Consider the following 241,561-nt stretch of genomic DNA (forward strand, 5'->3'; position numbering starts at 1 on the left):
CGCTGGTCTTTGATCCTCCTCCTGCTGGAATGTGACGGCTCGCTGCGGCTCTGCAAACAACATCCCAAAGGAAACTTAAAAGCATTTACAGAGGAGCTCATAAAACCCACGCACAACACGTCACCAGAAAAACCACCTGAGAGTATGAAACTCAGATGAATTTATAACCATAACCTGGAATGTCCAGTGGCTGATATCCAATACATTTACAACATTATGACACCTTTGAGGGCCTTTGAAGATAAAATGTTTTGTATCAACACTGTGTTGATTGTGTGTCATTTTCTGCTCTGCACATTGAGTTGCCCCAACTTCCTATAACCCTTTAACAACTGTAATATCTCCGCCTGTTTTTTTTTATTTTTTATTATTTGCTTATTTTGTCTATAAAATGATCAGTAAATGTCCTATGACTCTTTAGACTTACAATATCTGGCGGTTTTTTCCACAATTTATTACATGTCCTCCCCAGTGACGTGCAGTCATTGTAGGCAAGGTAGGCAGTGCCTACCCACGGGTGGATTGATATTTTGATTATTTGTTTTAATTATATCATAATTATAAATTATTTATTTTTCCATTTCCGATAGCCTACAGTACCTATAAGTCTGAAAGTGTCAGCATTTTGTGCTTTTCATTGCTCAAATGACTAAACATTGCTATTTCCTGGTACGCTGCACAGTCCCACTCCGCCGTAGGGCAGGAGGAGGCCACGCCCTCTCCCAAAAGTACATTGCTGCTCTGCCTCTATTTCCATAATGTGTTTTTAGGTGTTTGCATATGCAAACAGTCAGTTCCCCAATATTAAAACAGTTTAGGTAAATAGACAGCTCTCTATGCTGCCTTTGGACGTAACCACACTATGCTAAATGCTATGCGTACGTTCAAACAACAGTTTTTAAAAGATGGGAGACCAACACATGAGCTACCAGACCTTCAGCAAAGGAACGGTCAGAAAACGTTTCGTACTTTCCACAGTGAATGGTACAAAAGGAAGGATTGGCTTTGTGGATGAGCTTCACTGAGGCTGTTCTGAGTTGTTGTTGTTGTCATTTTCTCTGTGTTTCTGTGTTTCCAACACAAACAACGGATGTGCTGCCGTGTCATGAGATATATCTTGTTGGGAGAGTATGGAGGCTATATTAAATAATTGTTTATGTTTCTTTAATGGTGTTTTTTTTTTACGATGTTGATTTTGTTAGATTAACACTTTGCCAACCGAAACATATGGAATTGTCATTGGTGTCATTGGTGGTCTCGATTTGCAATGCCCTGCCGACCCAACCCTAGTGCTCACGGCACGCCACTAGTTCTACCGCTGTAATAGCAGTTAAAAATGAAGGACAATACAAAAATGAAATAGATTTTTTGAGGAAGAAAACAATGAAAGCTCACATGAATAACTGATTTTTCAACAAAGTAATACAATTTAGAATGTATAAAACTATTTACAATTTCTACAAAGTTGGGAACGTGATTACCGTAATTGTAGGTTGTCAGTAAAATCGCAACATTAGCTTTCAGAAACAATTTTTCCAATAGAGCCAGTTTAATTTTAACGTGAGCATACCAGGGTGTGTGGTCGGTGACTCGGTATGTGTTAAAGGGTTAACCATCATCATGATAAGTAGGTACCAAACATGAGTCCATTAATGATGCTTTATTGTCATCCAATATCATCAATACTGCTTCACTCATGAAGTATTTAAATGAGGGGCAAGGGAGCAGAGTGCTGTAAAAACTTGTTTCACAAAACAAAAAGCCATTAAAACTCAATGAGCCTTTATGATGAAATAAAGCCGAAACTAAACTCACTCTATTTATTCCAAGAAGGAAATCAAGCCATGCTGTGAGGCTTCAGGAGTGAGTCCACATCAAACCATGCAGTTTATTTTGTTCCCATTGATTCATGGGCAAAATGAAAATGATAATCTTGGTAAAGAATTGTTTCATTTGTACAATGAACAGCTATGGAGGTAGATTTGTGTCTTTATTATTCAATCAAAAAAAAACTTTTCAATCAAAGAAAAATTACTTCAATGAAAAATAAACATTTTCAATAAAAGAAAAAAGTTTTCAAATACAAAAAAAGATTTGAGAACCAAATAATAGCATTTGAACACTTTTTTTCTCCGATTGAAAATGTTTTTTTTATTTTTATTATCATTATTATTGAAAAGGTTTTTTTTTATTGAAGTAATCTTTTTTGTATTTGGGACATATTATGAGTACATTTGTGTCTTTATTATTCAATCGGAAAATAAGACATTTCAACAAAGAAAAAAGTGTCAAAATTCATTTGAACACTTTTTTCTTTGATTGAAATAAACTTTTTTTTTTGATTGAAAACGTTTCTTTTTTTTGTTGATTGAAGTGATTTTTTTTTAATTTTTTATTTTTTTACGGATCGAATATTAAAGACACAAATCTACCTCCTTAAACAGGTACGGTTTTGAGAAACGAAACAAACTTTTCCTTTGAACGATTAAAGGACACATTACATCTGGAGATGCACTAACTCCTAAATAAACACACACACACAGGCTGTGAGGTGTGTGTAGGGGGTTTGGGGTGGGGTGGGTGATGGAGGGGGGGGGCACATGTGAGGTGGACCATAAATGAGCAGGAGCACCTGTGACTCCCCTTGATTCAGACTCTGAGCGTCAAATGAGGAACATGGACAAGATCCTTGTGTGGACTGCAGTGATTCTGGCTTCATCAGGTACAAGGTTTACCTCTCACTGTTGGTTTGTGATGTAATCTGATATCTAACTGGAATGGATTACTTCCATTACTGTAACTGAGTTGTTTTATACTACTATACTAGGTACTTGTACTTTTTTTTTAGTGTATTTCTAAATCAGTAATTTTACTTGTATTTAAGTAAGTTTTAAAATAATTAATTAAAATAACTCGTTACATATCGCATGTAACCAGAGTTGTAAAGAGTACTGATAGTCATACATAATATACTCAAGTACAAGTAAAAAGTAGCTCAATTTGATAGTACTCAAAGTAAAAGTTACTAATTACTAACCCTAAACCTAACCCTAACCCTAATGGAACCTTATTTACTTTCACAAAGGGATCTGTATAAAATAAAATGTTTGTCAATATGTACAATTCTTTTTAAGATAAAATAACATTAATAAATTAAATTCAAAATAAAACAAAAATTCTCAGGTTCTAAGTATAGTTACATTTATGAACTCTAAAACAGAAATAACGTCCATTCAATGCTGTTTTGGCACGGTACATTTTCTTTAATCTGATTGGTCGGCTATGATGTGATGCATTTGTCTGGTCATTTCATTTTTTGTAGTTTCACAAAGTCTGTTGATCATTTTAATAAAAAAATAATAATAACTTACTCAGTAACAGTTGGGTGTAGAAATGTAACAAATTACTTCTTTTAAAACGTACTTAAGTACAAGTAAAATGACTGATTTAGCAATATACTCAAAAAAGTACAAGTACCCATAAAAGCAACTGAATTACAGTAACGTGAGTACTTGTAATCTGCTACTTTCACCTCTGACCTTTACTGAGTATATTATAATTTTTTTTTTTTTTTTAAACGATCAATGGACGTCAGAATCAGAAATGTTTTATTTGCCAAGTACAGTTTTTAAGAGAACACAAGGAATTTGACTTGGTAGTCGGTGAGCGGAACAAAAAACAAAAAAATACAAAAAGCCAGCAACAATAATATTAATAATGATAAATATAAAGGATGAGGGATAAATAAAGGCTTGATAGAGAATAAAGGATGAATATATAGGATAAATAAATAAATCTAAATATGTATACAGTGCAGCAGGTCATATTTTCTTCATGGAAGTGGTGATCAGGGGTTGGGGGGGGGGGGGGGGGGGGTGTTCATGAGGATGGTGGCAGAAGGAACCTGTTTTTGTCTGGAGGTTCTGGTCCTGATGGACGGAAAAATGACCAGAAAACAATCAAATAATCCATATGTTCTCAGTCGTGTCCAGCCACTTTCTTGGGTTCAGGTTCAGGTTCAGGTTCAGGTTTCTACCTATTACGTTGTTACCCACATGGCACATTAGGCATGGCAGTGTTTTCAGTTCATGAATGTAGCTATTAGAGCCTGACATATATTTATTAATATTTTTTAATTGAATACATTGGCGTTATTTTATTTTAAAAAGAATTGTACATTTTGAGAAACATTTTATTTTATACAGATGTTCCAATTGTGAAAGATTTATTCTATTCCTTTTAAAGTTTATACATGAGATGTTTACTGTATGCAAGGGAACCGTGGTAAGATTTATTACCAAAAAAAAATGTTGAGGGTTTAAAGTAGTTTGTTTAATTGTTTATTTGTTCATTAGCTTCCACCGTGGTGTTTGCTAATCTTCCTGGGGTCCATGAAAAAAAATTAAATCAAGATTCTAGTATAAAAAACAGAAAATGGTAAACACAAAAAAAGGTACATCAAGACACATTTTCATTACACCAACAAATACATTTAAAATACATCATATATACATGAAGATGGGTACAAATATGATTTTAAAGATTTTTTTAAATATGCGTAAAGTTGACATGTCTTTCAGGTCCCAAGGCAATTTGTTCCATATGTTAAAAGCTCTAAAAAAGACAGACATTTGTAAATAGTTGGTATTAGGACGATTGGTGACTGAGTTGGAGTTTGAAGCCAGTCAAGTATTGTACGAGTGGATATGATGGAGTATCTACTAGTAACTTTTACTTTGAGTATTATATAATTCAGCTACTTCAAGTTTATCAATCAAGTAATAGTACTTCTACTAGAGTAGGATCTACTGTATCATTACTCTTTACACCTCCACTAACTGGTTTATTCCCTTTAGACACAGCTTTATTAGTGAGGATGCAGACGGCACCGTTTCCTTCTTCCGTCACTGAATTTTAGCGCGTTTCAACTCCTTCACTGATTTTGACAATTAAGATATAGAACGTGTCACTTTTGTGATTTATAACTTTTATCATTAAAATTTTCTCAATTCATTTTGATTCGCTAATACTAGGCTAATTTTAATACTAGGCTAATGCTAATATTAGGTTAATACTAGGCTAATGTTAATGCTAGGCTAATGTTAATGCTAGGCTAATGCTAATATTTGGTTAATACTAGGCTAATGTTAATGCTAAGCTAATGTTAATACTAGGCTAATGTTTATGCTAGGCTAATGCTAATGTTAGACTAATGCTAATATTAGGTTAATGCTAGGCTAATGCTAATACTAGGCTCATGCTTATGCTAGGTAATGTTAATGTTAGGCTAATGCTAATGTTAGGCTTATGCAAATATTAGGTTAATGCTAGGTTAATGCTAATACTAGGCTAATGCTAATGCTAGGTTAATGCTAATACTAGGGCAATATTTATGCTATGCTAATGCTAATGTTAGGCTAATGCTAATATTAGGTTAATGTTAGGCTAATGGTGACATTAGGCTCATGCTAGGCTAATATTAATACTAGGCTAATGCTTGTAAATGCTAATGCTAAGCTAATGCTAAGCTAATGCTAAGTTAATGCTATTCAATACTAGGGTATGGTAGCTAATGCTAATATTAGTACAAGGTTAATGCTAGCTAATACTAGGCTAATAGTAATGCTAGGCTAATGCTAATGCAGTGTTAAATGAAGTGGGCCAGCACCTGCATCCTCACTTGCATTTTCTTCAGGAAATGCAAATATTCTAGTTGATCCTTGGTGTCCAATGATCACACTTATCGCTCTCTCTCTCTTTCTGCACATACATCAGCAGGTACGTGCATGTGTGAGGGGATTTTACCGCTTGGCTCTGTGAGTGGAGCTGCAGCAGGAACTGTGAAGCTCATCACCACCATCAGACCACCAGTGAAACCATTCCTGTCTGTGAGCTGGAGCTTCAAAGGAGCAAACATCATCACGTCGACCAGCGAGGACATCATTGAGCCCGAATATGTCAACAGGATCTCACTGGACCGATCCACAGGAGCTCTGGAGCTCAGGAACCTGGTGCTGGAGGACAGTGGGGAGTACACTGTCAACATCATACCAGACGGAGGGCTCCAGCAACAGGGGGAGACCACACTCAATGTATACGGTTGGTTTCTATTTACTTTTATCCATCCATCCATCCAGCATCCTTTCTGTGTTATGTTTGAATGTTCGTCATTTACTTGCCTGCATTCATGACAGAAAATCCAATTAAGAAAATCATATATGTTAGATCAATGTTTCTCAAATGGAGGTACATACACAATGGCACACACGAGTTACACGCGAGAGAGAGAGAGAGAGAGAGAGAGAGAGAGAGAGAGAGAGAGAGAGAGAGAGAGAGAGAGAGAGAGAGAGAGAGAGAGAGAGAGGGAAATATACCAAATGAAATAGTTCCAGTGAGATTCAATTTGTCTTCTTTTTTAACAGCATGTTAAGTTGAGGTTTTGTTTATTCAGACAAGGTTTTTCAGGAAATTTTCGTCTCCCGACATGTTTCGACTGCCAGTCTTCCTCAGACCTTGGAGATGCATTAGTAAGGTTGTGAGGTGTAACCAAACCATTGATATCTTTGTAATCAAACCACCAACATTTCACAACAACTTTGTTCCCTATTAAAATATCAAAAGTAGTAGTAGTATTAGTTTTTTTCTTGTTCATTATATTAGAAAATGTTAACATGAAAACTAATAGGTCGGCAGCCTAGATTGCCTACCATGCAACCCCCCCATAAGCAATTTGCAACTTGATTTTTTTCCACCCTTGGGATGTCCTGAACACGTTATTGAGTGGTAACATTTCTATTATGACCCCCTTGAGGCTATTTCTGCATCCAGAAAATATGCAAACCAAGATTTTTATATATCAAATAAAAGCTTATTACCTCAAAACCCCCTTAAACCGCAGTTTCGGATAATATCAGCTTGAGTCTAAAATCTTCGATACAAGCACTTGCTACTGTACAGAATTTGTTTATATTGGATTCATTGAGGGTTTTTTTCAGTTTCATCCATTTTTTCTTATTTTTTTCCTTTTCAATTATAGATTATTTTTATGTTTAACATTTTAAATGAAACTAGTCGTTATTTTGCATTACTTTAATTGGATTTATGGAGGGTTTTTTTGTCGCTAACTATTGTTTGAGTAATATTGCTTGATCAAGCCTTGCCTAACATTCCACACAACCAAATAAGTAATAAAAGTCTTTATGATTCCATCACAGCCAATTCTAAAAGCAGAAATGCTGGTATCAGAAGTGATTGTAATTAAAACATGTGCTTTTCCCTTCCAGCTCTGATATCCAGGGTTTCCATCCAAAGCCCTGCAGCTGTACTAATCGAGGACAAAAGCTCCACTAACCTGACCTGTGAGGCCGCCGGCAGCATCAGCAGCAGAGAGTGGATCAAAGATGGCCGTCCCGTTCATCCCAGTGACAGAGTCAGCTTCTCAGTGAATAAGAAGAACATGTTCATAAACCCTGTTTCAGCCTCCAACCACGGCACCTACCTGTGCAGAGTCAGCAATCCCGTCAGCAACATGACTGCAGCCCATAATCTAACTGTCAACTGTGAGTAAAGAAGTCACTGGGATGATACATGTTTGTCAGTCAATCTTAACCATTTTGGTCCTCTTTTTATTTTTGTTTTCTATTTTTTCAAGCAATCTGATACAAACAGAAAAGCTTTCATAGTATGTGTACATATGTTTTTTCCATTTGTAGCCTACATGGCTAATGTACATGATATGTATTAACAATTATTAAAATATGTTTCATATCAAGCTTTCCCACATTTTATATTTAAATTTTTCTTTTATATCGGCACAGAAAAAGGCTCAGACGCCCACAGCAAAAATATTCAAACCTATATTTTTAATGATTAGAAAGCCTATCAATGTAACCATGTTATAGGAAAGAAATTAGATGATAGATCATTCTTTTTACTGTATTTCACTGTGTATTTAATTGTATTTTTCTATTATGTTATTTATTTCAGGCTCAGTAATTGTGATTACTGTAATTGAACTTTAGTAATTGAGAACGTAATTGTAATTGACTTTCTGAGGATGAAAAAATATTGTAATTGAATTGTAATTGGAAAAAATTCTGGTCACTGAAATCGTAATTGAATTGTAATTGAAAATGTAATTGAAAATGTAATTGTCACTTTTAAAAAATGTAATTGTAACTGAAAAATGTAGTTGTAGTTGATACCCTCCCTCTTTACGCCTTTTGTAACAACTTTTGTATTTTTATTGGCAGATCATTTCTATTTGCTCTATACATTATTTGAGTTTTGGAATATTATACAAGATCATTTAATTTTAATAATTTTGACTGCATGAGTTAGAGGTTTTTTTGTTCCCCTTTGGTTTTTTTTTTGTTGTGTTTGTACACGTGGCTGTATATGTGCCTCTCATCCATGAGGTGGAGAAATGGGCCAGGTGTACGAGCACGTCTTATTTGAAAAGTTGCAGAACAAATGCAGCTCTAACACAGTGTTTGTCTTTTTGCAGATGGACCTCACAACATAACCATCACTGCACCACCAACGGCTTCACCCGGTCACAGAGTCACACTGCAGTGCACAGCCGACTCTTTCCCTCCAGCAAACTTCAGCTGGAGGTTCAACGGCAACACGACACATGTGAACACCTCCATGTATGTCATAGAGCAGCTGGGAGAGGACCACATCGGAAACTACACATGCACTGCATGGAATGATGTGACGAGGATGGAAAACTCCACTGTTCTGGACCTGAGAGGTGAGACAGCAGGAGATACATGAAATCAGGGTTGGGATCAATTATAATTGTAATTGTGTAATTGATAATAAATTACAAGTATGACATAATTTATAATCAGGGTTGGGTTCAGTTAAATTTTTTATAGTTACAATTACGTTTTAAATTGTCCATGTTCAACTACAATTTAATTACGATTACAGTGACCAGCATTTTTTCCCATTACAATTAAATTACAATTATTTTTTTAACCACACAAGTCAATTACAATCACATTCTCAATTCCTAAAGTTCAGTTACAGTTAACCACAATTACTGAACCTGAAATAAATAACCTAATAAAACAATACACTCTATACACACATTAAAATACACAGTAAAATACACTAAAACACATAGTTAAATACACGAAAAAAACCAATATCTATCATCTAATTTTTCCCCTTTCTATTAGTTACATTGTTATGCTTCCTAATCATTAAAAATATAGGTTGATTTTTGGTGTGGGTGCATCTGAGCCTTTTCTGTGTTGATTAAAAAGATTTTAAATGATGAAATGTGGGAAAGCTTAATCTGAATCATATGTTAATAATTGTTAAGTAAATAGAAGTCAATTCCAAGTTAACTACGATTACGATAGCAACAGCTTTTTAAAATTACAATTACATTTATAATTACACTATAATTGTAAAGAATTATCAATTACGCTATTACAATTCAATTACAGATGAGCCCATCCCTGTTCTGTAGTGCTGGTGATGATGTGATGTTCCTGTTGCTCTTTTTGCTGACTGTAGCATCGTGCACTGGTCCATACTGGTCGTTCCCACTGTTGGTCATGTGTGCACTAAATCTGAGCGGATTCATATAAAATGTGTCAGGTGAGACATAATCAGTTGGAGTATCATTATTTAAATATTTGCTGGGTGTTTTTTTCACTTTATGTCTCTTTTTTGCACATTTCTTTTAGAGTTTGACATCATTCTACCTGATGAAGATGCTCTACGTGGACTTCAACAAAACTGTTTTATTTCTAATAATTGTGAGCAGAAAATATGTTTTCTTAGAGCAAACTGCCATTGTCTAATCCATCATGTTGATTGCTTTATCAATGATTTATAGCTCACAAATATTTGTGTCGAAGTTTCATGTATTGGACATAAAGGTGCAATCAAAAAATGTTTGTCTGTCCCTGGTTTGACATATTTTGAAGATATAAATGCCTTTAACTGATCCAACATTTTGTGGTGACATTTGTGTTGCACATTGCTCTAATTTTAAAGTCTTTACACTGGCTCCCAGTTAGCCTCAGAATAGACTTTAAAGTTCTGCTGCTGGTGTATAAATCTGTGAATGGGTTTGGTCCAGAATACATCAGTGAGATGTTAGTCAGGTATGAATGCAGCAGATCTCTCAGATCTATGGACACAGGTCAGATAGTGGAGCCCAGAGTTCACAGTAAGCATGGTGACAGTGCTTTTAGTTGTTATGCTGCAAAGAAGTGGAACAAACTGACAGTCAGCATCCAATGTGAACACATTTAAATCCAAGTTAAAGACACTCTTTTTCTCTACTGCATATGATTAAAAGGGAGATTTATAATCACATTGTTTTAATGTTTTGTTGCTGATTATTAATGCTCTTATTAAATATTTAAACTGTTGAATACTCACTTTTGTCTCATTTTTCAATTTTGACTTTTTTCTCTTTTTTCATGCCTTACTGAACTTTCCCCCAGTGAAAATGTGCCCATAATATTTGCACTAGTTTAGGGTCTTGTGATAGATTGTCTGAGGAAAAAAATTCAAAAGTTTTTTTTTCCATTTTTCTTATTTTCCATGCCTTAATTTTTTTTCATCCCAGTTTAAGTATGTGCATCATAATTGCACTAGTTTTTTACAGTCTTGTGATAATTGATTTTAGGTGTTTGTCACTTTTTTCTACTTTTTCATGCCTTAATGCATTTTTACCCCAGTTTAAGTATGTGCATTACATTTGCACTAGCTTTTAAGGTCTTGTTATGGCCTTACCTCAGAATTTTTTTTTAAGTTTTTTTTTCATTTTTATGCCTTACTATAGCCTTACCTCTACGTGTTTGTCACTCTTTTCTTATTTTTTTTAATTTTCATGTTTTACTTTAATTTCATCCCAGTTTAAGTATGTGCATCATATTTGCACTAGTTTTTAAGGTCTTGTGATGGCCTTACCTCAGAATCTTTTTTCAAAGTTTTTCTTTCATTTTAATGCCTTACTATAGCCTTAACTCTACGTGTTTGTCACTTTTTTCTAATTGTTCCTAATTTTCCTGTTTTACTTTAATTTCATCCCACTTTAAGTATGTGCATCATATTTGCACTAGTTTTTAAGGTCATGTGATGGCCTTATCTCAGAATTTTTTTCCAATTTTTTTTTTTTTTTCATTTTTATGCCTTTTTATGTTTGTCACGTTTTTCCTCTTTTTTTTAATTTTCATGTTTTACTTCATTTTTATCCGAGTTTAAGTATGTGAATCATATTTGCACTAGTTTTTAAGGTCATGTGATGGCCTTATCTCAGAAAAAAAAAGATCCAGTTATTCCAATTTGATGCCTTACTGTAGCCTTACTTGTGATTTTAGGTGTTTGTCACTTTTTTCTCATTTTTCATGCCTTACTGCATTTTTACCCCAATTTAAGTATGTGCATCATATTTTCACTAGTTTTGAAGGTCTTGTGATGGCCTTATCTCAGAATTTTTTTTCAAAGTTTTTTTTTTAATTTTTATGCCTTGCTATAGCCTTACCTCTACATGTTTGTCACTTTTTTCTTATTTTTTTTAATTTTCATGTTTTACTTTAATTTCATCCCAGTTTAAGTATGTGCATCATATTTGCACTAGTTTTTAAGGTCATGTGATGGCCTTATCTCAGAAAAAAAAAATCCAAAGTTATTCCAATTTTATGCCTTACTGTAGCCTTACCTGTGATTTTAGGTGTTTGTCACTTTTTTCTCATTTTTCATGCCTCAATGCATTTTTCCCACAGTTTAAGTATGTGCATCATATTTGCACTAGTTTTTAAAGTCTTGTGACGGCCTTATCTCAGAATTTTTTTCCTTTTTTTTTTTTTTTTTTTTTTTTTTTTTTTTTTTTTTTTTTTTTTAAACAATATACAAAATTTTATTACAAAAAGAGAAATCCTACAGAGTTCCACATTAAAACAGAGACTAGTTAATGAACAAACAGCAGCGCACTCCAACGTGAGGCCCAGACAAAAACAACCATATCCTCTTTAAAACAACCACATCGCCGTCACATCAGCTCGGCCGTGGTTTTGTCGCAGGTTTGAACACGACGAGCGTCTCCGATCGCAAACAAACAGGAAGCACGCGAGGACTAAAACTACATCCCTGAAGGTCTGCAGACGCAGCGACAGCAGGCTAAACGGACCTCACACCCACAAACAAACTGGAGTTACACGCAACGCTCGGCTCAGTCGTCGTCTTCCTCGTCATCTTCGTCTTCCTCGTCATCATCTTCGTCGTCCTCGTCATCATCATCGTCTGCGGCGAGCTGCTTCTTGGGGGGCCTCCCGGGGCCGCTCTTCTTCACACTGTCGTTCTTAGCGGAGCCGCCTTTGGCCTTGTAGGCAGCCATGTCCTTCTCATATTTCTCCTTCAGCTTCCCGGCCTTGGCCTCGTAGGGAACCTTGTCCTTGGGCGTCTGCGTGGACCATAGCTCTCCCAGCTTCTTGGCGATGTCTCCGATGGAGATTCCCGGGTTCTCCTCTTTCACCTTCGGACGGAACTCAGAGCAGAAGACAAAAAAAGCAGAGGGTGGTCTCTTGGGGGCATTGGGGTCCTTCTTCTTCTTGGCACTTTTAGCACCTTTGGGCGGGATGTAGGTTTTCATTTCCCGGTCATAGCGGACCTTGTCGTTCTTTGCCATCTCCTCGAACTTTGACTTCTCCTTGGCCGACATGGTCTTCCATCTCTCAGAACACTTCTTGGAGAACTCTGCGAAGCCCACGCTGGTTCCTGGGTGTTTTTTCTTGTGTTCTTCTCGACAGGTGGCGATGAAGAAGGCATAGGAGGAGGTCTTTCCTCTTGGTTTACTGGGATCCTTCACCATGGTTAGTCTGATCTGCAGCTCAGCCTGTGTATGAGTCCAGAATTTTTTTTCCAATTTTTTTTTTTCATTTTTATGCCTTACTATAGCCTTACCTCTACGTGTTTGTCACTTTTTTTTTATTTTTCTGAATTTTCATGTTTTACTTTAATTTCATCCCAGTTTAAGTATGTGCATCATATTTTCACTAGTTTTGAAGGTCTTGTGATGGCCTTATCTCAGAATTTTTTTCCAATTTTTTTTTTTTTTCATTTTTATGCCTTTTTATGTTTGTCACGTTTTTCCTCTTTTTTTTAATTTTCATGTTTTACTTCATTTTTATCCGATTTTAAGTATGTGCATCATATTTGCACTAGTTTTTAAGGTCATGTGATGGCCTTATCTCAGAAAAAAAAAGATCCAGTTATTCCAATTTGATGCCTTACTTGTGATTTTAGGTGTTTGTCACTTTTTTCTCATTTTTCATGCCTTACTGCATTTTTACCCCAGTTTAAGTATGTGCATCATATTTTCACTAGTTTTGAAGGTCTTGTGATGGCCTTATCTCAGAATTTTTTTTCCAATTTTTTTTTTCATTTTTATGCCTTACTGTAGCCTTACTTGTGATTTTGGGTGTTTGTCACTTTTTTCTCATTTTTCATGCCTTACTGCATTTTCCCCACAGTTTAAGTATGTGCATCATATTTGCACTAGTTTTTAAGGTCTTGTGATGGCCTTATCTCAGAATTTTTTTACAAACTTTTTTTTTCATTTTTATGCCTTACTATAGCCTTACCTCTACCTGTTTGTCACTTTTTTCTTTTTTTTCATGCCTTACTGCATTTTTACCCCAGTTTAAGTATGTGCATCACATTTGCACTCGTTTTAGGGTGTTGTGATAGCCTTATCTCAGCAGAAAAAAAAGAATCTAAATTTTTACAATATAACTCAGAATTGGGGTTTTTCTCCCTTTTTTCTTCATCAGTTTTTCAAATCTTACATCATATACTTTTCTAATGTTAAGGTCTCTAGCACTGGGAGGAATTGAACCCCTGCTCACACTGTGGCCACTGCCTCAATGCCATGTGATACCATAGCCTAATCCACTACACCAGTAGTACCGGACTTCCTTTAGGCTGTACTTTTGGCGTATTTGACTTTTACTTTTGGGGTATTTTAGTTAAAAAGTGTTTCTGGTTTATCAAAACCTGCTGTTTTTCATGGAGGAAAGGGGTTTGAACCCCTGTTCTGCTGTGCCAGAATCACAGGTTGAAGCACTACACTAAAGCCCCTTTGATGTTGCACACTTCTCATAGTGAATTTGACTTAATTTAAACATGAAACTTGAAAACAAAGCATTAGGGGTTGTTATTGAGTGAGCGTCAGGGATTGAACTCCAAACCTTCCTGATGAAAAACCAAATACTGTAGCAACTGCTTATCTCCGACACTATGTGTGGAGATGACTCGTGGGGTACTTGACCATTTATGGATATTATCTAAAATTGTAGGATTGGCCTGAGTGAGTATTGAACCCATGCTTTGGTAGTTAGAAGAGCAGTTCTTACAGGGAGAGCTAAACACTGGTGCCCTAAGAAGTGTAGGTTTAAAATAAGGACCAAACATAGCAAGCTGACTATGTGTTGACATGTTTATTTACAAGGGAAAATTTTCACATTTTCCCTTTTTTTCTCCTTACTGGAGTGTTACCTCCTATTTTAGATTTTTATCTGATTTTCATCAATTTACAACCCTTAAAACAGTCTTAAATCCATTTAAGTGTGTTCATCATATTTACACTAGTTTTAGGTCCCTTGAATATCTCAACTTGTATTCCTCACTATAGCCTTATACCTTTTGTCTTTATTTTCTCTTTTTCCACACCTTACTGCATTTTTACCCCAGTTTAAGTATGTGCATTATATTTGCGCTAGTTTTTAAGGTCTTGTGATAGCCTTATCTCAGAAAAAAAAATCAAAAGTTTTTTCATTTTTATGCCTTACTATAGCCTGACCTCTAATTTTGGGTGTTTGTCCCTTTTTTCTCATTTCTCATGCCTTACTGCTTTTTTACTCAATTTTAAGTTTAATTTTTTCCAATTTTTTTTTCCATTTTCATGCCTTATTATAGCCTTTCCTCAACATGTTTGTCACTTGTTTCTCATTTTTCTTATTTTCCATTCATTAATGCATTTTCATCCCAGTTTAAGAAAAAAATATATAAAGTTTTTTATGCCTTACTATTGCCTTACCTGTGATTTTCATTCTTTACTGCATTTCCACCCCTGTTTAAGTATGTGCATCATATTTGTACCAGTTTTCAGGGTCTTGTGATAGCCTTATCTCAGAAAAAAAAATTCCAAAGTTTTTTTCATTTTTATGCCTTACTATAGCCTTACCTCTACGTGTTTGTCACTTTTTTCTCATTTTTTTTCATTTTTCATGCTTTACTGCATTTTCATCCGAGTTTAAGTATGTGCATCATATTTGCGCAAGTTTTTAAGGTCTTGTGATGGCCTTATCTCAGAATTTTTTTCCAATTTTTTTTTTTTTTTTTTTATGCCTTACTACGTGTTTGTCACGTTTTTTCTCTTTTTTTTAATTTTCATGTTTTACTTTAATTTCATCCCAGTTTAAGTATGTGCATCATAATTGCACTAGTTTTTAAAGTCTTGTGATGGCCTTATCGCAGAATTTTTAAAAAAATTTTTTTTTTTCATTTTTATGCCTTACTGTAGCCTGACTTGTGATTTTAGGTGTTTGTCACTTTTTTCTCATTTTTCATGCCTTACTGCATTTTTACCCCAGTTTAAGTATGTGCATTACATTTGCACTCGCTTTTAAGGTCTTGTGATGGCCTTATCTCAGAATTTTTTTCACAAAGTTTTTTTCATTTTTATGCCTTACTATATAGCCTTACCTCTACGTGTTTGTCACTTTTTTCTTATTTTACTTAATTTTCATGTTTTACTTTAATTTCATCCCACTTTAAGTATGTGCATCATATTTGCGCAAGTTTTTAAAGTCTTGTGAAAGACTTATCTAAAAAAAAATTCCAAAATTTTTCCATTTTTATGCCTTACTATAGCCTTACCTCTACGTGTTTGTCACTTTTTTCTTATTCTTATGAATTTTCATGTTTTACTTTAATTTCATCCCAGTTTAAGTATGTTCATCATATTTGCACTAGTTTTTAAGGTCATGTGATGGCCTTATCTCAGAAAAAAAAAATCCAAAGTTATTCCAATTTTATGCCTTACTGTAGCCTTACTTGTGATTTTAGGTGTTTGTCACTTTTTTCTCATTTTTCATGCCTTACTGCATTTCTACCCCAGTTTAAGTATGTGCATCATATTTGCACTAGTTTTGAAGGTCTTGTGATGGCCTTATCTCAGAATTTTTTTTACAAAGTTTTTTTCATTTTTATGCCTTACTATAGCCTTACCTCTACGTGTTTGTCACTTTGTTCTTATTTTTCTTAATTCTCATGTTTTACTTTAATTTCATCCCAGTTTAAGTATGTGCATCATATTTGCACTAGTTTTTAAGGTCTTGTGATGGCCTTATCTCAGAATTTTTTTCCAATTTTTTTTTTCATTTTTATGCCTTACTACGTGTTTGTCACGTTTTTCCTCTTTTTTTTTAATTTTCATGTTTTACTTTAATTTCATCCCAGTTTAAGTATGTGCATCATATTTGCACTAGTTTTTAAGGTCTTGTGATGGCCTTATCTCAGAATTTTTTTTACAAAGTTTTTTTTCATTTTTATGCCTGTTTATAGCCTTACCTCTACGTGTTTGTCACTTTTTTCTTATTTTTCTTAATTTTCATGTTTTACTTTAATTCCTCCCAGTTTAAGTATGTGCATCATATTTTTAAGGTATTGTGATAGACTTATCTCAAAAAAAAATTTCGAAATTTTTCATTTTTATGCCTTACTATAGCCTTACCTCTACGTGTTTGTCACTTTGTTCTTATTTTTCTTAATTCTCGTGTTTTACTTTAATTTCATCCCAGTTTAAGTATGTGCATCATATTTGCACTAGTTTTTAAGGTCTTGTGATGGCCTTATCTCAGAATTTTTTTCCAATTTTTTTTTTTCATTTTTATGCCTTACTACGTGTTTGTCACGTTTTTCCTCTTTTTTTTTAATTTTCATGTTTTACTTTAATTTCATCCCAGTTTAAGTATGTGCATCATATTTGCACTAGTTTTTAAGGTCTTGTGATAGACTTATCTAAAAAAAATTCCAAATTTTTTCCATTTTTATGCCTTACTATAACCTTATCTCTACGTGTTTGTCACTTTTTTCTTATTCTTTTGAATTTTCATGTTTTACTTTAATTTCATCCCAGTTGAAGTATGTGCATCATATTTGCGCAAGTTTTTAAAGTCTTGTGATAGACTTATCTCAAAAAAAAAAATCCAAAGTTATTCAATTTTTATGCCTTACTATACCCTTTGCTGTGATATTAGGTGTTTTGTCACTTTTTTCTAATTTTTCATGCCTTAATGCATTTTTACCACAGTTTAAGTATGTGCAGAATTTTTTTCATGAAGTTTTTTTCATTTTTATGCCTTACCTCTACGTGTTCGTCACTTTTTTCTTATTTTACTTAATTTTCATGTTTTACTTTAATTTCATCCCACTTTAAGTATGTGCATCATATTTGCACTAGTTTTTAAAGTCTTGTGATAGACTTATCTCAGAAAAAAAAAATCCAAAGTTATTCCCGTTTTATGCCTTACTATAGCCTTACTTGTAATTTTAGGTGTTTGTCACTTTTTTCTCATTTTTCATGCCTTACTGCATTTTTACCACAGTTTAAGTATGTGCATCATATTTGCACTAGTTTTTAAGGTCTTGTGATGGCCTTACCTCAGAATTTTTTTTCAAAGTTTTTTTCCATTTTTATGCCTTACTATAGCCTTACCTCTACGTGTTTGTCACTTTTTTCTTATTTTACTTAATTTTCATGTTTTACTTTAATTTCATCCCACTTTAAGTATGTGCATCATATTTGCACTAGTTTTTAAAGTCTTGTGATAGACTTATCTCAACAAAAAAAAAATCCAAAGTTATTCAATTTTCATGCCTTACTATACCCTTACCTCAACATGTTTGTCACTTGTTTCTCATTTTTCTTATTTTCTATTCATTACTGCATTTTTATCCCAGTTTAAGAAAAAAAAATCTAAAGTTTTTTATGCCTTTCTATTGCCTTACCTGTGATTTTCATTCTTTACTGCATTTCCACCCCTGTTTAAGTATGTGCATCATATTTGTACCAGTTTTCAGGGACTTGTGATAGCCTTATCTCAGAAAAAATAAATCCAAGGTTTATTTCTGATTTTGGGTGTTTATCACAAATGTTTTCAGCTGCACTTTTTCATTTTGTAAAGCGCATGTGCTAAAATACATGCTGACGTTGAAAACAGATGAATAAATTACACTGCTGATCACAAACTTTGTTATGGAAATATTTGAGCTTACACTATACTGTATGTCTGATGAAATAAAGTCAAAATGAACCAAAAGATATTTTGTGGCGTTTATTCCAGAGCTCTGGCATGAATAAAAACGGTGCAGAAGATGAGGTTTTTCTCCTGGAAAAGACAAAGTGGGAATCACACAGTAACAGCATAGATTTCTGTGCTGATCAGAACGGCTGCTATTGGCTAGTCACATGACAGAGGGGAAGGAAATGAGGTTTTCTCAGTCAGGACACCTGCATGAGAGAGAATTTCCTGTGAGGACAAGAGATGTTTTGTGAACTTGTGGAAAACATAACACTGAGGAAACACAGAGCTCTGAGCATGTAGGGAGGGAGAAATATACATATATAAGAATTATAATGTGCATATAATTCTACCATTACACCTTAAAATGAGGCCTTGGAAATAAATTTAGAGCTACAAGTGTCACTAAGTATCATTATTTAGTGTAAATTAATTTATTTGAGTCAAATCTAGTGTTTTTCTATTCATTTTGATTCCTTTTTATTTGTTTGATCATTGTAATAAAGACATTATTCTATGTTTAAATTGCTTTTGAATCCTTTCCATCCATCACAAGTCTCTCAATATGTTTCCAGCTCAAAGGACTCCCTGAGATGAGAGTGACTCAGGCTGCAGAGACGCGTCGTGTCCCTGTTGTGCTCTGAGGATCTGTCATTTACACGAAAGGAAACAAGCTGAGCCTGACTAACTGAAGCAGGCCAAGCTTTCAATCTCACACTTGATTAGTCTGCTGAACACCTGGGATAAATGTGCTGAGGCACTGCCACTGCGGAGATAATTATAAATGTCTTTCCTAGGCAGCGGCTCCAACCAGATGGGCTCACAGGCCAGACGTTAAAGCTGTGTTTGTGCTATTCACACTTAACATGCATCACCTTTCACATGAACCTGCTGATCACAAACTGAGGCAGTGAAACCTATTGGTCTGACTGTCAAAATTAGTCAATCTAACGTCCATGATATTTTGGGTTTTTTAACTTTCATATTTGATGCTATAGGACAGGGGTCACCAACACGGTGCCCGCAGGCACCAGGTAGCCCACATGGACCATGTGATGGGCCCTCAGGAGCTCTGGTCACCAATAAGCTTCATCTAAAATCTGATTTACGTTCCAGTATTCGAACTCACAAAGATAAATACGTATGACAGAGGATGTAGTTAGTAGTAGAATTAACCACAGTCACTGAAACATTGTGACAAATGTTTTCAAGTGTTGCAGATCTGTATGGTCAGGTATGTTATATAATGTGAAATATAAAAGATATGTCTTTAAAAACGCAAGGTGGATTTTCTATGAAATGTAATGAAAATGAAACTATTGCATAAATTAGGAGAAATGAAGTGTTTCATGTTAAAACTTCAACATTTCTTTTTTAAGTTACTGCTAGCCTTCATTATTATCTTACCATGTAATTAAAGTGAAACCGTAAAAAAATCAAAGTTCTCGGGACCAGCAGCATAAAAGAAAAAGAAAAAGAAAAAGAAAAAAAAGAAAAAAAAGAAAAAGAAAAAGAAATAGAAAAAGAAAAAGAAAAAGAAAAAGAAAAAGAAAAAGAAAAAGAAAAATAGTGCAATGTAAACATAATACGACAGAAAGAAATAATGTAAATAAATAAGACAGAAAGAAAGTACCCAGAATACACACACGTACAGTAAAAAAAAGAGTGCAGGTACCAAGGTGGATTTTTTTTTTGTAATTTTTTTTAAATGTAGTATTTAATAAGTGCTTTTCTAACTGGTAGAAATTCAGACTATACAGTAGCTATGAAGTCGCTCACAGTTTCAGAAAGGTTGGTGACTCCTGCTGTAGGATAGTAACACAACTCCTAAATGTCTCAGGCTCCTGGTGGTTAGTTACAATTTAATGGTTTGCAGAATTTATCAGCGTAGTCCAAACATGTCCAGATAACATAGTGTAGCACCTTCCTATCTCATAGCCCGCTTAAACACTGCAACGTTAGGAATCGATACTGCTGAAGCTGAGAACAATGCATCAGTGTTTAACAGGTTAACACACTGAAACAGCTCTGAAACCATTGAGAGAACATAAAACCTTGACCTGAGGAGCACACACACGTACACACACGTACACACACACACACACACACACGCACACACACACACAGAGAGCGACAATAATAACAATATAATTTTAAAGATTTTTAAAATATCTAGCTATCTATCGAAGAGGAATCAGCACCAGCTAACAATGTGAAGTAATGGACTTCAGTGTAGATTTACAGTTTTTGCCGATTGCTTACACACTAAAGAGCAGATGCTAGCACCAAAGTGACCAAACCTCAAACATCCCCTAAACACTGCCTTAAGCTATACTCCTGCAATTCTGTAACACACCTGAACACTTAAAATGAAAGTTTGGGTAACACTTGAAGTTTTGTACATAAGTCTGACATTACGCTGTCATTAGCATGAATACGGTGTCATGAAGGATGTCATTAAGTGTTGTTTGTTAGCCTGGAATCCATCCTAATCTTCTTGTATTATTAAACGTTTAATACAGGCAATTAGTCTGGAAGCGTCTCTCAAGGCGTTTGTGTTTTGGGGGCGGAGACAAACACACACAGAGTAACCAATCAAACAAAGAGCATACCTGATGACAATAGCGCTACAAGCGTAAATCTTTTCCTTAAACGGGGCAGGCAGAGGAAAATGGCATGTAGTACAATACAGACTTTGCTCTGATTGGCTCTGTGTTTTTCAAATCGAGGAAGTAAGCAGAAACGGCCGCATTGCCACCCACTTTCTTACGAAAAGTAAAAAAGTGGGTGTGGCTTATTGCCAGGCCACTAGATCTCTCCACTTAACCCAAAAAATGCCAACATAGCTCCAAAGGTGTCATAATTTAACAAAGTGTCATAACGACACTTAACGACAGCCTCCATGACATCGTATCCATGTTAACGACAGATAATGACAGCGTAATGTCAGCCTTATGTATAAAACTTCAAGTAAAGTGTCACCAAACGTTGTTGTTGTAATCATTGGTGAAACACTTTTGTTCAGAGTATAAAACACATATGAACATTGGCATAATAAGACACACACCAGATATTGGTGTTCAGCAATCAGTCATTGTGTTAGCTTAGCACAACAAAAAGTTTGTCATTTTCAGTGTTTTGTGTGAAGGCGGCCAGAGGCAGAGATAAACAAAGAGAACAAGAGCATGAATGATGAACACCAGGCAATTTAAGGAGGCCTATTGCAGATTAAATTAGGTCACAACTTTGGTCACAATTGTATTTATTACAGTAATTTCCTGCGGCATTGATTGCTTTTGCTGCATAGTAATGTATACTCGTGTTTTTCAGCAGCAATTATTGCCATTTCATGTTTGGTTGTTGGAAACCGTTTGTTGTTCTACGCGCCAAGTAATTCTGATCTGTATTGTTTTAGTGAAAGAAAGAAAACACAGTAAAGCCTATTGTGTTTTGTGTAAAGTATAATAGTGTCTTCACACTAATGTTGACGTGTGTTGAAATAAAGGAAGTGCGCGTCAGTTTGGCACCAAAATGACATTTTTGTCAAAGAAGGATTGTTGGGTTTAGATGGTTTATAGTTTGAGTTTAGAATAGAAGTCAGTGGTTTATCCTCACGTAACAGTAACAAGATATAAGACATAGGAGACGCTGCACATGATAGAAAATGGTGAAAAACAAAACAACTAAAATAAAATGACAACAATGAATTAAAATCAAAAATTAAAAAAAGAAATGGTCAGGTTCTAAGTATAGCTACATTTATGAACTCTAAAACAGAAGAAAAACATAAAATAATAATTTACTCAGTAACTGTTTGGTGTAGAAATGTAACTAAAAGATACTCAAAAAAGTATCCATAAAAGTAACTCAATTACAGTAATGTGAGTAATTGTAATTGATGAGTTACTTTTTCACGTCTGGCAGATTGCCTTCATGTTAAGAGCTATTGCAGCAGCGCAGTTTGACCACATGGTGTCGCTGTTGTGCAGACACACTAATCCCGGAAAGGAAAAAAAAAAAAAAAACTTTTTTTAATGTTGTTTAATGTTTCCGTCTATATGTTTTTGCTGTAATATTAAACTTCAGTCAATCAAGACTCTCATAACACTGCTTCTCAGGAACTCAGGATCTTTGATATTTTGTCAGTAATGTTGCAGAATTGTGCAGTTCCTGTGCCTGTGTTCCTCTTTTTATGAAACAATGGTTTAGTTAGTAGGTTTCACACTCTGGAAGAACCTTTTACTGGAAATCTGCTTTAGATTTTAACCCGAGGATTCACAAACTTTAAACTTCTTATTAGTTTTCCTTCTTTCTTTTTAGTTGCAGAATGGAAAATTTAAACTTGTTGCAGGAAATAATGATGATAATGACGTATTTTCTCTCAGGTAAGATTGCTTTTGGGTTTTTCCTACTCTTTTAATGTTTAATCACTTGTATAAACGTTTTTAAATGAACACATATAATACTGATTTGAATAGAGGTGTAACTAAGCAACAAATAGATTGTTTTTTTGTTTTCTTACTAATTCATGTCTGCCCTACACCCCTACGTTTTTGCACTATTATTTGTGTTAATGTTTATTTTAGTTTCTACTGTCTGCTCTTGTATTATTATGTTGCTACAAAAGTTAATTTTCCCTCTGGGGATCAATAAAGTGGTACAGTATTCTATTGTATTTTATTCTATTCTATTCTATTCTATTCTATTCTATTCTATTCTATTCTATGCTATTCTATTCTATTAATAACTGAACAGTTAACCAGCAATAAGACAAATGTTTACTGCTACTTTGCTATAGAAGCAAACAATTGTTTTCTCACAATATAGAAGTTGACCGTGGAATTGAAATTGTGTATATTATTAATTTTCTAACATTATGTAAAAACTTACCTGAATAGAGCTGGAATGCACACATACTCTGTACAACAACATTATTCATTAAACTATGGAGAATTAAATCTCTAATGGAAAATAAAATGCATACAACCCCAGTGATACAAACACTGGGTCAATATTTTATATATATATATATATATATATATATATATATATATATATATATATATATATATATGTGTGTATGTGTGTGTAAAAAAAAAAAAAAAAAAATGCACAAAACTATTTTCAAATTCATTACGTGACCTAAAATGACTATTTATCAACAGATCCAAAGGTATAAAATTAATTGATGGGTTGATGAGGAGAGTTTACCTCTGTGTGCTTGAAATAATGTAGCCATAGTTTCCCAAGGGCCACTTCTCCTAACTACTTCTACCTCGTAGATGATGTTATTGTTCTGTTTACATTGCCTGACAAACATTCATATCACACTCCAGTATTGTAAAATGTATATCACGGTAAGCCATTCTAACATTTAATGCCTGATTGTGCCTATTCGTCAGAATTACATTTAGAAAGACATATGTGCATGTATTTTCTTATTGTACTTTATTATCCATTACACCTATGTAATAAATCAATGATCAATGTTTTTATTTAAAAGAAAAAAAAAGGAAAAATTGGTTGGTATTAATAAGTTTTCTGCCTTTTTAAAAAAAATTTTTTTAAGAATTCTAAAGAATATTATGCATGATTTGCTTAATATGTTTTTCACACTCTCACAGAGCTGCCTGTTGTAACTTCTTACACCGTGTTACTTTGTTTATGTTTGTCAGCGTTAGAAGCACAAAAAATCCAAGTTGTACCTGAAGTGACAGAATACGTAGGAAGTGACGTCACCTTACTGTGCCAGTTCACCCTAACACCAGAAAAGGCCAACGTCACTCAGGTCCAGTGGGATCTCACACAGCCAGGAGGAGCCAAGTTCGTCATTGTCGTGATCCATGATGTATTTGAGAATGCGTTTCATGAATCTCCTCTGAAGGACAGAGTAGATGTTTCCAAACATTCTCTGATCATTAAAGATGTGACAAAGGAAGATTCTGGATTATACACCTGCACCTTTAGCACTTTTCCACTCGGGTCGTTCAAAGGAAACACCAACCTTGTTGTAAGAGGTAAGATCATTCCTTCCTTCATTCATTCATTCCTTCATTCATTCATTCATTCATTCATTCATTCATTCATTCGTTCATTCATTCATTCATTCGTTCATTCATTCATTCATGCTGCTTTGGGGTTGCAGGGTGACACATTTTATTCCAGCAGACTTAAGATCACAGAAATAGTCTAACACATTTGCAAAACAGCAAAAACATATTTAAAACTATTAGTTTAAATTGTATTTTAAAAAAATAATTTACACTTTCTTTTTTTTTGGCTAAATCTAAATCTTAGCCTGAATTTAGCCCCAATATAGTCGTTGAAATGATGTGTCATTGGATCGTTGACTTTTAGCCCAATTGTAGTTGTTGGAATTACGTTATTATTGGGCCATCCAATTTGGTCCAGATTTAACACATTTGGTCCAAGTGTGGCCCAAAAAATTGTCATTGGAAATAGGACTTCTCATTTGGGGTACGTAGCTACATTTTAACCCTTTTATTTGGGCTAATTTGGACCAAATTAGCAAAAAATAAAATAAAATAAGAAGAAAAGGTATTGTAACAACTTCAAACATAACAGCCCATAAACCAAAAATACAAATCTGATCCTGGTATGGAACAAGTTGACTACAAAGGTTCACACATTTAGGTATTACAATTTGGGAAGGTAAGAAACAACATTTTTAATTCGACCAGAAAAGGACAGCGTTTTACCTTCACTTTTCAACCATATTTATATAATAACAAGACGTCTAAAGAAAGACATTTTTTCCCCTCACCAGAAAACGACGGCTTTCTATCTTTCACTTATTTACCAAATTTTGACGTTGTTTAGACGTGTGGCAACTATCAAAGAATACTAGAACTTTCAAAGCAGGACGTGACTGGTTTGAAGGCAACGTCCAGTCCAATATGATACAACACATCTGTCTATGAATTCTGCTCAACTTTGTACAAGTAGCTGGATTCTTTTGGAGCGTTCCTTCATACAGCATGTTGAAACTTAGCAAAATATACCCTCAAAAAAGCTAAACTTAGAAGGGAGAACGGAAAGTGGAGTCACCCTATAGTGAGAAATCCAACATTCTGGAAAAGCTTCTCCTCGCTACGAGTTTAGGTATCTTTTAGTAATTAATTAACTCTTCTATATAAGCGCTAACCATGAGTGTAAAGTAACATGCTACTGCACACATGGAGACATTTTAGCACGTCCCTGTAAATCAGGGGTGTCAAACTCATTTTAGTTCAGGGGCCAAATATTGACCAGTTTGACCTTAAATCGGCCACAGATTTTAGGTGGAAAAAGAGCAAATCCAACATTAATGTGCCCTGGTTTGCACTTCCACATATTATTGATAAATAAATGATTAAGTATGTGAGTATATCAGTCCCTGCAGGATTTTATATTTCCCTGATTTTGGGAAATTTTGTGGAATAATTTGAGGAAAATTCAATCTTAGTCTTATTAATAGTGTTGATTTGACTATTCTTGTTGATTTGTTGTTTGTTTGTTTTACAGTTTACTTTATTGTGCTACTTTCACATTTTCAACATAAACTTCAGAATCAGAATCAGAATCAGAATTTAATTTTGGAGTTGATTTTGGAAAAATTTTACAATTCTTTCAACAATTTCAGATTAAAAAATGACTTCCGTCATGGGACATAAGAACTGGAAAACTGAGCTCTGCAAATATTGTGGATTTTAATAGATTTTTTTGTATTTGGAGGGGCTGAGATATTTACAACTCAATATTTACAAAATGTCTCATGTTTTTTCTATTATTTTCACTTTCTCGAGCAGGCCGAATTTGATGCTCCAAAGGGCAAGATTTGGCCCCCGGGCCTTGAGTTTGACAGGTGCTATAAAGTAACTGGGTATTGGAACTAGGATTACAATCACAACAAAATGTCATCAGTCGTGGAAAAACTAAGGATCTAAAGCTAAGCTAGTTATTGCCCTGGTAGAGCCATTCCTTTGTCAAACTGTATGAAATATGGGATGATTTTTTAATTTGAATTTGTATTTATCAAATATCATTATATCTTAGGTTTACAAGTTTTTTTGTTTTTTTTTTATTCAGTTTATTTTCGACATGGTTGTTTTTTCTTTTTGTACATGCCGAAAAAGGAGACGAGAGAAGCAGTTTGCTTATCTAAGTCCCGCCCCCTGTTTTGAACACAGAAAATTTACATCAAAGCTTGTGTCTCTGGTTCCAGCAGGAAAAACATGATACTTTAGAGGTTCAATGATGATGCTTGTAATTCACAAACACTTCCACAAAATGAATCCAGTTGATTTAATGCTAAATATAAATGGATCTGTTTAGTTTTGATGGTGCATGTACATTACTTCTGTTAAAATACGTCCACTGAATTAAAGGAAATTTCCCAAATGAATAGTTGACTTAGTGCATAGGTTTGCATAATGGTAAATCTACTAAACTCATAGCTCTTTATTCTACGTGTGTAATCTCAAAGTGTTTTACACTGTCAGAGCCACATAGCCAGTCATAGCCTGGGATTGAACCATTGACCTTCAGAAGGCAACTCTCTCTACCACCTGAGTCGCTGCTTCCTGTTATCTGCTCTTCACCTCTCTTTCAGAGCCGATTTCCTCTGGGATCATTTCAGCTATCGTGGTTGCTGTGGTGGTGCTTTTACTGATCCTGATAGCCACGACTTACCTCATTTTTGTCAGAAGGTATGTATGTATTATTAACTATGTTAAGTTGTATTCAAAATCACTTTCCAGGGCACAAATCTATCCTCATTGAAGTACATAATTTTCTTTCAACTGAGTGATTAAAAGATTGTAGTTACAGTATTTGTGTTTGAGGTCTGTTGCATTGTATTGATGTAATTATTTTAAATAATCTTACACAGTACTTATGCATATATGGTGTCCCAGAATTTATAAAACTCTTACTCTATTGATATTTGATTTATACAACGAGTAAACGTTTTTTCTCTATGTATATAAATATATTTGTTCTTTTTTCATTCAGATGTAACTCTGCAGCCAGACAACAAGTCATTATTGGTTAGAGCCTACTTTAGATTTTCTAACCTCGTTAACTGTTTTCGTTCCTCAAACTAAAGCTTGTTGGGTTTTTTTTAGACGCAGCAGGTCCAGCAGCAGATGTGGTCCTGCCATCTGTGACAGGAGAGCCGGTAAAAACACCAGTTCTTGAGAATTTCATACCTGCCTGTTTTGCAACGTGAGAAGGAGGTAAAAATGGACAAATCCTTTAATAGTTTTCTGTCTCACTCCTGTGTTGGCAGGATGTGGTCTACACAAACGTCAAGTACAGAACGTCTGGAGGCACAACCCAAAAAAATCCCATAAACAGAGCTTCTGCAGATGCTGATAATGTCACATACTCTGTGATCTTGATCAAATAAAGCAGTCTGGAGTGAGTGTAGCTGCTGTGTTACCAGTCTGTGTTTTACATCATTTATAAAGCCAAATTTAGTCTGTTTCAGCTATAAGTTGTGCAATGATGCATACATTTATCTACCTAAATATATAAGTATCACACTCTACAACATGTAAGAAAAACTGCATGTTTTGTTGAATCTTGTTTTTTTGTGCATATATTCTGATTTATTGCGTGTTGTACAAAGTTTGAGTTCCTCCCGCAAAGAAGGAAGATAGAAAAAGGAAAGTAATAAAAAAAAATAAACAGTTCCCAATCACCAAAGAAGAAGTTTACGATGACAAACAAAGAAACAGGTCTGCCTTAGCCATTTGTGTTGGTTTTGTAAACTGGTTCTGGACGGATTCATTTTGAAAGATTGAAAAAAATGTAGTTTTTCCAAGTTCAATAATACAAATCCTTCATCATGTTTTTTTTTACCTATAGAATTTCCTCCCACATTGATCAGTGTGTGAATGGAGGAGTTACTAAAACCCGGAAACATCCTGTAACATTATGGAGCCATAGGCTACCGCTGTAGACAGAGTGAATTTGGCCCCGTACTGCATGCACAGGCTGTAATATCATTTATTGTTTTACTGTCAATTAGTTCCAACTGCATATTTACAAGTTTATAAATATGATTTTATTATTATGCATAGTTTCTGTTACGGAAATATACGTAGGCTCCATCTTTTAAATAATAATAATTAAAAAATAAATAAATAGTAAAAAATACAACTTGTTTCCATGTGTTTTCGATAAACTTGGTGATATTACAGCCTGTGCAGCAGCACGAGGACACATTTACTCTGTCTCCGGTATGTCTTCGAACTGTTTCCGGATGTTTCCGGGTTTTAGTATCACCCTGTGAGTGGTTTAGCTAACGCTAAATGTAAAGCTAAGTTTAGCTTTAGTTTACAATATTGTCAAAAGTGTTTTAAATAAAAGCTTTATTTTTGTCTTGTGTGTTAAATTTTACTTAACATAATGGAAGAAATTAATTTAGTTAAATTTGGAAGCATAGCTTTGCTCTAAATGAGCCTATATTTGTGGTGGTCAGTGTCAGCTCTGTGTGGCCAGGAGATGATGGTGAAAAAGAAATAGAGTTAGACCACACACAGCATATATTTTAGCTAAAGCACTCTCTTTAAATGATGTACATCAGTGGTTTCCAAACAGGGGTACGTGTACCCCTAGGGGTACAGAAGCACATTGCAGGGGGTACTGGTTCATTTTTTAGGCTATTTTCTTTGAACAAATTCACCACAAACTAACAATACTATTCAGAAAACTTTTTTTTCGGAAGTTTACTTTTTTCTTTTTATTTCTTTCTTTCTTGTTCTTCTAGTTTTTTTCTCCTGATATGTTTCAACAGTCAACTGTCAGTCTTCCTCAGAGGGGTCTGCTGATCACTTTGATGTGTCCAACGCTTGGACACAGTTTTGTCCATGACTTCCGCCTAATAATTTGAATTATTAACAGTACTATTGCTCAATAAAATAACTATATTTTCTTGTAATTTATTGAAACAGGATTATTTAATGCTGCGGAGGCCATTTTATCATACTTCTGACATAGGTGACAATAATTAGCTACATTTTACAAAGAAAACTGTATTTACTATTGAAGTAATCGCATTAAAGTTGCTTGGTATTTTCTTTTTTTTCCACTTTAAATTACACTCATTGTTTTGAATTTGTAGATTAAGGCTTAAAGAACCAAAATTCGAGACACAATCAGGGGTTTAGGAGAGTTCGCTGTTCCACAAATGAAATGATAATTTCATACTAATGAGATGAAGGGGGTACACGTGAGTGGACAAAAATGCAAAGGGGTACAACATGGGACAAAAAGATTGGGAACCACTGCAGTACATTATCTACAATGTTTCATTTGGCATTTTAATTTGAAAAAAAAAAAAAAAAGAAATTTTGAGTTATGTATTGTAGCTGTACCTTTGATTTGTCTATTAGCCTCACTGTCCAACTGATGATAAAACATACTTTGTACAACTATAAGATAGGACAATTGAAATGTAATTTATTTATAGCTGCTTTTCTATATTTTCCTGCCAAAAACGTTATTTTTTGTTGCATTAATCCTGAAATTAACCCTCATGCCTCGTGGCATCCTGCCATCTCGTTCCACCTCTTTTACTCAAGAGACTTTATGAGAAAGCTGAAGGAAATTACCTTCCATAATTGAGAGCGAAGGAAGAGCCTCCCTGATGAAAGCCAGATAGCTGAGGATGTTTGGGGAATTAGAAAAAGAGCTTTTTAAACAGGAGTCAGAGGGTTTTGTTCATTCTAAACATGTTCTCAGACTGACTGCTTAGCACCTTGATGCCCTCATCATTGAGTTCTACCACGTATGAAGCCTGTAGTAAAGTAGCTCCTGTTCACCTTCTACCATCACATGCTATTTCCTTCATTCTTCTTAAAGCTCAACTCTTGTTAAGAGTACCTGTAATCACCAAATGCCAATTTCAAACATATATCATGTCCGCTTGTTTTCAGAGAAGTGGAGAAGTGGTGTCCTTAAATGAGTTGGTGCAGACTGTTTGCAGATTCTTAGCAGCTGCTTCATCAGACATAATCCATTACCAGAAAATAAAAGGTTGGTCAGGCATCTTGGCACTTTGTCTAGAACAGTGGTTCCCAAATTTTTAACAGACCCGTACTCCTTCAGACATTTAACCTGAAGCCATGTACCCCTACTCCTGCACACTTAAAAACATAGTAATAATGGCTTGGATTTACATAGCGCTTTTTGTAAGAAGACTCAAAGCATGTACAGAAACCATTATTCATTCACACCAGTCACTCCCATCAGTCATACCGGTGGTGGTAAGCTACAATGTAGCCACAGCTGCCCTGGGGAATACTGATAGAAGCATTTCGGGCCAACGACCAATCTGATCACCACCAACATTCATGCACAATTCATACCCATGTATGAATGGGTATGAAGTGCCTTGCTCAAGGACACAACGACAATGACTTGGATAGAGCTGGATTTGAACCCCCAACCCTTCGGTTATTGGACGACCCACTCTACCACTGAGCAATTTGTCTAAAAGCTCATTCTGGTTTCACCTGTTACATTTAGATTTAACATTTAAGATTTCCATTTAGATTTAACAGTTAGACTTAGATTTAATATTTAACATTTATATTTTACATTTATATTTAGATTTAAAATTTACATTTAGATTTAGATATTACATTTATATTTAGATATTACATTTATATTTAGATAAAAAATGTACATTTAGATTTAGATTTTACATTTAGATTTAACATTTAGATTTACATTTAACATTGACATTTTTAGAAAAAAAAAAATCGCAAATTTCACAAGTATTGCTGCAAATCTGGAAAAAGTAACATAAAAAATCCACATACGTTTTTTAAACATTGTTTGTTTCTAAATGTTGCTGTAGGGTTATCTTCTTTAAACGCTTCATCAGATGACCAAAGAGGGGAGCTGTTGTACTTTTTGCATCCCTGACAAAAAGCAGCAAAGTGGAAGTCTTTTATTTAGGATTCCTGTGTTGGTCACCCAAGGGTTGATTCAAGGCCAAAACTTTGGTGTTTGATTATGTTGTTGTTTGAATATAAAATGCATTTGTCACAAATCAACTGATTGAGAATAATGAACATAAAACAACACTATCCTACGCAGACAGTCGTGCATGTAGAGTGTCTTAATTTTATTTGTCATTGTCAGTTGTTACTCATTTTAAGCACATAAAAAACATGTACTGACATTCTAAAACGTTTTGAAATAAGAGATGCACTGAGGTAATGATAATGTGCTCCCAGATTTATTAGGGGCTTGATCCAAATTTTTTTTATGAATTTGTTTACCAAACTTGTCTTTCAGTCCAATCGCCCCATGATGAGTTAGGAACCTATGACAGGCTGGTTGATTATTAATTCACCCTCTGTAGGTGATATTATTTGGGATCACACGGCTCTTGCGTATGATCATTTTTGAACATCCTATATTAAAAACATTATTTTTTTGACAGCAGTGTCAATCTTTAACAAGTATATGTGCCCTGTTAAAAAAATATACCAATTTAAAGAGTAACTGACCCCAAAAGTGCCTTTTTTCTGCTGAAAACAAATGTATTTGTGTATGAAGTAGAGTTGGTATTTGATTTCTGTCTCACTCTTCACATTTTAGTCAAAGTATTTAAATGTAACTGTAGCTGGGTTTCGCAAAATAAAAGCGAAATTTCTAAATTTCGACAGTATAATTGTGCTTGAAATGGTTTTCCATTGAACGTTGTTTAGGGCAGGAGCCTCGTAATTCCCGTAAAATCTCATCCTGTGAAACTTCGCTCCAGAAAGACGGACCGGAGCAGATTGATTATAAGCTGTATGCCGTTTTGAATGACTGGCAAAATAAACGTTGCAGATGTTGAAAAGTCCCATGTCATACTCAATGACTGCTGTGATACAAGGGAGTTAAGCCTAAAGCTGAGGATAGCTTTGGCCCCCGGAGCGAAGTTAGACTCCCCCGTGTCTAATCTGCAGACAAGACACAGGAAAGGGTAACGTTCCTTTGAACACTGTGCATTCCTTTGTTGTTTCACATCTAATGTGGCAGTAATAATTTTAAAGGTGCAGTCCGCAACCCTCACATCCCCCTGATCTCTTGCCCTGCCTCCAAACATTCCAAAGTCCCTCCATCAGAGCAGCTAACAAGCTAACGTTAGCCTGACAGCAACATCACAGTAATATAACATGCTCTGTTAAAAGCATATTACTGCAGCGCTTCTCTCTCTCTCTCAATGTGCACACACTGGTTCTTTTTGCTCGGTCGCGGTGCATTCTGGCAATCTGCCAAAGAAGCAGAAAGGGGGGGGGCTCAATGAGCCTGTTTTTTTTCTTCTACTAGGTTGATGTAAAACTGTTCTTGATTGATGTAAAGCTGTTCTTACATAGTGACAGCTTGAGCAAATATGACAAAAAGTCACTTTTATAAGAGTTGCAGACTGCACCTTTAAAGCTAAGAAACAGTTGGACCTGGTACAGGTACGTCACATTCTGCGACGTGTATTTGCGGGAAAAAGTGTTTTCATAGCACTTTTGCGACACATTACAATATTGAAATGTCTGAAATACCTCCTCATGAAAGAGTGAAACCTTTTTTGCGATATTTGAGTGTTTTTTTTTTTCGAAATTCAGGTGTTTCCATTACCAGTTTTTATTTAGATTTTACACATTTCCAAGGGTAATGGAAATGCAGCTAGTGTCTGTCCTCTATGGGGTGAAACTTTGGCTATTGGCAGAGAATGATGGTTTGTGACCTTTGGGGCTTCAAAGAGCTTCAAAAAAGAAAAGTCGGTGATGTGATGGACCAGCAACCGGCTGGACAGACGTGGTCAGTACGGTCTGTTAGTTCTACAGCGGTCCTACAGTGTTCGCGCATGCGCAGTGTGAGAGTCTGACGTAAGCCGGTCTGTGGTACTGTGTCAACAATGATAGCCTCACGATGGGCGATCAGGATTTTAAACATGTTTGATTTTCTTACAACCATACGACTGCTGTTCGGGAGCTGGTCGTGAGGTGTTAATCGCTTCTCGTGACCCCATGTTTACTACACGATGCATGACACACCACTGAGCCGAGAATCGGCCCGATGCCAAAAATCGGCTCAAAATGGGCCAAAAATCGCACAGTGTTTGCCCACCTTGCAGTCTTATGTTGATCTCGTCTGCTCCAGACATTCTTTTACAGGATGCTTCCGTGGCACTGTTTATACCATTTTTCTGTTAAAATTTTACATTTTCCAAAATTAATTCATTCTTGCGTTCATCTTCTGGCCTGTTCAGGGTCGCTGGGATCTGCTGAATCCTATCTCCAGCTCGGGGGTACACCCTGGACATCCACTCCAATAGGCAATTTGGAGATACACCAACAATAAAACAATAAACCCAACACACACACACACACACACACACACACACACACACACACACACACACACACACACACACACACACACACACACACACACACACACACACACACACACACACACACACACACACACACACACACACACACACACACACACACACACACACACACACACACACACACACACACACACACACAGTGAAGTGTGAAACTTAACAGCAAAGACACAGGTCACAGTTTGACTTTTTTTTTATTCCAAACAAAATCTTTGTCTATAGGTTTTAACAACAGGGCGAACTCGTTCAAAAACCTCAACACCACGCCTCCTCCTTTACTCCTCCCACCCCCACCCTTCACCCGCAACCACACTGTAGAAGAGCTTTGTTCGCTCCTCGATAAGAATAATAACAATTTACTCTGAATATTAATCAGTTTTAATAATCCATTTAGCACTAGTATAGAAATATGAAAAATAAAATAAAATAAAAGAATTCCAGAATAGCAAACAAAAACATGTTTCCTTCATAGTGTGACAAGGACAATCCAGTGATCGGTTTTGTGACCTTCCCGTCCCTTTTTCTTTTTTTTTAATCTTCAAACAGTAACATTTATATTCCTTAGGGTACAAATGTTTCTCCCGTCTTTCCAACAGTAATATCTTGCAGCTAATCAATACTTCCAGCTGATGGTTTAAAGCAGTTTTAGTCGCTTGGCAGCTGTGTGATGCTGTCACATGTCAAGTTTGAAGAATGTACACACACACACACACACAAGAAAAAAATCTAAACCTGACAACAACAAAACAACCATTGGGTTTACAGACTTCAGACAATAAAGGAGAAATGTGGTGTGTGTGTGTGTGTGTGTTGGGTTGACTGGTGTTGCTCTGGGAAAACAAAGGCAGAAGTAAACAGAGAGAAAGAGAGCGAGGTAAAGTCAGGTCTTTGTGATGCCAATCACTCAGAGAAACGCTATAATGTTTGTAAAACAGGGTTATCATTTGTTTTCTGGAGAGAAACAAATCGACTGCACTGTAAAAAAAATGCATATTTTTACACCACAAAGCAACATTAGCCCCGAAAAGAAAACATAGGTATCCATTAAGCAAATGGAGATTTTCTGTTTTGTTCTTTTTTTTTTACATTATTATGGAAACGTGAATATGGCTGGGAATGGATCCTGTGGATCGTGCTGTCTGAAACGATCATAGAGGAACACATGATGCTCCCTAGTTAAAGGTTAAAACAGCTGGAAACATCATTTGCACCACGGGCTCCTTTGGGCTCCACTGTACATGACAACATTGTCATCTCACACTCCAGCGTTAAAAAACATTCAAAGTCAATGACGATTCTTTTTGTTTGATTTTTTTTCTTGGTGTTTCTTCGATAACACCAGGGTTGAGGTCAATTACATTTTTCAGTTACAATTACAGTGACCTTCATTTTTTCCAATTACACTTGTTTTTTTATCCTCAGAAAGTCAATTACAATTACGGTCTCAATTACTAAAGTTCAATTGCAATTATCACATCTACTGAGCCTGAAATAAATAACCTAATAAAACATAACCTTTCTGTTAGCATCTCTCTTATGATAACAGGTCCTAAATCAGCTGTAAAATACACTAAAAACTAATATCTATCATGTTATTTCTTGCCTATCTATTGATAACCTTGTTATGCTTCCTAATCAATGAAATAGTATACTCTATTTATATTTTTTCTAAATGGTAAAATGTGGGAAAGCTTGATATGAAACATATTTTAATAATTGTTAACTAGATATAGTATGTGTAGAACTTCACATAGAACTGTAACATGGTTCCCCAGTTTTGCGTTAAATTTAAATTGACAATTCTTATAGAATTGTCATGCATTTACAATTACAAAGTCAATTATCTAAATTCAATTACAATTTAATTCCGATTATGACAGCAACAGATTTTTTAGATTACAATTACAGTTGTGCCATAATTGTAATTAATTATCAATTATGTGATTACAACTATAATTGACCCCAACCCTGGATAAAACTAGAGCGATCCAACTGCTACATGTGATTTCACTGAAAGCGTCTCAAACAGGATATGTAGATGGAGTTTTAATCAATTAGCAGAAAAACATTTAGTCTTAAATTAAGCATTGTTAATATTATGGTTTTTGTCGAGTTTGAGCTACAAAAATTCCCTTTAGTCGACTAAAATTGGCACCTTTCACCCCTTGTGTTACTGTTGATATGTCCCTGAACGGCTGTAACAAGCTTCACAGGTACAGAAAATGAATAAATGAATGAATGCGTTGTCATTAGGGTGGATTACAATTAGTAGAAACTAATTACCTGATGTTTAACTTCCTACACAGAGATGAGGTCTTTAACATCAAGTCTTGCCATGTTTCAATAGCTGGTATATATGTTAATGATCAGCTGATTGGACCAACCTATACGAATTAGATTAATCTGTTATTAGTCACAGAATGACTACTTAATCACTGCCTTTCTGTGCATTTAGTCTTAGTCTAGTATTGTTTGAATAATTTATATATGGCAGTTTTTACAAGCATTAATGTTGTTGTTTTTCTCTTCAGACTTGAGGTTTTGCACTATTATACATTGAAAAAAATGATCCAGAAAGACAGCATCAGAAAGCTGCTTCTTCTGCTTTTTTTTTTTTTTTTTTTTTAAATAATGAGTAAAAAAAAAATCATGAATCACCAAAATTATCCCAGACCAGAAGGTGACAGGGAAACACATTCACTGAACATGAGAAATCAGTGAGCTGGAAAATACGTTACGACGGTTTTTATGTTATGCATTTTTAATTTTTTAATTTTGTCTCTGGAGCATTAAATTAAATCTTATTGGAACCTGATGCTGTGTGAGCCAAACAAATCACTCACAACATGTTAGATCATTTAAAAGATGTTATATTTCCACTGGAAGCAGAAATCTAGCCAGATTTATGGGACTTAGACAGGGTTGGGGTCAATTACATTTTTCAGCTACAATTACATTTTTAATTACCCATGTTCTATCACAATTCAATTACGAATACAGTTCCCAGCATTTTAGTCAATTACAATGAATCACAATTACTGAGCCTGAAATACAAACCTAAAAAAGTTAACATTCCTTTTGTGTTAGCTTCCTGTTAGCATCTCTTAAAATAAGGGGTCCTAAATAAGGTGTAAAATACACTAAAAGCAATTATCTATAATTTCTTTCCTATATGTTGGTTACCTTGTTAGGGTTCCTAATCAATGAAAATATAGGTTTTAATATTTTTTTAAATGTTAAAATGTGGGAAAGCTTGATATGGAACATATTTTAATAAATGCTAAGTACATATGTGTAGAACTGTACATAAAACTGTAACATGGTTCCCCAGTTTTGCATTAAAGACAATTTTTATAGAATTTTCATGGCATTTACAATTACAAAGTCAATTATCTGAACTCAATTACAATTTAATTATGATTACAACAGCAACAGATTATTTAAATTACAATTACGTCATAATTGTAATTACTGATCAATTACGCAATTACAATTGTAATTGACCTCAACCCTGAACTTAGTTGAACTTCACACTTGCGTGACCCCGATAAGGACAAATACATACATTCATCCCTAAATGTGGCACAAATATCCCCTCATTGAGACATTACAGCAGCTGGCCTCTCCAGATAATGGCGGATGTTTCTAAAATGTGGTTTAATGATGTATTTATAGAAAACTCTTCTCGTGCACAGATTCATCTGCCACTGTTTAAGTATGTGTGTGTGTGTATGTGTGTGTGTGTGTGTGTCATGCAATGTCTTCTGCTGTAAATAAAGCCTGCACTGTGCATGGAAATATAATTCACCTTTCTACATGCAATCGGAAAGGAAACGTTAACCAAGAGTTGAGGTATTTTCCTGATTAATCATAGCTATTCTGTCCATATTTACTTAACGTCATGTGTTTGGTGGTGCAGAAGGCGAGGATGTTGTCTGTGGTTACAGACAGGGGTGGACTGGCCATCTGGCATACCGGGCATCATCCCAGTGGGCCGTCAACCTGAAATGGCTTTTTTGGTTTTCTTTTTTTTTATGAGCGAGTGGAGGCAGACACAGTAACAGGTGGCCAAAAATGGTCCAAAAGTAGCAAAAACGTAGCAAGAGAAGAGTGTTAAATGACTAAAATGGGCCAAAAGCAGTCAAAGGTGCCCAAAAAATAGGCAAATAAAGAGGAACAAGGTGGTATGTAATGGCAAATGGTAGCTTACATGGGCAAAATGTGGCAAACAATTGTGAAAAAGGGCAAAAATGTGGAACAAAAAGAGGCAAAATGTGGGGAAAAAGGAAACAAGTGATATTCATTAGGCAAAAGTTAGCTTATCTGGATGAAAAGTGGCCATAAAAATTAAAGAAAGGACAAAAATTGAATAAAAGTGTCAAAAAGAACTTGCAAAAAGTGACAAAAATAGGAAGAAAGGGGTATTTATTGGCAAAAGGTAGATAAAGTCTGAAAAAAGGTTTTCTTGGGGGGATAATAATTAAAATTAAGACATAAAAAGCCACATGTTGTGCATTACTGACTTAATAACATGGTGTTGCTGATAATGTAGTGAGCTGGTCGGACAGATAATGCCAGGGCTGTATTTTTGTCCCAGTCCACCCTAGGTTACAGATCATATATGATGTAAGTTAACTTCAGATGTGGAGGTTCCATCAGTGTACTCCCTTTAAGCCCTCTTCCCTTTTACAGTGTTGACTTAACAGTTGGGCTCGACTAACGCAAAAGCATAATCAGGAAAAACTCTCTTCATAGACGGAGTAAAAACATATAAATCTTAAACCAACATGTTTCTCTGTGTTGGCCTCTTCTCCACCAGTCCCCAGCCACCGCAGGAAGTAATTAGGCGATTACAAACTTGGGAAAATATTGACTGGGCTGTGTTGAGGGTATGACATTGTATCGCTTTGAAAAGCCAAGTCTGTGTTGAACAGAGGAGATGGGAAGAAGCTTTAGCTCTGGCCTGTTGGCACATTAACAAGCCCCTTTAAAGAATGTGCAGAATTAACAGATCAGGGCTGATCTAATAATGGAAGTAGTTCAGGGAGGGATTTCTCATTCATATTCTGGTGTCCTTTTTGCTCTCTTCGTCTTCTTTTCAGCCTCTCAAACTCATTCAATTGCTTTATCGTCTACACCGTGTCAACAGAGGTTAAAGAAAAAAGCCTGGGCTTGGCAGCAGTATATCAAGGGACATTAATTTAACATTTTAAAACCCTTTGCTTGCTGGCTGGTTTTTTTTTTTATGTTGCCATCTGTTGATCTAAAAGTTATTGAGAGCTGCAATCAGAATTCATGTACCCTCCGTTTTAAAACCAAATAAAAATAAAAAATAAACAGTGTGGATATTTTTGTTTTACTGATTTAAAACCAAAACAAAACTAAAGAAAAATAAAAAAACCAGACAAGCAGCATTTTTCTGTTTTAAAATTAAATATTTGTCTGTTAAACTAGGACGAGAGCTTCATGTTTTAAGCTCACCACACAGAAGGGACCCACAGACGGGGGCGGACATTTACTCCCTGACAAAAAAAAAATAAGTTAACGCATTAGTCCAATGACGGATGAATTAAAATGTTATTAATGCATTAATAAATCAAAACAAAAAAATGGATGTTAAGTAAAACATGCACATGTGATTAAAAGAACCAGAGGTAGTGTAATGAATCTACTGGTGTTCGTCGTTTCTCGTGATCAACGTCCGAGTGTGTTGACGGTTGCCGTTAGTGGCTAGCGGTATTAAAAATGTGCAAAAGAAATATTTTTTACTGTCCTTAAAAAAGCTGTAATTGTTTATGAAAAAGTGTCAAATAGAAGTTCTGACATCTATTCCTCACACCAGCCTCAGTCAAGAGCTTATTTATCTATTCGGTAAAGTTGGAGCAAAATGTCATGGACACACAAATGATGCCTTTGCAATTGGTATGAGGTGGACAACATGCTACAAGATCATTTTTATCAAACGCACCAGAGAAAAAGTCCACCTCCGTCTGTGGTGAGCTTAAACCGTGAAGCTCTCGTCCGAGTTTACCGTAAATATCCAAATATAACACAAAAACAGAAGACAATTAGAAAAGCATTGCTTGTCTGTTTTTTTGATTTTTCCTGTATTTCTGTTTTGGTTTTAAGTCAATAAAACAAAATAACCACACTGTTTATTTGTTATTTTGATTTGGTTTTAAAAACGGAATAACCAAAGAACGAACAGTACTCGGATTTATCAGGTACCTTTGTTTTTCCGATTTAGGCAGGTTGACATCATGGAAAACACTACACACACACGCACGCACGCACGCACGCACGCACGCACACGCACACGCACACGCACGCACACACACACACACACACACAGTGCAATGAAAGAGTGGTTTTCTCTGCAGTTGCTGTTGTTGTGTTGAAGTTGTTTCACCCCTCTTCCCTGACACCATCTAAAGCAGCAGTGGGACGCAAAACTCTCCATCACAATAAACCACTGTCAAGTTTCTTCGTAAGTTATAAACCAACAATTTGTTACACGTTGTCTGTTTTCAACTGTAATTTCCACTTACAACAATGGCAACGGAACAAAGACAACAAAAGAAAACAACAAACCTTTGAAAGTCTTTTAGCTGCAGTTTTATGTCGGGCACTGATACAGTTTGTCCTTAACGTAACGTGTGATCACCTTCTAGGGAAGTGTCTGCGTACAAAAACCTCCAGCCTTCGGTGTAAAGGCCAAATCCGAGTACGGAGACAAAAAGACGGCCGTGTGGTTCTGAGTGTTCATCCACATGGAGCTGGTTCTCAGATCTGATTACAGAAGCTTAGCCGATGACCATCTCACAGTGAGCTCATTACTGTGGTTCTCATTCTCAGCCCGAGAAAGTATTACAGTTTCACATATTTGTTGGTCATCGGACTCCTTTTCTCGGCTCCTTTTGTCTCCCATTCACCAACACATTTTTAGCTCTCGGATGAGTTTTCACGCATAGACGAAACGTTTTTCACAGCAGAATATTTTTTTGTGCCCTCCTTCTCTGGCTGGACACCCTTAAATACATGGGACTCAGTCCTGGTCTCCCATCAGGTCTGTGGTGTTGCTGCTCTGTGGAGGCGGAACGGCTCGAGGATTATGAGGAGGGGGACTGAGATGTTGTCGCCTCGGGCTCGGCCCACCTCCACCCTCACTGTCTGTGTTGGAGGAGGACGCGGGCGGGGGAGGGGGAAGCCTTGGCAAAGGCGCAGATGATGGGGGTATTCTTGTCAAACTCGACCCTAAACTGCTCCCCGACCTCAAGTTTTGGATCCTTCGGCACTCTTGGCAGATCCTCACGTGGGAGCAGCTGCGGGCGGGGAGCATTACTGGGGTGGGAGCGGGTGGGGGTGGGGTGGTGTTGACTCCCAAAGGATCGTCCAAGATCCGTTGAGGCCCAGGTCCAAGATCTGGAGGACCCGCTCCTCCTCCTCCGGCTCCACCAGTCAGAGGACCTGCGCCGCTGTACAGCTTCCCGTTGCTGAGGCGCATTTCACGGACCAGACGCAGAGGCCGAGGGGCCCCCAGAGCGATGCGTGTGGGGTGACGCAGGGCCGCCGAGCTGCTCAGGGGCCTGCGGCGGCGCATCCGGGAGCTCTTTTTACAGGAGACGGCGTTTCGGAACTCTGTGATCATCTCCTGACAGACAGACACCTGAAGGAAGGGGGGAGGAAAGGAGGAAAGGAAACGAAAAGAGGGAGAGGGAGAGGGAGGGGGGAAAAGGCAACAGTGCCATAGACACAAAGTAGGCAGGCAGCACAAGACAGGGATAAGGCAGTAGATAAGTAGGTGGGCAGAGGAAAGCAGGAAAACAAAAGGGGAAAAAAAGTCCAAAAGGCGGCGATGAGACAGAAGATGTCGACACAGAAGGCGAAGCAACAAAAAGCAGTAGCAGGAGGTCATCAAAAGATGGACACAGAGAGGTGATTGGAAACAGAAATGAGGAGATGATGAGAGAATATCCAGGAGGCAGAGAGAATTATTACTATCCAAACAACAGCAAACACCAAAATGTTCTTTAGTTTTATGGACTTCATTGTGACGCCATGAACACACAAGCAGGCCTGCAAACTCAGGCGTGCAGACACCAGAGGTGACAAGTAATGAAGTACAAATACTTTGTTACTGTACTTTACTTGAGTATTTATTTTTTTTGGTGACTTTTTACTTTTACTCTTTACCTTTTTGAAGAAATATATGTATTTTCTACGCCTTACATTTTAAAAATGAGCTCGTTACTTTTAACACCTTTTAAGATGCAAAATGTTGGTAGTTTGAGCTTTTTGCTGTTTGGCAGGTTTTACGGTTAACATTTCCAAGTTTTTAAAAATATTAAACTCAAAGCTGCTCTGGGTTTAAATTCAGCATTTGCATTTTTTTTCTTCTTAAGACATTTTATTTACAAATTGTATCTCTAATGAGTGCTAAGTTCTTTATTTGTTCAACGGCAACAGATTTAAATTGTTTCCATGTTCCAGTTTTCTCCAAGTTCTTAAAAAAATAAAACACATGAAATTTGCTGGTTTAAAAACCCTGTCTAATGATTGAAGGGAGATTTGTTTTACTTAAGTACATTTAGTAGCATGAACTTTTTACTTTTACTCAAGCAAGGGAGCAACTTCAATACTTTTACTTTTACCAGTCATTTGTTTTTCAAGTATCTATACTTTTACTTGAGTACTGAAGACTAGTATTTATGCCACCTCTGGCGTACACAAAAGCCATCACACACACACGCGCGCGCACACACACACACACACACACACACACACACAAGGCACTTCAAGGTACGTAAAGGACTTTCTATCATTCCAACAGTGAGATTTACCACAAACATCCTTTTTTTTTTTTCTTACAAAGAAAATAAAGTCATGTGCTCACATAAACAGATACAATACTCATTCTTGGAGAACAGACACTGATGGTTGTGTGTGTGTACGTGTGTGTTTGTGAGTGAGAGAGAGAAAGAGAGAGAGAGAAAGAGAGAGAGAGAGAGAGAGAAAGAGAGAAAAGAGTGAGATGCACATTGAAATGGATGAGCAGCAATCCAACAATGGAAACGAGGAATACCAGCATACATGTGAGGCATGTAAAAGAAGATACATCATGACATTTAATGCCAGGGATTAATATCACACTACTTCCTAAATGCAAGCAAATATTGGCATTCCACAATATTGCATCTTCATATCATTATTTTTGGTCTGCCAAACCATTAAATACCAAACATTTAAAGAGCACAATGACCGTAAAGCAGGCAGGATATGCAAATGAAGTCTCACTAAAGGTTATAGGACTGCAGGTCAGACCAGCAACACTCTTCATCTGTCATGCAGATAACACACCAAATCTCACACAATAGACAGACATAAATGGAGGCAAAAAGCTGTGAGGAAACTATCCACACACACACAGGCACACACTAAACAACATAATCAGAAGGGTTGGCGGGATGCCAGGGGGACCTACTGGGGTGTGTCTGTGGGTTCGGCGAGGGCAGGTATGGGGGCATACCTCATCAGTCTCTGCCGAGCGGCGCGTCGACCACACAAATTCCATAATGGCCACAAACACAGCGATGATGAGGCCACAGATCAGCACCACAAAGATGCCCCCAATGTTCTCCATGCCCAGACCTGGGAGTGGTGGGGGGGGGGGGAGAGTTGGGGTCGAGGGGGGGGAGAAAAACACCATTGCAATGAAAACACAGACACTCTTTACAGCAGGTGGGGATGGGGAAGTCCCTGGAGACGGTTTTAAGATAAGTGATCGACATTTTCTAGTGCAGTGTTTCTCAAATGTGGGTACGTGTTGGCACTACAGGGGGTACGAGAGAGAGAGAGAGAGAGAGAGAGAGAGAGAGAGGAAATCCACAAATAAAGTGTGAAAGAACCACTAAATCAGTGATTTTCAACCTTGGGGTCAAGCCCCATGTGGGGGTCGCCTGAAATTTCTGAAAAATGTTTGAATTATTTGAATTATTATTCTTTTAGAAAAATACATAAAATACACAATCTTAAATAATTGTATTTCTATACTTTCACTTTGTCAATCTAGTTCAACTAAAATGCAGTAAAAAAATAACATAAAAATCTGATTAAAAATGATCGAAAACAAATTCTATAGGAAAAATGATCTTTGGGGTTGCTAGAAGTTCTTGATATCAAAATGGGGTCACGATCCTAGAAAGGTTGGGAACCACTGCACTAAATAATGTTTCTTTCCACTTATTTACAAAATGAGATTATTTAAAATGTGTGTTATCACTCATTCATTCCATCATTGTGCTCTATTGTTGTTAATTCATTTTCTAAAATGCAAAATGTTGACAAATGGGGGTACATGGATTCAGAAATAAGAGAAAGCTGTGTTTTTCTATTTGCAGAGGTGAAAGTAACAGATTACAGTACTCACCTTAGTGTAAATGAGTTGATTTTATGGGTTCTTGTCATTTTTGGAGTATATTTCTAAATCAGTCATTTGACTTGTACTTAAGTATGTTAAGTACACTATTTCCTTATATTTCTACCCCCAACCGTTACACAGTAAATTATTCTTTTTTGTGATCATTTTTTTATTCCTTTTATGGTTCCTTTATGAAGACACATTGAACATAATCAATATGTTCATAGTTGTACCATTTCTAATCAACATCCAGCCACTTTCTTTGGTTCAGGTTTGTGTTTCTACCTATAATGTTGTTACCCACATGACATGGAACTGTTTTAGAGTTTATACATTTAGCTAAACTTAGAGCCTGAGAATTTATATTTTTTTCATTTTGAATTTAATTTGTTGGTGTTATTTTATTAAAAAAAAAAAAGACTTGTACATTTTGACAAACCTTATATTTTATACAGAATCAGAAATACTTTATTTATCCCAATATAAATTACTTAAAGACAAAATAAATGTGGAAAATAAATTAATTCCCAATTGTGCAAGATTATGTCTCTTCATTTTAAAGTTAATACATGAGATGTTTAGTGTATGCAAGGGAACCGTGGCAAGATTTATTACCAAAAAATAAACATGGGGTGTGAAAGTAACGAGTAACTTCTATTTTGAGTGCTATTTGATTGAGCTACTTTTTTCTTGTACTCGACTATTTCATGTATGACTTACTGGTACTTGTGTACAATTTCAATCAAGTAACACTTCTACTTGAGTAGAATATATCAGTACGCTTTACACCTCTGTTTGCTTGTTTGTTTGTCTGTTAGCAGGATTATACACCTTACGCCACGGAAGCATGTGTTGATATCCAGCTTCATAGTACAGCTGCAATGTTTGGTGGAAACAAGCTAACAGAGAAATATTCCAGATATATTTATCCAGCTTTGTAGTGTATAAGCCGCCTTGTAGTTTGATTCCTTAGTGTGACCTTATGTTGTTTCAGAAGCTTCTGATTCATTTGCAAAACTTAGATTAATAAATTATATAATTTTTCTTATTTTGTAATTATAAAACTTGTTTCAGCCTGTTGTTTACAGGGTGGCAGAGGTTTGTGAGCCAATCCAAGCTGTCCAATGCAGGACAGGAATCTGGTCTGTCACAGAAACAGCAGGAGTTAAACCCATGATCTCTGCACTGAGAAGCAGCAACACTAACAAATGTTGCATCTCTATGTGAAAGGAAACTCATCTGGCACACCAACAACCGACAGTTCTGTCCACGTTTCGTTGAAAATGATTTATTTAAGGCTCAGGGGATTGGATAGAAATGCAATTTATTCAAATGAATGTTTACTGATCCGTCATCAGTTCTCAGATGATAGAAAAAGCGAACATGTCCGTCTGTGTTTTTCACGTGTGCATTCAGTGGAGATTTAGTTTGGCTGACTTTCTGTTATTTTGGCTTTTTGTGACACCAAACAGCACAAACATTTTCTCAGTTTTTGATTGTTTGCACATTGCTGTCACTCAACTCCGCTTGATTTCATCCGAACGCAACTCAGCACAGGCTTTTGAAGATATCAATCTAATCTTTTTGTTATTCATACGTTTCCAACAGTAACACACTGATGTTTACACGTCTAAACAACAGTCAGGAGTTTTCCTTTTATGTTGTCACAGAAATGATTTGAGTAGACTTTGTACCTCCAGAAATATAACCTTCATTTTTACTGGTAAATAATCTCTGAGCAGAGCCTGAAATGCACAATTTAAAAGGAATCCAATGGTTTCAGTGTTTTCTTAAGCTTGAGCTGTGAAGTAAGGGTTGGGGTCAATTACATTTTTCAATTATAATTACATCTTGAATTATTCATGTTCAATTGCAACTAAATTATGATTACGGTGAGCTGCATTTTTAATAATTACAAACTTTTTTTTCCCACTGGAAGTCAATTACAATTATGTTTTCAATTACTAAAGTTCAAATTCAATTGATCACAACTACTGAGCCTTTAATAAATAATCCCATAAAACGTAACCTTCCTCTTGTGTTAGCGTTCTGTTAGCATCTTGTATGATAACGGGTCGATTTTAACCCATGTCTTAAATCAGCTTTAAAATAAACTCAAATATATTATCTGTTGTTTAATCTCTTGGTTGTTACCTTGTTCGTCTTCCTTATCCATAAAAATATTGGTATTAATGTATTTGATTAGGGGCGTCTGAGCCTTTTTTTCAGTCATAGTCCTCAATTTCAATTCATTAAAAAAAGATAAAATGATACTCAAAAGCATTGAAATGTATAGTTGGAAAACTTGATATTAAACATGCTTTAATAATTGTTAACTTTGTATGCGTAAGCCATAGAAATATAATATTCCCCAGTTTTGCATTTAATTCAATTGTTGTTTTTATAGAATGTACATGACAATTACAAAGTCAATTATTTGAACTCAATTACAAATCAATTATGTCATAATAGTAAGTAATTATTAATTACGCGATTACAACAATAATTGACCCCAACCCTGGTCAGAGTGTCACTTACAAGTATCTGAGCATCACTTCAGTGCAGTATGAAGACCCTTGAGTGCTTTTTCAATTGAATTAGAAAATTCAAAAGGCCTGGGATGAAGCGGCTGAGCATCAAACTGAATTATGGGAAAAGTTCAATGCATCTGACAGCAACAACACACACACAAACACTGGAACATACATACTGTATATACATCAAGTATTCAGGCACAGACTTTAATAAAGTTATACTAAGTGCACACATGTACACAGAGTCAAGCTCTCAATACGTCTCACATTTGACATGGCCTGATATAAAGTGAGGTCACTTAGAGGAAAAAAGACATGAAGGACGACGAGTTTGGCATCAAAAGTAAGACACTGAACGTCAAAGATGCTGTGGCCGACTCACCCTTGGCACGGTGGTCCTCCTCTTTGGGACATTGGCTTCCCTCCCACCACCTCCTCTTCAGTATCTCCAGCCGGTTATTCTCCTGCAGTTGGAGGATGGCCAGTGTGATCTCATCTCTGAACGGAGATCCTGGGTAATGACAGGAGGGCAGGACAGGTTATTACATGAAGGAAAAAAAGGTTGAAGAGAGAATTGAAGAGGGTATAGGTGAAGTGTGGGATGCTGTTACTGTGGAATGACAAGTGATCACATGGGGAGTAAAACGTGAGGATTACAGAAGATAAAGAGAGGGATTAAAGTAGGGCTGGGCGATGAGGACCAAAACTCTTATCTCGCTACTTTTTCTTAAAATGACAATATAGGATACAAATCTTGATATTTTTATTCAGGGTTAAATTTACTGATGAAAAATGCCACACGGGCACATTTATTAACAAACAACTGCACAACTGTGCCACTTTTGGCTTTTTCACCTATAAGGGACAGCATGTGTGAGTGAGTTCTGTAGTGTGGATGTTTAGGGGAAGGACTTGGTAAGGATGCACTCAGTGATTTATCTAACTGTGCTTTTCATGCTGTTCTGATATATAACTAAAGCAAAATAAGCTATAAAATATAAATCTTTAAGATATAGAAACATTGTAAAGGAGGACACTGTTTGACTGTACTCTATGAATGATCTTAAATATGTCTATGATGGGACTTGCACTGTGTAATTTTATAAATAGAAACAAGTAAAAAAAAAAAATGATATAACTCTATATATGCAATATTGTCATTTATAGGCAATGTTGTCATCGCCAAAATAGAAAAGTTAATATATATTGAATCTCGATATATTGCCCAGCTATAGATTAAAGCCAGGAAGTTAAAGGGTCAACAAAATAACACCAACAGATGCACAAGATAGAGTTTTCAACCAATAATGTGTGTGTGTGCGTGAGTGTGTGCGTGTGCAAACATCTGTTCCACGGATCATTAGATGTGGCGGGTGATAAGGCTCCTTCAGATGAGATCAAACCAGTGTAAATCACTGGGAGTGAAACAAAACCCCTCAAGGCGTCATCAAACCAAACAATTAGTGTCGAACAGTTTGTATTCATGCCAACAACAATCAAATGGAGTTTCCAAACCACTTCTCATCAAACACTCACTGAATTACAACAAATCATATCTTCTGTAATATTTACTCCTTGAAAAATCACATTCTTAAACTGTAATGAATCCCATTCTGGAATGTACAGAGGATTTATAATTTGAAGCTGATTAGTGTGACTGTGTTCATGTCCACAGACAAATAGATAACACCTCTGACCAGAGGTGGACTGGGACATTGGGGGCATTTTGGGTCCAGAGCAGCCCACTACATCATCAGCAACACCATGTAGAAGCTATTATTAAGTCAGTGATACTTATTTTTAATTATTATTACCCCACTTTTTACCTATTTCCTTTGGCCATTTGCAACTTCATTTGTCCCATTTTTGTCCCTTTTCAAATCCTTTTTCAGGCTTTAGCTACCGTTTACCAACATTCAATTGTTTAAAATCAATAAGAACATTTAAATCAATAAGAACAATTAAAATCATCAGTAAAATCAATTAAAATCATCAGTAAAATCATCATTACATCAACAACATGACAAAAAATCTCTCTCTCAATCATATGCAGTAGAGAAAAAAAGTGCCTTTAACTTTGATTTAAAAATGTTCACATTGGATGCTGACTTCAGCTCCGCTGGCAGTTTGTTCCACTTCTTTGCAGCATAACAACTAAAAGCAGCATCACCATGTTTACTGTGAGCTCTGGGCTCCACTATCTGACCTGTGTCCATAGATCTGAGAGACCTGCTGGGTTCATACCTGACCAACATGTCACTGATGTATTCTGGACCAAACCCATTCACAGATTTATACACCAGCAGCAGAACTTTAAAGTCTATTCTGAGGCTGACTGGGAGCCAGTGTAAAGACTTTAAAACTGGAGTAATGTGTTCTGACCTCTTTGTTCTGGTTAAGACCCGAGCTGCAGCGTTCTGAACCAATAAATATTTCTTTTTTTTAATTTTTGTACTATTTGTTGTTGATTTTTGCAAATTCTTTTTGATATTTTTATCCAATTTTTTTGCCATTTCTTGAATTTTTTGGCCATTTTTCATGCCAATAAGCTACCTTTTGCCCAATAAATGCCACTTGTTTCCTACATTTTGCCTCTTTTTGTTCCACATTTTGCACTTTTTCACTATTGTTTGCCATATTTTGCCACTTTTGGACCTTTTTTGGATACCAGTTAACATGTCTGCCTCCATTCGCTCGAAAAAAAAAAAAACACATGGCGGTCCGCTTCGGGTCGAAGGCCCACCAGGACGATGCCATATGTGCCAGACTCCCAGTCCACCGGCTGCCTCTGACTTTTCTTTAAAAAAAAAGCTGTTTGTCAGTCGGAAACATTCCATTTATTTAACCAACAGCAGGACAGAAATTGATGAGGCCAAATTGTTTCAGGTGAGGGGTTTTAATTCAAAGCTAAATATTCCTATTTCAATATGACCAATTTATTCTGTCTTTTCATTGCAGAGTCTTTTCATTTCATTATACGACTCGTTCGTTGCAGCGAGTACAACCACTCATCCATGACTGACCGCTTCATTAGAACAACTCGCTGTGATTCAGAGATGTCTATACAAGCCAAAAAAAAAAAGAAAAAGAGCGAGACAGAAAAAAAAAAAAAGCTGGTGCAGACGAGCTAATATCTCCACGTTTTCTTACTTCCAGTCGAGCGCTATTTCCTCAGATAATACAAATCACCCACACACAGGACAGCCTCCAGATCTCATTTCCCTGATAACACACAACTACATGTGTCTGTTTAGCATTATTGATCTCTGGAGGACATTTCTGCCTTTACTGTGGCCACTCATCACAGTTTGGGCATAAAACCTCACAAATGCACTGTCATACACTTACATTATATATATAAAATGAAATGTTCCTAACTGAAGAGCAAAGTGCTGTACTATTGTGTCAGTCAGGTTCAAAGGCTATGACTGTATTCACCACTGAAATCCCTCTCAACAGTAAACATGACCATCACATTATTAGACTATAGTTTAATAATAACCAATATAAAGAATAAGAACAAAAAAAAAAACCCTCACAAAGAATCCAATTTTTGATGAAAAATAAGCGGAAATAAGCATCAAAAAGCAATAGAGAAAAGAGTGAAATCAAATAAAATCAATCATTGCTTTTCTGTGGCAGCTTCTTTGAGGTGGTTCACATCTAATGCAGCCATAGTTTTGGTCCCTGCTGCCTATTGTGTGATTTTTTTTTCCCTTTGTGTGACTCTCTCCTTTACACTGGTTCTGATGGGCGCAGCTGAAAGTCTATTTCTCATACAGACGCATGAACCCAGTGACACAGAGCCTCGTACGTGCCGTCTGACTTTATAAAATCACTAAGCTTGTGACCCGTCTCACCCTTGTTTCATGGTGCAGTTAGGTAAGCTTCTGTCAGTGATCATATCTCCACCTTAAGAACAGTTTATAAATGTATTACAGCAGATTTAATTTCCTCTGATCTTTGGCCATGAATTGATTCTGTGGGGTTTCATTCGTTTTTTGGTATATACCAGTGTTTCTCAAATGGGGGTACGCGATGGCACTACAGGGGGTACTTGAGAGAGACAGAGAGGGGAAAATTAACCAATGAAAGCATTAAAAATATGGGGTTTTATATGTTTATTTTTAGTTAAAAATGACAATATTAAATATTACCCGCAATTCACAAAACAACAACAAAAAACACAAAATAAGAGAAAAATTTACTGAAAAAACAAACAAAACACACAAAATGACACAAAAAACACACAAAATGTTGATATAAATTATTTTGATTGGAACATGAACTGAAAAATGAAAGGATAAGTCTTTAGAAATAAATAATAAAACTATTCAGGAAGCACTAAACACTGTTTCATTCCACTTATTTACAAAATGAGATGATTTAAAATGTGCTCTATAGTTTTTTTTTTTTTTATAGTATTCTGAGCAAAATGTTGTAGTCGGACATAAGGGTGGGGGGGGGTTCTTGGATTCAGGAATAAGAAAAAAGGTGGCACTTGAGCCAAAATAGTTTGAGAGCCACTCGCATATATTTTAGTTCATCCATACTTTTTGGAGCTTTTTCCGCTGAAGAATAGCAGAAGCCTTATGTGGTTTACGCAATTAAATTAAAAAAAATACCCTGTGCCCTGTTTGAAATGTAAACAACACACTTCTTTTATTTCTTCAAAGCTTGGGGCTTATTTGCCACCAGCTGAATGCTGAATTAAGTGTAGTAAAGTCTTTAACTGGAATTCAAAGAGGAATACATTATTAATCAGGCTTTTGTCTCGATACGAAGAACATGTTGTTCTTTATGATATAACAAACTGCTGGAACCGGAACAAAAAAAGAGGAGAGTGTTCCCTCTATGCAACAGAATTAAAGCGAATATAGAAAGATGATGAATCGGGCTGATAATCAGAGAGATGATGACAGCTGCAGATGTCTCACGTTACAAAACAAAAAAGTCAAAAAGCAAATATGATGCCAAAACAGGTTTGACAACTAAAAAACATTGTGATTGAGTGTGGGATGCTTATTTATTTATTTATTTATTTATTTATTTATTTATTTATTTCAAATGAACAAATAAAACAAATGGATGAAAACGAAAACGAATGAAATAAAAAGTCAATTTCAATATACCGTAATACATATGATTCGTTCAACAAGGGATAGGAAGAAGCCTATCTTTGTCAAGTCCTAGCCCCATTCTTCACCATTAACAACTACAAAATCCAATGAAATAAACTAAAATGATAATACAAATTAATACTCCAATCGCGCTATTAAGAAAAACAGAATAAAAACAAACAAAATGAACAGGTGCCGCACCATCAACATCTGTGAGATTTACATCCTCCTCCTTCATTTCTGTACTTTTCAAAGATATGTCTTTTGTACATTTTGTAAAACTGCATCATATTCATACTTTATACAGTTTGATAACCACCACATAAATGGAATTATGGAAACACATACTTTTTAAATTAGTCAGAGCGTACTGTTGTTTCTAGCTTAGTTTCCCTCTGAAGTTTTAACCCCTCCCCCACCCCCGACTGTCTGTGAACAATTTTTGTATGTTTATTTTTTGCTTTATAAATTATCTGTGCAGTCTTAAATTGTACCAAATCCCCAAACTTTAAGGTGTGTGATTTTAAAAACAGTATATGGGTGTGTTTATAATATCCTACATTGTGTCCTAGTTTTCTGTAGTGTGCTTAGTGATTGTAAGGTGATTTTTTTTAGGTATTGCCATATACTACTACATGCACAGTAATTTAAATATGGTAACACAAGTGAAATATACAGAATATACTGTACAGTCCTCTCTCTCATTCAAAACGTGCCTTTGTTTCACCCTCACTCCAATGCTCCATGCTACTTTTGCTCTCACATGTTTCATATGGGTTTTTTGGTAAATGGAAAATTTCCGAGTAAATTTTTCTAGTCATACAATATGTGATTGACTCAGAGTGGTGGTTGGGGTTTGTTTTCATTACCCAGAGGCATGCCGATGCCGTAGCCCTTGGTATCCAGCAGGCCTCCAATCTTTGTGAGATTACAGTTGAGGCCGCGGTGGTACTCGTTCATGGTGCTCTCCATCAGGAAGGCGTACTTGGAGTTGAGTACGCGAGCGATGCCCTCCTCTGTGCTCTTTACAAAAACACTGGGCAGCTTGGAGTTCATGTAGTTCCACATTCGCTGGTAGGTCTGATACCGCGAGTTCTGCAGAGACAAAAAGGAGCGTTTGTGTGATAGAGAATGAACATGGGAAGGAATGGAAGTGTGTACCCACGAGCAGGACAAAAAAACACTGTTTCAACAAAGACGAGTGGAGAAAAACATCTGGCAGACGGAGGACTGAGGCAGAATATAGAGACGAGGAGAGAGAGGCGAGGTGAATCGAGGTAACAGATTATTGGCAGTGTAAGTGTAGCTGATGCATCATCTTTTACACAGATGGAAGTAAATCGTAGGTAATACATTATGGCAAGCTTGAAAACAGGATTAAGTGTTTAATGTACACAATTACTGTACATTGTCGAGACAGAGAAAATACTAGAGTGTGTGTGTGTGTGTGTGTGTGTGTGTGTGCGTGTGCGTGCGTGTGTGTCATTCAGTCGGGTAATGTACTGTGGCCTGTGAAAGTGTCTAATGTTGGCAAACAGAGGTCACTCTTTTATTCTCAATACGGAAAACACAATTGAGTAAAAAAACCAAAAGCACACGCTGGCATGTAGCTCATTACTTCGCACATAAAATATAAACCTACAGTCACCAGCACACACGCATTGCACGCACGCACACACTAAAACAAACACAGACGCCGTAAGCCCTCTCATGGTCAAACACAGACAGTTGGTCACTCAAGTCAAACCAAACAACACTGAGGAAAGATCCAGAAACGATCAGAGAACATGTTTCACTCCACACACACAGCAGAGACGACATAAACACTGCAGTACATCCCTCCAATCAATATGCAGGACAGTGAAATTCAAGGCTCTCTACATGCTCATTAACCATCCTATTATCCTTAAATATTACTAACACACTTTACCCTTGGGGTCAATCTGACTCCAGTAAATGATTTTAAGAAGATTGTTGACCAACTTTATGTATGAGGCACATTGTTTATTTGTTGAATACATAATTAATCCCTTGATAATGAAACCTTGACCTGTTTTTTAGCGCCACCATCAGGCAAAACATTTACTTTAGAATGTATTTATCTTAGTAGACAACATTAATGACCACAAGAGTATGAACCCTATTGGTTGTGGTGATGATATGACCTGTACTGCATCGCCACTATCAGGTCAAAATTTTAGTTTTAGAGTTAGTGTGTCTTAAAAATCATTCATCTAAATCTTTTCTAATTTGGGGTGAACATTCATGACTCTCACAGAATGAACCATATTGATTGATTGGTTGGTGAACCCTACTTTCCTCTAATAAACTTCAGATGAAAATGCCTCAAATTCAGGGTCTTCCTCAACACAATCCTCTGTCTCAGACACATTCTCCTCTACGTCACTTTCACTGTGAAAGAGCTGTTCCAAAACCCCATTGACAGTAAACCTTTTCCTATGATTTAGATAAAGGGCTGCCATGCAATCTTTTATATGACACATAGCTTGCATGAACTACCAATTTCCAATGTATCAACTCAAAAGTATCAACTCTACACCTGCAGGTGTGGTGATATAAGATCACACACTGACAGACAAGTTGTACATACATGTAGCTACAACAGCTTGGGGTCAAAATGACCCCAGAGGAACACCAATGCATGCAATATGTGTTCAGAACATTTAAAAAATATAATCCCAATGGTTTATGCTAATTTTATGCTAATCAATTGTACCCATCAAATTAGGAAAAGTCATTAAATATGAAGCAAAAAAAAGTCAACTATTATTTTTTGAATGATAAACATTGAATTGACCTTAAGGGTAATAGGAGGGTTAATGTAGAAAAATTCATTCGTACATTCATATTCAGACCCACTTATTTCTGTTGAGGGTTGCGAGAGTCAGATTTCAATAGGCGCTAGTCGAGGGTCCACCCCTAACAGGGCAGTAGTCCATCACAGGGCAAAAACAGTTACACAGACAACTACTCGCACTTCCATGCATGCTACACACAAGTGTTTTATCCGGGGCTTAAATTCAGGACTTTCTTGTTGTGAGGCAGACGTGCAACAACTACACCACAGAAGAATAATTCATAAGAATATTTAATATAGAAACAAGTGCTGTTTGTAATACCATAAAGAAGGTCATGGTGCTCCCGCCATGGATGGTGCCATACTCAATGTTGGTTTGGTCGGCTAAATCATCGGGAGACTCGATGGGAACCTCCATCCTCTGCACTGTCAGGAACGCTGCCAGGTTGGCCGTGTAGGAGGAGATGATGATCAGAGTGAAGGCCCACCTACGAAAAGAGACGAATGAGGCAAACAAAGCAAGACTAATTGATCCAATAATACATTAAAGATGACAGAGTGAGCTATAGCTTCACTGGTAGTGTAAATAATATATATGGGTCCTCATCAACACTCGTGCTCCATAGATCCTCACGATTTAAAGCCTGATTTTAACAGCCATCATGTGCTCTCTGTTCCTTTTATCCCGACTGTGTAATTTGCTGCTCCTGTCTTCTCTTTATCTCCTTACCTCGCAGCAATTATTATTTCTGTCTCAGCGTGTGTCTCTTCTGCAGCCACGAGAGTAAAATCATCTGAGCTCAGCATTTCTCTTTGTTTCTGATGAAACTTATACACGACAACTCTGCTAAATGCTTAAAATTCATTATGAAAATAACACTGTTTTGCAAAATGTGGATTTCTTTTCTGTTTAAGTAGTCAATACATTCAACTAGAACCAGGCTTTATTTTTGGTTCATTCATTTAAATCCTGTTTTCATTCATGGGCCTTAAAATTTAATGTACACCTATTATTTTTCCCCTCTTTTATTAAAGAATCTATCACTACACAGCCTGCCAACCCTGATAAATACTCATGATCCCTTATTTCTTCACTTTTTTCCTACAGGCACAAGTAAACATTCAATGAATTTGACTCCAATTTAAATGCAACCAAGTGCAAATTCATAGGAACACAAATGCCAATATGACTCATTTACTAAACACCAATACGTTAAAGTTTGTATTTCCATAATTATTTTTATGTTGATGTTAGAAACACAGTATAAGTCATCAGTAAGAATTCTGTTACACAAACACACATTCGTTAAAGTAGCTAAAAAGAGTGCAGAGCTCTCCCAGCTGCTTGTGTATTCACTGCTCGAACTCATTATTTAGACGAGAACAGTGAGATTTTCTCCTTCAGCAGACAACCGCAGCCTTTTAGAGTCAAACTTTACACACACATCTTTCCGCGCACGCACAAGCTCACACATCTGAGTGAAAAGACGACAGCTGTAAAATGCGTTTCTGAGTGGAGGCAGGCTTTTGAAGTGGCGTGCCGTATCAAAACAACCCCACAACTCTGGAACTCACCAAACTCCACTGACACATCTAGTGGACAGGGCCCTCGGCATTATCTCTGATCCCTGCTGCATGAAGCCTCCAACAGGAAACCACAAGCTATTTCCCAGTGTGTACTGGTTCTCCAGCATGTCCCTTCTCTCCCGCAGACAGGGGTGAGGGTTGTACCACTCGTAGGGACTCAACCTGTGGGCAAACACATGGCGACACGACCTTAGGTAAAAAAACGCAGCACTTTAATATACTTGTATCGGCTCATTCTACAGGCTATAAGTCATTTGACCTCTGTCCAGATGTCTACAGGAGGTTGTGTGAGGTAAAAAAAAATAAATTTGTGACAGGAGGGAGCCATATTCAGCTGGATAAATGTTGACAGCAAGCTGCAGACAATCAGTACGGTGTGTGATGTAATGTATTGACCTTGCAGCTAAGAAGAGCACGCAGCTGACAGCCAGGTAGGCAAGTAACATGAAGAGCCAGACGGCTGGGGAGAAGGGGTCCAGGAAAGAGAAGTAACCCGGCTTCCGACCCTGAAACAAAGAAAGCGATAGAATAAATTAAAAAGGCTGAGAATGATGCACAGACAGATGTAGTTAAAATGGTCTCAGTGGGGAAATAAACACTGCCTTTGCACCACAGGAGGGCAGTGTCCTTCAAAACCACTTCAATGCCAAGTCTGCAGTGCATCGATGAGCTGGTCCTTCAAACCATTTCATGATTAAACATGGTAAGGTTGGACCGGTGATTCAGAACCAGCAGCATTTTTATCCATTCAGGTCCATTTATTTTCAAGACGAGAGTCTTATGAAGGATGGTGGATGGATGTAAGTGGTTTAGAATCGCAGAGAGGCAGGAAGAGAAGTCAAGTGCAGTTTAATGTAAAGGAAGAAGGACTAAGGATGCAGTTCAATGCCAAACAAAACCACACTAGCTTAAAAAAATGTGAAAAAGCATGACAAAGAAACTTAAACAAACCTGAATAAAATGTTTTAAAAAGCACTGCAGGGTTAGAAGATGAGCAAACACACTGACAAACTTAAAAAAACAGCCACTCCTTAAGTAGTGTGGATGAATGCCAAGCAGAGAAAAACCTGTGGAGACGGTGGGGGTCCGAATGACTCAATTATTTAAACGTGCAAGCTGACAGGATGAAAAGAGAAGCACAGACAACAGCATGTAATGAGATAAACTAAACCCCCACTGAAACAGATACTAATAAATGGAGCCTAAAAAGAAAACCACCTTAAAATAACCTTAGGCAAGACAAGTCACTCTAAAAACATAACAGTGTAATAAACCTATGCTGTGTTTACACTGCTGATGATAACAAATACACCTCATGCTTGGTTTGTTCAGTTCGATTGGTTAATAGGACTTTTGAAGAATAAATTCATTTTTACAAACCAAATCTATTGTTGGTTCCTACTTCTGTATTAGCCTAAGAGCCGGGTTGTGACAAGCGGGGGCTTGTCCGTTTGGGTTTGTTTTGTTTGTATTGTGGCACCCAAGTTCAGTTGGTTGGGATGAAGAGTGCACAACACACAATCTGGAGAGCATGCATGTACTGATGTGACACAATCAAGGGAGGTTCTTGGTACATGGCAAAAATTCAATTTCAATTCAATTGAACTTTATTCATATTGCGCCAATTACAACAATAAGTCATCTCATAGCGCTCATTACAAAATATTTGTTAAAAATTGTTGAGAAAAACTCAAAGGAGACAAACAAGAAAGAAGAAAAAGGATCAGGAACCACTGGCTTGGACCAATTGCCTTACAAATGCCTTAAACACCAGCATCATGCTAGACAAATGTAAAATTATTGTTTTTGTAACCATTTTTTGTGTAATTTAGAGGAATTTGGTGGAATTGATTGTGAGAAATGGCAAGATTTGAGGTAAAAATTAAAGTTATTTCCATAATTTGTAATTAGAAATTACTGCATTCATGTGATATAAACAAAGGAAAAGAGATAGCCCCTAAAAAGATTGTAGAGTTTTGTTAAATTGGTGAATTTAAGATATCTACAATTGGATTATTTGGTAATTTACACAATAATTCATGTTTTCTCTGTCATTTTTACTGTCTTTTGCAGGCCAAATTGAATGCTCTACCGGGCCTTGAATTTGCCACGTGTGGTATAGCACATTTCATACACAAGGCAATTACATGTTTAAAGACGTTTGAAATGTTTGAAATCAACAATAAGAACATTTATCAACAGGTTTGACATAAATAATGGGTTCCCCATTTTTGGTTATATCTCAGTCAGTTAGTCAGTAGAGTTATTCTTTCCTGTAGCCTTCTCACACTCGCTGTGGACTCACTCACTGAGTCCCTGACTCTGGGCTGTGTAATTCTTTTACTCACACACTCAACGTACAGTATCTGCTTTTCTAAACTGTTGGCTAGAAGAAGGGTGTCAAACATGTGGCATGCACTTGAAATCTTTTGAGCTATAGGGTGTTTCTCTGATTTAAAACAATTAGGTTTACAATTCAACTTAACTGACAATGAAAATCATTATCAGGAGACGTGTCTTTGCATCTGTATCTTAGCGTGGTTACAGTCCTCATAAATGAAACCAACTTCACAAACCCAAAATTTCTTACAATGCTGTAAAAACATCTGAATAGTAACACAAACAGCAACTGTGTACATTGAGAAGATGGAATGATTAAGTGTCATTGAAACACTTGTGGGTTGCATTCATCTTATTTTCTTTGCGACCTCAACCTTAAGACAGAGCAGGCTTAAGATTTTAAATTCAGTACAAGATCTGTAGAAAGCATCACCCAACCATTGCCCTCCAGCTCTGTATAACACACTTACCAGTTGAACTCTGTACAAGATGCTGATCCCCAGGGTCATGAACGGCTTAGAGAAGTCGATAACTTTCTCTCTTTCTGATGTGATAGTGAAGCCCGCCACAGCCAGGTCTGCTTTCTGCAGAATTGACAGAGATAGATGGGTGGATTGATAGTGGTGGGGGAGGGGGAGGGAACGGATGGAGAGGGTGAGAGAGGGGCCGTGGAGGAGGGTAAAACACAGGTGGTCAGGTTTGCAGCGCAACAATGCTTCACACTTTTGGTTGATTACCCAGATGAAAAATGGAAAGTTTGACAGCGCACTTGAAAAGGCATTTAAACAAAATGACGGAGAGAAGAGTGCACACACCAATTAGCCACCAACCAAATGAGACTAATCAGGAGTAAGCACCGGATGGTTGGTCTTACCACCTGCATACAACCTTGCTGGTTTTTCGGCCGCTTCGCCTGCTCTCCATCTATTCCATTAAAAGCTAATTGATGAACATGGGCCGCTAATTAGACTGAATGATCAGCAAGTGGGGAGGGCAGGAAGGGAGAGGACGCAGGGGGAGCTGAGGGAGCAACAGTAAGGCAGGCTCCACACAGGGACCACAGCCTGTTAATTGAAGTATAGCATATGGTAATTAGGCAGAGAGAGCTTCTCATTAGCTTATTTCAACCAGAGTCTGTCAAAAGCTCATATGGCCTGGGCAAAGGGAGCATAAAGAAGCGGGATAAAAAGCAGGCGGCGGCAAAGCATAGCAAACAAGTTTAGGCAATGCTGCCATTCTCTTTTGGGGAATTACCAAGTCGGCTTTTGTCCCAGATAAGAGTCTTCTTGCCCGCTGAGGGCAATTTGAGATGTTGGAAGTTATAGTGGAGTTGTGGTTTTAAACTACATCAGTGTTTCTCAAATGGGGGAACGTGTATCCCCAGGGGTACGCGATGGCACTACAGGGGGTACTTGAAAGAGAGTAGGAAGTTAACAAAGAAAGTGTCAGTCTTAGTCCCACCTCAGGCGTGAGATGACTGGTAATGATAAAAACTATAGAAATAAATCTATCACAAAATCAGTGTTTTTAATCTTCAACATACTGTACTAAACTTTCACTTTGTAAAATATAAATCTAGTTTAACTAAAATGCATATATACAGTATATATATATTTACTAGAGGCAAAAAAAAACTCTGGGCTACATCACCCAAGTGTGTGTGTGTGTGTGTGTGTGTGTGTGCTCCTACCGACTTTTGCCATAATAACAAGGGAGACAGACAGTAACTCACTCTGTTGATTAACTCTCCAACCATGCCCGTCCAGGAGCCATTGGGCTCCGGTGCCCCGTACAGTCCATCATCCACTAACTTAATCTTAAAGGAGAATTTTAAGATATCTGCCAGTTCCCTCAGCATGTCCACACAGAAACCCTCGTACTGGTCGTTGCCCTGGAAGTCCTGGTAGTTGTCTTTACGCATCACATACGGGTTTTCCTGAATGTAGGGAACAAAGGAAGGACAATGAGTCCAAACGTGTAGTTTTTAGTAAAATGTTTGAATAATTCATCATGCTTTCATTTTTCTGGCTGCACTCGGCTAGATTTTCTCCCCTTGTGCGGAAAGCCTGAAAGCATGTCCTTTTTAAAAAGTACACCAAATGTGCTGTGTCGGTGTGATCTCGAGTTATAACAGCCGACTCAACTAAGAGTGCTACCTTTTGTGAGCGTTGATTTAAAGGAGGAGGATTATGCCATTATCCTATTTTCCTCAGCTACTCCACACATCGTTTTATATGCAGTCCAAAACAACAGAAGAGTAGCACCAAGATAAAGAAAAGTATCTTTTCAATTAGGACAAAGTTTGCAGGCAGCCTCTGGTTGACTGCATATGGTTTTTAATCCTTGTTTTTATACGGAAAAGGCACTTCATCATCTCTGATTAAATATGCGTGCAACACTTTATCATCATTCTTCAGTCTTACTACCTAACCACATTACATCACCAATTAGATATACTGCTCAATTTGACTATTACCATTGTTTATGTATTTAAAAATACATCTGAAGGCAGAAATAGGCAAATGGCAGCTTACGAGCCTCCATCGAATTTAGTGTGGCCCCAAAACAAGTACAAGAAATGACTCCAAAAACACTGAAAATGACTCCAGAAAGACCAAACAATGAAAAATATACACAAAAAGGACAATTTAGGGGGAAAAAAGACCTCAAAAATGCAAAAAATAACTCGAAAAAGACAACATAACTAAAAACATTTACAAAAGGTCAGTTTAAAAAAAAAACAACAAAATGACTCCCCAAAATGCACAAAATAACTCCAAAAAGAGAACATAACTAAAAATATACACAAAAGGACAATATAAAAAACAAAATGACTCCCAAAAGAAACAAAATGACTCCAAAAAGACATCATAACTAAAAATATACACAAAAAGACAATAAAAATAAACAAAATGACTCCAAAAGAAACAAAATGACTCCAAAAAGACATCATAACTAAAAATATACACAAAAAGACAATAAAAATAAACAAAATGACTCCAAAAGCACACAAAAGAAAAAAAATTACTATTACTCATTATTATTAATGCTAACATGAATTTGAATAAAATGGCCCTCAGAATGGACAATCACATTTTTGTGGCCCCTGCTTTGATAAAAGTGGCTCATCGTTCATGATCCAGAAGACAATTGAAGACAAACTTTACCAGAACTTTAACCTCACTGCCAACAAATGATCCACAGCACCTTTAAAGTCATTTTAACAGTTTATTGTATTCCTTATGCTGTAGCAGCTGCTTCCTGCTTTATATTTACAAGTTTTGATTTTTAAATCTAATCCCATTCTCTGATGAAAAAAAAAAAAAAACGTATTTCACAGGATAACAAAGTGTTTCTTTATGCTCTCTCACAGATATCAGATAATTGGTAACTGCGTGAAAACAAACTTTATTTTCTTCAATGAAAGCTCTCAGAAGAAAGATGTGATAAAATAAATAAGAATTCTTCCATTTATCAAGATAACACAGCAGTAAATCCGATCGGACAGAAAATCCAATAAAACTATGTGTTGTGAATTTTACAAACAGATCATAAAGCTGAACAAAACCACCATGATTGGACACATCGTGGGAATAAGTGCCAATGATTTCACAGAGTTTGACCAATACTACAGACTAAAACCTCAGAATACATTTTCCTCAACAGAATCTTTTTATCTGCCCCCTGTGAGCCACTCACAGTTATGGACATCCTGCCTGACATTACTTTTAAAGACATAAATTGGACAAAGGAAGGAGGCAGTGAAATTGAGGGAGAAAGAGAGAAAAATAGGCAATTTCAGAAACACATTTGCCCTGTCTTTTGAATGGATGTGAGCTTTACGAAAGCTAAAGAAAAACAAGTATAGCATAGCCAAGAAAATGGTAATTTAGGAAGGTATTGTTTGTGTGAAACAGAATTAAAAAATGATGGAAATATGAAAGAATGTTGTTAATTTTAGGATTGATGAGAGTGGAATTTATTAATAATTACTAAATGCATTTTTTCCTTGTTTGAAAAACTGTTTATGCACAACTTTAAGACTTGTTTTGTGACTGAAAAATAAATGTATTGAATTCATTTAGTGATTTGACAATAAATTAAGAAATTGTTAGGATTTCCTATCACTCATACAGAAGCCATTCCACAGTTATGAAATGAATGCGTGCTGAGATTTTTAACAGCTTAATTTCTCTTACAAATCTCTCTGAAAACCCATCAGTTAACACGACAGAGTGATGCTAAATTTTGCCGGCGGTGACGCAGCTGGCACCAGTGGGTGGGGAAACACCTCTGAACAGAAAATGTTGACCTTACCAGTATGGTGGTGACAATCAGCGTCTTGTTGGCCAGCTTCTCTGAAACGTTAATATCCAGACTGGTGGAGTTCATTGCCAGAGTGTTGTTGGAGTACCAGATCCCAATCTAACAGATTAAAAAAACAAAAACAAAATCAATGGCTTCCGATGGGTAAATAATGCACTTTTCAAGCTCTGCTGCTGCTACTCTTTTAGTGTTGCAATCAGTTTGAGCAAGTCGCTTTATTGGTCCACGGTTGTTGTTGTTGTTTTCAGTTGCAACAACTCTTTGCATTGCTGCACTGTGCATCTGCAGTATAATCACTTAATTGTCCCCAGTTCCCACAACAGTCATGAGCTGTGTTACTGCACCCAATTGTAAAACGACAAAGGGAGAGAAAATAGCAAAGCTAAGTTTCAGAAAAACAAACAAACGCTATGAAATCAGGATTTCCCGGTAACACTTTACTTGACGTTTTATGCGTAAGGCTGAAATTAAGTGTTGTTTGCTAAATTATGACAGGTTTAGAGCTATGTTGGCATTTTTTGGGTTAGGTGGAGGGATCTAGTGGGGTTATATAGGGATAGGGTTATGGTTAGGTAGCATTAGGGTAACAAACAACACTTAAAGGTCCCATATCATGCTATTTTTCACCCATTTCCATTTGTTCTAAGAACCCCAAAAACATAGTATTTGAGGTTTATTTTCCCAAATTCACCTGTTTTTCAGAGTTTTAGCCTCTGAAAAGTCACTTTCTGAGCAACTCTACACAAACAGGCTTATTTGTGTCCTACTTATGCATATTCATGAGTGGGCGTGTCTATAGACGGGACACTGACTTCCTCCTCCCCGCACAGTGACGTAGGGACAGAGGACGGCCCGCCCTCCTCCCACCCACTCCGTAGCTGAGCTCATGCTGCTTTATAAACACGAGACAGAGCGTGGGGGCGGGGCGTTCGCTGGTACATACATAGACTGTAGAAAAAACATACATACTGTAGCACTGCGTGAAGTACGCTGAAATGCTCACTTTCGTGGCCGTGTCTGTTTACATGTCAATCACGGCAGAGAGCTTCCTGGGGGCGCGGCTTCTCCAGCTCAGTGCGCTTCAGTTTCATTTGCACTGGGATCCGTTTCAGACACTTCCTCTTTTTTTTAAGTTCGTAAAGTGTCAAGGTAAACCAGTTTATGATGAAACAGCCAGTACCAGAGGTATTCCTTTGAGGAAAATCCCTTAACATATTCCAGTGAGCCAAAAAAAAAGAGAGAACGTTCAGGAGCGTGTGTTAGCAGAAGGTGATGGGTTTCCTCAACTCAATGAACAGCGATCAATCTGGATCTGCAGCGATGTGTGGCCTCACACCTCATTTAACTTTCACTTTCAAACGCAGGTGAGATGAATCTTGATTTCTACTCCTTCTAATGGCAGCAGTGACTGAATATTCTTCCAAAATGCCCGTAAACACCTCATTGATTGGCTCTAACAATGTTTCTATTCTGCTTGAAAGTGCTCTCCAACTACCTCTGACTAATTTGATGAGGTCAAAAACCATAGATCTAATCAAGCAAAAGACAGAGTCTTGATGCAGGGAAAAGAATAGAAAGAATTGCACACATTTTTGTTTTAAATATTAGGGAATAAGGCATAATTCAGTTCAGTGAGCCTGGTGAAGCAGCTCCTGCAGCTTAATCTGGTCTAGGACAATATTCACCCTCATAGATTGTGTCAGTTGATTAAACTTTTGGCACAATGGTGGGAAATGACTCTTCTAATGGCTGTAATAACTGCTCTTTAGCAAAATGAAATAAGTTCACTTTACATTCACTTTACACTTTGCCTAATAGTGAATGGGTGAAACAATCGACATGAGGTAAGCAGAATTACCTCTTAGCAAGATTAGAATGGTTTTGCATTTCCAGTGCAGGAATAGATTTTCTCAGGGCATTAAGTCTTCTTCGAATAGTTTCTAAACATGAAGATGACTCAGCACTTCCTCCGAGTATTAACATAGTGTGCCTATAACTGTCGCTTTTTTGCGCACAAATCAGGTATAAACAGACAAGATTATTTTTTATTACAAAGGGATACAACTGTAATTTCTAGAGCTGGAACCATAACTGAAATGCAGTAGAATATAACCATTGTCCTAATATTTAAATCAGACTGGAGTCCTTAAAGGTGCAGTCTGCAACTCTTATAAAAGTGACTTTTTGTCATATTTTTTCACACAAACTACTAGTTTCATTTAAAGCTGTCCTGACATAGTGACAGCTTTAGATGAAACTAGTAGTTTGTGTGAAAAAAGCAGGCTCATTGAGCCCCCCCTGCTGCTCCTGGGGTGAACCTTAACTCTAACAATAAAGCTTTGGGTTAACTTTAACACCAACCCTAACCCTAACCCAACCCACAATGAGGCACAGATAATGTGCCTTTCCCTGTATTTGTTTGTATTCCACTGTAAATAGCTATATATATATATATATCTGCGTGTGTGTGTGTGTGTGTGTGTGTGTTTTTTTGGCTTTTATAGTACAAAAAGACCCCTAACTTTTTCCCACTCAAATTTTAGTTTTTATAGTGGTTTTAGATATACTGTGTTAATACAGTATGGCATACTAAAGAACATACTTCACAGTCATATATGGGATGTTTTCCTGAAGAAAGATACCAAACATGCAATGTTTATGGATTTCCCGATACGAAAATATAAAGGTAAAGTCAAACACAATGAAAAAAAAAACAGCAAAAACGCCTTAAGCTCCAGAGGGTTAACCCCAACCCCAACCCTAACCCTAACCCTAACCCCAACCCTAACCCCAACCCTAACCCCAACCCTAACCCTAAGCAGAAATGTACTTAATTTTACCAGTACAAGTACTCTTTATGTTAATTAATACTACAATGATCTTGAATGTTAGAAAGGTTTATAGAATAGATCATTCCTTAGGCATTTGGAGGTACAAATGGCAGTAATTGGGTTTAATTGACACAAAATAAAGATGCTGATCCAACCATTTTGGTTTAGTCAATGTTCCCAGTTAGAGTTTGACTTAATCTAAATAATTGCACATCTTGGCTTCTTTTACTCTTCTTTGTTTGTACTTCACCTCTCTAAAGACTGTTTTGTTCCTGATGTACACAACAGTCCATCGTTCCACATTTAATATCCTTCTCACACACACTGATCTCATTTGTGCTCCTTGAGATGATGTCATTGTTCATCATTGACCAATCAAAAATAGTAACAATATTTACTAAATAAAAATCTTAATGAAATTCAGTAAAAACTTAAACTTTGAATTTGGTAAAAGTATAGAACGTTTGTTCAGGTTGAAAGATCTAGAAGAAAAAAAGCTGAAGCCTGAAGCAAAATCCAATTCAATACAAGACTAAAATAAACTTCTATCATACATCCGTAATAGAGTATCCACAGTATATTATATAGTATATAAATATATTATATTGTAATGATGCATCTTTAGACGCACATACGGCCTCTGAAAAGCTCCAGGCAAGAAAAACCTGAAGAAAGAAATCCTGATTTCTATAGATTAATGTCAAGAAAAGGTTTATTAAAACTACTGCAGGAAAAGCTTTAACTGTGTGTAGCCAGCAGGGGCTGAAGAAAGAGCAGGTGGGGGTGGGCACATGCATTCTCACTACAAAACACTGTTATTAGGACATAACTCAGTGGCAAGATAATTAAGTAATCCTCTTAAAAGCATCCTAAACCTCATCCAGGGTTTATTTTAACCCTCGAGTGAAATGATGAGCTCATACATCCGGAACTGAACATTCATCACTGTTTTTGGCAAGTCACTTAAATGATTTAAAACTTTATACTTTATGGCAGCTAATCTTGACCAACATCAAATACAGTGTGAGAAGAATAATGTAATGGGAATGGAAACTTTCTTATAGCTTCAATACGTGCCTGTCAACACAAGTGAAACAAATTTTACCGACTTTTACAAATGAATGGAGGGCAGAGGCAGCGTGAACTGTAGTTTAGCAAAACCAAAAACAGTTTGTGTACATATTTGTAACTCAGGCAACCCTCATCTGTTATCAGCTCTTTGGTTATAGTGCAGAGGGGTCTGTGATCTCAGTGTTAAACGCCTCCTACGGCTTTGTTAAAACGCACACAGGTGGTCTGTGACTGACCCACAGCCTATGGCCACGGTGACCTGTCTGATGCGTGATAAAAGGCAGTGCTGACCTCCTTGTGGCCTCCCCTGTGTTTCTCCAGGATCCGCAGGGTGTAGTTGGTCCTCTGACCTTTGCTGTTGAACTCTATCCGCCCTGTTAGACCATCGTACTCCACCTGGAACGCCAACAAAGTCAAAGGTTACAAAGTACAAGAGGAGCTTGAAACGGAGGGTGACACTGAGAAAATATGGGAACAGAGGTGAAAGTAACGAGTACTCGCGTTACTGTAATTGAGTTGCTTTATTGATTATATTTTTCTAAATCAGTAATCATACTTGTACCTAAGTACGTTTTATACAAAGTAATTATTACATTTCTAAATCCAACCGTTACTTAGTAAATTGATTATTACTATTTGTTTTAAAATGATTGTGAAACTACAAAAAAATGAAATGACCAGACAACAATGAAATGCATCACATCATAGCCGACCAATCAGATTAAACGTATTGCACTGCACCAAAAACAGCATTGATTTGAGGTTATTTTCTCTGTTTTAAAGTTAATAAATCTGAGCCTGATCATTTATTTAGATTTTTAATTGAATTCATTGGTGGTGTTTTTGACAAAACTTTCATTTTACACAGATGCCTTTGAGGAAAAATCCTGAAGTTCCAATTGTGCAAGATTTCATCTCTTCATTTTCAAGTTTATACATGAGATGTTTACTGTATGCAAGGGAACCGTGGCAAGATTTATTACCAACAATAAACGTGCGGGGTGAAAGTAACTATTAACTTTTACTTTGACTATATAATTGAGCTACTTTTTACTTGTACTTGAGTATTTTATGTAGTACTTCTACTTGAGTAGAATATATCAGTGCTCTTTACACCTCGGCATGGTAATGAAAACAATGACAGTGTGTATGAGACGTGAATATTGAATGATGTGTTGTTAACGCACACGTGACAAACTCATGGTCCGGGGGTCAAAACCGGCCCTTTGGAGCATCCAATTCAGCCCGCAGGAAAAAGTAAAAATTACAGAGAAAACATGAATCATTGTGTAAATGAAACTCAGCAATATTTGTAAGGACTCACAGTTTTCCCGGTGCTTATATTGCATGATTGCTGAAATTTGTTATGCTAAACTGTTGAAAAAACTAAATTCTTACAAAACCTTAAATTTTCCTCAAATGATGACATAATGTTAAATAGAAATTGGTCACAAAATCTAAAAAATTTAAAGTGAAAATCCTGTTGGGACTGATATCTGTCACTTATTGCTTGGATATTGATATTTCTACATTTGATGGATACGTAGAAGTGTAAACTAGGGCACAATAATGTTGAAATGACTTGTTTTCCACTTGAGATCAAACTGCTCCACATTTGGACCCTGAACTAAATTGAGTTTGACACCGCTGTGTTAACGGTTACATCAGTGAAGGACGTTTAAAAAAAAATGACAAAAAACAAGAGATAAATTTTAGACCAGACTGTGAAAATTGGCTTTGATCACAAGGACAAATTGAGAATGTAAGTGTCTCTAATAAACCAGCAGAGTGTCAATGCTCTTCTAAAGAGGGCCAAACCTGAACTTGTGAGCTCAGCTCTATGTCTCTACCAAATCCCATCTGTTGCCACAGTTACTCAGAGCTATGATGGATGGCACCCAAGTGAAGATGAGGCATAGCGTGATGTTGACTAACAAAGACAGATGTCGACGTGGTGGGGTGGAGGCAGTGAGGGATGGGTCTCTGCCTGTCTTGACAACAGGTCGTCGATGAGGCGGACAGAGGACCAGAGATGGGAGATGACAAAGAACAACGGGAGAGAGAGGTTACATGCAGCATGAGACGAGGATGAAACCCAACAGAGGTGTTAGCATCAATCAATCCTTCAGCAGAAAGGAAATTGATTGGCTGAAAACATTCACCTGACCTTTTTAACCCTTTATCATCATCTGCATCATCTTTGACACAAAGGTTTTTGGGGCCTTTACAATTATGGGACCACCTCAAGATTCATTGCAGGTGCTTAAAGTTTTTCTATTACATTGCTATTAAGGGATGCTAAGCCTTAGTAGTTGCATTTAGTTCCAAATTCTCCTTTAAAAAGTACTTTAAAATATTAATTACAAGAATCAACAGGTGGTATCCACACAGATCAAATGTTATTTTAGAATCATTGTAAAGTCTTGATTTAGTTTAGTTTGATTTAGTCCTTGTCCAGCAGTCTAACAAAATATATCCATCTATGATGAATCATGAAAAACTGCAACATAAATCATAAATCAATAGAAAGTGACATTTATTTAGAATAATAATTTCAAATTATTACTCGAAATAAATGTTACTTTTGATTTGCAATTTTTTTTTCCACTTTAAAGACATTTTCCGCACTTCCGCTGCTTCTTTTTTGCCAATTTAACTACATTCACAATTTTTGATGCCCATTATTTGACAGTTTAAACTAATTGTTCAAATATTGACACTTTGACGCCTTTTTACCCTTTTTCTGCAACTACACCAAATTTGCAATATTTTTTTAGTGTCTTATTTTTTACAACAGGGCCACAGCACGACCTTAATCACTTTTATTGATTAATTATTTCTTGACTTCCTCCACCTGTGTTTTTAATGAAATATGTGTTTTGTGAAATGGTGTTTCAACCTTGGGTTCATGACCCCAAGTGGGGTCGCCTGAAATGTCTAGTAAATGATAATTATTATTTTTATTTTTTTTGTTTTGTTTTTATTTTCGAATTAAAACACAACACACAATGTTAAACAACTGTATTCTGTACTTTCACTTTCACAAATATAACTCTAGTTTCAATAAAATGCAGTATAAAGAAAAGAAGAAAGAGAAAAAAGAATAAAAATAAAAATAAATAAATGCATGAGTAAAATACAGTATGAAAATATCTGAGCTTGGTTACTCTCTCTTTGTAACACAGTATAATAAACATGATTGGGGATTTGGGGACGCAATAAATTCGTGATGGTTGGAAACCACTGGATTAGATTAACTGCTTTGTCAGCAACTTGTCAACTCATACTGCACACGCTTTATGGAAGGTTTACCATGCGCAGATAGTTCATGAGGCTGGTCCCGTGTTGCCAGATCTGAGGGGAAGTGCAGCTCAGCGGCTTCACTCCAATCTCCTGACTGCGGTTGAGTTCGCGTACAGCCCCCACCACCACGTGCACCGCGTCAAACATCAACGCTGATGAGAGCTGTGAAAAAATGCACACAAAAAGAGAAAACCAGGAAGGGGTGGGGAGAGATGGAATCAGGGGGGAGAAAAAGACCAGGAGGGAAGTATGAGCACAAGACACAAGGAAATTTTTGTGCAGTTTAAATAAACCACCTGGGAGGAAGCAAGGGATGGATACGTCAATACCTATTAAATAGAAGAAAGACTAGCTGATTCTCTTTAACTGCTCAACAAATCCAAGCAAGAAGAAAACTCTCCTTGTCCTTAGTGACTTACAAACAAAGCTCCAAAGCTTTGCCTTTTAATGACCACACATTATAAGAGTCCGAGACACTAACCGCAGGGCCGGGGTACGTCAGATCACAGCCTTCCCTCCAGGAGAGGTTGAGGCTCCTGATGAACTCCAAATAGAAGGGATGTGTGGTGTTAAACATTGAGAAACCCACAATATTGGACTGGTCATCCACTATGTCATCCAGCCTGAGTAAGGGAAAGTCCTGGAGAGGAGGAGGAAAAGTGAAGAGACAGAACAGAAATGACTGTTAAATCTGTGAGGTGACATGTAGAGACTCTAACTGTGTTTCCATTAGCTTTGGAAATGTGCAAAATCGAAATAGTGCAATAAAAACTGGTAATGGACCTGAATTAAAAAGAAAACACTCAAATATCACTAAAAAGTTTTTACACTTTCATGAGGAGGAATTTCAGATGTTTCAATATTGAAATGTATCACAATAACACAATGGAAACACTTTTTCCGCAAATACACATCAGAGAACGCGACTTACCAGGTCACATGATATGAGGTACCTGGTCACATGACCATGTCTCTCCGAGAAAACACGGCGCGGTACGTGTAGACAAAGGACAAGACCTGGACATTTCTTAGCATTTTACATTAACATGATTACTGTCACATTAGACGTGAAATAACAAAGGAATGCAGAGTTTTCTAAGGAGGTTTGGAGTGTCCGTCTTCCTGCAGCAAAGTCGCGCGGGATGAGATTTCACAGCAGTTATGAGGCTTCTGCCCTAAACAACCTTCAATGCAAACACGTTCAAAGCACAATTATAATTTGTCGATAATTAGAAATATCGCTTTTATCTTGAGAAAAAAAGCTAATGTCTGATTTCACACGAGGAAAAAAACTAATGGACAAAGGACCAGAAATAAGGCAAAAACAAAGAGGTGTGGATGGAAACAGATCGTTTTTCAAAGTGCACCATCAGTCACAAAGAGACGAGATGGAACACATCGGACATGTCGGCTAGTGATGTAGACGGACAGTTAGAGAACGAGGCTGTCAGCACATTCACCTGAAACTTTGTTTTTCAAAACTTCAATTTACACTTTTAAAACTTTGGATGTAACACTGGAGTCTCAGATCTCTCCCTGTTCTTTCCATCTTTCATCTTAAACTCTACTTTCCCATACTGAATACTGAATGTGTTCGCTAGTGAAGACGCAGGGGAGGAGAATGATCAAGTATAGTAGAGGAAGCAGGAGCATTAGCATGCTCTTACCATGGTGGTGAGGATGTACTTATAAAACGCTGACGTCATCCCCAACTCAGACGCCTGTGGGACAAGGACACAGAAAATAAAAAAGGTAAAATTAAACAGGAGGGGTGAAGCATAAGGGAAATGAAAGATAGAGAGAGAAAGGAATCAGAGAACAAAGGAGGTGATTATAAGGTAAAAAGAGACAGAGACAGGGATGGACAGGAGCAGACGTTAATCACAGTTTTACATCATCAAGCTAACACTAGAGTATTTTAGCTAAAGGCTGAACGCCGCTCTGATGCGTCCAGTGCAAGCATCTCATACGCATTCAAACCATGAGTCACAGCCCTGCCCATGGGCACAACGGGCCCTATCATGATTCAGAACAAGCCGGGCAAACATCTGCACCGGATCCCAGCAAAAGATGTTGATTCGTCAAATACTTTCAGAGGAGTCAAAGTGATCGTTGCTGGCAGATATACATGGACATTGTTCTTGATGCAGCTCTAGAGGGCAGAGAAGGTAAAAATAGATGTTAATTCCACCACAACAAACATGTAGCCTGTGGTTCTTTGGGGAGTTTTGCATTTCCATTATTTTACAAATGTTTAGCCCTGCATGTCTTTCATCTCTTTGAACTGAGTTTTCAAACGAAGGCATGCGAGAGAAAGAGAAAGAAACGCCATCTCCTTTGTGTCTCATTGTTACAGCTGTAGAAGAACAACATGGTGCACTGCTCTGAGGTTATAGTGCTGTATGTGATTGGTCAACTTTGTATCAGGTGGCACTGAACAACGACCGAATAGTTTGATATTGCATACCAACGTACTAAGTCTGAAGCCAAATGAGTATTCAGTGCGTTCACATTAGATAATATGAAAAGACTGACTATACGAGAAAAACCTGGATGCATACTATATACTGTATATACAGTATGTATACTCATACTCAACCGCCCCATGATGCATTGCAAGTGAAATGTAATATCATCCTTGGACCTGCTTCAAAAATTATACATCCCCTTTTCAAAACAAAAGCATCTCTTCTTGTCTTCCATTAGTTTTTTTTTTTACTTTTTGTAACTAGGACACTTGTTTTGAAGTTAACCAGAAGTTTTGTCAGCAGCACAATGGTGGGTCTCATGAAATGTGTTTTCCCCAAATGTATGGATCAAATGAGCACATGTTGATATTCTACTTGGTCACTTTCTCGCTTAAAATGCTTTCAGAACTTTCAAAGGTGGAGAATCAACAAAGATATTTAGCCTCAGTGTGCTCCATGTTTTTGTCACTGTAGGTTTGAAATGCATCTTTGGAAACTTGGAAGTATACTTCAGTGGGAACGGTCACCATACTAATTACGTATACTAATAGGATATAGTAGACAGTATATACTCATTGAGTGTGTAGTGTATAGCACAATATGCGATTTCGAACACAGCCACTACCTTGATTTGCAGCCATGCAAAGTGATATTTCTCCATAGAGCAACGTGGACCATCAAGACTTTAACACTCAATAGTTTTAGGTAGAACAGCCACGCTTCAGACGAGACGGCAACCCACTCTACAAGCCATTGACTACCATTTCAGAGTTGGAGCTGACCTTTTTTAGGATCAGATAGGAGATGGAAGCATTTGCGTCAATGATGATGGTGGCCACTTTGTCGTCACGGATCTCCTTCAGCAGAGGGGTTGGGTCCAGGTTGTCATCCAGCATCCTGACGGAAAGCGTCTCTCGAGAAATGAGAAAGCGGCGAATCAGCTCCTCCAATCTCAGCAGGCCTGAGGGAAAGCCACAGCTTCAAATCAACATCTGTATCAAAAGGACGAGGCTAATATTTCTAAGATGTAAGCTTTGCAGAACCCATTAGATTGGTGATTCATCCTCGGCTGATCATCAATTTCCGTCACCGTGCAAAGCTAGATTGATGTTTTGTCCAAAACCCCCAGGAATACGTCACTGATGTGTGCATGAACTGTATCCTTATCTCAGAGCATATTTTTCATCTGTTATCATATTTTACATTGCCTAGCATGCTCATTTGTGCGTGAGGTCACAAAAAAAAAAAAAAAAACTTAACAAATAACATCTGCCAAACAATCATTTATGAAAAAAAACATTTAAGGGAATAGTTTCTAGCAAAAGTTTAGCATTTTCACAGTTCTTCATATTTTATTCATAACACCTCGGCTGTGATTTGCAAAGCTAAATTTAAGGTGTGTTCTATTGGATTACTCCTAATGCTTTTTCAGTTACACCTAGACATATTCTCCATGATCTTGCAGCAACAGAGTTATTTTCAACCTTCCTCCCACAGATGCAAAGACAAAGGCAAGAAAAAGAGAGTAGATGCACTAAAGTGTGATTTCTAAAAGCAAGCCCACAGGTAACCATTTGTTTTTACTTTTTATTTTTTTAAAACTTCTATCACAAAGTCACACGCCAACATTTTATCTGCATCACATTCATTTGTGTAATCAGTGAGGGACTCATGAGCTTTGGCAAGGTAAACTAAGGGTATAAATCTGTTTGCAACACCCAAGCTTTTTTTTTTTTAGCACCAAACAGGTGCTATGAATCGTCAGTTTCACCAATAGTCATTGACTGGAAAAGGAAAAAGATGTGGAGGCTTAAACTGGTGGAAGAACAGACATTATCCAAGATGAAGGTGAAGACGATTACTATCCTAAGACAAGACTGAGCGCAGCAATGTCTCAGTGGTTCATTTGTTGCATCTTGTTTATTGATAATTATTACCTATCAACACTTTACCATTTCAAAGCATTTCACATTTTTCACACCTGCTTTAAACTTTTGCACAGTATGAATTTCAATGATCCATGAAATGCTCAACCTTAACGTGTAACATATGTAGGCCTTTAAACCCACGGTGTTCTTTTGTGAAAGAAAGCTGAGCTAAACTAAACTGAAACTTTTTTTGCAATGAGCTGTACCACGCTCCAAAATTCACGGCTGATATCGAGATCCACATGGCACCTCCTCAGCAAACCTAGTAGGATGAAAAGGAATGTGCTCTTTGAAGCTCCGTAGCTCGCTTTGCTGTCTCATGTTGTAGTTAAGTTTTTTTTTTATTTCTTTCGTAATGTGCTGTGAGCAAAAAAAAAAGAAAAAGAAATGGAAAAACTGATAGCACTTCATGACAAACAGTCAAGGGGGAATTACGCACTGGAGACAATTTTTCCCACTTCAAGTGAATTCACCTTGAATTTCAGGTTAACCAGTGGCATTCAAGGCTCACTTGACAATGTGTGCACAATAAAGTCTTTACAAGAAGCTCTACTCAGATGCTCTCTAATTGTAATTCCATAGTAAAACCCCACTAGCTAAGTAAATAAGTGGCCGGGCAGGCATGCGGGGGGACATTGGGAAAGGGGGGAGAATGAAAACAGGAGGAGGAGAGACGGAGCACACTGAGCCCTTCAGCAGCAGAAAGACTCTGTAAGCAGTGGGCTAATCACTGAACCAGGCCAAAACTTTAATTAGTTTGAGGAAGGAGTGAAAAAAAATCAATGCACTTTACAGCTTCTTCCCTTAACTCTACCTCACGTTTCTCTCTTTCTCACACATAAGCCTTCTCTATCTTTCCTGTCTTTGTCCTCTGCTCCAGTTACCACTCCCAGTCTTTATTCATCTCTCTCCGGTGCTACCGCCATCTCCGCCTCCCAGTGCTCAGCCCATTCCTCTCACTGTCCTTAACCTCATGTATCCCATAGAAAATCTGCATAATGGAATTAGAGCTTGAAAACTTTTGATCTTGGCATCGTGAAAGAAGATATCGAGAAGAGAAACCAGAGAAATGCCATCAGGTTCCAGCGAAAGCAGTATCTAAAAAAAGTAACCACAGAATGTAGCATTCAGTTGGGCAACTTCTTATTTTTTCTTTAAAGAGTAACTAAACCCCAAGATTTAGGATGGAAATTAAAAAAATGCATTGATAATGGGCGGGGCTCTTGGAGCTGTTAACTTTCTTTTTTGTTTCTTGGGGATGCATTCGACTGGTTTTCAGCTTCTGGTACCTCAGGTGCTGGCCATCAGGTGCATAATTATCAGCACCTGTGAGCATGGGCTCTACTACTGGTCACCCCAAGAATCAGCATTCCACCACTGCTTCACAAAACCCTTCAAAATCAAAAAGTTACTACATTCTTCACAGAGAACTTAGAGGTAAACAGTGTGGTTAAAACCAATGATGATTAATATATACTGTACATGTTTAGCTGTAACACCAGTAACCATGGCGACAGTTTGAATCTCCCCATATCATCTTCATTTATCCTGAGATACAAAGAACAAATGTCATACCACAAGTTTTTAAAAGATTTCTTATCCAATTTTTCAGTAAAAATACAATTTTTTTTTAGCTTGGGGTAGGTAGGGTTGTTTATTTGTTTATTAAGGACTCATTTGAGTATTGTTTATTCTCAGCGGTGAATAATTAAGATTTATATTAATAAACCTGATATATATTTTAATAAACCAGGATGTATTCTATTCTGTACTCATGTACTACTTGTTTTTCAGCCTATTTGGGAATTGATAAGAATCAATAAAAAAGACGAATCAATAAGCAGGAATCGATAAAGTATCGGAATCGCTAAATCCTTATCAATATACATCCCTAACCATGATCAGGATCACTGATCCAGATAACTGCCAATATCTCGTAAAGACAATATTTGACCCAAGGTTTGCATTCTCTCAGTCAAATGATTATTATATCTATAAGAGATCAGTCACAAGATAACATGTTTACTAGGTAAACTGGACCTTTTGTATAATCACTAATTGCTGTCAAAGTTCAGAATCTTTCCTGGATGAAAAGGAACAAGAGAAGGATGAGGGACACATATTTGAAGTATTTTAGGATGTCGACCAGACATGTTGAATACTGTGTGCGTCAGAGAATGCCAGTAATTCATTATAATTACATACATACTAATCCGACTGACCAAGAAGCGTAATAATAACAACACAAATCACACCTAAATCTGATTCATGATCAATCTCACTGACGTTTTTGGACTTCTGCTGAACAAATAATAGGTTTAAAGACCAAGAAGAGAAAGGTTCATAACTTGTGACTGACTTATTATGAGAACAGAGTCAAGTATGTATAGGGTCTTTATTTGGAGCTTATAAAGTTATAAAACTCAGAGTCAGGATGTAACGTTGGCTACCCAGGTAAATAACGTTTCCTTATCCTGTCAGAACTTATAAAGATTTGTATTAAAAGTCTCCTGGATAAAACTGGAGCCGGATATTTTAATAGACATAATCTACTGAAGTACTATTTAACATCTGGCTGAGTTTTAGGAGTTGATCACGGAAACTTTGTGTAGTATTGAATATACTGTACTTACCAATACACTGTGGGACAATAAACTTCACAGATTGTTTCCAGAAGACATCTGTGCAGATAGTCACTACTGAAGGTACTTTAGCTTTAGAGTCTATACATTATCATCTCCACTATGAAAACTAAAGGACACCAGTACAAAAATGTTGTTCTGCACCAGGTGTAGAGCGTGTGGTTCCATAATGTATTATTTACTAATTGTTTGAAAAAGGACAATTAGCGATAATAGCAATGTTTTTAGTTGCTATCTTAAGTTGCACAAGGGATCACTAATTTGCTTAATTTTTCATTAGGGTTTTTTGTGTGTCTTTTTTTGTGTAAACAACAAGGGTCTACTTCATTTTAGCACATTGCTCTTAACAGATTGATTGTTAATGAAATATAAAAGGTTTGCTGTTAGCAAACATTTGCTGATGTTAAACTTCTGTAATGTCACAATCGCATAAAAACGCACAATTGTGTTCTCTTAGGGCAGGGGTCACCAACACGGTGTCCACGGGCAACAGGTAGCCCCCATGGACCATGTGAGGTCACGTCACCAATGAGCTTCATCTAAAATCTGATTTACTTTCCAGGAGGATAAATACATGTGACAGATATAGTTAGTACTTAGTAGAGTTAAATACTGCTGCATGTGACAAAGTTTTATTTTCAAATTAACCTCTTTAAATGTTCATTTTCACTGGAACATTGTGACTAAAGTTTTTAAGTGTTGCAGATTGGGTGTATGGGTTGTGGTATGTTATATATAATATGTTATATAAGGTATATTTTTAAAAATGCAAGGTTGATTTGCGTAAAATATGACATATTTGTTCCATTTTACAATAATGTTATTAGGCTTTACGCCGATCTGATCGGCTATATCGGATCGGCCGATATTTTGCATTTTATGCAATTAATGTGATCGGCTGTAATGTCATAATTTGCCGACCCGATCAATGACGTCATTGTCACGATGAAACTTTCTGTAGATGCTCCCATTGCATTGTTTTATCATCCCATTTACACCATAGAGTTGCTGCTTTATGTGAGCAAACAACTCCCTGAATCGGACACAAGCTAAAGCGAATGGAGGCTTCACGTAGTTCCAGTGTGGTCTGCCACCGCAGCTTAATCTCCAACTCTCTTGTCGCTGCTTCACAGCAGTCATTGAGTCTGACATGGGACTCTGGTTTAATTCAACAGCTGCAACGTTTATTTTGTCTATCACTTAAAACGGCATGCGGCTTATAATCGATCTGCTCCGTTCTCACACGTTCGAGCGACTCGGGCATTCATTCGCAGTTAAAGGGCCACGCACACACCCACACACACTCTGACAACAAATGTTATATTCAGGTCCTGCATGGAAATTCTTCAACTCTTCCACTCCCTCACTGTCACAAAGCTGTGTTTTGGTCCCAAAAAATGATACCGTTTGATTTTCCATGAATCTGTATCAGGTAGTATCAATGGAATTCGGTCAGTACCTAAAAAAACAACCTGAATTCATATGATCGGCCCAAAAATCCTGATCGTGTAAAGCCTAAATGTTATGTGATAGGATTAATTAAAAGTTGTTTGTTAGTAGCCAGGAAAGTAGGAAGATTAACATTTTCTATGAAATGTAATGAAAATGAAACAAGTGTACAAAATAAAAGTGTTGCATGTTGAAACTTAAACATTTCCTACCTTTTTAAGTTACTGCTATCCTTCCTTGTTATCTTACCCTCTAAAGTCAAACATTTGGTATTTAAAAAGTGCTTCTAAAACTGGTAGCCAGTCGGACTATTCAGTGCCATGAAGTAACTCACAGTTTCAGAAAGGTTGGTGACAATGGGGCGCTGATTGTAAAGTTGTGCATGCTAAAATAAACAGCAACTTTTTGCAATATTTAGCAACAAACCACGTTTAAAAAACGTATGTGAATTTTTTTTTGTTACTTTTCACCAGATTTATAGCAATAATAATAATAATCTAAATCTAAATGCTAAATTTGCATAATAGCTAACTATTTAGTTTAACCTGTGACATTTAGATTTAGATTTAACATTTAACATTTATATTTAGATTTAACATTTTAATTTTAACATTTAGCATTTAGATTTAACTTTTATTTTTAAATTTAACATTGAGATGTAATATTTAACATTTAGATGTAAAATTTAGATTCAATATTTATTATTTAGATTTACCATTTACATTATATTTTTACAAGAGAAAAAAATAGCAAATTTTACAAATATTTCTGTAAATCTGGTCAAAAGCAACATAAAAAAAAAAATTCCAAACGTTTTTAAAATGTGGTTTGTTGCTAAATGTTGCAAAAAGTTGCTGTTTATTTGAGCATGCGCAACTTTACAATCGGTGCCCCATTGGTGACCCCTGTTTTAGGGCAACACACAGTTACTGTCTGAAGCACAAACGCTTACAACCCTTCTTTTGAGAGCGGATACATACAGCTATTACACACAAAGGGAACTAAACACACCAAAAAGTGTGCCAACACACATTGTGTTGTATGTACACCAGGTGCAGACACAAGCAATTAGACAATTATCTCAATTCCTAACGTTCGTAGATCCACATCAGTCTAAGGAGAAAAAGCGCACGCACACAAACACACAGTTGTTCTCGAACAATTCCCGGAACGAAGCGAGCACACAAGGAAACGCAGTTGTTCACAGTGCGGAACAAGCCTGTTGAGTGGCAGTTAGCACCTATTCGGCAGCCATGGCAACCAGCTCCACGGCAATAGACGGCACAGCCAAGTGGGTCACAGTCTGTGAGTGCGATAACCTTGTAAAGATCACCTTCAAGCCAAATATATTAGACACATGCACAGCAACGAGGTTCTCCACCAGTGAAAGTTGCATTTGTATGCACAGACAGTAGCTGTCAGGCTATCAGTCTACACTAATTCATATGAGGAATAAACACAGAGAAAGGCAGCACTCTAATCTACTCAGTCAAATGACAATCAAGCCCTAAAGATGCCATTTCAAAGCTTTTGCAGTTCAACAAAATACCAAGTCCATAAGGGCCTTGTTCATTTTACTTTCAGGAAACTAAGGCTTTTTAAATGATGTGGAGATAATGAAAACACTGCAATGATTGAATCAGTTTTTCTTTTTGTTTTTACAATGACAGAGCTTTTGACTGAGCCATGAGAGACTTTTTTCACCACATTAATAGCTTTTCTAAGTGCTCTTCAGATTTTGGTTGGTACTTCTTGACTGATGTGTAAAGCCCTATCTGTCAAAAGACATCCTGGATTCTGTTCAATCATCGAAGTAAATAAAAACCCCTGTGATTATTCAGTGGCAGATGAAGGATTTTGCCACCTCCTACAGAGTATAGTGCACACAGTCTTCTTCACAAAGCTCTATTTGAACCAATCCACCCTTGTAATTTTCTCCATAGAGGAAGCCATAATAAATCAATGATGCACTCTTTTAAAATGAAAATAAAGAGGTCTAGTGACTAAGCCCTGAATTCCCTCTGATGTTAAAGCTCTGCGAGCGCTTGGCAAGTTAGAGTAAATGTCCCTTAAATTCTTCCAATACCGCAAAGTATCTCAGACATGAATATTAATTAAATTGGTTTGGCCCAACAACCCCCGTGAGGTGGATAAAAGCCAGGGTGTGGAAGTGTTGGAGAACAGGAAGCTGCAGCGTGTGCCTTATTCTGAACTCTGACATCAGACACAACAGGACTTCACTGTCACATCCAGAGTCAAACGGAGCCAAACAGTCCCCAGAAATAGGTGGTCATGCCAACATTCTCACTGTAGCATCGGTCCACAAACACAAACAAAGGCCTGCAAACAAGCCTTTATCAGGAAATAGAAACAGTCAAACATTAAAACATCTGTTCACCTGTTTCTAGTTTTGAATCAGTGGAAATTTTGACTAAAAGTTTTATCAACCATATTTTTTAATTGACAATAACTAGACTATGACTAATTAAAAAAATAACTAATTAACAAAAACTATTCTAAAATATATTGGATTGGATTGGTTTATTGGTCAGAGACAGAGCATTGACATTCTACACTGGTCAGACCCATTTGACGTCTATGTTACAAATATGAATATTATAAAATGAATTGCTAATCAAAGCAAAATAATATACATATAAATGTATATATACAATATATACATAAACAATATTAACTACTAATAAAAGCAAAAGTACATGCATACATACATTTAGTCGACTAAAATCTTAATGTCATTCAGTTGATTAAAACTAGGCTATAACTATAATGTACAGAATTTTGCCTCAAACTAAGTTCCAATTTAGTCAAAAGACTAAAACTGAATCAAAATAAACAGTGTATTGAATGAGAGATGTGTAGAATTCCTGTATTAATTAATATTCTGTGTTTCTTGTTATTTTAAAAGCATTTTAAATCTGGGACATTGCTGCTACCTTTGCACCAATTCTCAAACCAACTTTCAATGATTTTTTGCAAACAATAGAATCTTCATCTCTACTCACATTCAGCCTTAGCACAGACCAGGCTAGCTGAAGGGTAGCTGAACGAGCGCAGAATGGCTCCGATGGCCAGGCTCAGGTCCTCGTTACTGGGGTACAGAGTAACTGAGGCAAAGCGAAGGTACGGCAGCCGCGGGGTTTCCTCCGGACCAATTTTTACATGAGGAATCTATGAATAAAAAAAATAACATCACATTTTTTATTCAGTTCAGTAAGAAGAAAAAAAACATATCACTAGGTTGAGGTTACCTACAAGTGCGTGTCAAGATTTACTAAACAGAAATAAAAAAAATATACTGAGAAGATTGAGATGCACATCAAATACGGAAAAAAAAAAAGTAATATATGATGATCAGATCAAAATGTATATATTTTGGAGAGAAAAAAACATTATCAACATTCATGTTAGCATTTAGAATAATGACCAATCTGAGCATTAATACAGGAAAGAACAAAGGGTTTTGTCTTTGTAGTCCTTTTATGTGGGTTTTCTTGGTGGTTTTTTGTTTTTGTTTTTAGACCTTTTCGTGTTTTTTCTTTCTTTTCGTCTATTTTATTGCCAATATGGCAGATTTTTGTTGCCTGTTTGTGTGTTTTTAAAGTAATTATGTGTGTTTTTGCTATATTTTTTGTGTTATTGTTGTCTTTTTGTCTGTTTTAGTCTTTGACGTCCTTTTGAGGTCATTTTGTGTTTAAGTGGTTGTTTAGTGTGTCTTTGTTATCATTTTGTGCACTTTTGCTGTCGTTTTCCTTGCTTCTGGAATTTTGTGTGTTATGTTGGGTTTCATATAACTTCCAACTTCCTGAATTACAATTTTGTTTTGGGGGCCGCACAAAGTTAGACCGAGGGCCGCATGTGGCCCTGGGCCGCCAGTTGCCTATGTCTGATGTAGGGTTTTGAATTTCAATAGGAGAACTGAATGACTTGGTGCATTCATCATGTAGTGCTTGGAAACTATTCTACATACAGTGCTTTGAAGAGCTTTGTTTGCATGTGTTTAGTGTGTGTGTGTGTGTTTATCACCTCTTTCTCCCCACATATGTGACTGACAGTAGAGCCGGAGGCGGGGCTGGAGGCGGGACCTATCACAGAGACAACGCCTTTGGGCAGAATCTGACACACTGAAAGGAAAGAAGGAAAATAAACCCTAAGAGTGTGAACACAAACCTTTCCCTCTGTGAGCTTTGGATTGCAGCTCAAAGTTAGCACACAGCAGAAGCTCCAGTCAGGGAGAAAATGTGCATATCCAAAACCCTGTTGTTATGACGTTTGGAGCAATCTGTCTCATTAAAATCTGAGTGGTTTATAGAGAGAAACACCAAGGACAACGGAAAGCAGCAATGGGTTACATGCTGCTATTATTTAAACAGCATTGCACAGCATTAGTCAGCATTTAATGACTTTACTGTCTGGACATACTGTATCTTAGACCAATTACAGCCCTGCAGTCAGAAATCTCAACAGGCTGGTGACTGATTTCCACTGAACATTTTGCACGTTTAGCAGATGTAAAGGAAATTATGTGCATCAGTTTCTTGTATTTAAATTTCATAGCCATGTCTACTAACCATTGTTCCTTTAAATCAGTTTGTACCTTCCTGTGAATCAGCATACAGTATTCTCAAGCAATGCTTCTGCTGTATAAAAACTAAATAGATATTCCCACTATTCCCGTAATGAAAATTAAGAGTTTGTTTCCTATACTTTGAGAAACATTTTCTGCCTGCATTGGTTTTCTCTGGTCTCCTGCTTTTAATTTCCTCACTAAATACATGACTGATTAAAAACAAGAAGGAACAGGACAGGTTATATTTGCTGTCTGTCCCACACTTGCCTAGCGGACCAGTGTGAAATTGTTACTGACAGCCGTAACAGACTCACACACCCTGCTGCCAAAAACAATTCAATGATTGTAGTTATTTCGAAAAAGAAAAGTTCAACATGTTTGGAAACAGGTTTGCTTCTTTTTCTGGCGGTAGTTGAAGGAGACAAGGTGGGTTTTTTCGATTATTTATCTTACTGTTGCAGCATTTAGAGCTCACAGTTTATTACTTTCACAGCACAGACTGCATAATTTTCTGATTGTGTGTAGAAATAATTATTATAATAATTCTTGTCATTTACATAGAGAGTATAAAGGATATTTGACTGCTATAAATCCCCCTGTGTATCATATATAGAAATACATCTCTCAAAATCACATTTTTTCAGTCACATTCTTGTGTTTCCTCTTCTTTCGGTCGGTAATGAACGTAATGTAGTGTAACAATCAACTTACAGTGAGTGACATATCTGGGTTCCTGTTCACAAAAGACACACATCATTAAGCTAGCATTTGCATTAGCATTAGCATCCTCCTATGAGCAGAGCCTCAAACGTGCCATTGACAGTGTTTTGGTAACACTTTACTTGAAGTTTTATACATAAACGCTGACATTACGATGCCATTATGATGACACGACACCTGTCATTAGTATGAATAAGGTGTCATGAAGGCTGTCATTAAGTGTTGTTCGTCATCCTAACCCTAACCCTTCGTTAACCAAAACCCTAACCCTAACTCTAACCCAACCGTAGGCCTAGCCCCTAACCCCACTAGATCCCTCCACTTAACCACAAAATGCCAACATAGCTCCAAAGGTGTCATAATGACAGCCTTCATGACATCTTATTCTGCTGAGAGCTCCAAATAATTTATCTTAGTGAATCCGCCCTTAAGTGTGCATTGTGCAATGTGTCTGCAGATAATGAGGTGTGCATGCATACGCACAAGCAAGCGTGTGTATACGTGTGTGCATGTGTTGCTGTAAGATGATGAGCAATCTGATACAGGGACCAAAAAAAAAAAATCTGCTGGGAGCAAACAAGCCTGTCAGCGTCTCCTGCCCATTGGTCAAGGACAACCACCCACACACACACACACACACACACATATACCTGCTATCCTAGTGTTTGTATAGACATGTTGCCAGTAGCTGGTGGCTGGGTCAGTGACCTATTAAAATAGGAGCAGGGAGACTGTGTCTTCTCAGTGCTTGGACTCAGCTGTGGCTCTTCAGTCTTTGCAAATGTTCTGTTTTAACTCTGTATATCGATAGGATTTTTCTGAAGCAGCCTCTGCGGTACGCTGCTGTCTTCTTTTCACTGCACTGCTGATCTGTATTATTATGTGATGATTTGTTTTCATCATGTTCCACGCTGTACACAGTGCCAGCTGTTACTAGAGGGCATGGGTCCACTGTTTTTAATGAGACAGTCTTACTGTCCATTACTGGTCTCCGATGACATGTTTACTAATCAGCAAAACCCCCTGCAGGCTTCTAACTTCATGAAAGGAATGATGTTTTGTCATTGCGGGTAATCTTTTGAGATTGTTGCTTGTAAAAAAAAGACATTTTGGCAAATGTAGTTTGTTTTTCAGAAAACTGTCAGAAGCCTACTTAAAGCTGCAGTATGTAGAATGGTGAGACGCTCCCTCCCCTCCTGAACAAAACTCAGCGGTTTTCTTGTGAACGCTTGCGGAAACATCTGTGGAGATCTTAGCAACTTTTTTCTCAATAAAGACTAGTGACAAATGTAGGGACTTTATCTTGTCTTATTGAAGAGTTTCCTGATGTTTTAGAGACATGAAAGCACGTATCACTCGCTGTTGTAAGGACCTCCAAATCCCAGCTGATCAGAGCGGACAGACACTCCACATCCACACTGCACATGAAATGCGTCTGTTCTCTCCACCTTAGATAATGTGTCTCTTAGGTTTACAAGCAATTTATCCCATCTGTTATCACTCTCTCTCTGACTCGGTATGTGGGGCAGACTCCGCATAGACTGAAAGCGAATCACGCGCAGTCCGCCGCTCATACCGAATCAGAGGGACCTCCATAGAGTTTGTTCCTCCTGAACACGTATGTGCCTTTAAACTGTTGCTTCTCCACCTCGGTCTGCCTTTTCCCTCTTGCTTTACCGTGTAACCGTGTAAGACTTCTGCTGAAACATCTGCCATTGGACTCACTACTATCAGATTGTAAACGTGCATTGACTTTTGATGAGCAGCTTGAGCAGCCAATAGCAATGCCCAAAACAGCTCATGGAGCACTCTGTTAGTTGAAAAATCTCTGATTGGCTGAAGTCCAGCGTCACGCCCCTGGATTTCTAAAGGTCATTCTCAAAGCGAGGAGAAGGAGCAGAGATTCACTGTCCACTCAGAACAATATGGATTACAATATGCTCAAAGACATTTATAGATTTTTGACCAAATGACACAAAAAAAAAACTTACATACTGCAGCTTTAAGTTTTGGGGAGGTTTTTTTGTTGTTGTCAGACTGAGAGACTCAGCAGTGCACTGTAAACATTCCTCTCTGCAATGGTCCCTAATAACACAATTTGCCAAGATAATGCATTAATCATTACTGACACAATTAGTGAGGTCTATTGCCTGTACTTAAGACTCCAAGCTTAAAATTTATGTTTGCTAGACTTTATGATTTTCTGACACTTTTAAGAGAATCTGCTGAATCGGTTCTTTTCGAAGTGCAGACTTGGCTCTACTCACTGGTGTCAGTGGTGTCGTACTGAGAGTCTTTTTGCAGCTCATATATGTCCACCTCTACTCGGGCTCGGGACGGACCCTCCATCACGCTGTTGATGTTCTCCCTAGCGAGGGCCAGCGCCAGCCGCTCCCCACGCCCACACACTGACTGGTCATCAAGGATCGCCGCTATAGAAAACAGCAAGACGAAGAAGGGAAGGGTTAAAACACCCAAGTATAAAGATGGAATGCAGTGAAGGAGAAATAAATAAACAAGACAAGTCGTATAAGTAGTTATCTATGTTTGTTTACATGTAGCTATATGAAGATGTGTTTATTTTTATCTAACAAAATCAATGTTCCTTACATCCACGCCCTTCAGATTAAATACATTTTTCTTGGTATACTTACACAATCTCACTGATTATTATAGAAATGTATTCAGATTTATGACAAACCTAGAAACCAACTTTATCAAACAAGTGTATATTATCTTTGGCTACTCATTAATCAACTGCAAACTGACTCAGATGTGTTGGTAAAATGGATATCAAGAAAGATTTGGTCTTGCATGATGTTAAAAAAGGAAAATAGCTATTATATTGCATCAGTAAGTTTCTCACCAAGTTAAAGTTGAGTTAAAAAAAACAAACAAATGTTTTCTATTGTGCAGTTCAAGCAGTTTCAAACACCAACACAAAAAAAGACACACAACTCAAAAGAATGCAGTAAGTTGATAAATGAGTTGATCAATCTTGTGTTTCTTCTGCATAAAATACAACATCATTGTAGCACTTATCCAGTCAGCAGTTTGTTTAAATTAAAAAAAAAAAAAAAAAAAAATATATATATATATATATATATATATATATATTTTTTTTTTTTTTTTTTTTTTTTTCCTAACATCTAATATTAGACATGCATGTTATTGCTTTATGCTTAGGGATGTTTTAAGTGAAATACAATCATTAAGTATTAAGTGTAAAGAGGGAATTAGGGCATGACATTAGAATAGAATAGAATAGAATAGCATTCTTTATTGTCATTGCACAAGACAATGAAATTGCAACATGCCCCTCCCAACAACATTTACCTACACTCTTAAAGATTAAAGCCAAACAGACACAATCATCATAAAAAAACAACATAAGGTACGATAAAAACAGTTCATCGTATAACAATTCTCATTGTAAATAGGTATAAAATATTTTTTTAAAAGACAGATATTGATCTAATTGCGCTTCTTTCATGAGTATTTTTGTTTTCTGGCCCACATGAGATCAAACTGGTTCAAATGGCCCCGAATTGCAGCAAGTTTGACACCCATGTTTTAGATGCTACCCTGGTCCACCACAGCTGGCTGTAAAGGAAAGCTTGTAATCAGGATTTCTGTCGAGATGCATTAGGACGCTGTCATTAGATTAGATTAAATAGGAGCAGGAAGACATCCTGAAACATGCAGAATAGGAGCTCTGTAGGACCAGACTTCAGCACTCCTGGCGTAAAGTGACCTTGTGAGTCGTCCACGTTCACCAACAGTGTGTTTGTGTTTCCAAAATCATTGCCAAGCATCTTTTTTTCTTTTGAACATAACATTATGTATGTTCTTCAAAATTCCTTCCATTGTGATCAAATGCAATAGATGTGTATTGCATGGAGATTGTTCATATGAATAAAAAATATTTAAAACTCTACCGACAGCCTTCAATAGCTAGCGATTGTTCATGCTGAATATTATCCATCAAGGTGAAAAGGTTTTTATTGCTATAATTTATTTTGTAATAGCACTTTTGACAGTTGGGAACATGAGCTGTCATGGCCGAACACATTTTAATATGATAAGCTTTAAAGGTACTATATCATGCATTTTTCACCCATCTCCATTTGTAAGAACCTCAAAAACATAGTATTTGAGGTTTATTTTCCCAAACTCGCCTGTTTTCCAGAGTTTTTGCCTCTGAAAAGTGACTTTCTGAGCAACGGGCTGTTTGGTGCCTGCTTATGCATATTCATGAGTGGGCGTGTCTATAGACACTGACTTGCCTGCATGCCTCGCTCTGAGGGAGATCAGGGATCACCAAAGGGATCTTCTTTTGCTATCCACACACTGTTGCTATTGTTTTGAGCCAAAAAACTGTAAATTACAGTGAAACACATTGTTTATACAGCAGCAGCACTCATTCAGCCGTTTAAAACACTCACCGGAGTGTTAAGCTGCTAAGTCACTTTCTCCTCCTCCAGATTTTGGCACAACACCGGTACTCGGCTACCACTCTGCTCGGCTTCGGCTCTTGGTGACGTCATCGACTAGTCGACGTCGACTCGACTAGTTGACGTCAACTAGTATGCACATAGAGTCGACCTTTAAAATGATGTAGTCGTTCAACCCCTAGCATGCACTACAGTCTATGTTCACTGTGGAGCTGTGGAGGCACTTCCTGGAGGGAGTGGTTCAGACTCTCTTGATGTCACAAAAGTTTGAACCGGAGGAACTGCTCGTTTTTCAGAAGAGGGCAGAGAAGCAGCTCAGACAGCAGGAATAGTGAGGATTGCTCAGAGATGCAGGAAGGAATCCCAATAACACTTTGGGGGTGTTTTTGATAAGGAGTTCACATTGTAACAAGGTTCAAAGCTCAAAAACATTGATTTGCATGATATAGGACCTTTAAAAGTACGGTTAAAAAAAGAAAGAAACTGTGTATCAGCCAAAAGTAAAGTAAAACCCCTTTTGGTTTACAGATACTTTGCCCTAAATCTGTCACCTCACAGTGCTCACTGTGTTTTGTTCCAGTTTGGGGGAAGGGGATCAAACCCAAGGATCCAGGATCTTAGAGGCCATGATGTGGGGCTGGGGATGTGGGGGGTGTCAGGGTGGCATGGCACTCACCCATTCTGACGGAGGAGAGCAGGGGAGCCTGACTGAGGGAGCGAGGTGGCATGTTGACTAACAGGAAGGAGAAGAAGTGTATTGACAGCAGCAATGCTGGCAGAGCCGGCATCTTCTACTGCTCCTCATGGAGAACGTCTGCTGGCTGCCTGTACCACCACCTGCAGGCACACAGAAAGCACAACAGGTTTCAGGTTACACCACTGCTCATTTTTTAGAAGAAACATTTTTGTCAAAGTTTTTGTCTACTCCTTTTTTTTCTGAGTGAAAATATTAAGAATATGACTCATTTAAAATACAAAATACATGTGAATGAAACCCATACAAAACATATTGACATTTTCATCAACTAATAAAAAACTACAATTTCACCACAAGGGACAAAATCCAAACACAACTCATGTGATGTTACACAATGATCACATAAAATATGTCTGTGTGTATTTACAAGCATTAATATCATTCCATTGTGGGTTGATAAATGATAATTATCCTGTATAATTTAGTAAACTAATTTTGACTAAAACCAAGTTGCATTGTATCGCATTATGATTTCATATGATCATAATTTACTCGTGTTAACTTTGTTGACAAAAAATTTTCGTCATAGTTTTCATCAACTATATCTTAACGTGACAATGACTAGTCAATGATTAATTGAAAAAAATACATGTGAACGCGAAAACTATATCAAAATATATTGATATTTATGTTTTTGTTTTGTTTGTTTGTAATCTTTATTTCTAAAACATGAGACAGTGAAATCAACAAAACAAAACAAAAAAATAATATTACATAATAAATAATTATATAAATCAATCATTATCATTAACATGCTCGAAAAAAGAAGTAGGAAGAAGTATAAAAACGTATTTAATCCTACCCCCTAATCTCTATTATATATGTATACACACATGCATACACACACGTACACACTTAATTTCCTATGTACAACTGCACATGAATATCAATATGGTAATATAGTAACACATTCACACATCAATGTACGCTAATATAATGATAACTATACCCGGTCTTATAAATTAATATATCAGTGTCAACAGTATATTAGATATTCATAGAAATAAAACAAAACTAAATTTAAGATTATATATATATATATATATATATATATATAATATCTCAGAGCCACCTAATGCCACCCCCAGAGAAACCTTTAAGCTCCCTCCTCTCTGTATCTGGTGAAAATGATTTGTTTATATTTATTTTAACTGGTTGATGTTTGACCAAACTAAAAACCAAACTGGGGGGGGGGGTCAAAAATAAAACCACTTTAGTTCCATGGAGAGAGGGACACGCATTAATACTCAGATAATAAATAATAAACTCAAACTAAGTTGCACTTTATTCAAAAGACTGACTAAAAATAAATCACAACTAACTGTTGTTAGCTGTGTTGACTAACAATCTTTGTCATAGTTTAAGTGACAATAAGAGTAATTGAAAGAAATACATATATGTTGATATTTTCATAGACTAATAAAAACTCACTTGGGACAAAATCCAATCAAAACTAATTTTTTATTTTGGAAAGTATCCAATCAAAACCACTTTAGTTGCAGGGAAGGCGGAACTAATATTAATACGATCTCATATCAGGCTTTATATTTAGGTTTACTATATATAAAGTAGATTTAGTCGACTAAAATCTTAATGTCATATATTTGACTAAAATAAAAACTATAACTGAAATAGTCCCGATGACTACATTTTGGCTAAAACTAAGTTGCATTTTAGTAAAAAGACTATGACTAAAACTAACTAATAATTTACTGGTGTTCATTTTGTTGACTAAATATTATTTTTAAGTGACAATAACTAGACTATGACTGAACAACTAAAAAAAAAAAATACATTTGAACAAAAACAAAAAAATTTCCATAGACAAAAAAAAAGATTAAATACAGTATCAATTATGCGATTACAATTATAATTGACCCCAACCCTGATATGTGTCTTGCCATGCGCCTATATAGTCCATTCTGTGTGTCTATGTTTGTTTGTTTACTCAAGGAAGCTGTGTTGGTGTGTCAAGGTTGTGCATGCTCGCTTCTACATAAAGGCTCGGCTGTCTCTTTATGTGTGGATGTCGTTTACTCAAGTTTTATTTGAACCTCCCCTGGAGTTTTCTTCAAGGCTAAACCTCATCTGTGCTAAGTGTCTCACTTTTCACACGAGATATAAGTCGGGTTGTACATTCAGTAACTCATTGTTGCACAGGTCGTGTGTTTCTGATGTAACACAAAGCAGCTTCATAGTCGAACACTTAAACTCACGGTTGCGACTGGTACTTTTGTTTTTTCCTTGATTAAAAAACTAAATAAACCTAAACACAAACTGAACGAAGGCATCATCTCAAAGAGAGACACAAAGTACTCATGTAACCGGTGTTAATTTTGATTTAGTTTTAGTCATAGTCTAAGTTTCCAAGCTTCAATTACCATTTATCAACCAGATGTGGGATACTATTAGGGCTAGTCTCGCCTTCTATCCAACTTAAATGTTTTATATTGGATACCTTTATGTGGGAAAGCTTGATATGAAACAGATTTTTATAAATGTTAACTACATATGTGTAGAACTGTACATAGAACTGTAACATGGTTCCCCAGTTTTGCATTAAATTAGAATTGGCAACTTTTGTAGAATTTTCATTTCAATTACAATTACAAAGTCAAGTATCTAAACACAATTACCATTTAATTACGATTACGACGGCAACACATTTTTAAAAAATGACAATTACGCCATATTTGTAATTAACTATCAATTACACGATTACAATTATAATTGACCCGAACCCTGCCTGGCAAATACACATGCTTTTTTTAACTTTTTCACCCTCACCCTCAGCACCCCACCCTCGACCAAGGAGCTTCTCAGAGCTCAGCTGAACTCCAGCGGTGCTAAGCAACCCTCTTCATGAGTGTCAAGTCCCTGCTCTGACTGACAACGTGACAAGGCGCCGTGAACAGATGATGAGATGAAAGGAGGGATGGGGACAAACAGACAGAGTGGGTGGGGGGGTGGGGGGTTTGTTGGTGACGACGCCGTGATGGTCGTGGCTCAACGTCTGCTTCACTGGTCCGTGCTTCACAGCCGTGACAGAACCTTAATTTGACCCCCGCAGCAACAAACAGGGACGCCGCTGGAAGACGTCGACTGACATGGCAACGTGTGAAGTGAAAAGAGTTGACATTGTGTCGCTGCACCATCCTTCTATTCATCAACGGCTCCAACAATACAGACTGTCGATCACATTCGTGAACAGACTTTCACAAGCCTCTCATATTTACAGCTATTTTCCCTGTCATCTCTCATGTTTTCAACTCAATAAAAACATGTGATTTCACACTATTTAAAACACTCCACACAATATTAAACAGTGTCCGTTTGTTCTTTGGTTATTAAACCCAAGTCAAAATAACAAATAAACAGTGTGGTTATTTTGTTTTACTGACTTAAAACCAAAACGGAAATACAGAAACAGAAGATTTAATTATAAATCTTTTTATAAATGTTTTTTTATTTATTTTTATTCTTAAAACGGAATAACCAAAGAACGAAACGTACTCAGATTAACATTTCTGTCTTACTCTAACATGTAACATAATGGCACTAAGTAAACACACCTCATGGCACATGAGGCAATAACAATCCACCTCACTGTTGTAAATATCTTTTTGTTATGGCACTGACTGAAGGGCTTTTTGCAATTCCGTTGTACGTAATACAATTAAATTCTATTCTATAGAATTCTATTCTATTCTATGTTGTTTTCTCAAATGGTGAACACGTGTGTGAGCATGTTTGTAATTCCAACAGCTGACGCCATACTGTGCAGATGGCCGTGTCTCATTATGGTTGTACCGCAGCTCACAGTAAACAGAGGCTGCGCGTATGCAAGGCCATCTGTACATAAGACGCACAGTAGAAGACGCAGGGCTCGCAGTGGGGCTCCATTATTTTTCTGATGTGAAGATCTTTCTTGTTTTAAATAATGGTGCTTTTGTTGTTTCTCACAGGAAAGCTGCTGGCTAATAATTACTGCCACCGGCGGCTACGAGTCACATGTTGCCGTCATACACTCGTGTGAAGCTGATTACCGTGACCGCATGTTGCGTTCACTGTGGCTCGCTGCTGTCACACAGATGTGCTTTCTGTTGCTCGGATGTCCTTTTTAGCAGCCGTGGGTGTTTAGTGTGCTTTAAACACCATGTGGCCTCTCTATGTTCTCTCTTCCCCTGTGTGTAGATGTGTGTGTGTGTGTGTGTGTGTGTGTGTGTGTGTGTGTGTGTGTGTGTGTGTGTGTGTGTGTGTGTACCTGTACAGTGTGTTCTAAGGCGAGTGTGAGCACTGCTTGCCTCGTGTGAGAAGATATTGATCGGGTCCAGCAGAAGTGTCAGACCCTCAGGTGCAGTCAATCAAAACAATGGGGTACCGGTCATGGTAGGGGTGCCTTTCTCAGGAGCCTCCTGATTGGCTATTACCAAGAGGCTGATTGCCATGATGACGAATAAGATCCTAACTGGTACTGTGGCCTCATCAATGATGGGATGGAACAGGTGCTTTTTCATTGTTATTGAGAGCTATTGACAGCATTAGACAGGGAAGATTATAGTGTCTATACTGCAGGGAGAAGAAAAGGTGGGAGGAGGAGATGGAAAGCAGCGATAGAAATAAGGAGGGAAAAAGAAGCCGAGGGAACGGGCTCGAGATGGAGAGGGAATAAAGAAACTAAATTGAATACAGAAAGAAGAGATTGGAAAGTGTCTCCGCAGAAAGAGTCGCAGAGTCAGATTGAGATAGAGAGGAGGAGGGATGGGCTGAAAAGTAAATTCACTCACAGACCAAGCTTGCATATAGATCTTGTGATTATATTTCACTTAGCCTTTTTCCCATTATTAAACCACATACATCACATTAAGATGTAGCGCACTTGAACCCTTTCAACGAGCGTACAAAATAAGTTCGTCCCCAGGAACATTTTGTGACACAGAGGCCAGCATCCTACTAATTACATCCACCAAACAGCTACAGTTACACTGCAGTCATGTTCACTTCAAATGGACCGCAGATGTAAACTACAATATTTGCATTTTCTTCAGAAAATGTACGTGAGGATGCAGGTGCTGGCCCGCATCATTGAACACTGCAGTAGCCCAGCATTAGCCGAGAATTAACTAGCCTTAGCATTAGCTAGCATAAAGATTAGCATTAGCTAGTACTTGTGCTAGCATTAACCTAATATTAACATTAGCATTAGCAAGTACGAGTGCTAGCATTAGCATTAGCTAGCATTAACCTAACATTAATGTTAGCATTAGCTAGTGTTTGTGCTAGCATTAGCATTAACATTAGCATTAGCTAGTATTAACATTAGCCTCGCATTAACGTTTTAATTAGCAGTCTGACAAATCTCCAATGCAAAAGATTTGTGGGGTTATGTCCACTTAAGGCTTGATATTTCAAAAAACCAATAAACCTATCACTGAAAAAGTGTTCTTGTGAGCAACTAGACTGATATACCTACTACTTTTGAGAAAATGAGGACTCTCGGTTGAATATTTTGGAAGTTACGACCATTAGTTTGCAAAGATTTTTAGGTAAAAATGGACCTGCGCCTTATTAAGCTCTCCACTCTAAAAATGGAATCTGAGCTTAAAACTAACTGCGGTTGAAGGGCTGGAGGTCAAAAACAATTGACGGTGGAGGAAAATTGAAGATTACTGTTGAAAGACAACAGACTGCTGAATATTTTAAAAGTTGAATGGTTGAAATCCATTGAAAAATGGCTGAACATCTGAACTTCAAATTTGAAGTCGTTAAATCTTAAAATGCTGACATTTTCAATCAAAATGAATGGGGACATTTTTGAATTAAAAAATTGTTTTAAAAAATTGGATAAAAGTTATGAATCACAAAAGTGCAAGCACCCTTTTTTGATACATTTTAAGATCTTAATTGTCAAAATCGGTCAAACGCTCACTAATTAGCTTTAAGCTAACCCTGGTACGATGCATCAAATGGAAACATTTATGTTTTTTATCATACATGGTGCCTTTGCAAATAAAAAAGAGGAAAATAATTATGATTATTTTTCAAAAGCATTCCACTTGAAAGGCATTATGCAGAAAGTGTACATGCATCTCACGCAGCTATCAATAAAGAACATACACCCTCACACAAATCACAAATTATATACGTCGACTTGCCACTTTACGAGGTGCTATTTGCAATAATTGCTTCATGATGCTGCAGGTTACAGACAATCATATGGAAGAATCATTTTTATGTTGCAGAAATGGTTCCCATTACCTGAGAAGCATCAGAATGAGGAAATCATGTGATTTGTGTCTTTGAATGCAGAAAGGATGTTGATGCCAAATGGGCTGGTTAGAATATTGTGGAAACAAAAGATCTACATTTATTTTCACACACAGCCATCACTAGGTTTACAGAGAAAAAAAATAAGAAAAATTATAATGAGGTAATTTTGCATCAAAATGCTCAGGTGATCATGAAATGTGTTTTTGAATGTGTTCAATGTCCTAAAAAAAATCCTTTGAGAATGGTTGGGCAGAGCGTTTTTATAATTTAAATCAGAGTACATTTATTGAGGCATACTTCTACTTTTACTTAAGTAAATTTTATTTACATATAGTACCGTTTTTGGCTATATCTACCCACCTCTGGAGCTTTTACACTCATTCCGTCAAGTGAAGCACTTGTCAGTCAAGCTCAACCCCGGTCTGCCTGCCTCTGCAGTCAGAGATCATTTTCAGTCCTGCTGGTATCCTTTTCAAGGCCAAAAGGAGCAAACTGCTTGGGAAAAAGCTCGAGAATCAACTCCTGTTAAAAATTAACCGACACTCCACAAAGTGACTCTTTTGCCTCAAAAAATGTAGCTCACCCTGGAAAGCCTGAGCATATGTCACTGTTACGTTTCAGCAGTTATATTTCTTTTTTCACTTCATTCATCTATATACAGTTAATACTGATACAAAGTAAACAGGAAAATGAGGTTCAGCATCGAGAGGAGGGGAAGGCTTGAAAATACTTTTATTTGTCACGTTCTCCTTACAAAGCGTTTGAATGTATAAGTTCTATGAATAGATGCAGTGATTTTGATGTTTTTTAATAAATAAGATGTTACTCATTGCTTGAGTACTTTTTCACTCTTACTCAAGTAAGTATTTGGGATGACTACTTCAACTTTGACTTGAGCACATTTCATTTACATGTAACAGTACTTTTACTCGAGTACCGTTTTTGGCTACTAATCCACCTCTGTTCCCAACAAGGGTTAAAATAGAAATATGAATATGAATATCAATAAATTTGGAAAATACTTCCCCCGATCCATAATAGTTGAGTCTCCACTACACAGCTCAGACATGTCAAAATGCTAACAGTTAAAAGCTAAAATGCTTAAATTATAATGTAAAATGTAACAAAAACAGGCTCAAATCCCTTCATGTCATTTCTCTGGGCACATGCAGGTCATATAAATATATAAACAACACAACAAAGGCTAGTAGATGTAAGATGCTCTTCTACAGAAAAGCATAACGTACAGATACCCTATAGTGCAATTGCATTAAAATGCAGCTCTTTATGTAAAAGCACAAACATCTTCAGAAAAACAACATAAAAGTGGGCATCAATAAATGAACGTGCGTCAATCCATGAAAGGTGGATGGAGGCAACAATTGAACCATGCAATTTGTTACTGTACATTCTGTACGTCGATGTTGTAACATAGGCAACGCAAATGTATTTGTATAGCACTTTTCATACACGAGCCAATTCAATGTGCTTCACATATGCAACATTTAGAAAACATCAAACTGAGTTTAAAAAACAACAGTGAAAACATTAAACGGTGTTTGAAATGAAAAATAAAATGAGTAAAAGTCTCCTTCTCTGTCAAAAGCAGTGGAGAAAAAGGATTCCTGTCAGAAGACCATTACAATAGTCCGTTCTGCTGGACTCTGCCTTTCAGTAGACATCAAGCGTCACTGGTCTGTACACATGGACATTACATCAGCTGTTGGTATTTCATCAAACTGTATAAGGCAGGTGTGACATTAAGAAGAACTCTGTCCTTTAAGGTGAGCTTATGGATAGGTGAAATACAAGTAGGGTCATAAAAAACCCCTGGTAAAATAGAGTTTGAAAGTAGAGCGTGGAGTGTGAAGAGTTGAGAGGCAGAGATCCTGCATGCGGAGGAGTTGACAGGAGTTTTGCTGAACAGACAATGGGTCCTTCTTAAATCTTTCTGAGCATAATAATGCTTCCATGAATTATGCATGCGCCTTTCGGACTGATCTGATTTGTATGCTGTGATCAAGAATATGGACGAATCCCAAGATATTTGTTCAAATAAACATCAAGTTCAACACAGCTAAACGGCGTCCTTGAAGTCCCTTTTCTCCAAAGTCAAATACGACAATGTTCTTTACGTGGTAAAAGATTGTTTTGATCAGAAAACAAAGGTTTTGAACTTGGTCTGTGGCTTTTGTAGATTGAGAATAAAGGAAATCACGGGCAGAAAATCTCTTTTCTTTATTACCAAAGATAATGACCTCCATGTTGTCATGATTTAGTTATATACAGTAAGTACATCAATGTAATGCACTTTGACTCTAACACAGCATCAGATTTAGCACACCTGCAGTCACGTGCACATTTCCTCTCATCTGAGTTCAAAGAGTTTTTTCAGACCCCGCTGCACTGAACATCTCGTGCAGAAGTACATGTGATAGACGGTTCAATTCAATCCAGCAATAAATGGAGAAACACACGCACGTACACACAAATCAGAAAGAAATGCGTAGAGCCTCAGGCCTTAATTTGGATTAATGGACAGATACAAATTGGCCTCAAGCTTAAAAGCAAAAGCTTTAAAAGTTGTAGAATGTAAAGATTCTCCCTCTATTGTCTTCATCTTCATTTTATTATTTTCTCGATGGTTGGTTGTTTGGTTTTATGTGTATTTTTCAGATAAGAATAAAGCATCACTTTGATGTTATATCAAAGAAATAATATTTCTTAATGAGCAATAACATATTTGATGCTTCCCAGAGATGATATAGTTATAGTTGCACCATAATGGACCATAGCCACGTGATTTGAGAAACATGGTAGACAAACTTTCACTGTCATTGCAGACATTATCTTGAGTGCCTCCACGGCTTGTGTCTTTATTGGCAGTTTTATGTTTTTTTGGTCGCAGAGGACCTTTTCTCTCATTAATCAAAGGCAGGCGGGTGAAACACGGCTCAAGTGTGAGACTCATTGTGGGATTAGTTGTAATTACACAGGCTTTACAAATACATCAGTAATTTATGGGAGCACAGCGATTATATTTCTACAGAGATTCCTTTTATGGGATTCAAAGTAAATAAGAAGAGGTATTTGATTCAATGCTCCAAAAGGTCAACTTTGGTTCAAAATTAGTTTTTAAAAACTCGTTATTTTTCCAGATAGATTTCATATTGATGTGAGTTTTAACCAAGGTAAAAATCTAAATCATTTCTCATTCATCACAGCCAGTGAGTAGGAGAAAAGAAGCTGCTGAAAAATGGTCAAATAAGGTGGCTTTGAAATGGGAGAAAACGGGCTAAGACGGGAAGAAACAGAGCTAATGCTGAGAATCTGTGTATCCTTTGTTCTTTGGTTATTTTGTTTTAAAACCAAATCAAAATAACAAATAAACAGTATGGCTATTTTGTTTTACTGACACAAAACCAAAACTGAAATACAGAAAAATCAAAAACCAGACAAGCAGTGTTTTTCTGTTTTAAAATCAAATCTTCTGTTTTTGTGATATTTGGATATTTACAGGAAACTATGGACAAGAGCTTCATTTTTTAAGCTCACCACACAGGTGGAACCCACAGACAGGGACGACCTTTTACTCTGCATATTGTCCACCTCACACCGATGGCAAAGAGGCGTCATTTGTGTGTCAATAATGTTTCGTTAGACTGATGCTAGAAGTCCGAATCTGTGAATAACGTGCCAACTTTACCGAACAGTGCGACAGTCCAAATAATTTCCAAATAAACTGGTGACTGACTATCAACTGTGAGCCTGGTGTGAGGAATAGATGTTAGAACTTCTACTGTTTGCAAAAACAATTACAGCTTTTTTGAGGGCAGTAAAAATATTTATTTTGCATGTTATAAATACCGCTAGCCTCTAACGACAGCCGTCAACACAGGCAGAAGTTGATCACAAGAAATGAGGAACACCTGCAGATTCATTACACCACCTCTGGTTCCTTTAATCTCATATCATGTGCATTTTTTACATAAAATATATATTTTTTTGTTTTCATTCATTTATGTATTAATAATGTTTTAATTAACCAGTTCATCAGTTGTGTGATTGATGTGTTGCTCCATGGGTAAAAGTCTGCCCCCGTCTGTGGGTGACCCCTGTGTGGTGATCTTAAAACTTGAAGCTCTCGTCCTAGTTTCCCCATAAATATCCAAAGTTTTTAAAACAGAAAAACGCTGCTTGTCTGGTTTCTGATTTTTCTGCATTTCCGTTTTGGTTTTGAATAACAGCGTAAGGTAACAGCGTTTTTTTTTTTTAGTAACAGGGTTATCTAACTAATTACTTTTTACGCCTTTACAACACCATTATCATTACTGATCATTAAATGCAGTGAGTTACATGCATTGATTGAATGAACTGTTATCTGAAATCACCCCTGGCTTCTTACTCAGCTGCAGTGAGGAGGTGGGTTAGAAACAAGGTGTGCGATTATGATTGGCTAAGGCGGCGTCATGTTTCATGGTAGCCAATCAGAGCCAGTGTTTGTACACATGTGCCAGCACACGCGCCACACACACAACCACTACAGATTGGATGAAGCAGCAGAGATGGTGAGCGTGGAGCAGTCGGATGAAAAGTTGACATTTTTAAGGTGGCGATACAAACACTACTTTAAATTAATTGTGGTCAAAAACATGCATGTGTTCATTATATCCAGGAGTGAAGACTTTGTCGACATCCGTTGTAAGCAACTCGTATTTAATGAAACACCTCACAACGACACACGCATCTAAAAATCTGAATTATTTGACATATAGCAACTTTTTTTTTGACAGTAACGCAAATAGTAACTTTCCTTGGTAATGAGTTACTAACTCAGTTACTTTTTGGAACAAGTCGTGATAATAACTAATTACTTTTTTAAAGAAACATTCCCAACACTGGTTTTATGTCAGTAAAACACAATAACCACACTGTTTATTTGTTATTTTCATTTGGTTTTAAAATGCAATAAGCAAAGAACAAAAGGTACACAGATTGTGATTTGTTATTTTGGTTGTTATTTGGTTTTAAAACGGACTAACCAAAGAACGAAGGACACGGATTGCTGAGACACCATTGCTGTGTTTAATCAGCGAGCTCTGGGTCCTTGTTGTCTGATGGAGCTCTCCTGCAGCAGACGTGCACAGTTGGTCCCTGTGTAGTCAGGTGTCAGTCTGCAGGGAGTTGAAGCAGCAAAGAACACTGAGCTCAGACTATCCTGAGCTGCACTTCTAGCTCTCCTCACTCACTTTCATTCTGCATCCAGCTGAATGTCCCCTCACATGCTGTCACCACTTCAATATACCACAAACATCACAAATATCCTGACATGGCGAGTATGTGTGTGTGTGGGTGTAGGATTATAAATGTTAATGAATGCTTTTGCAAATATTTGAGTGCGTGTGTGTGAGCTGTAGACTTTGCAGGCTGATGAGAGTGTCTGCGAAGCCTATTATGAAAGACAAGACCATAAAATTGGAGATCCTAATTATCTGTAGAGGGTATGCGAGAGAAGGGGTGGGTGGTTTGTTTGGAGGGCGAGCAAAAGCAGGGAAAGGCCAGAGTTAAGGAGAGAAATGTGTGCATGGAGCATATCAAAAAATCCTGGGAATTCTATCTCACCTCGCACCCCGAGGCAGTAGAGAAGAAGATGAATGAAGGGCAAGGCAGAGAAAAAGGGATGTAGTGTAGAAGGAAGGAGAGATAGATGGGAAGGAAGACAAAGGCGTCTCAGACAGAGAAAGCAGCTTGAGGGGAGGATGAGGAGAAGAAAAGGAGCAGGCTTTTTTGTTTGCGGGGCTGGCAAATCATTTGTTTTCCTGCTTCTGTCGTATTGTGTGACACAAGGAAATCTGACAGTTATCACAATACGGGGATGAATCATTCCCATAATTAAATTTGCTAGTGGAACGGGCTTCAGTGGCTGTGGATATAAAGCCACTGCTCCGCCAGCCATTAAAGCACGTCTGTGTTATTCAGGTCGCTGTTCCCACAATTAACAGTGGCTGCTGACCAGCGAAGGCCTGTTGCAGACAGGCTGGACTGGAATACAGAGAATTTGTTAACTGCCAGACAGCGTTGATGAGCTGAGAGGTTGTGTGTGTGTGTGTGTGTGTGTGTGTGTGTGTGTGTGTGTGTGTGTGTGTGTGTGTGTGTGTGTGTGTGTGTGTGTGTGTGTGTGTGTGTGTGTGTGTGTGTGTGTGTAAAAATACCAACTCTGCTCACCCCGTCTCACTTTTGTCTCTGATTAAGTGTTAAGTACTTAGTGTGTGCATCTAAAATCAAAGCAGTGGTGCATTAAAATTCGGTGACACGAACAAAACTATTCCCCTTTGCAAACCCCTTATGCCCCCCATCACAAACATCTCTAATTTCCTCTTCTGTCACTCGCTTCCTTCCCCGTGTACATTTTAAGTTTCTCTCATTTTGCTCCTAAAGGCAGTTCCAGCACTACAGGCTTCTGTCGTGAGCTATGTCAAACTTCAAGGTGAAGTGTAACATTCGTGAGTGTGATTTATTTATTAGTATCGCTTCCCACTAAGCTGCAACGTACATCTTAAATTTGATTTTTGAAAATGTTTACTCGCCTGGAGAATGATGGGTAAAAATGTTATGGGAGTTTGGCAATATGGAAAGAGAAAAGGACGTGTTCCCTGTTTTAAAAACTACTCTAAATGCAAAGTAAGCCACATAAAGAGGATACAATAACATGAATAGCTGTGGTAAATAATGCAGTTCAGTGCTTTGGCACAGCAGTAAATATGAGCCAATGTAGAGCTTAGAGATTCATCACGCCACATTTATCAGCATAACAAATTGCAACCTCAGCAAAAATTTTAAACATCAGCATACCTGACATCAAGCCGACTGTTAGGCTAAGTTCAAATGCAAGAAAGGTCTGACCCACTGATAGAAAATGAATACTTTAAACTGTCCACCTATGTTAATAAAACCAATTTGTTAACTAATCAAAACCTGGATAAGTAGCCGCTGAGCTGACACACTGTGACACATAAAGACCCGCAATTTTTCAAGGACCACCAATATTTTTGCCATAAAATGTAATATCGGTTGACATCGGTAGTGGTTTTTTCACCCATATTGAAAAATGAATAATGAATGCTTTTTTTTTGTAGACATTTAAAAAATAAATGTGGCAATTTTTTCCATTACTGAAGTCAAATTAGTTTTCTTATTTTGCACGGATGATGTTTTAGGTGGAATATATCCAGTGGGACGTCACATTAAAAGTAGGGTTAACATGTTGATTACATGGAGATGTACAAAATATGACATGAAATTAGGATAGGGAGGGTGTCAATATCAAGAATATCGGATATTGGCAAAAAGCTCATAATAAACATCTCTTGTTACTACAGATACTTTAAGCCTTGTCTATCGCACACGGTTTTTAGATAAAACAAATGATTATTCATCTAATAAAGCATCTTTTAATGTCACTTTCACTTAAATAGTTTAAGATTAAATCAGCCTCTTGCTAAGACAAATCAAAGTTCATCCTATATCAGATTGGCATTCTGTCCAAGGTCCCATTGGGACTGATTTCACCTGAATCAGCTCAAGCAGATGAAAAAAGCCCAAACAGGACGACACTTGAACTATAAATTTGGGCATCACTTTAAAATGAACAGTTATTTCTTAGATAAACTGGTGGGGTGCATAGAGGTTTGCTAGTTGGTAAACGGAACGGTTCTGTGCATCTGACTTCAGTCTTTGTTTTTCTGAAGAACCACACAAACCTCCCTCTGGGAGCCCCTCAGGGCTGCAGAGCCCAATTTAACAAGAACGACCCAATACCATTGCTAGACATGACTATATTTGTAAGAGTGGCATATTGGTTCCAGCTTCCTTTCAGTGTGCAGGTTAAAGTCACGCTGGTGTCACCTGGGATTAAGTCCCAACAGAGCGTTCTGTTCAGGACAAAGAGGGTTTATATAGTTATTGTCACATCTTGGACTTGGATCCAGTTCAATGTTTCCTTCCTTTTTACAGGCTCCAGCTCATACCTACCCTGTTTGTGTGAGGAATATATATAAAATTGAGAAACACCTCTGAACCACGGTGGGTAATATTTACAGCTTACTATTACATTACTGACATCTTCCACCTTCAGACTCCATCTCTTTCAGATCTCACTCTTGCTTCCATCCAATTCTTACATGTCTTGACCTCATCCTCCCTCAGCGGGGATACACACTCTTTGAACTTTCATTTTCACTTCTTCTCTAACTGTCTTTCCCCACTGTATCCCTTCTACCCCAGCCTCAATCAATTTTGTCTTCTTGCCTCAGGAACACTCTATAGCCCTGTCTCTTTACTGACCTCTCCGTATCTGAGCTCTCAGCGCTTCCCTTCAATCACGATAGTGCACTTTCTCCGTTACAGTCCTGTCTCTTCTTTTCTTTAACCCTCAGTTCCCACTTTCTCTCTGTTCATTGAACATGTATAAATTCTCCGTGTTCTCCTTGAGTAAGAGGCCCTCAGTCAGTGACAGTGCCTGCTTGGGGAACCTTCGTGCTCCTGTGACACTGTCACATCGGAGTATGTCACACACAATCGTACACACTGCCCTCCACCCACTGCTCACCAACTCTCAGGGAAGGTTCGGAGAAGTGATCCGTGGTGTATTTGTGTATGTTTTTGTGTGAAACTGAAATCTTTCCTCTCCATCTATGGACCAGAGAGCCTTTGTTTGTATAAGCCAACATTGAGTTTGCATTTCTGCCTTGCTGCATGCATATTTACCACCTACTGTGCAGATCAGTGGATGGGAAGGGAGGGGGTTGTGTGAGGTAATGTTCTGAGTTTCACCCCGGGTGCTGTTTAAGAACAACGCTGCTGCTGCTCGGCATCCCACTTGTTGCGGTTGGGGCTTATGTAATCACAGTAGTTTGATCACAACTAGGAAGCTCTCCCTAAACTCCCTCACCCTTTGGCTTATTAAATGAGCTAATATTTGCATTGAGAACAACACGTCAGAATTATGGGACTTACCTGTATGTCATAACAAATGGTCAGAGGTGTAAAGAGTACTGATATATCCTAAGCAGAAGTACTGCAATTGTACTCAAGTACAAGTAAATCCTACATAAAATACTTAAGTACAAGTAAAAAGTAGCACAATTAAATAGTAATCAAAGTAAAAGTTACTAGTTACTTTCACCCACCTCGTTCATTTCTTTTTTTAAATTTTTTTTATTTAAGATATAGCTTCATAAGAAGTATTGTCAGTAATTCTTTATTTCATTTTAGGCTCTAAAAAATGTTAAGAGTTTATCTTTTAGCATTCATTTTTCTGACTTGCTTCAAACTCATTCAAATCAACATTATAGCTTGAAACCCATAATTTCTTACTCAATTTCTAATAATTGTTATTTCACCATGTTATGGACACTCCAGAAGCTCTTATGAACCGGAAGTGGTGTGCAACAACTTCCTGTGGCTACAGCTTTAGCTTTAGACAGTGACAAATATGCTCATTCTCGGCGTAGTTGCTCTTGTTCCGTTCCTGGTTGCTCTTGTGGGGCAAGAAAACAGCCATACCTGTCGAACCACGCTTTTCCGACAGACCCAGACCAAAGGAGGCAGTGGATCATAGCAGTTATGACGGATGAGGGTCCGGAATCTGTATTCTACACTACACCGGTACTACACTCAGGAGGATCTTGTCAGTGGATCCAGTCTCCATCAGATGCCTTAAAAGTGGAGCTGTTCCATCTTTCTTTCCCTGGAATAATTTCATCGCACCACAGTGGAGCGAGTCTGTCTTCGAGAGGGCTCAGAAATGGCAACTTGTCTTCTCACAGCAAGCTAGCTATGCTAAAGCTATGGAGCTGCTACGGCACATCCACCCACAGGTAAAAAAGACAAACATATCAGAATGTTAAAATATAATTTAAAGGTCTGTAACATGCCTCTCTTTAAACATTCACAATATTTTAGCAGACTTAATTAGGTTTATTTATTACAATGTTTATACTTCATATGTTGTAGATAGTGGTTTGTTCACGAAGCTACTTATTTTCTTATCTTGATAGCTGTGGATATATTCTTCATGGAAGAACTTATGCCCCTTATCAAGTTTATTTGTTCGGGTATTCGCCGCTGCGATTGCCTCCGCATCAGCGAACGAAAAAACTGGCAAGTTGAGCAACGCTGTTGAAAAAACAAGAGCCAATTTCCCTTAGACCCATAATAACAGGAAGTTACTCGCGCCAGGAGGCACTACTTCTGGTTGTCATGAAAAAGGTCTATGACAGCCTGAAGTCTGGAAAGCATAGACATCACCAGACGCTGGGTTTCATCCCTGCTGATGCACTGCCAGGCCTCTACTGCAACTGTCTTCAGTTCCTGCTCGTTCGTGGGGCATTTTCCCTCCAGTTTTGTCTTCAGCAAGTGAAACGCAAGCTCGATCGGATTCAGGTCAGGTGATTGACTTGGCCGTTGCATAATATTCCACTTCTTTGCCTTAAAAGAAATCTTTGGCTGCTTTGGCAGTATGCTTGGGGTCATTGTCCATCTGCACTGTGAAGCGCCGTCCAATTAGTTCTGAAGCATTTGGCTGAATATGAGCAGATAATATTGCCAAAACACGTCAGATTTCATCCTGCTGCATTTATCAGGAGTCACATCATCAGTTCCATTGGCAGCCATACATGCCCACGCCATGACACTATCTCCTCCATGCTTCACTGATGAGGTGATATGTTTTGGATCATGAGCAGTTACCTTTCCTTCTCCATACTCTTCTCTTCCCATCACTCTGGCACAAGTTGATCTTTGTCTCATCTGTCCATAGAATGTTGTTCCAGAGCTGTAAAAGCTTTTTTAGATGTTGTTTGGCAAACTCTAATCTGGCCTTCCTGTTTCTGAAGTTCACCGATGGTTTACATCTTGTGGTGAACCCCGTGTATTCCCTCTGGTGAAGTCTTCTGTTGATTGTTGACTTTTACACACAAACACGTACCTCCTGGAGAGTGTTCTTGATCTGGCCAACTGTTGTGAAGGGGTTTTTCTTCACCAGGGAAAGAATTATTTGCTCATCCACCACTGTTGTTGTCCGTGGTCTTCCGATTATTTTGGTGTTGCTGACCTCACTGGTGCGTTCTTTCTTTTTCAGAATGTTCTGAACAGTTGATTTGGCCACACATAATATATTTTCTATCTCTCTGATAGGTTTGTTTTGATTTTTCAGCCTAATGATGGCTTGCTTCACTGATAGTGACAGTTCTTTGGATCTCATAGTGACAGCAACAGATTCCAAATGCAAATAGCACACTTGAAATGAACTCAAGACCTTTTATCCACTGCTTGTCAATTGAATGGTGAAGGAATAATACACACCTGGCCATGGAACAGCTGAGCAGCCAATTGTCCCATTACTTTTGGTTCCTTAAGAAGTAGGAGGCACATATACAAACTGTTGTAATTCCTACATTGTTCACCAGATTTGGATGTAAATATCCTCAAGGCTGAAAGTCTGTAGTTAAAGCACATCTGGTTTGTTTCACTTCAAATCCATTGTGGTGCTGTTTGGAGCCAAAAAGGTGAGAATTGTGTTGATGTCCCAATATTTATATTTTTTATTATATTTATTTTATAGTACTTGTAATCCGTTACTTTCAGCTCTGCACGTGGTCCTGCAAAGAGACCAAAGGCTGGGTAAGAATGGAGCGCTGTCAGTTCACATCATAGTACATGTTGGCTATGATGTGGATGTCACAGTGAATATGAATTGTTTTGACTTCCATCATAAATGGATGATATGTGTGCGGGATGTTTTATATACTGTACCAGTAGTGGTATATATTGCTGTGAATTACGTTGTGCAGTCTTGTTTGCAATATTTATTCTAGTAGTTTTTTGCCCTTTGTTCCATGCGAGTAGTCTTTTTTTCCTGCTGTTCCTACAGCACTGCTGCCCATGCGGGGAGGAGGAGGGATGTCTTTTTTAAAAGCTTCTCCTGGGATTTGATCTCATTGTTTTTCCTGTCCGTGCTTATCTTCTAAAGGATTTTCTCCCCGTGTGTAGTGTTTTTCTTCTTAGAGCTAAATGTTGCCAGACTGCGTTTAGATCACTGAGACGCGTGTATCTCAAACTGTTTACTGCACATCAGGTGGGTTGAGATAAATTGAACCTAAGACCCAGGGACCCTGACCCAGATTTCTTTGAACATATAAATCTTATTCATTGAGGCCATTTAACTTCATTTTTTTTGTTTTCAATAATTAGACTTAGTTCCATAACACAACTACCTAAGAGAAGGAACTGTTGTTTGTTTCTTTATTTTAATTGTCAGAACACAAACCCTTTACTTTTGGTATTCAACTGGGTTGGTGAGAATTTCAACAAATAATCTTCTTCGTTACTGAAACATGAAACAGAAAACGGAAAAAGACAGACAAAGGTGCATGTTTGGCTTCTCGCTGGCGTAGCTCTGTGATGAACCAATGAACCGACTCCACGCAGCTCTCCCACTTAGACGCCCACACACACACACACACACACACACACACACGCACACACGCACACACGCACACACGCACACACGCACACACACACACGGTTTTTACCTTCACACACACCAATGGAGGAATAAATGACGCAGATGGCATTTGCTCTCTATGTCTCGGTCCCTCTCTTGCTTTCTCATTGTAAGGCTTTGCTGCCGTGGCAACAGAGTTACGAGGAGAGGAGGAGGTTGGTGGACACGGGGGGGACTGGGGGGCAGAGAGCGGAGGGGAGTGGTGGGTGTGCGGTGATTAAACAGGTAAATGAGAGATCAGGGAGTCAGAATCCACTGGCCATGTGACACTTCATAACTGTGTTATAAGGAGGTTTTGAGCGTCCATCTTCCTGCGGCAAAGTCTCGCAGGATGAGATTTCACGGGAGTTGAGAGGCTCCTGCCCAAAACAACCTTCAATGAAAATACGTTCTGAGACATTGCGAGTCTACTTGACCATTGCTAATTGTGTGTCTCATTACCAGTGGTAATCTGATTACTTTTCCCAACTAATGAGTAAAGTAAGGGATTATAATTGGACAAACAATAATTAAATTACAGTTATTTTCATAGCGCATTATAACCCTAGCAAGCGTGCACAGGAATGTAAAAGTTATTGAGAAAGCCCTAAATCCCAACTACTGCTATAACATCAACTTCAACGAGCCAAACTCTGAGGGCCCATCTCCTGCTAAACAGGTGAAAAGCTGTCGAAGCCCGTCGCTGGCAATATGGTCGAGGACGTGTTGCCAATTTCCACCGTAGACTTCAAATAATTCCGACGCATTGTAGAAAAACTACCGGCCAAAAAACAGTCAAGCTGCCACAGAGAAAGTCAGAAATAGAAGTTAATTTTATTTTATTTATTTATAGAAATAATATAATTTATTAAAATATGGTGGTATGTGCAGTAAATAAGTTTAAATGTTCAACAATTTATTTCAAGTCAGAAACTGTTGCATTTCATTTCATTTTTGCTTGATGCAATGTGCATAGTAATTCCAGTAAGTTCATTTTGTCTTCTTTTTTAAAATAGAGTTTGTTAAAGCTGATATCCGGAGTTTCTTAGAAATCTCTGTTTATGTATGATTTTTTTGAAATCTGAAAAAATACCTAACTAGTCTTTTACTATGGTCTACTGCCAGTGGTCGTTCATATACATTAATATACATAAGTCCCCTAGGCTTTGACTTCCTGTTTTTTAGACTGTCAATCAAAGTGAATGTAGAACTGTGCACAGAAACAAGGCCGCGCATCACAACAGCAAACAGGCAAATATGATTTTGGCTCTTACCTGACCCATAGACATAAATCAATGCGATCCGATGCGACCTTGTTATTTTCCCCAATGAGCGTGCAGAAAAGTAAAGGCGTGGCTTCTGGTACATTCGAGACGTCCTCTCAGAAACTCCGGATATCAGCTTTAAGGTTTCATTTATTCAGACAAGCTTTTTCATGAAATTTTACCTCCTGACATGTTTTGACTGTCAACTGCCAGAAAGAACTCATCGGGACACGTGACATGAAAGCCATCAGAAAATGTTTTGATGCTTTACTTATGAGAGAACTCGTAGGGACACATCAATGCATGTCATCTCCGAGGAAGACTGGCAGTTGACAGTCAAAACATGTCAGGAGATACAATTTCCTGGAAAACCTTGTCTGAATAAAATAAACTTATAATGTGCATAGTGTTAAAAAACAAGATTTCAAAGGAGATTCATTTTTTAAGGTGGAGCAAATTACTTTTGAAAAAAGTAATCAGTAAATAAACTGGATTATTTCCTTGGAGGAGTAATCACTAATTGCCAGAGATGTAAAGAGTACTGATATATCCTTATGTAGATGTACTGTTACTTGATTGAAATTGTACTTAAAGGCACACTGTGTAACTTGTGGCCACTAGGAGCGCTAGACCGGTAACTTTCACGCAAGCGCCCCTAGTGGCCACAGGCGCAGCAGCACTGTCACAAAATCAACAGTCAGTCAGGCCAGCCTCCCTTCGTTTATTGATTGTGTATGCAGACAGTAGTTGACCTGTAACTTTGGGATAAGGATTGGCTCTCAGGGCTGGGGTGCGAAGCACAGCTGGGCTCGCGCCGCGGCTACATTCTATGGGCTGGAAGAGCAGACGCCGCCACCACCACCCTTCTCTCCCCGCCGCTGGAATCCCGGCGCTCGGCCTTCCTTGCCGCATCGGTGGCGTTCCCACTCTACTCCCTGGCCTTGCCACAGTTGTTAGCCCCCTTTGCCGAGGGTCTGCGCGGCGGCCGGAGGCGGACTGGCGAGCCCGTCCCCTTCGACCCCCGGCGAAGGGGGCCAAGAACAGAGGCGAGGCCAGGGAGTAGGGGGGCAGCGCCACTGACAAGGCCCGAGCACCGGGTCTCTGGTGGTGGGGAGAAGAGTGCAGCGTTGGCGGCTGCTCCTCCAGCCCATAGACTATAGCCCCTGCGCGAGCCCAGCCCTGAGAGCCAATCTTTATCCCGAAGTTACGCATCTGACTTGCCGACTTCCCTTACTAAAGAATCCACGTTTAACTGAACTATCGCGGCGATTAGTGCACCATTAACCCAACACGAAACTACCATATTGTGCTCTTTTGGCTGTATACAGAGGCTAACTCGTTTCAGCTGCCCACAGCAATGGCACCAGGTCGGGAAATGAGCCTGTGGTCACATGACTGCTGTAAAGGGAAACGTTCTCCAGGCATTCTCCAGGTCACATGACTTGGTGAAAGACGGTCCGTCTCCTCCAAACTTACATAGTCAGTATTTCAAGAGAGAAGCCCTCCTCGGAGCATTGATACTGTCAAGCACTGTATATTGGCCTGAGGAATCATTTAAAATAACTCATATGGGTCAATTCTTTAGGTCAAAAAGTATACGGTGTGCCTTTAAGTACAAGTAAGTCATACATAAAATACTCAAGTACAAGTAAAAATGAGCTTAATTACATTGTATCCAAAGTAAAAGTTACTCGTTACTTTCACCCCCACGTTTATTTTTGGTAATAAATCTTGCCACGGTTCCCTTGCATACAGTAAACATCTCATGTATAAACTTGAAAAGGAAAATACCAAATCTTGCACAATTGGAACTTAATTTATTCTCCACAAAGGCATCTGTATAAAATAAAAGGTCAAAATGTATAATTCTTTAAAAAAAAAAAAAAAAAAAATTAATCAATGAATTCAATTCAAAATAATAAAATTCTCAGGCTCTAAGTATAGCTACATTTATTAACTCGAATACTGAGAAAATAACCATAATTTAATGCTGTTTTGGCACGGTACATTAATTTAATCCGGTTGGTCAACGATGATGTGATGCATTTGGTTGTTGTCAGGTAATTTCATTTTTTGTAGTTTCACAATGTCTGTTGGATCATTTTGAAACAAAAATATGAATTAATTCAGTAACAACTGGGTGTAGAAATGTAATGAATTACTTTACTTTTTTTTTTTTAAATGTACTTAAAATTGCTGATTTATAATATACTCAAAAAATTAAGTCAGTTGCAGTAACTTGAGTACCTGTAATCCATTACTTTTACCTCTACTGATTACTATTTCCAAGTAACCTGAGCAACACTGCTTATTACTGTGAGATCTGGTCTCATCTCTCTGAGCTGATTTGATAACAACCAATAAAAAAACCCTCGAAACAAGAATTGTTGTCACAATCATGTGAAACTAAAATGACAGCGAGGTGCTGTGAAAGTACTCATTTAACCCAAGTTAATGCGTGTGACTTGTGGTTTGTGTGACTGTTTGTACTAATTTACTCTGCAGAAAGCAGCATGCTCAACTCTGGTTTGTTTTCAGCTGCCCCGGGCAAGAAAGAAATTCTCTCTGACTGGATCTCTCAGACTCAGTTCCATGTCTGAAAACAAGGCATCTGTGCAGAGTTACTATGTAAAGACCAAAAGGCAAGCCACTGCTAAAATTTCAGAAAAAGACCTTAGGGGACTGGCTCTCGGACAAGTCATTTTTCAACTCTTCATTCAAAAAAAAAAAAAAAAAAAAAACTGAGGTGAAATTTTCTTTAAAGACAAAATATAACATTGTGGCATTAAATAATTCCAAACAGCTGTCTCAATTTAGAGCTTTCATACAGGAGAGAGTGAAAGATGTTCTTCCTCTGCCAAAGCGAAAAAGGAAGTGTGCATTGATCCGTAACAAATGAACATGTCTTAAATCACCGCTACAATACATGATTGCTAACTAAAAACAGCTTTGCAAGATTCCAGTAAATGTCTGCCAGTGACATTTGGCATTTCACAGAGGTTTAATTTTATCATTGAAAGGATCACGACTTTAAGATTAGCAGCGTAACAGCGTATGAGAAATAGCTTTAAACTCTGAATGTCATTTACAACAACTTCTTGAACACTTCAATCTCCTTACTGGATAAAAGCCATCATCACATGTTCACTTTTTTTTTCATAAGCAGCCAGCAAGCAACGGATACAAAAATAATCATATTTAATGAAAACAACTGGGGTAATTATCTGCTTTTATCTCGTTTTTTTGTGTCTCCATCAATGATGTTTTGTTTGAAGCTAAAGATTATGCCTCTGGATAATTGCGTGAAAATATATTTTTGCTCCACTGCAGAAATAGCAGAGGAGTTAGCATTAGTGCCAGATGATAAATATGAACCATGTGTAATTCAACTTGAGACTGCGCCAACATATGTGGACTCAGCGACAATCTCAAGTCTGCATCCTTGGAGATTATAGCTACCTTCCCCTGTGATGGTTGACAATCTGTCACTGGGAAATAAAATCTAAAACTGTTCTGTGGAGACAATGGCCACGGTTACATGATGTTTTTTAGTTTGAAAATAATTATTTCAAATTGAAGTGTCCTGCTTTGTGTTTACATGGAAATAGTCATTCCGAAGTGAAGTTAACATGAAAAACAGGTTTATTCGGCTTTAAATTATTTCCACTTTAGGTCTGGGGGTTGGGAAGTGTTCTGATTGGACAGGGGGCAAACTTGATGTATCACGTCCATCGGAAACAAACACAACAAACCAATTTTTTTCAGCTAAAACCTACCTATTTGCTAAAGCGTACACCGTATAATTGCGATAATTTAAAGCGGACAAGGTTCCCCCTGTAGTGATTGCTGAGATCACTACGTGCGCCCAGTACAAGACAAACCTCGTCTGTAGTGGTAGCCAGTGACGTGCCGTGAGCACTAGAGTTGGGTAGGCAGGGGGTTGCAAATCGAGACCACCAACGTCGACACCAATGACAATTTCATATGTTTCTGCTGGCAAGTGTTATTCTAACAAAATCAACATCGTAAAACACCATTAAAAAACATAAACAATTATTTAATATATCCTCCATACTCTCCCAACAAGATATATCTCATGACACAGCAGCGCATCTGTTGTTTGTGTTGAAAACACAGAAACATGGCGAAAACGACGGAACAGCCTCTGTGAGGCGCATCAACAAAGTCAATCCTTCCTTTCACTGTAGAAAGTAGCTCAGGTGTTGGTCTCCCATCGTTTAAAAGCTGTCGTTTTTCTTCAAAAGAAAGTTTCTTTATCGTCTCTAGCGCTGTCATCCTTCCTGTAGTGTTATGCTGCCCACAAGCTCTATCAATTCACTAATGCACTCTGAACACACGTATAGCATTTAGCATAGCACAGTTACGTCCAAAGGCAGCTGTCTATTTAAGTAAATTGTTTTCACATTGGGGAACTGACTGTGCATGCGCAAACACATAAACATAGGCTATGGAAACAGATGCAGAGCAGCAATGTACTTTTGGGAGAGGGCGTGGCCTCCTCCTGCCTTCCAGCAGAGTGAGACTGTGCAGCGTCTCTGTCGTACCAGGAAATAGCGATGTTTAGTCATTTAAGCTATAAAAAGCACAAATTCTAACACTTTCAAACTTGTAGATACTGTAGGCTATCGGAAATTGAAAAATAAATAATTTATAATTATATTATAATTAAAACAAATAATCAAAATATCAATTTACCCTTGGGTAGGCACTGCCTACCCTGCCTACCCAGTTCCTGATCAATGGTTCATGGCTCAACTAGTCTGGGGCACTTTGATGGTTTATCTCTCTATCCTGTTCTGATGGTCCTTCTGTTCACTAACCCAAACCAGTCGAGGCAGAAGACTGCCACCTCTGAACCTGGTTCTAACGGAGATTTCTTCGTGTTAAAAATAAAAAAACAATATATGGAAGTTTTTTCTTCCCACTGTCACTAAATGCTTGTTCATGTGGATCTTGTAAGGTTCTTTCTTTTTTTTACTATACATTTTATATTGTTAAGCACTTTGGAGATGACTTTGTTGTATTTTCCGCTATAAAAATAATGGTGAAATTGAAATTGAAACTGTTTTCACTTTTATTTTGATTGTAGTTTTGAAGCAGCAGCTCAACAATAACGTACTTCGCCCACGAAGCAGGAAAAGTGAGATAGAAGACCGTACTTTGGTCTGTAGTGTCTAAAATACTACAGAAGGTTACCATGCTTATTGAAAGATATATAAGGACTGGTATGTGGTGCTTTTTCCAGAGAGTGTACACTTGTGTTCGGCACGCATAAAGCATGCTTTTGAGTGTGGTGAGCAGAGATGGCAGGTAAAGTACAAATACTGAGCAACCTCACCATCAGTGGGAGGAAAGATCAGGTGGAGTTCTTGGTGGAGTTCCTGTAACAAAGTATAAATACTTTGTTACTTACTTAAGTAGATTTTTTTTAGTATTTATTTCTCTGTCGACTTTTTACTTTAACTTCGTTACATTTTCAACATAAATATCGGTACTTTCTACTCCTTACATTTCCTAAAAAGCCTTGTTACTTTATATATATAGCCTATATTTTTTGGGGCCACAACACCAATGTGCATCAACTGTTTTGACCCAGCGGCTCACTCAGCCATAATCAGACAGAAGCTGAAAGTAAGGGGAGGGGGGCTTACACGGACATACAAGTAATGATGATTGGTTAAAGGTAGAAATTCCATGGTAAGCCAATCAGTGACGGAGTTTAGGTAAGTGGGTGTTGCTACCAAGCTTGTGCTGACAGTGAGAGGAGAAGAAGCAGCAATGTGGAGCCTGGAGCAAGAAAAAAATACATGTCAAGTGTCTTCGTCATATGTAAGTTATTCTAATCTAATCTCAGCAGTGCACACTGATACTAAGCTATAGTGGCCAAAACAAATAACGCTATTAGGGCTACACAGCGCTGTTAGTAGCAAGCCAGGTGACATCAGAGAAGGACAACATTAAAAAGAGCACCACATCCAAGTGTGTTGGTGCTAATTTGAGTACCTAACATTTTACAGTGCAGACATTATTGCTATTCATGTTTTTGTTCTTGGGGATACAAAGATTGTCTGGGGAAATGATTTCAAGTAAAATGATCAAACAAGCTAATCAGTACAGTTAACAGCAGCAATGTTATAGTGGAACTTGTGGGTTTTGTTCTTTTTAATTTTATGAAGTCAGGTGTTATTTGAAGGTTTTATTTAACTGCCAATTTTGTACTGAATCCTGTCTTATCAGAAAAATAACTGACCCATGACTCAGACATTAAAAAAAAATGAGCGCCACCAAGAAACAACCTCTGGTGCTCCTTGAGAACCAGATCAAAATTGTTGTGTGCACCCCTGGTTATGACATAAGAGCCTTATGTCATAACCAGGGGTGCACACAATGTCAGACATGTGATGTGTTAACCTTAAATGTACAATACAAATGCCTAAAGGACTATATAGTGAAGTACATTAGGATACTAGACAGGTAGTGTTTGTTTTAGATTCCATATAAATTATCCTGTGTTTTAATAGCTTTGCAGCCAGTGAATCATGCAACAGAAATACTCTTTACTTTTAAAAGTACTTTAGAGTACATTTCAGAGCCTGTACTTTTTACTTGAGTAGATATTTGGATCAGTATCTTTTACTCAAGTTGTTTTTTCACATAGGTATTTTACTCAAATAAGGAATCTGGGTACTTTTGCCATCTCTGGTGGTGAGATCTGCAAACAGATCTCAGATGTGTGACGTATAGCTGCAGGGTCTATAAACCCTGTTACTGCTTTTGCTCGGCAGATGTTGCATATTTGGCGTTGTTTCTCTCACAGGTTTGCCATGGTAGCCTGTTTTTACACTGAACCTCTGTATTAATAAACTTCACATTAACATCACGTCGGTGTCAGCGAAGATTCCCTCTACATCTACATGTCATCGAAGGGAAACACAACAGGTCAATCAAAGCCAGCAGTTAGTGCAACAGCTGTTCTACCTCCACTGTACAGGGCGTTGAGTGAAGAATTAACTTTATAATGATCCGTGCATTATTAGTGAAGCTCTGTGGATGTGGTGCCTCATGTCCCTATGAAGCCTGTTCCAATGTCTGTGTGTGCGTAATAAGTCTGTGTGAATGTCCCCATGTTTATTCTTCCACCCATCCACTCTTTTTATTATATCCATGTCTTTTAAGGCTCTTATTAAATATATAGTCTCGGCTCCAGTCTGGGTGGCCATCTTGGACCATGTCGTCACCAGAGCGTCATCATAAGAAGTCGAGCATAGAACGACCGGAATTTAAGTGTTTACAAGATCATGGAATTATTTAATTTGGAATTAAAATCAGAATAAACCAGCCAACTAATTCGGATTTAAGTTCAATTCGGAATTACATTTGCATTCGGAATTAAGTCTTTACAAGGTCAGTTTAAAGGGGAATTTCCTTTTATTCTGAATTAAAGAGGAATTAAAGCTCCCATGTAAATGTGGCCAATGAAATTAACGCATGAAAAATACAGATATATGTATGTTTATGGCACATTATCACTGGCAATCCAGACCGTGCTTCCCCCCCGCACACTCGTACAACCCTAAACTGAGCACACAAAGAACAGGACAAACTCTGCTCAGGGTTTTAAAAGTGATAAGATTATTGGTAACAATTTCCTTAACACACACCAAAAAGACCCAGCACAACTCAAAGGTAATAGAGCAATCAGATACAGTAACCCATTGAAATCCCGAGGGCTGTATTTTTCATGTTAATTATTACTGCTGTGACCTTGGCCGATGACTCCTTTTATTCTGATGCTGTCGTCAGTTTGAGGAAATAGTTTCATTTAAAAAAATTACTAAATTATTTTAATCTGTTCTACAGCTTTCTATGAGTCACTGAGTAAAGGAAAAACTGGTCCTGTGTTTGGCCAATATTTACTTTCCTAATCACACTCCAGAAGCAACCAAACAAAAATGGGGACATTAATACATTTACCAGCTGAAAAACAACAATCATGTGTTTTTATTCCGGTAACCCTGAGGCAATGCACTCTGTATATCATCATTAATGCTTGCTTCCTATTAAAATTGTTTATATTGAATCAAAAGGTTTAATGAGTGAGTATTTAAGTCATGTAAATTGCCCCCAGTATTCCCCATCGCATCCTGAGGGATGTTTAAACACGCTGAGCCGTTTCACTTGCAAAGCTACATTAAATCTGTCTCATAATAACAGTTTTTTTAGGTTTGTGCTCAAACCAGATGCTGAATCATTATTCATCAGAATTTAATCCCCATTTAAATGACTTTACGGTTGTCTTAGGCAGTTTCACATCACTGTAATTTAGTCCTAGTCAAGATTTGGTGACTCATCTGAATGACACTATCATCATGTCTGGCAATAGAGCACTGCATCCTAATTCAGTGTAAAACAAAACAAAAAAAAATGTGGACTGATTTACGGTTTTATTTTGTCTGTTTCTCATCATGCAGACAAACTGATGCATGGATCATCTTTTAAATATGAACTACGGATTTCATAAAGATTTCAGTTATCAGATCTTTAATGGACCGGAAAGCTTTTCAAGGTGTACTCCATCCTGCACTTTATTACGCAGCCGAAACATCCAGTGATGTGAGACTGGCCAGAGTGAGGTCAGGATAAACTTAAGCCAATGAGCAACTGTTTCCAGAAATGACAAAGACAGACAGAACATGTGCAAGCAGTAGAGTAAATGGAGAAGTAGTTCCAACAACAAAAATATCTCAAAAGTAGTGCATTCATGGTGAAATAAATCGGAACATTTTTCAATCTTATGCATGGTGAAATAATACATTGGGACTGGCATTTTTTATCCAGACCAGCCCACTAAATTATCAGTCACACCATGTAGAAACCATTATTATGTCAGTGATGCTCAACATGAGTCTCTTTATGTCTTAATTTTAATTATAATACCCCCAGAAAACCTTCTTACCTATTTCCTTTGCCATTTTACATTGTTCTTTTTTGCCACTTTTCAATATGTTCAGACACTTTTTTCAGACTTTAGCTACCTTTTGACAAAAAATACCACTTTTTTCCTATGTTTTGTCCTTTTTTACTATTGTTTGCCACATTTTGCCTATTAAAGCTACTCTTTGCCATTACATACCACCTGGTTCCTCTATATTTGCCCATTTTTTGGCCACATTTAACTGCTTTTGGCCCATTTTAGTCACTTTTCACTCTTTTTACTCGCTCGTCAAAAAAAAAAAAAAAAAAACTTAGCGGACCGGACGGCCCCACTTTGGATTGATGGCCTTGATGGCCAGTCCACCCCTGATTACATGGATGTATTCTCTTTGTTATTTGTGGTTCTGATTGCACTTTGGCAAAGTAAAGTGTTTCTCAGGAACTGAGGCAATTTCATGAGATTCTGACCAAGGTTAGCTCAAAGCTCCAGAAGCCAGAGGTCTGAAGCATAACAATGACTTGTATGATCTGAACCACCTAATCTATCTATCGATCTATAAAGCAAGAAAGTTCTGTGTGTGTGTGTGTAGCGAATATCTCACCAACGCGGTGTCTGTTCAACCTGAAACTTTTTGAACAACTTCCACATAGCCCTAGTGTGTACAGCCGTTACTTTGGACTTATTTGGTGATTTCAAAACGTTTATTTTAATTTTATTTCACCCGGACGTCACATTCATGTTCACCCAGGAGTGAAACCTATTCACTTTTTGACCTCAGTGTGAGGGGGCGCTAGCGAGTGAGAGAGAAGAAGATAATTTAAGACTCTTTTACAAGTTTTGAGCTCCTGTGGACTTGTGACGGAGTATGTGCGATGCGAAATGAAGAGAGTCCCACACGGCAATAAGGAGGAGGACATAAGGTAGCGAGTCTCACACACACACACACCTCAAAACGCACCCTCACCACACATAAGGTATTTATAATAAAAAATATACTAAATAAGTAAAATAAAACAAAAAAATAAACAATATATATACAAAAAGTACACAAAACGACAATGGAAATCCACAAAAAAATACAAAAAGGCTCCAAAAACACACAAAATAACTCATATTTTACAGAAAAATACAACAAAAACATGAAAATGACTCAAAATACACTAAACTAAATATTTCTACAAAAAAATACACAAAATCACAACAGAAATGCACAAAACTACACTAAAAAAGATACAAAAATACACAAAATGACTCTAGAATCACACTACAATAGCAACAAAAAACAAAAAATGCACAAAAACACAACAGAAAGATACAAAAATACACATAATGACTCCAAAAAATATACATCACATCAAAATATACACCAAACAAAAAATATATATAAATGAGTAAAAAAAAACACACTATTATCATACACATGTCCCATAGAATTAAACCAGGAAACTTTGCACCCGCAAATACCCCAACACTACAGAGTACTGAGTATCTGCACCTCTTTGTACATCCAACCTTCAAACACTTACTCATTTGGCCATAATTAACAATTGATAAATGACTTTCTCGACTACAAACAGGTTTGTATTTCAGAATAAAAGTTTGACTCCAGAGGTAAAAAGTGGTTACATATGACAATACATGCAGGTCACATTCAAGCTCTCCGTGTGTGTCACCACAGCTAGAGTGCGTAACCTTTACAAGGTTAATTAAGTGATTGGGTTTGTCAGTAAGCGGTCAAACACTGCTCTGCTTCATTCTGCTGAACCTGCTCATGCTAAATTGTTAGCTATTCCCCTGCCAGCTCTATGCTAATAGATTGTAGCATATGCTAAAAGCAATGTCGGTTAGAATATTTATGTGACAGCACCGTATTAAATGCGGGATTAGCATTTGTTTCCTACATTGTTGAGTAAATCAGGACCAAGCACTGGTGAATAATGCATTTAGTTAGTCCACGGTACATTAGCCTTTGAAGTCCTACAGCTTACTAAAGAATTATGCATATACTTATTTATTTTTTATATACAGCTTTCAACTAGCAAATCAGATCACAGTCAGTCATTTATCCAACTTGATCTAGGTCATGTTTAACTCAATTATGCATGGGAACTGTGTGTTGATTTAGTTATTTATTTTAATTTGTATTAGTGGGGTTTTATCACAGCTTACATGTGAATACAAATTGAATGACATGAACTCAAATGAAGAAGGTTAGAAGATGAAAGTTATATGCATGCTATAGCATGTAGTCTCAATCTGAATTCATGTGTAATATTTATGCACTGTCGTAGTGCCACACACACACATACAGCCTGTACCAGGAGGAACAATGATAACACACCATATGTGCGGTTAGTTTCCTGGTGCTGGTCTGCATTTGAATTAGCCTGTTGGTATGCGTTGCATGAAGTGAAATTAGCTTTATGTATGTACAGTATTCATTATGGTATCCTGCCTGGACATAAATGTCACTGCCTCTCTAAATAGAAGAAAAGCACCCTGGGAAGAAAAAAAACGATGCTTTTAAAAGCTTTTTTGTTTTCAAAAAAGCTGCTGCATGAAGCCCTGTAACAAAAAAAAATGTACCCAAAAGTGCCTGAGTGAAATAAACTGACTCAGCTCCAATATTTCCATGAAAGAGTGGACTCAAACGCTACTGAAAAAGAAAGAAAAAAAACAGTTGTACAGGCAATGCAAATAAGATCACGATAATTGAATCGCCCATATTAGCATTTTAACTGCGTACGCCTTACACTGTGTTGCTGTTTGGGCTTGAGGGTAATTGTTGTACAGTGAATGTGGCTCATTTTTTTTTTGGAAAAACTACACATTTGATATTCTGCATGTTACAGATAAACATACATCAATATAGTACGACAGCGGGGGTGTTCCACAGTTCCTGATTGTTCCCCCATGGGTAGCCTAAGGAAAAGTTGTCCTATATTTGACTTCATACCATATCCAGCTGCACTACAGACACTGCAGCACCGCTCACTCTGCATGGCCGGTGGCCATCCTGTTGGTCAGGAGAATTATTGCCAGGACTGCTGTCTAAACCCCACCCACCCTCACCCTCAACTACACACATGCACACACACACACACAGACACACACAAAGTTGTCCATTACTGTGCCTGTCAACCGAGCATGCAATCAATACACACCCACTGACAACGCGCACACGTGATGGAAGGCAAAAGAGGAGGAGGAGGAGGACAGCAAGGGTAAAGAAGGGATGTTTCAGTGTTGGGAAGGAAGGAGTGGGGCAGAGGGGGTGAGCAGGACTGGAGGGCAGCTGAGGAGGGAACGAGAGAGAAGGCAGACGACAAGGAAAATGTCCAGGGATTGCAAACAACAGAAAAAAAATAATACATAACAAAACACAGAGATGGAGAGAGTGTGGGAGGAGGAGATGGAGGACTGAGATGAGGAGTGGCAGAAATGGAGGAGAGGAGTGTTTGCAAGTGCCTCATTGTGTGTGTGTGTGTGTGTGTGTGTGTGTGTGTGTGTGTGTGTGTGTGTGTGTGTGTGTGTGTGTGTGTGTGTGTGTGTGTGTGTGTGCGCAGAGTGGGGCTGTGGGTGGATGTGCAGAATGCTATATATAATGGTGGAGGTTCAGGATTAGATCAGAATGATTGTGTGTTTTGTGATTACCTAACAGAACAAATGGTTGCAAGATCTCAGCTGATATCAAAGCCCACACGCTAAAACAACACACACACACACACACACAAGCTCATTGACACACATTGATGGAGGAAAACACTCAGCAAATGAAAGCTGGTACCACAGCAGCCAACAAAACCTCATCTTCATGCTAAACTGAACTAACTCCCCTCTAAAGGGCTTCTGTCATCTGGTCCGGATTGATAACGCGACTTACTCACAAAAACAAACACTCGGACACAAACACACTCCCTACTGTGCTATGAGCGCATCTCATATACATAAAAAAGACCCGTAATCGCTTATTAACACACAGGCATGCTTGAAATGTCAGTGTGCCCAGGCCGTCATGCTACGTCAATCCTACTAGTTAGACTCAGGCTGTGTTTGAAATGGCACACTCCATACTATAAACTACAAACTCAATGAGTATATACTGTCTACTCTATAGTATGATTAGGATAATGGCCGATGATAATCGTTCCCACTGAAGTATACCTCAGAGTTTCCTAAGATGCGTTGATTCGCCACCTTTGAAAACATGTGAAGTGAGAAAGTGACCAAGTAGAATGTCAACATTTGGTCATTTGATCCATAAAACTCGCATAAAACACACTCGATTTTTGGAGATCCACCATTGTGCTACTGATAAAACTTTCAGTTAACTTAAAAACAAGAGCCCTATTTACAAAACAATTAAAAAACTAATGGAAGACAAGAAGAGATGCTTTTGTTTTGAAAAGGAAATGTCTGATTTTTAGCTTGAAGCCGGTCCCAGGACGATTTTATATTCAGCTCGCAATGCGTCATGGGGCAGTTGAGTATGACTAGTGTGCCCACCGTGCATACTTAAAAAATGTACCAATATAATATACATCCGGGTATTTTCTTTTAATACTATCTAATGTGATCGCACTACATAATAACATCAGACTTAGTATGAGTAGTACTTTAGTATGCGATTTCGAACACAGCCAATGTCCCCAACTCACAAAAAATATAACATAATAGGTTAGAGGGGTCTCGTAAGAAGAACAGTCTGTCTTAATAAAATAAACAATTGGTATAGCACAGGATGGACTGGAGACCCATTGAGGGTGTACCCTTTGAAGGAGCTCTAGATAAAGCAGGCAAGGAATGAAGAGGGATTACCAAGTTAGAAGATCTAAATAACATAACATCTCATCCATAAGATGTTGTTGTCGAAGAAATATTCAAGGGTCCAATCCAGCTATTGGAGGAGAAAAAGGGGAAGGAATTTGTTAAGCAAGATTTCTAATTAGACTCGGAGGATTTGGAGTAGCACAAAGCTTTAACACTACAGCAAAAAGACATTAATTCACCATTTTAGATTTCAAACCATTTATTATTTCACTGTCCTTCTTCGATTAAAGAGTGACAAACATTCATTTATTTGCCTTTCATTCATTTATTCAATATCTTGGTCACAAACTTCACTAGGTTACAAAGTTGAGAAGGTTCTGATGGTTTGTTTTTGTGTTTTAGCGACACAATGAGCTAGCAATGCGAACTGGGACGAGCAGGACATATCAGTGAATGGAGTGTAATTTGGAAATAATAATTGAGGAGGTTTCAAGCAACATTAAATTTGGTTTGAAAATGCGTGTTTGTGTTTGTGAGTGTGTGAGCATGTGTGAGTGTGTGTTTATGAGATGCACAAATCTGTCGCTGTGTGTGAGAATCGTTGTGTCTCGGAGGGAATGCCACAGCCTGGTCACGAGGCGATATACTCTCCTCTCTCTGCTTAAATTGATAGTAAATCACATAATACAAATCTAACACTGAATCTTCACTTTTGCTGTGGGGCCTAAAATATCTCAGACTGGAGGTAGGTGTGGAGCTGCTCCGTTTTTACGCCTGCAAAAAGCGAGCGTGTGAGTTGCACAGAGCCAAGGTGATCCCTGCCAGCCATTTTGCCCTGCATTTAGTATTCATTTTCCAGGCGATCAAACTCAATGCCAGAAGGTGGAAAGTTTGTGTGTGCGTGTGTGTGTGTGTGTGTGTGAGAGAGAGAGAGAGAGAGAGAGAGAGAGAGAGAGGCTGGCTTTCCATTAAAAGCGTAATTTCTAAAGTTTCTAAAAAAAAGTATAATTGCGCTTTGAACATGTTTCCATTTAAGGTTGTTTTGGGAGGAGCCTTGTAACTCCCGTGAAATAACATCCCGCGAGTCTTTGCTGTAAGAAGATGGATGCACCAAACAACCTTAAAACACTTTGTATTCCTTTGTTGTTTCACGTCTATTGTAGCGGTAGTAATTTTTAAGTACAATGCTAAGTCTCTTCTTCTGTGTACACGTACCGCTCCATGTTTTCTTGGAGAGAAGTGGTGATGTAATAGTTCCATCATACGACCATGTGCGTCACGTTCCGTGACGTGTATTTGCAGAAAAAAATGTTTCCATAGCGCTTTTGCGACATGTTTCAATATCAAAACGTCTGGAATTCCTCCTCAGGAAAGCGTAAAAACATTTTTGTGATATTTTAGCGTTTTTTCAAAATTAAAGCTTAATGGGAACGCAGCTAGAGTAATATTCCACAAACACATAGAAACCCTGCATGAGGAATGTGTGCACACTAATGATTTTGCTACAAGTGTATATACTGTTGATTAGAAACATCACAAAAGTGGCAGAGGAGGCCAGAGACCAGCAGATCGAGCTCCCAGTACAGAGTTTGTGGAGCAAACCTGGATGCCACTGCTTCCTGCTGCGGAAGGATAAGGCGGTAAAGAGGAACAGAGGAAGTAATGAGAGGGGAACACAAAGGAAGCAGTAAGAGGGGTAAAACAGGAGAGATGGAGGATCAGCGGAAGAAATGGGTTTGGGGGAGAAAAAGACAAAACATTGCCATAGCAAGATGAACATGGGAGCGGGGTGGGGGGATGAGGAGGACTGATAAGGAGGAAAAAGAGGAGAAAGGCGTACGAAGTTCACTCTTATGATTAAATAGAAAGAGAGAAAAGCAGAAATATTGGAATTAACGTCGAGAAGGAGCAAAGCAGCAGTGTCCTGGCAGCATGCGGCGGAGGCAGGGAGGATGGCTGCAGGGGACACAGCACCAGGCCAAATATGGTCATCAGGATAGGCTCTGTCCTACTTTCACTAATGGGCTAAACCAGTGCCTTGATGATGTAGGAAGAGCCGAATATGGTCAGCAGGCAACCACGTTGGCTTCTGTCTCTTTGATGTGTCGTGCTGGAATGAGTGATGCAGGACTTGGGCCTAACAAACAAGCCCTTCAGCATGCTCTCACACACACACACACACACACACACACACACACGCACACACACACACACACACACACACACACACACGCACACACGCACACACACACACACACACACACACACACGCACATCTCTCTAATTCTCTTCCTTTCACGCCGAGCTCGTTGACACGCTGACCCCATCTAGAAAACAGTGATGAGGGAAGCTTGTGGACTACGTGAGGGTGACCGAGCAGGTTGTAAACACATTGTGCGGTTTGTGTGTGTTTGTGAGCCGGCATGCTGTGTGTTGAAACACGCCTGAGTCAACCGACCCAATCCCCAAGGGCTCAACCAAGCTTTGTGAAACGCCATCAATCTCAAAGCCTGCCCTCGGGTTTGGCTCTGGGTGTTGGTTTAATAGACTTGAAGATGAGCACCATACACGCAGCATGTGGCCAGGTCATCAACCTTTTAGGTGCAACATCTGGAGACATGACTGGAAATCAGGCATGTAGAAATAACAAATGACTAAGGGGATCAGTCGGCTCTGCTCTGGTTGTTGTTTGTGTCCTCTTGTGCATCTAGTATGCGAACCGGAAAAACTGATGCACAGCGGACAGACAGTGTTTCCTCTGTGCTTCACACAACTCACACACTTTGAGAGCAGGGACTTTAACGGCCACCTAATCTTTGGGGACTTCACATCTGCATTTAACACCATAACACTGCAGACACTGGTCCACAAACCCACTCCACTCAGACTGAGCTCTGTCCTCATCATCCTCAGCACTTGTTTGCCACAGGGTTTGTGTGCTGAGCCCCCTCCTGTTCACCCTGCTAACATCATGACCAGAGCACCAACATTTCCAGCCTATAAGCATGGAAGCTGGAACAAATCTCTGCCTACAGCCTACAAACTACTATGGACAGCTACTCCTGCAGATTCAGGAAGAGGAATATGGTCTCCTGTATAATGAAAGACCCCTCCCACCCTGCATACAAAGTCTTTACCCCGTCAGTCCTGATCCTTTCACGGGCCTGATCCTTTCAGATCCTTTCAACGCATATGCATAGACTACGTCACTTCCTTCAATCGCAATCTTTACGACAGAGCTCCTGGGACGTGATATTTGAATGAAAACCGACCATACAATGTTTGTTAAATATTTTAATAGTACACATGTTATTATGTAACAACACAACACACAACATTGACAATCGAAAACCAAACAAAAAAATTAAATAAAAATAAAATGGAATTCACTCAAAAACATACAGTAAATGTTTAGTACATTTTAAATAGCAGGGTTTCAACCTTTTAAATAGTAAAACTGCCGTAAAACACATTTTGCGCATGCGTTGAAAGGATCTGAACGGATCAGGCCCGCAAAAGGATTGAACACTGACACCCCCGTCCCCTCAGGAGGATGGATGCAGAGCATCAAAAGCAGGACCAATAGAATGACGAACATCGTCTTTCCTGAAGCTGTTAGATTCTCTGTAGCCACACCCCCTGTACATTTGCACTCTTCGCAATCCCTGCTGCTTCAAAATTTGAAATTTACATACATGTTTTCTACATTTTATAGCATTGCATTTCTTAACAGGGCTTAACAGGTGACTCAGGTACAGAATTGTGTTTTGTCCATGCACCACCATGAGTCATGAATAACTGCAAGAATCCATGAATCATTCGCAGCCTCAGTAGGGAGGACATACAAAGCAGCAACTCAGTTGTAAGCACTGTTTCCCTTTTATTTTTTTATTTAAAACCCGTGATTAGACTCTCTTGTTCACAGTGTTTTTCTTGGCACTTGAATCCCCTCCAGAACTTTGAGGACAAACTGAGAAACACTGATTACAAAAGCAGTGTCAGGGGCAGCAGTAAAAACATGCCAACAGTGAAGGACTGATTTAGGACATTCAACTCAAATAATCACTCTCTTTCCTGTAATCCTATGCAGTCTTGTTGCTAGGTGAGTTGCTATGACTGAGCAGGTCATTAATTCATACAAATAGCTGATTTGATTTCCTCTATAACTAAGCAATTATTTGAGTGCTTTCAAAAAAAAAGAAGCCAGATCTCTTGTTATAATCACAGTGTGATAAACTTCAAAAACACATTCCTGCTGCTTTGGAAACAACAGGAAAAACGTGCATGCAGTACGGAAAAGCCTGCAATGCTGCATTTAGGTTCCTACGTTTGAGGGCTCTCTACGAAGCAGTGGAAAAAGGCTCCTTTTATTCCACATATAGTTGCTTAGAAAGAGGTGTCACTCTCACTCTTATTGAACGTTAATGGGTGCCATGAGCAGGGCCTGCAGGAAATACTACATCCATCTGCAGTTTATGCACAAAGAAACATATGGACTCAAACTGACACACATATTTGCAGTGCATTTGTCTGTTGAACTGTAAACAACGGCACACACACACACGCGCGCGCACACACACACACTTGTGGTACATATTCCGATTCTTCTCATCTCTGTGTCCTCTACACAACACTTCATCTTCTTCATCAGCATCTCACTAGTTTGGTTTTGAATCCAGGCCCCAGAGTCTAGCTTAGCTACAGTTATTCCATTCCAGACAGCTACCCTCACCATAAACTCTTCTGGCATTACAGACTTGGTTAACATTCAGCCAAAAAAAATTGCTTAACAACTCCTCTGGGTATGTTAAGCCTTGTATTAAAAGGGACAGATATCTTGCCAAAATATTTCTCTGTACGGTGCATTAAACAAGGCTGGTCTTCTTCAAAGTCCTGCTGAGCATTTAAAAAATCACAGATTTATTTGGAAACACCAAGCCACCAATTTAGGTTGGTAATAACATGCATTATTGTGCTGGTGTTTTCTGCCATCTGTTATTTATTTATTTTAAAGGAATGGGGCATTATCAAGTAAAAAAAAAAACAGAACATAGAACAGAGAAGGTTCTAGTCTTTCTATACCAGACAATCACGGTTCCGGGTAATATCGCGATACTGAAGCCTTTTTTTATTATTATTATTTTTATGAACTGCAATGTATTTGTACAAGTTAGAAATACTCATTAATTACTTATAGTGTAGTTTGGTGTATGATAAGAGTACATGAACAAAAGCATACAAGCAATAAAAAACTAATAAATTAAGTTAGAACTTATATGGTTAAAAATTTAAAAAATAATCATTCAGTTTCCTTTGCACATCAATTTAGGATAACAAATCCACTGCCTTTAAAAAAAAAACTACTTGACAATAATGCTTCTTCTCCAACATAATAAACCATAGAGGATAAAATACAATGAACAGGAACTGATTCCCTGAGAAAACTATATTTGTATGCATTTGAGATTGGATGTGATCCCTCCTTTGTATGTATGTTTGTACATTGTAAATATCTATGTAAATAAAAAATAAATAAATAAGATAGCTCTGAGTCTGTGCGGAAAAAAACAATAAAAAAGTGTTCCTTCCTTTGGCTCCTATAGCTGGTGACAGCACCTGTACAGTGGATCTCCTATTGCTTTACCGCCTCTGCTTTGTTTAAAGCCAAAATAGTTCCAAATGGGACTTTAGAAGTTTGTTTTTTTGAGCAAAATTAGTGATGCCACTGACGACAACACCGCCGCAGCAGACTCGTCGCTCGGGGCCGGTGCTTCAGACATGTGTTGTCTCGTGTTTGTGACTGTAAGTCGTGCATGCGTCCAGGCAAGACTGAACTTTAGCTTGTTGTTTGTTTTGAAGCAAGTTTCTGTCGAAGCGGAGCTGTCTTCAGTTCCTCCACACACTAGGGTGGTCCCTCTTTCTACGAAGGGGGATCAGAGGGTGTGTTCTAAATATAGAAAGATCACACTCCTCCGCCTCCATGGTAAGGTCTACTCAGGGGTATGGAGAGGAGAGAAGGGTCCCCGGATAGATGAACCTCGCATCTAGGAGGAGCAATGCAGTTTTAGTCCTGATCGTGGAACTGTGGACCAGCTCTCCACCCTCTGTAGGGTCCTTGGGGTGCATGGGAAGTTGCCCAACCAGTCCACAAGTGCTTTGGTTGGACAAACAGACTACAAACACACTGCAGAGTGCTATCTTTTTGTGTAACAATCCCACACTTTCAGTTGATATCTGTCTTTTTGGTAAACTTTGATTTTTGCCACTTTTTCCGCAGCTCTCTGCAGGCTGCATGGTGGTTCATGAACTCATAAAAATAACATAACATTTAAACACGAATAAGAAAGTTTGAATGAAGGGAAAAAATATGCGTCTATTTTTCATGCTCAATGTTTAGTGAGACCGTTCTCACTCCCCCCGTGTTATGACTTCTCACCCCCTCCAGTTAGCGGGCTTCCATTAATACTGCAGCTGAGTGTGTAAGGTGTGTCCGTGACTGCCAAAACAGCCAGCAGTGCTGATTACAGAGCTGCAAAGATGACGCCGTCTGTTGACAGTGAGCTCAGAGCTAACGTCCTAGTCATAACAGCAGCGGCTAAGTGGGAGGACATCACCTCCACGTGCACGTCCACACACACACACTGACAGAGCCACACAATGGTACAGAGCTGCTGAAGTCAAATGAAGGTCTTTATTTGGATTGGCTATCATCACTGACCTCTCTCTCCATCCTCATTAGTCGGACGAGACAGCCTCTGCAGGCCTGAAGCTGCCACAGGCCCACACACAAGATGTCACTTTGCTTCATCGGTGGAACAGTAACAAACGCGCACAGCCTGTGGGATTCATTCTGCTCGCGCCCGCCGAGTTATGCCACAAATGAGTGTTATACAGACATTTTGTCTGGTTCCTTTGATTAACATTTGTTGAAATCTGCTTCTAGCGTGCTATAATCGTAGCTCATAATCTCTGACTGGCAGCATGTTTTGCTTTTCTTTCAAAAAGAGATGAGGTGTGTTGATTTGGAACAGATTACAGTATATAACACAACATCAGGGCAGATTTCTGTCGTCATTGAGGAATAAAAAGATTGCAGAATGAGTTGAGAGGAGAACATAATATGCAGTCGGGCAATGCTCCAAAGCAAGTTACGGGTTCAACTCAGGCTTGTGTCACATTTCTCTTTTCACATTTTAGCTGTAATGCAATAACCCTGACCAAAAAACCACATAAAATGCCAAAGCATAGTCTACAGCACTTTCATTTTAAATGTCACAATGTCAAAGTGCCAAATACCCCTCAAGTACGGCCTTCAAAATCTAAATAAAGGTTGTAACTAGCGTCATCCAGGTACGCCATCTGCCCTTATCTTTATACTCTAAGTATATATATACTCTGTAAGGCATTCCCACTATTTACATCATTTTTATTTAAAGGTGCAGTCTGCAATTTTGGAAAGCTAGCATGATTTGAGCTTGAAAGACCTCCTCTAACCTGCACCCCCTCCCATATGCTCCCGTCAGGGCTTTATCCAAACCCACACCCCCACAAGCTTGAATGTGCATCTGATATAAAAATAACAACCTTTCCTGAAGCAAAACAAATACTGACTTGTCCAATAGAAAGACAGCAACCTCTGCATCATTTTCAGACTCTTCAGATCCTAATTTGTGCTCGATATTTACATGAATGGTGTCACGTCATGAGTGTGGAGGGACAGAGAAGGGCGTGGGCAGGACGGTTGATTGGTTTTTTCCATTCAGACCTAATGGGAGGGATTGGTCAGAGTTTTTACAGGATTGCAGCTGCTACAGAGGTTTCATTCCTTTTGTTCTTTTTTCTGATATTTTATTTTCTAGTCTCAGGATGGAAGGACCATTTCACCCAGTATATAGGTTCCTATAAAATACACTTTATTTTTTGCCAAATTTTGTTTAATTTTTTCCAAATGACATGTTTTCCACATAAACATTTTTTAAATTCTATTTTTTTTTAAAAAATATTAATATTTGTTTTTCAGAAAATACTAGTTTTTAACTCCTGTGAGGAAACAAATTAAAGACTAATAAATAATAAAAAAAAAAAAAGAAAACCATAATTGAACAAAAATAAAAATGTAATTTAAAATGATGAGTAAGCTACAATTAAAAGGTAGATATAAGTTGTACTAATTTGGATTATTCTGACTGCTCCTTTTTAATTATATATGTCAAATAAAGATGTATCAGAGCAGCATTAATGTCACCCACTTTCCCCACAGGGATCAATGATTTACTGAAGGTGAGCAAGTTCATTGATTAAGTTTTGATCAAGAATGGGAGGGGAAGGGGGCTGGCGGCGCATCTAATGGACGGCCCTCGGAAATATTTCCAAATAAAAAAAACGTTATTTGCCTCACGGTGACAGTGTTTCATCCACATTCTGTCAATTTCCACGTTCAACAGTGGATTCCATTTTCATTGGTCGATCCCGTGATCCCGTCCGTGAATCCGTTAACGCGGAAATTATAGGGCCCTAAGTAAAACAATAAGTGTTTTTCTGAAAAGGATTGTTGAATCCACCTTATTTCCTATTCTGCAAGTCATCTTCAAGGACAGTTCCTATGACATCACTGGTCACTATCCTAATTGGCTGCGACACCTTCAACCTGTCAGTCAATCCCTACTACTTGGTGTCCTTTGTGTGACAATTTCAACATACAGCATTCTCTCTAGAAATACAGTTCTAGTTGTGTTTCTGCATATCTTTATCTGGAGGACACAGCCTTCCATGTACTCCTTCTCTCTTGATGCATTCCTCTTCCTCCCTTTTCTCCGCACGCCTCCCATAAATTTCAGCTCAGTTCAAAGTGTCCTTATGAGCGTGACCGGCCCTGTGGTGCACTGCCAACAAACGGTGAGAGAACGGCACGATGGAACATCAGCTAACAGCAGGAGTCGCAGTGCCGCTACATAAACACACTCATCAGGTATAAGGACAATAATCGTAAAGAAACCATTGTGCGTGTGTGTGTGTGTGTGCGTGTGTGGGTGTATGTGCCGTTTCCACACATCTGACAAGTGTTATAATCTACAATTATACTAACACACAAAAGGTAGGTGGTAGAACACTCACTTGCATACGCTTGCCGTGCAGCATTTGAGTGGCAGATGCATTGTGTGTTTCATGCATTAGTCATGTCTGCAAGGAGGACATGTCCACAGCAAACCAGACCGTTTCAGCTGAAAAGGTATTGATTGTCTCAGCTTGTTCTTTGTCAGTGGGAGAGCGAGGAGATTTGCATCTGTAGCATCATGAAAAGGTGTCTGACGGGAAGTATCATTATGGCCACTGCAATAACATTTACAGCTGTTACACTTCAAAGCCTACATTTGCTTTAGTATCTTCATGTTTAAGGGACTAGATTGAACTCTCAATAATTAGATAATGTTACCTGAGGAAGGGCAAAATTATCATGTGTGACGCCAAGTCAAAATACAGTGATGGTGGATTTGTGGATGAGAGTTAAGAGTGTACCAGCTGAGTCTGACAGGAGTCAAAGCTCTGATGTGACAGTTTCTGTTGTAGCAGCTTTATTAAATCAAGGCAACCCCCCACTGAGACATTCCTACGTCTGTCTTCATGAAAAAGTAAAACATGCTCCTCTGTGTTTACAATGCACGCGCAAAGATAACTGTGATTGTGTGACAGGGCTTTTATGAGTTGTTTCAAATACATTTGTTGTTGGGTTTTTTTTCCCTCTATCGCCATCGTTGTAACGCTTTTCTATTCTGCCTTCCTTAACTTGATCTTCTTTTCCCATATCTTTTGTATCCCTTCTGGTACCATTGTTGCCACAATGTCGAAACCATTAGCTCACTACCTTAAAAAGCCTAGTGTGTCGACACATTTTTTCTTTTCAAGAAACAGCATGGCTCTATATTTCACATGTTGCCTAAGAGCTTCTTTCATACAAGCTCCCATCTGCTACCAATTTTATTTAACGCTGTTTGAGCTCAACGTGCAATCCAACAATTGCTCTGTACAACATTCTTTTATGGCTTCCTCTGTGACTTTATTTTGAAATATACTGCCTGTTATAAATTTCCTATGTTTCGTTTGGGATTACGGTGTTTTTTATGTTCAGGCACCTAAGCGGGCAGCTATTGTTTTCACCGTTGTGTTCAGGCCGCGAAGGGGTCCTGACCACTGAATGTGTGGTTGACAGTATTTCCCACTACACCCCGCGAGTGTTCGGCCGGCCGATGTGTCGTCTGCTTTAAATGTGATGCGTTCATGAAAGAAGTAAGTTTGGTTCACTGTAAGCATGTTTAAGCAGTTGTTTATTGTTGTGAATCTCACGGATAGCGCACCGTTTAGTAGTTTAATGTATGTTTCTGTTACCAGCGCTAATGCTAAGCTAATCGGCCGTGTCACCTCCGGTCGGCCCGTTTTTCATCTGTTTTTCTTATTATTTACAGAATACCATCACAAATCATCATTTATCTTGTACATCAGTGTACTGATGGATAATTCAGCACTGTTTCCATACTGTGGCATATAAAAGGCTAAGACTGAACTCTGTATCCTCGTTTCTCTCTCTAACCGGAGCAACTGGGTGGATGAGGTGTTCCAGCAATCTTTATTACACACTGTCACACACACAGGAGAAGCAACAATCTCCAATACTGCCACTTATGAATTGAACACACACAGACTAATAGCATCATAACGAGCACAACCAGGAGTCACACACACACACACAGCTGTCAAACAGACCATGAAACACGCATTCAACCAGGTGGCCCACCATCCTCTGCATCTCAAGCCAGCTAACCTATTACAAAACCAATCACGCTCTGCACCTGGACCGATCAGCTACAGAAAATTGAAGCAACAATGAAAATCTGTTTTCCTACAATATGCAAATCTACTCAGTGACAAATGTCCAATTTGTCATTGAGGGAAAATCCTGAGTACTTCTGTAAATGCTGCAACATTTGGTATTAGAATTAATGGCCTGTGTCAGGCAGGTGAGCTTAAAATTGTCCCTATAGTGAATAAGAATCTAAACAGGGCAAAGGTAGAGTAAGAGTGTGTCATTCATATGCCTTTGGATTCAAATGGCAAATTACAGCATTACTTTACAAACACAGGGGTCACACAGTGTGCAGGCGAGCGTATTTTATGTATTAATGACTGACAGACTGTACACTTTTTTGGGACAAAATGATCAAATAAAAAACTCAGCTCAGTTACATTTGGCCAGAGCAAAATGAATCCCCAAAACTGAAAGAGAGACACAAACTTCTTTAGCACTGCCTGCTGTGTTTTTTCCAAGTAATGGCATGTTGTTTCTGCTACAAGATAGCCACAACACAGGTCTCGACATGAACCAGTTCCTGCTTGCCACTGGTTAGTTAAAGTTGTAGTGTAGCAAGTTATAATTCTTGTCCAGCTGGCGAGTCAACGTTGAGTCTCGCTCGGTTCACTAAGGCTGCACACCACTTTAGTCCCAGACTCAGAACAAATGGGTGCAGAACAGCAGAGGATTTTATCACCTCGATTTGGCTCTGTTTGTGTTCAGAGCACACGCTCTAGGGGTGCGTTCACACCAAAAAATCCTAGCGTGGTTAAAACGCTCTAAAATGTGTTTGCTAGGATACCCACCTTGTTTGGGCGATGTGAACAAAGAGGCAAATTCAGCGAATGTTTTTGCCAGACTCGGACTGTTTCCAGCTCTTCTGCTGTGTCGTGAACACAAACACACTTGGCGAGGACTAAAAACAGAAAGTAAGGGAGATGACATAGTGCACATGGGATTGTGAAGGGACAAGAGAAGAGCTTTTGAGAGGTGATATCCTCTTCTTGGTTAAAACCACTCAACTTTGATTTAACTTGTATAACCTGAACTAAATCATGATCTGCTTTTGCAATTGGACTCTTCAAATATACTGTATATTAAAAAAAACATAATGAATAAATGAAATTAGATTAATAAACAATTAGTACACTGATGGTCAGTGTCTGTGGCAATCACACATACAAAATACTTAAATCATGCAACACAAAGAGACGTCAGTTACAGAAGCTCAATAATAAAATGATGCTTTAGTGTGTGTTGCGCAGAAGACATGTAAAAGGCACCACTCATCAATATTACAGTCGTAATGACTGCATTGAAGGAACTGAACACAGTCGCACTGATGTTACCAGTTACTTTACGAGTGGGCCCTGCCACCCATGACCAACCCTTACTGGGGGTTTCCACTGGATACGTCTCCACTGTGCCACGGCACCGATCCGGTTTTGCACCACTGTCCACCGTCCGGTAATCCCCACCAGTTGCGTTTTGAGTGCGCCACGGTGCACAGAGGAGTTCTCACAATATTTATATAATCGCACGAGAACGCAGTTAAAGGTATGTGTTATAAACGCACATAAACACATAAACAGGTCAATGTTCCTAACGAAGAGAACAAGAAGGTGGGACTCTCTGGATTTGTCAAAGCCACATTTTTTAGCAACAGCCAACAGAGAAGAGATAAAACTGCACCAGCAAAACATGAACTAAATCAAAGTTGTTGCAGTTTACAGTGCAGTTACAGTATGAGAGGAAACAATATAATGAATGTGATTTTGTTTTTACACATTATAACGTTTTGGTGATGTAGTTACTTGAAATATAATCTGAAGTATTTTATTTTGAAAAGTAAGCGGATATTTTATTGCAGAGTATGTGCCTAATTTCCTGTTTAGCTTCATTTGCTCTGTGCTGATTGATGTGTCGTGCTCCGGTGTCTGCCAGAAAAAGAAGCCCTGCGTAAATATCTGGCAGAGGGCACCGGACTGCCACAGCTGGGACATTTTAGGGGTTATTATTAGGGGTGTCCCGATATCTGTCCGATATTATATAATAATTCCAGATTTTTTCAATTAATTTGTATTTATTTATTTCAACTGTAGAATACAGTAGATATTATGGTGAAGGTTAAACATTATGTAACCAATTGGTTAATAATAAATGGGTCAGTTTTTCTCATACCTACCGTTGCTGACTATTGTTCTCTGTTTGAGTGACATCACTTGATCAAGCCTTTTCAAACATTCCACAATACAAAATAAGTAATTGCTGTTTTTTATTAAAAGAAAAAAGTATGTATGATTCATGCTGATATCGGAATCGTCCGATACTCAAGGCTGCAATATCAGTATCATATCGGAAATGAAAAAGTTGTATCAGGACATCCCTACTAAATATTGGTGCTGGTATACATTAAAAGCATTCACTTGTACTTTAAGGGAAAAGAAATAATAAATCACTGCAATTTCATCAATGGCCAGTAGTGACTTGTAGATTATTTAAACACCATTTATAAAATGACAGAATTGAGTGAAACTACTGCTCTAGTCTACTTGTAAATAAGAGGAACTAATTAGAAGCAAACATTAAATATTTTACAATGTGCATGAAGGTATAGTGATTAATTATAAGGGCCATTAATAGAACAACCAAGAACCAAATCTTTCAGTGACGCATGTTAACACCTACATATTCTGACTACGATCACACACATCTCTATTGCAGAAACACAAGAGTACACACAAGTAACAAGCGAGAATAAGGACATCTGTGTTTTCAGACACGGTGTCAGACTGAATTTCAACCATGCAGAGCTCGAGCTAAAGAAATCCGAGACCTCCCAAAAATAGAGACTCGACAAAAAATATTCAGAATTTCTAACAAGCCTAGCCTCCGGGGACTCCATCACACCAAATTAAAAAGAATTATTCCACAAGTGGCAAGAATCTGTAAGCATAATGAAAGTGCCATAATTGATCTAATCAACAGCTTTTCTTTGGTGCAAAATGAGTTGAAACCAATTCCGTACAGCAAGAAACGATTTGATACTATTCCTGCCAAATGTTGACAGAAAAAAAATCAGTGCTAATCTTCTACTTATAATAGATATTAGACGAGCTCACAGGTAATTACCAAACGGTCATTTGTTCTAACTTACACTGTGCAGTTGTTGGCCTCTATTCAATGAGATAAGCATGACCAAAATAAATATAAAAAACATTCCTCTATCAGTTATTTGATACAAGTCATTAAAAAAAAATACATTTGTGCATTTGTGTACAGATGCTAAAAAAATCATTTCAATTGTGGTCACGAATTAGCTATGTCATATGTTCGAAACACTATTTCATGTCCACAAAATAAGTATAACATGCGAACAAAATACTAATGAATAATAATATAATTCCCAGTGAATAGCACGGCTCGTTGCTGCAGCAACGCAGATGTTGTCAGAGTACCAGGGTGCTAAGCTGCACTCATTGATGCCGTCTTGCTTTTATTTATGTTGTACAACTGGTAAAAGTGTTATTATGTGTGTTTGTGTGTGTGTGTGTGTGTGTGTGTGTGTGTGTGTGTGTGTGTGTGTGTGTGTGTGTGTGTGTGTGTGTACGGCAAACTTTTCTGTGCAAAGTGGACTCGCAGCTGTTATAAACAGGAAGTTAAGTGTTTTTGCACATTGTCAACCCTATATGTTTTATTGTATTTTACAATCTGTTTAATGTAATGAAACAATAAAACGGTGTCATTTAAATCACTTTGAGTCACTTAAATGGGATATTAATCCAACGTCACTACAGAGGAAATATACTTCAGGCAAGAGGTGAAAATAATGGACTACAAATACTCACGTTACTGTAATTGAGTTGCTTTTATGGGTACTTGTACTTTGAGTATATTTTTAAATCAGTCATTTGACTTGTACTTAATTACGGTTTAAAAGAAGTAAAGTACTTTGTTACATTTCTAAACCCAACAGTTACTGGGTACATTATAATTTTTTAGTTTTAAAAAGAACACATTTTTTGAAACTACAAAAAATTAAATGACCAGACAACAATTAAATGCATCACATCATAGCCGACCAATCAGATTATACAGAATGCACCGCACCAAAACAGCATTGAATAATGGGTATTTTCTCAGTTTTAGAGTTCATTAATGTAGTTTTAGAGTTCATTAATGCTGTACTTGGAGCCCGAGAACAAATTTATTTTGAATCAAATTTATTGGTGTTATTTTAATTTAAAAGAATTGTAGATTTTGACAAACCTTTTATTTTATAAAGCTGCCTTTGTTGAAAATTAATTAAGTTATAATCGTTCTTTTTTATTTTTAAGTTAATACATTAATACTGTATGCAAGGGAACCGTGGCAAGATTTATTACCAAAAATAAACGTGGTGGGTGAAATGAACTAGTAACTTTTACTTTGAGTACTATTTAATTGAGCTACTTTTTACTTGGACTTGAGTATTTTATGTAGGACTTCCTTGTACTTGAGTATGATTTCAATCAAGTAACACTTCTACTTGAGTAGTATATATCAGTATTCTTTATACCTCTGCTTCAGGTATTAATGATTGTGTGTGCACGCTATACTCAAAGTAGTGTTTCATGCCCATCATTTTTATTTAGTTTTTACTATGTCATGTCTGGGTCTCCGTATCCATACAATATTTATACTGATGATTTATTTCTGTGTATTCGTCCTGCAATGGACTGGGGACTTGACCTTTGAGTAACCTGCCCTCCACTGTAAGAAAGGTTTACTGGATAAGTGGGTATTGAAGAAAAATCAATGGATGACAAAGTGCCTTGAGTGGGACTGGGATAAACGAATGATTTTTTGATGCATTGATTAATCTAACGATTCATTTTTGCAGTAATAATGCATTCAGAGTCAGAAAGTGGTTTTCCAACAAAAAAATAAACTTTACTTTTACCTTAAGAAATGTGTGTGTGTGTGTGTGTGTGTGTGTGTGTGTGTGTGTGTGTGTGTGTGTGTGTGTGTGTGTGTGTGTGTGTGTGTGTCTTCACTGCCTTGCACTTTTGAAACTTGGAGAAGCCACTAGTGTTAGTTATTCTCCGGCGCCGCCATCTTTACGCACGCATGTTTTGTATCAACGTATTTTTTGCGTCAACTTCATCGATTACGTTGACGCGTTGTCCCGGTGTCAGTCATGAGTCTAAGGTGCAATAGGTGCCAAACGTCAATGCACGAAAAAGAAAAGCTAGTTTAGCATGATATAAATTATATTTTTGAGCCTTTATTATTGTGCTAGTAATATACTTTGAGTATTGTACATTAACTCGTTGAGAAACATAGGTTAGTGTATAGTCCTATAAACCTTAGCTGGAAGACTGGAGTTTGTTATCGACTGGTTTTATTGTATGGAGTTAGATTTTTCTGGAATCAGAGGATGGATGGATAAGGTATGAGCTGTAGGGCACATTTTCCACCTCTGTGAAAAAGAGTCTAACCATTAAATCAAAGCTTTGTGAGTACAAGAAAGCTTTTATTCGGCAGAAATTGAATATTGCCAACACTTCAACAGTGAAGGTTGTTGGAGAAGAAAAAAGAAAGAATGCATGCGATTCGCCTTCATATAACAACCGTATATGATGCAACATGTGAGCAAGACGGTGTGAATGACACTGTGGATTTTCTCAAGTACAAAACGTTAAAAGCAAAACATTTCTCATTTTGGTGAATAATTTGGAGCCAACCCCACACTCCCTGATAAGAGAAAGCACATTTTATGAGCCATCACGCCTTTCCCACTACCACAGTCAAATGGATCTTCCCTACATCACCTAAATATTAAAGACTCACTAAATCCAAACATGTGACGCGTAATTAATCACACTGGTGTCCTCTGTGACACTGCGATAGCCTCCTAAAGCCCTTTAATTATCCAGAGCTGTAAATATCTGGTAGTTTCATATAGAGCCACAAATTACAGTGAGGCAACGCGTCCTTCACTAAATACGGCTGATAAGAGATGACACACCGACGCCTCTATCCTCACCTTTCACCTGTCTCTGCACATGCTATCATCATCACTCCCACACACACGCACACACACACACACACACACACACACATCACAAATCACTGCATAGGCCATCCTCTGTAATCACTTTCACACCAAACAGGGGGACACGGGGGGGAAAAAGCAGACAGAAACAGCAGCGGAGTGATTAGTTTGACATCACACCACAGAACCGTGTGATATAGCACGAGCATGAGAGATGAAGCACAGGTGAGAGGCAGCGAATGAAAAAAGCTAATAAGATGGTAAGATAAAGAGGGTTACGGCAAAGAAGGGAGAAAAAAAGAGAGGAAGAAAAAAATGGATAGGCAGTCTGAGGTAAAATAGAGAAAAGAAGTTCAGTCAGCGCGATGGCAGACAATGGATGTGAGGAATAGAGGCACGAGACGGAAGAATTTCTTCCTGGCCGTACAATAGCTAGAAGATGCCTGGAGGATATCACTATATTTATACTCTACTATGCCATTATTTATTTATCTCTCGCTCACTCTGTCCTTTTGCTCCCTTTGACAGCCTTGATTTTTAATAGCATGCATATCTTTGTTCTTGGTGTTGATTAATGGAAGGAGATTGAGAGCATAGACCACACTCTTACTGAAAGGGATGAGGAGTCCTTCCTACGCTTCCTTTTTCTTCATTTTTCTCTCGCACCCATCTCCCATCCTGTGCATCTCTCAAGTCGGTAGGGTAGATGATGAACCAACCTGACATAACTTAGTCATATTTCATAAAAATTGGTTGATTATGAACCAAGATGTGAATTTTTGAAATGTACACAATAATAAGAGAAAGGGATTTTTCCATTTTTCAAACTGATCCAGAAGCAATACAATAACTCGGATGCTCTCCAAAATTCTCTGGAACTTTCCGTGGCGTAAAGGGCTATATTTGGTTGAAATACGGTCTAAATCTGTTCAGTATTTTTGAGATTACTGCTTTTCCAGTGTGAAATATGTATATCTCGTTATTTTGCAGTTTACAAAGAAAATGAGTTTGTAAGCTGAATATGGTAAAGGCATTGGGTTTTCCCAACAAAGTTCCAATAACGAACACTGAGCTCTTTACAATACTTGTAAAACTGATACGGTGGCATTATAAAGTATTTGAGCATTTAGGTGGCAAATAGAAGACTCATGCAACAAAAACATGAATCTAAGTTTTAATAGTAAATACGACAAAGGGTACATATCTGCCAAAGTCACTTTTTCTAAAAGAATGTGCTGAATGTCAAACCAAACTAATTGTTTTTTCCTGTCTCGTCCTTCTCGCTGCTCTTTCACCGTCCTCTTCTACGACTTTCCATCTCATTGACTAAGCTTTCCTCCAGCCATAATGATGAAATACTCTTAGAGAAGTCTTTGCACTGAGGCAGTGAAAAATGCATTCATCGGTACAGATGTGTCACAAAGCACATCTCACATCGTCTTCTATAGCTGTTTATCCATTGTAGGGGGTTGTGGGTGCAGATCCAAGCCGACATTGGGTAAAAGGCAAAGTAAAAAGCCCCGTCCACAATGCCAGTCCATTACAGAAACTGACAAAAACATAAATTGTGTGTGTTTGGTTTCAGATCTAAGGGAGATCATTCCTGTTGTTGTCTTGGTTCATTTAAATTGACAATCAGTTTTACACTCTGTTGGTTGCATTCTAAGGGAATGTGTTTTTATTACCTCTGCTGAAAAGATCATATTTCACATGCGTTTGTTTATTTGTCTGTAGGTAGGATTATGTCAAATGAACGGAAAGGATTTTGACAAATTATAACCAAAGATAGACCTTACGTCAAAGCTATTACACTCTGCTACCTCTTAACTAACACTTTGGCAGCCATTGCCACAGCAACTCAATCCAGACAACACTCTATCTGCTGGTGTCCTTTACAAGTCCAATAAACCTTGAACCAGGCACTGTAGTCACTACTAAATTTGTCTGCATGAGTGCGTGCATCTATACTTTTGTATCTGATGAATTAGGATCAACATTGTCTCTGCGCGTTATGCATGTGTGTGTGTCATATCTTATTTAATGCACTACTTCCCTCAAAACTCATTGCTGCAAATTGGTTTCCACGATCATGTTCACTATCACCTCATTCCTTCTGTTTTGCTGTTCGCATTTTTCTCTGCCTTAAGCCAGGACTACAGCGGTTACCACACACACAAACACGCACGCACACACACACGCACACAAACACAAACACACACAATGGATTGAGTATGTGCTGACACAAGGGCATTTTTCCTTCCGCATGAGCCCCTTTGGGTCAGAATCGAGCACATTTCATGCGCATACAATAAAGGCTCCTAGGCTGGATCTCATTCTCTGAATTCCACTATACGCAAATGTGAGGAAGAGCACACTGCTGTACATTAACACGTGTTGCATTATGTGATGAGCTACTTCACTTACTCTGGAAGCCTCTGTTTCCCCCAGCTAATGGTCCTCTTTCCCTCCCTTGCTTCACCAGGAACAAAGGTGAAGGGCATGAAATGGAGGAACGAGAAGGAGCCTCTAATGGCAATGTTTTCCATGTACAATAGGTTGATTTATGGCCATAGCTGTTAGCATTGTTTTACCATCTAGTTCAGCATACATGTGAAACCAAACTAGACAGACAAGGCTAGCGCCAGCAGAAAGACTAAAGTCAGAGAACATACTGTAGACCTAGGGACCCACAGTGTTGTAGAGTAACACGACTGAGCTTTCAGAATGAAGACACATCAGGAAGAGAAAGAGAGCACAAAATGAAGGAACAAAAGAAAGAGTGAGAGGAAGTTAAAGAGACGGAAAGGAGCTTAATGAATGTAAAGGCTATAACAACGAGGTGTGGAAAATTGTCCATTAACAGAGGAGTTTCTCATGCATGTGAGTTGGCTCCTCATAACGGTCCAATTTAACAGGTTACACTCTGATGCTTCTTGGCCAGAAACAAGTCGCCTTCTTCAGGTTTGCAAGTTAGGCCACAGTGTGAAACAAGACAGTGATTAAAGCAGACGGACAAGAAGCAATGGAAAATAGAGACAAAAGAGGGTATGACGGAGGGAGCGGAATGAAAGAAACGTGCTAAATTAAAGATAATACGAGAAAATGTAAAATTTGAAACAAAAACATTAAAGGTTGAGAAAAGGGCAATGGATGGAGAATGCTAATTTCACTGGAAGAGTACACATTTTACAGGAGGAGGGAAGATACCATCAGCTATTCAAATCCAGCGGAAGGTAGGCATTGAAAAAGGTTTCCATACAGACCCAAAAGGAACATAGTGTTGCATAATCCAAAAGCAAGAAATAACGAGGGAATCTTTCAGGGACGGATCTACCGGGGTGGCCACCCTATAACAAAGCCTTGCCAACAAATTTGAAGAAAAATTACAGCCAAATGAGAACTTGCATTAGTGGCGCGTAAATCTCTAATATTCTGCTACTTGACTACAGCTTAAGATAACACGAATCGAATGCCAACCACTATAAACCACCAAAGAAGAAGAATAAGAATGCAAGAGTGGCATGAGAATACTCAAAAGAAACAGGAAGAAAGAGGTAAAAACTGATTATCTACTGGTATATATCAGTAAACTAATGAAAAATAAAAGCATAGCACTATGGTGATGATGCCTATTTTGATAGATTTGGTGCACTGTCCACAGATATAGAAATGGAGATCAGGCACTTTCGGGATTCTGTCTATGCTCAGAAATTGGCTGATATGGACAAACACTGCAACCGCTTCTGTCCACGTGATTAGACAGGAACACCATAACATACATCACATACTGTTATTTTAAATGTAACTATATGACAAACTTTAAGTGTGGAAGCAACATATTTATTTATAATAATAATTTTAATAATGCACTGGATTTATATAGCACCTTTAGATTTAGATGTATTTAATATTGAAGGAAAAAAAGAGTATCAAAAGCATATATGAATAGCATTGCATGCCCATTAAAACAGGTTTTTATATTTAATTGAATACCAGTCTAGCAAACTGCTTTTAAAGCCGCTTTTTATTAAAACTAAAAACATTTTTGTCTATCGTAATTTAAATAACACTACTAGAACTTTACTTTTTGCTAATGACACACAGCAAGTCCTGCACTCTGTTAAATTTGACAGAATTATTCTTTAATGTGATGCATGTGATGGTGGTCCTGTTCATTTGCATGGACAGATGCTGGTTGCGTGCAGACATTATTCCCTAGTAAGACAGAGGAAGCGTCATGTCCATTTTCAAGCATATGTCTATGATTCGTTGTCTCAAGAAAAACTTTGTGACGTTACGTTGAATCATACAGAAATGAAGAGGAAAGGCAGCGTCTGTTACTTTTTCTCACTAAAGAGATGGTGAGAGAAATAGAATCTGAACAACTGAGCAACCTCCATGGAGAAGATGAGGTGAAAGGAGAGATAGAGAGAGAGAAAAGGTGGAAATAGAGAGAGAAGGGCAACAGAAATGTGACAGAGATAGAAAGCAAGGCTAAGGTGGTCAGGGACAGGAGGAGGTGGGAGATCACCACAGCAGTGAAGAGATGGAAATGGAAGAACATCTCTGAGATGAGGAGGGAGAGAACGAGAGACAATAACTTACAGGGCTCATACATTGAAAGGGAAAGGAGAAAGAGTAAATTGTTGTTATATAGTACACTAAGAGGTGAATTCATTAAGATCTGAAATAAAGGGTGTTAAACCAGGTGCGTCCCTAATTCCTTTGGTGGCGCTGTTTCCTCACCTGCTGTGGGGAATTCACTGACATTGTGCTACTAGTAGGTGCGCGTATAGATGTGGTTGAGACGTGTAAACAGAACTATGTTTGTGTACAGTGCATTTAGACATATTGCTCAGGTTTATTTTCACAATTAATAAAATGTACCAAAATAATACTCTCATGGGCCCAAATGTTAGTGTGTAATAACACAGGCTGAGGGTTCTAACTAACCAATGAAAGATCCAAATCATTTTTACTAGCTGTTATATTTTATAATTAGTTCTGATGTAATGCAGTCTGAATCTCTACTCCCCTCTATTTTCTAGACATAACCAAGTCTAGGTTGAGGTGCCATTGCTGCAAGCGCAAGACAGTTTTTCAAACACTATTCAAAGCTTCCCCAGTGACTGGTACAAATGTCATCCCTGGTTAAAATACACGCAATCAGAAGAGGCCGCTGACTACTTTGCCTGTGGGCATTTTGCCCTCCCTGATGCTCCAAGGACAATTTTTAGCTCATTCGAGGGTTAGCTTAACTGCAAAACTGCAATGACAGACAGTGGTTTCTGTTCTGTTCAATGTTTGCATAGACGGAGAACAAGAACATGAGAGAATTTTTTTTTTAATGATTTAATCGCCAGGTACACTTTAGAACAGTACAAGGAATTTAACTTGGTAGTTGCAGCGGAAAGAACACACATCAACACATCAAGTATAGATACAGTAATTTGGCTGCATGATAAAAATAAAATCAACTGGTGGTAATATTAAATAGAAAAAACTTTGAACCTAAATTCAAAGTAGAATACAATCAAGTTGAACTAAATCTGCACTTGTGCCTTTTACAGCCTGTTTAGCATTTGATAATTGTGTTGCAGGATCTACTGGTTGTGTGCTTGGAGTGATAGTGATTGTAGTATCTGTACAAGCGCACTCCTCTGATAGGTCAGAAATCAACTGCTTTACAATATTGCAAGCTATCTTTTCTATCCTTCCGCGAGAACTGATTGTCGCCCCATTGGAGCATATGCACACAACTCGTCCATTGCTTGTGCTTATGTGTCCCCTCGCGCAAAATCTGGCCGCCCATAGAAAATGAGGCTCTACACGCAGCACGTGTTCTGTTTACTGTACTAATGAATGAGGCGCTCCCGGTGCCTTGTATGGACTGTACACACATCCTCGTTCTGGGTAACGTTGTCGAGGTCCAATCACCTGGATACAGCAGTGCTATTTTCTGATTGGATGATGAGGAGTTCATCTTATTGACTGGGCTGTGCCAAGATCCCTTTGAGCTCTACGATGCCCAGTGTGTCTTGCTACACGTTCCACTGAATTCCATCTGATTGGCTGATAGATTGCGAGTTCAAGAAGAGCTGTCTGCCTTTGCCTCATCCATTCATAGATTATTAATCTCTTTCGTACGTAGTCTATGATACTAATGTGCAGCAAGTTTTATTGCTTCTTAGTGTGAGAAATGACATGTGTGTGAGACTTGAGAGACCTGCAATTTTCAGTTATTGTTGATAAAAATAAAGATGTACAGGAGCAGAAAAGAAAATGTCATGTATTCTTAGATGTTTGTAGATTAAAGCTTTCTGGAGTTTGAAGTGCCAGAACACCTTGATGCCGTCTCCTTAAGTGACAAGATTATATGCTTCCTTGAGAAGCCAAGGCTGGGCTGGAGTACAAGAAAAACCATGTAGGCGAGGGATATGACACTGTAATGATGCACAGGGCACATGAAGTAGCCAAACGTGTCGTCTATGTTAAAACTTAGTCATTGTAGATGCTGTAAAACTGTGGAAGATGCAAGTAGTAGAAGGACTGTTTAATTTCATGTCTAGATTTTATGTACATAACAAATGGCTGGAAGTGCAGAGGGAGATGTTTCATGGTGCACCGAGGGAGCTCCAACAGCTAAGTGATACACATTGGGAACAATGTTGAGCTTGTCACAATAATATGACGATGTAGCGTGCAATAGTACTTATTAGAGCTTGCATCTGTGAACATCCACAACCAGTTGTTAAAGCAAGAGGGGTATTGGCCTAGATTGATCTAAAATGTTCTAAATACATTTTTCTGTTCCAAAATTTCCAAACAGTGGAGCATGCTATGGCTGTAAAGCTTATTGAAGCACTTAAAGACATAATGGTCTAGTAACGTGGTCAAGGCTCTTTGGGGGAAATGTGGAACGAAACATTGATACAGCTCATTGAAGACCAAAGAAGTCAATACACACAACAAAGGTGCTTCAGGATACCGTTACCCAGACCACCTTAGGACAGCATGTAGTTCCTGATAGAAATCTCACTTTTTGGTTCAATGTGTGTACCATTCAGTTCTCGATAACATGATTAAAGAAGAAGGAAAAATATTTTCCAACACAAATTCTAACACTATGCAGAGTTCAGGTTATATTATGACAAAGAAATGACTTTGGAGTTGGGCTTTACTATACAAGGCATTGAATCAAAAGCTTTAGATCTGGATACATTTGTCAAGTTTGCCGCAGAGAAAAAATAATCGGCACGTTCAAGTCATGTGACTTCCTGTTGTGCTCCTGTTGAGTCTACACAAAGATGGTAAATATGCTCCCTAATATGGATGTATATATGTGTCAAAGTTTTGTACAAAGTTCTGCAAAAAGAATTACTTGAATGTTAAATTATTCTCTACTACTTATCAATAAGCTGTACCAAAATGTCGCAACCCCTTAAAAAATCCTACCCCTGCTTTTGCCACACCATTGACATTTTTTTAAATCCACCTCTGGAGCCACTGTACCCAAAATGTCCTACAGATGACACAACAATTTGGTGGCAGAAAAACAAAGTGAATGAGAGGTTAATTTATTTCAATTGGTCTGTGCAATCACGATGCACAGTGAGGCAGATAACAATAAGGACGAAAGGACTTTCCACTCTGGGGGAAGCCTGAAGGAACTGGCTGAATTGAGTCTGTCAAATTAAATGTCATTCAAGTGATTTAACAATGGATATCAAAAGTCTGACATCAATTAATTTTAATCGGCTGTAAGGCTGCTCTACAGCAGATGAACCACCTCCTCTTCCTGAATTTGCTTATAGGGCAGCATTCGATGCTAGTGATGGTGATACATTTGAATCTTAATCCAAACATGAAGGGACACCTGTCATTAGCACTTACAATGAGTTATCCGAGTGTCTAAGTAGCTGGCAGTGCCTTGTCAGTAGCTGTTCAACCATTTGCTTTAACACCTTAACCACTGACCAGACATGGCGTAATGACTCCAAGCCAGGACGATGGCTGAAAAACATTCCTTCAGCACCACTGAACCAAGTTATTTTGACAGATGTCAAGCTGCACCAATACAGAAACTTGGCAAACACAGAGAAGAGCCCATGCACTTATTTGTTCCACCCAACAAGGAGGGTTCTCTAGCAGTAGCACGATATGAATACACATTGGTAGTCCATCATTCAGAAAAGGACAACCGACAGACACCCGCTGTGTAAAACGGATTAGCTCACTATTAGGGAGGAGCTGTCCGATCCCTTTAAGAGCCAAACACATTCCCTCCTCGTCTTCCTTTAACCAATGTTACTTAATCTCCTCCCTGATCCGCCTCATAAAGACTTAAAGGCTGTTATGGATTCCTCTAATGCTTTCAGATGAACTCTATGCTATGACACATATTCAGTTTAAAAATGAAGACCACAGCCAAATAGAGGAGCGGCAAATGTGGTGCTTTTCTCTATCAGTCTTGTTGGAAGAGGGAAAGCAGGTTATGCACAAGACTGATTCATAAACACTAGTCTTACTAGAGGCTGTTATGCACGTTAGTATTTCACCAGGCATGGGATCTAATCACACCATGGCTGCATCATGCCACGTGCACTTATAAGGTGTTGGTTCATATGCGCAGCCACAGGGGAGCAACTGGTTTATGTTCCAAGAGCCTATAGATGAGTTATGACTTGGAAGTGTTATGTAATTTGCGCTAACATTATCAGCCGTAATCGACTTTATCACCAGTTTATTTCCTTGCAAATGAAAAACGGGAAAGTTAGTCTTACTAGAATATGATTACGGTGAAATTCTCAGATAATGGTTTCTTTAATACAAGGGAAGAGAAAATACTCTCATTTGGTGGGTGACAGTATAATTGGTGGGTAATTTTGGAGAACTGAACAATTGATGCTTTAATCTCCATACATTCTTTTTGAGTAGGCCTCTTCAGTCTTTTCTGAGCGCATAATTCGAGTGTTAAACAGATCCTGTAAGTCTGCCTTTCCTTTTCTTTCTCGAGGATGTTTCTAATCATGGCTGCAGTTCTTTCATCCACTTTGCCCCTCGCTCACTAATGAGACTCACACCTTAAGTCTGGCTTTCTCAAAGCAAACAGCTTATGTTTATTCATGTTATGCCAATGTGAGCCACTTCAAAAGACTGTCCGGTTGGCACCAGCGCGCGCACTCTTTCTTCCTGAGTTACAGTAGCTCTCCTCTGGTACGGCCCAACACACCTGTCTCATCCTAGTTCTACAGCTTTTTTTTTACCATAAAGCTTTCTCACAAATAAACACCAAGCAGCTGCTCACATGCACGCTATCTAAACACATGCACACTCGCAAACACACGGGTCGTCTCAGATTTTGGCTTGTGATCAGACAGAAACCGGAATCAGACAAACACACAAGCCCTTAACAGCCGAGATTTGTTTCTCTTTTCTTTTCAATTGATGTTCCTTACTTAAAAACACCATCTTTATTTATCTTCTACCCTTTCCTCTAAATCTTTGTCACAGTCTAGATTTCTAGGGTCCTTTGAGAAAACAAACTGAAGCGAGGAGGTAGCCAAATGAGCCAGAGGGAGGAATAAGGAGATGGCAGGAACCCCATTGTGACAGCTAATCAATGTCTTTGGGTTCCTCCCTGTGGTTGTGGCCCCAACAGCTTATAGGGGTGATTCCAATAGAGCTTTCTCCCTTTTCTCCATGAGAACATTTTAAGACACAGTCTCTCTAAGCCTCCAGATTAGTTTTTCACTAGAGGACTTTACACCATTGTGCTGAGCAATCACTTCCTTCCTTTTTTCCTGCATTGCTACTTGGAAAATGCATTGACACACACAGACACACACACGCTTACTTCCCTTGATGAGTATCTTATTGGTTTAGGAATTAAAATAAACTTGTTTAACACAGTTTTAATTTCAGATCCACTGCAGAGTAAATAAGTTTACTGTTGTAAAAGCAAATCCTCCAGTGAAAGGTCCTTCTTCTCACAAAGGGAATACACAAAGGCATTAAAAAAAGATCAACCAAAGGTAAGCATCTGGATAGATTACACACATGTACAGACACACTGTCCTTAATTGGCATATTTTTGGGTTTGGAGATTTATTTTAAATTGATTATTGTTTAATGAGTTTTAATTCCGAATCCACAGTGGAAAAGCAAATCAGAAATGATGCGTCTCCAGAGGAAGGTGCCTTATGCTCTTTCTGCTTTGCAAAAACACAAGCGTAATGGATACTCAAAGGCAACACAAAAGATGACCCAGAGGTTAGCATCTGGATAAACATGAGCACACACACACACACACACGCATGCATGTATCCACACACACAGAGGGAGAACGATTAATATAACCATCGAGGTACTAAACGTTCCCTGCAGCAGTGAGCCTGATTTTCCTGATTGCCAAATGAAAACAAAGGCTGGACGTACCTCACTGACACAGACCATCAGTCACCAATAGCCCACAGTCACAACAATTACCTGCTGTATGTAAATCCATTGAGCAATAAGGGTGGTTATCCTCTTATGGTGTTGTTTGTTATCATAGATAGAAAATTGGCCGCCGGCTACCACTGACCAACTGCAAGCCAATGATTACGTCCTATTGTGAGTGAATGGAGACATTATAAAACAGGGTGATCTGGAGTTGAGCATTAAAAAAATGCAAATAAAGGCTACATATGTTTGTCGAGAACATTTGGCAAACAATATAAGGAGCAATAGTCTGTGTTGAGTAGTCTCTCTTGGTCGATATTCAGAGAAGCTAATCTTTTAGAAATTATATCAATTGAGGCATAAAAGTTGCCACTAGTAAGATATTTTATCGATGCACATAAATTAGAAAAAAAAAAAACTTGAAATGATAGGCACAAAAGGCCCAGTGGAATAACTGCTTAGAGTTTTCCTTTGAAACGAAGAAGCATGCTATCATTTTTCAGGTTTTTGATGTGTGGATCACATATCAGCAGCTTTGCTCACAAATACAACAGGCAGCTGTATTTTATGGTTGTAAAAACTAGCAAATGAAAAATGTTCAACGATAACGTCCCACTGGGACTAAATGGCCGAACTGAAAAATACGGTTACCCCATCGCTCAGTTATCTTGGCATAAAGCATGAAGACAGTGGTGATGGTGATATTCATTGTTCAGAGGCTAGACATACATTTAGTTTGCCTTATCTGTGATGTGAGGATACACGCTTGGTTCAAAACTACATGGTTTCACAAAATGTCAAATATTTGTACATTTTATGTTTATGTTTGACTATTTGTGCTTGTACTGTAAATACTTTGTTTTCAGGAGGTTGCTAAAATGTGACGTAAAATAATGATGGATGAAACATGTTTTGCATAATTAGTATGTAAAGGCTTGTACTTGTTTGGAAGGGTCATATGGGGCATCAAATATTTAAATGAGCAAAAAAGAACTGGATTCCTTCTGTGAATGAGCCAATAAAGGAACCACATTGAAGCAGCCTAATATGTAGGTAGTTTTACATCCCAGTGTTATGTTCTTCATGCACTATGCAAAGTGTTTACAAACTCTATTCAGCTTTTCTCAGAGTACCCATAGCGATTAGTTACCATTGGACCAAACACTGTTGAAGAAAATTAAAAGTTTAGCCCATTGACTGTTTGTCCCCATTCCTGTTTTTCCTCACTACCCAACGTAAACAGCTAGAAGACCAAAGCTTTAAAATAAAACACAAATCTGTAACTTCCAAAGTCCTCCTGCAACCTTTCTCATGCTGTTCTTTTTTCATTGACCCGCACGTATCATCGATCTGGATCAGTTAAGGTATTTCCTCTTTTCTTTGAATGAAAGATGGCCTATTGCCTGCATTGTTAAACTCAAGGCCCAGGGGCCAAATCCGGCCCTTTAGATCATCCAATTCGGCCCGCAGCAGAAAGCCAAAAATTCAGAGAAACCATTAATCATTGTGTAAATATCCAACTAATTCTGTTGTAGCTATCTCCAAAATAATACACAAATTCAATTAAACTCCACAATATAAGAAGGGCTCACATTTTACCACGCTTATATCACATGATGGAAGTCCTTTTTTCGTACATATTTTATCAGTTATTTATTTGTGGAAATGCAAACTAGAGACCAATAATGATTAAATTACTCACAGGATAAACTGGTCCGTATTTGCCCCCTCTGAACTAAAATGAGTTTGACACAGAGGTGGACTGGCCATCTGGCATACTAGGCATGTCAGTATGCCGTCGACCTGAAGTGCTTTGGTCCACTCCTCTACGTTTTGGTTTTTTTTTCAAAAGCGAATTGAGGCACACATGTTACAACTGCACTGGTGGCCAAAAATGGTAAAAAAGTGCAAAAACATGACAAGAAAAGAGTGAAAAGTGACTGAAGTGGTTTAGAAGCATTCATGAGTGGCCAAAAAATGGGCAAATAAAGAGGAACCAGGTGGTATGTAATGGCAAAGGGTAGCTTAAACCGGTGAAATGTGGCATACAACAAAAAAAGAAAAAATGTGAAACAAACACAGGCAAAATAGGAAAAAAGTGGTGTTTATTGAGCAAAATGTAGCTTATTTGGATGAAAATTGGCCAAAATAAAATAAAAGGAAAGACAAAAATTGAATAAAAGTGTCAAATAGAACTTGCAAAATGGACAAAAAAGATATATTTATGGGAAAAAGGTAGCTAAAGTCTGAAAAGGGGCAAAATTTGGACGAAGGAAGTTGCAAAATGGCCAATGTAAATCGTTTTTCTGGGGGAATAATAATTAAAATAAATACATAAAGAGCCACAGGTGAGTCTAAGTGGTGTCCTCTGATAACGTAGTGGGCTGGTCTGGACAGAAAATGTCAGGGCTGAATCTTTGTCCCAGTCCACCCCTGGTTTCACACCCCTGGCTTAATGAATCTATTTGTCTGTCAGAACAAGCTTATCTTAGTTCAGGGGAAATACATTGATCCAGTGATCTCTACATACCACAACATTAACTAATAAAGAGCTCAAAGGGCTTTCATCAGGGCTTTAACTTAAAGGACACAGAAATAAACACAGGAAGCAGATTAATGCATGAACAATATTAACAGATTACAGAAGTAATCAGCAAAAACACACGAATCACTATACGGATCACATTCATACACACAGAGCAATATAAATGACCAACACATACACAAAATGTGGTGTAAACACCTGTGATTCGTGGAAAGAAAACTTCCTTTTCTTTTTTTGCATCAACATAGTTTCAAAATAAGTGATGAACACAAGGCCATCGACATTCGCTTGTCCATTTTATCCAAGATAAAAGGCAGATTCAGAAAGAGTGGGACATTTAGGGAGACCACAGCAAGGATCATTTAATGTGACTTACGACACAGCGTTCATGGTCTGATTTAAGACAAATCTTTGAAGTTGTTAGATCAAAAGAACAGAAACAGCCAGTAAAAACATCCTTGAAAGATTTTGTTTCTTCCACATTCAGAGATCAATAGTTTTTAGTTGTTGTTTTTTTATATATTCATTTGAACGAGTTACCTTTTCATTTATCATTCTATCCAGTTGGGCCTTTTTGTTTCATGTTTCTTAAGGGATAAAGAGTACAGCGGTGGAAGAATATACTGAGAAAACAACAAAATGCTTTTGTTTGACTTTAAAATTTAAAAAACTTTTACAAAGTTTAAATTGATTATTACTAAATAAAATACAACAATAGGAGTTTAGATTTTTGTCATCTCAATGCACCATATCTAGTTAAGAGGCATTGCACATCTTTGTAAAAGTTTTTCTGATATTAAAATACATTCAATAGATCTCCGTAAAACACTGAACAAGCATCATTTTATGCCATTTTCTATTTCTGTGATATTGAAATGCTTTTGTTGGCCAGGATTTTAAAATTAAATCACCAACTGTTACAGATAAGTGTTACTGAAATGTAACAAAATGCTTCAGTATGCGCTAGTACTCAGTATTTGATCTCTCCTCTTCTTGGTTAATAAACAATAATGCGCAAAAAAAAAAAAAATGTGTTTTGCAGCTTTGTTGCTTTAATAATGATAGTAAAAAAAGAAAGAAAGAAAACTGACACCTGATCTAAAATGTGTCAAATCTTTTGTGCCAGTGAAGCGTTCCTTTGCTGTTGACTCTTGTTTGGTGTATTTTGGTAGATTAGAATAGGTTGAAGTCAAACCAGACAGAATGTTCATTCATTCAACAACCAGCATGTGGAGAAACCAGACACACATAACACCCTGGCTCCTCCTTCCCACGCTGGTCACACAAACTGTTGTAAGCACGCAAAGATTCTTCAACAGCATTTGCTGCAAATCAGCCAAAATGGTTTTGTTTAGGAATGCTCCGATACCACTTTTGGTATTCACTGGATACTTGCCTATTCCTAATACCAATACCAATACTTCTAATGCACGAGCACACTCGCACACAGCTTTGATTTTCTTCTTTCCTTATTAACTTCCAGCAAATATTGGTATAAAAAAAGAAGCGTGTTCTCCCTCGAGAAGAGGCAGGGCTATCTTTGAGCATCCCTTTCATTAAAAAAAAGAAATATACTGTATATATATATAGCCTATCTGCTAGATAGCTGTTTTACATTCTGCAATGAAGTCTGATATAAAATGATGTATGAGGCATATAACATTGAAAGTGACATTAATAAGAAAACAACTTTAACATCAAATGATTCCTGAGTGTTAGACTCCGTTCTGCAGTAAGTGAAATGTGTTTATTTGTTAACTCTTAACATGTTTCCTTTGCTTATCTTAAAGGCAACAGAAGATTCAAGGACATGTCATTCATGTAACTTGTCTTTTTTTTTTTCCCCATTGCACAACATTTTCACTTTGTCGCACACGCAGACAAACCCACAATTCTATGACGTGAAGTCTATGGTGCAATAGCATGAATCTGCTCTCATTCTTAGTCAAGTATGTAATGAAAATACAAGTCTTTTAGTTGAACTGTCTTTGTAATTTGGGTTGAAAATATATATAAAGTAAAACCTTTCCTTTTTGGACTATATTTTAGCTTCTCTGGAGCTCATACAATGCAGCTCTCTGCATTGTAAGACAAGGACATTTATGTAGGATAAGAAGTGCTCTTTTTTATATTTTGTGTTAATAAATCTTCCATTCTAACCTGAGAGAGGTTAGATGCATTTAACCCCAGTCTTTCTGATCAGAGTTTTTATGATAGTCTTCAGTGTGTGTGTGTTGAATTTCTCTGATCAGGATTATAGCATGCTATGATGGATGGATGGTTGCATGGGTTAACATTTATGGATGTTCTTCCTTCCATAGGTGTATGAATTTATATTATGTACAGACTTTCATTTGACATGGAACATGGGGTGTCATTTTACTTCAGGGGCAAAATACGGTTAAGTTTGATCTCAAGTGGGTCACAGAGGTGGGGAATCGAACAATTTCCACATTAGTGCTACATTGCATTTCCATGTATAAATGATATAAAAGTATGTAGTATAGAAGGCACCGACATTATCCCAGCAATAGGTGACAAGTAGTGACTAAATTTATTTAATTTGGGGAAATCTTGTCAAATAATGTGAGAATTGAGCAGGAATTTGAAAAAATTAGGTTCCTTTTAACAATTTGAGAGTAAAAATGACTTCCATCGTGTTCTACAAACATGGGAACCCCTGCAAATATTGAATCTATGATAAATTCAATGAAACTTCTATTGAATAATTATAAAGTTCTACTTCCAAATAAAACTCTTGAAATGTTGTTTTTTTTTGGGGGGGGGGGTTTAAGTGTGATTTGCATGGATGCCAATATTTATGTTTTGATATGATAGTGATTCAAAATGACTCCCAATTTCTGCTTCATTTCAATAAATGGAGGAGGGGTGAACAGAGCCCACGAAGGAGCCTCCTCATTGGCTGCCGCGATATGTAGTGAAGCGTGTGCACGGTGCGAACTTGTTTTCAGTCTGAGACTAACTTTTTTAGTTTTCCTTCTAGACAGGTAATCTAATGTTCTATTTTACTATATTTTGTGTGCATCCTTTTGCGTGGCAACATGTTTGACCTGTAGTGCACGTTCAGCTCTCATGCGTGATTTCGGGCACTTCCATGAGAGGAGACTGGGAGGGATTATCAGAGTGGGGGGCGGGATTTACGGTTCAAATTCAGCCATGACCCTGTGTCATGGTTCAAGAATCAGGTAGTGCAGCTTTAAGTTCCTGTGGAAATTTGCCAGATAATTTACGCCCCTTTGCAACCCTACTGACTAAATTATTTGGTCATTTACACTGTTTTCTCAGCCTTTTTAACTTCCCCCAGCGGACCGATTTGGATGTTTTAAAGTGCCGGATTTGGCCCCTGAGCCTTGAGTTTGACAGCTGTGACATAGAAGATCATGATAAAGTTATAGCAAATTAGCAGGCACAATTATTATTCCATTATTTAGCAACACGCGTATATAAATGAGGTGAGTGGTTTTCTATATAATCTTTTTAAATATCAGTTAAAATTAAACAGATTGAGCCCAACTGGAGTATGGCGTATTCCTGAGAGTATCAAATATGCACCACTTTGGAAATCAGGCAGAAGCCCCTAATCAAGTGTTGTATCCCAGCTTGGTTGGAGACAGCTGAGCCCTGACTGACGCGCATGTTAATAGTTCTGGCTGTGCTGATTACAGCCTCCTGACTCACAGTCCTAAAATACCAGTTGGGACATGAGAGACGAACTACAGAGTATAGTTGTAATGAAATTTGACAAACGGTAATGCTTTATCACTCATTTGATTAGACAAAGCTCCAGTTTGGGAGCTTAAAAAAAACAGCTACTTATGGTGCTATCGTTCATTATAATCAAAGAAAAAGATTAAGATATGGTCTTATGTCGTCTTTGTTTGACCTGCAGACGTAGAAAAACTTTGAGGAACTGGTTGTCATTAACATTTAAGGGTTTTTCCCACAAATGCACTGTAAAAACATTTTAATCTATTCAATAAAAGCTCATTCTCACGTACTCGTGATAACAAAAACTTCAAGTCTATCTCATACTGTAATCTTTCTTCATTGAATTTTTGAGACATGAGTGAGCCCTGCAATATGTAACAGTATATTCTTCTATCATACTTCCCATTCACGAACAATTTCCATATATTGCAAAAATGTCCAGTACACGCCAGATTGCCTCAGATACAAAAACAGGCCAATAGTCCTAAAGGTGGTACTACAGCAAGCCTCAAAATGTTAAAAATTTGAAAATGCACAACAAAATAATCATATTTGCAACATGTAACAAAATCTACATAATTGAATCTTATAGCAAATTATGCAGTCCATTGCTGGGTTTTTTTCTTCCATAATTTTTGCTCAGTTGACACTAAACTTAATACGGCACATCTGCATGTCCTACATTTTTGATTTAACAAAAATTGAGGCTACAGTAAATCAAAACATTGTAAAAATGTACAAATTCTTGCTAAATACATTTCAATGTACAATTAGAAAAGTACATTTTTTGGAGCCATTGCAGATGTTGGGAAAATATTAAAATGTTATCTCAAAAACTTATTTATTTACTTTTAGTTTTTCACCTCTGAACACATAAATCAAATTCCCAACATCTCCATGGTGTCTAGATGCAATATGTCTATTTTAAGATTTTTGTCTTAATAACTGAATTTTTGACAGCCATCTGAAATCTGTCTGTCAAAATTTGAATGCAAAGTGAATATTGTTTTTAAAAGTTTGTTCTGAAAAGACAATCTTCTCTTTTTAACATCCAAGATGAAGCCACAACACTGCAAAGCACGCTGGGAAAGCTACACTCTGGATATTAAAATTGTTAAAAAACTTAATACACCTCAAAGAAATTCTGCAGCGTATTATTTTTAGAATGAATTTTATTCTCTGTATTAAATTTCTGTCTTAACCACCAGTAGTGGTGAATGCAAAGCGTCTATAGTTTAAGCAAAAACAATGGAAAGTCATCATCTGTCTCTTATAAGTTATACTGTAAAAGTATACACTTCATTGTTGACTTAATCCAAAAATCTCCATTATACTATATATATATATATATATATATATATTTTTTATTATTTTTTTTTAATTTTTTTTTTCCTCGTAGTTTTATGATTCAATACAACTGAACATTGCTCACAAAAACATTCAACACCCAGTACCACTAAACTGCATTATTTACAACCTGTGGGGATGGAACACTGATGTATTTTGTGAGCAAACCCTTTGCAGAGTGATATTTGATGCAACATCTTTAACAAACTTGCAAAATACTGTGAAGTAAGAGAATCCTGCTCACTCGTGTGAACAGCTTCTTTCTTTAGCCAGTATTCCAAAGCCTATTCTGTATGCTGCATTAAATACGCCAAAGATGAATTCTGGGAGAATTAAATTGAAACTAAAACAGTCGCAGCTGCTCCTCTATACCAGTTTATCCTGGAAAGATCTGCAGGGTGTTACAATAGAGTCTATCCCAGCTTACTCATGGTATCGAGTACACACCATAGATACATCAACTCTTCAATCAGTGCGAAAACACAGAGATGCTTGGTGCACACGCATTAGCCCACATAGTCAATTTAAATGATGTACAGAACTCACAACATTTATATTTGATAAACGATAGGGTACCCAGAGAAGAACCACAAACTTTAGAGAACTGGAAATCTCAAAAAGACCTGGGGCCTCATTTATAAACGCTGCGTACGTGCTAACGAAAGCGTACGCCACTCATAAGCAACATTTGGGACAAACTTGGCAAAATAACCTCCACAAAATAATGAGAAACTGGGAAACTCTGACCCCAACAGGAGAACAATGACTTTAAAGACAGCTCTGTGAAATGTAAACATTTGTATGAAATAATCGAACATTGCACATTTCACAATACAGTACATTTCATATATGAAGGATATATTTGCAAAAACGAAGGAGGAAAAAATGATACTGACGCCCAGGGAGTGAGTGACGCGCACCTACAAATTCAGTTTTATATTAATAATAATTAAAATGACATGATCATTGCGCAAAACTGCTGATCAATTGGCTGCAACACCTGTAGCTCTTATAAAAAGGCACGCACTCAGAATACGTAAAGACGCACAATGGCTTTTCTGGCACTGCTGGAGGACGTGGCGCACGGGAGACTCCGGAGGGAGCGGATCTTCAAAGACCAGCGACACCTATTGGCAGGACCCCCCTGTGAGGACGCGGTACTGTGGGAGGGCGGTCTACCGCACGTGTGCACCTCAACAATTAATACCTCCACCTCACATTAAGTGAAATTTTTGTTTTATTTTCTCGTTTTCCCCCTCGGTCCACCGTGAATTTTGTGTTAGTGAATATTCATTAGGCATTCACCTGACCTTTTGTAGGCACCATATGGGCGGAGCAAGGTGTTTCCTCATGTGCGACAACTTCCAGGTTGATGTCATTTCTAAATGTAAACAGGCGTGGGACGAGCGTGCACCCTCGTTTATAAGTCTGACAGTTTATTTGCGTATGGACTTCCTGGTTTTTAGCGTGTATACATGAGGCTCCTGAACCTTGTTGCATCAGCTGCAAGACAGGATCAGAACAGAAATTTGTAGTTTATTCACCACGACAGACGTCATAACCTTCACCGCTGTCGGATTATTACGTCACCAAGAGGAAGCGCGTCTGACTGTCAAAACGACGTGATGGCCTTTTCCTAACTCCTTTAGGAAGTCTCCTAACACCTTTCCTTAACCTTGTGACAACATCCACAGGGTTAAGGAAAAGTGAATAGGAAAGGAGATAGGAGGGAACACTGGGACAAGGAGATGTGGTCCAAGGCAGTTTGGTTTACCAGGGCCAAGATGGAGATGTAACCAGGGAACCGAACAAAGAGAGTCAGGCAAGCTGCAACAACAGCCTGGCAAGGAGCAAATGATCTGCAAGGGTTTATATAATGGGTAGATTACTAATGAGGACCAGGTGTGATTCAGGTAAGTGGAACGAGCTGGAGGCAAACTGGCTAAAGAAAGTGGAAATGTACTGGGAGGAAAGGACCATGTGAGCAGAAAACCAGCACCTGCGATGGACTGGTACCCTTTCCAGGGTGTATCCCTGCCTAGCGCCCAGTGAGAGTGGGTCAGAAAATGGATGGATGAATTGAAAACCAGCACTGTGACAATAATCTGTACAAAACACTGAAGCTCATGCTTTAACATGCCTTCTGTTTTTTTTTTGTGTATATAAACAGGGAAATTATACCGTCATTTAACCTTTATTGCCAGATGAGCCCCTTAGGCCTCCTCAGGAGTCAGTAGACAGGTTAGATCAGTGATTGCAGGATGACACTCCCCTGCTGGGGCTCCATTTTCCAGCTAGAGGCTATGCCAGTTCAGCCGATGGTTAGATTTAATGGTGCAGTCATTCAATCTGTAAACTGCCATCAGGGTTTCTGATACATGTACTGACGTTTGACTGATAAATATAGTTATTATCATGTGGCTGACAAAGATTTATGAAATGTTTGTAAGTGAAAAAGTGATTTTTATTAAAGAATCAAATAATCTGTTAATTGTATTATAGTAAAAATTCAACCCAATAATAATAATAATAATAATAATAATAATAGGAAGACAAATTTCAGAGTAAAAAAATTTCAAGCCAGACTGATAAGGTTTTCTACTTGTATTATAATTTAAATCTGTTTTTAGCCTAATTCTAATACATGTACCAAGCGATACTGAGGTTATAAACATGTGCATGTTGACATAATAAGCATACCCTTTGGTTAATGAGCAGTCATGCCAACATGAAAACAACACGCAACACTACCCAGAATCCCCCCTCCTCCCATAACTGTCATGTACTCTGAGGCAAAGGTCCTAAAATGACCTCAAACCAGACTCATCAGTGTCTGTCTGTCACGCGCACACACAAAGCAGCAACAGCACAGTTTTAAAGTGAAGACTTTTCTGTCCACTGCAGTAGAATGCAGATCATTAACCTATTAGTAATAGAATACATCATTAAAATACATTACTCTCTCTTTCTCTCTACCAGCGAAGCATAATGTTACTGCTGCTATTTAGTGTTGCTTTGTGTACAAATAAAAATGCACCTAAAACTGTATACTTTTACAGTGACAATATCCATTTTCAAGCAATCACACTCCTGCCCTATCGCACACACATTGTTTTTATCTTCTTGCAATCCAGTCTTAATGACTCCATTAACCGAGAGGCCATTAGCAGCTTCCACTTAATGACCAGTCAAACAGCCCAAGTGGGAGCGTATTATGAAGAGAGCATGCGTGTCTTAATGTTCATTTCTTGTCCACTTCCTTTAACACACATGCTGACACATTCAGCTCAGCATTCGTTCTTTCCTAGGCCAGCACGCCTCGAGCAAATTAGTCTTGACAAACGACAAAGAGTCATTTTTCTGCGTAAATTCAGAAAAAAAGAAGAAAAGGTGTAGTGCAGGTTACTCGTGCTGGTTGGGAAGGCAGAGTAATGGACTGAAATCTGATCAGTGTTTGAAAAGCTCTGAAATCCAAACATCTTGGGCTCACCCAATAGGCAGTATAGGCAAATACTAAGGGCGCCATGGCCTAAGGGGGGGCCCCAAAAAATTGGGATTAATTTCCCCTTAAATATAATCATATTAAAACTAGTTATTACTATCAAGTCCTAAAATGGAAAAACAAACACAAATTCAAATAAAAAGCAATGCCCAATTAATAAATAAATAATACAAAATACTAGGGCACGTGTACCAATAGGGATACCTTAACACCTTTCAGGAGGTACACAGAAACATTTCAGTTTATTTTATTTAACACCATAGGTTTTTTGTTTTGTTTTTTTTTGTTTTTTTTTACATGCGCATAGACTTTTATCTCATCCATCAATAATTAATTGTGGTACAACTCTTTAAAATACACCAAAAGGTGAAAATTTTAAAACAAGCAAAATATCATAAATAAATTAATTAAAAAAAAGACCTAAATTCAAGGTTAATGTTGGATGAGACGCAGGAAAGAGTTTAAATGAGCCTGCAGACACTAATAATGTATAACAATGTAAAACCTAGCTGTGGTAGGAGAGGTAAGGTTGAGTACATAGTAGTGTAGCTAGTTAATCACACTAGTGGATGCAGTAATAAAAAGCACCACGAGATGTCTCAGCCTGTAAAATGCCTTTTTTGTACATAGTTTGTAAATAGTTGTATACAAGTATTTTGTACAGCTTTTATATATAGTTATTGCGTATTATAGATGTAGCTTATGTAGATTTTTTTTTGTTACAAACAGTGTGGTTATTTAAATTTGACGTTAATTGCTGTATGTATAACATTTTATTGCTATTATTATTTATTCACAGGATTTGGTAAACATATTGATTTTATATTTCATATTTTTTTATTTCTCATTTTTTAAGCATCTATATTTTGTGACATGTGTCATACATTGAAGACAATGGTAAAAACAATTCAATTACATTTATTTTCTTAAGTATATCGCCGTGGACGCACGGTGGCTTAGTGGTTAGCAGAAAGCATGATGTGTCTCATGACTTTAGTTCCTAAGTATCAACTCAACTCAACTGTATTTATAGAGCCCTTTAAGGCAGCCACAGCTGGCACAAAGTGCTGTACACAATAAATACAAACAACAGCAAAACAATAAAATAAACTAAGGAAACAAGAATAAAAACTGATAAATTATTAATTATAAAATACAACAGTGAAAAGAGACAAGCCACAGGACACTAAAACAAGAGCAGAGTTTCATACTGGGTTAAAAGCCAAAGAATAAAAGTGGGTTTTAAGAGCAGTTTTAAAACTGGACAGTGATGGGGTATTTCTTATGTGTAATGGCAGCTCATTCCACAACTTAGGAGCTGCAACAGAGAAAGCTCTGTCCCCTCTGAGCTTCCGTTTGGACCTCGGTACCTCCAGGAGAAGCCGATCAGCTGACGTGAGGGACCGAGCAGGAACGTAGGGGTAGAGGAGCTCAGAGAGGTAAAGTGGAGCGAGACCATTTAAAGACTTAAAAACAAATAAAATAATTTTTAAATGGATTCTAAAATGCACAGGCAGCCAGTGGAGGGAGGCCAGGATGGGGGTTATGTGCTCGCTCCTATGTACTCCAGTCAGGAGGCAAGTGGCTGCATTTTGCACTAACTGGAGACGTGTATATGGATAATGGCCTGATATCATAAAAATATAGTATCAGATTATATTTGTCTGCATCTAAAATCTCCAATAAAAGCACTTTCATACAAGCATGGGCAATAAAACATATTGTGGGTTCCCTGTCCTCAGTTGTCCCCACCATATACAGTATATTTAAAAAAATAATTAGTTTTTATTGGATTCATATGGGCTATCTTTCAGGGTCTTCATTCATTCATAATATTATTTTTAATTATTCAATTCAACTAAAATGTTCTTATGTTCAAGGTTAAAATTGATGTATTGCATTTGGTAATAATAATTTGTTACTGTTACTGACTATTCATCTGTTTTAATAATATCACTTGATCACGCCTTGTATGATTCGTGCTGATATTATATTGGATCGATGTCGGTAATGTATTGGAAGTGAAAAAATTGTTTTGGGACACCCCTCCTGAATATATAACTAAATACAAACTATTTTTTGTTGTTAATGGATTTTTCTGCCTACATTGTACAAGTAGGCAGGGCAAGCTCATACACTCAGTGCTTGCCCTTCATTGGCAGAGGTTGATTTGCATCAGTTAGTGGTTCTACTAAAGCACACAAGCACAAAAAATGAAATTTTCCCTGTGGCCTGGGTGTTTGAGTTCCCCAATTTAAAGCACAACACACAAACATGATAGAGTCTGTAATTTCATTAAATACGTATGTCATCACAATTTTATCAAGAGTATACTGCAGCAACGACACATGAAAAGGATGATCCCAGCCTGCGCTTTGCTTGGCTGAGATTCTTATCCAAGGTCTGAAAACATTTGATGCTCAGCAGACATTCTCAGCATATAAAGTCAGACGGTTCCTTCCAATCGCAAAAACTAATTAGTCAGTCGCTAAGGAAACAGTCCAACATTTTATTTTTGACTGGTAGCGTTAAGTGTGGATCTCAGTGGTGTTGGATTGAAAGAAAACAGGAGCGACTGCATATGCACGCTGAATGGTCTGAGTAAGAATTGGTGCCATTTGTACCTAAAGTGTACAGTAAGTACTGTACACCCCCAGGTTCTATTTCATATCATTTGTTTCTATGTCTCACTATGGGATAAAAGCCTATTCACAGAAGCCCTTTCTCATAAAGCCAACCTGATTAGCTGGTGAAATGTATTCATCAGCTGCAGGTAATCCAGCCCCCTATAAGTAGGGTGGGCGGAGAATACATGGGCATTCAAAAACCTCTTCTCTATCAGGAAGCTTCTTGCTGCGGCAGCTCAACTGCCCACAGACAAACCATACTTTGGATTTCGTCAATGGGTGCTATTGCTGTCTCCTTTCTTGTGAACAGTAGGTCAACCAGTGCTTTTTCCATGCCCCCACTCTTGGAAAATTTGCTGTTTAAAAGCCCCCCACGGCTACTGGACACTCGACGCCACCCTAAGGCTACCGAGTACCGGACCCGGCACCCCAGTCAAGGGCCCAGTCACAACACCGCTCTTGCCACCCCACGCGGTCGCCAGGCGCTAGTTGTTGGCCTCCACTAGCTTAGCGGCTAGCAGCCAAGTGCTAGCGCTAGCGAACTTCTTCTTCCTGCTGCCCCCCAGCACAGCGAGGAAGGATGGAGGGCAATGCCCCACATACCGGAGGAGCTGAGGGCTCGGGAGCTCGCCTCTGTAGATGTGGGAAGAAGATTTGGGAGCGTGACACGCACCAGGTCTGCTCAAGGTGCCTCGGGCTGGAACATACCAAGTGGGCCCTGGACGCCCCCGGGTCCTGCCCCTACTGCGTGGCCTTCACCATGAAGAGCCTCCACAGGCGACTGACACGACAGGGCCGCCTGGCGGAGGAGAAACCCCTCCCTGGAGACGAGCACCTGCGTAGGGCCCAGCTGGGGTTCCCAGTCTGACATCGCCTTTGTCCCTCCGCCCGGGGAGGACATTCTTGATTTGAACTGCGGGTACGACGATTACGTGACCTCGGACTTCCTTGGCTGCCCTCACAGCAGCCTCCGTGTATTAGGCTGATCCAACGGCTTGTTTGGGCTGTGCTGCTGCTGCAGATAGGTTGATGGGCGAGTGTGTATGTTGAGAGGGAGAGAGTAGCTGTAGGATAGATCGCTACAGTAGAATCCTTTTAACAGTGTGTGTGTGTGTGTGTCCGTCTCTCTACAGGGCCGAGTGACAGCGGAGAGGACTGATCGCTTCTTTTCTTAACAGCGCCGCTTTTACATTTTAAATGATCAACTTACGGAGTTACAAAAAGGATGAGTTCACTCAGAATATAGGCTCATTCAAGAAGTTAAAGCTGCAATTCGTAGAATCCTCTCTCTGCTCCATATTTAAACCGAAACTGAAAGTGAACATCCCTTATTGGTATATTTTCCGAACACTCATAGCGACCTTTTTTGTGTGTGTGTGTGTGTGTGGGAGGGTGGGGGGACGGTATTGAAACTGATAACGTTGCTATTTTATGACACCGCGGTATACGATATTACCGCCCAAGCTTACTTCATACATAATCATAAATGTTGTCGGCAGAAAAAAACAAAATGAACATTTTAAGACTGGACATGCATAAGCAGCCTGTTTCAGAGAGCTGGCTCTTTTGGTCCGGCTCTCAGTGGAGAATCGGCTCACATGCTCTTTCCATACGGAGTGTTGTATCGCACCTGCCACCTGCCTGGTTTAACATAATAGTACAATCCATCTTTGTTCTCGCCCATGGCTGCCCTCAAAACATGTTCATCAAATTCTGCCCCTGGAATAGCAACGTTCACTTAAAGGCATCGGCACTTTGAGCTGTCTCATTTGGAAACAGCAGATTTCCTGTTCAAGGGCCTGCATTAAAGTCAGTACCATCATTAGCATCTGTTTTCAAATGATAGGCCTATGTAAGGACCTTGTGCATGTGTGAATCATTATGCTGTGAGTGCCAACTGTGGCAGATGTGTCTGGGGTTGACTTCGGCTATACACTATTTATATTTATACTGTTCTCCTTAATGCATCAATTTGCTTGGTGATTTTTGCATTATTTTCTTCAATGTCAGACAAAACTAGATGGACACTGCACCTAATGCTCATGCTAAGATGCAGTTAAGTTAAAGCTACTACCCACAATAATTTTATATAGATAAAATCACAGTGTATGCCTCATAAATTGCATCCCCTCTTCTCTGGGTTGTGGATGAAGTCCTGTCCCAAGTGGAGGAGTTGAAGGACCTTGGGGTCTTGTTCACGACTGATGGAAGGATGAAATGAGAGATCGACAGGCGGATTAGTGCGCCATCTGCAGTGATACAGAGTCGGCACCGATCCGGCATGATAGAAGAGGGAGTTGAGCCGAAAGTTGAAGCTCTCGATTTATTGATCAATCTTCGTTCCTACCCTCGCCTATAGTCATGACCTTTGGGACATGACCAAAAAACAAGATTGCAGGTACAAGCAGCCAAAATGAGTTTCCTCCGTAGGGTGGCTGGGTTCTCGATTAGAGATAAGGTGAGAAGCTAAGTCAGATGAGGATGCTCGGGCACCTAATTAGGATGTCCCCTAGACGCCCCCCTAGTCGGGTGTTCAGGGCACGTCCCTAGCCGGAAGGAGAACCCGAAGGAGACCCAGAACACGCTTAAGAGACTATGTCTCTCAGCTGGCCTGGGAATGCCTCGGGATCCCCCGGTTAGAGCTGGAAGAAGTAGCCGGGGAGAATAAAGTCTAGGCTTCCCTGCTAAAGATGCTTCCCCGACAACCCAACTACGGACTAACGGGAGAAGATGGATTGACGGATGTAAACACTTCATTTGTTGACATTTTCACGCATTACATCGTGGAATGTGAAGTTGCGGAGACGGGTGCATAAAAGTTTTTTTTTTTTTTTTGTTCTGATGTCACTGGAATGACCAGAAACAAACTACAACAAAAACGGTGTCAAGTGTAGTAAATACACTTCTATGCATCCGTTTACCAGACTCCATATCCACATCCCACAATGCAATGCGTTTTTTGTCTTTGGAGTAAACTATGTTCAATTAATTTTTCTATGAGGCATAAACTATGATTTCATCTCATTAAAAATTATAATGGTAGCAGCATTAATAAATATACAGTATGTAATTGCATTTATTGTTTACAGTTGGTAAAACAGCAGCTTTGTTTGTGCCAAAATTGTAAGTCGCACAACATTAGGAAAACTAATCCTGAAGGACAACGAAAACCGCACCAGAAAAATGTGAACCAGCAATTACAAAATATAGCTTGGAGGGATGATGGCATCACTGATCTGAAAGGACCTGACTGGAGCAATTCTGCTACAATTCAGACCAAGTGGAGGGTAATGACTGGAGTGCACTGCTCAGACGCAGTGTGCTACAGCTGTGAGAAGCACTCTAAAGGAAGCTGAACAACCGAAATGCACACGTAAGAGATTTTGAGTTACATCTTCCTTATACCACTTTTTATTTTTTTCCATGTCTTGTCTCAATAAGCAGAGTCTATGTAATCTAGCATGCATGCTTTCTGACTGAAGTTGTACTGATTGGTCTTAGTGAGTCACTCGGTTATTTTGTGACCATGAAGAGCAGCTGGAGAGGGCCTGGGGTCAAAGTTCACTTTACGTCAGTGAAGCAAACGCACATGACGAGAACATGAAACTGCGACTCAAATTTACTTTAAAGCTACATGCTTTTGCTGTGTGTCATAATTCATTGATTTCATTATGTACTCCATCTCTGTTCTTTTTTGAAAGTTACTCTAATAACAAATCACAACATGCTAAATGTGTCTTTTGTTCTTCCTACCCCAGGGAAATCTTTAGCTCTGCAGGAAAATGTTTCCCCTACTGAGAGGAGAGTGAAAATACTCTTCATCTCATAGGATGGGGCAGAGCTCGGCACAGCCCTAATACCTACTCTCTTCTCTGGGACTCATGGAGCCATTGGTTTCAGACAGCTGTACTTTACCGTGCAGGGTCAGACAGTGCTTGGCTGTTGTTCTTCTGTGCCGTCGGGGCCATAAACCATTTATCAACTACAAGAAGAGCATGTATCGATGTGCAACATGGCTTGCTTGGGTCTTACGCTTTTATTACACTTCAAAGACCAAGGTCAACTTGGCTTGCAACCGTGTCAAAGCTGTCAAGCATAGAAACATAAAACAAATAGCCCACATTGAGGATGCACTGCAAAACAACAAGAAAAAGAGGCAGTTGTCTTGTAGCGAGGATTTGGGGTTTTATGTTTACACATTTAACGTGAGGAAATAAATGTGCAAGTTTTCCTGCTCACTGGTTTTTAGAGGCCGTTGGAGCTGACGCTGTAAGATCGACAAATGCAAAGAAGATAGAGTGTCGGGAGGCTAAAGACTCACTCAGACATTTATACATTGAAGATTTAGTTGAGGACCTAATTGATAAGGGGTTTTTTTCAGGACTGGCTAAGGAAATCTAGAACTAATGTTGAGTAATTAGTACCTTCTCTTTGCCTTGCTGAAGCTTTCTTCCTAATTTGAGGTTTTAGTCTAATCAGCTTGTAGAAAGTTGATTTGTGTTAAATATTAATGGTTCTCTACCAGGTTCTTTTTTCTCTTTTTATTTCTTAAGCAAACTGGAGCTTAAAGGATGTCTTGCTAGCTTTCCAACATTGTGAACTGCCCCTTTAAAAATATGTGACAAAGTTTTCTTCCTGGTATGATGTTATGTCTCCTAACCTTTGCCTATTCTTACTCATGTTGAACTGTTGAATTTTTAATGGGTGGGATAAAACTAACACAGGTAAATAACCATTTTCTCTTATATGCTAACTGCAATACTCAGTGATTAGTGTCAATGCCTCAAAGTTATTTATTTGAAGTTGTTAAGTGTGTGACATTGATTGTTTCTGTGTGTCAGTCTTAGTGTTGGCATCCTGTTTGGGGTCTACCTTGCCCTGAGTCAGCCGGGATTACCTCCTACAACCACTGTGACCTGGTACAGGACAAACTGGTGTAGAAGATGAACGAATGTCTAATAACTTGTCACACAAAATGTGAAACCAGCCAGAGAGGAGGCATGTCATGAGGGCAGATCCACTGTGACAGAGTGATTTACTGGGTACTGTCATGCTTTTGATGCCATCATGCTCCCCTGCTTTTCTCTGGCTTTTCTGACAGTGACAAAGAGGATGGGCAGCAGTGTGTTATCAGTGGGCAGTTTCAGTAATCATATTATTTAGTAAACTTCATTCAGAGAGGTTGACCAACGCCTCTGTATACTTTGCTAAGCCCATCAGAGACTTTCAAAGGAGCCGAGGTCTTTTCCTGCTTCACAGCCCTTTTCACCTACAGTATATCTCACCTTCTCTTTTCTATTCCACATTCTTTTATACGCTCTGTCTCTTCCCGTTCTTCTATTTCAAATTGTTTTTTACTTTACTGCTCCCATTCTTTCCCATCATTTTCCCACCCTCCCAGTCTCTACGTCAGTGCGCTTTGAGCTGGGAGTTTGTGTAATGGCGTTATTCACAGTTCATTGGTCTGTTTGAAGGGACTATCTTGACTGAGCGTCTCGTGGTGCAGGTCTTGGTGACTGTGGGAGTGTATAAAAAGGTACATGTGTCCATGGAGATGAATGGGCTCAGTTACATGCTGGACTTAACAGGGACTAGGTCTGAATTTATGGTAAAATCCAAGCACCACTGTGAGAACATGTGGGGAGTTACACTCCCAATCAGATATTAGAGTCATCTCGCTCACTATCTCTCCCTGTCTCACTTTCCATCTCACTCTAATGAATCTAAATATACTGATATGGATGAAAAAGTGCTTAGATAAGATATATTTCCTGCAATTAATTAGTGCAAATTAACCTCAGGACCTAAATTAATCCGTTTATTTAGGAACACACAAAGAAAAAACTCGTTCGCCCATTCTGACGCCACTTTGAAGCTCTTGTAAGCTTGGCAGTAAGATCAAAATCGCCTTCTTTGGCAGATACACACAAACACACACAATCTGCCCGAAGCAAAGGACACAGAAAAGCATTGCAGATGCGAAGACGCCATAAAAACCAACACTGCAGAAAGCCGGACCACTTCTGTTTTTCTGCATACTTAACACTAAACACATGCTAATGACATGCAGCTCACATGTAAAGATTTATGTACAGTACATATAAAGAGAGGGAGTCCTACTTACAGAATGAATCAGACGGTATCAGAGGCGCCGTGCCATATCATCACTCTATCCATGAGTCAACATAGGCATTGAGATCGGAGACCACCGAGTTCCAGCACGTCAGCCAATGGAGGAGAGTCACAGGAGTTCACTGGGAGTGAGGGTACAGAAAAGGCATCCCGGATAACACCAGTGTTTGTATTCACAAAGAGAAAAAAAAAAGATCTTTCAAAGAGGAATAAAAATCCACTGCTGATGACACAATGATTCAGTTCTGTGTTCAACAGAATAAAGGATTGATTTGGTGTTACTCAAAGAGAAGGAGAACAGTCCATCCTGATTGATGAAGACAGAAAGGTGTGGAAAATGAGTCAATCAGAGGCTCCACTCCTTCCTGAGTGTCTTTTATGCTTTGCTGTGTCTGACACAGTCTTGGTTGAGCTGGGGTTGTAGAAGGCCCACAAACAGCAGAACGTCAGCAACAGAAAATCACCCACAGCGCCAGACGACGGAAGAGTATAGAGGAGTAAATGACAAGCAGATGAAGGGGTGGATTTCCGACACCTGCTCTCTCCCTCTGTTTTCTCCCTCGTCTCTTCCTCTCTCCAACCTGTTCCCTTTCTAGTAACAGCCTACCCTCTCCTGGCCTGTTTTTTCTGTTAGTGCACAGGCTCACTCGCCACCGTACAGACTGTTATAGATGCAAATGAAGTGAGAATCTTCACAAGCCACGACTACAGTGTAGCTCTTCTTCTTTCTCTCATGTGTGTTTCCCTTCGCTCACATGCTGCACGGAATGACAATGAACCCCACTGTCGACTGTGGAGGCTACGGCTGTGTGCCTGACAGTTTGGATGTACACTTCACTCCCCGTCTTCTCCTCCGTCTATCTAACTTACCTGCTTCTGTCGTTCAGAACAGCTGTCTGTTCACCAGGCCATCTTCAAGCTTGTTATTCATCTTGAATGACCAGTTACAGTTCCAGGCAGAACATAATCATGGTCTCTTGTTTAGGTCTCCCCATGGTGTAAATCTACAACCCTCCCAAGCTTATCACAATACCTAGCCACCAATACGACATATACAAATTAAAATAAGACCCTAAGTCTCCAAAAGGATTTTAGACAATCCCAGATAACCTGTATATTTTTCTTCCTATCTTTGGTTTCTGTCTCCTTCTTTCTATACTGCTTTCCTTTTTTTACACCTTCTCCTCTCCTCAATACTAGTCTCCTAACTTGTTATCTATTCTGTCCCTTCTCTCTCACTGTCACTAAGAGAGGATGATGAAGAATGGTGCTGCTTCGTAATGTATTTCTGAGAGACTTGAGAGAAAGCTGATGACAAGAAAGAAGGAAAAACTGCAATGAAGAGTGAGGTTTCTTGAAAATAGTTCCTCTTAAAAAAATGTCTCCTCCACAAAAAAAAAAAAAAAAAAAAAAAATCAGAAGAGAGTGCCTCTCAAGGGGGGATTTTCAATTACTTGCTCTTGCCCACAAGCTGATCTGGAAGAGGCGGCCTAGCTCCAAGGTGTGCACCAAAGTGTTATAATCTCAATATATGGATATCCAGCCGATAAGTCTGGACGTGCCCAAAAGCTCTGTACCCTCGATCAAGCATCACAGGACACTATTTCATTTTAGATGAAGTCCAAAAAGCTCAACCGTGCACTTAAAACGCTGGTTTGGTTTGTGAGACGTCGACTCCTTTGAAGCCTGTCGCTCTCTGCTTATCTAAGGGCTCCTGATATCACAGCTCTGCCTTGTCCCACTTCAACTATCCAGACTCATTTCTTGTCGGGACGGTTCGGTCTGATGGATGGAGTCAGTTAGGGCAGTTAGGTGTGGAAAGGGTGTCGCTGGAGGGCGGATGTGAGCTTTCATGCTGCCCATTTGCTGTCCACTTCTGCACAGTTTCAGATCTGAGAGGAGAGGAAGAGGAAAGGTTAGGTAGGAAAGAAGGGCCATGAAAGGTTAGCACGGTGACATTTGTGTCACTCTGCCTTATCACGTATGTCATTCTCGTCCTCGTCACACTCCACCCGGCCTGTCGTCCTGCTGTCTATTCCGTCCTTGTCACTCTGTCTCTGACTTTGCTGCTTGTTTGCTTCTTCCTCTTCTCCATTCACTCTAACATTTGATCCTTTTAATCTCTCTCAACTTGCTTATCTTTAAGAACTTACTCAATTTCTACCATCCGACTAAACATTTACACCCTACCTGGTTTCATCCTACCATTTTACTTCTACATTTTACATCTTTTTTCCCCACTCTAACTTAGTTGTCCATCCAGGTTCCTAGAGTGGGGTAAGGGTACCCCCAGGGGTACACAAATTGTCATGAGGGTAGATGAATAAAAAGTTAAAATTGAAACCTAGAATATAAGTCGACCAGCAGTCAGGAGCCTCCATGCATTGCCATAAGACTACCCATGGTTACAGATTATTATTCTTTTTTTTAATTCTTATATTTTGTTCCTCAACAAGACAGGTAACATTCACAGACACATTGTACCTTAGGGCTACATTTTATCTGATATTACATCAGTGGTTCTTAACTTTTTTGGGTCGTGACCCCATTTTAATATCACAAATTTTTGACGTCGCCAGAGGGGTTTTTTTTTTTCTTTCCAGTATTATCTTTTCATAATGTTTGTTATTGCCAGGATTAGTGCAGGATGTAACAGCTCAGATATTTCGAAACTGCATTTTATTTCAACTAGATTTAAATTTGAGAAAGTGAAAGGATAGAATACAGTTGTTTAAGATTGTTTTGTGTGTGGTTATAATATGATTAAGAACAATATTATTAACAGTATTTTAAAAATACATTTTTAATCAGTGTTTTTTTTTAGTTATTATAAATGATTAGACATTTCAAAGGGACCCCATTTGAATTCCGGGTGAGCTCACATGGGGTCACGACCACAAGGTTGAAAAACACTGCATTACATTATGTTTTAAAAGTGTGCAGCAGTAGGGGGTACATGGCGTCAGGATAAATGTATTCAGGGGTATGGGGCTGTGGAAAGTTTGGGAACCACTGCTTCAGACAGTACACAGGATTGCCTATGATTAGTGAAAGACAGCAGACCCGTCAGTGGACACTTCAAATCAGAGGGAGAGTCAATATTCAGTGTTTTCAGAATTGAAACAAACCATTTCCTTTAACCATTAAATGTATACCGCGTTGTACTATGCAAGTAGTTTACACAGATCCCTTTGTTTATTGTTCCTTTGTTGGGATGCTATCTAAAGTGATAATTGTGACAGATGTAAAACACAATAAAACAAATGTTTTTGATGGCCCACTATGATTGAAAATAATTACTAAGAAATGAGGCTGTGGGGATGTGATAACTGTGTAAATTACATTTGCTTCAGTGTGATCTTCAGTTTATGCGAGTGCAACTGACGAATCACAAATGGCCTGGAGTTAATTATGGTATGTAGTTGAATGAAACTATATGAGGTGCCTTGGATTTAAATTAGTTTCATGGTATGTTTCTTTCATTTGCCTGAAGCATAAAATTGCTCATCAAGTTCTCCTCTGTGGTTACAAAAGTACATGCTTGTTTTTCAACAGGCAGATGTTCTCATAGGGCAACTTTAACATCTGTGTACATATAGATCATATAACACTCCCCAGCCTATGCACTACAACAAAAAAAAATTAAAGGTAAAACAGCTGATTTCTTTTGATAGGATAGGATACAACACTTAACCAGGTTCTTTGTGAACAGTTTTAATCAAAATGGTCCCAGAGCAACAAGAGTCTTTAATTCCCAACGTTTAAAAACCTTTTTACACAAAGACTTGAAACTGTTTTATTAATTAACTTTGTGTTTCGTTTCTGATGACATGACCTTAAATGTTTAGAAATTACTAAATATACATAAAAAAAAAAAAAAAAACATACAAAAAAGTCCATTAAATGTTATTTCACAAAACAATTTCACTGATGTCATCGCTATAAACCAGCGTATGCGGTCTCCCAGATATAACAGCCAACTTTCTGTTAGGGATATTGTTCAAAGTTGGTCACATGGTTGTAATTTGATTGTATTTGTTGTCCAGACAAGAACAGATAAAACAATAATAAATATGTTTGGGTATCACTTCAGTGCCATCAAACCGAAGCCATAGAACAGTCATCGTCACATCGACCAACAAAGAGAGAGTGAAACAAACTCTCTAAAAGATATATACGATAGAAACATGTAGGATGTTTTGGAATATCTCAAATGCATCTAAACTAAAATGTCTGATTAAAATGATTAACGGACTACTCACACTTGTGTTTTTAACTGTCATATGAACCTGGTTAATGTGAAGACAATGTAGCGCATAACAAAATCTACAAGCTGTTGGTCGTGATGGGAAGCCAAAGTTTTCCAGTCCTTCAGTTACATTCCAGTTCAAAAATCCTTATGGCTTCAACTCACGACACAGTCTACCCACTGGTTCAGCAAAGAGCCTCTCATTTCCAAACCAAAACCTGACTTTAGAACGACTTAAAGAACTTTGTTTTCATTTCCTCATAGATCTATTCACCCTAAGTCAACTGCATAACAATAGTGCTAAAAATAGCACCACAAAGCAAAATTCTACTCAACAGGTAGCAGAGTTTTCGTTTCTATGCAACAGTTGGTGCCTGTTGAGTATCAAAATGTAATTTGCGCATTCTGATGAGAAACCCTGTTGCTCGCCGTAGGTTAGGGACGTCTCCTGAGCCTGAAAGGTGTCAACAAACATGTGCTTTTTAACAGAGAATGGTGAATGTGAGCTGTACAGTCCCAGTTTGAAGTTGTTTACCAGCAAAAATCATTACATGGCTTTAGTGGATTCATCCATTTTTAGAGCAGTGAGGTGAGGGTCCATATACAATGTGCCTGCACTGTGACTCTAATATTCTCCATGGACCCTTTTTTATATGGCACCATGGATGCTTTGGCTCCCTATTAGGTTAAGTAGGCGTGCGTGTGTGTGTGTGTGTGTGTGTGTGTGTGTGTGTGTGTGTGTGTGTGTGTGTGTGTGTGTGTGTATACATGTGACAAGAATGCATTCTGGAACTAATAAATGTGCATTGAGAAATGCATTAAAGCTCAATTCCAGTGAAATTATTAAAAAAAAAAAACTCTGAAAAGCATAGATTTTATTTTGTGAAACCATGTTTTGTGGTCAATATAAGGTAGTGTAGGGGTTAGTGTCGAACTCTTTGTTATGAATGTCGATGCAGGACTGATGAGATCTAGTCAATAAGAGGGTTCAGGTTTAATTCCCTGTCTGCTTTGGGTTTTTCTTCTGACTACTAATATTTTTTGCAGGTAATGAGTAATGCAAGGAAACGCCATTGTTGGGTTTTTAACTTCTTGTTGGGTTTGCGTGAGCGCAAGTGTCATTTCTGTAGTGAACTGGTGCCACGACCATGGTGCACCTTGCAGGGAGCTTTCTATTAATGAGCTCAGTCATTATTTAGCAGGCGTGAAAAAGAGTTGCAATGAGCATCAATTAAAAATCAGCAGGGAATCAATCTAAATCACTGATGATAAATCCGAATGTGTGCGGGCATTCACAACCCTTGATGGCACTATTGGCACACTGAGCTGTCAGAGGTGTGAAAAAACATAGGTGAGTGTGAGTTGGTGTGCAGACGGTATGTGTGTGTGTACGCGGAACACACACCTCTGTCCTCGCTGCATTGTGCAACAAACACGCACGCTTACAAATATGGCTAACACAGACACAGAAATAGGCACCTCTCAGTCAAAATACGCACTCCTGCACACATCAATTCCTGTTCACTGTGAGTGTTGGCAAGTCAAAACGACTTTGGTGTCTGAATTTAAACAGAATGTAGATAGAAGCTTGAGGAGAGGGAGGGAGGTGAGGAGGGGGAGGGGAGAGAGGCAAAGAGGAGAGGAGAGAGGGAGGCAAAGAGGGAATGCAGAGAGTGGGGGGAGAGGGAGGGAGGGGGGGATGCAACAAAATGAAGCGGGCCATTCAGATTTCATCTAAATTCATCAAACTGAGGTACAGGCCTGTTTATGTTCCAGTTAAATGAGTCAGGGGGCCGGAGTCCACGACAGGGAGGATGGAAAGAAAAGGATGAGGAGGAAACAGGTGGGGCAGTGGTGGGAAGCCGGGTGAGAGGAGAGGGTGAGCCAGAAAATCAAAATGTATAAGCAAAACAAAAAGACAGCAGGACAAGCATCAGGAGAAAAAAAAGAAAAGATGACAGAGAATATAGAAAGGTGGAAAGAATAGATGCTTGGAGGAATGGACACTCACCCATTTCAGTGGGCTCTCCACCAGCAAGCACAATCCCCGCTCTGTGAGCCCATCCTGGGGAAAGGCGCAGCGAGATCCTGGAGCTCCCTCCGCTGAATACCAATGGAGCTGCTATTATCAGCTCCCTCACACACACACACACACACACACACACACTCACACACACACCGGCACTGAAGGAAAAAAAAAAGAGGCACAAACGCACAGAGTCAAGTCTGGGGTAGTTGTGTTGCATCGGGGGAGAGGAGAGGAGGCAGTTCAGTGATGCACACAGCATAACAACACAAAAGTACAACAACTGCTTCTGTTTGCACATCCTCTAATCCTGTCATCCTTTCTCGCTGTTTCTTTTTTCTTTCTTCACGAAAATAGCTCCAGAGGCAGCAGATAGGCATCAGTGCACCACACACACACACACACACACACACACAGCCTATGCAATACTTACTGAGCTTACACACAGAATCCTGGTGAATCCCTGTCCCAGTGGATTGGCTTTATTCCGGTTTTATCTCCTTGTGGTGTCCAAAGGTGACGAGAGGAATGAGTTATCAGTGATTATTCCTTTTGGCTCCTTGTCGTTTTGTCCCTCTGATGCAGAGATTAAAAGTGATGGAGGCAGACTCCTGATCCTCTCTCCCCACAAAGACGTGTAAATCCAGCTCTCCCGTTCTCATTTGTTGATTCAGGTCCAGCGTGTCTGCTTGTGGACTCTGCTGTGATACGGCGACAGGCAAACTGCATCCACTTAGTCACCCCCCTCCTCCTCCTCTCCCCTGGCTCAATAGTACGCCCGCACCTCCTTGGTTTCTCCAATCTAATCAGTGCAACCTCTCTCTCCTGCTCTGTCTCCCTGCACCCTGTCACTGCACTCTCCCTCATTCCAAACACCAACTTCTCTCTCTCTCTCTCGCCCTCCCTCCCTCTCTCATAGGTACATTTTCTCAAAGATTAATATCAACTCAACATCATTATAACCTTTTTTTGCTATTTTTTTCCTCCCGTCCTAAGCATTTAAAATGGTCAAAAATGAATTTGCAACAAAAGAAAGATTAAAAAAAGAAAGATCAATACAAAAACACTCTAAATCTCACTAACCTTTCTGAAACTGTGAGCTACTTCATAGGTTAGGGATGGGCACCTGTTATCACAGCAGGGCCACAAAAATGAGATTGTCTGATCCGACGGCCACATTATCAACATTCAGGCCAGTATTAAGAATAATGATGAATCTGAGCATTAACACAGGAAAGAACAAAGGGTTTTTTGTCGTTGTTTGTGTAGTTTCTTCTGAGTTTTTAGTCATTTTGTGTATATATCTGTCATTTTGGGAATTTCTGCAGGCATTTTGTGTATTTTTTGAGTCATTATATGTGTTTTTATTATTTCCTGTGTGTTTTGTTTGCATTTTGTTTATTGTCAATAGAGAGATAGTACCTACTTCTCGTCAAACTTTTGACCGGTGTGACGTCACACCCTTTGTCCCACCCCTTACCGGAAGTCCCGCCTCCCTAACCGGAAGTCCCGCCTTATAGCACCCACCAATAATGGGGGAGAAAAAAAAAAAAGATTTCATCCATCCCGCCAAATTACACCTGTTGGTGTGTGTGTGATATTACTATGAGACAGCTGCTCAATAGTAATATGACCTTGTCTGACCTCAAAAAATGCAGAGAAGGGTGCTTTGAACATACGGACTCTGAACTTTAAGCTCGTCTCACACACACACACACACACACACACACACACACACACACAGGCTTCACCATGTCTACAGGTATCATTAGTGAAACTGTTGTTACAATTCTACATGGTGGACGCAGGAGCTGGGGGTATTTTTTCAAGTATGAGAATCTAGAATCTAGAAGTTTCTGATCATGTTTTTGCTCAGATATGTATTTATTTTTACTGTATTTTGGTGGAAGTAGATTTATATTTCACAAAGTGAAAGTATAGTATACAGTTTAAGATTGTGTGTTGTTTTAATAAAAAAAATATATATAATCATTTAAAAAATTCAAAAATCTTTCTTAATTTTTCAAAAATTTCAAAAGACCCCATTTAAACTCCAGGCGAGACCACATAAGTTCCAAACCCCAAGGTTGAAAAAAGCAGATTTAGTGGCTCCTGAATATATTTATTTCATGCCTGGAGTGGGGCAAGAATTTTCCACTCCCTCTCTCTCAAGTACCCCCCCTGTAGTGCCATTGCGTACCCCTAGGGGTACACGTACCCCGATTTGAGAAACACTGGTCTAAATAAAACACACATTTACATAGATCAGCAGATAGAGAGAGAGCGTGAAGACCAATCATGGAGATGGTGTTACAACCCCAGCCAGGGTAAACTGCACTGACACAGTTTGACGTGGTAACATGCTCAGGGTGACAAACACTATCGCACCACCACACGATTTGCCTCATTTCCTCAGACACACACATCACACACACACACACACACACACACACACACAAAGCTAAATTAGAAGTATAAACACTCGTGTGCTAACACAAGGCAGCACATATTGACACAGCGTCACAGACACACAGCAGCACAAGTAGAGGTAAACACACACTTGTATGAATTCTATCAGAGCATGAACTTATCTCCATTGTGATTCTCAGTGTACATTAGAACTACAAAGCCTGGCGTGTAGCAGTGGACTCGTGTGTTTCAGTGAATAATGTGAAATAAGACAAAGACTAAAAATTGCAGTTTTGAAATAATTGTTTAAAGTTGGCTTTGGTGTTCATATTTAATGACAGATTTATTAACCATTATTATTTTAAATTGTAACATAACTACAGAAGATTTAAAACAGAGAACTCCCAGTTTATTTGGTTCCTGTGATGATCCAAACACAATCAATGTCCCGCCCTCAACAGCTCCACGTCCTCCCATTGCCTCTGCAATCTACCAGAAGCCACGCCTCTACTTTTCTGCATGCGTATCGCGGAACATAACAAGGTTGCATCGGGTCTCATTAATATAGGTCTATGGGTCAGGTAAGAGCCAAAATCACATGATCCTGTTTGCTGTTGTGAGGCACGACCTTGTTTCCGTGCACAGTTCCGCATTCACTTTGATTGATAGTCTCAAAAACAGGAAGTCGAAGGCCTATTGGCGCTTGTTTCTATTTGTATAGGGGTCTATAGGAGAAGGAGGGACTTATATACATTAATGTATATGATTGACCATCGGCAGTGGACCATAGTAAAAGACTAGTTAGGTATTTTTTCGCTTTTCAAAAGAATCATACATAAACATAGATTTCTCAGAAACTCTGGATATCAGCTTCAACAATGACTGTCTGTACATCAAACAACAGACTTTATATCAGGCAGAAACAGAAAAAAGAGTGAAGGGCTGCACTCCCTGCAGTCTCTCATAAGAATGAAAGTACGGCCTTGTAATGTTCAAAAACTATAAATGGACAGGAAACAGTGATGTGTTCTTCTGTTAATGTAGCTGACCCTGAGGAACAAACCAAATGAGAAAATTAAACAACGAGGCCCTGCTTCTTCCGGTCCAACGCACTAATGGATTGAAATGCTGTTTAGAAATAAATGCATCCACTGAACAGAAGGAACCACGCTGTTTTAAGATCGACAGTATTTAAAGAATGAGTACACATGAAGTGTGTGGTAATTGTCTTCATATTTCCGCATTTAATCACATGCCTCAAGACTTGACAACATTTGAGCGAATAAAACAACATCCTTATTTGCTTCGAGCACAGCCGACAAAAATAATCTAGTTTTTCTGATTAATACAGGTTTGTTTTCTAGATTTTTGTCAGTTACTTGTTTAGTCCTGCAGTTTACTGATACTTGTTGGCAGGGGTGGAGCAGCCATTTTAAAAGTGAAGGTGTTCTAAGGGTAGGGCCATTTTTTGCCACTTTTCATCCAAATAAGCTACCTTTTGCCAACATATAACACTTTTTTTCCTTTTTTGTACAATTTTTTCGTCACTGTTGACAGATTTTGGCCCATTTTAGTCACTTTTCACTCTTTTCTTGCCACATTTGGACCATGTTTTGCCAGCTGTTCACTTTTTGTCACTTTACTCATCGCTATTATTTCTTTCTTAAAATTCTCGGAACAGCAGCTTCGTCAAATGGCGGGCTGTGATTGGATTGATCACCATTCAATCAATCTAACTTGACCAATAGGTTTTCAACAGTGACTCCCTTTGTGAATTTTAGTTTTTATGAAAGTGGGTGTGGCATCCCCCACGGGTGCAACGCGCCCACGTATTGGACAACACAGAGAAGGGTTCACCTAGCTGTGAATGTCATTGAGACCAACAAGACAAGTTGAATTCAATTCAACTTTATTTTGTATAGCGCAAATTACAACAAAGTCATCTCAATGCGCTTATCAAAATATAAATTTCATAATAAGAAAGAAAAAAACCCAACAAGATCCACAACAACATGCATTTAGTGACAGTGGGAAGAAAAAACTTCCTTTTAACAGGAAGAAATCTCCAGCAGAACCAGGTTCAGAGGTGGCAGCCATCTGCCTCGACTGGTTGGGGCTAGTGGACAGAAGTACCAACAGAACAGGAAAGAGAGATAGAACATCAGAGTGTCCCAGACTAGTTGAGCCGTGAACCACAGATCAGGATCTACCATCATCAAAGAGGAGAGAGGAGAAAGCACTGACTGCAGAAAAACATGATACATTATTATCAAGTCAGCCTGCCTTGGCCTTGGCCCTCACTCCCAGTGGCCTAGTCAACACTTATTGTAAAGGTGACAAATCTCTTCCCGTTAATTGGTAAGCTAACATCGACTCCAAGGTCTGTAAATGCGACCGTTTACAGACGAGCCCATTTCCGTTCTAGCGGTTAGGTTGTTAACTAAGTGTGGTTTCCTTTAATACACTTTCCTTAAAAGCTTTAAATGTGCAATGTCTGCAATGTCTACAATGTCTACCATGTCTACCATGTCTACCATGTCTACAAAATACATAAACACAGAATATTGTTCTGTTGCCCTTCTGCTTACAAGTCCAACTACATTCCAAACTGCGGTGTTGTCAGTCAGCCTACAGCAGCTCATGAATTAATGGGGCGTGTGATTTGGGGATTTCAAAGATGCGAGGATGAGGGCAAACGCAGAAATGTCCTTTAAAGTTCACACCAGCAAACCCTGACTGATGTAAACAACGCCAAGATTCATTTCCCTGTAAACTATGCTTCATTTGGCCCGGTGTGAACACTTAACCAAATTCTGACACGGATCAAAGAAGCGGAGAGTCTCGAGGAAAACTTCTCGGAGCGATTGCACATGAACACGTTTCACATCTCTGACATACAGCTGACTGACATACAGCAGCACCACTAAAGTAAAAAAAACTAATGAAACTTAAAAAATGGCTTATATTTGGATGCAAAGCAGTGAGGAGGGGCTGTGGTGTGTGGATGTGTGTAGAAACGAACCTGGAAAAACCAGGTTTTAACATGTTCAGCAGGCAGATAGAGTCACTGTTCACTCTTCTCATTTTTGGTCCTGAAAATCAATCTCAATTTGAATGAAGTCAAATCACATAAAGTCAAAAACCAGCAGCTTTTGTAACTAAGATGCTTTTTCTTCCGTCAGTTTGAAACTATTACAAAAGTGATATGTGAATGCAAACCGGGTCAAATCAAAATTTTGCCCTTATCAGCTGTTCTCTGCTCTTGTTCACTGTGTTCGAAATGCCCTATTCCGTACTATCCACTACAAACTCAATGAGCTTATACTGTCTACTAAAAACAGTATGGTTATGAGGTTACTATACAAGTATGGTTATGAGTATTAGGATGATAACTGTTTCCAATGAAGTATACTTCCAAGTTTCCCCAAAATGCAATTTGAACCTACGACAAAAACCTGAAACACACTAAGGCTAAAGATCTCTGTTGATTCGCCACCTTTGAAAATTCTGAAAACCTTTTAATTGAGAAAAAGTAGAATATCAACATGACATCCTTTGATCCATAAAACTCGCAGAAACATTTCATGCAGACATTTCGAAGACCCGCCATTGTGCAACTGACAATACTTCCGGTTAACTTCAAAACAAAAGCCCTATTCACAAAATCATTAAAAAACTAATTAAAGACAAAAAGAGATGCTTTTGTTTTGAAAAGGGGATGTTTGACTTTTGCTTGAAGCCGGTCCAAGAACAATTTTACATTCCGCTCGCAATGCATCATGGGACAGTTGAGTATGACTAGTGTGCGCACTGTGCATACTTAAAAAATGTCCCAATATACTATACATCCAGGTATTTCTCACATACTCACTCTTTCTATACTATCTAATCTGAACTCACTGATGTCAGACAGTATGAGTAGTACGTTAGTATGCAATTTTGAACACAGCGCTGGATTTGTTGGCTTGTTCAGTTCTCTTTAAAGCCCACTAACACCTCGGTTTGTATGGGTTTTTCGGTCAGATAGTGGAGCCCAGAGTTCAAAGCAAACATGGTGACGCTACTTTTAGTTGTTATGAAGTGGAACAAACTGCCAACAGAGTTGAAGTCAGCATCCAATGTGAACATTTTAAAATCTAATCTTTTTCTCTACTGCGTACGACTGAGAGGGAGATTTTTGGTCATGTTGTTAATTTCATGTTTTTACTGTTGATTTTGATGTGTTTATTGGTTTTTAGGCTGTTGAATGTTTTTTGTTGCACTTTTTGATCATGCAAACCACATTGATTTGCCTTCTGTATGAAATGCGCTATACAAATACATTTGCCTTGTTTTGCCTTGGCTAATCTGTGCAAGGGTGATGCTACGGTTTGCACCCCTTGAAAGCTTTCAATCTCACATAAACATTTTTTAACTTTCCCTAAGATGTATACTGATTTTACCGTTTTTATAGGACAGGGCTGTGACACACACATACACACACACACCTTCACCAAAGCAACCTGACACTTCATGTATGCCTTCTTGAATGAAGCTGACATCCTTCTCACAAATCATAACATTCAGTCATTCAAGGCACAGCTCAGCAACAGCATGAACCCTCTGCTGTCTCCAGAGAAGCTGTTCACACCATATGATGCCACTGCTCAACACCCAGATCCCACTTCTACCATGGCATGCTGTTCCCTCCCCCCATTGAGCTGGCTTCGTTGGCCTTATGATGCCTTTGCTTCTCTGTGCTAGCTCCAAGTAGCCGTTACGTTATAGATCTTTTCCTTAACCTTATAGCCCAAGCACTCTTTTAGTGTTTCATGTCCTCAGAGGCTATTAAAGTCACCACAATGTGTTGACTCATTGATTTTGCCACTCGGTGCATGAGGTGCTTCTGTAATTGGTAGTGACAACATTGTCTTGCCTAACAGGGTTTTTTGTAAATTATGCTGTAAATGATTTTGCAAAAAAAAGGTGTGTAGCTCTAATGTGGTCCTTTACATTCTAATTACCATTGTGACAACAAAACCCATTGATAGGTAACTGACAAACTGCTTCCAATTGCTCAAGTCACACCAAATATTCTAAGTGGGATGTGGGTGAAACAAATGCTAAAGTCCATTTGTGTCTCACATATTTACAAATAGCCACTAAATTAAGAATTGTGGAGGCATCAGCTCAGGTTGGTCCACTAAGCTGTCCCCTAATCAAACAAGAGAGCAAATATAGTATGTGACAATGCTGAGCTGTCAACTCTAGTTTTAGTCTCAACATCCACCCACATACTCCCCCCTTCCTCCAAATGCATCATCATGTTTTTACCCATTCACTTTGCATTTCATAAAATAATGTGCATATCAAGAAGTCTTTGTCCAGTGGGCGGACAGTGCTGAAACACCTATTACTCACTTACGCTTGAGCTTATTAGACTGCAACCATGTCACACAGGAGCTTCCTCAAGGCTGGAGCTGTCTTTCTTGTGTGTGTGTGTGTGTGTGCACATGCAGTTATGACCATGTGTGCATTTTGCAAATTGAAATTAGCTTTTCATTTCAGTGAGGATGTCTGTGTGTGTGTGTGTGTGTGTGTGTGCGTGTGTGTCTCAGACTGTATTGGAGGCTGCAAACCCAGCATTACCACTGGCTGTGACCCTCGGCTGCAGCTTTCAAAAAGTCAGGAGGAGTTTCCATGTGCTGTCTCTCCCTTTCCATCACACTACATCACGCCTCACAGTGTGTGTGTGTGTGTGTGTGTGTGTGTGTGTGTGCAGTTAAACCCTGCGCTGTTTATTTTGAATCTCTTTATTTCTTTTGGAATCTTTAAATGGTTCAGACCCTATCTATTGAAGTGCACGCTGCTTACAATAATCCTTTTTTTGTTTACAGTGTACTGCTGATCTTTATTGTTGTTATTTTTGGTTTCCTTGGAAACAGGAAACAACATTGTTGGTAGACATAATCTCTTAAAGCAATATACACTAGGGGGTACTGAACTCTGATCCCCTATCCACTATATTACAGGTAATATTTAGATGCCTTGCTGCTCCAGCCCTGACTTTATAAGGTTACAGGCTGCAGGATTACATATTTATTAGATTTAGATTTGTTGGAGCAGTTTGGCATCAGGGATGTTTTTTTATTATTATTATTTAAAAACAAATAATAAAAATAGAATGAACTTGGCTGCCTTAGTTGGATACATGTGGTCAGAGGTTTCAGTAAGCTTTCAAAAATCAAACATTCAAAGGTCACAGTAGCTCAGTGTGCAGTGCTGCTGACCAGGCTCAGACACTTCATTTACCTCTGCACACCATTACAAAATTCACTGAACATGGAATGATGACAAAAGCAAGGGCAAAAGATTCAATGTCAGACAAAAATGAAACCCGGTCATCACTAGCTGCAGCACACCATACTGCTGTGTCTGTGTCCTCTCATTACTTGGAACTTTGCGAGTGCTCTTTGAGTCCTGATGTGGTGATGTGAGCGAGGCTTTCTGCTGCAGTCAGAGGCTTCTTTCTGAACTTTGTCTCTTTGCCACAGCCAATGCAGACTAGATTGTGCACTGGTACAGTTTGTTTTCATTTGCAAGATGCTGCAAAATCTTTAGGTTATTTACATAACCCTGGTTCTATGAGTAATATGAGTGAGATGTCTCATGGAGGGATGTCCAGCATGCAAAAGCTGAAATATGCAAAGGTCCAACTCGCCGCCGCACAAATGTCCTGAACAAACACTCCCCTGAACAAAGCCCAGGATGTGGCTAGACTCCGAGTTGATTGTGCATGCAGACCCTCAGGCGACCGCAGACCCTGACTCGTATAAGCCAAAGCAATAGCCTCCACAACCCAGTGCGACAGGTGTTGCTTAGTAACAGGCTTCCCCTTACAGGGATTAGCCCAAGAGACTAACAGCTGATCGCTCCTCCTGAGGCTCCTTGTCATGTCCATGCAAGTACGTCCCGCACAAACCAGACACAGCACCCCGCTGCTCACCTTGTGAGGCAGAAAGGCCAACAGGTCAATGGGAGAACATGAGGCCACCACGTTTGGCACAAAGGACGGATTGGGCTTCGAAATCATCCCCACATGACCCGGAAAGAGTCGAGCGCATGACGGGTACACCGAGAGCGCATGGATGTCACTAACCCGCTTAGCTGATGCCAGAGCCAGTAATGAAACAGCCTTTAGAGAGGCAAACTTCAGGCCCGTCTCTTCCAGCGATTCGAAAGGAGAACGTTTAAGTCCCTCCAGAACCACAGCCAGATCCCACGGTGTTACCAGTGGTCTGGACACGGGGATGAGCCTGCGCGCTCCCTTCATAAACTGGCAGATCAGTGGGTTCTGGCTCGCTGGTTTTTTCCCAAAGCCAACATGACAGGCGGCGATCGCAGCCAAATACACTTTCACAGTGGAAAAAGCTTTGCGCTTGTGAATCAGGTCCTGCCGGAATGACTCTTTTGGAGACACCATACCTCAAATACCCCCCACTTGCAATCATAAAGAGATCTAGCAGAGGAGGCTCAAGCACTCTGTATAGTGAAAATCACACTTTGTGAGAGTCCCACGATTGACAGATTGAGCCACTCAGGGGTCAAGCCCAGAGCACCAGGTGCCCTGGGTGTGGATGGAAAATCAAGCCCCTCGCCTGCGACAGCTCCCGCTGCGCAGGGACGAGCGCACAGCAACTGCCAAATCTCTGCCAGCCAGGGTATGGCAGGCCAATGTGGTGCCACCAGGATCAGTACAAGGCCTCAATGCTACCATGTGGAGGCTAGCAGGTGTGCTAGCAGGAATGTGGGCCAATGTACACCGGAGCGTCGAAGGACTTCGAAGACAGCGTTGGGTCTGAGCAGCCAGCTGGTGTGCCACCGCCCGGGAGCTCGAATTCCGTGGTGTGGCGTCGAACCGGGACAGCGCCGACCAAGCGGAGACAAGGTAAGTGCTGCCTTTTTTTGACCTGGTGTGGTCCACAAAAAAGCAAGTGCGTCCAAAACCAGCGTTCGTCAATGGAGGCTAAAAAAAGATCCGTCTGTGGACAGTTGAGCTGGTAGAAAGATGCAATATATGCTTAAGCGTGAGAAGAGGTGTGCCCATCCACCGCCGCCTCCTCTTAAAGAAGGTGGGAGTGTCCCTGGTGGACAGACACGTTTCACCAGCCAATCAGGATTGGCAGATTGAGAAACATGCTTCTGAGGGCTGCAGATGAGAGTGCATCCCATAGTGAGACATCTCAGAAAATATTATTAAATAGAACAGCTATTTTCTATAAAGGCTAAACTGGTTCCTACTTTGTTTTTTGTTTTTGCTATTACTCTAGTAAGAAAAAATCTGATGGAGGATCTGTGCAGCAATTATTTAAAAGAAATAGAGCCTTGTAGTCAAAGCCTGTAATGTGCAGAATTATTCTGATTCAAATTATTTCACTTTAAATAATGAGATCAAAAACAGCTTTTACTATTTAGTTAATTTGCCAGTAAATCCTGCCTGTTGTGATCAGTGGGCGTGCACTGTATTTTGGCTTCAAGAACGTTGAGTGGGAACAGCAACACTGTTCCCACTCAACGTTCTTGAAGCCAAAATACAGCGCTTAGGGGTGCTGCCATCTTGAAAATTTCAAATTTGGAGCCAGAGTCTGCGCAGTAGGATCCGGTGGGAGGAGCTGTGGTAACACGCTCCACCCATTTAATGTACTGCCCAATCATTGGCTGTCAATCATCGTCATATACTGTATGACCTCAAATCAACCTCAAATAACATAATTAAACAAACTTCACAGAAATATGAGCACTTAAACAATATGTAGGGGGACAATAACTAATGATCAATTTGATCACAGCAGAGTTAAGGTTTGAAAAAAAATTATGTGACGAGTATTTTAACTTTACAATTTGAGCCACATCCCATCCGTTATCATTGAGGAGGCGGGGTTTATGACCCTTACTGCAGCCAGTCAGCAGGGGGAGCTCTAAAAAAAAATGCTTCACTTCCACGGGAGTTTGTCCCGTCCATTCTTTTTACAGTCTATGGTTGTGATAGATAACTCACCTGATGGAAAACTCTGACCAGTCTGTCTGTCTGTCTGTGCCTCAAATATCTCTGGTGTTCAGGGACATACAGAGCTCATACTTGCAACATAGCTGGAGCTTGGTTCAAAGCTGTGCAACCTCAGATTGGTTTGTACTGCAATGCTACAGTTAATGAATAATTTCATAAAATTGTCTACCGTGAGCGTGAAGCAGAGCCACTAGAGTCACGTGTACGCCCAGAGCCAATCAATGCTCAGCCCGAGCATGTTCTACAGCGGAGCGATGCACTCCCGTTTACTTTCGCTTTGACAGCGGACACTTCTGTCCGTTTCAGGACACAGAAGCATGCATGTGTGTGTGCACCCCACCTCCACTGTCCACCTGTGAATATGGACTATAACATTTATTTTAACAATCAATCAAAACGGCATACAGCTTATAATCGATCTGGTCACATACACTCTCTCACTCCGCACATGGTGGAGCGATGACTAGGACATTCATTCACAGTTAAAGGGACACGGACACACACATCACCCCTGCAATAAGTATAGTTTTATTTATGCAAATTTGTCTTTTATCAGATTCTACCTAAAACGCCGCAATGGTACAAACTTTATTAATCAATTTAATTTATCATGCACATGTCCCATAAAACCAGCGAAATCACACACGCTATTTTACTTTGCATCTGTAAATATACCCCTTTATAAGACTACAGATTACAGAGTATGTACACCTCTTTGTACATCCAACCTTCAAACACATACTCATTTGTGCGGAGAAAAGTAGAGGCGTGGCTTCTGGTAGATTGGCAGAGGCAGTGGGAGCAAGTGGAGCTGGTGAGGGCGGGACATTGTGATGTTTCTCAGAAACTCTGGATGTCAGCTTTAAATGTTTTTAATGTGTGCTAAATAAATTAATGAAAATTGAAATGAAACATGTCAGGTTAAAATGGAATGCTTTGTCAAACCAGACATCAGCTTCATTCTTTTTATCATTATTATTAGTGTTATTAATATTAAAATGCCAATGAGGTAGCAAAAGCCCAGGCTTCTGTGGATACTAAGTTCGACCACATTTATCTTTCTGCTTGGAGAAATGAACCAAAGTCCTTGACCTTTACAAACTACCTGCTTATTTAGGCATCTTTGTGTCCTCTTTAAGGCTGTTGTCATTCTCCTCCCTCCCTAGAATAATGCATTACACATACATTTTCATCCCACACCATGTAGCATCTGACAAATGACTTGAAGGACTTTTACATAACAACTATGTGATACAGACACACCAGCCCACACACCCACAAATACCCTCCACAAATGTAAACCTATACACTAACACTTCATAGTAACTGTTGCTTGAAGTGTATGTTTAAAAAATAGAAAATGGGAGGAAACAGGAAAGGGAGACAGAGGAAGGAAGGGGGGCTGACGAATTGACATTCTGCCCAAGCACTGCACTCTGCTCATGGAATAATGATTAGCTCCTCGGCATTCCAGTCACACATGCTACACTATCAATGGGAGAGGGAGGAAGGAGCAAACACGAAGGAGTGGACGGAGAGGGAGGGGGCAGACTGTGGCGGCGGTGGGGTGATGGGGTGGTGGGGTGGAAGTTGAATGAGAGGGGTGTGTTTTACAAAGGCGGAAACAAGGTGAACAATCGAACAAGGAATCAAAGCAGTGGGGTGTAGAGTATGACACAAAGATGTTGCTGCAGTGTGCTCAGATACACACGTGTAAAAAAAAAAAAAAAAGAAATTCACTCTGCGTCCACACACACACACACACACGGAGAGAAATACACCACTACAGCTCCACAGACTACTTTGTCAAAGTCACAGCAGGTACAGCCACCTCAGCAAAGAGAGACAGAGGCTGTGTCGCAGGGGGGTGGAGAGGGTGGAGGGGTTTGTGGAGGGGGGGTTAGAGGAGAGGACTGCTGATGAGGTAGAGGGGGCCAAAGGAGAAATGGAAACAGCAGAAGGAAAAGAGGATGGAGGGAAACAATAAATTAATAATCACAAAGCCTGGGGAGTGATAAATGTATAACATTACTTAAATAGGTCAATCATGCATTAATAACAATATGATAATAAAAGTTACAAAGTCAGCTGTGGCCGACTGAGCACGTTTAAGTGCATTTTCCCCACTTAGTCAAACACAAAGAAGTACATCACAACTCTGCACGCCCTCTTAACTCGCTTTTCTATTTCACAGTGGATTATTGTAAAAGAAGCAACTTGCTTTTTACTAAAGTGTAACAAAAGAACCTGCAGTATGATATAAAAGTGAGCCATCAAACTATAAATAACCCTTTGAAAACAATTAAGCTACTACGCATGGTAACCTTTTATTATGTAAAATCAGTGTTTGCCTATTAGGTCAATGATTCAAACATATTCTCCAAAAAGAAAGTAAAAAAGTTGAAATTGTCATTTAAAAGTGTGTTAGGACCTCCACTGTAAACAATCTTATGGACGTTTTCGTAAAAATTTCACACATTGCATTGTGGGATATGGAGTTCCATAGATGGATGCATAGAAATGCTTTTACTTCATTCTTACTGTGATTTCATGTGACTTCCCAACACATTTCTGGTGTTTTCGTGAACTGAAAGTTGCCCAAAATCAATGGTTTATGCTAGTTTTTGGGTTTACACAGAATTAACCAAATCTCGCTGAAATTGAACGAACCAGAACAAAAAATGGTGTCAAGCAAACACTGCACCCCTTGTCAGGTGAAGAAACACAAGAAATAACGATAAGAATAAAGTAAAAACACTTCTATGCATCTGTCTATGGGTCAACGTTAAAATCCCATAATGCAATGAGCAAAACTTTTCCGAAAATGTCAATAGAAAGCTTTCACAGTAAAGACCTAAACAAACTTGCACATGAAAATGTCAACCTTTTGTCTTTCTTTTTGGAGTAAACAAAGTTTGATGAATTGATCTGTGAGGCTAACACTATGATTACATCTACTAAAAAAAAAAATATCATAGCTTTAAGTTTCTGCTTTGATTCCCTACAGCAGTGGTTCTCAACCTTTTCAGCATGTGACCCCCAAAACAAAGGTGCTAGAGAGCGGGGACCCCCACTGTACCTGATGGTGGTTGAACACATACATGAACATTAAAAAAAGAGCCATGTGGAGACAGGGCCATCTATAAGGATGAATAAAGGGGATCGTTTTTTGGGGTCCATTGTTCTATGAATCTGTAACCACATTTATTTATTCATCTGAATAATATCCACTGTTATCCAGAAACTTTATTTGTGCTCTAGCACCATATATAGTCACCTTAAAGATATAAATCCTAGTTTTAATCAGAAATCAAAATGGTTAAAAGTTGCAAATTAGAATGGCCAAAAACAGACAGAAAAAGTGGTCAAAAGGGTTCAAGGTGTCAATATTGGAACAATTAGTAGGAAACTGGGAAATAATGGGCATAAATGTGGTTACATTGGCTAAAATAAGCATGAAATAGGGTGAGAAGACGTTAAAAGTGACTATAATGGGTCAACATATGCGATAATAGAAGGGAAAAGTGGTGGAAAGAGTTTATAGGTGCCGAAAATGTCTTGAAAGCGGGAAAACATTTGCAAATTTGATGGAGAAGTGGCAGAAATGAGATTAATGTAGCAAAAATGCATTAAAAGGAGCAAAAATATTGCAAGAAAAAGTGATAATAGAATAAAATTTGGCAAGTTTGGTGTAGTTGCAGAAAAATGGTAAAAAAAAAAAATTTAAAAAAAAAGGTTAAAATGGGCTCCAATTGTTAAAAAAAAATGTTTTCTTGGTTTCTTGACGGAATCTGGCGACCCCCTCCCAGTGTCTCGTGACCCCAAATGGGGTCCTGACCCTAATGTTGAGAATACCCTCATAAAAAGCCTACATCCTTCACTTCTGTATACAACAGTTGAACATGCTGATCCATAGCAGTTATTGTAGCCTATCGCTTAAATCACTGTGACGTGTAATGCACTGCATGTATAACGATTAAATAAAATGTCAGTACAGTAAAGCAGCTAAATATCAACTATTATGTAAAAGTTGAACTTGCAAATAACGCACTTGAGGCTTTTAACATTATGATCGGTTGTGTGTGTGTGTGTTGCAGCTGCGTACGGTGTTGCGCTGCCAGTGCACTGACCTTATAATGATTTATAGAGTTTTTTTTCCCCTTCCTGTTGAATTGCTATAACATATGTAATTTTCATTTCTTTAATGGTTTGACCTTTAATGACCAAACTCAAGTTGTTTAGTGATACTGTATTCATAATGCATCCCTCAGAAATACACAGTGAAGAGTGAGTGAATCAGATGCTTTTCCAACACATCTCGTAGATGTAGGATTTGCATGAAAAGCTGAGGGCGAAATTCTGTTAACGTACTACGCAATCAGAAAAGACCTGGAGACATGTGTGATGCATGACATTGAAAAGAGGACAAATTAGCACTGTCATTTTTTATATAATAAAAAATGGCTTCATGGCTAAACTACACCTTTTTTCTGCCCCAGTGCTAATCTATGTCAATTAAAACAATAAGCCATTATGTTACCATGGAAACAAAGCAGTTTCAGGCATCACCGACCAGTCAAAATGTCATTTAAAAACACCATCAACAAAGCAAGGTTTAAATCATTCTCTGGGCTGCTGTCAGTTTACGGTTGGCCTATAATAATTTTTTTATCTCATGTTCAAACAGTATTGTACTACCGTACTATAGTTGTCAGTCTAATAAAGTAATTCACACATTTTTGAACAGTATTGCTACTTAGAGCTTAAATTACATGTACAAATCCCCTTAACCAAGCATGTTTAACTGGCCAAATCTAGCCTGTATAAGCATCCAATATGCAGTGGAAAGATTACACAGAGATCATTGATAATCTTGTATATTACATATAATTTACAATTATTTAGTTACTGAAATTTGCATACAAAATTATTTACTCTTTAACTCATTAGAAATATCATTATTAAATACAGAAGGTGATATATGGATGTTGCCTTTGGAAAGCACTTTTTAACATGAGTGCTCTATAAATAAATAAGGTTATATTATTATTACTATTATTAATAATAAAGGGCACAATTTCCATTATAACATCACAGAGAAGTACAAACTCGTCTTCTAAAATAAAGTTGCTACCTAAGGTATAAAGCAACTCCTTTCTGGCCCTTTAAAAAAAAAAAAAAAATCTATATTATTTCAACAAAACAACCATGATGACAAAATATAGAAAAAAAAAAAAAAAAAAAAAAAAACTGCTGAAAACACAATACAACATTGACAATCAATGAGTAAACAGAAAATTAAAAAAAAAAATTCAAAAGACCATTTTTAAATAATTTGGGAACTCTTTGCAGCAGGTTTAGAATGTACAAACTTTACATAACTTTCCAGTATTTTTAACTGTTGACTGTCTGACTAGTTTTTGAACATCTGCATTTATGAATGAAAATGTTTTAAATTTAAATGAAGTTGTACAAAAAATCTTGGTATACAGATAAAATGTTCACTTTTATCATTAATTTTTAAACCAAACTCATTTTGACCAAACTTAAGTGATGGAAAACCAGAATCCTGACCACGTTAGCAGCATTACCTGAGCAGTGTTAGCTTCCATGCTAATGCTACACACTACACAGCCATTTTACACAGCTAGCAGCTTAGCATGCTAATTAGGCTTTTGCAATAAAAGAAACACACAATTACTTACATCTTCCACGTTTGTGCTTGAGTCATGAAGAGTTGGTTCCTTGTCGTGCTTCATCCGGAGTCTTTGAGCTAAGCTAGCTATGTACAGTCCCATGTTTAGAAAGCAGTTCTCAGTGAATACCAGACACACACATACAAAGTAACAAACTTTTGATAAAGTTGTTTGGTAACAACCAGCAAAGATAAAATCCAAACACTGGGTCCTCAGAGGCTCAGCAGAAGGGAGGCAAAAATACACTTCTGTGTAGCTTGTCCTGCCTTCGCCATGTCTTTCACCGTGTCAGTTTACCTGCTACATAAATAGTGAGGGTGGAGCTAATCTCCCTGTGGGAGGGGAAGAGGGAGGAGTTAATTATGCATATGATCTCACAAACGGAGCAAACTCTAACTAGCTTGTGTTAGGACACATTTCAGAAAATGTGGAGCAAACAAGGGAGAGAGGAATCATACTTTTTTTTTGGTTCGGTTTTTTTTTTTACTTTTTGAGCCTCAAATAATGAGGCTATGGTCATATATATTATTGTTAGAAAAGTGAAGTTTATAAACAGATGTTGACAATTCTACCACTAGAACAGTTTACATATCTCCTGAAAGGCAAATATTACTTGTTAAAATTTATATGGAGGCCATTTATCACCTATGTGGAACATTTAGATCAATCCGAGGATCATAATGAGGAGGACTCAAGAGACTGATTAGACTTGGGACTGCTTAAAAAAGTTTATATATATATATATATATATATATATATATACAGTATGTTATTGTTTCTTTTCTCTTGGAACTATTGAAGTCTCTGGACACTTTTGTAACTTGTTATTCTTTGTGAAGTAGAATAATCATGTATATGTGTCTGAGAGGTTGTATCATTGTTGTGTGTGTTGTAAAAGCTAAAAAATAATAAATATATTGTGGGACAAAATCAGGTGAAATATATTCCAAAACATATATTTTTTTAAAGGAAAACCTTAAAAAAGTCTTGTTTCGTGCCTGTACAGAGAAATTCTACATTTATTATCACCGTAAATGAAAACTGGTTCTCGGTGACTGACATGAGAAAAAAAAAAGTAAATAATTAATATATCCAGGAAATAAACATTGTTTAAATCAAGTAAAGTTAACTGTGGAACTTCCACTGCTTATACAATATTTTCTGGAATTGCATTTAAAATCTTTTTATATTGTATATACTGTTTCAAAGAAAAAACCGAACCAAATTCAAACATAAATTAATCTCGAAAACTTTCCTCTGAAATCCATTACATTAACAATACAGCTGCAGCATCTAACTGTGGATTTGACGGCGACGGCACCAACTTAAGTAGAGATTCACAATTTACACGAAAGTCATTGTCTTAGTTTATCTGTTCTCATTTCGTTCTGCTTTAATCTCTGATTGGCTGACAAAAAATTGCCTCAGTAACCTCGAGTATAAACATTTTCCATCTCAGCATGCCTCCAAATCTCCTATTTGTAAAAATTTCTAGTTGCCAATAAAACGTGGCCTTTTGCCATTTCTCATTCTATGAGCAAGATATTGCCTTCAAATGATAATTACTCATAAAACTAAGTAATCAAATATTTCCCAGTGTGTTTTCCATACAATTATCACTAAATATATTCTAAATAACGACATGAAATAATATTAGCTCATTAGCATCCAATCAGGAAAGGCAATGGAATATACCCTGAGGTTAAGTTGACAAGTTTTTAAATCCATGGAAATAAAGCATTTGACTGTGTTTTTTTTTTTATTGAAGATTTGGACATTTTGCAATTTTCAAAAACAAATCCAAGCAGACTGAATATAATCCTCATTTCCAGTCCGTGAGCTTCTTTCTCTTCACTTCCTCTCCTCTTTCTCTCTACGTGTCCTGGCATTGGAGCTAACGCTTCCTGATCTGTGGTTTGTGAATCAAACAGCTTGTGATCCTCTGATGTTCTTCCTCTAGCGTTCTGTTCTGTTCTTCTTGTCCAATGTCACTAACCCCAGGCACATGGTCCCACCTCTGCGTTCTGCTGGGGATTTCTTCCTGTTCCAACTCTTTCATTATTCAGTATCACAACTTTATGATTAGTATCTTGTGATGACTTTGTTGTGGTAAATTGAACTATCCTATGAAGAGACTTCTTTGACACAGCTTTCTTCCATTGCCCAGTGTTTTCACCTGTGATCAGCGGTGGACCGGGACAGAAGTTAATGTCTGTCTATATCAGCAACACCACGTAGAAGCCGTTATTAGGTCAGTAATGCACAACATCTGGCTTTTTATGTCTTTATTTTAAGTATTATTCCCATAGAAAACCTTTTAAGGAGGTACCTTTTTAACCCGCTTTTATCAATTTCCTTCAGCCATTTTGTAACTTCCTTTGTCCCATTTTTACCCCTTTTTAATAAAGTTCTGACACTTTTTCAGACTTTAGCTAACTTAATAAATAATAAATAAATAAATACCCCTTTTTTGTCTTTTTGACACTTTTATCCAATTTTTGTCCTTTCTTTCATTTTTTGGCCACTTTTAATCCAAATAACTTTTGCCCAATAAATACCTTGTTTCCTTTTACCCTATATTTGACCTCTTTTTGTTTCATATTTTTGCCGTTCCTCACTATTGTTTGACACATTTTGCTCATTAAAGATAGAAAGTGTTCATTCATACGATTGCTGTTCAGACAACCCCCGTTGCTATTGGTACGATTACCAAAGTACAAGTACGTAGCGTCTTAGGGTTAAGGTTAGGGTTATATGGTACAATTTTTAGGGTTAGGGTAAGGTTTAGTCTTAGTCACGCAACCTAAATGTCGGTATATTGAAACGGCAACCGTACGGATAGCCACTGCCTTCAAGATACTCTTTGCCATTAAATACCACCTGGTTCCTCTTTATTTGGCCATTTTTTGGCCACTCTTCACTGCTTTTGGTCCATTTTAGTCACTTAGCACTCTTTTGTTGCCACGTTTTTGCCAGTTTTGGACCATTTTTGGCCACCTGTTACCGTGGCTGCCTCCAAAACATAACGGACCGGACCAGCCCACTTTATGGTCGACGGCCCACCGGGACACTACCCAATATGCCAGATGACCAGTCCACCAGTGCCTCTGATGTCACCTCTGTTTAGAGCAGCGCTTATCAAAGTGTGTGGCGCGCCCCCTGGTGGGGAATGGAGACATGACAGGTGGGGCGTGATAAACAGGAGGACATTTTCAATTTCCTGCCAGACTTCTTAAATGTCTTTCTTCTTTGACAATAAAGATCATTAACGCCAAACAAAACACCTACACGCAAAGAAAGAAATTAAAAGGACATTAATTTATTTGACTGTATTAGAAGGACCAGGAACAATATCTACTGTGGGACTAAAGCACCTACTTCACAATAGAATTTTTTTTAATTGCTGACTTAAAAAAGAATTTCCTTTTTTGTTTTTGAAGCTTTTCGGCACAGATTAAAAACAACGTTTGGTTATTAATTACCTGCATTTTTAGAGTATTTTTTATACAGGTGATTCGTTTAATCTATTTTTTTTATTTTTTATTATGAAATACTGTGTTACTTGTTCCCTGCTAGTTCAATTAATTTGAAAATGTGTTATTTGTCAGGATTATTTAGGTGCAGGTGAAAGTTCGTTTAAGGTGGGGAATACTACAAAAAAGTTTGGGAATCACTGGTTTAGGGTCATTTTTAATGTGCATTATCTGATTGGTTAAAGAGAACTGTGGCACATTTGAATGAGTGCAGGGTGGACTGTGAGCACCAGGTAATTTACTTTAACTTTATATATATTCAGAGCGAGAGATCGATACAATTAATTTCATAGCGCTTAATAAAATATTAAATTCTTAGGAAAAAAACCAACAATTCCACATGAACAATCAAATCAGCTACAGGGGGGAGAAAAAAACTTTTTTTTTCCCAAATTATCTGAAACTGCCAGGGAAAAATAAGTCTTTGTGTGGAACATGTCAATGATTTTAGTTTAGAATGAGAGCATTTGGTTAATTACTGTTTTCCAGCCTGCTTTGGGAACCAAAGAGCAACATTAGCTAATAAAAGCACATTTTGTACCATCACAATGCAATGCACACGAGAATTAAAGACGCACAAAGTAGCAGCTGCGTGGAAGCCTGCATTATTAATGAATAATGATTAACTAAGTGTGGAGATTAGGAAGAGCTGCAGCAAAGGCATGGGTTGGTATTAATCACCTTTTTTATAGTTATAACCTGTAGATTGTAGCATTTCTTTAGGTGAGAAGTGCCAATGATAGGGTAGGAGAGTGAGTACATATGCTCGAGACTCTCTTCTTTACACATGAGCAACATTAACTGTACATCAGCTGGATAATCATCTATTTTATTTGGACATATTAACAGATAAACCATCTCTTATCTGGGCCTTCTTCAGCTGCCTATACACATGCTATGAATAATTTACAGAGATAATTGCAAAAACCGGCACATGCGAGCACATGCAGAAATGTAATTTCCCCCCCAGTAATAAACGTGCACAGCTTTGAAAGTAAAGTGAGCTTTGTTGTGACTTCACTGGAGCGCGGAGTGAAAATCTATTGCAACACTTAATGTTTGTGGAGGATGTGCAGGAGGATCAAAGGTGGACAATATTTTTTTAAATGTAATGGCTCTTTAATGACTTAACATCTGCCTCTTTCTTTTTTTTTTTTTAACGTAGGAATAAAAACATTTGTATAAATAATTTAGAGCAGTATAAATTTCGACAACATTTACGCAGTGACACTTAATTCCAAACCATTTTTAGTGGCATAATTATTGAAGTTTACTGAATTATTGTAAGCTAGCACCTTTAGCAGATTGTATCATGTTTCAGCTCCAGTGATGATAATTACAGTGGTTAGCTGTAAAAAAACTACTCTCCCAATAGAAATTAGGAATATATAAAGTGGTTGGAATAAAAACTTTCCAGGCCAAGGCAGAACTGAAAAGGGAAAAGTATGAAATCAATCAAAATCACCACAGCAAGTCATAATTATGAGTTAGTAAAGTCATAATTATGAGATACAAACTGGATAAACAAAACAAAATATTGCATTTCTTTGCAACTTTACATTACAAATAATTTTCTCATAATTATGACTTTCTGTTTCATAATTAGAACTTTTTCTCACAATTATGACTTTTTTTCTTATAATTATGACTTTCCTTCTCATAATGATGACTTTCTCTCATAATTGTGACTTTCTTATAATTATGACTTTCAGCCTCATAATTGGGACTTCCTTTTTCATAATTATGACTTTCCTTTTAATAATAATTTTCCTTTTCATAATATTGAATTTCCTTCTCCTAATTATGACTTCCCTTCTTATAATTGACTTTGTGTCTCAATTATATCTTCCTTTCTCATAATTATGACTTTTAGTCTCATAATTATGGCTTTCTATCTCATAATTGACTTTCTCATAATTATTACTTTCAGGTTCATAATTATGACTTTCTATCCTCATAATTATTACTTTAGTAACTAGTAATTATGACGTGTCAAAGTGATTTTATCAACCCATTGATCCTCAATAAATAAAGAAACTGAAAAGTGACACATACTGTTTGCAATCAAAAGTTGTTGTTACTGCTGTGGGATTGTTACAGCAGAGCATCTCTCCACCAGCATCAACATCCACTCTAGGTGTTTTCTCATTCTAACAAAGGAGGAAAACTTTACCAAAGAACCAGCAGTGCTTGCACGGCAGAGGAGAAAATAAATAAAGAAAAGAAAACAGGACATATTTGATGACTGGTTGTTGTTGACTTACAGAAAAGCAATTAAAACCCGGTGAAATTCTTGGCTGCAGCCCCCCTTTTTTTTTTTGCACCATGGGCGCCCCCAGCTTCCTGATTTGCTTCCCACTCTGCAGAAATGCGGCCATTTCCACCTTTCAGTTGCCCAGCACAACCATCAGCATTTCTGCCTCTATGACATGAAAACAAACCCAGCCTGAATGCCTGTGTGTGTGTGTGTGTGTGTGTGTTTTATCTCAAACCCTCCTGTCAGCAATCACTGGGTGGGAGACGGTCATAAACTGAGCTTTAGAAGCAAATAATGGGCTGCTGAATTGCTGGCAAAACTTGAATTGCATGAACTTTGTGGCTTTCCCATTCACACAAGAACAGGATCATTATTTCTGATAACTGTCCAGGAAGTAGTGGATAATTTCATTTCAATACTTGATCGAAATGCGTTTTGGTGAAAATCTGTATAACGCTGAACCTTTGCATGTTAATTGTACATTCAATTCCAATTTGACAAATGATAAAATATCCTTTAGATCAGGGGGTGTCAAACTCATTTTAGTTCAGGGGCCAAATACGGAGCAGTTTGATCTCAAGAGGGCCACAGATTTTATGGTGGAAAATGATTAATTTCAACATTATTGTGCCCTAGTTTGCACTTGTACGTATACATAAAACACATAATGTGGAAGAACCCGACCATATCCAAGCAAAAAGTGATAGATAGGTTAATTAAGGGAAATATTATGTCTTAATTTGTGAAAATTTTAGGCTTTAGAAAGAATTTAGGGTTTTTTTTTTTTTTAAATGTTTACCATTAAAAATGACTGAAATTATGCAATATAAGCATGTGAGCCCCTGCAATGTTTTATTTCATTTTTACTTTCTCTTTCAGGCCGTATTTGACACGTGCTTTATATTATTATAGAGTTGAAAGCAGCACACTGAATGTGTGGCCGTTTCATAATTTTCTCAGCTCTGATGGCGTTTGTCTAACAGCTAACAGGTTGGGCGAGGATTTACAGCCCGACCTATAAAGTCCATCCTATCCGACGGGACAGAGGTGACGGCCTGGTGCCATCCAACCACTAAAATGATGGACGTTCACAATGTGTGAAAGCTGAAGCGTTTTATTACAAAGAAAGCAGAGGACATTTCACAGGCAACCATGTCACCACCTTGAAAATAAAGGGCTGTAATACATCATGTTTTAATACCACAGCTGAGTGAATACACAACATTTGTATTTAAAATACATTGGAATTTAACTTAATAAAATGTTTTGTGGAACACTATCTGTGAAAATCAAGAATAAATTATTCCAACCAAAAAATTTGCTTTTTTTGATTAAAACACATTGTTTCATCATTAAAGTGGATGATTTTTTCCCCCCAAATTAGCTCAGAAATCTTTAATCTACATAAAGAATGATCAAGCAAACATCTTTCACCCACCAGACTCTCATATAGTCTCTTCCACGACGTACTCGATGGAGTGATGCTGCGGGTGACTTGCCTGCACCATTGTGATTTCATTTCCATCCATGGTGATGGTGGGGATACCTTGGCCCCCCAAAGCGGACGAGGGCAGGATGACGACCTGCGAGGCCCCCTCCAACCCGCTGAGCTGATCCGACGGGATCATGACCGTCTCCGTTTCTCCTTCGGCTCCCTGGAGCACATAAATGGTTTGCACCGTACCTGCCTCCCCCTCGGCCGAGGCCGCCAACGACGACAACACGGTGGCCTCCTGCAGCATCTTCTCCACCTCTGCTGCATCCGCCACCTGCACCACCTGCTCAGTGGGTTCTGATGGAACGTCTCCGTGGAGTCGGATGTGCTTGTCCAGGTTGGAGCGAGAGCGAAAGGCCGTGTTACAGTGAGGACACGGGTAAGGCTTCTCTCCGCTGTGTGTGCGCGCGTGCTCGGTTAGACGCGCGGCCACGCTGAAACTCCTGCCGCAGATCCAGCAGCAGAAAGGACGCAGGCCGCTGTGGATGCGCTCGTGATCCTGGAGATGGGGCAGCTGACGGAAACGCTTCCCGCACGTGGCGCACTGGTTAGGGAAGAAAACAGGAAAATATACACAAAATAAATGTAAGTGAAACAGCAAATCATTATTGTCCACAATATATAGACCAAAACTCATTATGATATTTTTTTTCAATTCAGGGTTAAATTTGCTGATGTACAATGTCACATACAGTAGTAGGGCTGCTCAATTAATCAAAATCCGATTACGATTTTTATTATTACACTCAACGATTACAAAAATAACATGATGGAGAAAAAAATGATTTAAAAAAAAAAAAGCTAGCATGCAGGCAAACATGATGAACGTTGTATAGACACATGGCAGGAGAAACGGAGTAAAAACACTTGGTAAACAAATGGCAAGTTAAATTCTCTTATATGGAACACTTTGGGTTTGATGATGAAGGCGTAGATCAAAGTGTTTTGTTTTGTGCAAAAGTGAACATACATGATTTTAGTGTTTGAAGGATTTTATTTATGTTTAAAGAATATATTTTATGGTTTTTTTGTACAAATAATAAATAACTGTTTGGTTGACAAAGAATCCTTTGAATAATCGTGAATTCAATTATGACTAAAATAATCACGATTATTATTTTTTCTATAATCGAGCAGCCCTGCCACATAAGCTCATTTATTAACAAAACAAATTGGCAAAGGCAGTGGGAGGAACTGGAGCGGTTTAGGGCGGGGTGCCTGTGTGGCATTTTGCATCAGCAAATTTAGCCAAGAATTGTCTTTCTGGTCCGAATAAATTAGAATTTCTATTATCGAGATTTATATTGTATATCGCCATTTTGAGGAAAAATATCGAGATATGAGTTTTGGTCAGCCCTAATTCACACTATAGCAATTCATCTTTTCCCAAAGCTCTCCACAGATGTGACTCCAACAGAGCAGCACAGTGAAATGGTTACTACAGTCTTGTTCTGTCTGACCATCAGGCGCCTGTTCAGATGTCCAGGCAATAGTATTTGTGTTTACTGACTGCTTTGGCACATTCTGACTCGTTCCCTTACAGGGTCAATAGAGCTGCCAAGAGGAGACACTGCATGGCCCAAAGGGAGAAAGGGAGAAAGGGAGAGAGGGAGGGAGGGAGGGAGGGGGAGAGAGAGAGAGAGAGAGAGAGAGAGAGAGAGAGATGGCAGCACAGTAAACAGTCAATATCTTCTTCAATTATTTCTTATCCAGGAGTGGAAGTTTTAGATGAGAATATAAATCTCTCAGAGCGAGCTGGCTGTCATCCACTGCTTTCTCAGAGTTTTTAAGGACACCCATCCAATGTCATATTTTTGTCAGCATGCTTTTAAAACCATTAATTACACCTCACGCCAAGGAGGTCATACTTTCACCAGCATTTATGTATTTGTTCATCTGTTAGCAGCATTATGTCAAAAGTACTTCATGCAATTTTAACTTAAGATAGACCTTATGCCATGGAAGAGTCCATTACATTTTGGGAGAGGATCCAGAGCAACATACTGATTGTGAATTTTTATCACCATTCGTAATTGACTGATCTTTATGAAATTTGACTAATTTATGTTGGGTTGGATCCTCAATTACCCCATTCTTTTTCATACAGATCAGCCTTTAAAGTGTGAATGATCCAGGTACTATGAACAGGATCAATGATCCAGATAACTGACAGTATCTAAAATAGAAGAGATTTGGCGCTTGGTGAAAGTTTGCGCTATCTGAGTTCTTTTGTCTGGAGTTGCAAAACAAAAAAATGTTTTTTTTGTTTTTTTTTTAATTGATTGCCAGAGGTGAAAGTAACAGTTTACAAGTACTGTAATTGAGTTGCTTTTATGGGTACTTGTACATTTTTGAGTATATTTCTAAATCAGTCATTTTACTTGTCCTGAAGTACATTTGAAATGAAGTCATTTGTTACATTTCTACACCCAACCGTTACTGATTAAATTACTACTTTTTTGTTTTAAAATGATTGAACATTGTGAAACTACAAAAAATGAAATGACCAGACAATAATCGATAGCCGACCAACCAAATTAAACGTAACGTACGGCGCCAAAACAACATTAAATGCCAGTTATTTTCTCAGTTTTAGAGTTCATAAATACATCTATACTTAGAGCCTGGGATTTTTTTTTTTTAATTGAATCCATTGGTGTTATTTGTATTGTTATTTTTTTTTTTCGAAATTGTACATTTTGACAAATCTTGTATTTTATACAGATGCCTTTATTGAAAAATAAATTCAGTTCAAATTGTGCAAGATTTCAACTCTTCATTTTTAGGTTTATACAAGAGATGTTTACTGTATGCAAGGGAACTGTGGCAAGATGTATTACCAATAATAAAAGTGGGGGGTGAAAGTAACTAGTAATTTTTACTTTGGGTACTATTTAATTGAGTTACTTTTTACTTGTACTTGAGTATTTTATGTATGACTTACTTGTAATTGAGTACAATTTCAATCAAGTAAAAGTACTACTTGAGTAAAATATATCAGTACTCTTTACACCTCTGTTGATTGCAAACCCAATGACCCATCAGAGCCCCCCAAACAAGCTAAAGCCACAATGGGAAGCATAGCCCTCTCAAGTTACTCATAATGCCAAACACTGTATTATATCTATAACATACTGTACATCAGCAGGAATAATTAGCCTTCTGCAGTGAGAAAAGGCTCCAGTTACACGAGGATTTACTTCACCTGGAGGCAGATTAGTTTTACAGCTAGAAAGCAGAATACACAGGAGCTACAAATGAATGACAAAAACTAAAGCTTTACCTTACATTACTACTGAGACGCTGTGATTGTATTTATAATTTCTGCTGATGGCTTTGTCATAGATCTCAGAGAAATACAGCAAAGTACATTTACTTTAACAGTCTTTGCACATTATCAACTTTGCAAATACAGCTTCTACTCCAGGATTAAAGTGTAAATTTAATGTGGATCAAGAATCATCCTCCTAACTGGCTGTGTGTTTGAAAAGGGATGCTCTTTTGATCTCCGTCTTATCGCGCCTGAAAGGGCTTTAAAAAAAAAAAAGACGCCACAAATATTAAATCAATTTCTGCCACCCCGCATGTTAAGATAGGCGCGGGTGGGTCTATGGTTGATGTCCTGCCTCATCACTGGAGCGGCAGAGAGAGATAGAGAGAATCCCAAAATAGTAACAGGCACAGAGGGGATGTGACAGGTTCTAACTCAGCTCTGTCATTAATCACAGGTACACAGGGAGGATGGAAACACCCGCAGGACACACACTGCACAAATGGCCCCAGTGCGGAAACAGCAGAGATGGCCTCGTCTGAAGAAGAGTGTGACCATGAGGAAGAGGTTGTTCTGCTCTGGGTTTCAATTCTAACTGCAGACATTGAAAAACTCAACTGGACAAAGGATGACTTTGAAAGCTGCCGTGGCATTAAAAAAGTTGCTCTTTATGCTGCAAAGTTCCCATTAACACGCTCACCTCAAAGGGCCTCTCATCAGTGTGTGTCCTCATGTGAACGTTGAAGGTGGAGTTGTAGGCAAATTCCTTGTGGCAAATCTGACAGCGGAAACGAGGCCTGCTTTTAGACTTGGAGTACTTTCCTTGGAAATGCGCGACCACATGCTCCTCCAGGGCGCTGTTGCTGGTGAAACGCCGGCGGCAAGGCCTCACTGGACATTTGAGTGGCGTCTGGCCCGTGTGAGATAGCCGATGAAGGTCGAGGCCCTCCTGTGTCATGCAGCGATGGCCACAAAGGTCACACTCCACCTGTTTGGAATAAATACAAACAAACAGGAAAAAAGTTACAAATTAAAAAAATAACGACTGTTTGGTAACACTTTACTTACACTGTCATTATTATGACAACACCTGTCATTAGCATGAAAAAGGTGTCATGAAGGATGTCATTAAGGGTCGTTCGTTACCCTCACCCGAATAAGAATAATTCTGATTTTTTTTTTTAGAAACAGAAATTATTTATATCTCAGATCAGGGTCGCCACAACACCTATAGATGGGCCCATACAGAGGAGGGGAGATGTGCATATTTACTGTTGTATATGAGTTTTCATATTTTAATTTACTACATCATACATTGCCCTCTCACCGTTCTCTAGAGCCCCACCCAATGCCTATACTTTCCTTCCTGAGCCTAAAACTAACCCTTCCCTAATATCCCTCACTCTAACCCCCACCCCTAACCCTAATCCGAACCCCCTCTCTACTTAGCACTTATATATATATATTTTTAAATAATTTTAGAATTCTTAATTTTTTCAGTTGGTTTTTTGTTTCCTTTATGAATTCTTGAAAATTGCTTTTAGCACATTCCACGGGTTTTCCAACAGCCAAGGCACATCACCTTTGCTGAAGTGCTTTGTCTGAGTGCTTTTTAAATTCCAAATTAGTTCAAGGTGTCTAAACTTCTATTTTTCTTGAAATTTTTATTTTCTTAAGTTTTGATTTCTTTTTTAGTTTTATTTTGCCTTTTGAGAATATACTTATTAAGAGAATATTAAACAGAATATAAGGTTTATTTGATACTATAGACATCCTGTTGCCGTACCTCACCTCTAGTTTCCTATCCTAACTAACCTCAATAGATCCCTCCACCTAACCCAAAAAATGCCAACATAGCTCCAAAGGTAAGGCTGTGCAATTAATTGAAATTCAATTTTGATTATTACAATCAACGATTACAAAAATGACATAATCAACAAAAAATATTACTTAAAAGAAGAAGAAGAAAAAAAAAAAAATATATATATATATATATATACAGTATGCATATTTTTTTAATTTTTTTTTTTAGTTATACATGTTTTAATTGCTAAATAAAACAACCAGGATTTAGGATATCTACAACAAAAATAAAGCTTGGCACACACGAGACAGTTGTTTAATGCACATGAGTTTCTAACCTGTCCTACGCAGCGTCCACGGCCCTGGCCTCGACCACGACCCGTGTTCTTCTCCTCCTCCGTCGTGGGACAGCGCTGCATGTGGATCTCCAGCACCGACTGGTTGACGAACTGGGACACACAGTGGGGGCATGTTGCCGGCTGTTTGTCTGAGACCAAACAGAGTGAACGTTCAGACTGCTGTTACTATTCCCCTATCATTACATCATCTCTACAACCTGATAGTAGTTTTATTACCATACAATAACCCAGAGAACGCAGCTTATTCCTGTCAACAACAAATGTCCCAGGGATCCATCATTGATACTGTGACCGAACGGCAAAGCCTCCAATAACTGTATAATCTGAAATAGGGTAGCAGCTATTGATTATTCCATTGGTTGAGCTGGGAAATAATCCAGTAATTGGATTTTACAAAAAGCTGGCATGTCCTGCATCAGCCGTCCTCTTACCACTGCAGCTTTCGACAAGAAAATAAACTAATTACCAGAGACAAACAACCAAAACTATATTATGTAAACAGTTTTAGTTTTTTTTTTTTTTAAAGAATATTTAATTACAGTTGGTTATGGTTGGAGGCTCTTTTTCCCCATTGTCTTATATACTGTAGACTCACTCCTGAATAAATAAACTATTGCACTATTCAACGAGCTGAAACACATCCACAGTATGTACTTTAAGCTGTGCTATCTCTTCTGTTTAGCTATTGTGATCCCATACTTCTGTCGTTTTCATTGCATTTTTTGTTTTAATCTTAGTTATTTCACACATTAAATGTCTGAGCTTGGCCTTTGCAATGCTTCAACACGCCATAAACATCAGAAAACATTGATGTGCATCAAAATTCACTAATAACAATCCGGGTTTAACAGGATCCACTGGAATATTAAATCGATGCTAATCAGATCCTGAATCGATGTGCAGGTGATTGGCTAAATCATCTTGTAACTGAATAAATATGGGTTTTTAAAGTTAGAAATGCATAAGATTAATAATAGAATAAACTTAGCACAAAATTAAGGAAATTGTTTGGTAGAAATCTAAAGAAGCAAGAGAAGCTATTACACCTTCATTCATTTTTTTCCTGTTTTCTATAATTAAGACCACGTAACATCTCTCTGTAATATAAGAATTTGTAATTATTGTGTTAGGGTAAAAATCTTCAATAAAATATATATGGCAAAAAAATAAATGCTTGGTAGGTTTTTTTGTGCAATAATTTTTCTTGGCAATAACTTCTACACTGCTGGAAAGCCTGTTTATTTCCCTTTAATATGGTGCCTAATTTGTAAAAAAAAAAAAAAAATGCATTTGTGAGTTTAGTATGTGGGTTGCACCCATTAAAAATTTGCCAAATTTTTTCTGCCAACGGTTTGATTTCTTTAGACTTCAATCATCTAATTTACCAAACAAACACCCAACATGAGTCAATGGCAGAATAAGCTTTTTCGTATTTGTTTATTAGAAAATTACCAAACTTGGCAGTTTTCCCTCAAACCAAAAAAGATAATTGAGTTATGATATTAATATCAGGCACTATAATGGTGGACTAAACAGTTTGTATCAATGCTAGGCATGTTTAGTAACTGTCAAAGACCCAAGGACTCCCAGTAAAATGTTGAAAACGGCAACACATTGCCTCCACTGATTGCCTTCTATCCATTCTTCATGCCATTTTTTCTCTGTCAGCGACACACAGGCGCCCAGCCATCAATGTGAAGTAATAAAAAAATGATTCATGCCCTGTTCTGCTTCAAACACATCGACAATGTAGACAAACTTCATTTTCTGCCTAATATTTCCCACATACTAACAGGTGCACACTTCTTTCCCCTCTTTATCATTGTTTTTCAGCTCACCTGTGAATACTCATGATTTTAAGGCAAGAGAATGGATTTATTGCGTTGAGGTTATTAACATGGGTTAGATCAGCAGCGGTCAAGAGACACACACATTAAAATGTGCTCATATGTTAAGGTTTCATTTATTCAGACAACTTTTTTTCAGGAAATTTACTTTCAAATTTCAAAAGTAAATTTCCCAAAAAAAAAGTTGTCTGAATAAATTGAACCTTAACACTTTATCTACCTATCTACCTATAAAAGCAAGAAAGTTCTGTATGCGTGTGTGTTTGTGGAGCAAATATCTCCCCGGCGCGGTATCTGTTTGATCTGAAACTTTGTCTACGGCTTCCAAATACCACAAGTGTGTGCGCCCGTTATTTTGGAGTAATTTGGTGTTGCAAAACATTCACACCGTTCATTTTAATTTTAAGAATATGGCTCCCTCTCGGTATTGAGTGCGGTACTGAGTGCATTACTTCCGGTGACGTTACTGTGTCGCAGTTTGTCTGGGTTTAAAAAAGGTCAATATTAACGGAGTTCACTTCCTCCTCCGTCTGCATTACTGTGCGCAGCGGCACCTTATCACAAACTGACTGGTTCCACAACACGGCTCCACGATGATTATCGTTTGTTCTGTGCAAGGGTGAATGATACACTAGCGCTCAAGTCGGCAGATGGATTTCTGAGCGCGTCCTAACCCAGAACTCACTCACACGTGCTGTCCCTTAGAGGAGAAAAAGCCAAAAGTGGTACATTTAACCCAAATTCACCCCAGAATTGTCTGTCTGGTACAAATTTATTGAGGTAAAAATATCCAAATTAACATCACTATTTTGAGAAAACAACGTTGAGATATGAGTTTTGGTCCATATCACCCAGCCCTATTTGAAGAAATCATATTTTATTTTTCCAGTTATGAAGGGTTTGGTGAAGCAGCAGGTTTGAGTATCTCCATTAAGGTTAAGAACCACTGCTTTAGTTGGTTTACCATGTATTCTAATTAGTGCAGGTTATTCATCATTCACTGATTGTTGAAAAACAACAACAATGTCTGACATTTAAGATTATTGAACTCTGTGCCAATACCTTTGGAAGTCTTGAATCATTACAACATGTGGTTTTCACCAATAAATTGTTGTTTTTGTTGCAAATTCATCATCTCTCTGTCAAATAAGTCCTCAAATAATGTATTCCTCTCTAAGCAGCTGCATCAGCAGGCAATGATACTTCCACCCACATTTCACAGGGTTGCTCTAAAGAAACCCAGCTGGAAACCGCTGACTTTGATGCTTCATCAGTATCAGTATGTCCACAGGCCCTTATGCCAATATCTCATAGTCTGCTAATCATCTCCTCTGTGTGTCCCGGTGGGGGCAAACATACTCTGCTCCCTATAGCGACCCTCTAATTAAACTCTTTATGGGGACATTCCCAGCCTATGGCCCTGTACTGATCAATAGATCTATCTATCCAATCATCTTCCTTTAAGGAGCCATGTAAATCTGACCTCCGCTGCACGGTGACTCCTCAGGCTTAACTAATGAGGTTGCCGTGCCAACACCTGCCTGATTAAGATGAAGTGTCAACATGTTGACCCAAATCGTTTTCCTCCACCTCTTCCTTCATTTCTCATGGCTAACAGATCAATAGGAAGTTTGTGGCCCACTGTGGAGGTGAGAATGCACTTAATGCAAACAAGAAATGTACGTTTGCAAACAAAGAGAAGCACTCGGGCCAACTTGATGAGGTCTTTTCTCGCCGACTTTGCATTTACTGATAGTGATGCGCTGCATGCTGCACTGATAAAGACCATCATCACTAATTGGTTTGTGTTACACTGAGGCATATGGACCTGCATCTGCTCCTTCTTTGCTTGTTCATTACAATTATTTTCTTTTTCTACAAATGCCACAAACATTTTTTTTGATTAAAATCCATCCTGGGACTGAATAATAACAGATATGAAGCCTTTAATCAATAATAAAGGGTTGAGTTGTAAATGACACAGTTTTAACAGTTAAAAAATCACCATTCCAGATTTACCCAGAGCTATAAATGGTGTCCCAGTAGCAGGTGCTCGGCTGCCACAGAAAGTTATTTAGAGTCAGTGAATGCGCGTCCAATTTTAAACATTTCACCAAACTTGTGTTTAAATTTGTTTATTGAGAACACAAAGGGTCACAAGTTAAAATTTCAATTGAATTTAAACTAAAACATTTGTCCTAAAGGCAAAAAAGTGACTAATTTACTTCAAGCTTTAAAGGCTAGCCGTTTTCATGTAAACAATGTTTTTCCTTTGACAGAGTAAATATAGAGGTCGACTGACTGAAGAAAAAACAATGTTATTCTGTAGAAAAGGTGATAGACAAAGCCAAAAACCTTTTATTCAAGTAGTCAATTCCATTGAAACAAACCTTCTCATTTAAAAAGGAGACCTATTATTTTACTGAATAAACCGAGTTTAAAAAAAAAACCTTTTGCAAGCAGAGGACATACTGTACATCTAGTGCACGTTGCTAGTGCTAGATGGACCAAGTTCTAGCCTTGGGACCTGATTTCAATTATTTGTAGCACAGATTGAAAAAGATGCTTGTAAAAATGCTTGGCAAATTTCTCTGAAATCCATAGCAGCACATCTTAGAGGTACTCTGGTTAAAATCTGGGGGCCTGTGGATGCTATCTCAGAACTTCTGCTTCGTTATCTACCGCCCAGATGTTTCAGGTCGTCTGGGACAGACGTGCTTTATGTTCCCAGAACAAAAACCAAACACGGAGAAGCAGTGTTCAGTTTCTATGCTCCTCATCTGTGGAAAAAACTCCAGAAAACTGCAGATCCGCCCAAACTCTCAGCTCTTTTAAATCAAGGTTTAAGACATTTCTATTCAACACTGCTTCGAATTAAACAGTCACACTATTTAATTTGATATGATCCTGTTTTATTGATTGATATTGTTTAATAACTCATTTCTAAATGAAATCTAATTTTTAATGGTGTTTGCACTTTGAATTGTCGTGTACATGGAATGTGCTATACAAATAAACTTGACTTGATGAACTAAACAGCTCATTGTCATGTTCTACAAAGAAAATTTTAAGCAATACGCAGAGTTTATATTCAAATTAATTATAACTCTCACACTACTTACTGTGTACCAACACTAATTTCCAGTGAACCTGTGGAAACGGTGGTCTCAGTTCCCACCTTCCTTTTCTTTAACCTTGAAGTAGTGGCAAATAGAATGTGTTGTTCTCAGAAATGTTCTTCAACATTCCTCGGTTGTAATGAGGGGTCATTTGTGTTGCTGTTACCTTTCTATCATCTCAAACAAAACAAAAGAAACATTTATTTTACCTTGACCTTTGGCATTAACAAGACATTCTTAAGACGTGCCTTTCACTGGATATTTTCTATCAACTGTAGAAAGTTGCATATGACAATCACAGCATATCAGAAAGTTTCTAAAATACTCACGCCACTTTCTAACACCTTTTTACTCAACTTTCTGCACTTTAAATCTCAACCGGTCACCTTGAGTGCATCCACATTGCTACATATAGGACGATGCTGTTTAAATACTAGTTGAACAGCTTCACCTCACGAATCGACCGTGAGCATACATTTCCCCAGTCATTGAAAAATTGCTGAGATAAGCTAGAACTGGGCCTGATGTCTCACCTTGATGTATGAGAGAGTGCAGGTCCAAGTCTTTCCTACGTTTGAATGCCTCTCCACAGACAGAGCAGGGAAACGGGTGGCTGGTGTGGAGCAATCTGTTCAAACACACACACACACATTCACAATTTACAATTAAAATAGGTAAAGAAGATGCTAAGTATAGTATAGCTAAACCTAAATTAAATAATCAGAACAAGATTTAGAAAGATTTAACCTGAAACTACATTAAATGCTGCTATGAAAACCATGGCGCGTTTTAAGCTGCTCCCTATATGTGACTCAGAAGGATTACTGGCCACTGTGAGCTCAGCTGCACTTCAGGTTAAATGAGGGGTATTAGCTGATGGCATGGCTGCTGCAGATGTAAAGAGCAGTGATAAAGTGGGAGGAGTCCAGAGTAAGGACATGGCTGTCGCTATTCATTTTTGTCCTAATGATGCTGTGGGAAGAGCCTGGGGTGAGTGTTCCAATGTGCTCACCTTAGGCAGCATTAGCACTCTTAACGTCCTGCTTTTCATTATGAGAACAAACACTGAAGAGAATGTTTAAACTCGCCCGTTCAGCTAAATATAAAACATGTTAATCTGTAGTAACTTTTCTGATAGACTTGACTTTACAGTAACATTGAAAAAAGAATGAAGCATGATGTCAAAGGTGATCTCCAAATACCCGTTTCAGTATGTTCAGGAGCCAGCACTGATTCTGTTTAATGGAAAACAGAAATCAATATTTCAGGGGCAGCTGACCCTGAGGCAGCTGGGAAAATTAAAATTTCAGTCAGAGGCGATGCTCTCCCAAACCAGATGTTCTTTGATGAGCTGGGCTTCTGTTGGACGTTCACTGGTCATAAAAACAACAGCGCGCTGGCTCATAATAAAATATTGTTATATTTTTATTTTGTCGAACAGAAATCAAGCAATTTTGGAAAAATAATAATTTAAGCCCGTTTCTCATTACTTTACAGGTGAGGAAGTTACTTCAGTTGAAAGCTTTGTTTTGAAACTTTTTTTAAACCTGAAGGTCTTCTTCAGTGAATGAAGTAAGAGCAAACGTCACGAGTTCAGCAGGCATTTCTGACAAAAGAAAAATATTCACTCTAGGTCAAACTTTTACTCTCAGGCTACTACACCAAATGTGACGTAAATGAGATTATAACTTTTTTTTGCCCATACGCAACCTATATCCGATCTGTTAAAGGGCCCATGTTACGCTAAATCAACTTTTCTGTGCTTTAAACATCGTAAACGTGCTATTTGGGCTTCATACACATGCCCAAAGTGTTTTTTTCATTGATTCCCTCAATCTAAAAAGAGTTTGAAAAGCACAAAAATTAGATTTTTTTCAAACCCGATCCAGGCCACTTTTACATGCTCCTAAATCTTGAAGCGTATCTGATGTTTTGCAATCCGAGTAAACGGCCAGGTTGCATTTATCGGACCTTTACATCATTAAAATGCGATAACCGTCACAATTCTGCTTCCAAACTAATAGAAGATGCATTTAATAAGTAAAATGAATGAGCACAAAAAAACAACAACAAAAACATCCAAATTGTGCATTAAAACCTGCTGTCTGAAAGCAGCCTTAGTTTGTAGAAATGGACAGCATTTTCACACTGTATAACCTCATCATCAACACTGCAGTAGACAAAACTGAGTTTAAGGGCTTTTGATGTCAGGGTTTAAATACTGTTACAGCCTCCTTTAGAGGAAGAGAAATGACTAATAACTTTTGTTTCTTGTATGAAGTGCACTTTTGTTTTTCTTTTTTATGCCTGAGAGAGAATGGTGCTGTGTGGGTGATGCCACAGGAGACAATTTAAATGCTTAAATGTGAAAATGTTTTAAAGATATTATAGCGAATGTACAACTGTGTGACTTTTAAACACCATTTAAAAGCCGGGAAAGACATTAAAAAGCTTATGTAATTATAATGACTTCTTGGGTGTAGCAATGCAGACTTTCTGGCATAAGTGTGGGTTTAAATGTTGATCAAGAACTTTTGATGTGCTACGTCATACTAATTACAAACTCAGCAGCCACTTTATTCAATTATTAAGTTTTGAAATTCTTCTTAAAATAACTGGAGTGGGATACATTTAACTGTGGTTTGATCGATTAGGTTGTAACAAAAAGGTGGTAAATGTTTTATATATTAAAAGCTGATTTTGATGTTTGGACCCTTGATGATCTCAGTTAGGGCACTGCATTGATAGATTTGGAAACAATCTTCTTATCTAAATGCATTATTGCAGAAGCCTATTTGAACATTCATTTAAGGGTCAACTCAGCAAGTCAACAACCTTCATCTTCTATCTTTAGCATCATTAACGCAAATACAAAACAACATCAAACTTCAATACATATTCAAATATCTGTCGTCTGCAAATTTCTCCATTATCAACTCCCTTTGTTGAACATAGCCATGAATTTCTCTGCACAAACTGTTTGTCCTCTTCTCCATTTCTGCTGTCATCCAGTTCCATTCCTTTACTTTTCTGTCTTTCCTGATCAAACCAAAGCATTTATCCAACATTTAGGTCATCAAAATGAGTTAAAAGTTACATTTCTGTGTCCCGGGAGGAGCAGATGGGAAAAAACGTCCTTTAAGACCTGCCGTCTGAACGTAACCTAACATTAGCCTCACAATAGCATTAGCTTAACATTAGCATTAATGTAGCATTACCATTAGCCTAGCAATAGCATTAATATTAACCTAGCAATAGCATTAACCTAACATTAGCATAAACCTAGCATTAGCTTAACATTAGCACCAACCTAGTATTAGCGTTAACCTAACAAAAGCATTAACCTAGCAATAACATTAATGTAGCATTAGCATTAACCTAGCATTAGCATAAACCTAGCATTAACTTAACATTAGCATTAACCTAGCATTAGCAAAGCAATAGTAATAGCCAAGCAATAGCATTAACCCTAAACACGTTGATCCCAAATACCTGTTTTAGGTAGAACCACTCACTCCTTCCCTCCACCACCATTATACCTAAGCTTCACACTTGTCACCAGACTGGCTTAATAACACAATACAATAAGCACCACTACAACTTCGCATCTCACTCTTACTTTGCTGAAAGCTGAAAACATCAAGCGAGGCAGAGATGTGCGCGCACTAGCAGAGAAAATGATTCCAAGAGTGATATCCTTTGGATGGATATACCATCGTTAATAATTGATTTGGAAAAATGATACCTTACTTTCCAGTATTATTGTTTGTGTAGTTAACAGAGGAAAATTTTAAAATCTAAAAAGATGCAGAGTTGATTAGTTCATAAAACCATAATGTCAGATTATAGCACTATTATTTGACAAATATGTACTCTGTTCAAGTAATTAATTTTCTATCTCTGAAATGGCACTAGCGGTGGTACATTATGTACTTTTGACTTGTTAAGACTTGTAAATTAAAGTTAAGGACGTTTGACTTGGCTTGGACTTGATTGGCCTTGACTCAAGACTAGACTTGGACTTGATTGTCTTGACTTGGGACTTTAGTGACATGACTTGAGAATCTAGAAGCAGTGACTTGTTCCCACCTCGGGTATGTAGTGCATTCAGATTAGGTAGTATGAAAATATTGAGTATGCGAGAAATTCCCAGATGTATACTATATCGAGACATTTTTGAAGTATGCACTGTGGGCACACTAGTCATACTCAACCACCCCATAATACATTGCAAGCAGAATCTAAAATTGTCCTGGGACTGGCTTTAAGCTAAAAATGAAACATCCCATTTTCAAAACAAAAGCATCCCTTCGTCTTCCATTAGTTATTTTTTCACTCTTTTGTAAAAAGGGTTCTTGTTTTAAAGTTAACTGGAAGTTTTGTCAATAGCACAATGGAGGGTCTAGGAAAATCTCCGAAATGTTGGCATGAAATGTGTTTCCGCAAGTTTTATGGATCAAATGTCCACATGTTGATATTCTACTTGGTAACTTACTCACTTAAAATGCTTTTAGAACAATGGTGGCTAATTAACGGAGATAATTAGTCTCTGCGTGCTTCAGGTTTTTGTCGTTGAAGTATACTTCAGTGGGAACACTCATCATCGGTCATCATTCTATTAACACTTATAGTATATAGAAGACAGTACATACGTATGAAATGTGCCATTTTGAACACCGCCCAAGTGTCATATATCACAATGAAGCTCAGCCTGTATCCATACTTCTCTCTTCACCTTATTTTAGCTCTTTATAATTCTTGAACAATTGACTCCAGATATTACAGTAATCACCTGAGACATCATTACACTTTTCTCTCTTTCACTCTTTCACATGTTCTCATGCTTCTCCCAACTTCAGTTACTTTTCTCATTGATGCAAACCTCCACCTTCTCCGGTTACCCTCCACCAGTTTCCTGCACTGAATACAGAACTGATCTAGACAAACTACAGTCTAAGGAGGCTCCTGCCTGACGTCATCCTTCAACCTTTCCATCATTACTGCAGAGAAAATAGAGAATAAACCCTGAACCCCAACCCCTACCTTGCCCCCCCCATCTGTCATTCCACTAATTGGATAAAATGTCTCTATTTTCTTTCCAGGCTAAAGAAATGTATTTGTGATGCGTATGAGAATGAAAATGATTCTAGAAATCTAAAATACAAACTAAAGTTTATTAAATAAGGTATAGTTTTTCTGCTTTTGACTTCACAGCAAAGAAAGAGAAAACATTAATCTTTAAGATTTAGTATTACCCTAATCACATACACAGGAGTTATACTAGTACAAAAATATGTATGCACTCTCCACTTCACACTTTCTACCATCAGCACTTTCATCCCAAATTATATTTTCAACATATTCATTGTTAAATGTATCTTCTCCCAGACAATGCTCCCAGTAGGAGCAAACCAGGGATTTTCATCTCTTCAGTTTTCTTATAATTTAATTTACAATAGCGCCCCCTCCCCCACCTAGCCTTTCTGTCCGTCAGTCATAGGTGGCTACGGCTCAAGGGCACTAAGATATTCAAGCATGTTTGGCTGCACAGCTTAGAGGTCTTGGCAGTTATGGGACATAGCTAAGCTACTATTGGTCTTCACAATAGTGGGGTGGGGTTATCTAAATCCTGTAGTGTACTCGGTGGAGTTTTGAGCTGCAATTCAGGTGTTATATGCAAATAGTGTATCATGTATAAAATAAGTAAATAATGCAAACACAAGAAGGCTTAAAAATACTATGGAAGTGGTATTACTTGTGATCGTTAAGCTGCTCCTCAGTGATGAACTGTGAAGGACATTTAGGACACGAGAAACCATGCGTGGCTTTATCCCCGAACAAGGTATAAATCTGTAGAGACACGAAACAATTGAGAGCAGTCAGACCGTGTTGTTTATTCATGTTTCTTTGTTGTCAAAGGTTGCGTCAGATGTGTGACACACTCTTTGATAATCAGTAGAAATCAGAATGATGTAAAAACATTGATGATCCTTTCAAATGCTACATCAGATTTGAGGAACGGTAAAAAAAGGAGCACGGTACCGGTTTGCGTCCACGCTTGCGTCGAGGCTGTGTTGACGTGTGAATCAGTTGGTGTCTCTTCAGGGTGGCTGCTTGTGAGAAGTTTTTTCCACAATATTCACAGCTGAATGGCTTGTTGCCCGTGTGGCTCATGCTGTGGCGCAGCAGGCTTTGCGAGTTGGAGAACGACTTTGTGCACACCTTTAACAGATAAACAAGGGTGGTTATAGAAAGGGAGGGAATTTAGCAATAAAGAACTAAAAAAAAAAAAACTTAAGACAACACTTTAGCAGTAAAAAGGACTGGTAAATCATTTTTAACAACCCGTCTCCTCAAACACGAAGAGAAGATGATAAACACAATTTCAGAAAAAAATTAAGTGGAGAGTGAGAAGTCCAGTAATGTACAATTACGGCAGCAAGATTCCTAGACTGCTGTGACAGGAAAAGGAACTCTAATAACCTAGAACCCCCATAGACACTATAGTCTCACTACATTTATGTATAAATAGATCGTCTGCCCACGCATGTGTGTATATATACATATGTCTTCCATTAAGTTTGAGAAATGAATGAATGGACATTAGGGCTGCACAATTAATCTAATTTTAATTGTGATCACGATATTGGTTGCAACGAATAGATCTGATCGTCTGCAATATTTACATTTAAAATATATATATTACTCTGTAATAATGCATTTATTCAATTAGCCTTTGGTACATTTAAAATTATTGTGTTATTATTTTTTTGTATAATTCTTTTTTAAAGCTTCATTTTGCACTGTAAACTGTACACATATTGTTTGTTTAAAAGTAGTGTAGTAAAAACACATTTTTTTCCCTAACATGATGAATAATTGTGATTATAATCGTAATTATAATATTGATGAAAAGAATCGTGATTATCATTTTGGCCATAATTGGCCAAAATTATGGCCAATCAAGTAGAACATTTAAATGACAATAATTAAGTAGAACATTTAAATGACCTTTAGATAAAAGCGGACCAATCACCGACTCGAGTAGATTACATCATTAATAATTGTTTCTTATTGGTACCTTGCATGTAAACAGCTTCTCTCCAGTGTGGCTGTAGACATGCGCACGGAGGAAGACACGGCGAGTGAAAGTTTTGCCGCAGTAGGGGCAGACGTGGGGCAGTGGTGTTCGAGCCCAGTCCTGTAGCAGCTTAGCAGGTGGAGGTTGATTGGTGTTGTCAGAGTCTGCTGCAGTGCTGCCCTCTAATTCATCCTTAGAGCCTGTGTCCTTCTTTTCTGAGTGCATAAAAAGAACACTTTGTTAAAGCCAAAACGTTGTGCTTAAAGGCGTTTTTTTTCTCTCTCCAATAAATAACGAATCCTTCTTACCTTTGAGTGCATTGGCACTTAAGACCCTGAATGTGGGCCTTGCTCTCTTTGAGAGGGGGGCACCTGATTCGCCCACAGAGGCAGATGGGGAGCGCAGTCGTTTTGCATCCTGTGAACTATCCTCAGGCTTACAGGATACAATTTCCTCACACGTTTGGGGCCCATCTGCCACCCCCATCACTGCTGTGGAGCGGTGCACCCTCCAGTGATACAGGTATTGGGTGGTGTTCATGAATCCATCGCCGCAATGGGAGCAGATGTGTAGCGGATCCTTCAGGCCGTGCTTTTGGTTACGATGTGCAACCAGCTCGTCACCATCGCTAAAGCTCTGTCCGCACTTAACGCAAAAAAACATTTCAGGCTGAGTGAATGAGACACTAGTGGCGGCGGCGCTGGCTTCCTGCTCCTGCTCAGACGCTCCAGGAACTTCCTCCACTGCACCCTCAGGAACAACCGCTGCCTTTTCCTCACCCTGCTGCCGGTGCTGTTTGCGGTGATAGAGGAAAAGTGTAGTGTTTAAAAAGCTTTCCCCACACACGGAGCAGCGATGTAGGGCTTCCTCAAAGCCGTGTTGGGTCTTGCGATGGGACACCAGTTCAGAAACTAAACCAAAGCAGGAGCCACAGTCAACACATAAAAGCACAGGTTCAGGTTTTGGCTTTTTGATTATTCCTCTCTTTCTAGGAGACAAATCTGTTTCTGTGTCTGGATTGGAAATGGAGGCGGTTGCGTCGGCAGCCTCGGCAGCCTCTTGAACTACTTGTTGCTGCTCCTCTTCTTCTTGTTCCTCTGTTAGTTCTGTCACCTCAGTTTTGCAATTTTCAATCTTTTCATCTGGCATTGAGGGTGAAGGCGCGTCTTTAGCTGTAACTTCAGGCTCAGTCGGGGGGTCTGGCTCTGCACTCACTGATTCTGACTGTTGACACGTTCCTTTTTTACGGTGTTGTTGCCACAGGACGAGGCTCTTGAAAAGCTCATCACAGTCCCCACACTGGTAAAGGATTCTGGGCTGGTCGGACAACTCGTTTGTAGTTTCTGATGTCTCATTAGTTTCACCCTCAACAGGTGTGGCTTGTGCTTCATTCTGTGGGACTGCAATTGTCTCAGATACATTGATTACCTGGTGCTGTAAAAAGAAAAAGTATAAAAATGTATTTAAAAAATAGCAAATTAGCACCACTTTGTTGTATTTAAATTAAAAAAACAAACGTAAAATAAAACAAATAAACAAAAATTGCATTTGACCAGCAGCTAGGCAGGGGCAAAAAAAATTGAGATTCAAGATATATTAAGATTTCTATTTTGGCGAAATAGAAAATTACAATATCGCCTATAACAACATATTTTTATTTCATAGGAGTCACTGCTTTTGCTACTTCTCAGAACCCCATGAAGAACATAGTTGGGTGAATTGCTGAGTGCATCCTAACCCAGACCTAACCCCTAAAAAAGCCACACTACACTTGGTGGCTGAGGTGGTAGTGGGTCGTCTTCTGATCGAGAGGTTGGGGGTTCGATCCCAGTACCTGACTATGTGTCGAAGTGTCCTTGAGCAAGACACTGAACCCTAAGTTGCTCCCAGTGGTCGACTAGTGCCTTGCATGGCAGTCCTGTCCCACTGGTGTGTGAATGTGAGAGTGATTGGGTGAATGAGCTGATATGTAAAGCGCTTTGAGACTGCTTCAGTGTGGTGACAAAGCGCTATATAAAATCAAGTCCATTAGTCCATTTACAGAACTCACTCACACATGCTGTCCCTTACTGGAGGGAAAGCCAAAAGTGGCACATATGCTTGTGTGACATTTTGCAAAATTTAACCCAGAATCATCGTTCTGTTAAGACTGTTTTGGGTCTAATTTAAGTATCGAGGTATATATCGTATACCGCAATTTCAAGAATAACTCGAATATTTGCTGAACAAAATGCAAGTGAGGATACAGGTGGTGGCCCGCGTCACACTGCATTAGCTAGCATTAGAAATAATATGGGCTAGCATTAGCGAGAACTAGCATAGCAGTGGATTTAGATAGCATTACCCTAGCAATAGCATTAACCTAACATTAGCACTTGCTAGCATTAACATTAAGCGTGTATTAACATTAACCTAGCATTAGCATTAACCTGGCAATAGCACAAACCTAGCATTAACATTAGCCTGCCATTAACCTAGCAATAGCACTTGCATTAACTTAGCATTAGCTAAGCATCAACTTAGCAACAGCTGAACATTAGCAATAAGGTTGATGAAATGGATTAAAAATGTTGGAAAAAAGTTGGAAAAAGTTGAAATGGGTTGAAAAAGTTAAAAAAAAAAAGTTGAAATGGGTTGAAGGTAGTAGCTGAACATGTGAAAGGTTGAATGGTCAAAATGAGTTGAGGAATGGCTGGGGATGAAGGGCTTGAAAGTTGAAAAAGCTGAAGTACCCAATAGAAATGAATGGGGAAGAAAAAATGTAATATGTCAAAAAGTTTAAAAGTTACAAATTCTGAAGGTAAAAGCATAAATCTCAGGAATCTTCTGAATTTTTTGATAGCTTATTTGTCAAAATTGGTGTAAGAGGAGTTAACGCAGATGGAAGAAAAAACAGATAACAATAAAAAGGATGCCTCCTGGAGATATGGAGATATTAATTTTGGTCCATGTCGCTCAGTCCGACTTGCAGCCTTTTCTTCCAAGCATATATAAGAATGAGAATCTAGCTGTGGTTGATTAGAGCAACATGTATCGAGAGACCAGGTTCCTCTGAGCCCTCAAAGCAGCCGAGATAAGCCCAGGCCCAGCAGATAGCTATCAAACAGACCCATCAGGGTTGAATGGCTCACTGTTTGACTCTGCAGGGTTTAACACATTCTACATACAGTAGATGATGAAGAACAACATCAAGGTCAAGGTTAAAGGCATCTGAAGCTGTTCAGTGGTTTTCACAAAAATTCACATGCTTTACTAAACGGTGGGAATTGCTAGGGCAATGTGAGGTGGGGGAAAGAAAAAAAACAACATTTTAATATAGCCTCAGTAATTCTCTAGCAATCTGATTTCAGTTTCCTGTGAATAAAACATTAATTTTTATTTCGTGCTTGTCTAAGGCCTTATTTGAATATGATGGTAAAATGTTGGTTCCCTCCTGTGAATAAAATATTCATTTTATTCTATAAAAGATTCATTTCATTCACAGGAGGGAACCAACATTTTACCAACATGTTCAAATAAGGCCTCAGACAAGCACGAAAAATACCTACAGGAAATAATATAAGTAAATAAAATACAGAAAAATGCTAAATACCGTATTTATTTCAAAAGGATAAACGTGTGTGTGTGTGTGTGTGTGTGTGTGTGTGAAACAATAAGGAGGTACTGTATTTAGAATGCACTTGTGTAAAAAAAAAAAAAAAACTTGGTTATGTTTGTGATGATCATTACATGCAAAGTTCAAAACCCCTTACACTATTATGTTAACACACATAATTGGTGTCAAAGTTGCTGCATAAAGAGCTGTTTGTTATTTGGTCCTTCCTCTGCGTTTAGTTACTTTCACTGATGTAAAATACCAAACATTGATTTTCTTTGTGTTTTCTTTATATACTTATTATTGCCCTTATGAAGGTCCTTGTTTTAAATAATTACTACATCGTCTGTAACATAAGAGTCCTGACAAGGTTAGTTCTGGGTCACCAAGAAAGAAAGTCCCTTACAAACCCTGAGCTGATTTTAGGGCATAAAATCTACTCAAAGGACTAAATAATCTCCTCTGTAAATCTTTCTTGGCCACAGCCTGAAAACTGGCAACTTCCCAAAACGCAATAAACAACAACAGGTAAATAACTCCATCTCTGAGATTAAACCCATAGCTGTGCTTTGTGAAAGTCAGCCACAGTAAGAAGCTTTTTAACATCCATGTCATGCTGTGCCAAGATTGTAGAGCTCAAACAATTCGCAGATTTATGTAAATTAGACAGATAGAAGCTTTACTGTCATTGCACTGAAAACAATACAACGAAATCTTGTTGGCAGCCGTCAATCATCATACAGCAGAAATATGAAATACTCCAAAAAAAAATATGTGGTTATAGAAAGAAATAAACAGCAATAAATAAAGACAATATTAAAAGTAGTGCCTAAAAGGCACAACAGTAAAAGTAGAACCGAGAGCTGCACGATTAATGGCCTAAATGATAATCACGTTTATTTTTAATCAAGTTTGTAATCATGATTATATTCACAATTATTGATCATGTTAGAGAAAAAAAAAATCTGTTTTTATTACATGACTTTTAAACAAACAATATGCGTACAGTTTACAGTGCAAAATGATGCTTTAAATAAAAATTATAATGAAGAAATAAAAAAAGAATTTAAAATGGACAAAAGACTAACTGAATAAATGCACTATTACAGAGTGCAGGGCCCTTATTTCAAATGTTAAAATGGGAAACGATCAGGTAAATTTAATCGTGGCAATCAAAATCGTTATCACAATTAAAATTTGATTAATTGTGCAGCCCTAGTAAAACCTGAGTCACAATATGTTTGTATTTGCACTCTTAGTGTCAGTGCTTTAGCAAATTGTCTACAGCATGAGGGAAGAAACTGTTTTTTAGTTTTTTTGCATGATTCACAGAAAAAAAATGTCCCCCCCCCAAAAAAAAAATAAAAAAAAAACAATGAAAGAAAAGTAACTCCTGGCCATCATCAAATGTATCTAATTATATATATCCTATCAGTGGAAGTGTTGCTCAAAAATCCCACTATGCCCGTTTAGAAGCTTTGTGATGTTCAGGGGATGTTCAATCGTAGCTGCTCAGGGAAGGAAACAATCACACAGAAAGAAAAAAAAAACCTTGTATTATCCAGCAAATGGAATGAGATCTGGCAACAAAACGATCTTCAGCCTACAGCAGCTCCACAGACTCGCTGAACAACAACAATCTCAACTTTCTGCAGTGAGAAAATATAACTCTTGACAAGAAACAGCGACACAGATAACGGGGTGAAAAATTCAACGTGTTATAATGCAAATAAATGGGTCCAATACAAAACGCTTCACTGTTGTTGCTGCTGCTGCTTTTGTGTTCACACCATTTGTCTAACATAATCCCATTAGACATCTGACAGTGTGTTGTTGTGGGGTGTTAAAGCTTCAGTAGAGGATGACCCTCCAAACAAACAAAGACATTTACGAGGTGAACGGAGTGAGGAAGAAGAAAAACCTTGCTCTGACCCACAGACAGGCGTGGACTGGGACAAAAAAAAAATCAGCCCTGGCATTTTGTGTCCAGACCAGTCCACTACATTATCAGTGACACACCATGAAGTCAGTGATTCTCAACATGTGGTTCTTTATGTCTTCATCTTAATTACTATTCCCCCAGAAAACCTTAAAAAGGAAAGCTTTTTAACCTTTTTTTACCTATATTCTTTGTCCATTTTGCAACACTTTTTTTTCAAACTTTAGCTCCTTCTGTCAATAAATATCCCTTTTTTCCTATTTTCTGTCCATTTTTGCAACTTCTTTTTAACGCTTATCCAATTTTTGTCCTTTCTTGTAATTTTTGGACCACTTTTCATCTAAATAACCTATATAACAATATAATAACCATTAAATACCACTTGTTTCATTTTTACCCTACATTTCGCCTCTTTTTGTTCCATATTTTGCACTTTTTCACTATTGTTTGCCACATTTTGTCCATTTAAGCTGCTCATTGTCATTACATACCACCGGGCTTCTTGACATGTTTTTGCCACTTTTAGACCATTTTTGGCCACCTGTTACCATGTCTGCCTCCACTCACTCGTCCAAAAAAAAAAAGCACATAGCGGACCGGCCCACTGCGACAATGCCCAGTATGCCAAATGGCCAGTCCACCTCTGCCCGCAGGCTTCATCTGCTCTGCCCTTAAACAAACATTCCCATGGAATTTTCTGGAAGAATTACTTTAGTGAATGACAAAATAGTCATGTGCTTCTTTATGGTGCACAAGTATGTGCCAGAGTGGTCAGTTTAATTTAATTGCTGCTTCATCACTCCCCCAACAGGTTTTAAAACCAGGCTTTCAAACATAGGGAGCAGCTGTCAGAGCCCAGAAAGGGCCAACAAGCTAACAACAACTTAGTCAGTAGCTGATACGTTGAAATAGCAAATGATGTAAAAATCTAAATTGCAATTTGCTTCCCAATAGAAATCAGTTCCCCTTGGTTTGCAGCCTTGTTGGGAAGGTTTACTGTCAAGCATTCACCAATCCTTGTTAAAGGGTACGTGTAGTGACAATGTATGTCACAAAAAATGTGTTTAATGCAGGGTTGGGGTCAATTATAATTGTAATTGTGTAATTGTTAATTAATGACAATTACGGTGTAATTATAACTGAAATTGTAACTTCAAAAAATCTGTCGCTGTCGTAATTGTAATTAAGGTTCGATAATTGACTTTGTAATAGTAATTGCTATAAAGAATTGTCAATTATAATTTAACGCAAAACTTGGGAATCATGTTACAGTTCTACATATTTTTAGTTAATTATTAAAACATATCAAGCATTCCCACATTTTACCATTAACTTTTATTAGGTTATTTATTTCAGGCTCAGTAATTGAACATGGGTAATTGAAAACTGTTTTGGGCAGGAGCCTCGTAACTCCCGTGAAATTTCATCCCGCGAGACTTCGCAGCAGAAAGATGGACGCTCCAAATCTTCTCATAAAACTCTGTATTCCTTTGTTGTTTGCTGTCTCATGTGGCAGTAATAATTTCTCCTCTTTTGTCTACACGTGCCGCACCATATTTTCTCAGAGAGAAGTGGTCATGTGACCAGGTACGTCACGTCATGTGACCATGTATGTCACGTTCTGTGACGTGTATTTGCGGAAAATTGTTTCCATAGCACTTTAGCGAGACATTTCAATATTGACACGTCTGAAATTCCTCCTTATGAAAGTGAAAAAATGTTTTAGCAATATTTAAGTGTTTTTTAAAAATTCAAGGAATTTCATTACCATTTCTTATTGTACTATTTTGATTTTGCGCATTTCCAAAAGTAATGGAAACACAGCTAGAGTAAGCCAGACGTTGGCTCCACAGTAATGGTACGGGATACGCACTTAAAACATTTCTGTTCGGACAAAATTCTGTGATAAGAGAGGAATCTGCGGGCTAAGCTAACGGCCAAGGAGCCAAAGTTAGGTCTGAAATCAGATGTGATCCTGACAGAATCCCTTCACAGAAAGTCTGAATGCAGCTTGTCAATGTACTTGTTCAGAGCATTACTACATTTCTGCTTACAGGGGATACTATGAACAGCTTATATAATCCACTGTTATCAAGTGCTAAAGGTTTTAACAACCTAAACAGTGCAGTGTGGGCACTCACAAAATCTCTCTGATGTTCACAAATATTAGCCAGAAGCTTTGTAGTTTTATTGCATATTTTTTACCAATTCATTTACACGTAAAACAACGGATGATCCATCAGCTGAAAGGCTGCCACTGCCTGAAGAATTTCCCATGCTCTTTTTCCTGCTGTCGACTCTGGATGAATCTGTCTGTCACCACTGTCAATGTACTTTATGGATGCATGTTGAAGACCATAAAGTTGGAAAGTCCAGGCACCAGCACAGAGAGTCCTGTCCTCCTGCTAAATGGGAGCCAATGACTTTAACCCTAAGAGCTCTCTGAAGCAGGCAGTGGGGGAAGAGACAAAAAGCGCCAGCTCAACCACAGGAGTCAGTGCCAAATGTCAACTTTAAAGAGGGATACTCATGCCATTATGCAAGATTAAAACTCTGCAATTCAGATCACTACCTCCAAGAACTAAAGCATTCCACGAGAGTGTTTGCCTAACAGGATAAATAATGTGAACAATACTGATTATCTGTAATGCAATAGTGCTGGGCGATTTTGCCTAAAATAAGAATCTCCGATTTTTTAAAGGGAGGGGTATCATGTTTTTTTCAGGCACAAAAATACCATTCTATAGCATACTCAATTATCTATGCTACCCCAAAATGTTTGGAAAATGCAGCAAATATAAAAAATAACTTAAAAGAAATTTCCCTCTTTATCATCTCTGTTCATGATGCTTCGATTCATCTCTGTCTCTTTAAGAAACTCTTTCCCTCTCTGACACGCCCATGAACACTCTCCCTTCAAACACGAAATATTGTATTATTAGCATTCATCACTTTGATAACCATTCTAATGTACTGTAGCTAGCTTACACTGTACCATTCAACACAATGCTTGAACTCCCTCACTTCATCGCTCCAGTGAGTGACGCGATGATCAGGGAACAGTGTGAGTGCAGTCGAGGGGAGAGAGAGAGAGACAGCACTTCTCCTCCGGCCGCAGCACTTATAGACAGCGCCGCTTTTACGGTTTAACTGATCAACTTACGGAATTACTAAAGGATGAGTTCACCCAGAATGTAGGCTTATGCAATAAGTTATCCGCTTTATTTTTGCCCCGGTGGAAAGTGTCAACCACAGCCCTCCACTGCAGCTGTCCCTCTGTAGCTCCGTAGTGGGGGCGAGAAGCTGCTGCCTTGGCTTTACAGACAGTGACAAGGCGGGGAACAAGTTTTTTTTTTTAATGTTTTTATTTTTATTATTATTAATGTGTACATACATGAGTACAGACAACAAAAGCCAGTGGTTTCTTAGAAAGGTATTTAAAATAAGTAAATTAAAAGCTAAATCTGCAGAGGCGGGTGCTGTGGGCTAAACTAGGGAAGAGAACATAGGTGGGGGGAGGAGCCTCGTCCCCTCGAGCAAAACAGAAGGAAAATGGCTTTAAAGATTAATTAAAAATATGTGAATCAATCTGAGAAACACTGGAGGTATGTTTTTAAGGCAGGAATGACACACTAACATGATATAAAGCTTGAAAAAGGAATTTTTACATGATACACCCCCTTTAAAGAAAAATTTGAGTTTCAAATATTTTTTTCAATGCACTTAAAAATGACTGCAGACATCAGATATATTGTCTAAAGTGCAACTTTATTGCTGTGATTGTCCTCAAGAGTTAAAATGCATAAAACAATCCCAAAATAAAAAGTAAATGAGGCTCTGTCATTCAACTATTTCAAGCTTTAGGATTTAAGAGGACCAAGTAACTATAAAAAAATAAAACAAATAAAAAAAATAAAGTAAATACCCTCCCACCCCCTCCCCACCCCCAATTAGACTCCTGTAAATCCACCACAAAGATGCAGTGAATCTCGAGGAGTCCAACCAGGCTCGACAGCTTCCCTCCACTAGCTTTGCTGTCACTCTTCAACATGTTTTTCATTTCCTCCCATGACAGCTCCTTCATATTTAAGAATTTCTCTGCCCCTTTCATGATTATCTTAATTTTTTCCATCTTCTGTTCGGCCTGGTCAGTGCAATTGATCACATATGCAGTAAATAAGACCAACTTATCCAAAGTAATGATCCACTGATATCCTCCTTTCTCTGATTGATCACCTTTGGTAGTTTTATCCCTCTCCTCTCTCTGCTCCTGCACTGTATGCTTCTGTTACAATGTTTCCTTATACCTCTCTCTCTTCTTTTTCCTTCTGCACTCTTTTCACTGCTTCCGCATAGCTAATGTCATTAAACCTTTTTTACTTTCTCCACTTCCTCTGCTTTCTTCCTTATTTCACATGTTCTGTCCTTAACTTGGTGCTCCCATCCACAGTTGCCACATTTGGGCTGCACACCTTCACTGCATTCCCCCAACTTCTGTTCCTCACTGCAATTTGGACATCTCTGGCTATGGTAACCCACAAGGACGGAACGTGAAAAAGTCTGAAAAAACTGTGGTGGGAAAAAATTTAATAAATAAATCAAACTGGCAAAAATAAAAATTGTTTTTAGCTACAAATTCGATAAATCGATGAAATCGATTTTTTGCCCACCCCTATAATACAGTATAACGAACATGATCAAAAACAAATTCTAAAATTTAAAAAAATGAAGCCAGTGAAAATATTACTTGACGTAGGACAGGTAATAAAAAAACACTCAAAATTATTAAATTTGAACTCACAGGCAATAGGAACGCATGAGAAACTACCGGTAGTAAGTCCTTTAGCCTCTAAGACTTTAAAAGTGTCTAAGACTCTTTGTCATATTCCTGTAGCATAAAACAAAGCTGTACGTTGCTCTACCACAGACAGTACTGTACAGTATATCATTGTGCCTCAACAATAGCTCAGTAACTCCACTGATCAAAAACATGCTTGTGTTTTACCGTGAATCCAAATAACAAAAAACACCAAACAGCAGCTAATTTCAGAGAAACTGCTGACTAAACTGGAGACCAGTGAGCCGGAGAACAGGAAACAGTGATAAGTCAAAACTTCAGAGTAGTCGGAGCAGTAAAGTATCATAGTAGTGTGAAATACACGCACACACGCGCACACACCTAAAAGCAGCAGCTCAAGACAAATGAGTCAGATTAGAATACGTACAAGAAAGCCAAAAGGTTGCCAGTCCAACTCCTATTCAATGCTGTTCACTGCCATTATATCTTTAGACAAACCCACTTTATGAACCTTACTGTACCTCTGATTTGTGGCGAATCGTTTAGCTTGCCTCCATCAAGATGAGTGTTGTGCTATCAATTATGGTTTTTTTTATCTATAATTTTGTATTTTGTTAAAAGAATAAAAAAAAATTAATCTTTTAAAAACACACAAAAAAACCCAACAACATTCCATTATCTTTTCCAGAAACATACAATGTAAGGATCTTGCTGATGTAGGCATTTATATTGAGCCACATTTCTCACACTCAGCTGCTTTTGCAGTTAATGTTTCCCAATTCTACCACAGCTTTGCTTGTTTTATGACCAAACTGGCCCAAAATAAACACACTAACCAATCTTTAATAAAGAATTTTATTTTTATCTCCACAAACTTCCAACTTGTGCACACTAATACCTTTAATCAGGGTTGGGGTCAATTATAATTGTAAGTATGTAATTGATAATTAATTACAATTATGATGTCATTGTAATTGAAAGAACTAGTACAGTGCACGTCAGAGGTACGTATTCATATAGTGGGGGCTTAAGAGAGGTGTACATACTCTGTAGTGTTATGAAGGGGTTTATTTGTGGGTGCAAAGTAAAATAGCGTGTGTGATTTCCCTGGTTTAATTCTATGTGACATGCACATGATAAATGTGTTTGTTGTTTGTTTTTATATTATTTTGTTTGGTGTATTTTTCTTTAATGTATGTTTTTTGGAGTCATGTGTATGCTTGTATCTTTCTGTGCATTTTTTGTATAATTATCATTTTTGTTGCCATTGTAGTGTGATTCTGGAGTCATTTTGTATCTTTTTTGGTGTAGTTTTGTGCATTTCTGTTGTCATTTTGTGCAAATATTTAGTTTTGCATTTTTTTGTTGTCGTTTGGTGTATTTTTTCTGTAATATATGTTTTTTGGAGTCATTTTGCATGTTTTTGAAGCCTTTTTTGTATATTTTTGTCCATTTCTGTTGTCGTTTTGGGTACTTTTTGTAGAAATAGTTTTGTTTTTTGTTTTATTTTACTCATTAAGTATAGTCTTATTCCGTGTGGGACTCTCTCCATCTCCTCTGTTGGTTCTCTCTCACACACACGCACATGCATCAGCTGCGGGTATGCACATGCTCCGTCACAGGTTGTTGAAATGCGTGTGTAGAGAAAGAAAAAACTGACCCGCTGGAACTATTTGAAACTTTGGGGGACTCTTCCGTTGTTGCAATTCTCTCTCTAAATGGCTCTGTGAGCGTTCAGCATGTACATCCAAGGTGCACATTTGGTTATATGGCACATGGTGAAATTCTCAGTGTTTATAATGCCATATCCGCGGAGAAATTAGCATGTCACTGTTCGGTTTTCACACAGTCGCGGCCATTGCCCGCCAACAACTTCCGGGTCTCGTCATAACTTCTGTTTCCCGTCCGTCCGGTCTAAGGAGCGAATGGTCAAAACGGATGCACACACTTATTTGGAAGCTGTTGACAAAGTTTCAGGTCAAACAGACACCGCGTCGAGGAGATATTCGCTCCACAAACACGCAGACGTTTCTTGCATTATAGATGGATAGATATGTTAGTGTAATAATAACTGAATTGTAAAAACTCTCATTAACAATTTAAAAACACGAACCTGTGGAACCATGTTACAGTTCTATGGCTTATACACATATATAGTTAGCAATTCTTAAAATATTTTTCACATCAAGTGTACCTGTTAGTTCTCTTGAGGATCAGTTTTTTTGTTTTTTGTTTTTAAATCAAGGGCTACACTGACAGAAAAAAAGACTCAGACGCCCACACCAAAAATATTAATACCAATATTTTCATTAATTAGGAAGCCTAACAAGGTCACCAAGAAATAAGAAACAAATTAGATGACAAATAATATTTTATACTGTATTTTACAGCTGATTTAAGACATGGGTCAAAACTGACACGTTATCATAAGACAGTGGTTCTCAACCATTTTCGGCTCAAGTTCCCCCTTTCTCTAACTTTTGAATCAAATCCCCCTTTTGTCCGACTTCCACATTTTGCTCAGAATTCTGTGAATAAACAACTATGGAACATAATGATGAAAAGAACAAGTGATAACGCACATTTTTAATAATTTCATTTTGTAAATATGTGGAATCAAACAGTATTTAGTGCCTCCTGAAGAGATTCATTTCTATAGTTTTTATCATTTACTGTCATTTCCTGCATAGTGTGGAACAAAGAATGACCCTTGTATTTCTATCATCATTTTGTGTGTTTCTTTGTGTCATTTTGAGTATTTCATTGTTGTTTGTCAGGTTCTTTTTATTAATCAATATATTTTTCTCTTATTTGTTGTCGGTATTATTTAAATTATTCTGTGCGTGTGTCTTTGATGTCGCTGTGGTACTTATTTTGTGTATTTTTCTGTCATTTTTGTGTGTCTCTGTTGTCGTTTTGTTGTGGTTTGTTCTTTTTGTTATTCAGTATATTCTGATCTTATTTTGTGTGTTTTTGTCATGGTTTTGTTAGTTGCTGGTAATATTTAGTATGATTATAATTTGTAACTAAAAATATAACATAAAACCCCATATTTTTAATGCTTTCATTTGCTAATTTTCCACTCTTTCTCAAGTACCCCCTGTAGTGCCATCACGTACCCCTAGGAGTACACGTACTCCTATTTGAGAAACACTGTCATAAGAGATGCTAACAGAAAGCTAACACAAGAGGACTGTCACATTTTATGGGGTTATTTATTTCAGACTTGGCAATAGGGGCCCTAATCAGCTGCTTAGTCTGCGTATAGGCTCCCTATAGGCTGGGCCGGCCATGTCTGGTGCCGATGCTCACGTAGTTTACGAGTGACGTAGTTCAAACAAGACAAGAATAAATAGATAGTGCCCTTTGCTGTTTAAAAAAAGTACTGCGATTCAATTTTCTGAGTATCGATATGAACGTGACACCTATGAATCAATTAATAACTGCCTTACGATTACTCTTTACATCCCTACTCGAGAAAGTAAAAGTCACAACGAGAGTGTATCTCTTTCCCCTGTTATTCCAAATTAAAAGGCTGATGTTGAGGGTGAGAGTTGGACGCTCATTGGCTAGTGACTCACATGTGACTGCTGTCCTGGAACAGAAAACGGAACTCCTCCAGAGGTGTCTGGCTGCTCGTCCTCAGCTGTGCACGTCAGCTGGTGTTTCAGAACCTCTTCCAGGGTATCAAACTCCTGATAGCAGGGAAAGCACATGTACACGGACGACGTTGCCATCTCTGTCGGAGGAGGGGAGAGATTGGAAAAAAAATTAATAAGCAACATCTCGGCCAGTCTTTATCTTTACATGGTGTGACAGTTTGAAAGAACCTGTGCTTTTTCCAGAAAATTAAACAAATGTGAAAGCCTGAGCATGGAGCAAATGTCTGTCCCCCCCGGTGCATTTGAAGTGAGGTTGAGAACATTGCCATCTTCTGATGAAAAAAAGGGCCTGCATACATTAACCAGACTGGGGGGACTTGGACAAAGTGCCAAGATGCTCACTGAAGGATTGCCAAGATGACTCACCATTGCACTGAGCCTGAGCTAATTGTTATTTTGACCATGAATGGTGCTGCTCCAGCGAATCACTGTGCCAAGTCTCTCTCCCTCTTGTTGGCATTTAATGGACTGAGCTAATGTTTAGCTACAACATCAATTAGACACAAACTGTAATTGAACTTAACAGAGGTGTAGGTCCAGCTCAGTGTGATGACAATCCCAACCAAAATACTGCAATTGGAGCAATCAGATCAATCAGGCTTCATCAGCGTACCTATTAAACAAACACTACATACATATACGCACTTAAATAGTGATATAGTGAAGCCCAGCTAAAACTAAGGGAGCCAAAAAGCACCATGAAAATACACTGTAACATCAGCTGTTGTTACTCAACCGGAGGGATCAATGCTTTAATGATGTTGACATCAAATTCTGACCCTTTCATCGGAAAGTGGTGGAAGAAATCAACACTCATCAGACAAGGCGATACTTTCCAATCTTTAACTGTCCAATTTTGATGAGCTAGTGCAATCTGGAGCCAGGTTTTTCTCTTCTTTTTTTTTTAGCCGACAAAACTAAAACCCCATTCCCCCTCCCCCCGCCAGTGGCCTTTCGCTGCTTGTGAAAAGTGGCTATTTGAGTAGCTGTGGCCTTTCTCCTCTGACTCTCGTGGCTTTAATGTTTGTGCATTAAAAACATCAACAGTATTGATGAAATGCTAATATTAATCACTTTGGAACAAACAAACAATTTTGTCTTGGAGTTGGATTAACTTGGCCAAATACATACACATAAACTGAATGAGTTTGAATTTCTGCAGTGTGAATCAGGTTATCTGTTTGTACATTGACCTGTTAAACACATGAATCAGATCGGTCAACTTAAAGTTTAAGACAAATAGTGATTGGATAATCCACATCTCCTTTAGTCTCATCTTCTCTAAATGTTAAACACCAGCTTTATTCAAATATTACATTTCTTAGACAATGTGAATCATTTTGTCCATTATACAAATCATTTTTACTTGAAAATTCAAGAGATTGTGTTGTAGAATTCTCTGTTAATGTTTCAGATGTAAACCACTAATTAATTTTAATCTAGTGGCGATTATTTTAAAATTCTCTTTACAGATTTAAGGGAAACTACTGCATGTTTAGAATATATAATCATTGAGTTGTCAAGTATTATAATGTATAGTGACAATTAGGAATGTTTTTATTAGATAAATTTGAATCAATAAGTGTACAAGAACTACAATATTTCTGTTTTGTTTCCTGTATGAAGGTAAAAATAAAAAGGTAATTATTTTTAAATTAAATAAAAAAATAAATAAAGCTATATATTTTATCTAAAAAAGATGCCAGAAACAAAATTAGTTTAAATACCTCATCAAGGTTTGCCATTTCTGGTAAACTAAAGGGAGCCAAGTCATGATTTTTATATACTAGTGCAGTGATCGTAGGAAGTATGTATTGCTATAGAAAGGTGGGAGGTTTATTATTTAGCACTGTAATATAGGCTAACATACATCTGCAGCTTTCTGAGAGAGAGGTGTGTGTGTAACTAGTCAACTAAATGAGCTGTGCAGAGCATAATATTTAGAACTGTAATATAGGTTAGATATACATAGTGTAAGCCTATTTTTATTTTATTATCATTACTACTCACCTTAGTTACAAACGTTGCTCACTGAGGACACCTGCTGGTCAATATTTACAGGGCGGTTTTTTTTTTAAGGATATTAAAGCCACTTTAGTCATTTTTAAAAGCCCTTTGTACAGTCACTCCTGTAGATTTTATGCAGCTTTCTCATGAGTTACCATGACTACCTGTCAAAATTTAGCTGTTCAACAACACTTCTACACAGTTTTCAACTTCATCCTGAGTTACCATGACTACCTGTCAACATTGAGCTGTTCTGCAAAGCTGCATTTAAGACAGTTTTATGAAATAACTTATTAATGATATCATTAGGGTCCTAACAAATCCAACGTTACACACTCTTGAACCAAGCAGCAGCCATGTTGAAACTCTCAGGTCAGTCTGATCCGCTGAGATATTTGAGGAATGAACACACGCACGCACGCACGCACAGACAGACACACACATACACTCACACAGACACAGACGGACAGACAGAGGTTCCTTGCTTTATAGTTAGATCACACTTTCTGAGATAATTTAGTAACTCCACTCCTATAAACAAGCTCCAAATTTGGTGGTAGCCTATTGGTTAAGGACAGTGGGCTTGTAATCGGAGGGAGCAAGTCCCTTAACCCCCAACTGCAGAGGACAAGTTTCATATGTGTAAAAACATATGACGATAATAAAGGCGAAAACCCCAATTTTAATTTTAATTCTTTGTATTGAATAAAAACTCTATTTGAAAAATAAAACTGTATTTGATCCTGCAACTTGAAATATTTAGATCAACATGTAAGTATTAGTAGCCTCTAAGTGTCTGAAAAGGTGGTTCCTAAATGTATGACATCAGCTGTCAAACAGAGGTGAGAGCATGATGAATAGGACTGAATGACGTCTGAGGTTGCCAATTCTAGGTTCAGTGACTTTTACAGAGGGAAACGTAACCTGATATAAGTGTCTAAAACTGCTACCACAGCATTCTGCAACACGATGCTGTAGATTCTAGTGCCTCAGTAATCAGCGCTTCATACTACACTAGGATAAAAACACAAACATAGGTGATACACATGAATATCAAATGTGTAGAACACATTTTGGTTGATAAGAGAATTTCACCCTTCATTGTTTTATTGCATCTTTTATGTTAAACTGCATACATGTATTTTGTTTCTATTTGTATTCAAAGGTTACTTGCAGTGGAATCTCTCCATACCATATTTTCACCAAAATCTGCTGTTGTGTTTTTGCAGTTATCTAGAGTAGGTTTTGGTTATACTTAAAAAAAATAAAATAAAATTAAAAAAAGATAAGGAAAAGGGAATAAAAGTTAAGGGAAACCGGAAAGACAGCATGAATACAAATAACAGTGAATTAAATAAAACTTAAAAAAAATGAGTCTTGTAAAACATTTGAATAATATGTTGGCACTGATACCTAGAGAATATTACGTTTTGATAGAAGGCAGATTGTGTTCTCGTTATATTAGTTTGAGGAGCCAAAATTAAATAAAGCATCTGGGTTTCTGGGAAATTACCTTTTAACTTCAACTGTTTATTATTAGCTTTCCATTGATTGAAATAAAATTGAATGACTCAAATTAATAAAATATATATATATATATAAATTGGGGTGTTATTAAATGTTAATCTGTTAATAAATATATTTAGAAATGTATGAGGTCAACGCAGCCACTATAAGCTCGCTGTTAAAAGCATCCGGTCAAAGCTAGCAGCTACTGCTAAAGCTAATGACGGCTAGCTGCTAGCCATTAGCTTGCCAACACATTATCAGTGACAGCACGAGGCTGTGGATACAACGATGGCCTTCTTCCGTTTGTAGCTAACAGTGTTGTTTTAATCTGCGGCCCACTGGTTTTAAAAACAAACAAAGGAGCCTCCGACACAATCCCCGACAGTGTGTGACACATTAGCCAAGCTAAGACTAGTGCTAACTACCCTTTACAGCCGGAGAAGAAGAAAAGGCAGCAGCAGGAGAAGAAGAAGAACAGCCAAGACGGAGGGCGGGCGGGCTACGCTTCTTCGGTGGTGTAATGGCGGTGACCGACTATAAGTTACCTTTAGCTATCTCCCCCCGTTGAAATACTCCATACTGTTACATCAGCGAGTTTATTACAACCAATATATTACCAAGCGTATAAAATGAATAAATTTAGAGCTATAACACTCACCGTTTTCTGACATTACTGAGCGACGATAAAGCTCAACTTCTCTTTTTTCAGTATGTTGGTCTCCGCACTCTGATTGGCTGGAATGACCACCGTAAGAACCAATAATATGTGAGGTTACATAGCAGGGGATTTGAGTGTGAAAACGCGCCAAACTGTACACATACTACACAAATAGTTGATTTCCTCAGGATACATTGCTTTTTTATTTTTATTTTAACCTAAAAAAATATCAGTGAACCGATGAAAACATTACAAAATAAATAAAGAATTGGATTACACCATGACATATCTAAAATCAAAAAACATTATTACAGGATATTAATTACACTGATTCCTCTGCTCAGATCTGGTAGAAAGCACTAGAAAAAAAAAAAATATTCACATATTACTTCACTCCTAAGGGCAGTTCAAATTCAATCAACCCCACAACAATATATATGGAAAGTTTGAGAGAAGAATTAAGGAGAAACATGAGAACTCAATACGGACAGGTCCCGGATGTCACCACTTGTGGTTTAAAATATGAAAAATATATAGAAATAAAGGATACAGTTAAAAAAAAAAAAATTAACACCAAATAAAAATTTGGAGAAAAAAAAAAATAGATATATACATTACCTATAGTGCTTGTATATATGTATATATCTATAATTTATTCATTATTATTATTATTATTATTATTATTATTATTATTATAACGTTTCTGGTTTGTTTGCTCTTTTTTTTCTTGAACCATCCACCAGGCTAAATTCCTTGTATTGTTTTTAAACTGTACTTGGCAAATAAAAATGATTCTGATTCTAAAATAATAATAATACAAAAATAAACACTGATTGATAAAGTTGGTGTACTAGAATACATTGCTTTAGTACTGGTTTTAAAGCCTAACTTAATTCTGAAATTTTAGTACAATACTACAACTGAAGTGAAATACTTGATTTACTATGTTATTATTAAGATATCAATGGGTCTACAAAGTGATCCCCTTAAACACCTACAGAGATATTTAATAAATCATCACTTTATTGTGAAAAATATTTTTTTTCTTCAGTTCATCAGATAATTAAACAGGTGTGTTATATTAAAGGATTGCAAATAATTAATGAACAAAAAAGGTGTAGACTTAAGCCATGGCTTATATGATGCCTTACATGATAAAAGTATATCACACCAGAACATCAACAAAAACAAAAGTGTTACTGAGATCTTTTTCAACGGGTTAAGTAAAATTGCAGGTGGTCATACTAAGAATTTATATTCATAAATTCCCCTAAGTTTAAAAAAAAAATTTGAATTTACATATAGAACTACACATTTTTAACTCATCACAAAGATCATTCCTGAAGTTTACACCTTTTAACAGAAATACATCTACTTCTAAAGTTTGTCCTTACTTAAATTTTTTATACACGCAAATTCCTCTCAGTTCATATCGACTCTCTCTGGGTGAAAACGTTTTCTGAATGCAGTGAGGAAATTGATTGTTATGAACCTTGTACATTATAAGAGAAGTTCTTCATTCAATGTAATTTTTTGTCTGAACAACTGTATTTACCACCCTGTTTGTGAGCACAGTACACTGAATCATCTATTGGCAATAACAGTGCTAAAAGATTGTTGTGCTTGAAGACACTGAACTATAACAAGGAGTAGGAGATGTTCTCAGTATAAGTATAAGAATGACGGGAATATATATTAAAAAAAATAAAAATAAAACTGTTACAATAGATTGGGATTTACTAAAGTACTTACCATTATTGGTAACATATCCTTTTGTATAATTATTTGTGTATATATAATTATGTGTATCTGCATATGTATGTTTCTTGCATGTAAACGGGTAATCTGTTATGTTAACTGTTTTGTTAAAGGAAGCAACTTCTGATATGAAATTATGACAATTACAGGGGTGGGAATTTACAAGTTTACTTTCTCCCACTCCTTTTCAAGTTTATGTACAGTATATATGACAGTATGTTAATTCGAAAACAGTCATGTATATATATAATGTACATTAAACGCAGAACAATCAATCAATCAATCGATTACAAAACAAGATGATTTGAAGTATTTTAACTGCCCCATCCTTTCATTTCCCAGAATCACAGTCACATTATTAACCTGTAGCATCACTGGTTCATGGGAAACCAACTGTATCTCTTGGCTCTTCATTTTAAACCAAATGGAATCAAAGAGCCAACCAAGCATCTAGTTTAAGGGCCCAGGCCGGCTCAGGCTCCACTGGAACCATTTTCACACTTTTGAAAACAACATCATTCAGCCGTTACATATCATATCACCATGGCGACACCTCAGCCGACTGGCTTTTCAATGAAGGCTTAGTCTGAGGTCCCAGATGGACAAAATGTCTTTTCACACATCATTGATTGTTTACCTGCATCTGCTTTTTTTTGTTTTTTTTCCATCAGCGTCCTTTTTTTTTTCTAGGTCAGCAGCAGCAGCAGCAATAACAGCTGCAACTTTCCTGAAGGGATAATGGTGTAACAACCTGTAATAATCTGATTGTTCTGGCTTCTTTTATTTAGTCAGTGCGTGGAGTTCAGATACTATTATATTATCAAACATATTACACACACACACACACACACACACACACACACACACACACACACACACACACACACACACACACACACACACACACACACACACACACACACACACACACACACACACACACACACACACACACACACACACACACAAACTTGTATTGAATTTGAATTTCTATTCATGATACCTCCTGTTTAGTTGTCCTCAAATGTCTTTCAAGGGTTATTGTGCAGATGCAAATAAACGCACAATTTCTCATACACCTAATTCAGAGTCATAACATGTCATGCATAATATTAACCACTTAATTATCACATAATGACATTCATGCTCTGCATTTAAACCAACCTGAGGAGCAGTGCTAGGGCCTCAAAGAACAGTGGGCAGCAATAGTGTAGCTCCCAGGGAGGAATTAGCATTAAGGGCCTTGCTCAAGGGCCCAAGGCAGATTCCGACCAGTGATCCTCTGGTTACAAGTCTGCTTCTTTAACCCTATACATGTTATCGCCCAAGTCGTGGTTAGTACGTCTGCCTCACAGCAAGCCTTTCTGTGTGCAGTTTGCATGTTTGCTTCCTCCCACAATCCAAAAACATGACTGTTAGGGCGAAGTGGTTGTGTGTCTGTCTGACGAACTGACGCTCTATCCATGGTGTACCCTTGCCTAACATCCTTTGATAGCTGGAGATAGGCACCAGCAGACCCCCAGCAACCCTGAAAACAGGAACAAGAGGGTCACAAAATGGATGGATGGATGCTTTTGTCCAAGAAGTGAAAAAAGGTAGTCCAAGAAAACTAACAAACCCAAAGGGAGAACATCACAACAGCCCTCTATAGCTGTGTGTGTGTGTGTGTGTAGCATATTGAGTTTTCACAAGGTTCAGGTCAAGTCAATTACGTTTTTTTTTTGTTATAAAAATTCCAACAAGATGTCCAAATACATACAATGTTTGTTATGTAATTTTGCACATTTTGTCAAAAGACCATTTCCAATTGAATAATTGGTTGTTTTTCCTAAAGTGATGTTGGAAAACTTCCTGGAGGTTAACTCACCTGTGCTGTGTGTTGGTGTGGTCAATGCACAGTAAGGCCAGTTAGTGTAGTTAACAGTGTGAGGGCGACAGGAGGTTTTTCCTGAGCTGAACTTAAATTGACAGTCGAGCATGAAAGAAAATGAACAGATTTGTCGAGCAAGGAGCAGCAAAGGTTGTGGCAAAGCCTATAAATCATTTCTACTGAACATGAAGCAAGAAGAGAGCAGATATTGCACAACACCATGGGACTTCATTAAATCCTGCTCGTTGTCATCTGACCAAACAGTGCTTCAATGGAGTCTTCTTTGTTTTCTGTTAAGGCTGCTGTCAACAAACTGAACTGTTGTGTTAAATGCATGTGGCATCACAGTGAAAAGGTAAGACTGAGACTAAGACCAGAGACACCACCAGCAAACTAGGAGAACCACTGTAATGTAAAACATCATTATCATTATTATGCAGGAATCAAATCCAACACACTCTGTTCGCTTGTCACATATAACCAAATGCAATCATTTCTTTTGTCGAAGACATAATCATCATGTTTGACATTTTCAAGGTTCCCACGGTAACCATTTGGCTTAAATCATTATCCCTATGATCTTTAGGAGAGTTCATACTGTCATAGAGCACAGAATCTGTTAATTTTATTTTAGCCTTCAAGGATTCATATCCAGTATAAATACATTAATCTCACCTTCATATGTAAGATTATTAATAATTAGATACATTTTTATTCTGCAGTATTTTCTAATGAACTTCATTTTAAATACATTCCTTTGCAGTTAAAGTTATACAAAGATGTAATTACTATGCTAAGCAAGTCTTTTATTGAATTATTTGTAATATATGTCACAATTTGTAGTATTTCCTATTAAGTGCAAAACCACCTTTTAGAAATCAAAAGAAAATGTATGTAGAACAGGACTTTGGATTTTTAAATACAAGTAAAGCAGTGAGTTTGAGTGTTCACTTACTAACCTGCAATAGAAACTGTTCATTTGTTACTGATCTCCTGACAAAAGCTCTGAAAATGGAAATTCAGTCTAAGATCAGTGGCAGGATAAAGTGTTGTAGCCACGTTTCATCTTCAATGCCCTGGCTGATGGAAGGTTTTCAGTCAAAACCTCACGATACATGAGGTTCATTCTTTCCTTTACATGGATCAGTCATCCTGGTCCCCTTGCAGAGAAACAGCCTCAAAGCATGATGTTACCACCCCCATGCTTTACAGTAGGTATGAGGTTATTTCTCCTCCAAACACGATGAGTTGAGTTTTTACCAAAAAGTTCTATTTTGAGTTCATCTGACCATATGACAATCCTCTTCTGGATCATCCAAATGCTCTCTAGAAAACTTCAGAAGGACCCGGACATGTACTGGCTTAAGCAGGGGACACGTCTGGCTCTGCAGAGTTTGAGTACCTGGCGGCGTAGTGTGTTACTGATGGTAGCCTTTGTTACTTCGGTCCCAGCTCTCTGCA

General features: G+C 38.3%; 4 protein-coding genes and 1 pseudogene across 7 annotated transcripts; 2 read left to right on the forward strand and 3 right to left on the reverse strand.

Annotated features, from left to right (window-relative positions):
• Window positions 1–2,679: 2,679 nt before the first annotated feature.
• Window positions 2,680–9,605, forward strand: LOC114477832 (carcinoembryonic antigen-related cell adhesion molecule 1-like). The gene is made up of 5 exons (XM_028470466.1): window positions 2,680–2,722; window positions 5,776–6,099; window positions 7,284–7,559; window positions 8,507–8,755; window positions 9,532–9,605. The coding sequence occupies exons 2-5, from the start codon at window positions 5,787–5,789 to the stop codon at window positions 9,603–9,605; spliced, it is 912 nt and encodes a 303-aa protein (XP_028326267.1). The 5' UTR covers window positions 2,680–2,722; window positions 5,776–5,786.
• A 2,261-nt stretch (window positions 9,606–11,866) lies between these two features.
• On the reverse strand, window positions 11,867–12,871 carry LOC114477903 (high mobility group protein B2 pseudogene; annotated as a pseudogene).
• Window positions 12,872–22,539: 9,668 nt separating this feature from the next.
• LOC114478288 (nectin-1-like) lies at window positions 22,540–27,836 on the forward strand. The gene is made up of 6 exons (XM_028471267.1): window positions 22,540–22,720; window positions 24,011–24,352; window positions 26,947–27,043; window positions 27,348–27,382; window positions 27,461–27,513; window positions 27,625–27,836. The coding sequence occupies exons 1-6, from the start codon at window positions 22,663–22,665 to the stop codon at window positions 27,742–27,744; spliced, it is 705 nt and encodes a 234-aa protein (XP_028327068.1). The 5' UTR covers window positions 22,540–22,662; the 3' UTR covers window positions 27,745–27,836.
• An 11,414-nt stretch (window positions 27,837–39,250) lies between these two features.
• On the reverse strand, window positions 39,251–177,188 carry grik5 (glutamate receptor, ionotropic, kainate 5). 3 transcript variants are annotated; one of them, XM_028469893.1, is made up of 22 exons: window positions 176,822–177,188; window positions 176,374–176,546; window positions 170,106–172,005; window positions 89,023–89,183; window positions 86,160–86,324; window positions 82,629–82,726; window positions 81,608–81,773; window positions 73,348–73,526; window positions 71,765–71,818; window positions 70,579–70,737; window positions 70,107–70,259; window positions 67,086–67,190; window positions 62,884–62,991; window positions 60,299–60,502; window positions 59,037–59,150; window positions 56,623–56,732; window positions 56,215–56,388; window positions 54,962–55,127; window positions 52,691–52,916; window positions 47,084–47,212; window positions 43,277–43,398; window positions 39,251–41,416 (listed from the first exon to the last, which is right to left on the reverse strand). In XM_028469893.1, the coding sequence occupies exons 4-22, from the start codon at window positions 89,132–89,134 to the stop codon at window positions 40,796–40,798; spliced, it is 3,165 nt and encodes a 1,054-aa protein (XP_028325694.1). In that variant the 5' UTR covers window positions 89,135–89,183; window positions 170,106–172,005; window positions 176,374–176,546; window positions 176,822–177,188; the 3' UTR covers window positions 39,251–40,795. The 3 variants fall into 3 exon arrangements, with proteins under 3 accessions (XP_028325694.1, XP_028325693.1, XP_028325695.1); XM_028469892.1 differs by having other exon boundaries at window positions 43,232–43,398; XM_028469894.1 differs by lacking the exons at window positions 81,608–81,773; window positions 82,629–82,726; window positions 86,160–86,324; window positions 89,023–89,183 and having other exon boundaries at window positions 43,232–43,398.
• A 23,239-nt stretch (window positions 177,189–200,427) lies between these two features.
• On the reverse strand, window positions 200,428–236,560 carry znf574 (zinc finger protein 574). 2 transcript variants are annotated; one of them, XM_028471580.1, is made up of 10 exons: window positions 236,473–236,560; window positions 232,218–232,375; window positions 218,613–219,738; window positions 218,305–218,519; window positions 217,266–217,445; window positions 216,979–217,073; window positions 211,757–211,851; window positions 206,237–206,385; window positions 204,796–205,083; window positions 200,428–201,368 (listed from the first exon to the last, which is right to left on the reverse strand). In XM_028471580.1, the coding sequence occupies exons 1-10, from the start codon at window positions 236,483–236,485 to the stop codon at window positions 200,775–200,777; spliced, it is 2,913 nt and encodes a 970-aa protein (XP_028327381.1). In that variant the 5' UTR covers window positions 236,486–236,560; the 3' UTR covers window positions 200,428–200,774. The 2 variants fall into 2 exon arrangements, with proteins under 2 accessions (XP_028327381.1, XP_028327382.1); XM_028471581.1 differs by lacking the exon at window positions 236,473–236,560 and adding an exon at window positions 236,240–236,349.
• Between the last annotated feature and the right edge of the window lie 5,001 nt (window positions 236,561–241,561).

This window comes from Gouania willdenowi, chromosome 16, assembly GCF_900634775.1.
Source record: "Gouania willdenowi chromosome 16, fGouWil2.1, whole genome shotgun sequence".
Classification (NCBI taxonomy): Eukaryota; Metazoa; Chordata; class Actinopteri; order Blenniiformes; family Gobiesocidae; genus Gouania; species Gouania willdenowi.

Bases quoted from the DNA above. Each gene is read 5' to 3' on its own strand.
- LOC114477832 (XM_028470466.1), top strand. From the start codon at position 5,787: ATGTGTGAGGGGATTTTACCGCTTGGCTCTGTGAGTGGAGCTGCAGCA. The intron at 6,100-7,283 runs GTTGGTTTCTAT...TTTCCCTTCCAG, and splicing joins GACCACACTCAATGTATACG to CTCTGATATCCAGGGTTTCC. The intron at 7,560-8,506 runs GTGAGTAAAGAA...GTCTTTTTGCAG, and splicing joins CCATAATCTAACTGTCAACT to ATGGACCTCACAACATAACC.
- LOC114478288 (XM_028471267.1), top strand. From the start codon at position 22,663: ATGGAAAATTTAAACTTGTTGCAGGAAATAATGATGATAATGACGTAT. The intron at 24,353-26,946 runs GTAAGATCATTC...CCTCTCTTTCAG, and splicing joins CACCAACCTTGTTGTAAGAG to AGCCGATTTCCTCTGGGATC. The intron at 27,514-27,624 runs GTAAAAACACCA...CTGTGTTGGCAG, and splicing joins CATCTGTGACAGGAGAGCCG to GATGTGGTCTACACAAACGT.
- grik5 (XM_028469892.1), bottom strand. From the start codon at position 89,134: ATGCCGGCTCTGCCAGCATTGCTGCTGTCAATACACTTCTTCTCCTTC. The intron at 56,733-59,036 runs GTAAGTGTGTTA...TCTTTGTTTCAG, and splicing joins TCTTGTACAGAGTTCAACTG to GGTCGGAAGCCGGGTTACTT. The intron at 56,389-56,622 runs GTCAATACATTA...GTTTGCCCACAG, and splicing joins GTGCTCTTCTTAGCTGCAAG to GTTGAGTCCCTACGAGTGGT.
- znf574 (XM_028471580.1), bottom strand. The intron at 219,739-232,217 runs GTGAGTCACTAG...TTCTTTTTACAG, and splicing joins TTCCAGGACAGCAGTCACAT to CACCAGGTAATCAATGTATC. The intron at 211,852-216,978 runs GTAATACCACTT...GTGTTTGAACAG, and splicing joins GAGCAGCTTAACGATCACAA to ATTGCTCCACACCAGCCACC.